The sequence below is a fragment of the Vulpes vulpes genome, chromosome 12 (genome assembly GCF_048418805.1).
Source record: "Vulpes vulpes isolate BD-2025 chromosome 12, VulVul3, whole genome shotgun sequence".
Classification (NCBI taxonomy): Eukaryota; Metazoa; Chordata; class Mammalia; order Carnivora; family Canidae; genus Vulpes; species Vulpes vulpes.
In genome coordinates, this window is record NC_132791.1 from 185,249,840 (window position 1) to 185,538,197 (window position 288,358).

Genomic DNA, 288,358 nt, shown 5'->3' on the forward strand with positions numbered 1-288,358 from the left:
CTGAGGAATAGAAATGTTGCTGATAAGAAAATGCAGCATCTTTCATTTATGAAACAGCTCACTTCTCCCCTTAGGACTCATGCAGCATCTGATTTGTAGTTTTAAAGCAGAAAATATATTGGAACCCTTCTTTCTAAGTGAAACCTGTATACAAATATGAGGCACCTGCACTGGTGTTGGGAGTCGTAGAAACAGTGGTGGCAGCAGCGGTCACCCTAGAGGTAATACTGACAGCAGAGGTTATGGAATTGGTAATAATGGTAACGGCAGTGATGGTAACAGCAGAGGTAGCGCTTCTACTATAAAACCACAGCCAAGGGATCCCTGGGTGGCGCAGCGGTTTGGCGCCTGCCTTTGGCCCAGGGCATGATCTGGGAGACCCGGGATCGAATCCCACATCGGGCTCCCGGTGCATGGAGCCTGCTTCTCCCTCTGCCTGTGTCTCTGCCTCTCTCTCTCTCTCTCTCTCTCTCTCCCTGTGACTATCATAAATAAATAAAAGTTAAAAAAAATTAAAAAAAAAAAACAAACAACCACAGCCAAGTAGACTAGGAGGCTACCTTCCGGTGTGCCTCCCCCATCGTATAGCCCAGGAAAACTAGTTAGGAGGGGACAGAGGGCTTATATAAGGTCTTAAAGAAGTAAACAAAACACCAGGGACAGAATTCAAATTGTGCAATTCTCAGTCTTAAATAAAAAGGACATGAATTTATGACTCTCAAAGCCGTTCAGGAGGTAGACAATCTGGAACTCATGGCGATCTTTATGGAACACTGAGACATGTTACATAGTTAGGCCCTCATATAAAGAAAGAATATTCCTAGCAAGAAATCATGATTTGTGCTCTTTGTCTACAATGGATTCACTAAAAAAAAGGATGGGGGCGGGGGGCTAGCTGCTCAAGTAATCCTAATTAACAGTTTCTGAATCTTTACATTAGTATTTTTTTCCTTAATGGGCATTTATTTGGATTTTTTTAAGGAGACTATATGAAAATGGATGGGGAATATTTAACCAAGAATATTTTGAGAGGTTGCAGATGGAAGGTTTTTTTTTTATTTTTTATTTATTTATTCATGAGAGACAGAGAGAGGGAGAGGCAGAGACACAGGCAGAAGGAGAAGCAGGCTCCATGCAGGGAGCCCGACGTGGGACTTGATCACATCGAAGGCAGATGCTCAACTGCTGAGCCACTCAGGCGTCCCTGGAAGGGTTATTTAAGTGTTAAAAGATTCTCACTTTTCCATACATGTGTCCAATGAAAGATAGATTTCCAACTTGGATTCAATCTTAAAATTACTTTTGAAGTTAAAGTTTAGGAGCTGTGGCAGGAAGAAGAACCCAGAGACCCAAGAACCCAGAGTTCTCACATGTGAGAAAGAAATCCTTCAGATTGAAATAAGAGAATAGATGTTTCCCAAGATGACTTGGGGGCAGCAGTCTCGTCTGTAGAGCATAGTGTTAGGAGTTAGTTGGACAGTTAGGTAGTCAGGGCCAGGCTCCCCAACAAGAGAATACAATCGAGTCAGGACAACTAAAATAAAACAGCACCGTCATCCTGTCTTACAGCTTAGACAGGACGGTTCTCGCATTCTGCTTTGCAGCCTTTGCACAAATGACTCCTGTAAACATCCTAAAATAAGGGAATTAATCTCAAAGCACTTGTTACTATCATGGGCAAGGGGCAGTTAAGACCTAAGCCCCCAGTTGTCAGCCAAGAAAGACCATCAGCACGCAGACAGCAACCAAATAGGGAGGCAGACCCGTGAACAAAGTCCTGATCGGCACGATTCAGCACATGCTGATTACTTGAGACGGTTCTGCCAAAGAGCTCATAAAACGCCCCCAAACTTAGAAACTCTGACGGCAACCCTCTCAGGTCCCCTCCCTCTTTGGGAGCTTTGTACTATTGCCCAATCAACTTTGCTTTGCTGCCCACCACCCTTTGTCTGGTCTACCCCTTCTTTCTTCGAAGCAGCATGACCAAGACCTGTGGGCACTAAAGGTTGAGAAATCCTGGAACAATAATTGAGGGCTTAAAACTAAAGGTTGATTGAAGTCCACCTTTGCAGCACCAACTAACATGGGCTGGGATCACCTGGAATATAGAGAAGGGGATCCTCAGAACATGGACAACCTGAGGAGATCAATGTTCAGACTTCTGTTCAAAGCAATTCTGTGATAACCTGGGAATAGAGATTAGTGTCAGAAATCCCCAGGATGGAAATACAAGTCAAAACCACAATGAGGTCCCACCGCACACCAGTGAGAATGGGGAAAATTAACAAGGCAGGAAACCACAAATGTTGGAGAGGATGCGGAGAAAAGGGAACCCTCCTGCACTGTTGGTGGGAATGTGACCTGGTGCAGCCACTCTGGAAACTGTGTGGAGGTTCCTCAAAGAGTTAAAAATAGACCTGCCCTACGACCCAGCAATTGCACTGCTGGGGATTTACCCCAAAGATGCAGATGCAGTGAAACGCCGGGACACCTGCACCCCGATGTTTCTAGCAGCAATGTCCACAATAGCCAAACTGTGGAAGGAGCCTCGGTGTCCATCGAAAGATGATGGATAAAGATGTGGTCTATGTATACATGGGATATTCCTCAGCCATTAGAAACGACAAATACCCACCATTTGCTTAAACGTGGATGGAACTGGAGGGTATGATGCTGAGTGAAGTAAGTCAATCGGAGAAGGACAAACATTATATGGTCTCATTCATTTGGGGAATATAAAAATAGTGAAAGGGAATAAAGGGGAAAGGAGAAAAAATGAGTGGGAAATATCAGAAAGGGAGAGAGAACATGAGAGATTCCTAACTCTGAGAAATGAACTGGGGGTGGTGTAAGGGGAGGTGGGCAGGGGGTGGGGGTGACTGGGTGATGGGCACTGAGGGGGGCACTTGATGGGGTGAGCACTGGGTGTTATGCTATATGTTGGCAAATTGAACTCCAGTAAAAAATATGTAAAAAATTTTGAAATAAAAATAAAAATAAAATAAAATAAAATAAATAAAATAAAATAAAATAAAATAAAATAAAATAAAATAAAATAAAATAAAATAAAATAAAATAAAATAAAATAAAATAAAGAAATCCCCGGGATGCCACCAGTGGCCGGTTGTATGTAATCACGGCCCAGTTAACGGCCTATTATACAGTGTCTGGCTCTCATTCCAGAGTATGGTTCCAGTATTCTCCGTCCATCCTGTCATATCTGTGGAATCCTGAATTAGAGAATTCCTCCACTGATTATCATAAACAGGGAGCTCGGCCAGGGGGACATTAGCTGACCGTCCACGTCAAGATCCCCGCGCGCAGACCCGAGGACTGCACGGTGACCGAGCGCTCAGCGACCCCTTCCCAACTGGGGAGTGACGCGAAGGCACAGCACTGCCCGTACACAGGCCACGGCAGGTGCAAGCATTTAAGAGGAAAAAGATAAAGGAAGGGAACAAAGAAAAGAAATCCACTATTTTCTCCTGTAATTTTTAGAGGAAAAAAAAAAACCACCATTACTCTATCATCAGCCTTAGATCACAGGACCTGAGAACTGTGACAAAAGATCATTTGGAGACGACTTTCTAGAATATCAAAGCATGTTGCTCCAGCCCTTCTCGGAGTCCCTCAAGCTACAGCTTCCTTTCGCCCTCCTCGCTGCTCCACTGCCCTACATTCCCTTCCCCTTTCTCACCTTCCACTCCACGACTCACTGCCTTGTAGCTGCTTAGCTCCCCTGATCACAGTGCTCTAAGCCCCTAACCTGTGTCCTCCCCCAAATCAGAGCTCACTCAAACAAGGGGGCTCTCATGCTTTTGAAAAACATCAACAACAGAAAAGCACTAGGTTGCCTGTCATCATTCATGATGACTCCGGAGTTCAAGCATTTGAATAAAGATTTCCTTTGCAGCCCTGCCGGATGAGCAGAGGCCCCCTTTGTGCCTTGCTTTCAGGGGAGCCCCAGGCAGAAAGAGGAGAGGTCCCGCCACCATAAAGTGCACTGGGGCCACCTACAGAGACCTCAGTGACCTTTAGACAAACAATGATACTGGAGCCAACGTGGGCCTGCAGGACCTTACCGGGCTGGCAGGGGCCTGCAGCAGAAGCCTCCTGCCCTGAGCTAACTCTACCCTTGGGCCTCGGGGAAAGGCTCTGGGCCAAGTTTAAACCCCTGGAGACTAGGAGTGTATAATTTAAGCACTAATAGAAGCTAAGAGGGAAAGCAACAATCCTAGCCCTCCCATAATGGAAAGATCATTATTTTTAGGTTTGTATAGAAAGCAGAGCTGGCCGCTGTGAGGGAAAATGTACCCTTTGAAAAGAACCTACCATTGTTATATTTAAGCTGTTGGGATATAGCTTTTGACTCGGAGGCAACTGTCATCTGCTCAGAATTACCCCAAGAACGTCACAGGCTTAATGATTCTGAAAGCAGCAATACACAGACAAAGAAAGGTGAGAGGCCAGGACTGGGAAGGGTTTTATGACCCATTAGTTCTTTTGTCTGCTAAAGAATGCGTTGCCATACTAAGAGCAGATGGAGAATGATGATGCTGCCTTTTAAAGAATTTTTTTTTCTTTTGCTCATAAATATTTACCTGTCTTTCTTGAGGCAGGATAACGGAGAGGGTGAGTACTTGGTCAAACAGACACCATTTACCATATTAGATCGTGGCCACGGATAAGTTACTCACTTCTCCCAGTCTCCAGTTAGTTAACAGATAATAAATGACATAATAATGGCACGTCTCAGAGAGATGAGGCATAATGTTTCATTCATCCTACGTATAGTCACTGGCTACTACCCTCCGTCTGGCAATGTGTCAGGTGCCAGGGATACAGCCGAGAACAAGACACACATAAGATCCCTGCCCTCGTAGACGATCTAGTGAATTAGATGAGAAAAGAACGTGTGTCCCTGAGCACAGGGCCCGGCGAAGAGCAGATTGTTACCCACATTCAGTGGTAACGCCTCACTATGAGATCACTGCCTGTGGGGGTTACACTGCCCCCCCTTGTCCCAGTTCTACTCCAGGGAGTGGCTTGGCTGGGGCTGTGCTCTGTGACGTCGTGGAGTTTGTTTCCCTGCAGATGGGGGGCAGTACCCACCTCCCAGGGTTGGGGTCAGGATGGAAGGAGGGAACTCATAGCTTCTGGCACTCAGGAGAAGCTTCTGAATCAGAAACGCATCAGACTGAGATACGACACACTGAGAAGGGTGGAAGAGGACTGAATCTCTGAGTGTGCAAGCCAATGAAACAGCTGGCCCACTCTGGCCTGGGTCCTACCTGATTCCCTCTGTTAACATCGCCTTCACTTCCACCCTGTGGGCTGTGCAGGGAGCAGAAGTGCAAAGCCCGCTCTCTAGCCAGGGGGCGGGGGAGAGGCAGTCCCACAGGACAGACAGAGGTAACTGGCTAATACTGAGACTGGGAGAACTCGGTGGGCGCTGCAGGACAGGTATGCGTGAAGGCTTGTGGCAGCCGCTGGGACACAGTCAGGTCTGATTCCCGGGAAGGATGTCCTCCATGTCGGTGACCAGACCTCTAGAGCAGTGACTACATTGCAAACATCATGCTTTGTCATTCTGCCACCAAGGATACCTCCCTGGGGGACACTCATTGCCACATAGGGATGTCATGCTAAAGGGGAAGGAGACCAGAAAAGTAGCATCTATGAGGAATCCGCTGGGGGCAAGGCACTGGGCCAGGTGCATTAAACATCTACCTTGATCCTTCCAACAACTCTGTGAGGGACATGCTTCTGTGCTACATTTTAAAGGTGTGGGAACTAAGATTTAGAGCGTTTAATTCACTTGAGCAAGATCAAACAATCGTAAAAGACAATGCGATATGTATACCCCCAGGTCTTATTGACTCAAATGTTCTTTTCCCGACTATACATTGATGCTTCTCACTGGTCATATATGGATCACAGTTTTCCATGGGGGAAAAAGTAAGTTAAGGAAAGTGCAAACAAATAAATGATTCAAAGTGTCATCCAAGGGTGCACTCTTACTGTCAAAGGTCCAAAAGAAACATGAGATTTTCCAGGTAGAGTAATTTATTAAAGAAAGTAAGGTCTGTTTCAGGGCCAGGATTCAAGTTATTTTTGTGTTGATTTCCTCTTGATCCCTTTACAGGATACAATCTACTGTGACCATATGCAGTAGAATTCTAAAGGGCATGAATATATACCTTGATTTTGAGGAGGGCCCCACAACATGATTTTGGAATCATTATGGTGGTTAATGACTATATTAAAGTGGTTGTATCATCTGGAACTATTCATGAATTGCGATATAATTAGGGCAATTAGTAGACATTATAAGGAAATAGGGATTCAGAGAGAGAATCAAGACAACTAAACAATGTGTGGCCAAAAGATCAGGGTCTTAAAAGAGGAAACTTAGTTGTCCCTTGAGAGGTCAAATTCACTCACCAAATTCATGAGATTAGTCATCTGAAATAGTTTTCTTTATGACAGATTTATCTCAATTCAACGGCAAGAATAGATGTGCTTAGAAATTCAGTCAAGACTTGGCAGGATGTAAAAGAATCCTGTAGCTTGGTCAATGGTACTATTAAATCTGATGTTATGTATGTTAAAAAAAAAAAAAGAGGGTATTTCTGCATCCAGGAAGAATAATGGGAGAACATTTTGTCAAAATTGATTCAGTATTTTCCAGGAAAAGAGACACTAAATATAGCATTACCCGTATTCTGGACACCAGGGAGAGTTCAAGAGGTGTCTCCACTACCTTGAGATACAAAATATCTTATCATCACTTTTTGTTCTAATTGCTGCTCAGGATGGAATAATTGCAAAGTACCATGTGGATTACTTACTGATGTATATATTCTGATTATTTGCAAGGTACAACTTGAAAATATATCTTTGCATTAAGGATAGCATTGGCAGAGGCAACTGGGTCAGCTGAGATGCCCGTATTTGTGAATACAGTGGTCTTGGAGATGGCATAAGAGCTGGAAGGAGCATCAGTGATGTGGAAAAAAGATAATGAAAATATCTCAGTGCCAAAACAGTGACTAAAAGCACTACAGATACAACCAAGAAAGAGGTCAGCAAAACCCTGACTGGAGACCCTGAGGCCCTTCTTTTCTGTGGACAAGCCAGAAGTGGCAATGGAGGTGGGAGCCAGTACCTGGGGAGGAGGGTAACAAGTTGACCAGGAGCTGATGGGAGTTGGTGGAAGCGAGTTTGGAGTATGACAGGGAGGTGGTGGTGGTGGTGGATGTGTCAATCCCCTCTCACTGGTCAGTCAATATATCACATGTGCATACAATTCTTCCTTCTATCTCCAAGTTGGAAAATTCTACACAGGGTTGGGACTTACCTAATGTCAATCTAACAAAAGAGACACTTGCTCCATAATCTCCCTCGGCTTCATTTTTCCATTCTAACTTGTGTTGTTCTAAAACAGATGCATGAAAAATCTGTGTTGTAACCAATGTGGTCCATAGCAACTCCTGCTAGGTCTGGCAAAGGAGAAAGGGTAGATGACATTATGAATAACTCTGGCCACAGAAGGAACCATGGTCTTTAAATAAGATGCAGTGCCATAGAGGATGAAACGGGCTTGTCATTGCTAGAAAAATTAAGAATGCAAGACTGGTTTCTGTAGGGTGGCAGAAACCAGAGTTCCTGAGGAGGAAACGCCTGGGAAAGGAGATGCATGAGAGAGGAAGAGCTATGAAAAACTCTTTCGTATACCAGGTAATAGAGAATGGTGAGTACATGTCTGGGCCAGACACAGGCTCAGAGAAAGCCCAGAACATCCTACATTTTCACCTCTAGTTGATCTTCAGGCTCTGCATGAGCAGGGAGTGAAGACTGAGGCAGAGTTATAAAAGGGCCATCTAAGCATTGCTCCAACACAGAACCAATCTGTAAAGACTGAGAATGTCTTTCTTTCCTTTTCTTTCTTTCTTTCTTTCTTTCTTTCTTTCTTTCTTTCTTTCTTTCTTTCTTTCTTTCTTCCTTTCTTCCTTTCTTCCTTCCTTTCTTCCTTCCTTCCTTTCTTTCTTTCTTTCTTTCTTCTTTCTTTCTTTCTTTCTTTCTTTCTTTCTTTCTTTCTCTTTCTTTCTTTCTTTCTTTCTTTCTTTCTTTCTCTTGCTTTCTTGCCTCTCTTTTCCTTTCCTTTTCTTTCTTTTCCTGTTGCTTAAGGAAACTCTGTCAAAACAGTGGCTTACTGGCAAGCAAATGGAATACAGACATTAGTGGCCACATATGACAAATAATACAGAATTTACAAAAATAGTTCAGAAAGTCACTAGACAAAAAAATAACCACCCACAATAAGCAGCTACAACAAACCATGAGAAGGTGGGGTATCTGATTTCTAGAGTTTTCCACATTTTATTATTAAAAATATCTGTTTTCAACAAAAAAAAATGATGCATGCAAAGATACAAGAAATTATAGGCCATTCTCACATAAAAAATAAATGAATAGGAAGTATCATGTACACAGTTTCCCAAAACCTAGTATGTCCGTTAATAGGTAAGTGAGCAAATAAACTGTGGTAAATCTGTATGATGTAATATTAGCCAACATTAAAAGGGAATGAATGATCAAGCCACAAAAATATATAGATGAATCTAAATACATGTTATTAGGTAAAGAAGACAGTCTGAAAGGGCTATGTACTATATTAATCCAATCATATTACACTGTTTAAAAACTAAAACCACTGAGACAGTAATAATCTGTGTTTGCCAAGGGAGTGGGTGAAAGGGGTAGGATTGAGTAGGTGAAGTACAGGATATTTTACAGAGATGAAATTCTTCTGTATGATAGTATAATGGTGGATATATGATCTTATGCATTTGTCAAAACCAAGAGGACTTTATAGCCAAGAGTGAACCTTAACATAGGTAAGTTTTAAAAATGTCACTTAGGAGCACATAGGATCCCAGAATGAAATGCATAATGTGATAAAAGACTCTAACCATTTTATAAATTTATGAAATGATCATTCCCAAAGGATGGGGAGAAAGGATGGTGACCTAAATAATGCTGGAACTGAGTAGAGTCTAGAAAATAAAGGCAAATGGAGCTGTACGTAAGTACTATATTCTCATCAATAAGGTTGTTTTCCATATGGAGGGCTTATTAATTCTCATACCATTACACAAGTACACTGGGGTTGGACAATTAAGTAAATGATGCTGCATGGTAGCAGCCAGGTTTCCCACTGTTGAGTGGAAGGTTACACAGAAGCAAAGGGAGGAGGCCAGAATGATCTATGTGGTAATGGATTATACTTAGAGGTAGTCATAAGAACTCATGTTTAACTTAATATAGATACAGATGGTTTATACAGAAATATTTATAGATGTGTCTATATACATAATTTTAGTATATATACTTATAACCCCCTGCTCTGTCCGAGGGAGCCTAGATTTAATGACACCCCAGTGACAATGAGCACACTGAGCTCACAGATATTGGTTTCTAATGCCATTCTCCAACTAAAGGAAACAAGGATTGTTGACAAAAAGGATAATTTTAAGACAGCACCAGAAAATATACAAGAAGAACTTGGGGCATCTTTAGTTCCAGAAAATAAGGAAGTGATAAAAATAAGTATCAATAACGAGGGTATGTCAAAGGGACATGGGCCAACTGAAAGGGCTCCCAATGGCCAAAGCTGGAATAATTCGAGTAACAAAATGAAGTAATATTGGATTAAAATTCTGAGCGTGAAGTAAAAATGGATGAATCCACACTGACTAATAAAATCACTGACTAAATAATATGGGAAAAGAAACAAATCTTCCATGCAAAAGAATACCAAATAATTTATGTACATAATCCACACACAAGGCGGTGGAACAGAACTCCCCGTTCCTGTAGTGTGGGCTGTGCATAGAATAATCCACCCAAAGGGTACAGGATGGAAAAGAGGGCGTAAAGAATAATAACTTTGCAGCACAGAAACTTGACAAATACTAGCTCAGCCAGATGACCAAAATTAACATCAACAATGATTAAGTCATCTTGAGAGCATATATGTGGTCTTGATAGGATGGGATGAAAATGGTACTTTACATTTGTAGTCTTCCTTCCCCAAACACATAACTCCAGTCTAATCAAGAGGAAGACATCAGATGATCTCAGCTGAGCAGCATTTTAGAAAGTGTCTGAACAGTACTTCTCAAAAATGTCAAGATTATCAAAAACAAGGAAATTTTGAGAAACTACCACAGCCAAAAGGAACCTAAGGAGAAACAATAACTAGACATAACATGGTATCCTAAGTGACCCTGGGGCACATAAAAGGCACAGGTAAATAAGGAAATATGAATAAAATGCAACCTTAGTTAATAGTAATGTATCAATATTGCTTTATTAACTGTCACAAACGTGACAGGTGTTCATATCAAGGAAAACCAGGGGGATCCCTGGGTGGCGCAGCGGTTTGGAGCCTGCCTTTGGCCCAGGGCGCGATCCTGGAGACCCTGGATCGAATCCCACGTCGGGCTCCCGGTGCATGGAGCCTGCTTCTCCCTCTGCCTGTGTCTCTGCCTCTCTCTCTCACTGTGTGCCTATCATAAATAAATAAAAAATAAATAAAGTTAAAAAAAAAAAAAAAGGAAAACCAGGTATGGGGTCTATGGGAACCCTCTATACTATATTCACAAATTTTTGATACATCTAAAAGTGTTTTAAAATGAAAAGTTTATGCATAAAAAGATAATAACTAAAATCATTTCATATTTTCAAGTTTTTCCTATTTATTTTGTATGTACTTATACAATGTCTTTCAGTTCTATATATAGATACACACATATATCTATATGTATGCATTCACCCTAATTATTAAAAATCTTTTATTTAAAACACTGCAATTACAGCAAAAAAATATGTATGGAGGTACCATTATTTACTCAATCTCTACTACTGTACATTAAAGTATTTTAAAACATCTTTACCTATAAAAAAAAAATCTTCCACGCAGTAGAGTAATTCTTAAGGATTAGATGTAGGTAGTTTTTTTCCACTGATTTTCAAAGATGAGCATCGGCGATGTGGTCACGTCAAGGGTAGATGGTAGGAAAGAGTAGTTTAAGCTAAACACAGTGCTTCTCCCATTTTCACATACATAAGCTGCCTACAGACCTGGTTCGTTAACATGCAGGTTCTAACTTGGTAGGTCCGTGGTGAGAGCTGCGTTCTGCATTCCCAATAAGCTCCCAGATGAGGCTCTTGCTCCTGGGCCAGGGACCACGTACGAATGGCCAGGTGGTACTGAGCACCTGCCTGGGTTCAGGCGAGTCCGATTGGCTGCTGTACCAGTTCTCTTTTCTCTTTCCCACGCGACCTTCAAGAATCATATGCGTTTGAGGATCATATGCCCCCTCTGCCTGCCACCACCCTGTCTCACTTTCCTCCCTCGGCCGTTGTGCTTTAGACCATGAATGTAAAAATTCTCTGTGAACTAGGAAGCACCTAGGAGAAGTGTGTTTGAGCTCTCTGTCTCCCGCTGGAAGGTTCAATGTGGTAAAGCCCCCCACACTCACACTGTACATCGCAAAAGTGTCTCAATCACAAAAGTGGCAACGTTAGCCACTAAGACATGCATGAAATGGCCGCAGCACCATTAAGGTTCTTACAGCTCTCGTTGCCAGGAGTCAGACCGTTTAATCCTCATTAGGACCGATACCATTAACGGAAGGAGTTAGAAGACATAAGTGGCTATAAAACCTGAGCCTTGTTTTCAAGGAAATTGACATTCTTAGCAGAGCTGGGCAGGGTGCGGGTGGTTGGGAACGGTGGAATCATCATTAAGCAAGAGCAAGTCAATCACACTGGAGATGGCAGGCAAGCCTTGCGTTTTCCCAGAAACGGATGCTCTCAGCAGCATGTTCCCATCAGGGGCCCATGAAAACACGCTCTCCAAAATAAACGGGCATGTTGGGGTTTGCATGTCTGTCCCTGGGATGTGATCATTGAGTTGTCAAGTAATATGAGATCCAAGAGCTATAGACGCTATGCAGGCAAATCCAGTGTAACCTCACAATAAGGAAAATCTACATTCTTTCATTTACTTAATTGACTGGAAAGTAATCAAATAAGGTATGATTTTTATCTTATCATGCAGACTTTGCCAGCACTGATAGATGGATGTATGGGTGAATGGGCAGGTGGATGAATGGATGGATAGCTGGATGGATGGATAGATGGATGGATAAATGGGTTAATAAATAAGTGAAAAACTAAGTGAGCGGATAAGTGAAAGAGTGATTGAAGAGGCACTTGACAGACCCAAGCACTTGGGACTTGGTGACTAATGTGATTACATTTTTAACATGCCAGAAACTCCATTAAACCTAAGGTTCTAACTAGTACGTGAAGAGTGCTAGAGCTAACAAAAAGCAGGCAAATCAAAAGTACCTACGTGTAGATTGTGAACCTCGGAAAGAAGAGACAAAATAGCAAAAGAATAGAGTGAAGAATCTGGGAGTCAGGAACCACAGCTATCTCACCGTGACTGTGTGCCCAGCGCTCCGTGTGCCGGACACACAACGGGTGCTGAATGAATCCTGTTGAATGAATGAATGCGCCCGTGACTGCAGTAATTGTTCTAAGACTTTAAAGTATAGGAGAATCGGGGCACATGGGTGGCTCAGTTGGTCAAGCGTCCTATTGTCCTATTCTTGATTTCGGTTCAGGTCATCATCTCCGGGTTGTGAGATCGAGTCCCGCATTGCTCTCTGGGGTGGGCGTGGCACCTGCTTAAGATTCTCTCTTCCTCTCCCATTGCCCCTCCCCTGCTCTTGGGCACTCTCTCAAAATAAAATAACATGAAAATAACCACAGTATATGAGAATCACTTGTAGAATACACTCAAAGGCTCCATTTCCCCAAATTCTGATGCTATAGGGTTGGGGTACTTACTTCTTCGGGAACCATCCCTAGACCACTCAGATTCAGGTGAGCCTCACCGACAAACCCCAACAAATGCTTTCTGAAAAGTTATTTCTGGGTGGCTCCGAAGAGGCACTACACACGCCACATGGCATTCTGATGTGGGTAGTTTAATAGCTCAGAGTGAAACTAGACCTTTGATTTCAGGCTCAAGACTTTGCCTCTGGAATGCAAAATGTGCCAGGCCAGTGGCTGAGCAGGTGATTCTGTAAAGGAGTCACACTGCAAACTACACTGTATGTTCCGAGGTTTCCGTGTCCCACCCTTTTCCCAAATTTCAGTTAGTACAGATGTTTTTAATCCTGGGTCGACATTACAATCACCTGATGCAGGGGTTTGAAGAAGAGAGACACCTGATGTACACCATAAGGCAGCAAAGTCACAAATCCGGAGATGGGGCTAGGGATCAGCGCGTAGAGAGGCGTCCTCAGCACAGCTGGCTTGCAGGCCCTGCCTCATCCACACGCGTAGCACAGCCAAAGCAAAAGCTCCTCTTCTCTTCCTACCCACCATCGACTGTTTTATTTTCTGAAATCTGCTGAATTCAAAGTATTTTATGTCCTGAATTCTGGTTACAAACAAGGGAAAAGCCCACCGCATTAAAATGAACCAGAGGAGAAATAAACTGGGAAAGAAATCATTTTTGGAAATTGTAGTTTCATGTCATTCGCTTTTATTTAATTATTTAGTTTGGCAAGACCACAGCATGTTCCATTGTCGTGCAGCTTGGATTTGGGAGGCAGAAAAGTTTCGCAAAGCCAGTAGGTGACCACTGTCTGCCCAGCTTCCCCCTTGAAGTGACCCCATGGCCGGGGCTGCTCTCCTCAAGTAAGAGAGGTAATTTACCTCTCTTGCATAACCTCCCTTCGTTAATTAAAAATACATATGTGCTTTATATATATCTCCTGCCTTGTTCCAAAACAGATTAAGGGAAGTTTAGATGCAAGGCAACCTATAAAGGAAATATACATTTGGAAGGACGTGAAGACAATGAAACAGAGAGACAAGGGCACATCCATGCAATGAAGCCAAATATGGATCCTCATGTGGATTTTCCCCCAGGCTTCCTGGAGGCTCCCAGGACTTCCACAGCGCCCCCAGCACCCTCAGCCAGTTCAGCCCTCTCCTGATGCCGACCTCATCATGCCAAACCCACCTCTCCCCATCAACACACCACACCCATTCCCCTGCCTAACATTTGTGCCCCTTCAATAGTCCTCCAGCTTCAGATGCACCAGAATCTCGTGGAGGGCTTATTAAAAACCAGATTGCTGGGCCCTTCCACCTGAGTTTTTCATTCAGTAGATCTGGGGTGGGGCCTGAGAACTGGCCTTTCCCACAAACTTCAGGTGATGCTGATGCTGCTGGTCTGGGGACCACACACTGAGGCCCACTGCTCTGTAAGAGCACGTCACGGTAACATACACTCTTCAGGTGAAGACAAACTATTTCTCCTGATGTGAAAGGCCCCATGTGGTCCTGGCTCCTACCTTCTTCCTTACGTCTGTTTAGCAGCACCTCTCTTAATCCTGTAAGCTCCCACCACAGTGTCCTTCACCTAGTATCTCAAGGGAACCATGATACACCCTCTGGGGACAGGCCCTCTCTATATGCAGTTCTTTCTCATCATTATCATTGCACAACCCCTACTCCACCATCTTCAACATACTAATTGTCCTGTTTTCTTATGCGTCATTTCCACAGGAAAGTCCTTAGTTTAAGTCAGACTTTCTCCTTTTACGCTCCCACAGAACCCTATTCCTTGCCTGTACAACACTTATTTTAAATGATAATCATCCATTCATGAGTATGATATGTGGATTATTGTCCTTCTCTTCCTCTAGACTCCAAGCCTCATAAGACTGGGAAATATGTTTGTTTTTTGTGCATTCAATTATCTTAGCACAGTACTTGGGGCAGAGGAACTCCATTTACTTTTAATGGAATAAGATTTCATACACTTGCTAAAGTTGACCTCACATTTAGCTCTGACTTACCAGCCACAATGTGAAAAAAAAATCTAACAATACACTATTTATGCAATCCACAGTCTTCATTCACATTACTCTTGAGTTTGCAAGGAAGTCAAATGTTCCAAAATATCACAGTCATCCCTGATCCTCAGACTGAGGTGGGAATTGCATGCAACCCAAACGCCCTGGTCAGCTAAACGTAACAGCATGCACTGATGTTATCCCAACGACAAACCCTGTCATCAGGGTCTCGGCTCCTGCCCTTCACTCAGTTCCAGGGTGGGCCACGCAAAGACTTCCAGAGCACCCCGGGGTGGTGACAGTTGGACACCATATGATACTCTGCAGGTACACTGCTGATGGCGGATGGTCTGGCTTAATCTAGAGTTGATTTAGAGTCCTCAGAGGAATAGATGGACTCTGTATACTCCAGGCCATATTCCAAGAATATTGTTTCTCTTGCCAAACCTTCAAAAAATATTGGACATCACCAGTGTGTTTAAGACTTTACTCCCTGGCAAGTCAATGGAGGTTGTTTTGATTGGGTTCCACTACAGAGTAGAATCGTCTGTTTTATAAGCCAGCCCAGATGAGAAACCTGAACCTCGGAGAAGCTGCCCTGGCTTCCTGGGATGGTCAGGGTCGCAACTATGATCATCTTATTTCTCATATTCTGGCCTCCCTGATCTGCAAACCTAAAGTTTACAGGCTCTAAATTTGTCATAGCAAACTACAACGGAGGCACAAAAATTCGTGTAGTGGGAAGAATGTGAGCTGAACACGGATCACAATAACCTGGGTTCGAATCCTGCCTATGCCCGTGGCTGGTTTGATTAAATTATGAAAGCCATTTCTAGACACTGGTTTCTCCAACAGGCAATGTTAAGTATGTTTTTAAAAGATGAAGAATAAATGAAATAATGTATGTAAAGTGCCCAGCTTATGAAACACAAAGATGCTATTTTTTGTTGTTTTCCATGATGACATGGGTAACAGCTTAATCAGCTTTTATTTTAATAAACCCAAAGCTTGACATACCACCACAATGTGATGTCACAGGAATTTTCATTTGTGAAGCAAAGCAGATTTGAGGCTAAGCCTGGTTACCAGTCTTTGTTCTCATTCCCTCCAATGCCTTGAGAACGACCCCATGGATGCTTCTTAGAATACTAAAATAGAAAAAAAAAAAAAAGTGATTCCCAAGGGCCCAGTGGTTGACGAGGCCAAAAAGGATCACGCTGCCTATTGCTCACAGTCAGGTGGCGGCGGGGCAGGTACCTGGGGCCCAGCTCGGAGGCTTTTGTTCGCAGCACAGCCCCGCAACTGAGGGTGCTCCCGAACACCTTGTAATTCAGGTATTAACCCGGTTTGCTCAGCGGCCAGATCCTCTCCCCAGTGGTTTCTGCAAAGGGTTTTAAGTTTGTCAGCTCATTTTTCACTTGCAGCATCTAACTCTGGAAATGGCAAACGGTCTTGGGCTGCCCCCAACTCTGATTAGCACACACAGAACATTTTTTAACAGACTCTTCCATTTTTAATATTGCTTGGAGCACCACAGTTAAGCAACACTCCCTGGGCGTGAGGAGGCATAGTTTTGAGCTAACTCTGCCCCTGAAAGAGCATTCGAGGAGAGGGAATGGCATGTGCAAAGCCGTGGAAGCAACCGAAGGACCTGGAGTAGGTACAAAGCATTCAGAAATTCAGTGTGGCTGGAGCCTTTGCAGTCAGAGGGTGGTGGTGGTGATGGAGAATGAGGTCAGGCAGGGACGCTGGGAACAGACAGTAAAGACTCCTTCTTGTTCTAGGGTTCCTCTTCCTCTCATAAGCCGCAAGAAACCGGACTGTGTAGGATAGACATGGAGGTGTTGGCATATCAGATTATGTTGATGAAATGTCATTCTCCATGAGGATGGAGAAAAGGTAATGTAGACACAAGGAAACCTAAAACCAGTTAGGATGTTTTGACGCAGTTGTTGAAGTAATCTAGATTTTAGAATTTTACATACATGTGTTTTTTTTCCTTACGTAAACATCTTAACCACCCCTAAACCATGAACATGGGCGCACACACACAAGTCATTTAAACAGAGAAATCAGTGAGGATAAAAAGCAGTCATTAAGTTGAGGAAATGGTCCTAAGGGAAAAAAAAAAAAAAAATCAACCGGATGTGGGAAGAAATGGGGGAAAGATCAGGTTTTTCATTTGCTGACTTAGTATGTCTGGGTGGATAAGAAAATTATCATGACGGAAGCTTTAAACAAATGCCTTTCCCTCCAGGGTCTTGGTTTTACTGTTTGTAAGATTAGCAGATTGGAAGACAGAGCTTTATTGGGGTAGAGGGAGAAAGTGTGACCTCTGCTGCAACCACGGTCACGCTGAAGGTGGCCTGGTCGGCAAGCAGCAGCTGAATTTTGGAAGAAGTTGGTGATTTGAATCTACAACATGAAGTTCTAACGCAAATGTTTTAAAACCAGGGTTCGTGCTTCCGGGCGTGTTGTATCTTTGAATCCTAGGATGATAATTGTGTTTGATGAAATAATTCTATAACCTGGGATAGATAAACCTGGCTTCTCGGTGTGCCTGGGCTTTTTAAAGGAAAACTCAACTATTTCTCCAAAATGATGAGCTCTCCGCAGCCTCGTGTTAGGGACTATCTGATGATTGGGAGTCAAATAGGCCTATAGTCTACGGGGACTGCGGTTCATAGTCTTAGAAACCTGAGTAATTTAAGTTCCCCAATCCTCAATATTCTCATCCATAGAGTGGGGCTCCTTTACATGGTTGACGTAGGATAGGCAACAGTCTGTTTTCATTTACCCTTGTTGGATATATGGTCACAATAAATTGTATCAGCCGGTACTGAATGAGCTTCGACAGGAAGTAAGGCATGGCCATGTGAGGCTTGCTAAGACGATATCCAATCCAGGAGAAAAAGCACTGCAACATTTCCTTTAACTGAGTTAACTGGCAATGAATATGTGGGGGAGATAGAGTCAGAAGCTCTAAGTCACTGGGTAAGAAGCAATGTCTGAACACTTTTCTTCTTCGCACAAGGTATTATATAATGAGATTACAACCATTTAATCAGCAGCAAACAATGTATCTGAGCACTGATCACACACTATCAGGCAAATACGGTGCTAGGTTTGGGGAGAAATAGGAAAAGAAGAAATAAGAATACATAAGCTCTCACCTGCTTCCCAGGGAACAACGCACAAGCAAATAAGAGTAAAGAGTTCAGTGGGTCTCTCAGGCAATAGTAAGTACACGTGTGGCGACGCACAGAACCCACTTCTCGGCTTTCTTTCTTTTCCTAGGTGACCAGTACTTGCCTTTGCAAGAGAGGAGTTCATTCCTCAGTTAGGAAGGCACCCGACAATGTTGCCTGAAGAGCTAAATCACAGAGTTAATAGAAGATTGTGCTCTCCAAGAAAAGCTCACTCAGAGTCACAAAAAGACCCTGAACATCTACAAAACATGGGCCTCCACGGAGGGAAGCAGAATGCATTTTCTATTTCTAAACAAACTTTAATATTTTTCATCTGGAGTTATTTCTATACTGTCAGCAGAAAAAAATCTTTGCATGTGGTTGTGTATTTATGAGTGAGTTTTATCTCTAAACAGATTTGTAACTAAAAACAGAAATATCTTTTTATGGGAGACAGCTGGTGGGGAGATTAAAGATACACATGGAGAGAGAGGGGGCTCAAATTAACAAACATTCCTAGACATAGAATGTCTGTGAGTATTAGGAATCTTTTAACTTATGACCTAAAAAAATATCTAATACCCACCAGTTTCCCAGGATAGATTTCAGCTTATTTGGCATTTAGAGGGGGAAAAAAAATCTTGGTAAGCCTAGTACAGAGCTATAACTCTTCGAAATCTCAAGGAATCATAGATAACCTATAAATACTATGTGAACATAAAATTCCTAAATATGCAGTTCCATTTATGGGATTCAGAAAAAAAAAATTAACCAGTCAAATCAGGCCAATTCTGGGCTTACTTTCTCCCTCTTGGAATACAAAAACGATGTGCTTCTGAAATTTTGGATTTGATCTCCAAATTTCAAGCATCTGCCACATGTTTGTGCTGGAAGTATATTGCCATTGCAATAAAACTATCCGCGGGTTTATTTTGCAAAGGACATTGGCAAACGTGAATTTTCAAACCTTTTTACTGAAGCTGGGTGAAACCCTTTGCATTTCGTAAACCATTCCCCAAATTGGATTTAGGATATCAATGACCAAAGCAGCTCCAGTGATTTTCATCCTAATCTAGGAATGGCTTTTGAAATAAATGGCCAGAACTCAGGTTGGCTTTATCTGAGGCTCTGGTCACTGTCATGAGGACACTGGTGGGAGAGGGTTTGAGAGCAATCACTTTCATGTGGTGAGCTCCATGCCCCAACTCATGTGCTTTAAACTGATTGAATTTTTGTAATCGTCTGAATAAGACCAAGGCATAGAGTTTTTACTAAACTCCATGATTTTAAAGGTAAAACTGAAGTTGCAGTCATGATGGTTGGCTGATACACAAATTACGCACAATCCATTTCCGCACTTCTCCTAGTCTAGCTGGGTGTTTCTCAAAATTCTATTAAAATTGAATTACATGTTTAATTTGTTTGAAAAGTAAATGTACACTTCTGTCATACGTGGCAAGCCAGTATTGACTGCTACCAGTAGAAGGTCATATAAAAATAAATACCATAAAAATAAAACAATGTTAGAAACTGTTGCTTCCTGAAGAAGCTCAGCCTGATGCCTACTATTTTGTGGTGGTTACTTAAAGGGAGGATAGCATTTTTTTTTTTTTTTAAGTAAGCTCTATGCAGACCTTAGAGCTTGAACTTAGGACCCTGAGATTGAGACCTGAGCTGAGATCAAGAGTCAGAGGCTTGGCCAACTGAGCTACCCAGGCACCCTGAGAGGAGAACAGCTTTTAATAGATGTTGAAAACAAATTTCCAATGTGGTACCTGGGTGGTTCAGTCAGTTGGGCATCTGACTTTGTCTCAGGCCATGATCTCAAGGTCCTGGGATCAAGCACCAAGTTGGGCTCTGCACTCAGCAAGGGGTCTGCTTGTCTTTCTCCCCTCCCCCCTCCACCCACTCGTCCTCTCTCTCAAATAAATACAAAAAATACATCCCTAAAACAATGACTAATAAAGCTGTTGAATGGACTGAGTGATTGCTGCAAAAGCTATACTTCTGCCCCTTGTAATATTTACTGCCATGTGGTCACACTCTATGAATAATTATTTTTTGTTTTTTGTTTTTTTTTTTAAGTAGTCGCCATGTCTGGCATGGAACCCAACCCATGACCATAATAAGATCAAGACCTGAGCCCAGACCAAGAGTTGGACACTTAACCAACAGACCCATCCAGGCACCCCAAACAATCATCTTTAAAACCATCAGTGGTTTGTATTCTCTGCTTTGGGAAATCCTTCTCTAGTGGGCAGCCGCTATTATTATAATACAGAACTCATATCACTTGATAAGATACAGATCTTCAAGAGCTTAGCAGTCATTAGCACCTGGAAGGTGGATAAAATTTAGAATCTTGATTTCTCTCCAGCCCCTCAACCCTGCCTGCTTCATCTTCTTCTGTTTCTAGGGCTGCCTTCCTTTGCTCTTATATATTTCCACACTTTTATATATTGTACATTGCTTCTGTGATCTAGAAAACTCTCCTCAAGGCAGTTCTTCCTCCACAAACATGACTTTGTGGGCTTAGACAGCTTCCACTCACCCACCACATCTTTGTGGGCTTAGACAACTTCCACTCACCCACTATGAGTCCAAAAAAACTTTGGAGGACAAGTTGATGATAGATAAGGAGTTTATTAATCAGAAAAGATTTCTTTTAAAAAATATTTTATTTATTAATTAATTTCAGAGAGAGAGAGTGGGAGGAGAGGGATAGAAAGAGAATCCTAAGCAGACTCCATGCTGAACGTGGAACCTGATGCAGGGCTTGGTCCCAGGACCCTCAGATCATGACGTGAGCTGAAACCAAGAGTCAGACACTTAACCAACTGAGCCAGCCAGGGACCCCAATCAGAAATATTTTCTTGGGACACCTGTGTGGCTCAGTGGTTGAGCATCTGCCTTCAGCTCAGGGTGTGATCCCAGGGTCCTAGGATCAAGTCCTGCATCAGGCTTCCCACAGGGAGCCTGCTTCTCTGTCTGTCTATATCTCTGCCTCTCTCTGGGTCTCTCATGAATAAATAAAAATCTTAAAATAAAGATATATTTTCTTAAACGTATAAAGATAGGAGTGATTATTTTCATATTAATTTGAAAAACCAAAAATGGAAGTAATGGTGATATCCATAAGCCTCAGACTGGCTAAACAACCATACTTCTATCATACTACGTAATATTTTGAAGTGGTTAAATATAATGGAGTTATCTGTATACTTATATGTAAAGATAACCACCTCGTCTATATAATTGGCTGAGTACCTCCTTGTTTTTTACCTGGATTGATCAATTCACTCACTGAATCCTCAAAAAAAATCCCTAAAGAATGGCATTATTACCCCATATAACAGATGAGGAACTTAAGTATAGGAAGGTGAAGTTATTTGCTCAAGGTCATCCTGTTTAGTGAAGAGACATGATTTAACCCTAAGAATTTTAATATTTTTTTAAATTTTATACTGTATTGTAGATCTTTTTTTAAAGATATTTATTTATTTATTTATTTATTTATTTATTTATTTACTTATTTATTTATTCATTCATGAAAGACAAACAGAGAGAGGAAGAGACACAGGCAGAGGGAGAAGCAGGCTCCATGCAGGGAGCCCGACGTGGGACTCGATCCTGGAACCCCAAGGGCATGCCTGAGCCAAAGGCAGATGCTCAACCACTGAGCCACCCAGGCGTCCCGACTGTATTGTCGATCTTAAAGAACATACGTCAAATTGTTAACTTCATTTCCTTGGAAGGCAGTAGTATATTCATAAGGGACATCTTGGCATCTGCAACAGAGCACATGGTATTTGTTCTTGTTGCCATTAAACCCTACTTAGAAGGTAGGGACTCGAAAGGGGACATTTCTATGATGTTGTGGGTCCAAAACCAGGCTCACAGTGTTACTTTGTGAGCCCCAATGTCGGGGCTCTAATAGGACTCACTGCCCTAGAACTGGATTTTCACAGCCATATCCTTACAGATCTCACTTGGGCTCACTAGCTCCCAGTCATGACTCCCCATCACTTCCTGCTTCTTTGACCTCTCACCTTGGTAGCTCTTGTACCTAGCTGATCGGTTTTAACCTCTTCTAAGATTTGAGGTTTTTTCTTAAGGTTTCCTGAATATCAAAGCTCAACTTGTCCCCACTCTTGGTGGTGGGGAGATTTCTATTTCTAGAATAATGCTGAGCCTGCACTATTGTCCCCAATTCAGAATGGGTATCATGAAAGTGATTACAGCCTGTGGTTTTAATCTTTGGATCCCATCTGTCTTTTCAAGGTGAAGCACAGAGACATATTCTAGGGAGCCGGTGATGAAATCACTGAGACAGGGGCTGACTTATTTTTAAGTACATTATAATAACTATTGGCAAATTTGTTTTGATAATCTCTCTTTGAAAATGAAAGCTCTGGGCAGTATGACAAGCATCACAAAGTACCACGTTCTTACTGACAATAACCTAATTATTATTATCATGGTTATTATTCCACAGAGGTTTATTTGCAAATTTTAAGTGGCAGGTATTTTTTACGTGGTTTCCGGCCGGATATCAGGTGTCCCTTTCTCCGTCTTGGTTAATAATACCTATAAACATCAATTGGAAAGGAGTCTGCTGTCTGTGAGCTTTCCCATGATACAGAGGACTGAATGTTGGGAGACTGTACTTAGGGCAACAATATCAGTATCCCTGCTGGGTCAGTATGGGGCAAACACTATTATGTTCTTCGCGTTCAGAATCTGTCATATTTTCAAAAATACATCAAAGTAAACATAAGGATCCCCATTTCAGAGGTTGGGGTAGTGAAGATTTGGGAGGTCATAGGATTTGACCAAGGATATCAGCAAGTGGTACGACCTGATTTCAGACACACGCCTCCCGGCCCAATAAGCCCAACATATTGTCTGATTCCAATCTCCACAGTCAAACCACAAACCTGATTTGGTATCCCCCCATCTTCGAAAGGAGTTCCTTTGAGAACTCTGAACGCTAAGGAAATTCCTCTTACTTTCGGGGTGGAGGTCATGAAAGGGTGGGGACATACGGGTAGGAGTTTGCTTTTGTCTCTCCTAACCACAGCTATGCATGTCGGGAGCTCCCCAACACCAGCACTGTGCTGTATCAGCACACAGCTGTGGGATGTCTTCCAGAAAAGACGTTTATTTTCACTGACCCTTTCTCTCCCACGCTTTAGTTTTATTTTATTTTTTTATGGGTTTAAGTGTGAACAATCACCATCCACATGAAATATTCCAGCTGCTTCTGGAGCTCTTTGGAGACCAAAATCCGAAAGCCACAGTCTGCCCTGCCCTGTTGCCCTTACCATTCCATTTCTGAGGGAAGAGTCTTCTGGCCAAGAGCAAGCCTGGGAGGGAGCAAAGGGCAGGGAAAACCCAATCCAAAGATGCATCCAGACTCTTGGCAGCTGAGAGGCTCTGGCTGTTAGGATGATCAGAAGCCATGGAAAGTCCTTCCCACTCTGCCCCCCTTTAGTTCCCTATAGATCTCTTGTGAGATTCAAAGCTTGCTTCTAAGTGATTCTCATTTGGTCCAAAGCAAAAGGCCCCAAGATTTCTGTCAGGAGCTGCAACTTTCCACCTGATGCAAAGGAAATGAGATGTACTGGATACATCCCAAGTGTGTGGTATTGCCTTATGCACTTTTATAAAACTTTTTTAAAAATTGAGATGAAATTCACATAACATGAAATTCACCATTTCAAACGTTTAAATGCAGTGTTTTCCAGAACACTCACAATGTTTGTTTTGCACTATCTGATTTCCAGAATATTTCCTTCCCCTCATGTCACTGAATCGCATCAGCAACACCGTGAAGCAGGTTTCTTATTTACGTTTGTCAGATGAGGAAATGGGAGTCTCAGATACCTGATGTGACAAGGGTTACAAAGGTGTGAAGTGGTAAAACTGCGATTTGCATTCCAGAGTGCCTCACTCCAAAACTGAGCTCACGGAGTCCGTTCACCAGAGGCTGCTCACAGTAAGGTTACTTCATACATGGAGAAGTTTAAGTGCTGTTAAAACCTATGATTTGCTCCTCCTAAGAAATCCAGAAAATCAGAGGAGAAAGAGCTGGTGACATCAAGCTTAAAAATCTATCAGGCAAAAATTAGATGCCGGAAGATTGCAATCTATAGCTTAGGATAGGGGTTGGAGGATTATGACTTTCATGTGGGCAGAGGGTACAAATGAAAAAGCAAACCAAAAAAGCCAATAAGAATTCCCACCAGAAAGTCTACACTGACAGTGGGTCAGTATCTTACTGTCTCCATTTCAGCCATGTCTGCAGAACTCTTCTGTATGTATCACCTGATGGATGAATATATTCTAGACTCTTAGCCAGGGATCAGCGGGTTAGCCAAGAAGCTAAGCAGCTTGTGTAGGGCGAGCCCAGGTGGATATAGATGGGGACCACTAGTTGGGAAGAATGGTTTCAAGTGTGAGGAGAGGTCACGCCAGGTTCGTCATCACTCAGCATTAGGGGGGCATGAACTCAGACAGGAAAGACAGGCAGCAGGTGAGACCCAAGGATGGAGACATCTGATGTCTTGCATCACAAAGGCTGCGAGCAAAATCCTAGAAGGGAGAGGAACCCTGAACAGCCCCTGAGGCCAGATCCAAACTTTAATCCTCGAGCAGCCTGTGTCCCAGATGCTTCCCCCTCTCTCTCTGTAACATTTTGTTTCTCCGAGGTGCTGCCCCTTCATTGCGGAACTTAATCCACATGGGTTTCCAGAGTAATTCTCATCCCCTCTTCTCACTGGATTGGAGGTGAGAATTGGATGCGGTCTTTCAGAAGGAATTTCATCTCCCTTTAGATCTAGAAGACTGGTTTCAAGATCAGAGGTATGTCTTTCTCCCCATTGCTGGTCAGGAAATCCCCTGGGGTTCTTGGTCTCCCAGTTTATGTTGGTTTGGGGCCTGAGGTTTGCTTCTGAACCCTCAGCCCCAACTCTATTTCCTCAATGGCTCCACCTTTAACTACACACATACTTTTTAAATCCCTTACTCTAAAACCACTGAGTTTCCCAATTCAAAAGAAAATATTTAAAAACACTCCCTTGAAGAATGAGCATTGAAGATGTCAATTCTCCCAAAATGTATCTATAGGCTTAATGAAGTTCTTATCAAAATCCCAGCAGATTTGTTTGTTTGTTTGGGTTTTCTGTTTGGTTATTTGTTTGTAGATAGAGACAGAGAAAGTTATTCTAAAATGTATATGGAAAGGTAAAGGACTTAAAACAGGCAAAACAATTATGATAAAGAATAAAGGAGCCACCCCATCTGATGTTAAGGGTAATTATATGGCCATAGTAATCCAGACGGTGTGGTAGGGGCAGAGGGAAAGACAAAGCAATGGTACAGAATAGAGAACCCAAATATAGATAGACCCCTATACATATATCCACCTGATTTTTGACACATGCAAAACAGAATAGCCTTTTCAAAAAATGGTATTGGAGCAATCGGATATCCAAAGGCAAAAACAGACAAACACCTTGACCTAAAACTTACAATTTGTATAAAAATTAACTCAAAACAAATCACAAATTTAAGTGAAAAATGTAAAATAATAAAACTTTTAGAAAAAAATAGAATAAAATCATTGGATCTATGACAAGATTTAAAAAAATGTTTAGACTTGACACTAAAAGCATAAATCCTAAAAAGAAAATATGATAAATTGGACCTCATCAAGATTTTTTAAATTTTCCCTTCAAAGACCCTAATAAAAATATGAAGAGACAAGCCACTAGCGGAAAATTCTGCAAACCACAAATCTGGCAAAGGATTAATTTTTAGAATGTAAAGAGAATTCTTGAAACCCAAGAGGAAAAAAAAAACTAACAAAAACAATTCAATTAGAAAATGCACAAAGAAAAAAAAGAAAATGCACAAAGGATATGAAAATATTTCACCAAAGAGGCTATGCTGATGGTGAATAAGTACATGAACAGATGTCCAACGTCATTAGTTATTTGGTAAATGCAAACTAAAACCACAATGAGGTATTACTGCATGCCCATCAGAATGACTAAAATTTCCTATAAAATTAAATATGCGATTAAATATCATATAACCCAACAATTACACTCTGACATTTATCCTAGAGAAATGAAAACTTATGTTCACACAAAACTCTGTACATGAATGTTCATAGAAGCTTTTTCATAATAGGCAAAACCTATAAACGACCCAAATGTTCTTCAACAGGCAGATGGTTAAGCACATTGTGGTATATCTATCCCCTAAATACCATGCAGCAATGAAAAAGGAACAAACTATTGACACACATCACAACTGGGATGGAGCTGAGTGATAAAAGCCAATCTCAAAATGGCATATATAATGTAATTCCATTTATATAAAATTCTTAAAATAACAAAATCATAGAGATGGAGAACAGATTAGTAGTTGCCAGGCTTTAGGACTGGAGTGGGGGATGGACAGGTATAACTATAAAGGGTTAAGAAAAAAGCCTTATGATGATGGAAAAATCCTGGATCTTGATTTGATTGTGGTGGTGGTGGTTATGCAAACTTACCCACATGACAAAATTGTGTACAACTACGTACACACACAAAGCAATGCATATGTACTTAGGAAAACCTGAATAAATCTTGTGAATTATGTCAATGACCATTTCCTTATATTGACCATTGTACATAGTTATACAAGATGCCACTATTGGGGGAAATTAGGCAAAGGATATATGGGACCTTCCCATACACTGTGTTATAAATTCTTGTGAGTCCATGATCATTTCAAAACAAAAAGTAAAAAATAAGAATTCCCTTGAGCACAGTATCTCTGCAAATGATCCCCATTTTTTTCTTCCCATAGAAAAAAAAAAAGCCCATATTTGCCTCCTGCTTCTTTTTCTCCTTAATTCTATCACTTACCACCTCATTTCCCTCCTACCAATTCATTCTAATTATTTTCCTTGAGATCTCTGGCAACGAGTCGGTCTGTTCTCCATCTTCCAGAGGGATTTGATCGTGCAATGTGTAGTCACCAAATTCTGTCCTGAAGAACACTAATTTGATTAAAGATACTTGAGTAGGAAAATGGGTAACTGAGTCCGTTATTTTAATATGTTTCTAAAATGTTGGGTGAAACAACTTGCTTTACTGCTAAATTTGTGAGAGTCTTTAATAAGGTGATTTGCTTCATGAGTCTCTAAGAATGTCAGAGCTCAAAGCAATCCCCTAAGTATCTTTCCACATAAGCTTTCTTTCAAGGAGTTAATTCATGGGGCTGGTGTTTCATATGAGAGCACTTTTAGGAATTTTGCTATGCGGTACATATCCCCACACCCCTATATACCACAATGCACTTGCACATCATTCCTTTTATGCCTTCTTTCTATGACCTCTGTGCTTCTTCATGATTCATGTTATCTGTTCCACCAAATTCTCTCTAAAGGCTCATTATATTTCTTCCTTGCAACCTCCCATTCTGTTTCCCAAACTATAATCTTTATTGTTCCATTAAATCCAGGATTCAGGATGCACATCTTTTTATTCTCCTTGCTCCGTCTTGGTGTCAGTTTTCACAGTTTCATTTATCTCCATGGGTCAGCTTTTAAATTTGTTTCATTAGTGATATGCTGCTTCTCTGATTCCAGCTCATGTATTTAACCAACAAGCAGACTCCTCCATTTTGGTGCTGTGAAAAAATATCTCCACACCAACTCGTTCAAAGATGAACTGCAAATTCCCGACCATGGTTGTAGTAGACTGGATGTTCGGGTCTCCCTAAAATTCCTATGCTGAAGCTCTACCCCCCCGTGTGACGGTAGTTGGAGGTAGCACCTTTGGGAAGTAATTAGGTTTAATGAGGTCATGAGGGTAGGACCCCCATGATGAGATTAGTGTCCTTATAAAAAGGGGAAGACAGACTAGAACTCTCATTCTCTCTGCCATGTGAGGACATAGCAAAAAAACAGGCATCTTTGTTCCAGAAGAGGAATCTTGCCAGGAATGGAATCAGCTGGCACCTTGATTGTGGACTTCCCAGCCTCCGGAACTGTGAAAAATGAATGTCTATTGTTTAAGACTGCCATGGTATTTTGCTACAGTGGCCTGGACTAAGATTCTGGTCTTCTTCTTAGTTTCTTCATTTCAGGAAAAGCCACCTCCACCAAGCCGTTCATCTAAGTGAGGTACCTGGAGGTGGTTCTAGACCCCAAATGCCCCCCTCTCCAAATCATAGTATTAGAAATCGCATTTACAGAATATCAGTACTTTCCATATGAACCAGGTCATATATACCTATCCCCTTAGGGAAAATGTGATTTAGATGTTAAGTCCGTACTAAAACAAAAATAATAGACCCATGCCATAATCCCCTGCATATCAAACATCAACACACAGCGTCTTTTCACATCATCATTTCATCTCCCTTACGCTCACTCTTTCCATCGCCTCTAATATCATTCCCCTGCTTCTGTTTCTTCTGCGGTTCCCTGTGGCTTCTTTCCTAAACACCTGCAATAGTCCACTTAGCTGGGTTTTCACCTCCAATCTTTCCCTTCTCTATTTAATATTTCACACTACCACCAGGTCTTCATGATCTTCAGAAACATTTATTGGAACCCATTGGATACTGAATTAAGTTTATAATTTTCAACCTGGAATTTTAAATTTTAAAATGATTTACAATATGTTTCACCTTCTCTCTCCCATCTGTATATGTACAATTGCATTCTTTCTTTCTTTCTTTCTTTCTTTCTTTCTTTCTTTCTTTCTTTCTTTCTTCTTCCAAACCCTCCCCTTTCTAACTACTTATTTATATCTATGCTTTTGGTTTACAAATCTATTTACTGGTGCCAGGATCTCTAGATTGGAAGCCTTGGATCCTACTCCTAGTCTTTATCTTGCTTAATCTTTTAACAAATTGCACAAAATAACCTAAAGAGCTGTTAATAACATATGTGGAGAGGAAAACAGATGGGAAAGAGTGTGGTAGCAATGAGAGATTGATGTGAATTCAAGTCATTGCCCACATTCATATCTAGAAGGAGCTTTAAAAGCGAGTAGAAGGATGGATGTGTTGATACAAGCATACAGGGATAGGTAGCAGAGCACAGTGTGTGTTATGGAATAAGCCTTAAATATGTGTGGGGAAAAAAGCTTACTTAACTTCCTTACATCACCCAGCCTGATATACCAAGCAGGGAGGACTGCCTTTGCTAATCTCCGACTGAAGAAGGCGTGAAGGCCCCCTAGTGCTACCCAATCCCTAATTCTCAGACTCCCCTCCCCAATTTCTGCCATTCTAGGAGTAAGAATCGCCTACTTTCTCGACATGAAACAAAAAGATACATCGAAACATGATGAAAACCAATGACAGGATATATTGTCCTGCCTCATCAGTAGATTTCCTACAGACTTCAATTTCCTTATCAGTAAACTGAAGACACTTGATAAAATAATGTGGAAGGCTCACCCTAACCTTGATATGTTGATCATCTGGGATTCTGGCTATGACTCAGCTATTAGTAAAGCTTTTTGCCAGTGTGGCTTCCACTAGAGTGACCTCAAAGTATCATGAGTCACTTCCTGCAGGGGCAGGATGGGACTGTGGGGTCTCAGTAGATCACTTACATCTATCTGTTTCATTTCTATTGAGGATTTTGGTCCTCTAAAATGGAGACTAATGTTCCGGAACTTTATTATGGACCACTTTTGGGATCATCATCAGTGGAAAGACAGGAAAGGAAGGAAGCATAATTGAATAGATGGAGAAGTCAAGTGCACTGTAGTCTCAACAAAGAATTTCAATGACTTCGTGAGGAGCTTTGAAACTTGAAAGTTGGAGTGGAGAGATAGGCCTTTAAAACAGTGTCAACCAGACACTGGTTATAGGTTGCTCCAGTTGAGCAAGGCAGTACTCTTCAGCCAAGACACTTTCCAAAGAGGATTGGCCGCTGAGAACTATCTGCCAGTGGCACTTTCGGTAGCTGGTTCTTTACTCTTTTAGGATAGAAGACTGGTTGGCCCACTTAAATAATGGACTCAGTTCCCGGGTAAAACCTGGTGTCTGGAAATCAGTAGTGCCTGGCAAAGATGCAGGTAGGCTTGTGCTGGCAGGAGTGTCTTAGAGAGTGGTTGGAATCCTTGTATTTCCCACTGTGGAGAGAATGATCTGGCACTAGTTGTCAGCCATTTACAAATCCTTCGATATGCTGATTGTCGTTGCCATTGGTAGAACCATTTACTGGCTGGCCTGTAACCTCTTTTCCCCAATCTTTTATTGCCTGGCTAATTTTAATTTCCAGCTCTCAATTCAGATTTTGGCCAGCAAATGTAATTTTCACTCATTTCTGATTTAGGTATCCATTACTCTTTTGGTTGGATTGATTAAAATAGGTTGAATCACATGAAGGTGACTTTATGGGTAAGCAATTTGATGGGATAAATGGGGAGAAGGGATGGATTTATGGATGAGTAGATGGATACACAGGTATCCCCCACCTTTTAAGAGCTTGCTTTATGTCACTTTAGTTTCATGAAAGATCTACATTCATACCTGTTTTTGCTAACAGAAAGAATAAATAAAACTCAAAACAGTGTTCAGCATTTGTTTTACAGCAACCCATTATAGAGGCAGCACACCTCGAGCAGTGAGAGTGGCACTGCCAAACTCCTTCCCCAGAAACCACACTCAGCATCTCAGCATCCAGTCACTAGAGCTTTGAACTGTATCTGTGAACATCTGTGCTTTATCTTGATTTATTTTGTATGATCATTATCAAGCTGTGTCTTAAGGTATCAGAAAAGCCTAAGATAGGCTTTTTTTTTTTTTTTTTGTCTGGGAATGCTAAAACTTTTTCCATATGAATTAGTGGTAATTACTCTCTGACTTTACGTGATTTTGGCTTATAAAAGATGTTGTAGGAAATCTCTACTTCCAGATAGTGTGGGATACTTTCAATTGATGAAAAACAGGACTCTCTGGCCAGTTATCTTGAATTCCTCTCTCTGTTCCTTCTTTTGCAACATCAAGGAGAAAGAATGAGGTTAAGACTGGAACTTTGGTTGGAAAGAAGAGAAGAAGGTAAAATAAGGTACACCAGTGTCAAAGGGGATCAATCCTACTGATTTAAATGCACCAAGCTCAGGTACATCTGTTTCTTGACATATGCTGTTCTCTCTCCACCTCTGATTGCCTAGCCTCTGCTCTGGTTCCATTCAAATCCCATCCATCCTTTCTGATCCAAAAGAATCCCCCCATACTATTCTTTCAACATTCTATCTTATTCTCTGAACCAATTTAATATCCTCTGCCTTACATAACAGACCTCAAGATAAGAAAAATTTGTTGATCACATAGTTTGGGTGGACAGTGTGTTATGACTCCAAGACTAAAAAAAAAAAAAAAATGGCCCAAACTCAGTCCTTCTAAGAAGTTTGTTTTCCTTGGGGTGCGTGAGTGGCTCAGTAGGTTAAACATCTGACTCAGTTTCAGCTTAGATCGTGATCTCAAGGTCCTAGGATGAAGCCCAACACTGAGCCCTACATCAGGCTCTGCATTCAGCGGGGAGTCTGCTTGAGGATTCTCCCCCTCTGCCCCTCCCTCTACTCTCTCTCTAAAATAAGTACATAAATCTTTTTTTAAAAAAAGAAGTTTGTTTTCCTTTTTTACATATTAAATAGCAGTACAGTATGATATTCATTACCATAGGAGATGCAAGATGTGTTGACAGCAGGTGTATGGTAAATGCTCACTAAATTTTTAAAAAATAAATGAATAAACATGTATGCATTTTAACAAACTATTCAGGATGGATGGATAAAGTTATCCAGGAAGGAAGGATGCAGGAAGACCAGGTTGCCGGAAAGGAGATCTTGAACTAGGATAATGGCAGAGAAGTCAAAGGACTAACTGGATAGTCAAGAAAATAGTGCCCTATTAGGGCCACACACAGAAGCCATATCAGGAATCTGTCATCAGAGCATGTTGGGTCAATGAATGAATGATGACAAGGTTTGTACCTTGTCACATCCAAGGTAATAAATCCACAAATCTAAACTGAGTTTATTTCCTTTTTCTTGCTATTTTAAATTTTCATCTTGAATCTTCGCATTTCTCCTTTTCCCTCAGTTTATAGCAAATGCATGCATAGTTAAATTTAAGTAACAGAGCACTTTATACAGTGATCTTTTCACATTTAGGTAATCACTCAGTTGTTTTCCCCAAACATATTTATATTAAGACATTTTGGAAGCAAATTTGTAGTAAGCCATATACCAAACACACATGAAAGGCGAATGTCAGCAGTTTACCAATGAAATAAAACAGGTTGAAATCTGAGTTGTCAAATTGTCATTTTTGGTTCAGGAATGAGCAACTGAGGAAGTGCAGACCTTCTCCTAAGCTCAGTGATATAGCATTAAGCACCTCATTTCTTGCCAATTTGTTTCATATGACTAGTTTTGAATTTTGAATTTTGAAACAGTTATGTCTCTTACCCTTCCCCCACTACACATGCACACTCTCTCTGGGCTCAAGTTATAAAAGACAACTCATTTTGCCCAAAAAACACTGTATTTTTTTTTAATTTGCTGTGCTTTTGTTCATAGGCTTCTTCAGTAACAAATGCTTTCTGTAACACTTCTTTTCCTATTGCTTAACTCCCAGATTTCCACTGTGAGACTTCGCTACTGTCTTCTCTGTCTAGTACACATCATATTAATATGTGTTATTATTAATGCTTGGCACAAAGGATATGTTTGACAAACACCTATTGAATTGAATAAATGCAGAGACCAGAAGAGAAAATAAAAGACCAGGAAAGAAATGCATTTGTAAAATTTCAATGAATGTACACTTCAGATTTTTGCATTTCATTGTATATAAATCTTTACATGAAAAATAACTTAAACATTAAACTTTAGTTAGTAATGTGCATACTGAAGTACTTAGGGGAAGTGTATAGGCGTCTACCATCTACTTGAAAATGTGTAAAAAAACAGATGGATTGACAATGGACAGAGGGAAGGATGGACAGATATGTGATTTACAAAACAAGTAAAATGTTCATGGTAGAAACTAGGGGTGGGTATGTGGGTGGTGACTATAAAATTCTTCCAACTTTGCTATATATTTAAAATATTTATAATAAAATGTTGATAAAAAGCAAGGTGAAAAGGAAAGATTAACTAAAGAATGCACAAATATAAACTAAGTAATCAGTATGATCCCTGCTGACTGGCAATCAGCACTAACTCAAATTTTTTTCATTAACTTATTTTTAAGCACTCACTATGGTTCACGTAACAATGTTTTGCCACAAGATAGGAAGAAAATAATCTTTGCAAAGTATTTTCATGGAAGAAAGAAACCATAAAAGGTCACCCAGGTGGTCTCTGCCTTCATGTACACTTTCCCCAAAGTTTATGCATCAATCTGAGATGATAACACGACTCATAAGTTGAGAGACTGATGATGGCTTATATGTGTTTTTGAGGTATGGGTAGGGACATTTTATGGAAATGACACACCCAAGATTTGTAGTAGGATCACGGGGAGTTCTGGCCTAAAGCTATTAGATCATTCATATATAATATTTTTTTATCTGGATTTCAAGGAAATAAATTAAGGATAATTTGAGGGGTAAGAATGAAGTTCTGGAAATCACATATATTTTTCTTCCGACTTTAGAGTTTAGAACAGACTAATAAATAAAGGGCTGTGGCTTGGTTAGATCTAAGGAAATAGAGAAAACATTGCAATATTGGGGATCCAGATTTAAAGCCAAAGACAGCTAGTACCTTGAGAAGAGCACCTAATTCACTGACTCAGACCTTAAGTATGCTACAAACTCTCCTTTAATTGCCTCTTCTGGGGGCACCTGGGTAGCTCAGCAGTTGGGCATCCGCCTTCAGCTCAGGGCATGATCCTGGGGTCCTAGGGTCAAGTCCTGCATAAAGGGTCCCTGAGAGGAGCCTGCTTCTCCCTCTGTCCATGTCTCTCATGAATAAATAAGGAAAATCTTTTTTAAAAAAAAGAATTGCCTTTATTGTGAAATGGAGTTATAGGTACTATCTGCATTTGTCGTTATCGACTTCCTGCTGAACATGGTAGGCTAAACATGTTGGTTTGCTTCTGATTCCTTTTTTTAAAGTGATTTTTTAAAAATTTATTTATTTATTCATGAGAGACACACAGAGAGAGAGGCAGAGACAGGCAGAGGGAGAAGCAGGCTCCGTGCAAGGAGCCCGATGCGGGACTCGATCCCGGGTCTCCAGGATCATGCCCTGGGCTGAAGGCAAGTGCTAAACCCACCTGGGCTGCCCTTGCTTCTGATTCCTAATAGTTCACTAAAATCAGTAAAACTAAAAAAGGCTCAAGCCTAAAAGGCCAAGGAGAACAAAAGAGGAAATCAAAAAAGAAAAAAAGAAATGGAAACAGGTTTGGAAGGCAGAAAGCACATGGAAAAACTTACTAGAATGCAAAAAGCTGGGGGAGTGAAGGGGAAGCAAGCCATTCTGTGTCTGAAAATGTGAGCAGGCTCCAAAAGCAGATGCTACAGTTGTCTCAGAAGATGGGACAAGTTGCAAGACAGAGCTTAAGAGGGCTTCTTAAATGTCTTGATGAGGTTGCTCACATCCTCAGGTGACCTTTTGCACTCTGGGACCAGGTAGTTCCCATTCCCCAACTCCAATGGAAGAGTGTGAGGTTAATACTTAGAGAAAGTGAACCAGAAATGCCAGCCTCAGTCCATGAGACCAGATGAGGATTTAAATGAGACAACATACCCCAAAAAGAGAGAGATTAAGTGAATGTCTAGAGACTGAAGGGTGGGACTCCACCTCAAACCCTCTTTCCTTGTTTGGCTTCTGTAATTCTCCTGAGTAATTTTAGGATTGTAGGAAATGTGAGGCTTCTTTTCTGGGGAGACTGGCCAGCTCAACAAAAAGGGAAAATAATATTAATAAATGGAGGGATGGATGGATGGGTGGATGGATGGATGGGTGGATGGAGGGATGGATGGATGGTGGAAGGAAAGAGGAAGGGGTGAATGGAAGAGGGAGGGGGAACACAAAGAAAAATGTATAGATATTGTTTAGAAATGTAGAGAGAAGGAGAGGGAGATGCAATGTTTGACAAGGGCAACTGGATATAAAAGAACAGGATCTTATCTTCACCACAGGAAGTCAATCTAAAGATGAAAAAGAAACAAGAGCATATTATTTAGAAGCATAAAGGTGAATACTTTGTGAAAATAACCAAGGGATTTCAGGGCAGTTGTTTCCCAATAAAAGATAAAAGTTTAGGGAGAGTTTGGGTAAAAAATTGCTAATTTTTGTTATATATGTTATAAAACTATGTGATTTTGTAGAAACTCTGTAGATATTTTACTTTTATAACAATCTATTTAGCATAAGCATTAAGACTGATCAATAGCAGACTATGGCACATGGGGGCAGGGGGGTCCTGGTGGTTAAGATGCAAGCTCTGAGCTGTTGTCTGCATTCTTAGTCTGACTCCATTCCTTAGAAGATGTGTGGTTTTGGGAAACTTCTGTGCATTCTCATTGACTTAATTCTCTCATCTGTGAAATGAAGGCATTTTTTAAGTAAAGATTTTATTTATTTATTCACAAGAGACACACAGAGAGAGAGGCAGAGACACAGACAGAGGGAGAAGCAGGCTCCATGCAGGGAGCCGGACTTGGGACTCAATCCTGGGTCTCCAGGATCACCCCCTGGGCCGAAGGCGGCGCTAAACCACTGAGCCCCCCAGGCTGCCCATGAAGACATTTTAATAATAACATGCAGGATGTATTTTATAGCTTTGTTGTGGGGATTAAAGAAACTGATTTTGGTGGATTAGGATAGTTTCCCACAAGTAGGAAGTATAGTGTCATTATTATGTACAGCCATTTAAGAAGGATGTTTACATGTGAAAAGGTCTAGTAATTAATTAAAGGATACGAAGGCCTATACTGATAAGTTTGTTACATTTTTTTAAAAAATGGGATAATCCTGGAAATACAGCAACACACAATGATTTTTTCTTTGTCAGGAAGTTTTCCGGACTTTCAAAATTTTCTACAGTGAAAATATCTCACTCCTATAATCAGAAATAAAACCATGATTTTATTTTATTTTATTTATTTATTTTTAAAACCATGATTTTAAAATGCAAATGAGCTTTGGAAGATAAATCTGGCTGTCGTAGGGAGAAATGATGTGAAGATTAAATGAGAAATGGTAACATCTGGCACATCCAGACAAGATATTGGCTTTGTCCAAAGGTAATGTTCTGAAAACAAGGTGAATTAACTGGTTTTGTCCAATCTGAGCTCTAGCTGTGGTCTGGGGTCCTGGCAACACATGCACCCACCTTCACCAATATCTGAAGAAATTCCTTTATTCTTATGCAAGCAACAGTGATAAAATGTTTAGTCAAAAATCTCTTAGGGGCACTTGGGGGGCACCATCAGTTGAAACATCGGACTCTTGTTTTTAGCTCAGGTCATGATCTCAGGGTCATGGGATCAAGCCCCATGACAGCCTCTGCAATCAGCTCAGAGTTTGTTTGTCCCTCTCTTTCCCTCTCTGCCCCTCCTCCTGCTCACATGCTCATGCACACTCTCTCTCATAAATAAATAAATATAAACCTTTAGTCTTAAGTACTGCTATATACCAGTCTTTAACAGGTAGAAGACTATTTATTTATTTATTATTAATTTTTTAAGATGTTATTGATTCATGAGAGACACAGAGAGAGAGAGGCAGGGACACAGGCAGAGGGAGGAGCAGGCTCCATGCAGGGAGCCCGACGTGGGACTCGATCCTGGGACCCCAGGATCACACCCTGAGCCAAAGGCAGACGCTCAACCGCAGAGCCACCCAGGCATCACGGTGACGACAATTTACAAGTATTTATTGATTGGACAGTTAAAGACTATGGAGATAAGAACTACATACAGCTTACTATATCACTATCTATAGTGCAATTATGTAAAATACCCATAAGAGTTGCCGATTGTATTCCTGATATAAACTTTTAATTCCCTATTCATTAGGGAACTACTCGACCCTGTTAACAACACTGTTATGGGGCAATTGTATGAAGTTGCAATTTCTTCTGGCCTTCTTTTTTTAAAACAAGTTTCAGGTGTACAGCTTTATAGTTTGACATCTGTATGCACTACAAGGTGATCACCACCAACTCTACTCACTATCTACCTCTATAGTTTACCCCCTTCAACCATTATGCCTACCCTCCAACCCCCTTCTCCGCTGGTATCCAGCAGTCTGTATCTATGAGTTTGATTTTATTGTTTGTTCTAGTTTTTCTTAGATTCCACACGTGAGTGAAATTATATGTTATTTGTCCTTCTCCATCCGACTTACTTGGCTTAGCCTAATACTCTAAGGTCCACCCATGTTATCACAAATGACAAGATTTCATTCTCTTTCATGGCTGAGTAATATTCCATTGCATAAATACGCTACATCTTCTTTATCCATTCATATATTGATAGATACCCAGGTCGTTTCCGTATCTTGGCCACTGTAAATAACGCTGCAATGAACATATGGGTACATATATCTTTTCAAATCGGTGCTTTTGTATTCTTTGGATAAATACTCAGACATGGAATAGCTGGGTTATACAGTTTTAGTCTTAACTTTTTGAGGAATCTCCATACAGTTTTCCATTTTAGATGCACCAATTTATAATCCCACCAGTAGCATGAGGTCCTCTTTTCTCCACATCTTTACCAATGCATGTTATTTCTCATTATTTTGATAATAGTCATTCTAACAGGTGTTAGGGGATATTTCATTGTGTTTTCGATTTGTCCTTCTCTAATAATCAGTGACACTAAGCATCTTTTCATATTTCTGTTGGCCATCTGTGTGTCTTCTATGGAGAACTGTCTATTCAGATCCTCTGTCCATTTTTAAATTGTGTTGTTTTTTATCATTGAATTGTATGTGTTCTTTATATATTTTGAATATTAACCTTATTGGATATATGGTTTGCATATATTTTCTCCCTCTCAATAGGTTGCCTTTTTATTTTGATGATGGTTTCCTCTGCTGCACAGAAGCTTTTTAGTTTGATGTAGTCCTATTTATTTTTATTTTGTTTCCCTTGCCTTTGGAGTCAGATCCACAAAGACATCACTAAGACCAATGTCAAGGAGCTTACCACTTATATTTTCTTCTAGGAACTTTATGGTTTCAGGTCTTACATTGAAGTCTTTAATTCATTTTGCGGTAATTTTTGTATGTGGTATAAGGTGGTGGCCTAGTTTCATTCTTTTGCATGTGACTGTCCAGTTTTCCCAACATTTATTGAAGAGACTGTCCTTTTTCCATTGTATATTCTTGGCTCCTCTATCATGGACTCTTTGTACATATATGTGTGAGTTTATTTCCAGGCTCTCAAGTCTTCCATTGACATGTGCATCTGTTTTTTGTTTTTTGTTTTTTTGTTTTTTCACCAATACCACACTATTTGGATTACTATAGTTTGAAATCAGATAGCATGGTACGTCCAGATTTTTATTTCTCAAGTTTGCTTTGGCTATTTAGGATCCTTTGTGATTTCATACAAATTTTGGAACTATTTATTCTAGTTCTGTGAAGTATGCCATTACAAATTTGGTAGTGATTGCATTCAATCTGTAGATCACTTTGGATAGTATAGATATTTTAACAATATTCTGTGCGCATAGTCTTCTAGTCTGTGAGCATAGAATATCTTTCCATTTATTTGTGTCTTCTTCAATTTGCTTCATTAATGTCAAAATTTTCAGTATACCAGTTTTTTAGATCCTTGGTTAAGTTTATTCCTATGTATTTTATTCTTTTTGATGCAACTATAAATGGGATTTTCTTAATTTCTGTCTCTATTGCTTCATTATTGGTATATAGAAATTTCACAGATTTCTATATATTGATTTTGTATCCAACTTTACAGAATTCACTTTTAGCTCTAAAAGTTTCTTGGTGTATCTCCTGGACTTATTTTCTTGTGATGCCCAAGTTCTGCTGATTTGCTTCCATTTACTCCTCTTTGTTCCTTTTTACCATTGATTTTCATGCAGCTGGTCACCCTACTGTATCAGAATCCTTGCAATATTATGCATAACATCCCTGGATTTAGCGGATATTCCCATTAATGTTCATGTTATGTAACTTAACATTGCAAAGGAAACCCACTTCCTTCCAAAATGTATGCCAGATGTTTTCATTGATTAATCCATTCATCCATTTTGCCAAAGAATGGGTATTGAGAAGATTCTAAGCTCCTGATGTTCTCTGATGAACAAAACTTAATTCCTGACCTCAGGAAGCTTGAAACCTAGTAGAGGCAACAGTTATTTTACTTTATGACTATAAAGGGGTGATATATGCCTCAACAGAGATACATAGGTTTCTAAGAGCACATATAAGGAAGCACTTGAATCAGACAGGGTGAGTCAGGGTAGACTCCATGGGGAAAGAAAACTGGATATTAACTTCTTTCCCACCCCTCTAAATGGAATGCTTTTCAATCTTCCCAACTCATACTACATTATAACCCTCTATTCTTTCTGGGACAGGCATAGTTTTCTGATGTGAATGTGAGTTATAAATGAATCTTCCATAGGTCTGAAAAATGATCTTCCTAACACATCAGTATCATCAAATAAGCCCTACATTTATAACATTTCAGGGTCTTCTGTTTAATTGTTCCCATTCAATCACTCTAAGCAAAATTTTTATTTCTGTAAGGGCTTACAAAAAAACTGTTTTGTTTAATGTTTTAACATAAGTGTTCACACTGTTGCTCACATAGTAGGTATTCCATGAATATTGGTTGAATGGGTAAGTAAATGAATGACCATAGAAGATGGTCAATGTTCATTCATCTTTCAAATGAAAGGGCTCGATGAAGTAATTGCCAAGTCATATTTTAGCTCAGGAATGCTTTACTTACATGCCAAGTGAAACTTTTCAGAAGAATATTGGCCTCTCTGGGCTTTCCTTCAACTTGCCATCAGCTGCTTCAAAGAAAACACTTCAAACAATAAATCAAGAGCTTTAGAATCAAATGCTTATAAACCAAAGATGTGGCGGGATGGACATAGGACCTGAGTAAGACAGACCTGGATTCTGATCCTGCTGCTGTCAATTACTAATTGTGAAGCCCAGGGTCAATTCAGACTCATTCACTGGATTTCAACTTGCATCATTTCCAAAAGAGAGATAGTAATGTGTACATGATATATAGAAGGCACTCAATACATGTTTGTTGAAAGAAAAACTCAACAGAAAACTAAATGAAATAAACTATCTATATCACCTGACATAAATGTTCAGGCGTTCAATTCCTCCTTCCATGCATTTTACAACCAAATACAAGTAAATAGGATGATGGCAGGAATGATGAGTCTTCTGACACTGGGGGGAAAAAGTATGCATCATATCAAATTTTTAAAGGAATGAAACCTCAAGACTTTCCTTCTTTCCCACGGAATTTAAATAGAAAAGAACAAGTAAGACGAGACAAGCAATTTATTAATCCATTTCACAATGGGCCCATATTACATTATCTTTAGAGTCCTTTAACAAACAAAAATTAATTTCTAGACCCAAAAGTTGTTGGCACATTGATAGACTCCTTAATTACAGAGTCTTTGGTTTAGAAAATAATGATTGATTATTTTAGGCTGTATTTCACTTAGTTATGGATGAGACCCTGAGTATTTGCACAGAGAAATTACTTCAAAGTTATTATGATTAATAAGTGTTATAGACAGGATGTCTGAGTTATTGCAAAATCTGAGACAATGAAAATAATTTTCTAGAGTATTTGAAAGGGTTGTTCTGAGGTAGATGACAGGAAATTGAGAAAATAAATTGTGCTTCTCTTTATTTATTCCACAAATATTTACTTGATACTTTCTAAATACAAAACCTCTGTTGGACACTGGAAATACAAAGTTAGACAAGGCATGATTCCTGCCCCAAGAAGATCAAGGTAGAACAGAGGAAACCAAATAAATGCAATGTGGTGATAGAAGTGCCCTGATAGAGTTTGGAGAAAGGTACTGAATGTGCAATTTCATCTGACGTGCAAAAGAAATACACACCACCTCATGAGCTGATGCTGGAGAGGTAAAGAGGCCCTTCCTGGGTGGCAAACAACAGCAAGAAAAATGTGCCAGACTGATACAATAGCATGGTAACAGTATTATTATGCTTAGAGACTACTTCCAGGGACTTGGCTACGGAGTGGAGGGTACCAACTGGTGGATGATGAGGATGAGGCTAGGGACATAAATCGTCCAATGGAGGTTTGCAAACAAGCAAGGGAAACAGTTACATCACATTTTAAAGAGACCATTCTGTGTCAACATGAAGGCCTGAAAATGGCTAAAACTGGCTCCATGAGGCTCTCTGAGAAGCAACATGGATAAAAAGTGGAAGGACCAAAATGGCAGTGGGATGCGGTAAAATTAAAATGGCCCTCAGGTTTCTGACTAAGGGTACTCGCTATGAGGTATGGGGTCAGGTCATTTACAGGGGTACGGGACTCAGAGACAGAAATAAATTTGAAGAACTGGAGAGATTTTTTAAAAATCACAGGGATCTGAACTAGAGGTAATTTTTTGTTCATTTGAGATATATTCTCTAGATGTGATAAAGTATTTGACATAGAAAAGTCTTTTTCAAAGTAGGGATTGAGGCTCTCTCAACCCTCTTGCTATTATAATGCTAAGCCATGTGAAATGCTTAATATTTTAGCCTGGCCAATGGAGCATGAGGGGAAAGCGATTCACAGTAATTTCTGTGGTGGTGGTTCTTTATTTGAGATTCATCACATGTTGTAAAAAAGGAGAGAAACTCCTACCTGATTCACAAGGTAAGGATAAAAATAAAAGTCTGGCCAGGGGTGAAAAAAAAAAAAGAAAAAAAGAAAAGAAACTCATAGCTTCTATTGAGCTTGGTTCCAATCCCATGATTGTGTGTTTAGTTACATAGGAACAAAAATTATAAGAGTGTGACATCTAACTCCAGGGTGACTTATGTGACTTCCATCTTCTCTCTATGCGTAATTCTTGAGATGTGGTTCTGTTTGTATTTTGACGGTCCCTTTTTTGTTCATCTGCATCAAATCCCTTGGTGGGAGGAGCTTAAGGAAGCAGCAGGGATAAGAGAAATAAGGTGTCACTGGATGGCCAGCTAAGGGTGCAGCAAGACAAATAAACTGAAAGCAAGTCTAGCTTCTATGTGTACAGATAGTATAAAATAGGAGTTGTTCCAAGAATCATAAAAAAGCAAAAATTCAGAGAAGGGAATATAATGCGCTGGGCAGACTGAGTCTGGTTATTTTCACTTCCAACTTTTTGGTGCAATACCCCTTAAACCAAATTCTCCCAGAGAGGCAGCCTTGTGTACTGGGACCCCTGAAATGGGTTGGAGCACTGGCTCGGCCACCTGGTACCTATACAGTCTGGGGACATATTATTAATTCTCTCTGATTTTTGCTCAGTAATACATCCATTCATTCATGGAGCCAGGGCAATACAATTGTTATATATTAGTTGGTGATTAAATGAAGGAGTGAATTCACATTTCACAGGTGAGGAAACTAAAGTACAAAGAGAGTTTACAGAGGATTCACATTAAAGACTTGATGCAGAGTCTACTGATAGTGACCACAAGTATTTTCCATAGGATATGGCAAAGGAAAATATTATTCTGCTGGAGAGGAACTTGATTTGGGTTCTTTGGAATCATATCAGCATTTTCCCTCTGTTCTCAGATCTGTTTAGGGTTGTGGGGCTTCAAGAGTAACTTGGGCAAAAATATTTGAGTAATTTATCAACTTTCCACTTTGCTTAAGTTGTGCAGCTCTGGCCTAAGGGAGTCAAACCAGGAGCCTTGTTCACCAATGAAGCCCATCAATCATTCAATCCATCCTTGTCCCCAACCCACAGAGAAGAGCTGGAGTTGCTCAAGGGAAGTTTGCCATCATTTAGGAAACAGGCAGCACATAAACATGGTCATTCAAGATGCATGCCTTTAAAAAAGAAATTGTTCTGCAATAAAGAGAAGTAATGATTATCAGGGCAAGAACCATGAAATAGCAGATTGGAAGTAAAATATGCTTTTATTAAGTCTCCATTTCTATGTGGCAGAAAGAGAAATAAACAACGGAATACAGAGCTAGGGGCTGAGAAAATACTGCCAAGGGTGGAGTCTAATGACTTGACTGTGAAACAAAGACCCAGCTTTGAAGAGAGTTAAGTATGTTGGTGAAATCAGAACGGATTTGCAAGATCTCCACTGACCTCTCATGCAATGCTTCCTCATTTCCTGACTTTCAAGCTCAAGATGGACCCTTTATTTTTTTTCTAATCTCTCTTGATTTCATTTTAAGAAGTACTTAGCCACTGTCAGGCTCAAATAAATCCTCTGATTCATTAGGATTCATTGAGATTTTATAATATGGTATTTTAAATAATACTGCAATTAGCATTCTTTGTGCTCTGTGTTTTTATTCTCAGATAATCTTTCTTTTGTCTCACCTCCATGTGCTGCCTCGAAGCTATCATAGTCAATTTCATATATATGAAATTATACACACACACACACACATTCACACACATTCACACATATACAATTTTGCTGGTAGGTTGTCTAGGCTAGATTCTGACTGCTTTTATTTTGTAGGTCACTGCAATGTCATATTCACATTGAAGTCTTTAGCAAATTGTGCTTTGTGCTAAGAGAAAAGTAGGAAAATGTTAATTTTCCTCCTCTCCTATCTTTAAAAAAAAAACCTCCTCATTTTTAGCATCTTGATGAATTTATAAATCAGGCTTTAAGATTTTATTAAGTTTCAGGTAACAGTAAATTAAAATCTCATTCACAGATGCTTCATTAATTTCATTTGTTACCAATAAATGCATCTACATTTCTTGATACATTTGAATGTGTCCTATAAATATATATTAACAATGAATTCCCGGCAAGAAATATAACACATTGTTGTGTAAAGCATATTATAATGACAAGTATTTTTAAAGTATGTGTTTAATACATAATTCAAATTATCAAAATGTGGGTGTATAAATCATAGCAGAGTTTAGAAATGAACTTTTCAAATTTGTATATGTAAATTTCTAGCAAGAATCTTCCTATTTTTCTTGTGAATGTGTGGGTTTGAATAATTACTTGATAGGCATCCACACATATTAATGGTTTCTAAGCATGTCATAATTAATCTGTCTCCCTAAATGTAGTGTGGAGATATTTTTTCTTTAAATTGCCTTAGTGGCTGCAGTAAAAATGCCCCAACTTATGTTTATCTGATAGAATGCCCCAGATCTAGATAGAATATTCTCCTCTTGGTTCAATGAGCAGTTCAAACACTAGATAGGGTAGGTCATTATTTTTGCTTTTGTGTGATTCAGACTGAGTGCTCAAGAACTTGGAATTAAGACTTGATAATTAAAGAACCAGAAACATCTGAGTCATCTTCTCTCCCTGGATGCTGTTGCTTCAAATATTTATCTCTAGGGTGTCAAAAATAAATGTCATCTGTAGGGAAGGGGCTGACATTGACTCTAAGTAGATGTCATACTCAGTCTCATCACAGAGGATGAAATTTAAACCTATAGTGAGTGAGACTGGCCCAACTTGAGAGGGAACATCTGACCAGCTCAAGGTCTCCTAACATGAGGAAGACGGTCTTAGGGGCAATGAGTTTCCCACTACTGGAAGTGCTGATCCAAAAGCAAGAAAACCACCTGACAGGGAAGGCAGTTTGCTCTAGTTGGCAATGAAAGTTTCTTTCCGTTCGGTCATTTTATGGTACTTTTCTGAGACCAAAAGATTTAGAGGGAGAACAGTAACACTCATGGATTCTTAAATCAATAGGTCAAATTATATTTTGGTCAACTAGATTGGTTTTATCCTCTGTGAAATACATGTGGAGTCTGGGACCTCAAATCTTAGAATCCTGAAGCAGAGAGTGCTTCCAGACATCTTCTGGCAAAGAGACATCAGTTAAAGAAATTGGTCTTGAAATATAGAGAGTAAAAATGACTTAATTAAAATCACAAAGTAAACTAAAGTAGGCCTTGTTATGGGTTGAATTGTGTCCCCAGAGATTCATATGTTGAAATCATAACCCTCAGCACCTCAGAATGTCACCTTATTTGGACACAGGGTCACTGTAGATATAACTAATAAGATGAAGTCATTAGGGTGGGCCTTAATCCAATCTGACTATACCCTTATTTAAAAAAAAAAACAAAATCAGAAGTTTTGGACATAGAGATTTAAGGGTACACGAGGAGAATGTCATGTGTAAATTGGAGATATGTTGCTACAAGCCAGGGAACTATCAGAAACCAGGAAAAAGGCCTGAAATACATCCTTCCTTGAGATGCAGCATGGCCTTGCTGATATCTTGATTCAGATCTCATGGTTAGACCTCTCCTTAAGAATATACCCAGTTCTGGGGCACCTGGGTGGCTCAGTCAGTTAAGCATCTATCTGCCTTCAGCTCAGGTCATGATCCCAGGATCCTGGAATCAAGCCCTGAGTCTGGCTCTCTGCTCAGTGGGGAGTGTGCTTCTCCCTCTCTCTCTGTCTCCCCACCACTCATTCTCTCTTTCTGAAATGAATAAATAAAATCTTTAAAAAGAAACATTAATAAGATAGAATATATCCGGTTCCTACTCAAGTCTGAAGACAGATCAAGAACAGACTTCCTTTGCACCTAAAATGATATTGCTTTTTTTTTTAATATTTGGACATCTTTTTTAAAACAATACCATTTATTACTATATTTTCCCAAGCTACAAAGGATGAAATACATCTTTCCTTATTTTCTTGCTCCATGTTGCAGCAGCTGCCAGATTATGGAATATAGGCTCTCCCTGTTTAAAACAATCCCTGACCTGTGGGGTGAATAAGCAATGTGGCATCTGATATCTGGGTCCCTCTAGATTTTTATTTGTTTGTATTTTGCCTGATTTGCAAAACACTTTGACATTTCAGTGACCTAATCCCTTCCTATTATCAATTCCAGAAAGTAGGAAAGGGGACTGATATTTCTATTTTATATTAAAGATGGCCTCATTCATAGATATATTAAGTGGACTGCTTACGATCACCTAGCAAACCAATGACAGAGTAGGGACCAGAGTATTGGCATTTTGTGCCAAATGATTTTCATCCAGCAGATGTCTACACGTGGTTTCATCTTCTCCTCTAATACTTCAAGATGTCTGGCTTCTTTGATACAGGACTTTCCAATACCTGTTGTGTCTGCCTTGGAGAGGGTTTGATATCTTGGCCTTGTTGCCTTCTGGTCTGGCTGTGTGAATCACATATTTCCACAACGTGAGCGGAAATAACATGTGCACATGCAATCAGAAACTTCTTTAAAAGAAGATTTATTTATTTTATTTGAGAGAGTGAGTTTGAGAGAGAGGACGGAAGGGAAAAAGAAGAGGGGAAGAAGACGGTCCACTGAGCACAGAGCCTGACACGGGGCTTGATCTGACAACCCTGAGATCATGATCTGTGCCAAAACCAAGAACTGGATGCCCAACCAACTGAGCCACCGAGGCACCCTTGCAAGCAAAAACTTCTAAGTCACTGTGTGGTCACAACATGCATGGTCCCTCTGGCATAAAAGTAGCAATATTCCCAAGAAGAACCTCTCTCAGCTTGAGTCCTGGCATAAAAGTGGCCTGGTGCAGGCCACATCCACACATGATGGTCACGTAGAGTAGCTGAGAATAATCCTTGGTTGCCAACGACTGAGATTTGAGGACACTTTCTTAGCATAACATAATGTGAGCTACCTGACAAATACAGACTTCAGAGAAGTCTTCTTTGCCTTCTCTATCCTGCCTCTGGAGGGAAGAAAAAGCTTTACTGTCATTCAAAAATCAATATAGTAAAAATAGATATTGAATGTATTATTCAGGCTTTTAATTTATGATGTGCCTTAATACATTAATACAGATAGATTAAATCCCTGTGTGATAAGACCTAAAAACAATTGAAAATCTACTATGTTTTTAAGCACTTTATGCCTCATCTTCTCCAACATTCTCGCGTCAAACCGGAGATGTGTGGCGGATGACAGAGGGGTTGATAAATTCTTCCCCTTCCTACCCCATACCTGTGTGAAGTAACACAGCAGGTCCTCCATATAATGTAAGAGCTAGGAATTTTTTTAAATCACGTTTCCTTCTTTTGAAAATGTGAAAATTAAATCTTAGAGTGACGAAGATGCTTATTTAATATTCCTTATTGAAGGTGTATGAGAGAGGCGGTACTAAAACCCAGTATTCTCTGTGTCTGTGCTGGCATAACTGACTACTTCAGCAGAAAGAATTTTCCAGAGAAGTGTTGGGTTGGTGTTATTTCCCTCTCATCTTTAACAGCATTTATCTGAAGTTTCTCTGGGTCTAGAATGCTGAACTTCTCCCACTTTGCACAAAAATTTACTTTTAAACTATTCTCGTGATTGGTATCATCAAGGTCTAATTTATAGACCCATTTTATGTTATGCAGACAAGAAGGAGCCCAGTATCTTAAATCAAAGTTGGAGTAGAAAAGTTTGAAACTGCATTTGAGTGAGTTATCAGTCATAAGGGTATCTGTGAAGATAAATTATGTGCGTGTGGAACTAGGCAGTCAAAAAAAACCAAGTATACGAGACCAGAGACAAAGGTGGAAAGTAAAACCGGGTGGAGTTTCCTGAGGATCCAGAGGGTCATCACACTATTTTTTTTTTTTTCAAAACATCCTTGTCTGTCGATGTGGACACAGGTCCTGACCTGGCCTGGCCAATCAAAGGTGGGAGATGTGACATTGGCAACTCGGGGGTAAAGGAAGTGCAGGGGTCTCTGGATTTGTAGTGGCAGCAATTAAAAGGTCAATATAGAAGATGGTATCTTGCAATATGCCTCCTAAAAAACAGCAAAATAATCCAAGAAGTGAGTGCAAGATGCAGCAACTGTCATCACCACAGGTTTGAGACTTTGACAATAAGGAGCACCTGTCCTCACATCTCGCAGAGGGAAAAACTGTACTTGTGAAAACATGAGAGAACTGTAAAAAAAAAAAAAAAAAAAAAGTGCCCGGGAGCAACTCCATAAATGGAATAACATCAATCACTGTTGATATGTAAAACTTAAACTATTTTAACAGGAATGAAAAGCAAACAACAGGGAAAACCTTCATATGACCGGGAGAGAGGAAGGCAGAAATTCAGGAAAGCAATATAAATGTCTTAGGTTTAAGAAGAACATGGATGAGCATGATGTGTGCTGGCAAACAGGTGAACAGGAATGATTGTGAGGGCACGGGGTGCCAGAGGATGGGGAGGGATGTGCAAATATTTTAGTACAGTTAGGTCCATGACCTGGTGATTATCACCACTTGCCTCTGCACTTCTTTCTAAAATCACAGTTCTTCCCAGACCCGGCACTCTGGAAGATCTGTATGATCTGATATAATAAAAAAAAATTAAAAAATAAAAAAGAGGCATTTGCAGGAATCCTTTCTGCCTCCTGTGGTTTCACATTCTAATGAAGCTCACCCACAGTCCCTAAGTAAAATCCTAATGACGGAGGCCTTTTGACTCTCTCTTTGAACATTTTAAAGCTTTGCTGAACTGTCTGAAAATTCATTATACTTTATTTGACTTCCTTTTATTGTACAGAAATGAAATGTCCCTGATGGAATTCTGGAATCAACATGTTTCAGGGATTTCACACAGCAAAGGAGAGGAGAATCTTTAAAACATGATGCTGTCTGGAAGGCAGTTAAGCTTTTCTACACACTTGTTAGTGTTAACACACACATGCAAGCATATGCATCCACACACTCCTATATGTATCACTCGTGACATGCTTATTACACATTTTCGGTGAAGCCAACTTAGTACACAAAACGAAAATGAAGTCTACTCATCTTTAAAATAAAGCATGCATGTGGCAAATTACATAGGAAAAGAAAAAAAAGTCAAAAAGAAAGCAATTCAAAAGGGTGATAGAACACAAAGTAGTAGTTAATTATGATTTATAAACTTATTAACTTGCTAAGCATTGTAACGAACCAAAGAACAAATTTAATTTTAAATAACATTAAAGAAGCAAAGTTGGCTAGATGAAAACAAAAACCAAGGAAATGTATTTAAAGACTAAGAAATCACATTTTTTAAGGAAATAGCCCAAATGTCACGTTTTAACTCAGCTTTCATCCATTTAACATGAACACAACTAGAACTAATAAAGAATAATAACGACTCAACATTTCCTAAATAATTGTTATTAAGTGTAATAATGCGGTTTTTTTTCTTCCTTTGACACAAGTTGGGTATTACTTGCAAAAACAAATTACCATGGCAGTTTACAGTTTGGAATTCTAATGCTCTCTGTGTACCTACTCTGTGTAAATCATGGCCTATCGGTCTGTATGTTATACATGTACAAGTAAGCAGGAGAAAGCATCATACCCTCTATTTTGGAAGCAAAAAAAAAAAAAGCAAAATAATATAGAAATTTTGATATTATAGAAATAATTTGCATAATATATGATGGCAAAGGCAACTTCATTACATTTGATTACAGAACATCATACCTAAGTTGCCTATGACTTTGGACTTCCCTGCTTTTGCCCACTAGCATGTGAAATGAGAAGAAAATTGTAGTATAAAATAAGTCAAAATGTACTTTTTTAGGTATATCCCACTTGCTAGTGCTTTAGCACCTGGGAAGTGATTCTTTTTCTACACCATTCACTCCAATTTTAAAGTGGATTGATGATCAGAGATAAACAGAGTAATGGTGTCTGTATATACTTAACAGCTTTAAGGAACTAAAAGCTTTACATACCCTCACCCTTTATTTAGTGATGAATACTTTTGTACAAAGCACCTGAGTTTTAGGCTTATTTCCTCTTAAATTTTTTCTGAACCACCAGGCAGAGCTAATCTATGACCACATTGAATCTAGTTCTTAAAAAAAAAAAAAAAAAGAATCTAGTTCTTTTTTTTTCATAATAAAACTGTACATGTGTATACTGAGCACTTATTCTATGTCACTGTGTAAAGAGTTTTATATAAACAATCTAATTCCTCAAAAACCAAACCAAACCAAACAAACAAAAAATTATTCACTGATAGAGGAACTAAGTGTTAAAAACTTTAAGAAGCTTTCTTAAACTCATCAAATTGCACTGGCGGAGCTGGAAGTGGATCTCAAGCAGCCTGACTCCATGTGATATTCTTGAATCTCATGCTGTTATTGGGGTGGGACCTGTTTGGTGGATGGTTGGATGGCTGCTAAGTTAGCCAGGTGGTTGTTCTGTCCATTGGTTTACATGCGTTCCCAACAGACAACTGTACAGATGACAATTTATTGATTTATTCTAGAAGCACTGATTGTCTACTATATACTAGACACTTTTCTGCATAATCAAGGTATAAGAAGGAAAAAAATAGAAAAAAAAACACCACAGCTTATTGGAAACTACTTTCTGGTGGGTGAAGAAAGACAAGCACAATTTTATAAACAGATGGTGTGCTCAGTATCATAAAGTGCTATGGAGAAAAATAACCCATGACATGGGATAGAGAGTACCAGTGATTAGAAGGCGAGGACCTATCTTATAAATAGTTGTTAAGGGTGGCTTCATAATAATAGGGTGTTACTAACTGCAGACAAAAGATCATTCATTGCAAAGGCCATGAAGCACTGGGAACCATGAACCATCAATATGAACTATTTAAAAGAAACTCCAACCAGCGTAGCTGGTAGCAGGTGAGGTCAGCGATTCAAGATGAGGGAAGGGCCCATCAGCTATAACCTGAAGGCCATTTTAAAACCTTTGGTGTATCTATACAGCACCTGATACAGTTCCTATCCAATCGACTTTACTTTATTAAAAAAAAAAAAAAAGACTTGACCTTGACCTTGACCTTGAATAGGCCATTTCTTGTCTCACTGACATAGAACCATCACCAGATAAATGAGAGGCCTGATAATGGATTCCTCAACCTCTATAAATATGATTTTAAGTTTCATAAGTAAATTCGTTTAGTATAATAATCTACTCTTTAATGACTTCATAAGACAATTTTTAATCAAGATCAATAAAGTCCTATGAAAAAGATGACCCTAGACCAATCATACATGAACTATACTGTGCTCAGGACTATGGTTTTTAAGAATCCAGCTATTTATGGGCTAATTTAAAGTGTTATATGAGGAAGTAAGCTTAACTAATTGGCATAGGCTATTACAACATCAGAGCAAAAGTATATGTGAGGGAGAGAGAGCAGTAAAAGGAGGAGGGGAGGAGAAGAAGAAGGGGAAGGGGAAGAAACATGATAAGAAATTATTTTCTCAAGGACAAAACCTGGATTTTGGAAACAGTCAAATCTAGGTTTAAATTCTAATCCTTCCATTTGGACATAGATGATTGGCTGCCCACTACAGATATTCCCATCCCCCTCCTTCCTTGCTCACCTCGATCTTATTCTTATTACCCTCTAAATGGCCATGTCCTCAGAGAGATTGAGCCCACCTCACCTTCATGATCTGAATTCTTCTTGGTCTAAGGTCACATCATGATGGTCTCATGTATTTTGCCAACCCAAATGCTTACGTGTGTCCAGGTATAAGACCTAGATGAATGTATAGTCAGGATCTGGGAGTGCTTCTAGAAAAGTTTTCTTTGATCTTAAAGACATGTGAGACAGGAACGTTCCCTTAGTTCAGCCTCTAGAGAGTGCAAGCTTCGTGTGCCAAGCTGCCTTATTTGGACAAGCTACAAGTTAAAGGCAGCAAAATGTGAAGCTGATGGAAACCTAGTCCAGTGGAATGATGCTGAGTCCTTGAACTAAACTGTCTTGGACTTGAAACAACAGTAGTGTCATTAAACCACTTGCAAATGGGTTTTTTGTTTGTTGCAACCGAGAGGTGATTAAGTAATAAAATTCACGAGATATCTACTAAATCTCATCCATTCAATACTTCGCCTGATAAACCATGCTGGGAGTGAGGGTATAACGACAATACAGTTTCTTAGTCTGGGTGAGCCTTCGCCTACTAATTTTAAGGTGGTATTACCCATACTGACCTCATAATCTTGATGTGGACATTAGGTTATTACTTTTAATCTTGAACTAGGAAAACCAGCTAAGGGATTACTATCATACAAATGGAAAGGTTCAGTGGATGCCTCTAGCCAGTAAAAATAGTTCCAATATGAACTTCAGTAATTGAGTGATAACCTCTCTTCAAAATATTACTAACACAAATAAGGATGTCTTTAATGTAGTTTTGCTTTTTTTACCTGAGGTTTAGGCAGCACCACGGCAGAGTCATGGAAAGAACCCAGTTTGGAATCTGGAATCCAGAGGACTCTATGATTTATTGCTATGTGACTTGGGAAAAGAAGATAATTTCTCTTGATTCACTGAGAAAATAGAAGCTATATCAGAAGAGAAAGTTCTACCTACATCCATCACCTATTACACCCAAGTTCCTGCATCTAAATCCACAAGGGCATGTGTTTGCTCGTTATGATGAGTGAACTCAACCTGTGTCTCACGCCAAATTTCTCCAGGGTGCCCTGGGCCCGCTCTTCCCCAGCCAAGAGCATCTATTTTTGCTGTTATGTTCTTCCTTGGGTTTTCAAGTTTCTCCCATTCACTCTGTCATTCTCATCATCCTATAAAAACCATTGCAGCTTTTCCCATCTCACCGAAAGCTTTCCCTTTATCCCAAAGCCTCCTTAAACTGTTGTCCATTATCTCTGTTTCCCTTTACAGGAGAGCTCCTAGAACAAGATGGACACTTGCTGTATTGACTTCTCCCCTTCCCATTTCCCCTTGTGCCAATTTTAATTAGGCTTTTTTTTTTTTTTTCATTTTTGTTGACCATTGCTTCGGGTCATTTTAATTTATTTATTTTGTTAAATATAATTTTATTTACATTCAATTAATTAACACATAGTGTATCATTAGTTTCAGAGGCAGAGTTCAGTGATCCATCAGTTGTCCATAACACTCATTGCTCACTACATCCCGTGCCCTCCGTAATGTCCATCACCCAGTTCTCCCATCCCCCTACCCCTCACTCCTCCAGCAACCCTCAGTTTGTTTCCTATGGTTAAGAGTCTCTTTTCATTTGCTACCTCTCTGATTTTGTCTCATTTTATTTCTCTCTCCCTTCCTCTATGCTCCTCTGTTTTGTTTCTTAAATTCCACATGTGAGTGAAATCATAGAATTGTCTTCTCTGATTGACTTACTTTGCTTAGCATAATACCCTCTAGTTCCATCCATGTCATTGCAAATGGCAAGATTTCATTTTTGATGGCTGAGTAATATTCCATTGTATACCTAGATACACCTTCTTCATTCATCTGTCAATAAAATCTGTGGTCTTTCCAGAGTTTGGCTGTTGTGGACATTGCTGCTATGAACATTGGGGTGCAGGTGCCAATTAGGCTTTTAATATAACATCTCTTCTGGGACCACTGTCAATTATTTCTGAATACCCACTCAGTTCTCTTCCTACCTCACTAGTCACCACCTGTCAGTTTCCCTTCCCCGTTTCCCCTCCTCCTCTCCAGCTCTAAGTAGTACTGAAATGCCTCACAACTGAATCCTGGAACCCTTTTCTTAGCTAATCCTACATTTAATCCTTAGGTTATCTCATTCAGATGATGCTGAACTCATGTGTTTATCTGCATGTTTGACTAAATATCTCAAAATTAATTCATCCCCAACCAAACTTCTGATTTCTTTCTATCCCAAGTTCAAACAGGCTCCTTCTACAACCTTCTCTCAATAAATGGCAATTCTATCTTACCAGTTTCTCAGTGCATAAACTTGAGTGTCATGACTGAGTCCTCTCCCTTCATATCCCATTTCCAATTCATAAGCAAACCTGTCAGATCTGTCTCTGGAGCATTTTAAATCTGTACATTCCTCTTTTTTTTTTTTCCACTGCAATCCGCAGGTCCAAGCTACTGATTTCTTATCTCATTTTGTTTGGGCTACTCTGCTTTCAAACTACTCCCCTCACTGCAGTCAGAATGACCTTTTTACAATAGATCACACCACATCTTAGCTCAGAATCCTCCAATAGCTTTTTATCCCATTCAGTAGAAGACATAATCCTGACAACTGTCTTTAAGGCTCACATGAACCCCATGCCATCAGCTACTCCCCGTCCCCCACTGGCTGCCTCTCCTCATACTCCCCTCTTCCTCACCTCATTCAGGTCATTCATTTCCTTTTTTCCTGGAAGACTCCAAATACTCCTAGGGTCTTGTATCTGGTGTTCTTTCTGTCCAAATACTTGTCTCCACTTACCTATCTGGATAGCTCCCCCACTTTTTCAGGCTTCTACACAAATATCATCTTTTTAAAAATATTTTATGTATTTATTCATGAGAGACACACATAGAGAGGCAGAGACATGGGAAGAGGGAGAAGAAGCAAGCTCCATGCAAGGAACCTGATGTGGAACTTGATCCTGGGACTCCAGGATCACGCCCTGAGCCAAAGGTAGACACTCAACCGCTGAGCCACTCAGGCATCCCCAAATATCATCTTTTTAAGAGACCTCCCACTACCAACATATATGAACTAATCCCTCATCAATAGCACTGTGTTCCCTTATTTTATGTAGTTTTCTCCAAAGGAGTTTCATCAACTAACATACTATGTGTTTATGCTTCACTTGTCCTCTTCTTCACTATAAGGAGGACAAGGTAGCTATTTGGGTGATTAGGTTCACTGCTGTGTCTAGAACTATATCTATAATGTCACAGTCTCTCCACAAATGTCTACTGGGAGAATAAATTAATAAGGGTACTAATAATCTATGGTCATACAGACTATACACAAACAGTAACATCATATATGAGCTGATTCAGCATTTATATGCATTCCTATCTTATCTGTTCCTATATATTCAGGTATCTTTGTTTGTTTTTCCATTCATTTGTCTTACAGAGTGGAAATCTTATAATATATACCATTTTATATTCTAATTGTTTCACTTAACATGAAAGCCAAATCATCTTTACACATAACTTTGAACTTTCGTAAATGAGTCTTTTAACAGTAGGGTAACCTTTCTTCAAACAGATGAGTCAGATTTTACTTATCCATCTGCCCATTACTGGACATTCAGGTTCTTTCCACATTTTCTTCACGCCTTTTGTTAATAAGATGAAAAGCATTCATACCAAGTAATTTTTTACTATTTCAAATAATGTCCTTAGAATCAAGTGAAAACAGAAATGGGAGTGGGGGTGAGTTCTCTGAGTGAGATTTCAAAGATTGGCTATATAGCCTCCCAGAGGAGTTAAACTTACTTGTACTCCAACCACTGGGTTTCCTTGGCCAGCCTTTAACTTTATGCTGATGTAAATGCACTGCGTTGGTAAACTCTTTTCTTATATTATTAGTGAACTTATTGATTTCTCCATTCCTAGCCATTTGTAGAAATACATGTTTTGGTCCTGTTTCTGATGCTCCAGAAATAGTGATAGGAGATATATATATATATATATATATATATATATATATATATATATATATCTTTTGGAGTTGTAACACCCATATTTTGATGGTCAACGAGACTTGCATGCTTTTCCTAAGGAAAAAGGCATAATGTGGAGTAACTGCAATTTTTAGTACTATTTCTGCTTCTAAAATAAGTTAACCATTTATATCAGTCTTTACATGCCCTGCATCCTATTTGCCAAATCAGTTAATATGAGTGTTCATATCGATTCACATTATTTAAAAAAAGTGACTTGCACAAAAGGGTTTCAGGCTTCATTTTGTCCACATGTGAATGTAGGAGTCACTCTTGCGGGGAGCACAGGTTTCATGTTAGTTGGGCACAGATGCAAACACTAACTCTAATACACTCTTTCTCTGTGACTTTAGGTAGGTTATGGAGTCAGCATGAACTCAGCTTCTTCAGCTGTGAAAACAGTAGAATGATACATACCTCACAGGTTGTGGTCAAGACAGAATGACAGCTAAATGAGAATAGCATATAAAGTTCCTGGTAAACTGTAGAGACACTAGCTCTCCTTCTCTTTCTTCAACCACCTGCAGAGTATTCCTGTTTACCAACTATTCCAGTTTCTTATTGTCATTATGGGGGCCCTCTCCAAAAGAAGAGTATACAAATCTACACTGTTAAACTTGAGGGGCCACGTGAACTGCTTTTGCCAATGAAATGTGGACAAAGTGATGCATTGCTTCTGAACGAGAGCAGCTTGGTCCATCATGCCTTGTTGTACTCTAGGTCATGACAATGATGAGACCCCACCATTAGCATGGGGCCTAGAGTGAAGATGACAGATGATGGAGGTACACCTGAACTTAGCAACCATGCAATATATGAAAGAGCAATAAACATTCATTTTTTTTCATTTTTTTGAATCACTGGGGTTGGGGTACATTAATTATCACAGCCTACCCCACCAAGAAAAAAATAAAGCATCTAGTATGTTCAGGTAGGGGAAAAAGTAAAACAAACAAACAAGCCATGCTTACTTAAAACCTAAGTAAGAACAAAGCTCTTTGTGAGTTATTAAAATTATTTATAGATGCTCTTTGCCCTCAAAGAGATCACAGTCCATTATTCAGCATATGTTGTGATAAATTATCTCTTTTCCATTCACACAAGGAAAGATGTTCTCTGACCTGGAAACATGAAGAAGATGTCAAAAAATGTCCTTCTGCCAAAAGGGTGTGGAGTGAAGAGAGATTTTTCTCATTGTATCCACATCTTATTCTACATATAGCCCAAAGTGACTAGCTCACTGCAGTGTCTGTTATTGTAGAAAGACAAAAAGCAATTCCACGAGCTATTTTAGTTTTCCTAATGGAAAAACTAGATGCTACAGATGAAAGAGTTATTAGAAAAATAAGTCTTAGCTTTTCTATAAAAGCATCCAAAATGTGCTGCACGTCTCGGCCAGTCCATCAGCACTGTGAAGGTGTACATTAACAGACAGGATCTCTAATCAAAATCTATCTTATATTTAAATACCTCTTTTTCCCTAGAAAGTAGTTAAAAGAGACAGAAAAGACACTTAATGTTGAATGAACATGTTTCAGCCCAATTTCGGATGCACCCTGGTCCTGATGAGAAGCCCTGTAAGTAGAAGTCACCCAGGCTACACACCCCATTCTGTTTTCTCTCTTCCCCTTCCTGGCATCATGGCTCTTCATCCCCATTTTCAAGTTCTGCTTCTGATCACAAGCTCCTCTATCCCTGATCCTTGTAATTTCTTCTTTTGTTCAAGTTTTTAATGGTGACAAATCATATGTAACATGAAATTTATTGTCCTAACCATTTTAAGTGTACAGATCAATAGTGTTAAGTATATTTGCATTGTTGCACAACCAATCTCCAGAAATTCTTATCTTGCAATATTGAAACTCTGTACCCATTAGGTAACAACTCCCCATTCCTTCTCTCCATTCCTTGGCAATTGCCATTCTTACTTTCTGTCTCTATGACTTTGGCTACTCTTGACATGGTGGGTAAGTGAAATCACATAGTATTTGTCTTTTTGCAACTGACTCACTTAATATGATGTCCTCAAGTTCTATCCATGTTACAGCATATGTCAGACTTTCCTTGCTTTTTAAGGCTAAATAATATTCCTGTGTGTGTGTGTTTGTGTGTGTGTGTGCGCACACGCGCGTGCGCATGCACCACGTTTGGCTTACCTAGTTACAGTTGATGGACATTTGAGTTGTTTCTGTCTTTTGGCTACTGTAAATAATGCCATTATGTACATGGATGTACCATCTCTTCTTAATTTTCACTTTGTGCAGAATCTCAGCACAGGATAAAATGGATTTTCTTTTCCACCCTCAGTTGCATTTGGGCAAGAATAAAACAGCAGAGCTGGAAGTAGAAGTAGTTGGGGCACCTGTCTTGGGCATAAAGTATAAAGAACTCAAAAAAAAAAAAAGAAAATCCCTCAGCAATCAAGGCCGATAGTACTTCAATGTACTCTTTTAAAATATCAAAATCAATGCAAAAAAAATCCATGATAGACAAAATATAAAAATTTTAAAAAAGAAACAAGAAAGGTACATCTACAAGCTATACACAGCTGAATTAGAATCAGAAGCAAAAGAAAAAATTAGTAACACTGATCCCGCCTTTACTTAAAATTTGCCATTATTAGTGGAAATTTGCATTTGTTTTTAATTATTCTTTGAAATATTATTTATTTTGATTACTGAGTTTTTGGTACCTCCTTTAGATAGTGTGACACTGGTAACAATTGTCTCACTTTCCCAACTCTAGCCCCAGCCCTGTCAAATAGATGAGACTTATGTGCTTATGTTCCCCATTGGCTTTATAAAACCAGATTAGGCCAAGCAATTGCTCCTTTATTATTATCTTTCTAAATCCGAGAAACAGGTCAGGTTCCACAATATAAGTTATCATCCATCTGGCCCATGATCTGTCAAATACATCATTTTTTGAAACACCTCTTTTGGTGAAAATAAATTTTTCATGGCCAAATTAGTTTTGTAAATGATCGGTCGAACAGAGCTAAACAGATATTACTTGAGAATGTCTAGGAATACATATGCTAGATGTGTCAATGTATACTGATGTGACAATACATATTATGAATCTCTGAGGTAGGTGCAGCCCACAGCATTTTCATATTTGAGCAAGAAAGCACCATTTTCAAGGGCAATCCAACACGATCATCCAGGGAAATGTCTCCACAATCTTGGGGAAGGGATCTCAATCAGCTCTCTCGGAGAAGATGCACATACCTCACGAAAAGGGAAATTGATAACAGGCATGCTGACACCACCTAAAGGATGGTGTCACAACAGAAAGTCGAAAATAGCTCACTTGCCACTCTGGGAAAATAAAGTTTACGTTGCATGATTTAACATCCTCCTGTTGTCAGATAACACGCAGCTTCATGTAGAATAGAATAGGAGAAATGTGAGTTATTGTTAGCAACTCCTTTATAGCTGAGAAAAAAGCACCATTTTACTAATTTCATCTTAATTTTCATAAGATCATCATTTTGAGTTGGATGACAGAGTCAAAGCTGGCTTTCCAACAAGGTGGGAAAATGGACCTGAAAGTGGCTTCTCTTTCAGCATTGCAATAGTGAACTCTACTTCTCTGGGTGAAACAATGCAGAGGAGTTTCCTTTTATTAGATCCTGGCAGGTCAGTTGTCTTAAAGGCATCCCATTAAAGAGAGTAGACAAAGTTTATTGGGGGCTCCCCATATGCCAGATCCTATACTAAGCACTTGAGAAATTATCATTTTTAACACCTATGACAGTCTCATGAGGTAGAAACTATAATTGCCCCCATTTTACTCAAAAGGAAGTTAGGTTCAGCGAGGTTAAGTCATTTACCAAATTCACCTAGTTACGTGGTGGAGCTTGGATCAGAAGCCAGGCTGACTGGGGTTGGTTCATAACCACTAGTGGTTAGAACTGTAAAACCTTTGCCTTCTAAGTATCAGCAGACATTAAGCTGGTACCCAGCCGTCAGCAGCTTCAGGAGGGAATACAGCCACTCTGGCGAGGGCCAACGTAAATGATGCTTTCTTGAAGGAATGAAAGAGCAACCAAGGGAAGTGGTGGCAAGACCATGAACATCAATATAATAGCTTGACACTTTTCCTGAGCCCAGTCGTCAAAGAGAAGAAAAGGAAAAGCGCTCCATGCTAAGGTGGAGTCATCATGGTAAAGGTATCGATTCCCAGAAAAAAATAGATTAAATCTACTTCAGCTGCATCATATACACAAACTTCTAGAGAAAGAAAGAAAGTTGAATGGTTTTCAAAACCTGTCTGTGGCAAAGACATTGATTGACTCTACTCCCAAAACCTATGCTCTTTTCCATGTTTCTCCATTCCCTTCCAAGAGGGTTGTGGGATTAGCTCTGACCAATGAATTTGGCGAAGACTTAAGAGCTAAGGCATGACCCTTCAGCTTTTCCTGCCTCCTGCAAGGACATAAACGTTTCAATGACTGAGCGAAACATAAACTATCTCAGATTGTTACTGCAAAGAGGACGTCTTCTGAATATTAGAATAGAATATTCTATATCCAATAGAATATTGGATATAGAATATTCCAATAATATTCTAATATACCACATCTTCTTTATCCATTCGTCCACTGATAGATAGGTAGTTGTTTCCATATCTTGACTATTGTGACTAATGCTGCAATAAACACGGTAGGGCAGCTATCTCTTTGAGATCCTGTTTTCATTTCCCTTGTATAAATATCCAGAAGCAGAATTGCTGAATCATATACGAGTTCTATTTTTAATTTTTTGAGGAAACTTCATACTGTTTTCTGAAGTGGCTGAACCAATTTATGTTCCCACCACCAAGGCACAAGAGTTCCCTTTTCTCTACATCTTTATGGAATCTAAAAAAGCCAAACTCCTAGAAACAGAGAGTTGGATGGTGGTTACCGGAGGCTGGGAGGTGGAGAAAAATGGGAATTTTGGCCAAAGGATACAAATTTCCAAGTTATAACATAAATAAGCTCTGGGGGATCTAATGATTACAATGGTTATAGTTAATAACACTGTATTGTATTCTTGAAAGTCACTAAGAGAGTAGATGTTAAATGTTCTCACCACATGCACACACGCACAGATACAGATTCTAGGTCCACACTCCGATCTACTAAATCAAACTTCCAAAGGTGAAGCCTGAATCTCTGTCCTTACAAAGCTACGATAGTCTAATGATTAGCGGTTTTGAAAAACACTGTAAGAAACACTGTTAGATACGGTCCCACTCAGCCTTTCAAGTTGTTTCCTCTCCAAAGTATAACATTATAGATATAAAAAGAAACACAAGGAAATCCATAGATATTGAAGCTAAGTCCTGGGTGTCCTAGCATAGTATGGCCAGCTGGTGTCCCAGCTCTGCTATACACAACTGGTGTGGCACTGGGAAAATTATTCGACTTTTCTAAATTTACTTTTATCATCTGGAAATTAGAGATAAAAATGGCATAGTTATCTTCTTGACTGAAGCACTAGCTACACAAATGTGTATATTTGCCAAAGCTTATGAAATTATACACCTGTGTGTATCTCACTGAATGTAAGTTTTACGGTAATAAATAATAACAGTAACAATAAAAATAGTACCCACTTGGCCCACTTGGCGAAGGCACTGTGAGAATGATGTCAGAGAGCCACAGAGAACACTTAGCAAGGTCTCTGGCTCTTTTGGAAGTCTTGCTACGATTACAAAATACATTGTTTATTATGTACCATCATCAGAATTTCTTCCAAAGTCACACATACCTAAAGCCGCAGTAGATTTGGTTAGTTGGGAGGAGAACTCAGATATGTTAGATTGTGAATGGTGTTATCAAGGTATATTTCTTCATGTTTTAAGTGCGTAAGTTCTCTTTACCAAAACTATTTCACAAAACAACTTTCATACTTACTATGTGAGTTTCTTACAGAATATTTTGAGTTCCAACCTCAGCTTATTCATGATTTATAATTTTGCAGATGGTGCATGCTCCAACACACAATATATATTTTGTTATGCTTTTGCTATAATTAATCAAGCAAAAAATGAGTATTATATTTCCTAATGACAACTTTGTGCCTGCAAAGAAAAACCTTGCCACAATGTTAATACATCTATATGGTCGCCTGCATCAAAACGTACAATCCTTAATTCTAATTTCAAGCTTTAATTGCTATAGGCCATAATAATAAAGGATTTTTGCAAAAAAATACACTGTGCATAGGCTTTCTCCTTAAGAAATGCAACACAGTATAATGATAGATGACACACAGAAAAACCGCACGATAAAGAATATCAAGCATTACAAATGTGTTTGGAGAAAGAGAAATTAAGTTGCTACAAATTTTAATTTACTGGAACCCAAGAAAATACACTTAACAATGATAGACTTTAAGGCAAAGTTTTTGTTGCAAGAAATATGTAAAATATAATATAAACTCTTCCATTAAGAGGATCCCTGGAAACATCTGAATTTTTATTGAGTTTCTATTCTGTGCCTTGCTCTGTGCTAGAAATCCCAGGGATGTCAATGATGGGGAAAAGCAAGATGCCTTGCTCAAGAAACATATACTTTCTGCAGGGAATGTTGCCTATGGTTGCGGTTTTGATAAATTATCTATCTCGTCTCTCTGGAACTCAGAACAATAGCAACCAGAACAAAAAATCTTAAAATAAAACAAATGATAAATATGATCATCACAAAGAGACAAATGACTCCTGGACAACAGAATGATCTGGTTGTAGAAGACTGTTTATAGTAACGTATCTGAAGAAAAGCAAGAGGAGCAGGAGATGAGACAGATTTACAATGTGCCTCAGCCAGGTATGTGGTGGAAGGTGGGAAAGAGGTCAGACATGGGCTAGTCCTGTTACAGAAAAGGCAAAGAGGCTGCAAGTGTGAGGGCATTGAAAATTGGGTCAGGTCTGTGATCTCCTTCACTGATGCGGCTTCCTATAAATCTGTATTTATAACAAGTCTTCTCACACAATTCCCAACACACAGGCACACAGGCACACACTTGTTGGTCTTCTCATTGTTGCCAATTTCATCCACATGTTTAGTTTCTTAAGAGCAAGCAGTTGATGTAAGTTGGCCTTCCCATAAGAAGATAGTAGATACGTGTTGAATAGGTACTATGTCCTTATAGTTGATATCTTGTTTTTTGATTGCTCTTCTTAACGGCCCCCAAAGCTAGGTATCATTACCCTATCATTATGTGTAACCCAAATGTCCTCTCCTCCTTTAGTTTATAAGGTGCAGGGAAAGTATCCAGATTCATAACTCAGGCCCTTTAAATATCCCCGCCCCCAATTATCCATTGTCATAAAAGCATTATCAAACATGACAAACCATATTGAAGGTGTCTGGCAGGAAAATGAGAGGATGTATATTACATTTATCTAGAAAAAAATCTCCATCAGACATTCTTCTTCTCCACAGTCATTTCCTAGTTTTGATAACAGTGGTACCACCTGCATGTGAGATGTAGCAGCCAGATACAATTTATATCTACCTTGACTCTGACTCTCAATTTTTCACCTCTCAACCATTCAAGATGCTTATTCAAAGCAAAAAAAAAAAAATCTGGAGCTATATTGTCCTTGAGAAAGTAATTTGGGAACCATTTTTCTCCACCTGAACATTTTCTTTCTGCTCGCTATTCATTCCACGTATTATTTATTTGTTTGGAACACATATGGGATTCCTCTTAGGAGAAATTCTGGTGAATGAAGTTGTCTTCATTGTTTTGAAAGTAGTTGGGATTGTGAGCTTCTGTTTTGTCAGATCTCCTCCACTTAAGACTGAGATAACTCAAGTGTTAGGAAAATACAATAAATATTGTCATCAATCATCATCTCTGGGACTCAGACAAGACTGAATTCTTGGACTTGCAAAGCAAAAAAGGTCAAAGCCAAAGTTAGCTTATCCTGGGAGGTCATCTGAAGATCTATCGTTAGCATTTCCCTGGTGATACTGCAACCTGCCGTGTGCATCTCCTCCCTCTTGTGTGGGAAAGAAAAATAGACGCGTAGAATGTGATTCTGTGTCTAATTCTCTGATGAAGAGGATAGCTTCTCAATGAGCTTGAGAGAAAACCTCAAGCATCAAAGAAGTGAATACAGACTTCATGGTGGTGGTAGTGCTTGGAAGATGGTGGGCAAAAGCATGACATGTGAGAAAATAGGCACAGGCACTTTTTCTGCGCCTTCTATACATTTACGCGGGTGAGGCTGGCCGTTTGTCTCAATCAGCTCATCCACCTTGGGCTCTTTCAGTACCCTGAGGGCGGAAACTATCAACATTGCTTAGAACCATTTGTCTTTGAATACATGCTTGATTTTATTATTCTTTATATACTGATAACGACTCTGATCTTCCAATCCTACCCAAGCTCTTCTGCTTATCCTACTTTAGTCCCTCTTGATGTACCTTTTCGAGAAGATGTGTATGAGCCACACATGTAAATTAATCTGTTCTCATGCAATTGTGAGGCAGCACATTCTATGAAGGGTGCAGTGGCCACAGAATCCAATGGATTAATCAGAAAAATGAATCTGTCATTGATAATTGCAATGTACACAACCGGCAATGTACAGCTAGACATAGAAGAAATTTGGACATTTCAGGAGCAGAGTTCCATCTTTTCCCAAAATAAATCTCATTTAGACCTAATATTGCTATATATTATTCCCTTCCTTTGACTTCCTCTTTTATTCTGGTCTTTCCTCCCTTTACTTCTACCCCCCCTAAAACAGAGAGACAACTGAGTTTGTGGTCAGGCCCACAATGGGTGGAGTGTTATTATCTGGCTAACCCTGTACAGATTGCTTCATCTCCTAGAGCCTCATGCCCCACAACTGAAAAACGAAATTGATAACATCACTTCCTCAGGATTGCCGTGCAAGTTAAGTGACACGGTGAATCCAAAATGCAAAGTGTCTAGTACAGGGATCGTGTACCTGTTACCCAGTAGCTACTCTCCAAAGGGCACCTGGTATATGACTATTAACAGTAATTGCAATAGTGGTAGTAGTTTTAGCATTAATAGAAATAAACTTTTATTCGAGACCTAGAGTACTCTAACTAGACCTGTTCCAATTTCTATGAACATTTGTACTGAAAAGAGGTCATGGCGGTGCTGTAATATTCTCCCTATGAAACGTGGGAATATCTGTCAGATGGACATAGAGTCTGAGTTTCTCTGCCTGAAATGAACCAACCTCTTCATTCCGGAGACTGAACAGTACTGGCTCTCCTTCTCCAAAGCCTCCATCCATTAGTCTCAGTTTTGTACCCCGTGGGGCCAAGCAAAATAAATAAAATCAGTCTTCTTTATGACAGCCCTTCAGATATTTCAACAAAGTGATCATGTACCCCCAGAGCATTCTCTTCTCCAAACTATACATCCTCAAATCATGTCTCGATGTGGCTCACATTCCAGGACCTTCAATGTCCTAGTGGCCATTATGACATCCAGGATTGAAGACTCTAACATAGTCTGTGGCAGAACCCAGATGGCAGAGAAGCACCTGCTATCTGTGCTGAGTGTTTATCAAAGTGGTTAAATAGGTTGGTAGTCTCTGTGTTGGAACTTATCAAGGGTATGATGAAATGAAATATCCAGCTCTATGATGTGTGAATGCTGCCAAAGGCAAGTTGTGTATGTGTTTTTATACACATCTCTCTCTCTCTCTCTCTCTCTCTCTCTCTCTCTCCATCCCTCTCTCCTTCCCCTCCTCCACTAGGAAAGATCCTTTTCAGTAGTTGCAATCTCACACACATGTTATGAAAATTAGTTAAGTCTATGTGCACTTAGAACAGTGCCCACCCATGTAAGCACTAAACAGATGCTAGATATTACTCTTATTTTATCCTCACATGCACTGTGACTGATTCTAGGGATATGTAAATAGCTGGGGATATGTATCCCCAAATTATGTATAAAAATGGCTGCCACCCTTAATGAATAAGAATCTTGGGAGGATTTTTTTATATGTAAATGACCAGGCAAGTATGATATCAGAATTAGGCACATGGTGGCCAGAACATAAAGGAAGGATATTAAATTAATACTGTAGGCAGGTGAGTGAAAGGGGCAAGGAGAATCAGGAAAATATTTTTGGAGGTTAGGACACCCGAGCAGAACATCTTCAGAGACTATATTGGAATGACCTGGAGCATGCATGGGAAAGCTTGTTTTAAGCAAGTGGAAGGAGGAATGCAAGGACAGCAATGCTATGGGCATTTGGAGATAGGCAGAGTTTGACAGGTTTTCATGCATTTGGCTTCAGGATATAGATGTATTATAAGATGTTAAATGTCCAGTTTCTAGGAAGTGTTCATCCTATCGGACTGAATACTTGTCCGTTTACATCTGAGAGATACCCTCAGGTACTGGAATGAGAAAGCTACGTGAAGACCCCCAAGCTCCGCAATGTCTAAGCTGTATAAACTTGGACCTACAGCGTATCATCTAGCTTTGTAGTCGCCCAAAATGAGGGTAATAAGATTGAGTAATAATATGAGAAAGGCACCCCTCTTCTACTAGCCGATTAGGAAGCTACTGCCTTTACTGCTCTGGGTATTTTCCACTTATAACACGATATTTAAAACAGATATTGGCCAAATAAAACACATAAGTATTCTAGAAGCCACACGGTTAACAAAAGGAAAAGGAAAAGATGTTTATCATGGAAAAGCAATTACTGGGTGTTGGCACGAGGGTGAGGGGTAGGGTTAGGAAGAAGAGGACACCGAGAGGACTGACTACTATTTTCAGCTGCTTTCCTGCTTTGAAATCATACCCCCATTTAAGTGACGGTTTGGCTAAATCTCTCGATGTCTTCTCACAGAATCTTTTGTAAATATGCATATTTTTGGCTGATAAAAAAGATAGCCGTACTTCATTTTATACATCTGCCCCATCCCAAACCGTTTTATCTGATGATTGATTATTTTGTAGCACATCTTCCAATGTTTGCTTCCGTGACTCATCCGACTTAAAGAAATTAGACTGTCTGGGTGCATGTCCCCCCTTCCGTGAATGTAAGCGAAGCTATAGGAGGAGAGCACTTCACAGGGTAAACACACTTGGTAAATTTTGCTCCTTTTGATAAACGTTTCTTAGTCAATCAAGACTTGCTTGTACTAAAGACTGAACGATGAGTATATGTCACAAAGCAGGGAACTATTAATGCAATTTGGGCCAGTTAATGGATTCTGCTTTTACTGTTTTTCTTTCACATTCTAAACCAAAATCTCTTTTGAGGAGCTGGCATGCCGTGTAGGATTTTTTTTTCTTCCTCTCTGTCATCCCTCTTCCCATGCATTCTTCTTCAGATATCTTCTTTGGCAGTAAAGGTTAGCATACATTTATTGAACACCTACCATATGCTTGTGAGGCTTGAGATACAGGGATGAAGCATCAATAATTACTGGTCTCTAGATGCCTTTCACAGAGAGATGGGAGTGAGACAGGCAAATGGGATAATATGCTGTGGCAATATCAAATCATACACAAGATTCTCTGTGGAGGGGAAAGGCCAGGGGATATTTTCTGAAGTGTTTGATCCCTTAGCTCAGTTCGGGAAAAAAAAAAAAAAAAAAAAAGATAATAAGGGATAGGTGGCAAAGGCGTGGGGAGTAGAGGGAGAAATGCATTCACTGAATATTTACTATTTTTTAGGTACCGTGAATTGTCCCCTTTCTAACTTACCATAATTCTCCAAAGCAGGTACAGATGTCATTACAACTTTACAGATGTGGAAACTGATGCTCACAGAGGTAAAAGATTTGCCCCGCACCAGGAAGGGCCATACCCAGCATTCAGACTTGGGCAGCTCAATTTCCAAGCCCATTCTCTGTGCCTTGCAGTTCTGCTCCTTCCTTTGAGAAGAGCAGAGAAGGAAGAAACGGGAAGTGAGCAATGTCGTGGACACTTTAGGTAGAAAAAAGCAGCTGAAAATCCTCGGATGTCATGGACAGCAAAGGATTGTTGACAAATGGCCTTACCTGGTGGCACGAGGGAACCTAAGTGACCTCTGCACTGAGCACTAGGGTCATTGGACTGCGCCTCTGTGCATCTTCTGGCCATTACCACTGCCCCAGGTTCTCTTTCCCCTGTGTCTCAGGACAGGCCTCCAGCTGCACAGAGTCAATATAAATGTATCCTTTGGACATGGGTTTGAAAAACTGTGCCTGGAGTGACCATAATTAGTAATCACGGGCTTTTAGAGTGAAACAGAAATGTAGACATCTTTTGAGCAAGCCTCTTCATTCTGGACAAAAGAGAAGTAGCTCCGAGTGAGGCAAGTATTTTCCCAAAATCGGAGTTCGCAATCCAGGTCTTCTGCTCATAGCAGAGTGATTTATATTTTGATCTAATTAAACATCAGGTGACACTGCCTTCCTGACCCAGGAGGATATTTGTGGGAGCAGCCTAGTCCCCAAAATGGGTTCATAAAACTACAAGCTGAGGAATCTTACTTCCCGCACCTGGTCTCATACTCACATACCTGGTCGTCCTGTAGTCCTTTCCTAGTCAATAATAAACACCTTTATCTACCCAATTGGTTGAGTCAGTCACATGAGGATGATCCTTGACATCTTTCTCTCTCCCACTTGCCACAACCAATTCAACATGAAGTCCTGCTTCTGTTTCCAAAACACACGTAGGGTATGCATCCCTCTTTGCTGCACTGTGTGTTCCAAGCCAGCTGCCCTCTCTCCTTTTTAACTGCAATGATTCACCATGCATCCATTCTTGCTGTCCTGGCTCACAGCCCAAACACTCTTTGTCAACAAATACAATCAGATCACTCCTGCTTTAAAAAAAAAAAAAAATCCATATTGCCCATTGCATTTGGGGTACAATTTCCTTGTCCTACAAAGCCCTGGATTATTTGTCTCTGTGTACTTCCTCAGAGTACATTAAGCACCAGGCTTATGAATCTTTTTTAGGTCCTGAAATGCCCCAGGTCCCATTGTGCCTCAATACTCTTACACAATCTACTCCTTCCATGGCGTGTTCTCTCCCTACACTTATCTTAACTCTTCCGTATATTTTAATTCTCAGATGAAAACGAATACCTTTAATGAAAGCTTCACTCACCTCCCCTTACAACCTCTCCCGTATGAATTAGTTCCACAATGATAATCCCTTGCAGACTCTGAGCAATTACATCACATTTAATTATTCATTTATTAGCAAACTGTTTGCCTTTGAGTCAGCCGTTCAATTCTCTGAGCTTTCTGGTCCTCACCTATAAAATGGGCATACTTTGTAGAAGCGTTGTAAGGACTGGAATTAAAGCACTTAACAGGCATTCAATGAATAGCTATGAAAAGTGTTGTTCTTAAATTCCACCCATAGCTCAAAACAATTCTCTGTACACTGGAAAAATCAATCATGGCTGAAGACCCAGAACTAAGGTGACTATCAATCAGAATAGAGAGACTTTTCTGGAATACCTCCTCCAAGAAGAAATCTCTTTCCTAAGCCATCTGTGTATATGCCACCGGTGCATTCCATTTTGACCTACCTGTGCTCTATGGAAAGACCCTATTAGCTCTTAGCCGTGAAGGAAGCCACTAGAAAGGGTAGAGAAATATGCACAACTGGGAAAAAAAGGCTGAAATGCAGCCTATGCTGTGTAAGTTCATCTGTCTTAGGCTGAGGATGCTAAAGAAAGATTTTTGTAAAAAGCTTTCTGCATCAGGTAACAATGATTTCTTCCTTCCCCTTCTCAACACAGACGGTCAATGCTCCAACGTTCATAAAAATTGGAACACAGAGCTCTCTTAAATCCTGTTGTCCAAATTGTAGACTATTTGCAAAGCAAGCCAGTACCGATCTTGAATAACATTTCCAATGGTTCTCCTGGAGCACAAACACATTTAAATGTGCCTATTCACAAGTTTAAAAAAGAATGTAAATCTATGCACATACGAACATTGAAATAGCCTTCTGTGAGGCGGTTTAATAAGCCAATCTCTTAGTCCACACAGCAAACAAACCGGAATTAGAAATCAGAAGCAGAACTGTCATTATGCATACCTGTAATTCATTTTAGGAAATTCGTATGTTCTAGAAAGTTGTCTGCACACCACCATTTTGAAAATTGGATTATATTTTTAAAAGCACTGAAGGAGGTAGCTGTTTTAACCAGCATCCGAATGAAACCTTTGGTAAAGTGAAGAATCATTTTTTGCAATGTGAATAATTGGCATCATTAAATTCACTTTGTAAACAAGGGACACTTGTACCATGTTTAGATTCAAGCAGATGATCCATCTGCTCTTGGTTTCAGGATTCATTCATTCAGTTAGCATTTTTCATGCATTTGCTATTCATGTATTCATTCTACAAATATTTACTGAGTGCTTACCATATGCCTGGCACTGTATTAGATGCTGAAGATACAGGAATGAGCAGGAGAGGTGACATCCTTTGCCCTCCTGAAGCTTGTACCCTAGTGGGGCAAGAGGACAATAAACACAAACAAATAAAAGTACACAATACGATCTCAAGTAGATAGATAATGTCATGAATAAGAATTAAGCAGTCTAAGGGGAGAGAAAGGGATGGACTGCAGGGGACTGGAGTGTTGGGTGGGAGCTCCTGCTGATGGAAGAGGCAGACAAGTCCTGGCTAAACGGACAGAATGAGGGAGCAAGGCAGGAGAAAGACGAGGGGCAGGGTGAAGCAGAAGGAACAGCCAATGCAAAGGTCCTGAATCTGGAGCATGTTGGTGTTTGAACAATAGCAAAAAGCAAGTGCGGCTTGAGTGATCCAAGGAGAGCAGTGGGAAGACCAGCAAGGCACTAGCAAGGCCCTCAGGCATCAGCCCAAGATGCACCTTCTAGACCATGGATGGACGCATGCATGAGGCAACTGTTCTCAGTACCAGAAGGCGAGGAATAGAACACTCGGAATCCACAGATTTAAAAAAAAAAAAAAAAAAAAAGAATCCACAGATTTCTGCCCACCGTGGAAGGGACGGTTTTCCAAATAAATTAGCATGCTGATATCTTTTTTTCTTGTATCCTCCTTATTTCATTCTTACCTTCCCTGCCGCTGTCGCCCTTCCCTCCTTCCCTGCTCTCCCTGCCTTACTTTCACCATTTCATGCATATCCGTGTTGTACCTATTGTGTCCCAGGAAATGTGCCCAGGGATCTGACGGATGCCTTGTGCCCTGGGCTTAGAGGCTTAGAGACAAGTCTTCCCTTTTCCCTACACGCTCCCCATTCACATCAAAACTAGCATCTGCTGAATGAGCTTCTCCACTGGGATAACTTGGGAGTCAAACACACAGAGGTTGGAATCTAGCTTCAATACGTACCTGCTGTACTATATTGGGGAGTGCGTATGGTTTTCCTGTTGTCTCAGTTCTCTCATCTGCAAAATAGGGATAATAATACATACTTTGGTGGGATATTTTGATAATTTCTGGTTTTATTTATAAGCCAGCGATTCTTATTATTGCATTACTATTTCTGCTTGTTTCTTCCTTTACAACTGGAGCCTCAAAGTTAAAGCAAGGACAGAGTTACAAGGGCTGGTAGGAGGCTGAAACCGTCTTCTGACTCTGTCTCCTCTAATGTTCTAGAATTATAGGATATAACCCATGGGATCTGACAACCCAACGTGACCCAGCACGGAGGCAGGCTGCGAAGCTGTTTGTGCCTGTGGGAGATTGTATAATAGCCCCAACTCTCCATCCTGCCCTGTATCCACACCCTTTGCCACACAACTCTGAAGTTCCTCTCACTTAAAAAGCAGATTCTATTAATCAACCTCTTATCTTTTAATCTGGCCACGTGGTATGCTCTGGCCAACAAAGGCACGAGGTACAAGGGACCATTTTCAGTCCTAAGCCTGCACCTCAAGAGGCCCCTGCATGTTTCTGCATGACATCTTGTGCAGTTGCCACTGCCATGAGAATATGCCCAAACTAATCCCAGGAGGAGGACGGAAAATACAGGAAGCTGAGCAGTTATCCTAGCCCAGCCCGGTCTGGGTGGGCCAGGCAACCCCAGCCAACCTACAGATGAGAGCCAATAATTGTTATTTTAGGCCACTGGATGCTGGAGTCATTCATAAACTAGTATTATCGCGGAGATATTTGATATGCTATCTTAGTTTAATCGAAATATTCATTAACAATCATCAACTAATCAAACGTATTTATCGGACTTCTGTAGTTAATACACACCAGGTTCTGAGGATACAGGCATAATAAATCAGAAGGATATCATCCCTGCCCTTGGGGAACTTAGATGAGGGAGGAAAACGAAGAAATGCTGCTGCTCAGAGTTGAAAAGGGTCTGTTTCAGAGAAAGGGGGTGGCCTGGAGTCAGGGTTTAGCCTGAGAAGATTGACTGACTACTCCTCGCGGTGGGAAGGGGAACTTCATCTAGGAGACGCTCTCCCTGTCCCGGAGAGTAGGACTTTAAAACCCTAGAACCTTAGCTCTGAAAGGATCCTCCCCTGAGCTCTCATTTACATCTATAGGCTCAGAGAAAGGGAATGACTTACTCAGGGCGACTCAAGGAATTTGTGGCAAATCTAGGACATGAACCCAGCGCATCCGTCCCCAGGGTTGGCACGTCTAATACGACCTCCGATGGGTCTTACGGTGTCAGTAAACTTTGAACCGCCATCAAATTCTTGGCCAGAAGTTTTATTACTAACACCATTGAAAATAAGATCAATCTCCACGATTATTATAATTCATGATTTTAACAGGCCTCCTTTCTTGCTCGGGGCATTTAAGGTATGAGAATAACCAGACCTCATAATTAATAACAGTAATTAATACCTTTCATTGATTGAGCCTCCGCTCTAAGCACAGTTTCAATGGCTTTAGATACGTGGGCACGTTTAATCCCTGCCACAACGTACGCCCAGATAATAAGCCCCATTTTACAGAACTGGAAACTGAATCTTACGGAGATAAATTCTTTACCCAAAGTCCCACAGTTACTAAGAGGCAGAACCGGGAATCAGACACAGACCAAAGGCCTGTGGTTTTTCTACTTTTCTCTGCAGACCCAGCTGTGGCAACCTTTATGTGAGATGTTGGTTCACAGATGGCATTCCTGTTCCATCCTTCGCAGTGCTTTCCCTCTGCCTAGAGAAGGCACGATTGGGGCCCACCCCAACGTGATAAAACCATCTCCCTGCTTGGATCTTGCCCCGTTTTTAACACCTTATACCAAAGGATGGCTCTGGAGCGGGAAGCTTTGAGAAGACCTGGGGGAGCCTGAAGCTTCTAAGTGGAAACAAGGAACTGACTCACCAGGGCCTGGTTATCTTCAGAGTCTGAGGAGAGGCGCATCAAAGGGATGAGAGCCTGGTACCTTTGATGAAGGAACCAACAGGAAATTATTAGCCTCATGCTGACAAGGACAAAGACAAGAAAAGGGCCATTTGGGTCTCATCTCTGTCTGGACTGGAAGAGGCAGGAAGCCTAAGGGGCTGTTTAATCTTGGCTCCAGAGCGATGTGAACCCTGGCTTCCTCCCTTGAAGAACAAGGTGAAGGAAAGGTGAGGCAAGTTAAGATAAACACCCAAACTTCTGGCTGCCTGGATGAACTGAATCTTTTAATTTAAGCTGTCAGTGGGTTCTTTCTTCTCTGTCTTTTCCTTTTTTAATCTAAACTGTAATCACACAATACTCCACCCAAGTGCTTGATATGGATTTCTAAGACAGATCCTAACATAGTCATAAAAAAAATCCCCTCTGAAATGTGCACTTTGTACTGTGTCTATGTGTAGGTGTGTTTAAAATGTCACGAACTGGAATACCTAACTCTAGTTCCCAGGAATTAATCACTTAGAAGAGTGAAAGGGGGAAATTAACTTGCTTTAACACTCACAAGACTCTCCAAAGCAGGCGCCAAAATAGAACTTATTGAATAGACGTATGGTTATCTTTCTATAAGAACTAAAACTCTTACAAAAAAAAAAAAGAAAATATTTTTTCTTATCTAAAATTGCCTTGCAAAATTTTCCTAAGTTACTTGGGCTCAACTGCAGGTCACAGACTCTCACAGATTCCTCATAGGGAATAAAGGTATAGCAGGTTTTTTTTTGGGGGGGGGGGGGGCAAGGAGGTGGCCTTTTTAAAAGTTACAATTCAATGAATTTTAGTGAAATGTGTAAATTTGTGCAACCACCACCACCATCTGATTTTAGAACATTTCAACACCAAACAAAGTTCCCTCATGCCCATCTGTAGTCAATTCCTATTCATACACTGAGCCAGGACCACCACTGATCCGCTTTCTGTCTCTACAAATTTGCATTTTCTGGACATTTATATGAAGGAATCATGCAGTATGTGGCTTCGTATCTGCTTTTAGCAAGTTCTTAAGGTTCATTCATAACGTAACGTGCATCAGTGTTTCTTTTCTTTTTAATGGTGAATACTATTCCATTTGGTGGATATACCACATTTGTTTTCTCGGCAATTGAGGGACGTATAGGTTATTTCCAAAGCTTGGCTATTATGGACACTCTAGCTATGAACTTCCAGATGCGTGTCTTTGTGTGGATGTGTTTCCCGCTCTCTCGAGTAGAATCAGAGGCACAGAATCGATTGTGCAAAGGGACATCGAGCACGACCAGACACTAGGCCTCCTCTGATTCAGATATGCTGTGTCCGTGGAAATCTGCCAAACGATTCTTAACTTATCCTTAAAATCAGCTGATGCTATCTTCCATGGGTGGGAGGGCCTAAAAGAAGTCCCAAACAACAACAAACAAACAGAAAACAACTGCTCTCATTTGATGAATTCTGAACAGAATGCGGGGGCCGGTCCCAGCTACTACCGCTCCCCTGGCGCCCAGGTGCCGTCCGCCCCAGGCCTGCAGAGCGGAGCCCCTGAAATCTTTCTGGAGGATCAGGAGGTGCGCCGGGCATGGCAGGCGCTGGACCGCTTTCCTTCCGTGCGCGTCCTGGCCCGCCGGCTTCAGCTGCCTGTGCGCCCCGAGGAGGGGCCGGGCCACCAGGCAGCTCTGCGGGACAGTCCTCCGGCTCCGCGCACCTGCCGGGCAGCGCGCGCCCCACCCCCGCCGCGGGCGGCCCAGGGCACCCCCAGCATCCAGGCCTCGGGGCGCGGGACTGGCGGGGGTGGCAGCACCAAGGGGTGAGAGGCAGCGAGAGTGCGGAGGCCGCAGAGGCGGGGTGGGGGCCTGGCCCCGAGGCGGGTCCCCTGGAGGCCTTGGGGCGGGGCGCTGGCGGCGCAGGGGCCTGGCGCAGGGACGCGCGGTCCAGAGGCCGGGGCCACTCCGAGGGCGCGGGGAGAGGGGAGCGGGGAGCGGGGAGCGGGCGGGGGGGGGGGTGTCGACGGCGGGCGCTCGGGGAGAGAGGCGGGCGCCCCAGGGCCTCCCCGCGCACCCCGAGGCCCCCCGCGCACCCCGAGGCCCCCGCGCATCCCGAGGCCCCCCGCGCACCCCGAGGCCCCCGCGCATCCCGAGGGCCCCCGCCCGCCGCCCCGCGCACCCCGAGGCCCCCCGCGCACCCCGAGGGACCCCGCCCGCCGCCCCCGCGCACCCCAAGGGCCTCCCCGCGCTCCCCGAGGCCCCCGCGCACCCCGAGGCCCCCGCGCACCCCGAGGGACCCCTCCGAGCCTCGCGCGCCGGCTGCCCCGCGTGTGCCCTGGCCCCGGCTGGACGGGGTGCAGCGCCCCGGGGCCCCGCCCGGCCTCCCGCCCCTCGCCCTGTCGCGGGCGGTCCGGAGGGGCGGGAGCTTCCCCACTCGTCCTCCCCGGCCCTGGGTCCGCCGGCTCGCCCCCCCCCGCCCCCCCCCCCGGCCCCGCTCGCCTCCTCCCCGCGGGCCCGGCCCCCTGCCCCCATCCCCGTCCGTGCCTCCCGGGGGTCCAGCGCCCCGTTCTCCCCTTGCTTCTTCGCCGTCCTTCGCCCCTCCTTGGTGCGCCGCCCCGCACCCCGAGACCTGTTCCAGCCCGGGTGCCCGCAGGTCCCGGTGCCCCCAGCCCCGCGGGGTGCGCTGCGCACGGCTCCCGGGGCCACGAGCGGGCGCCCAGTGCCCGGGGATTCGAGGCCCGACCCCGCCGCCCTGTCGGGTCCGCCCGAGGGACGGAGGCGGGGGCCGGGGCGAGGCTGCCGGTTCCCGCAGGCCGCGGTGCGTGCGCGGCGGGGGCCCGGGGGGCGAGGGAGGCCGCCTGCGGGGCCGCTGGACCTGCCCGCGGGGGGCCGGAGCCCTGGGGGACCCCGGGCCGAGGCGGGGGCGAGTCCGAGGTGCGGGTCCCCGGGTTCTCCGCGCCCCGAGCAGAGTTTGCGGGAACTGGGGGTGCGCGGGGCCGAGGCCGGCGTGGAGCGCTCTCGGGGCGGGGGCGGGGGCGGGGGCGCGGGGGCGAGGCCGCCCCAGGTCCCCCGCAGCGCAGCGCCCAGGCCTCCCGGCGAGGGCCCGGCCGGGCCAGCCGGAGCCGGAGCCGGAGCCGGAGCCGGAGCCGGAGCCGGAGCCGGAGCCGATCCCGGGGACGCAGGAGGGGCTCCCGCGCCCGCCCGGCTTCCCTCCGCCGCCCGCCCCGATTGGCTGCGCGTCCCCGGAGCCAACTTCGGCCGCCGCAGACCGTGCGAGCCCGGGGAGCCGGGGCGGGAGCCGGGGCGGGAGGGGGGCGGGAGGGGGGCGGGAGGGGGGCGCCCAGGGCCCGCGGGAGGGGCGGGGAGCGGGGCCCCCCCAGCCCGGCCGGGCCCAGCTCGCGCCGCCGGGGCCTGGGCTCCTCTCCGCCCTCCCCTCCGCGCCCCTCCCCGCCGCTCCCGCCCCTCCCGGCAGCCTCCCCTCCCCTCCCCTCCCCTCCCCTCCCCTCCCCCGCCCCGCCCGCCGCCTCCCCCCGGCTTCTCATTCCTGCCACTGGCGCGCTCGGCGGCTCAGTCCGCGGCCGCCGCCAGCCGAGGGGAGCGCGGCGCGCAGATGCCGCGGGGGCCGCTCGCAGCCGCCGCCGACTTGGGACCGGGCCCCGGGCCGCGGCCGGGCTGACCCCGCGCCCCCGCCGGGCCCTCCGCCGGCCGCCCCGACCGACGCCCCAGGTGAGGCTCGCCGCCCGCGCTCCCGCCCCCGGATGGGGCCCTCGGGCCGGGGGGGACCGGGGAGCTCCCACTGATGCGGCGCCCACAGCGCGCGGGGGGCGCCGAGGCACGGAGCGGTGCGCTGGGGACCAGGCGGCGGGGAGCGGGCAGCTGCGGTGCGCTCCAGCCTCCCCGCGGGGCCGCCCGGGTCGGGTCTCCGGGGAAAGTCGCCCCCGGCGGGGCCGGCCCGCTCGCCCGCGGCGCCTCCGCCCGAAAGCGGCGACGCCAGCGCGCTCCGCAGGGCTCCGGCCCCTCGCCGGGTCCCTGCTCCCTGCTCCTCCCGGGGCTCCTGCGTCTACCCGGGTCCCTGCTTCTCCCCGGGGTCCCTGCCCCTTCCCGGGTCCCTGCTCCTCCCGGGGCTCCTGCCCCTTCCCAGGGTCCCTGCCCCTCCCCGGGATCCCTGCCCCTCCCAGGGCTCCTGCCCCTTCTCCCGGGTCCCTGCTCCTCCCCAGGGCCCTGCTCCTCCCCGGGGTCTCTGCCCCTTCCCGGGCCCCTGCCCCGCCCGGGAGTCCTACCCCTCCCCGGGGTCCCTGCCCCTTCCCAGGGCTCCTGCCCCTCCCCGGGTCCCTGCCCCTCCCCAGGTCTCTTCTCCTCCCGGGGTCCCTGCCCCTTCCCAGGGCTCCTGCTCCTCCCCGGGTCCCTGTCCCTCCCCCGGGTCCCTGTCCCTCCCCCGGGTCTCTGCCCCTCCTCCGGGTCCCTGCCCCTTCCCAGGGCTCCTGCCCCGTCCCGGGGTCCCTTCCCCTCCCCAAGTCCCTGCCCCCTCCCAGGTCCCTGCTCCTCCCCAAGTCCCTGCCCCTCCCGGGGTCCCTGCCCCCTGCGCCCCCCCCCCTCCCCGGCGAGGCCCGGCGCGCGATCTCGGGGCCGGGACTGCGGGCTGCGGGCTGCGGGGCGCGCTGGGGCCCGGGCGCGGTGGGCTCGGTGGGCTCGGAGCCCGGGCCCCGCGGGGAGGTGGGCGGGCGGCGCGGACCGGGCCCCGCTCCCCCGCGCTGGCACCGCCGGCGGCTCCGCGGGAACTTTGCGCGCCCCCCCCCCCGGCCGCCCGCGCCCCTGGTCGGCGGAGCCCGGGAGCGCCAGCCGCGGGGTGCGGAGGGCGGCGGGAGGCGCCCCTTTCCCGCTCCGGCCGGGCAGGGCTTAGGAGGGCCCGGCTCGCCCCAGAGGCAGAGCCCCAGGGAGGGCGGGGTCGCGCCCCTGGTCCCCGAGGCCGTGTTGGGGGGGGGTGCCCCGCGCGCCCCCCGCTCCCGGGTAAAGGTCTTCTAGGGGCCGGAGAGCCCTGTTGCTTGGGCTGATAAGGCAGCGGGAATTCCTTGGGCCGTCGCCCTGCTCCTAAGAATCGCATCTTTCAAGCATCTGCTGACGCCCTGGGTGCCGGCGAGGGCCCGGGGCTGGGGAGGAGGCGCCGGACGCCCGCAGTGGGGCCCGGGTGTGCGGAGCCTTCCCCCTGCTCTCCCCAGAGACATCTGGCCCGGCGGCTGCGAATCCCTCCTCGCTCTGCTCCCCGGATCCCTCCCATCAGGTTCATCCGAGGCAGGGAGGAAGTTTTCGGTTTAATCACAGGGAAGACACGATAATGAATCTGGCAGGAGGATGGATCGATCACCCCGGGCTCGCCGCGGACGTCGATGGCTTTGCGGGGTGTCTGGCCCCGGGGGGCGGGAGCGCTGGGAGTGTTCTCCGGGGCGAGGATGCTCCCGCCGCCGGGCCGGGCTCGCAGCGCGGGGGCCTCCACCGTGGGAGGAGGAGAAAGGGGCCGGCCTTCCTCTGCTTAGTCCTGGGATTATTTTTCCTATAAACGGGAGATGCAGACAGCGGAGCGCAGAAGTGGCCCCAGCCCGACCCTAGCTGCAGGGAGCCTGGTCTTCCTCCAGCAGAACAAAGGAGTAAAAGTTGCAAAACAAAGGGACAGAGCTGTGGTCACTACCAGAGGGACCCGAGGCTCCTGGGCACTAACGTTCGCCTCTCCTGAGCTCTAACTGTTTAGACTTGGCCGGTGGGCCCGGGAATTGGAACCTCCGTGCAAAACTGAAATCCTGCCTGGTACAAAGAAATGTGAGTAGTTTTTCCAAGTATAGACCAGAGAAGGGCGTAGCAGAGGCCAGGAAACTTTGCTTGAGTGAGAATGGGCTTTACATCTTACTTTGGAGACGTTGCAAATTAATGTGTTAAAAATGTGGTGCAGCCGGGCTTCATTGCTGATGACAATCGTTGCTGTCATTTCTGTTGTTATTTCAGAGTCTGCATAAACTGGCTATTTTATTGCATTGTTTGAGAACAGGGAACCCTCCTTTCCCCCCACCCACCCCGCCCCACCCCTGGGGTAAGGGATGGCAAGGGAGAATGAAGAGAACTGAGATAGGATCATCTGTTGAGGCCCAAACATGTAGATTGACTCAAACTGGGCTTATTGCTTACTAGAAAAAAAAAAAAAAAAGGCTTTTAAAATAGTTCTAATGGAAGCAGTGGACCATCTTGATAGCACTTGAGAACTTCCATTATGTTCAGCAATCTTATCAAAACAGCAGACAGTAAAATTACTAGACACCTAAATTCTATTTTCAATTAAGATGCAATCTTTTGTTAATTTGAGAATTTTTTTTAAAAAAAAGTCACGGCTCTATTTTCTTATGACCCAGAACTCTTGTTTGCTCTTTGCAGGGGTGGCTGTGGCTGTGGCTGTTTGTTTGCTTGTGCGAGGAGAGGGGGACAGGGTTGGAGAGCCTTGCCCTGATTTGGGGGCATACAGACCAATTTCATGCTCCTTTAACGCACTTGTCTTCATAATTCATGGTTTTTCTTCCGCTTTGAATAGAATTACATGGCTGCCTTGTAAAGATTCTGGTTTGGGGGACCCTCGTATGGGAAACGCCATGACTTTGACCTCAAGGCTTGATTTACAACGCGGAGCCAGACTCCCATGAGCTTATGTGTCTCGGGGCCTTGCCCGCGAACGTCTGTGACTTACAAAGTTGACAGCTCACACACACTTTGATCTGTGATATTCAAATCTATTTTCAGAACTGTCTAAGGGAGACCTCCAGATCCCTCTAGTTTTCCTCCATTTTCAGTGCATTTGTGTAGGCACATGTTCAGGAAGCACAACCGTTGTGTTTGTTTATTTTCAATATTTTGTATTCACCTTGCTCATGAGCATATCTGACCACTAATAGTGATACGATAACCCCGGTCTGTGGAGTCTGAAAGTCGGCAGGAAACATTTCCTCTTAAACGTCCAGGTGTTTGCAGAAGGACTGTAAACGCCCAAGTGCTTTTCCTAGAAAATCTGAGCCCATGACTTAAGGGATCGAGGTATGTTTGGGATGGGTGTTCCCTCTGGTGGAAGTGGCCATCGTTCCCGAGAAAGCTACCTGGTTCGTCGAGAGCCCCCGTTCTGGATGTGCCAGGTGTTCGAGTGGAGCTGTCATCCCCTCCAATCCAGTGTCATCGCCCCTAAAATATGTAAAGATCTTCGGTCTGTGTGGGCTCGGGGACAGACATCAACAGGTATGTTAAAAAGAAAAAGTAAAGCTGGAGAAAGTGCGACAGGTTTAGGCACAGCAGGAGAACCACGCATCCGTGGGGGTCGGGGGGACCACGGTGATAGGCACCGAGCCCCCCTGTGCGCAGGGACGGCCACCGGGCCTGTGGCGGCTGCGATTTCCCGGTGGCCCGGGCCCGGGCGCTCGGGCAGGGGCTCCTCGGTGGAAGCTGGCGCTGCGGCCACCAGAGGGCAGTGGCACCCTTCTCCCGGGCTGCGGGGGCCCAGCTGCCGCGCAGGGCACCATGAAAAGCGGTTTTGTTGCCACCAGCCTTGTCTGGGCCTCTCCGGGGACACCGGATTCCGGCTCGCCCTGGTCCAGGCTGCCGCCGGCGCCGTGTCAGGCCCAGCATCTTTCTGGTCGTGGGTCCCTTACCTCCAGCCTCCTCTCGCCTTCCTGGACTTTACTAGAAAGTTGGAGAATCTTGAGTGTCTGGGCAGGAGGTGCGTGGGACAAGGTCAGCTCTCACTAAGGCAGCGATCTGGGAGGATTTTCCGGCTTTTTTTTTTTTTAAGTCCCTGCCAGAAAGAGCATCGTTTGAGACTCTGAAGGAAAACGAATGCATAAAGAAGAGAAATATTAGTAAGATTGCTGTGGTAGCGTTGCCTGTTCTCTCAGGAGGTCTTGAAGACGTCTGCAAGACATTTCCCATTTGCAAAAAAAAAAAGAAAAGCACTTTGATCTTTGGTAAACACTTTGGGGCATGCAGTTTTACTACAACTGCCAATGTTTTACTATTATCTTTAAACCGTTCTTGATCTTGCTGCAAAAAAAACCCAAATTGAGCAGAGAGCGAAATTTAATTCAAGATTGGTCCTCACGCACTGGAGTTTAATCATTTGACTTTTTTTTTTTTCCCCTCCGTGATACGGAAATTACTGCTTATGATTAAATTGCATATTTCAGGCTGCACAGATTTATATTTGTTACTGTTTGATAGTGTCATTATGAAAGTTCAGAAGAATAATGTTAAAAAAGAAAACCACTAACGCTATATTATAATTAAGAGGCAAGCTCTATTAAAAAAAATAAGTACTGTCTTAAGTGGATTTTTATTTGTATTTTTTTTTAACTGAATACAATTGCTTCCCTGGTGAGTCAGCAGCAGCGCAGTTCCGTGCAGCTCTGAGTGTGTTGGAATGCAAAGGCCGTTGATGAAGAAGGAATCAATGCAAATGGATTATGGGAAGGAGTATTAAGTAACTCAGTGGAAAGTAAGACAAAGTGTTTTGTAAACCGATGCTCACTCACCACTGGACAGTTTATTTAACTCAAAAAAAAAAGAAAAAAAAAGAAAGCACTTTTAAATTGTAAGTGCTTGTGAATAATGCATGTTTGTTAGAACTGGAGGCAAAATTTCATTGTTTTTTGGTTTAATTAGTCATCAGACTGTTGCAGAGTTCCAGAATTCTTATTGAGATAAATCATTGTTCTCATGGTCTGAGAGGGTGAAGTTTCAGCTCAGGCAGAGAAGCCGGTACCCCCAGGATATTAAGTGAGATAGGAGGATGAAGGAGAAGAGAGGAACAGAAGTAAGGGAAGAAAAAAAAAAAACAAAACACCGTGAGAGAGCCCAGTGGTGCTCTTGCTCGCGGTAGGCCCAGTACTGGTGTCCCCCTCCCTTTGCCTCCCTCCTCCAGACCCATGTGAGGTGCTGAACCCAGAAGGCGGGCAGGGGTTTCCAGGCCATAGAGAGCAGTGGCCGGGGTCTTAGGCTATGCCTTTCTGACACTGAGAACTCCTCACAGGATACTGGGGATTTTTCTTGAATTTTTCTGGTTGTTGCAGGTGAAGAAAAACCTTCACGCGCTTCCTCCACAAATTCCCTTCTTTGCCAGAAATCCAGGAGACGAGGTCTTCTGCACTGGCATGATTTCACTGATTAAGAATTTGTAGGAATTTCTGGAAGATACTGGCTTTGGGTGCAGTGTCTTCCACACGATGAGGGTCACCTAATAGAGCAACAGGAGTCGGGGGGGCTGCTCCTGGTTTTAGTTTCACATGCATGAGATGGCTTTTCAGCTACCGTTGGGCTCAGTGAGTGCAGCCGGTGAGGACTACGAGCATCCCTGGCACCTGCAGTGTTTATTCTCAGTAAGACCCGGCCTGGCTGCAGGCAGAGATAGATGTGCCAGTAGGGTACCGTGCCCCCCCCCCCATGGATTGTGGGAGAGCGTGACCCATGATCACATCCTGAGCACCCAGGCTGCATCCCTCATCCCCACGCCTGAGGCTTGGAGCAGCTAGTCAGGCAGCAAGGGATTCAGGTGAGGAGCAGGAGGCCAAGGCGTGCAAGTGCAGGGGAAGATCCTTGTCTTTGCTCAACATTTTGATATTTTGCTCATGAACTTTCTCCACTCAACGTGATTTTTAAAATACTGCGTGACAGTATCGTTCGACTTGGCTGCTGAGTTCCTTGGCAAGCCCTCATAGTTCGTGCCCAAGGACAGTGGCTCACCTAACTCACTATGGGTCCAGCCCTGCCCAGTACTTGGATTCTTTTTAGCTCGAGCTCCAGTGCGTAGAGGGCATGTGATGGAGATAAAGCAACGTAACATCTCCGAGACTCAGGTGCCTCATCCCTACCAACGGGAATCATAATAAATCTCCTGTCCTAGGATCGTTGCAAAGGTAAAGTGAGAATTGAGTGCAGCGCCGGATTCATGATGAGTACTCACTAAATGCTCAGTATTTTGTCCTCTCAGCCCCGGGACTCAGTTTCATAGACTAATAGTGACAGGTAACAGTTCTTCCTTATAATTATGGGGCCAAAATCCTGCACTGAACATTCGCTCTAGATTGAGGCCTCTCCCAATTAGGGATGAATTGTTTATTAGTGCTTCCCTTTTTTTGAATTATTTCATAAGTTTAAGTGATCCATCCCTCCTCCATTTAAAATATTCAAGAGGCAGTGGAGATTTTAGAGATAATTAAGGCTTTTGAAAAGTGCCTGCCTCCTTCTCCTACCTTTGCATTTTCTCTCTGTTCCTTTTACATATGAGTTGCCAGCGGTAAGTTGCCCTCAAGTAATATCTTACTGGGAAAGTTTGCTAAGCATGTGCTGTTGAGATATTCATCACAGGGTTTGCTTTCATTTAAAAGGGGCTCATTACTATTCCAGACTAGCTTAAATGATAATTAGCCCCATGATAAATCGTCTCCATTTCAAGCATATTCCTGTTTGTTTTTCAGGTAAATGTAGTTTGGGGTTTTAAAGGGGTTGAGCAGTGACCATTTTGACCGCTGGGGAGACTATAGCTAAAGAACCTCTGGCTTGGCCCGTGGTCTCCCTCAGGTGCAGGCAAAAGCACCGTGATTTGGTGCAGCATTGAAAATACCAGGAAGAAAAAAAAAAAAAAAAAAAAGAAAATACCAGGAACCATCATGGCCCGCCCCCCTGCAGCCCTTAATGGTTCTCCAGCTGTTTTCACGGTCAGTGGCACAGTCAGGCCAGGCTTTCCAAGACTCCTGGACCTTCCGGGGTGTCCTGCTGTGTCCCATCTGTAGCCCTCTGTGTGTCATGTGTTTCTACCCCAGGCCCAAAGTCCCTCCTGGGTGTGCCTTGCAAAGAAAGGAAATACCCTCCTGTGTTTGCCTGGGAAAAGGAGGGAAGGAGAGCTCACTTTTTCATATCCTGCCATGTGCCAGGGGCTGTACCTGACACCTCGTTTATTCTATGCCTTCATGCTGTGGGCAGGGTATGAGCATTTCCATTGTACGAATGGGGAAACTGAGTCTCGGGAGGATTCTGGGCCCTTGTCTAGGCTTCCGGGGCTTGAGGAAGGAAAGCCAGCCTTCCCAGTCTGTCCTGAATCCACACGCCCAGGAGTTTTCTACTGTATGTGCTGCATGTTGCAAGCTGGTGCCTCCCTGGATGGCTAGAGACAAACAGCTAGACCGAGAGCTGAGCGGACTTCTCGGACCCTGTGTCTCTATAGAGACCCCAAACCTTAGCCATTAAAGGAGCTCCTGGGATCTTCTGGTCTAGCTTTTCTTTCAGCATGAGCTCTGTTGGCCATTAATCCCGCAGCTTCGTACATGTCCTCATGACAGCCTGTTAACTACCTCTCAGGGAGCCTATCACAGTAGCTAGGACCCATTAATTCTGTTCATTAAAATTCCCTATCATAGGAGGACCTAAAATGCCCCTCTTTTGTGACTTTCTCCTAATTGTTAGTTATTCTTTCTCCCTGTTCTCCATCACTTTTTCCCCCTCCTGACCGCCCTGCAAACATTTGAAAATCAGTATCAGATAATAGTGAAAATCCGGCGTTTGTTGAGCATTTAGTGAATTTCAGGCACCGAGCTAAGAACATTCTATGTGATATGAGACTTCCCCGTAGTGTCTCTGTGAACTGGTAAGATTTTGCAAGGAAAACAAAACAGAACGAAAACATCCGAAAACAGACATTCCCAGTGTTCCCCAACTGGTAATTGAAAAACGCAGGCCCAGAGCCTTTCATTAAAGCAGATGACAAAAGTTCTGTACAACGATTGGACCTTCTACTTCCCGAGCGAGGAGTGGACATGCCACTTTACCAAGTAAGAATCGGTTGGTGTGAAGTCATTAATGGAATTATCAGCTATTTCAGTCCACCTTCAGCTAGAGATGAGGGTCTGGGGACCCAGAGAGAAGCCACGACTTGCCTAAGATCACAGGGTCATTTAGGGCAGACAAAGCAAGAACTGGGCGCAATCTTGGCTCTTAACTCAGTCTCTTACCAGTATCTATGGGCAAGTTGGTTTTTGTGGGTTTTTTTAGAATAGGTTTACTAGTGGTCTGATTTTTATTTAAACCTGTCACTACCTCCATTATCTATCTATCTATCTATCTATCTATCTATCTATCTATCTATCTATCATCTATCTATCAGTCTATCTACACACACAAAAATACAACCAGTTCCGTCATTAGGCAGTTAAGTTGTGACACCTAAACATGGGGCTTTCCGTGAATCTATTTGGAAGTCACAATCCGCCGATCCGATGTCATTGGATAATATTTGGCAGACTGTACCATCTGACCTTGGCCCTCGGGTCTGTCCCACGTCACAGTCACTATCATTACTACCTCCATTCCATGTTTGAATAGATAACAGAGCAGAGTGGATCTCCCCCCGTCACCTCTTGCAAGCCTTCACTGGGCTTTCTGGCAAGGCTGGATTTGAACTCGATTTCAAACCCATCTCTTTGTTACCCACTTTAATGAAAGGCTCTGGGCTGGGCACACAGAAATTGTCGAATCCTAAGGCCTTCCCCCAGGGAGCTGCTACATCATCAGTGGTGCAGAACATAGGTCTGTCTATAAAAACGCAAAGCTACAAGCGTAAGTGCAGCAAAGGAAGTACAAACAAATGGGGCCATCGGACCGATGAGCCCCAACTAGGGCAGCGATCGAAGATGGTCTGCGGAAGGAAGGCATTGGCGACTGCCGTGGACTCATGATGGCTGGAGCATCATCCGTGGTATGCGGTGCATTATCCCCGGTGCAAACCATCAAGGCATTGAGAACTTTCCTTTTTTAGAAATACTTCCTTAGGTGGAGCCAAACTCTCTCTCCAGAGGTCATATTCTTTGATACAAGCCTTTGATGCCATGCAGAATGGAGGTCGTTCCTCGTCCGCATTCCAGTTACTCAGTATTTATTGCCTTCCAGGTGCCTTTTCCTCAGCCTTCAACATCTCCAGAGTGAGCACCCACCCCATTTGGTTTCGCTCCAGCCTCTGTGGAGGGAAGGACTGAAGACAAAGATCTAGGCAGCTAAACACTAGCCTGTCCCCTCCTTTCCACACACTTCTTTTATTGTAGCCGGAGGCTACATTACATTAGCTTTTATTGCCAGTCACATCACCCAAAGGACTTATGCTCCACAGTTTATTTGTTTATTTGTTTTTCCTTATGTGCTGCTGTTAAGTCACATTTCCCCACCTGTCGCTGTGCACGTAAGACATGACAGGCACCTTTAGTGGTTGTTAGCACAGGCGCTGGAGTCAGGCTGCCCTGCTGCCGGGGTTGGCCTTGCCACATTTAGCGGAGAGGGTCGCTCTAACCATGTCTCCATTTCCCCATCCGTGCGCTCGGTTAATGACATCTACCCTATAGGGTGGCTCTGATAGTCAACACCGTTAATATATAAACGTGCCTAAACCAGTGCCCAGATCGGATTGCTGTGATTATTAATGTCTCGGTTATGCTTCATATTGTTAGGTTCAGTCCACGGATCCAGTCTCCCCAAACATTTTCAAGTTTAAATCCTTAGTCTGTGATGCAGAGTCTCTGTCATGTGTCCTAGCCCCACTCTCCAAGTTGCTTTACGTAGTCCCCAACCGTGCTGGGTTAAAAACAAAACAACAACAACAATAAAAATAACCAGAATAGGAGCAGGGGTGGAATCTTATTATTAAACAAGACACTTCCCTCTCAGTGATTCAGCAGCCTGGGATACAGTATTTGACATGTTAGTCATTCCTCGTTCTGCGTATTTGTCATCTTGTTTGCTTGTTTGTTTGTTTGGCTGCAGAGCTTTGGAACCCCTTCCTGTGTTTGGAGAGTAGCTCACAGTAAGATTCTCAATAGAGAGAAGAGCGCCGCTTCTCCTCCAGAGGCCTGAAGGGCCAGAGAGTGGCTTCCCTTGCCCTCCTGGAAGCTAGAAGAATACAGACTCAGCACCAGCTTCCTGGTGTGTTTTAAGTGTGGATTCAGTTTCTTACATAAATGCAGACACAAACACACACACACATGCGTAACCACTGGCCGTGGAGAGCTCACCCTGGCCACCGTGGCAGGGGGCCCACGTCTGTAACTGCCCGTGTCCAGCAGAGGCAGGTGAGATGCCCTCACCCACCTGTTCCATGACGGTGTCTGGTCTGCAGGCTCCCTGACATTCCTGTCCATCTTCTGAGCCTGCTTCTCTAGTCTTCCTGGAAGGAACGTGCTACCCAAAGTCTGTTTCTGTTGCCTTGAACTAAGAAACCCGAGTGGCTTCATTTCCCTGTGTGTTTCTGCAGGACTATCGTGTGAAATCTTATCCACTGCAGTACTGAGTGGGGTATCTGGCTTTGAGCTCCTTTTGAATGCTGAAGAAAATGTTGATAATCAGGTGCTAGGGCATGAGAGTAGGTCAGAGGGAGTCTTTTTTAACATGGGATAGTTTAATTTGAGCAAGAATTAGGCACAATGTCAGGACCGATGCTGAAGCCTACTGAGATGGCTTAGTAGATGAGGTGGGATTTCCATGGAGGTCTCTGGCAGACGGCGTAACTGCGAGTTGTGTGTATGTAACTGGTCTCTTGGAAGGGACAGGGCAGGTTGTATGGAAAGGCGGCCCATGGATGCCAATGCAAAATTCCCAAAAATATTATCCAAAGGAAGCTAAGGCCAGATTCAGGGACAAGGATCCAAATTGGAACCCTAACCCAGCAAGGTAGTAGAGAGTATGCTAAATTCAAAGCCAAACAGCTGGGAGAAGGCCGGAGGGAATACATAGAAACTCTCCAAGCATGCATGGGAGTGTGAAAGATGCCCCCATAGAATGAGCTAGTAGCCCCAAGTCACATCCCCCTTCTGGAGGGGTCAGCTCCCGTACCCAGCTCCTGGCAGCGGGGCCTCTGTGTTGGCCCAAGGATAAGATGATCAGGTGACAGCTGTCGGAGCCCAAACAGCGAGGCGATTTGGAGCAGCAAGGACAGACAGGTAAAAGCTGCCTCTGAGGTGGGCCTCATACCATCCCAAGATCACTTTCCTGACCCACCTTTCTAGGAAATCACCCTTCCAGAGAGGGAAGCCTTCAGGGCAAGCTCAGAATGTCAGAACTGCCTAATGGGCCAGGTAGTTGAAGATCGAATGGCTTCGGTTTTGTGCCTGATGAGGCCCCTTGCCTACACCTGACTCTGTTATCACCAGGCTGCCCAGGACTCGTGGAGCCATGCATTTCAAGTCCTATATGTCATGCTTCCTGACTGGTCACCGTGGACCCGAATCCAGACCACAAACCACAGATGACTGACCAGACAGGTGAAGCTGGGCGGGTAGCTGTGTTAGTAGATATCAACTTTCTAGTTACCTTTTAAAGCATGCGTACTTAAAGGTTTTAAATATTTAAAAACATATTTAAAGGTTTTATGAAATTCATGGTCAATAGCAGCAAAACCGTATTTAAAATCCAAACCCAAGCTGAAAAATCGGAGGTTATCTATGCAAACACTTCCAACGCGGAACATTTTGACCTCAAGTATCCCAGTAGTGATGGGAGATTGCTCTTGAACTGGCTTGCTCCATTATATGCTTCATATACAGACACAACTGTAGTGTAAGATATAGTTTTCATTGTTATATTATTCTTGGGAACCTAAGGAGCACTGTATAAATGAAGTGTCACTATTAGTATTATTATCTTAGAGTAAAAATTGCAGCGTAGCAGTTAAAGCCGGGCACTCTAGCCTTCGAAATAATACATTGGTGATTCTTGTGTTTTATTCATCACTGCTCCTACCGCAAACATCGCAAAGAATCTTCAACTTCAGCAAATCTCAGCAGTGCATTTGGGAGCATTAGCCAGGAGACTAATGCAGCCCGAGAGGATGTGTCTTTGAAGTAAGGGATGGGTCCTATGGAATTATTTCAGCTGCCCTCTCCCCATCAACCCCATTGCTCTCGTGCTCTGCATTACAATCCAGAGAGGCACCCAGTTTTCACTTAGAGAGGCATGCCTTGGGTCCTTTGCCTATTGGCTGCATAACATCTCATTTCTCACGAATGGAGTAAGATCACCTGTCAGCAAGTTTGCTGCCAATTGCTGATGAATTATCCCTAATAGGCTGCCTGGTGATTCCCTCCCTCTAGGCGGACCAGCCTTGTGCCATTCTGACATTGCTGATAAATAGCTGTGTGGCCTTGGGCAGGCCAATTAACCTCAGTTTCCTCATCTGTAAAGTGGCCATTGGGGCCTTTTCCAGCTCGAAAATGGTCTGGCTCCCAATCTTCCACAAATCCGTTGACTTGGTGCTTTCCGACTATCACATTTCAGCATTCTGGAGAAAGCCATGTGAACAGAAACACCAGGAGGTGAAGGCGCAGCCTGGATTTTCCCGAGCAGAGTATGCCAGCGAGCGACAGTGGGCAGAGTATGCCTGCAGGGTAATAAGGTTGGGACTCTGGAGTATGCTGAATGCCAAATTCAGGGCTTTGGACTTCAATCCCTAGGCCCTAGGGAGCCTTTGAAGGGTTTGGAGTAGGGGAGTGATGTGTTGAATGCTTTATGAAATGATTTCTGGAACAGCATTGAGAATTACTGATAGAAAGAACAGAGATCCTAAACAGGGAAGCCAGCAGGAAGGGGATTACAACAGAGATGATGAAGGGGCACCTAGGGTGGCAGCCGGATCACAATCGCTGATGTGCACTGAGCATTTACTATATGCACACACCGGGCGCAGCACTTCCCGTAAATTATCTCAGTCCGCCCTTGCCACAACTTTAGTGAGGTAGAGACTATAATTATCCCCATTAGTAAAACATAGAAACCAAGACTCGAGGTAGTTAAACGACTTTCCCCGGTGCTGTGCAGTTAATAGGTGAACAAGCAGGGTTTTGAGCAGAGATTCCACTGCTCTGTTGTAGGGACGTGGAGGTAAGAGGCGTTGAAGGGTAGATTCATGAGACTTGCTACAGATCGTCTCGATGAGGAGTGGGGATTGAGGTTTGGTGAAGGGCATGTGGAGTGCCCTGGACTTGGCCTTCCAGGGATTACCTCATCGCCTCTTCCCAGCCTCGAAAACTGGAGACCCAAGGTCACACAGATAAATTGTTGCAAAGGATTTGAACTCAGGCCTGAAAGATCCAGAAAGCTTTTCCTGTGGCTCTTCTCATGTTTCTAGGATTGATGGGTTCTTGGCTGTCTCCCTACCTGGGAAGATTTGAAGGTGACACAGACTGTCACGTTTTCTGTGATGTGCTCATACGACTTAAATGCTTGGAGAGACGTGCTACACGGGAAAGAAGTTATGCTTCCAAGATCCATGATTTCTCTTAAAATTTTGGTTCTTTTCCAGCCCTGGTATAGATGAAGTTGCCCCAGTAGTGTCACTTCAGGACATTATTTTGCACCCACGGTTTAGAGTGTAATTCTAGGGACTGTTAAGAGGAGGCATCTAAAGCCAGTCTTTGCCCATCAGTGGGCACTCTCCACTTTGAGTTGTGTGGCATCAGGATCTGGCACAAAGTATATAAAAGGTGAGAGAGGAGAGTCACGCTGTATCTGCACTGACTCCTACTAATAAGGGCCCAGGCTTCGGAGAGATAAGAGAATCACCTACGTTGGATTTTAAGAGGCTTCACATTTGTCTGTCTAAGCTAGGACTTAAGAACAAATGAAATTGCAAACACCAACATGACAAAGTCTTGTTCCGAGAGACAAAGGCCTCGGGGCCTCTGTGCTGGGTATTTCTTTATCGGCTCTAATATTCTTGGAGCATTTTCATTTATCTACCTCTTGATCTATCCTTTGCCCATTCCTTCTTTGTTAACCAACTCACTGTGAGACAAGAGATGGAAACTTGCCTCCCTGGTCTGGACTCAGGTTCCCTCTTTTGTAGTAGAAGAGGGTTCGAAGGGAAAATTGCCTCCCCACAGGAGCATCTGGAAGGACAGCCCAGCAAAAAAATAAAAATAAAAATAAAAAATAAAAAATAAAAAATAAAAAAGCTCTGGCTACCCTGCTTGACCCAGAGAATACGTGCATTATTCTCTTCTTAACCCAGCTCCAGGGGTTCAGATTTTTATGTGGACAATGAAAACCAAATTGATGATTGGCTGTTGGGAACTCAGGACTTCGTTCTCAGTTCTGGCAAAGAGCCTCCAAAACCTGTCCCTTGACTCATTTAAATTAATGGTTGTAAAAACAAAGGCAAGTTACAGAAGCTTTGCAGATAAGGATGTGAATTGATTAAATTCATGGAAATAGCATCACTCTTCAAGGATTGCCTGTCTTTGCTTAATGTTGAAAATATTGATACTATCTCCAGCATTGTTTCCCCTGTTTTTACATTTGCATGGGAAACGATTTGATTAACATTTTCTCTGAAGATGGTTTCCTTCCGAGAAAGTTACATTGATTGTATCAGCTCGGCCCACTGAGGCGCCTTCCCAGGCAGGGCTGATTTGGAGGCAAAACAGAGCGATTTTGGAAACCGTAACTTTACCTGTGTTGAACCTCTTCTCAAGGCTCAGTTGGGTTTGCTACAGTAGAGCATTGAGGATGCCATTCACATGGCACTCGTGGTGCTAAAACGACTTTAATTTTCGTATCAAATTGGACAAGAAATGAGTTTGTCAGAAATAATCAAGCCTATTACAAGAGGTGCCAGGTTGGATAGTTACTGAGATGTGACTGTTCCTCCGTGAAGTGACCTTGTGCTGTGGGGATGTGTAGACGGAGCTCACCCGGCATGCTGGACCCAGCCACCCCCTTTGGGAAATTCCTAAGGGGCCATTCCTGGCAGTGGCTCACCCAGTTAGGAATATTCCCTGATCTTTCACCATTGTTTGGCTCTGCCTCTGCCTCATTCCCAGTGCCCTGCTGGGCTCCTTTCAAAAACCAGAAATGCTTTATGTAAATAGTTCAATCTCTATGAAATTTATGCTTTACCTTAAATAAAAGATACTGTGAGTTGATGCTGGATCTGCATAAGTGCACCCAGAAACCCAACAGAGTGTGAGGAGGAACAGGAAAGATGTGTATAAGTGATTCCCTATACTGAGCATGTAGGAACTGATTTTAAGCGTATTAGTTATCTCTGAGGCCAGAATTCTTTAGGCTTCCTATTTCACAGGTGAACTTTTGAATATATTTCCCCAGAACACTCAACAATCTTACAGGCTCCGGATAACTACCAATATATCAGAGTTTCCAGAGTCCACTTAGGTTCCTCTTCATCTGTTTGGGTCTTTATTTTGAACTGATGGGGGCCCAGAATGACTTTAATACTATATCCTGTCAATGCTCTGTTGTGCCTTTCAACAACAATAGAGACGGCTGCTTCCCAGGGCCTTCGCACGTGCCTTAAATTTGTTATCTCAAGGGCTCAGTCAGTTAAGTGGCCGACTCTTGATTTCAGCTCAGGTCATGATCTCAGGGCGATGAGATGGAGCCTCATGTGTCTACGCTCAGCGAGGAGTCTGCTTGAGATTGTCCCTCTCCCTCCGCCCTTCTGCCAACTCCTGCACGTGCTCTCTCTCTCTCTCAAATAAATAAATCTTAAAAAAAAAAATCCCTTAAAAAAATTCATGGTCTCACTCAGCTCTCATGACAGCAGTGAAACCTGATCTGAGTGATTAAAAGCTCAAGAGCTGAAAAGGTTCAGACTAAACAACTAAATGCGCTCAGATTCCACTGCCACCAGTCTTGAGCCATTTGGCCCGGCGCATATGAGTCCTTCTTTTCGCTTCAGTTTCCTTATCTGCACCATTGGCATGACAAGGACACGTGCAAAGCCAAGTGAGTACTTGATAAATGTCAGCAGCAACCCTGTGAGTTAGACGTGTATTATCATTTCTGCTCTGCAGAGAAGAAGTGAAGGTGCAGTGAGCTTGCACATCTGGGTATACAGCTAGTAGTGACAACGTGGACTTCGTATCCAAGTTCAGCGGCTCAAATGGTTCCCCTCTGTTCCTTCCACTCCAGTTTACTAAGCTGTTGTGTCTCTCTTACACACCAAAGCCTCCTCTGGATTTTTTATTTTTTTTTTTAAGATTTTGTGTATTTGAGAGAAAGAGAGAGAGAGATAGAGAGTGATTGAGCACATGAGGTGGAGGGAGGAGCAGAGGGAGAGGGACAAACAGAGCAGAGCCCATGTGGGGCTCGACCCCACAACCCTGAGACATGACCTGAGCTGAAATCAAGAGCCAGTCAGTCCACTGTTGAGCCACCCAGGTGCCCCAAGACTCCCCTGGATTTGAGGAGAACTAGCTTTTCCATTGCTTTTGAAGGTTTCGTGTTTTCCTTTTAAAGAAATTGACATAAATAGTGGTCTCTTTCCTAGGATGAATCATATTTGCGTAACTGTGAAGATGTTAAGAACTCAATTTTCTCCACCAAATCCTTTGTTTTTGAGCTTTTACATGTTTATAATTGAAATTCCAAGAGGTTAGCTCTCCAAGCCAGTGTTGTCCTTGAAACATGTAATACGAGTCACAAATGTGAACCATATATGCAATTTTACAGTCTCCAGTAGTCCAATTAAAAAAGTAAAAAGGAAATAGGTGACAACTTTAATGATGCGGTTTATTTAAGCCAGCATATCCAAAATATTATGACATGCAATCAATATAAAATTATTAATATGCTATCTCTTATTTTTTCATCTTTGAAATCTGGTGTGTGTATATGTGTAACACATTGCAGTTGGGAATAGGCATGTATCAAGTGCTCAGTAGCCACATGCACCTAGTAGATACTGTATAGAGAGTGCAAGTCTTGATTTCTCAAAGGACAGTTTCTACAAAAAATAATTTTTTAAGGATTTATTTATTTATTGTAGAAGGGGAAGAGGGAGAAGGGCAGAAGTAGAGAGAGAGATAGAGAGAGAGAGAGAATCTCCAGCCAACTGTGAGCTGAACACAGAACCCAAAGTGGGGCTCGATTCCAGGACCCCAAGACCATAACCTGAGCTGAAACCAAGAGTGTGACACTTGACTGTCTGAGCCACCCAGGTGCCCCTCGTGGCACCTTTTATACCACAGCTGTAGGAGCCACTTTCTTTCACTCTTCTTAGTTTGATTGCAGCATTCCTGAATCTCCACCCCAAAGCTGGATCTAACAGAGGGATCCAAAGAAAGGGGGTGACCAGCCAAGGTCATTCTTATCTACAACCAGAGATAATCATGGCTTTCAAAGGTATGAGTGAGCTAAGAGTGACACAAGCTTTAGGCCTTGCAACCTGACTTTAAGATGTGGGACACCTGTGAGTACAAAGCAAAATACATTACACTAGAAATGTGTCATCCATCCATGTAGCAAGTATTCATGGGACGCTGATAAAGTAATGAGGCTGAAGATGTAAAGGTGGACATGACAGATGGCTTCTACTCTCATGGACGTTATATTTTAGTTTGAGGGAACAGAAAATAAAATAAAAACAAATGAAAAAAACTATTTTTCGGTAGTGATAGTGTAAATCAGGACGTGATGCATTAGGAAGTAACTGGCATTTGGCAATGAGAGCCGCTGCCTCTGCCCATCCCAGCTGAGTACTCCTGGTACACATGAGGGAGCCAGGTGTGAGGATGTTTCCCATTATTAGGGGCCTGAAAAGTGATGACTAGGAAGGGAAGGAGGAAGAATGAAAAAAAAAAAAAAGAAAAAAAAGAAGAAAAGTGACCAGAAAGGAAGGCAGGGAGAGAGGAGGACAAGGTATTAGTATCATGGCCGACACTTTTCATAAGTAATGATGGGAAATCCCAACCACTATCCTGAGAGTTGGATCTCCTAGAGGAAGAAGACCTTGACTGGCATCACAGGTGCATCCAGGGCTCTTCCAGGACAGAATCGGGTCCTCTTTGTCACGGCACTTGCTGGTTCATGCCCGTGTCGCCTGGGGGGAGGGAGTTCATTGCCGTTATTCCAAGGAAAGCCCTTCTTAGAGAGGACGTATTAGGAGAATAGTTGTGTCTCTTGCGGGTTCTGAGAAGTCAGTGAATGTGTAGCACAAGCTTGTAGAAGTAAATGGTTGGAAAGGATGAAATTATCAGAACATAATTCCTTTGGTTGATAGATAGAAGCCTTGAGATGATGCCTGCTAAAGTGTAGCCCACAATATCTGAGGGATTGCTTTGGGGGAGAAAGGGATCAGATTTTTGCCTGTGACAAGAAAAAAAGTGACTCAACCTCCTTCTCAGGAAGAGATATTTACATTAAATCCCTTGGTTAAGAGGTACAGGCTGTGGTGGAAGGATGTGGGGTTGTTTCCTCAGGGGGCAATAAACACAGCCGTTTACCTGCCCATCTTGGGTGGCCCGATAAATGCCACTGTGGGGGGAGAGCCTCTCCCTTCAACTTCCCCCAAATCCAGTCTCTTCAATTTTCTTAAGATGTTTCTCTGCCCCAGAAAAAATAATTTTTTTTTCTGAGTTATCTTGGTTGGACACCCATCTCAGCCTTTTCTGTTAAATATTGGAGATTCTTTGGGCTTTTTTTTTCTTTAGTGTTTTATTCCAGACATCTTCTCTCCTCCCATCGCACTGGTTTGCTGGGATGATTCACCGACTTCCTAGCTTCACCTGCCCTCCGAACACTGGCGAGTCCCCAGACTGCATTCCACACCGGACTTAGCAAACCTTTAAATACGATCCTCTTCCTGTATTCCGTATTCCGGTGACACCGACATTCTCCCACCCAGGTTCCAAGCAGAGGCAAATGAAAACACAAACATAAATCTCGAGAGGCCTCATTTCTGAGACCTCACATCTCATCTATGGCCAATTACTATTGATTTGATTTCTGGCTCCTCTGTCAATACGGCCGTTTTTCTCATTTTGCTATTGTCCCGATTTCATCTCTTGTCATTTCTTTTCTGACATTTAAGATTCATCCTTCTTCTCTTTCCTCCTTGCTTCCTGCATTTGATCAGAGGCCTTTGACCTTCGTTAGCACCAACACTTACAGCCTCTTGAGTATTTGGCCCCTAGCAGGTTGTGGCGGCTACAGGTTACAGAAAATCTAGCTCAGAAGAGTTTAGAGAGAAAGGGCAAGTTTGGGGCTGTGTAATTTGAAAGTTCCTGTGAGGTCTGGCTCCCGGTTGGGCTGGTACAGGCCTTCAGCATCTCGGGACATCCGGCCTACATTTCCACCTGGCAACCTCTTGGTCTCTGCATCTCCGCTTCTCTTAGCTCAGCACCTCCCATAGTCCAGCCCCAACGTGAGATGCTGTAGGGGTAGGAGAAGTGAAAAGACAGAGCTCCAGTTCCCCAGCAGCTCACAGATGAATGCGGGCAATTTGCTAAATGCCCAACAGCATTAACATTATATATTCAGAGAAGGAGTGTCATCCTGGCCTGCTGCCCGGATATTTTCTTGCCCTCTGAGTAGAACTTAAATATCTCCTGTAACCGGACTAGCAAGGCTGTTTTAAAGAAACCTCTGAAAGCGTGTCGACTCGAGTATGTTGGTCCGCCCTTCCCTAGTGTCCAGGGAACTTAGGAATAACAAGGAGAAGAATGTCATAAGACCCGGGGACACATCCCATTCCTCAGATTCCCTGAAGATGCCACATTGGCCAGGTTGGTTCTTCCAGCCATTGCTGCACAATCTCATCGCCCCGCCCTTCTACATTTGGTCTCCTTTGACAACATTTCTTTTCTCCACTGAGTCAGACAAGCTGAATTTTCAGGTTGGAAGGAAAAACCCCACAAGGGTTCCCATGGTTGTACCCCTCCAATATTCCAGGCAAGCTTCCTCTGCGTTTGGGTGGCTCACCTGCTACCTTGTGGTTTCCAGGTAGATTATTATTCTAGTATGGCTTTGTTTCCTGGGAAAAATCACACCGGAAACCAGTTTGCAAACTCCCATTCTGAATTTCCTCTTATGACTTAAAATTTATACCTCAATTTCACTGCCTGAAAGTCCCCAGTAGTTACAAAAGGAGAGAATGTCAGGGGCTTCTTGTGACAGGGTAGGGGAGCTCACAGTGTGTTCTGTTCTTTGTTATAGGGCTGATAACGGGGTCATGTTCCCTTAGTAAAAATTCATAGAACTATGCTCTTCTCTATATATTTTATACTTAATTTTTTAAAGAAAAAATTAAAAAGCAAAAGAAAAAATAATTGTAATGATTGCACTCCTAGAGTATGGTGGTTATCAACCTGGGATGATTTTTCCACCAGGGGACATTTGTCAAGGTCTGAGACATCTTTGGTTGTCACCACTGGGTAGGGGTGTCATAGCGGTAGCTAGTGGGTAGAGGCCAGGGACGCTGCTAAACATCCTGTAATATACAGAGCAGCACCTTTCCCCTGACAAATAATTACCTTGCCCAATAGTGCTGAAATTCAGAAGCTCTGCCCTAGAGGATGGAGATCAATGTGAAAGATGCGTTTTTGAAGGGCCCTAGCAAGTACCATTCTTAGAGACTTGTGTGTATATTTTATTTCACAATTGAGGAAACTGAGGCTTAAAGAAACTAATCTGTCCAGAGTCATTCATTCCGGAACCCGTGAAGCTCAAACCCTTGCTCTTTACACTAATACATTCTCTTGCCTATTAATCACTTCTCCAGTGCGAAAATCATAGTTTGAAAACCTACATATGTTTTTCTCCATAACTGAAACTTTTTTTGTTGTTGTTAAGCAACCAGATAAAGGCATTAATGAGAAGAGGCTTTACAGAGATATCATCCATATGCTCTTCTGCAACAATGGCTTCATAATAAACTACTATGATTTACTTTTTCCAAGAACTTGTAAAAAAATGTGCAAACTGAAAGGCATAGCATTCTCGTTATTGAACCAGTTGAAATCTGGCCTTTGGACATAAGTAAGAAGACTGCCATTCAGGGCAGTTAGAGTGCATTGCTGGCTGCTAGCAGAGGTTGTAGAGCCTCTTCTGGTCCCTTGAGTGTGAAGTTGCCTGAAGTTTCCTAACTATAAATGCTGATGTACACATCGGGTATCAGTCGGGATACACTGGAATTGGCTCAAGCAACCCTCAAGCAGTGAGGCTTGGCAAGGCAAGTCTGAAGTCCCCTGGACAGGTGGGCGGGAAGCCATGGCTGCAGTCCCCAGGTAGACTTTTCTCTTCATTAGAGTAGCTACAGTTCTGCTCTGAAGGGTTTTCAACTGGTTAAGTCAGACCCACCCAGACTATCAAGAATAATCTTCTTTACTTAAGTAAACTGATTATAGACTCTAATGACATCTACAAAACACCTCCGTTGGTGTTGGTATGACTCGGGACTATCACCTAGCCAAGGTTACCCATTAAACTGACCGTCACACACAGTGAGTGTCATTTTCCCAAAGCCAGAAGTTATTTTAGATCATGTAGTAGAGTTACCGGATAGTATGATGAGCGTGAAGTGATGTAAACTACACTATTCCTCTTAACAGCATGAGGATATGCTTGGCCCTACCCATCTCACTGTATCTCATCTGTTCTCCATATTTGGAGACATCTTTGTGTACCACCAATTACTCGTCATTCTGTCTTGAGATTCACTATGACGTCACACTGAGAAGAAATACGGCAGCCTGGGAAGAGCTGGGGGTAAGGCAGATGTGGACTCAGAGCTCAGCTCTGCCCCATAAGAGCTCTGTGACTGTGTGCATTACTTAACTACCCTACATATAATAATAATACACTGCCTCGCAGGTTCTGGGGAGATTTGCTTGAGAGGTGCTTGTGTAGTGGATGGCAATATAGGTACACGCGTGCATAAATATATGTGATGTGTACAGACGTGCACACGTGTGTGCTGGTGTTATTTTAGCAAGCATCCATTTATCTAACAACATATCGACTGAGGAATAGACACAGGGGTAGCTACTAGGCACAGAGAGAGAGAGAGAGAGAGAGAGAGAACTATCGTAGTCCTTAGCTTCAAAGTTCTAAAAGTCTGGGGGACAAGGATATAATTAAACTGGTAATTTCAGCATGTTCTGATACATGCTATACTGCGCACATTTAGAAACATTAAAAAGGCCTCTTGAATGTTGAATAACGGAAAGCAAAATTAATTAGCTAGAAGACTGTTCTTTGAGTATATGCTCCTTGGATGGATGTAAGGACCAACTCTTTCTTAATAAGGAATTAGTGTTTGTTCGGGTTTAACTAAAGCTCTGGGCAGACTGCCAGGAGAAAGGTGATTGGATTCCCAGTGGTTGGCCATGTGAGGAGCTCAAACAGTGTGGCCTATTTACTTGTCCATTTATTTATGGCCTTTCCTGTTCTCAAGAGGTGTTGAAGTGGCCTTCATAAATACCAGCAACGTGCTAAGATTTCAAGAAAGGGAAGTTTTAAAGAAATTAGGATGAAGGCAAAGTAAGAGTAAGGTGGAAAGATAGAACCAAGAGCATACCATAATTTATGGCATAGAGCATTGTTTCCTAGTAACCAAGCAACTGGAGAAACACCGAGGTATACAAGCACCACAGAGTAATAATACATTAGTGTCCAGGTGAGACAAAACATTTCTTGACACTGAGGCCAGTAGAATTTCTCCCAAAGGGCCTTATAGGGAGACCAGTACCTTTAACAATTCCCCAAGCATAAACAAAAAGTAACAGATGCGCGTGGTGCCTATATGGTTACACGTGTGCATGGATGTATATATCCAGGTGCGTCTCTAGGGTTGCTTAGTTCAAGCAGGGGCCCAGGTACACTGGATCTGCTGAGTAACCAAGATGCTTAGATAGTGACACTTCCATGGAATTTGTAAGGTCACGTCTCAGCCCAGACTCTCCCCTGCCCTCTTGTCCACATTTCTTAGACGTGCTGCCCCGTGGCTTTCTCCCAGAAGGAGCCAAGATGATATGAGCTAGAAATAGAATAATATACCTGAGTGAATCAGAGCTGCTGAATGTTCCAGAACCACACCACTCTCAGAGCCACTGAAAGCTATGAGTTCTGGGCACCTGTCACTTGCCTCCTGTAGTAACTTCAGACAAAGCCATTTCCCTTTATGGCCTCAGTGCTCACCTGCCTGGAAGCGGGTCACTGGGCTTCCAAGAGCCTTAGAGTCTCAGAAATAAATAATGAACAGATACAACATCTGAGATGGGTTTTGGCCTTTGGCCTCCCGTGAACTCTTGAAAAAATAGAAACAGTTTGCTGCTGTCACTACTGGAAGTTTGATGAATCTGTCAAAAAAAATTTTTTTATCATGTCACAACATAAATGACATTAACACAGGGTTCTTTTTGTTTATTTCTTTTTCTTCTATGTAAATTCTCTCAAGGTGAGAAGACACCGCTATGCACTGCAAAATCATGGCTCATGGGTCTGTGCATGGATTAGAAAAGGCTTGTGATTTGAAGTGTTGCAAGAGAATTCAGGAGATGCACCAAGTCCATGGACTTGTGAGTGGATCCTGGCACCTGGTCTGGGCTTGGTCATATGGGTATGGCCATGTTCCTTAGCTCCTTTGTGCCCCAGTGTCTCTACCGGTAGGAAGATAATAATAGCTGCCCTATCGTTATTAAGGTTGATAGTCCAATGGCTGCATAAGGCAATTTTATACTTAGAGAGGGGTTGGATAGTGCCAAAGACAAAGAAGGGAGAGATCCTATCCATTTGGTTCAAAGCCTTGTTTTCTCTCTGGGCTCAGTGGCAGTGAAGGTCCCCTTCTCTACTCCGGGCTTGGAGATGGTCATCATTGGGCAGCTGTGGAAGGAACCCTGGCCTGAGAGTTGGGAATTCTAAATTCACATGTAGATACTGTTATTTTACATAAACCTTGGACAAATAACTATCCCTCTTGGGGCATCTGTTTGTGTGTGTGTGTGTGTGTGCGTTAAATATATATATATGTATGCATATATACACATATATACATACATATATATACATATATACATATTTTAATATATTTATAATATATTTATATATAATATATATTTATAGAAAATAATATATATTTTTAATATTGGGGCTAAACTATCCCTCTTGGGGCATCTGTTTTTGAGTGTGTGTGTGTGTGTGTATACTTTTTTTTTAATAATGGGGTTAAACTTAGTGGCCGCTGAGTTTCCAGTTCTGACGCGCTACAGTGTACCATTCACAGTGCTGTGGAATAGAGACTAATGAGTGAATAAGCCTGACCCTGCCATCTGTGAGGGTTACGTTGGAAGAGTCAGAGAGCATCCGTGATGGGACAATTTCAGATTGGGGTAGTTGTCATATGGACTCTGTCATAGAGTCAGCTAATAGAAAAAGAGGTGAAATGAGTCTTCCTTGCTAAAGAAAGGTGAAATGGGTCATTCTCCCAAGAATACTCTGAGGAGGTGACATTATTTGATCTTCCTGTTTATGCTTGCAGAATAAACAGTTAAAATGACATCTGAAAGAACAGCTTTGTCCTTTGCAAATCCACCTCAGCATTAGCAGTGGAAGACAGAATGAATTTAAGAAGAAGAGGTTTCCTGTCTGATTTTTTTGTGGAATGTGCCAGGATATGAATAAAGGAGAATAAAAAGAAGGATCTTTGCAACTTGAGCAAGAGATGCATCTATAGCTCTGGGGAAGGGGAAGGGATAGGATCTAGTAAATAATTTTCAGGATGTTTTAGTCGATTCAATTAATGTTTATTGAGCACCTACTAGGTGCCTTACCTTAAGCAGAGTGCGGAAACTATGGTGTTTAATCCTCTAGAATCTTCCTGAAGAGAAGCCTAATCTGGAGGGAGAAGAAGCATATAGAAATAAATATCTCTGTTCCATGGTAACAGTGGTGGTGGGAAGAAATCTGAGATAATTCAGGACATTGGTAATGGAGCTGGTTTGATGTATGAAGCAGTTCACAGAAAATGCTAAGGATGACTGTTTAGGTGAAAAATAAACCACCAAAATTATTTTGAAATAATGATGTCACTTCTACTGAGATTTTACAATATTCATTTCACTTTTTTTGGAATTAATGCTTACCAAAATGTCTTCAAATGTTAAAGTAATTGCATGCATTAAGTATTCAGCATAAGAAAGAAAGAAGAAGGAAAGAAAGAAAGAAAGAAAGAAAGAAAGAAAGAAAGAAAGAATCCTTAAATATCTAACAAGAGATTGGTGAAATAAATATGGTATATTTTTATGATAAGCTGTAATGTCACTGGGCATATTAACAAAGAATCTGTCGCTACAGGGACATATGCTTGGGAGAAAATGTTAAGAGGTGCAAAGTAAGCCACCGAATTAACTGTCCAGTGTGATTTCAACTTTCTCCATGCGTACCAGAGAACGGAAGGGTATTATTCCGAAATAGCAGCAATCATGGAGGGATGGTATGATTAATTAGTTTAGTTTTAAATTTTATTCTTTTTCGATTTTTCATTACCGCACATTAGTACTTGAGAAAGAAGAACATCGAAAGCTCCTTCAAATCTGGGGGTATTTGACGAAGGATGGAAGAGTAGTTCCTTCTAGTTCAATCTGTTTCTGATGAATTAGTTATTATTCCTCTGGAGTAGAAGCTAAACCTTGAATTAAAAATAAACTGTACATTTTGTCTTTAATTCTAAGCTTTGGTGATATTGCAATTCATTTTTTTACTCTCCACGGTTTTTTTTTTTTTCTTTCCACATTTAAATGAAACAAGAATAGAAAGCGTATGTGAGTTTAGAAAACCTGGTTTTGTTGTGTATTTCTGGGGGTGCTCAAGAAGAGCTGAAGAAAGGGATGGAAGACATGCTGGGAATAAAAAGGACCTTAGCAGAGTCATGTCGTGGCCCAGAGCTCTGAAAGCTTAGAGACAAGGGGGGAGTTGCCCGTGGTCACGTGACTGTTTATAGGCCATTAAGCATCATCAAGGTGCAGATGGGGAGAGTAAGACTGAAAAGAATTTGGCCCAAGGTTTATTGTTGTTTGAATGGTGATGGTGGTGATGGTGGTGATGGTGGTGATGGTGATGGTGGTGGTGTTGGTGATAACGGTGATGACATTATGTAAGAGGCAGAACGAGGAATTGGGCTCACACTCTGTCCAGAGCGACAGCGTGGTCGTTGTGAGAGTGTAGAACCTTCAGGATACATTATCTGAAAAGGGGAAGCACAATGTCAGAAAGGGAATTATGAACGCAATCCTGAATCAGGTCGAACTTAAAGTCTGGTTTTTAAGCTTTGTTATTCCATGAAAACTCAGAACATGTCAATTTTCAGAATAGAGATGTTTCTCTCCATATCTGAATTTTAAAATTCATTGTGCATATGTTCTGCGATTTAAAAGTAACAGTCTTTTCCATTTTTCTCATTCTGTTGCAAATTGCAATCGTACCATGTCATCAAAAAGTTATTTAGTGACAACTTATGGGGAGCCAGAAAGTTTCCTATAATTTGCATATATTTTCCACATTTGGAATGTTAGTGATTAAGTTTTTTTGTGTTCACTTAAAATAATATATTATTATTGAAAATAAATATAATAATAAATGCAAAATGTTGGCTCTAACGGCATATGCTAAACACTTGCACAGTGCAGCACAGCATATGCTTAGTTCTTCATTAAGAGATTTTAAAATAACTCGTATTTAGCAAGAATACATTATCTTTTATTCAGAATTAATTATATGCTGTTTTGTGTACCATAATTTAAAGTGCTACCCACTTCTAATATGTAATACGCAAAAGAAACTATGGTTACAATTCATTAGAATTGGCTTCTTTCCTTTGCAATTTAGTGGCATAATGAATACAGAGAACTGAAATGCTATTTGTTACTTGAATCAAAAGTTACATGAAGTGCTGATAACTAACAGTTACAAATCCTTCATTTTTTTGAATCACAGCATGCCTCAGGAGAATGGAATAAGTCATGAGAGTAATTCATGCATAATTAGTTGTTTTACCATTTTCTGATAGTTTTAAGAACAAATTTTTAGAAAGGGTATTGGAACAAGAAGGTAGAAGAACATTTGGAAATCATTTTCGTGTTATTCAAACACGGTTTTACTTAATCGTCTGCTAGGCCCAGACAGACACTGCTTTGAAAGCAAACTCTGACTTGATTCTAGGTGTCTGTTAAATCAATGCAACATTCCTTCTTAAAAATGAGACTCCTGTCTCAAAAAATGACCTGGAGACATGTCAGTTGTCTGCTTAAGTGTCTGCAACCTCTGTCTGATGATCCGCTGTCCCAACTGTGCTTTTAGTGATGAGGAACGTGCTGGCCCAAGACGTCAGACCCTTGGCTGGGGTGACGTAGCTCAGGCCCAGGGGCCCGGCGTCCGAGTCCGGCCCTCTTAGCTTAGGTGAGGCTGTTATTCGGGCTGCCTGCAACTTGCCTGCATGCTCACATTCAACCTTAATTTTGACCAAGAATTTCAATAAGGGAGCTCCATCTGAAGAACACGTCGTCGTAACTAAGCAGGATGAAAGGACCAACGTGGCCAAAGTGCATCAAAAGTGAAAATGAAAATTCTTAAGTGCAGTTTCCATTTTTGAACCAAATGATGACATCTTGGGTTTTTCATTAAAAGTGACAGAGCCTTAAATAACAATACTAATATTCGTGCTGACCGGGGTGAAATGAGATGAGCACTCTAATACCTTGCTGATGGAATCATAAATCAATACCAGGGGGCATCGGGCAACGTTTATCTTGAGCCTAAACATTTACCGACCCTTCGTCTTTGTCCTTTTACCTCTGGATATCTCGCCTTAGGAAACACTCCGAAGCCCAAAGATTGAATCATGAAAAAGTGTTTTCCCAGGTGGTTTCCTACAGTCTGGAAATTGTACCTCGGTAAAGCTCATACAAATGACTCATCACATTTTTTTTTTTTTTATTTATTGGTTTTAAACATAAAAACGCCCTGCGTGCCTATCCCTCGGAGGAAATCTTTACATACTAACAGTTCATTCATACAACCTGAATCTGTGAAGTCATTCATCAGATTTAGGAAGAAAGTCTCCATAATATGGAAAAATACTTGTGGTAGAGGCTTGATCATCAGGTGCATGATTTAAAAAAAAAAAATGTGTGTGAACCACAATCTCTACTCTGAAATTTTTTAAACTGGTTAAATAATCAGAAGGGAATAAATCATCATGGTAACGAATGATAGTTAGGAGAGGGTCAGAAGATTGTCCATTCATTATCCTGTCATTTGTTTACGTAGTCAGTCAACTTTATTTAGTTTATTTTAAACCCTACATTTTCAAAGTGTTCCTCCTTGAGGATTAATTACTACTAAGAACCAGAAAAAAAGGCATTAATCAGTGTCAAAGTAAGGAGACCTCACGCACAGAAATCTTGGCTGTATGAAAAGACGCCTCTGCACACCTTCCAGGAGACTGAGCTACGCTCTCAAGATGTCCTCACCTGGCAGAAGGACCCGATGAGATAGGATTGGCCAAATTCACCAACATTTCTCTTTCTAAGTCCTGGTGTTTGTGGATCAGCCCTGAGAACATCCCATGGAACAGGTCGCATCAGGAAAAATCCACCTAATGCCTCTGATTTGCATAAACTGCCCCCTCTCCATGTGTAGCCAGCAGTGGGGTTGTTCATTTCCATCATTTTTATCCACCGTAATCAAAATGTTAAGAGCACGAAATTCAGAATCTGCTCACTACAGCGGCGTGTGGAGAATGATTGGCATTAATAATCCAGCCCTTGCTGCTCGATACCTTCTCCTGGTCAGGCCCTCCGTTCCAGTCCAGGATGCAGACGTGTTTCCTGCAACTTGTTAACTCAGTTACACAGTCCTCTGAATTGCAGCAAACATTTCTTATACAAAGCCACTTGCATAGTCTCTGTGGTAGCTGACACTTCCTAATTCCTAAGGGAAGAGATGGAGAATTAGACTAAAGTCCCTGGATTCTGAAAGGAAGGGAAAGTGATTAAGACATCGAAATTGCTCCGGCTATGCTGCTGTCGTTGTTGGAGGAAGCGATGCTGTGTCAGGTGCAAAATGTAATAGCTCTGATTACCCAGTACCTATCTTCTGGGACATTTCCAATTCACACCTAACTCTGAAGGCTGCTCCAAATCGTAAGGGTCCAGGGTATGCTGGTCCAGGAGTTTCTTTCATCTCAAATGATCTCATTTTTTTTTTCTCATTTGAAATTCACTCTGAAGATCCCAAAGTCGAATATTTGACTTAGATGTGTCCATGGAAAAAAAATGAAAAAAAAATTTAATACAGTTTCCTTCACTTATGATCTGTTGTGGAATATCTAATAAGAGTATATTATTATACTTAGTATATTATGCAGCTTTGTGGGATGCCCAATCTCTAGACGAAAAACCGTGGCCTTCAAAGCCAGGGGTCGTGGGACAGATTTCCTTTCATGCCCTGGGACTTGTCTGTATGTTACAAGGTTTCATAGGAGGTGGCTGCACACCATCCGCTCCCGCGTGACCTGGGGACCTTGCTCCAAAGGAAGCGTCCAGGGCCTTCACTCAGGTGGGCTCTGAGAAGCCACTTTTAGAACAAGCTTCCAGGTGATTGTGAGGCCCTCTAAAGTTTGAGAAGTGTTGCATTAGCTTGCTTTTACTTTCAGAAAATTTCCACCCTCACTGTCCCATTCTTTACTTCATCACAGCTTTCTCTGCAGAGGCTCAGGCATTTGCAGCACAAAGAAGAAACATCCTAATATCCCAGATCCAACACACAGGAGTCTAGACTTGACTTTCAAGCTGTGCTCCCTGGACGGCAGCATCAGACATCCCCGGGGGCTATGTCAGAAATGCATTTTGGGGGACCCACCCTGTGACTTTCTGAATCAGACACCCTTGGGGTGGTTTTAAGAAGCCATCCAGGATGGGCAGCCCGGGTGGCTCAGCGGTTTAGCGCCGCCTTTGGCCCAGGGATCGAGTCCCATGTTGGGCTCCCTGCATGGAGCCTGCTTCTCCCTCTGCCTGTGTCTCTGCCTCTCTGTGTGTGTCTCTCATGAATAAATAAATAAAATTTTTAAAAAAAGAAGAAGCCATCCAGGTGATTTGGGTGGTTTGTAAAGTCTGAGAACTTGGCCCAAGGTGTTGCTTCTCCATCTCCGGTGCTAGCTAGCCGCAGGCCATCCACCTTCCCAGTTTCTAGAAAGGACGAGACAGTTCCTTCTTTCAGATCACAATTCCTTTTAGAGAATCTCACCCACTTAGAGATCCCGAAATCCAGAAGAGATTTTAGAATCCATGTCCCAGGCAAATGATGCCTTTACAGCAGGTAATGGTCCTACCAGGGAGATAATGGTTTGGTCCCTTAAAAGCAGCATCAAAATAGCATGACGAGACCCACCGGGTTTTCAACCAGGGGGCAGGCTCCTCTGGTAAAGCTAGTTCGTTCGAATCGTGGTTTTGACATTTGCAGCTGTGTGGCTTTTGGGAAAGCGACCGATTATCTGGGAGCCTTACTTTTCATATGCGAGGAAGAGTATAATGATAGTCTCACAGGGTGATTTTGAGCATTAAATGAGGCACGGGAAGGAAAGTGCTCTGCCCAGGGCTCGGTAATCAGCAAATGCCCAAAGAATGTCAGAAGACATGTAACCATGGATATGCATCGTCGTCTTGTGACCTTTACTTCCCTCATTTTAAATGGAGAGTAATTGCAGTGCCTAAAATTGTTGAGTTTCAGGCACAAAACAGAGAGCCGCAGCTAGAGAGTGAGAGGGTTTCCCAGGAAAGATGAAAGGACGGATCCGGCCTCCGTGTCCCCAGCCTCCAGGTCTGGCTCTGGCGCATGTTCAGCACCTGATGAATAGATCATGTAAGCAATTATTCAAGCTATTTTCAGAATCCGGTATGACAATCTTCGGCTAATACCCCCAACACACCCAGTGAGGAAGGCACAGTTACTTATCTCATTTTACAGAAGGAGCAACTCGAGCTCGGAGAGCTGGAGTCCAGTGACTAATGTGGCACCGGGTGACAACTCCAGTTATCTGACTTCGGGGCTCCTATGCTTAATTATTCCACTCTGCTGTTTTAACCTCTGCATGACTCCGGCTGGTAATCGCCAGCAATAAGCGACAGGGATGGGCGAGGTTAGAAATAATTTTTCAAGCACTTGGGGAAAATACAGAAGACATTGGAAACTGGGATGAATCAGCAATCCTTTTTTTTTTTTTTTTTTTGATTCAGTCCTATAAGCTCATTAACTCCTACCCAAAGTGAGGAGAGTGATGATTTTTATTTTGTTGCTAATATTACTTTATTTATTTATTTATTTTGCTAATATTATTTTAAACTATGTTCTTCTTAGATATAATACAGAAAACACATAAAAGCAATTGTGCAACTGAATATGTGATTGTCAGGTGAACACCTTTAAACCAGCACTGGGGCACCTGGGGGGTGGCTGGCTCAGTGGTCGGGCGGTGGCCTTTGGCTCAGAGCATTAACCCCGGGTCCAGGGATCGAGTCCTGCATCAGGCTCTCCCTCTGCTTGTGTCTCTGCCTCTCTCTGTGTGTCTCTCATGCATAAATAAATAAGCTCTTAACAAAAATAAACCATCACCCCATGAGGAGATAGAGCCTTGCCAGACGCACCAGAACCCGTCCCACCGCCTTCCCTCGCCACAAACGTGAGCATTTTCCTGACTTGTACGGCGATGACCTCCTCGTTGCTGGTGTGTGCAGCCCCAAGTACTATAATTTAGTGTTTGCCTGTTATTTTTTTTTCCCTTTGTGTTACCTTCAGGGAGACCTTTCAGGTTTACTTTAATGTATAAGTGTCCCTCACCCCTGTCATAGAAGAAATGGAATAACTTATCCCATAAGCGTTCCTCGCCCTCAGCGCTGCGGACATTCTGAGAAGGTGGTGTTGTGCCTTGTAGGTCGGTCAGCAGCAGGGAGACCCCTGGTCTCCACCCATTAGGTGCCAGGAGTAGCCCCCTGCCCAGTTGTGCCAACCCAAAATGTCTCTAGATGCTCCCAAATGTCCCCAAGGGGCTAAAATCGCCTCTAATTGAGAAACATTGCTATCGAGTTTCCTTCCATCCTCTTAATTTTCAGAAACTTGATCTTGCATGAGAGTCTTAATCAGATTCAGATTCAATTTTTGTGTGTATTTGATTTGTTCACAGCTAAGACGACGTCTTAGGGGGTGCTGTGTGCTTCCCTCTGGGGGCCCACGGTGTCGTGATGGCTCTTTCTTGATGCCCAGGGCCTAGTTCCCTTCCGAGGGGCTGCAGCGTGTTGACGTGGTAATTCTGTTGGCCTTTCGCCGTTGATTTGTCAGAAGGTCTGTATAAAGGGACTCCTGCCTCTGTAGACAAATCTTTTTTTTTATTTAAAAAAATTTTTTTTAATTTATTTATGATAGTCACAGAGAGAGAGAGAGAGAGACACAGAGACACAAGCAGAGGGAGAAGCAGGCTCCATGCACCGGGAGCCTGACGTGGGATTCGATCCCGGGTCTCCAGGATCGCGCCCTGGGCCAAAGGCAGGCGCCAAACCGCTGCGTCACCCAGGGATCCCTAGACAAATCTTTATACAAGCTGATTTGGTTTCCAGGATGGTTGGAGTGGAGAAATTTGCCCATTTTCCTGGGATAGCTTTAACCTAAGAACTAGCCTTTTTCATTCTTACCATGTAGACACATGCTCTTCTCAGCTTATTTATTTATTTATTTATTTATTTTCTTCTCAGCTTTAAAAAAAAAAAAATATTTACTTATTTTTTCATGAGAGACCCAGAGAGAGAGGCAGAGGCCCAGGCAGAGGGAGAAGCAGGCTCCATGCAGGGAGCCCGACGTGGGACTCGATCCCAGGACCCCTTGATCACGGCTTGAGCCGAAGGCAGACACTCAACCGCTGAGCCCCCAAGGCGTCCCCTCTTCTCAGTTTTTCAGACCCAGCTCATTCCATGAGTCAGGACCAGTGTGGCTCCCTGGCTCCATTTCTTGGAGTCAGCTCCTCCTGGCCTGTCAGGCCATGTCTGAAGCTTACCACATGGGGGATCATAATTGTTTTTAACCGATTCCCTCCCACTAGTCAGTGAGTGAGGAAAGCAAGATTTTTCTCTTCTTGTTCCTTCATTTCACAGCCTAGATTTGACCCAGGCATCCTGGTACCTTGGAAAGGGCACAGGCTTCATTCAGTGAGACGAACCTGGACCCAAACTCTAAATCCGAAAAGTACCTGCTGGGTGATTGGAGTTTTTGTGTTTCAGTGTTTTCATTGTCAAAATAGAAAAAGTTAGATCTCACAGAGCTGTTCTCAAGGATCAAGTCATTTGGAAACCGTGCTCGGGGGAGGCGGGTCCACTACACATTTACAACGTCCTTTCCTGTTGCAAACATAGCTTCTGTCTAAGGAGTACTTGCCATCCTCTGCCTTGTAGGGCCCCTGTGTGCCTTCTCATCTGACCCACCTGCAGTGTCCATATCCGGTTGTACAGGTAGAGAAAACGACACAGAGAGCCCTTAAGTGGCCCGTCCCAAATTTCCAAGCTGATGTGCATGGACTGGACCAACTCAGAGCTTCCCAATGCCAAAATCCATTCCATTATCCACTAAGCATTCTGCCTTTAATTGAGTGTTAAGCCTTGAATGAATGAATGACTGAATAAATGGATATAAGAAGATGATACTAGACATTTATTAACAAATAATTCCTTCTTCCCAGAGGGCTTTGTTTCTCCTAGAATTAAATTCAGCCTGGACTTTGCATTTCGCATTTGGGTTGAGGCGAGAAAGAGTAGAGCCGGGACTTTGAGTGGATTTCGGGGGAGAAAGTGGAGTGTCAGGCATCCATTCCGGCTTCTTTGACTAGCAGGTGGCGTGGGCTGCATCTCCTCACCTGTGCTCAGACACTGGGTGGCGCTTGTTTTTTTAACCAGCTGTTCCCCCTCTCCTGATGAGGGGCTCACTCATCTAGCCCGTCCTATGGGCAGTGGAACACCCTGTATGGAGCTTGGGCCCTGGCCCCTTCCTTTCTTCCTCTCCACAGAGCTGTCACCTGTTAAAGGGTGAGATTCCTAGTTAGCACCAGGGCAGACAATGCTCAGATGAGCCCTCTACCTGGCCAGGTATCAGGGTACCTTTGGGAAGAACTTAACCCGGTATAGCCCAGGAAGCTGAACCTTCTTGAAAAGGATGTGGGTGGACCAGCAGCTCCGTGGTTTACTCCAAAGGGCGGGGGGCGGAGGGGCAATCTCCACCTACAATGAGAAGCAGTGACACTGGAGAAGCCCTGGGCACAGGGCGTGGACCCAAGTGGGTTGTCAGCCCCTCTCTCTCCTTTGCTCTCCTCCCTCTCTGTGCAGATTTCGCATGACATTTCCTTGAATCCGTTCTGTGTCTCACTACAGGTCCCATCTGTGTTTTCAGTGGATTTCAGAACACATCTGTAGAGTACATAGCTCTTTGAAATTAATAAGTTTCATCTCAGAATATATTCAGAGTGAAGATTTTTGAGTGATAATGATGTCTTTATGGTTTGAAGAATACAAAAAAAATATTCAGGCTTCCTTTGGGGCGTTCTGGGTGATAGATAACTCAAGGAACCCACCATTTGATAGGCTCTGTTGCAGTGCAATCAGCAGCAGATCCTGCCTATCGTGTGTGAAAGCCAATCTATCATTACCATGACATGAAATGGCTCATCCTTGGGATACCGTTAAATTTTTATACCGATTCTCAGAATATGTGGTTTGATGCATCAATTTAAATATTTAAGAGAAATACTGAAATATCGAATATAGAGAGATAAATATATCTATATATATGCAGTATTATCCAGTATTAAATATATCCAACATATATAAATCATAAATATGTACATTTTAATATATAAAAGCAAATCATTTGAGAGTTTACTTTAGTAAGAAAATACAGTACACTACAATCTGGCAAGGATTTATTGAGTGACGATTCTATTCCGGGCACTGCCATTCCATAAAATGCTGGAGACACAAAGATGAATAAAGTAGGACACCTGTCCTAATGGAGGTCATGGTACATCAGGGAGCCAGGCAAGTGAAGAAACAATCATTAAGGGAAAAAAAAATCACAGAGAAAAGAATGAACAAATTAAAGTGCCAACTTGTGTACATGAAAAGTATCATAAGCGAAATTATGACTAAAGAGCACATCTGGAAGATACTCAAAACAAATAGGAACTCAAGAAGTATTTTAGTATTTGAATAAAGAGCTCTCGTAAAGGGATAAGAAAAATGCCATCACCCCATGAAGAATTCCACTGTGTTGCTATTCAAAGGAAGAGAAATTCAAGCAACGATGCCTTTTCACCTTAAAAAAAAAAAATCTGCGGGTGGAGGGAGGGATTGTTACCATGAGGGGACAGGGAGACTGTAATGACATTCCGTTATAATATTGGTGGGCTGTGCTAATTAAAGTATCTTTGCTGGAATTAATCTGCAATATGTACAGAGAGGTTTAAAATCTCACCTCTTTGGTCACAGCAATTTTGCTTCTAAGCATCCATTCTAAGAGAATGAGCGGGTTTATGGACAGAGATTAATGTACAATTAAGTTTGCTGCATTGTGACTTACAATAATGGGGACTTTTGAACTACCAAGTAGCCCAGTAGTAAGGGATTGAATGGTTATATAGTTTGTTGTACATCCTGGCAGGCCCCTATGCTACCGTGAGAAGCAGGATTCCTAAAGAATGTTTAGCAGGTGCAAGGTCAGAAGCGATAGAAGAAAGATTCCAACTGTGTAAAAATAGGAGAAAAATATGGGACACCTGGGTGGCTCAGTGGTTGAGCACCTGCCTTTGGCTCAGGTCCTGATCCAGGAGTCCTGGGATCAAGTCCCACATCAGGTTCCCCAGAGGGGAGCCTGCTTCTCCCTCTGCCTGTGTCTCTGCTGCTCTCTGTGTGTATGTGTCTCATGAATAAATAAACAAAATCTTTTTAAAGAACTAGGAGAAAAATAGTGGAAGGAAATGCTTATTTTCTTATTTACACATTTTATTTCCCAAAATTTTGATGCCGAGTATGCATTATCTGGTAATTAGAAAAAAAAATATCAATAAGTAAAGCCTGGGCATTGGATGGATAATATTAATGAAATGTGAAGTCAGAATTATAAAAAAGCAAAGAGAGCTTTCCAGGAGATTGATCAATTAATTCCACTTGATGAGTCAGGCAGACAAGGCTGGAGAGAAGAGACAAGTTTTAAGGACTGAAATAAAATTTGCCTCGTGGATAAGGTAAAGAAGGTCATTCCGTTTCTCGTTGTGCAGATGGTAGAGGCATGAGCATACCTGCATGTTGAAGGATTGCAATTGATCTGGTGTGACTGGACCGTGCCCTTGGCAGGGCGGAGGGCTCAGCTGGACCAAGGAAGGGGAGGGACTCCGGGCTGTGAAAGGCTTTCCAGGTTCAGGCCACGGAGGGGATTTAAGCATCAAAACCCAATCACAGAGTCACAGCTGCACGCTGATTGGACAACACAGACACACCGCACACACTCGTACGCATGCACAGGGAGAGATGCCTTCTACTACGAGTATCAAGGTAGCGGCGTACATATAAATATAAATATACACGTATCTATTCAGAAAACATCTTAGGGGAATACTGATGTTTTCTCTATGATGAAATTCCAAGAATATCATGGTAGAAAAAAACGAACATATTTAAAAACACCATTTTTTTTCTTATGGCTCATTCTTTCCTGTCCTTCAAGGCTTCTTTTCCACCCTTAAAACAGACCTGTGGGAGACGGTTTTCTGACCAACTAGCCTATGCCCGCTGTTCCCTCCTATTGGTTTTCTTTCTTTTTTTTACCTATTGGTTTTCTTTTTAAAAATTTTTTTATTTATTTTTTATTTATGATAGTCACAGAGAGAGAGAGAGAGGAGAGGCAGAGACACAGGCAGAGGGAGAAGCAGGCTCCATGCACCGGGAGCCTGATGTGGGATTCGATCCCGGGACTCCAGGATCACACCCTGGGCCAAAGGCAGGCGTCAAACTGCTGCACCACCAGGGATCCCTACCTATTGGTTTTCTATTAGTAATCACTGACTCGATCATGACGTTCAAGCAGACACCGAGATGTTTCCCAGCTCCCGGCGTGCGGCGCCCACTCGTGAAGAGTTGCTGCCTGGGTCCCCTGCACCGTGTCCCTGCACGCGGAAGGCTTGTCCAAATCCGTAGAGTTGATGGCGATGGCTGTACCTTCACACCATTGGAGCCCCCCTAGTTTTTTCAGGAACATCGCGCTGGATGATGCCACTTTCCTCCTGAAAGGTGGTGTCCCTTTGCAGTCACTGTTAGGCAGGGAGCCTGGAGAGCAGTTGGTGAACACATGGCCTGAGGCCGGGCCACCAGCGGCCCTGGGGTTCGGGGAAGCCTCTGCCACGGGTTCCCCAGGTGGTGTTGGCTCTGCGTCGTCCTTTCGGAGCGGGGCTCCGAGTCACTGGCCGGGATCCCCCCACGGGAACCCCTACTTCGTACCTGAGCACGACTGTGCAAAGCCCAGCAGGACGGGGCACCTGATAAATGCTTGATGGCCCATCGATCACAATGCCTATGAGACCAGAATTATTTATATTTGGAGGTTGGTATCAGCATTGTGAAAAGTTTCTGGACACAGTTTCTCCCAGGGCGACGGGGAGATTCTTTTCAACTGTGTGTTCACAGGGGAGCCCCTGGTTTCCTCTGGGGCCTCTACACCCTTATTGGGGTCATGGTGTAGCAGGAAGCAGCGTCCTCAGCGACGCTGATGCCAGAGATGTCCCATCCCCCCTGCCACGTTGAGTGGGCCTGCTGTTGCCGGGGACGCTACGCATCACACGCGTCGAGCCCAGCGCAGAGGTTTTGAGCTCAGGAAGCACAGGAGTGTTGACTCCCTAGTAGGGAGCTGTGGCCCACTTCTCTACCCGTGAGAGCAGCAGAGTGAGAGCAAGGAACTGTGAAGCCTTGCAGACAAGCACCACCGCAGACTGAGCTCTCTGGATTGCACTGTCAGCGTCAGGGAGGGTGGTGTCACCTGTCTATATCGTCAGGATATGAATAGGAAAGAAACGTCCGGAAGAATGAGCAGACGATGCCGTAGTTTGCCTTCGGCCTTAATGCATCTCCTGGGCCTGCGGGGGGACAGCTGGAGAGAGCGGGGACAGCCCAGGGGTCAGGGGATCATCATCACTGCCACCTTCTGCCTCAGACACACTTAAGCTAAACACCTTCGTGGTTCCCCATCTGTGAGTGAAGCCAACGCGGGTGCTAAGCACATAGGCAACGTGCGGGCGCCTTCCTGGCTAAGGTAGGTCGAAGCCAAGTATCTGCAAAGGGTCTGCTTTATCCTTGATAGGCAGAGTAAGATGCTGCAAAGTCTTGAGGATGAACACAAGAGCAGCCCCTGTGATGTTAAAGCTCTTTTATATATCCCATCAAATATTTGTGAAACTCGATATGGTGAGTTCTGTAGCTGTGTAACGGCTTAATATTTAATTTAAAAGGATTTCCTCCTTTAGGCATATTGTGCTGATTGTAAAACCTGTACAGTTCCTTTCCGGGCACCTCGTAATTCACTTTCGCCTTGTCTTGGCTACACGGAGCATCTTGGGAGACCATGTGGGGAGAGTTAGCATTTGCTAATTTTCTTTTTTCCCTTGGTCTTTCCTCAGTTGCCACTGGGTTTGTGCCCCGGAGGACCGCCTGTGTAATGGGAGCGGGCCATATCCTGGTTTCCAGTGTTAATTATTCTCTTTACATTAGATGTTTATTCTTCTGCCTTATAATAAAAAATATATAATAAAAAATATACATATAATAAAAAATAAAATAAAAAATAAATATATATATTTATATATATAAAACATAATAAAAATATATATATATATATATATATATATTCTGAAGCCAAGAAAGGAGGATACGCACATGCAGTGAGCTTCCACGTGGTGCCAGGCTCTTTGCTCCCTTATCTCGTTTCATCCACGTGTAATCATCGGTGAAGTTGCTTATGCCCCCCCTTTTTTTTTTCTCAAATAAGAAAAACTGACCTTTAGAGAGATCAAGTGATTTTCAGGTATTTCCATGTTGGAACGGTCGGGTCAGAAGTCACATCTGCTGCAGCTTTTGCTTCCTTCGACCTTTGCGTGGAGTGTTTGCCTGGGCATGAGCGGCTGTGGGATTTCCCCACTCCCGGATACCACAGTGCAGGTGTGCAGGAGGGTGTGCATAAGGGTGTGCAGACGGGTGTGCAGATGGGCTTGCAGGAGGGTGTGCAGGAGGTGCCATCAGGCAGGCCCGGCTTTTCCATCATGTCCCTGATAAGTCCCTTCCTGCCCGTGGCCAGGTTGCTTAGGCTCTCACGTCTCAGCTGCCCCTCGAAAAAATATAGGGGTGCCCGGCACCCTTGCCGGGTGTCTATAGGGTTACGAGGGCCAAGGGCCCCAGGCTGGGTGGGCCGGATCAGCGAGAGCCCGTCTGTCTGCCCGTCCCTGCACCCCGGCCCCCTTGTCCAGGCTGCGGGCCGTGGACCGAGTTACTGGGGCCCCTCCGGGGGGAGCAGCCCGGGAGCCCCGGGACGGAGCGCTTTCTCTTCTGGCCTGTCGCATCACCCGCGGGAGGGAGAAGGACAAGCAAAGACGGCCATGCCCAGGAGCCGGGATGCAGGAGTGGGAAGGGGCCTTGCAGCGGATAAGTCAAAGAAAATCGTCTAGGATTGGTACAGACGAAATTTGAGCTTACGGAGCGTGGCGTGGGGGGCAGGGTGTGGGCTCCTTTAGCTGAAGCACAGTCCGTCTGCCCCGCAACCCCCAGAGGCGACCCCCAGAGGCGCCCCGAGCACGTCCTCCGGGCCCCCCGCTGGCCCTCCCGGGGGCAGAGTGCTGGCAGGCCTGGCCCGTGCACCTCTTTCTTATCACGCGTCCTTTCCAGAAAACCACAGGTGTGTGGAGCCCCCCGCCCGCCCCCCGCCAAGCAGGTGCAGGGAACTCCAGGCGCTTGATGATGTCAGGCGGAGACTGCAAATCACCGCCCGGCTGGGGGGTCTCATTAACGTCCAGCTTCCTCGGTGCTGTTTCTGGACTTCGCTGTTCACGCGTCGCGTATTTGTGACTCTGAAGTGTCCCCCCACGGCCGCCTGAGCCTCCTCAGCAGCCTTCCGAAACCGCCTCTGGCGGTAGCCCCAGGGCTAAGCCCTCACCACCTCCGTCTTAGAGCAGCGACAGCTCGCAAACCGCGTTCAGAGAGGTTCGACTCCCGCTGCGAGGTCACACAGCCGCTCTGTTGAGGCTCCCGGCAGCGGCCACTTGTCCGGGGGCGGGGGGGCAGCATCCTGGGAGCATCAGGCTGTGCCCATTTCATCCAAGCAGATAAATCTTCAGGGATGCCTTGCTGCTGGAGGTAGATGCTCCTGACGTACTCCTCTGCTCTACTGTGAAAGGCAGTGATTCAAAGATCCTTGCCAACGGATCATCATAAATCCTGTTTAGACAGAGAAATCCCTCGAGGAAGAAGGGTTCTTTGCAGAGGCCCACAGCCTGGAGCAATTGTGTCCAGAAGAGGAAAATTTGCAACAATGCTTGAATGGGAGCTGAGGGGCTTGTTTACATGAGCAGTGGCACAGATGTCCTGTAAGTAGGATTTGATGAAGAGTCCCCTCGCCCCGCATGGAGAGTGGGGCCAGGGCTTTCAGACAGTGTCGCCTAAGAGGCCACTGCACATGTGGACTCCTGTGATCCTCTGCCCGAGTGGCTGCCTCTCTGTCAGAGATAAGCAAGCTTGTCTGATGTTCCGCTCCTACCACAGCGAAAATTAAAGGCCTGGCTGATAGCCATTGGGTTCAGTCCTCTTTCCCGTTCCCTTCATCACGCTGGCCGAGCAGTGTGGCAACGCACACCCCCACATTGTGGGGGGGGTGAGCGCGTTACCGGCCACGCCAGCTAGGCCCCGCCACGTAGAGAACACAGGGCTGCGGGATGCGGAGGACGGGAGCCCGAGGCCGGGTGTGTACGGGGATGCTTGGTTCCTTTCTTAAGGATATTCCCATGTACATGCATTTTTTTTAAATGTTTTAAGATTTTGTTTATTTATTCATGAGAGACATGGAGAGAGGCAGAGACACAGGCAGAGGGAGAAGCAGGCTCCATGCAGGGAGCCCGACATAGGACCCGATCCCGGGACCCCAGGATCAGGCCCCGAGCTGAAGGCAGGTGTTCAAACGCTGAGCCACCTAGGGGCCCCCCACATGCATTTTAATTTAAAAAAATTAACCATTTCTTTCACCCAAGATGGAAGATGACTTACTAATTCCCTAATAATTATTGCAGTATTCTGTGCAGTAGTTAGGGAAGATTTATAAAGAAAAATACTCTTTTGAACACACACAGACCTTCTGAGAAAGGCTCAGACCTGGAAACAGAAGGCAAACCTTACAAACAAGGGGGCATCCACGAGGGCTTCTTATTTTTGTTTTAACTATTTTTTTTAAGATTTTTTATGCATATATTCATGAGAGACACACAGAGAGAGGCAGAGACACAGGCAGAGGGAGAAGCAGGCTCCATGCGAGGATCCCGATGTGGGACTCGATCCCGGGACCCTGGGGTCAAGCCCTGGGCTGAAGGCGGACGCTCAAGTGCTGAGCCACCCGGGCGTCCCAAGAGCTTCTTATTAATGCTCAGCTTTTCAGGTGCCTTTTTTGGACTTTGGGAAAAACTATTTTTGACGTATCTTGCGCATGCAGGGGTGACTGGGCTCGGAGCAGCAGTCCTGTGTTAGACACCTTGAGGATCACATTCCAGACAGAGAAGCCAAGGTTCAGTCACTTGCCGAGCTAGCTCAGCTGGCAAGTAATGGGACCTCCGCCGAAACCCCCAAAGCCCAGAGCTCTGTGCTCTTGCTTGTGGTCCCTTGGAGTTTTCCCGAAGGGCAGTGAAAGGTGCCCTGATGGCCGATCCCGGTACACTGAACCGGGGCCGCTTTATTCCCAGCAACTTGCTCCTTTTCGGGCCTGGGTGTTTCCTCGTGCTGACCAGGACACAGCCCATCGGCTGTGATGTCCCCGCCCCTGCTCCCACGGCCGGGCGGAGGAGCAAGGGAAAGAGAAAGTTAAACGAACTCCCCAAAGGGCAGTCACCAGGAGTCAACGGGTATTTGCTTTATTCTATTTGTTTGATTTAGAACAAAACAAAACAACAAATGTTCCCTGCCTCTGGGTCCAAGGACTTAGCTGCAGATTTAACAACAGCAGGTCCCATGAATAATGAAAGAGTTTCCAACTTGTCTGCAAACAACCAGGACATTAAAGGGACGCACCAAAGTGAAGCTCAGGTGCTTAGTATTCCTGCCAGCGTGGGGAGATGCGGCAGCCCCTTGGCCACCCCCTGCGCACCTGCTGGATACGCGGGACCCCAGGTCCCTTCCCTAGACGTCTTGGGGCAGAAACGGTATTTTAATGAGGTGCTCAGGTGACCTACTAGTGGGAGCGGGCTCTCTGAGGGATGCTGGGAAAGTGAGGACTTACCTCCCAACCGGGGCTACTAGGGGCCGAGTGGGTCCCTCCAGGCCCAGACTTTCAGGGTCCCAAACAAAGCGGTGATCAGCATAAGCAATATTTACCGCAGCACTTTCAAAACGCTTTTTGAGGTTGTTTAAAAAGCTACCAGGAGGGACCCCTGAGTGGGTCCACGGTTGAGCATCTGCCTTGGGTTCAGGTCATGATCCTGGAGTCCCGGGATCGAGTCCCGCATCGGGCTTCCCTGCATGGAGCCTGCTCCTCCCTCTGCCTGTGTCTCTGCCTCTCTCTCTAGGCCTCTCATGAATAAATAAGTAAAATCCTAAAATAAATAAATAAATAAATAAAGGTACCTGGAGATCTGCAGTCTTTCTCCTTTCTGGTTCTTGGAGGTCTGGGAGCTCTGGTTTCCATTTTCTCGAAATATTCTAGGTTCCCAGCAGGTGACCTTGCACGGAGGGTTTCCACTTGGTCTGATACCCTGTGTGTGTTACTGGGTCCCCAGCCCCGGGATCACACCCAAGGACCCTGCGTCCCAAGAGGAGCGGCGAAGCTCCAAGCTACACCACCGTGGACACTGCTGGACCCGCGCGCGTGTGTGGCGGGCTTGCCGGATGCCGCTGTGCCACGGGCCTTAACGTCCTCAATTTTTCCGAGAACCCTGTGGGGGAGGTGCTGTGTCGGTCTCCGTTTTGGGGACGAGGGGCTGGAGGTGTACCCAGAGGTGAGGTGACTTGTCCAAAGGTAGGAGGAGGTGGGGGTCCGACCCAGGCAGCTGCCCCCAGAGCCCACCCGCCCCTCGGCTCTGCAAATCTGCAGTAAAACAGCATAAAATGAATTTGCATGATCGTCAAAGTTCTTTTTTTTTAAAGATTTTTTTTAAATTATTATTCATGATAGTCATAGAGAGAGGAGAGAGAGGAGAGAGAGAGAGAGAGGCAGAGACACAGGCAGAGGGAGAAGCAGGCTCCATGCCGGGAGCCCGACGTGGGATTCGATCCCGGACTCCAGGATCACGCCCTGGGTCAAAGGCAGGTGCTGAACCCCTGAGCCACCAGGGATCCCCGATCGTCAAAGTTCTAAAGCAAATTCATGCACGTTGTTTTCTTCAACGTGTATTCGGTTGCCAAGTTTTTTCACTCTGAAAACCTGCCCCTTTTCCATTTTCTATGTTAAAATGCTCTTGAAGACAGTGACACGAGAGTGGAGACATGGGCGGTTGCCTTTTAGAGATCCCCATACAGTGTTGGCTACAATCTTCTTTTTGACGGGCCAGGAGGCGAGGGGAGGGGAGGGGAGGGGAGGGGAGGAGTTGGGGTCCAGGCAGGCCCATGGCTCAGGGCCCCCTGCTGGGAGCCCAGGTGGGGTCCCTGGCCGCCCCCCCTTTGCCTCTGCTCTGCCTGCTGTGCAGGGGGCCTGCGCGTCCCCCCCGGGCTGCCGTGTGCGTGGGCTCATTAGCAGTGGGGGGGTGTCTCACCACAGTGGCTCATTCACAGGCCTGCCAGCAGGCTGTCCTGGGAGGCTGCTGCTCCGGGCTTTCCAGAACAAAGCCAGGCTGCACCCTCTCCCGGCCCTGCGGCGTCTGGTCTCCTCCCAGGAGATGCCCTAAGAGCAAAGCAGAAAGCCGCCTTCGGGAGCTGGCCTGTTGTCACCCTGGATCCTGCCTCTCAAGGAAGATTCTAGGTGGCCAGCAGCTGCTGGGTGGCCTTCGTGACGGTGGAGTGAGTAGGCACTGGGTTCAACAAGCCTGGCCTCCCCATCTGCCAGCCGGAGCGCGGGTGCCAGCGACACGGCCCAGCCCAGACGAGGGGGGGTGGGGACGTGGGCATCCGGCAGAGGGCACTGGCTTTGCGCACGCAGCCTGAGGTCAGGGTGGGGCCGTTTCCCTGTCTCGCCTGGGCCGTGGCCTCTGCTCCCTGCTCCGCCTTGGCTGGTCCCTCTGCATCCGTCCACGCAGCTCCCTCTGCGCCCGATGCAGGGGCTGTTTTTAATTCTGCTGAGGGCCCAGCAGCTTGGCGTGGGCTGCCCAGCCTATCTTAGGAGTTTCTGGAAGTTGGTTCTGGTGCATCCAGGAGAAATAGCGTGGACCGGACCCCGCTGCCAGATTGCGGAGTCTGGGGCCACGTGCTCGGGGCACTATTTCCATCGTGCGTCTTTGTCTGGTCTCCTCCTCATTAAATCTTCGGGCTCTGTGGCGTTGACTACCAATTGGTGCCTGACCTAGTTAGAGAGAGCCACCACGTCCCCCCGGCTCATCAGAATAAATGCATTATAACAGTTTGCTCAGGAGACTCAAAGTGCACTCTGTTATTCCAGAGTCCTTTCTACCTACTTGGGCCGTGTGCGTGCGTGGGAATGCATTGGTGTGCAAGCACGCGCGTGTGCACGCAGGCCTGGGCGGGGCGGGGGGGCGTGTGGCGGTCGCCTAAATGAAGGCTGACACTTTCTGTTGCTATGTTGGGACTTTGCTTTTGGACAGCAGTCCCGGGGCTTTGCCTGGAATAGTTAGTTAATGGCCTTGCCGGTGTCCCTGGATTCATCCCTTCTCACTTGCTGCTTAGCCCTTTCCCCGGAGCACCGGTTCTCACGTCTTCCGCGCTGGGTGTCAGCTCTGTTTGCCTCTCTTCTGCCAAAGGGCACCACGGAGTTGCTCAAAGGACCTTTTGAACTGTTTGTTCAATGAATGAAGAGCTCAGTTGGGACAGTTACTGGGACAGCACATGCCTCCAACTGGTCCCTGCCGCAGCGTTGCCGGCCCGTGACTCAGGCATCTGGCTTTGGCCTCTGCTGATCTCAGAAGCCTAGTGGGAGGTTGGTTTTGCTGGCGTGTCCCAGATTCCGTGACCTTTGCATCGTCATTTTACCTTGCGTTTTGAGAGATACTGCCCCCAAAGAGGCTGCATCTCTGAAGTCATAACCGATCTGTGTTCTCACTTTTAATTAATCGTAGGTGCATAATTGCCAATCAGAGCTTCTAATCAGTATGAGTTAATCAGTGTTAACATTTATTTATTTCACTAAAGCACCTTCCACGAGACTGACCTATGTCAGGTGCTGGAAACGGAGAAGTGAACAGGATTCAGGAGCTTCCAGTATATACTATTCTTATTAACTCCTCATTTTAATTTGGGTAAACTGTATCGAGCACCGTCTGTGTGCTTGGAGGGGTCCGGGGGCCTTGCATATCATGTGAGTTAGGCTTCACAGATGGCACTTTTCAGATGAGGAGACTACTCATAGAGTTGAGTCACCTGCTCAGATATACTTAAAATATATATATATGATTATCTATAATATAATATATAATTAATTACATATTAAAATATATCATATTAATATATATTAAATAATCATCCATATAAATAATTACATATTTTATATTAACATAATATATTAATATATAATTAATCATATATTAATCACATATTAATATATATTGATATAATATATAAATATATAACATATAATAAATGATCATTTATATAAATAATTATATTTTTATATTTATATAATATATTAATGTATAAATAATATATAATAAACAATATATAATTATTTGTATAAAAATAATATATTATTTTATATTGACATATTAATATATGATTAATATATAATAAATAACATGTAATTATTTATATAAATAATATATATTATTTTTAAATTAATATGATACATATTGATATATAATTAATATATAATAAATAATATATAATTATTTATATAAATGATATATATATTATTTTTGAAAGTAGGCTCCATGCCCAGCATGGAGCCCAACACAAGGCTTGAACTCTCAACCCTGAGATCAAGACCTGCGCTGAGATCGACAGTCAGACACTTAACTGACTGAGCCTCCCAGATGCCCTGACATGTGTTTAATTCCAAAGCCAGAGGCAGGATTTGAACCCAGTAGTGTCAGACTCTGAAACCTTCCCCTGGAGATTATAGTCACAGCTCCTCGCTTCCTTCCTCCCCTTTCCTCCTGGATAGGTATTTGCTTTTGTGCACAGAGGAGTGCCCAGGGTCCTTTCCAAGCTTTCTGGCTTCTGGCTTAGTTGCTTCCCCCAGTCTTCCCGAGATAGAGCTGACCTACACCATGATGACTCCAGATACGTGAATTTTGTCAAACGACCACCACCATCAGGTTAGTTGACATCAGCACCTCCCATAGTTACACATTCTTCGTCTGGTGATGAGAATCTCTTGTAACCTTTCAAATCTACGGTATATTACTGCTTGAAGTCGCTGTTTATAGCTTAGTTTGAAGTCTATGAAAATGCCGAGTACGAATGAATCGGTTGCCCCCTGGGATACTGGAAGGAACTTTCTAAGACCTTCAGCCCACTCGCTCCCTGATTGTTCCCTCTGAAGCTCTGAGCGGCTGAGAGATCTGGCCAGGGTCACCGCGTGAGAGCCTGGGCTTGAACTCGGCACCCCTGACGTGCCAGCCCGCTGTGTTATTTACAGCCCATTATCTGGTTCCTGGCTCATTTATTCTGGACTCGGAGGAAAATCTCAAGAGATCTTCTGTGTAACTCTACCCAGGCTTAAGCTAAGAGCAGCCCAATTAGATGAGGATGTACGCTCCTCCAGGGTAAGGACCTACCTCTGCTCATCACGGATTCCCAGCGCGGCCCCGGGTGCACTGAGGTGGTCAGTGGGGCAGCCTGGATGAAGGACCTTGAAGGGCCGAAGGGGCCTCCAGGGAACCAGCTCATGTTCCTTGTGCGGTAGCTGCTGGCCTCCCTTCTTGGCTTCTCCCACAGCAGAGGGGATTTTAGAATCAAAGTGATGGTATCAGTGTTTCAGTTGGCACGTCACCGATTCAGTCATTTAGTGTCATAAGCTATTTTCCTGTTTCTAATTTGGGATGCATTAACTGGTCGTTTTGCATCTCGAAGTAGAGTAGTGTTTTTTTTTGTTTTTTTTTTTTTCAGTGTTTGCTTTTTTTTTTGTTTTTGTTTTGGAATTTTTGTTTTCTCAGGTGGGGGTTTGTTTGGACGGTACAGGAGAGTGAAGGCGACGCTCAGTGATCACACCACGGGCTCTCTGGGGGTGTGGCTGGCTCACGTATTTACTCTGCAAAGGAAACACAGTTGCATGGCGAGAATTTGTAAAAGCAAAAAAAAAAAAATTGTGTCCAGGACAGATAATATATTTTTTTTTTTTTACAATTATGTAAGCCAGTGAGGAAGCAGAAAGGGGAAAGATCACCCACTGTTCACTCGCTCTGACTCATAGTCCTTAATTTTCTCCTCCCTTCCAGGACTTAACTTGGGAGTATTTTTTTACATTATTGTAACTGGAGAAAAGGTTTTCTTTCATAATGAACTACGTGGAAATGGTCCAACGTATTTTGTCCACGTTGCTTTACAATTCACATAATTGTGACTTTGGGCAAGAACCGCTTTGCCATGCGGGGCAGCGTGTACCGTCGTACACATTTTCCTATTACAAGAAGGCACTTTGGGCTTCATAGGAAGAGAAGGACATTACTCTTCCTGGGAATCCGGGTGAAGTACAGTGGGGTTATAAGTGATTGGCAATATCTAGAGGCCTTGCGCTTAGTCATTGATTCCATGGGAGTCCGTTTGCTACAGCTCCAACGCCCTGGCTCCCTAACGAGCAAAGGACACTTGACATATGCACATAGAGAAACCTGGAGTCAATCAAAAGCATGACTTGGTTACTTGTCTATTCTTTTTTTTTTTTTTTTTTTTTTTTTGGAATTTAAACAATGAAGATGACTTAGGGAGGAAGCATCTTCCCCAAGGCGAGGAGCGTTGTCCTCATCTCTGAGGCTGGGTGGCGTGTGACTGGAAGGCAGAGCGACAGGAGCAGTGAGGATGTGACTGCTCGGGAAAGCGGACCCGGTCCTTTCAGTTTCTTCAGGAGCAAACAACGGGAAAGACAGAAAGAAACCTGGTGACGTGAATCTGTCCGCTTGCTCGCAGCTCCAGCCTCTTGGGATCGGTCCTTGAAGGAGGTCACTGTGTTTACGGGGTGGCGTCCCCAGAGAGGTGCTGCTCAGGAGCCTCCATCAGCTGCCTGCAGCACCATGTGGCGTCGGGGGCACTTGTGGCTCGGGGCCACCAAAAGTAGCCTTCCCTCCCTCCTTCCCTCCTTCCTTCCCTCCCTCCTTCCTTCCCTCCCTCCTTCCTTCCTCCCTCCCCTCCCTCCTTCCTTCCCTCCCTCCTTCCTTCCCTCCCTTCCTCCCTCCTTCCTTCCCTCCCTTCCTCCCTCCTTCCTTCCTCCCTTTCCTCCTCCCTTCCTTCCCTCCCTCCCTCCCTCCCTTCCTCCCTCCCTTCGTTCCTCCCTTCCTTCCTTTCCTCTTTCTCCCTTCCTTCCTTCCTCCTTTCCCTCCTTCCTTCCTCCTTTCCCTCCTTCCTCCCTCCCTCCCTCCTCTCCCTCCTCCCTCCTCCACCCCTGGCTTCACGCATTCCTTCCTGCCCCCTCCTTCCCTTCCTCTGTTTGCCCTTAAGTGGCCCCCACTTCCAGACCTGAACCTCTGCGAGAGGCCGGCACCTGCACATCCTCCAAGTCAGGAGGACGGTCAGACCTCCAGGCGGCGGAGCTCCAGGGAGACAGCGGGGCAGGGAGGAGCTCGGCCCCTTGGCAGCCTAGGCCTAGCCCCTACGGCGTCCCTGTCCTCCCCCTTCCGCACTCTCCCCCCCGCCCCCCTCCTGTGTGATGCCCTCGCTCCCCCCGTGCCCGTGTGTACGCCCGTCCATACCGTAACGTGCACGTCTGTTTGCAGTGAGGTTCTGTAGGAATTCAGAGGAGCCACTTACCTCCTAGATTCACTAGTTTTGTTTTTCCGCCTCTTGATTCCCTGGATTTCATTCAGATTTTGGTATATAAAGCCTGCACCCAAACCCTGATATGCATAAAGTGGATAAGCCCTGGCTGTGGATCGAATGGAAGCAAGTAGTTAGCTGGGGACCCCAGCACCCCCCACGCCGCCCTCCCCTGCCGCGGCCTCTGGGCCCCCGGGAAGCCCTCGGCCTGGTGGTTGGTGACACCCCGAGACCTCGAGTCTGGCTCGCTGTGATCACGGCTCAGGGTGCGCAGAGGAGGAGGCCGCAGATGCGACAGGAGCCCCCCTTGAGCAGCCCACGGGTGGGGTGGCAGGCCGGGGGCCGGGAGGGCATGACGCCGCCGGGTTAGCGTCCTTGTGGAGGTTCCCGTACTCGTGTCCCTAACTGTCGGCTTTACTTTTCTGCCGTCTTCCCGCTCTGCCCTCAGTGAGCCTCCCTCCGCCAGGAGGCCCCGCGCGGCTGCTGCCCAACATGTGGCCCAGCATCTGGCACCGCAGGCGCGGGGGACACTGCCCGACGGAGGTGGCGCCGTGGCCAGTGAGCGGCTGGGAGGCCAGGGGGGAGGTGGGTTGTCAGGAGGCTGCGACTCGGCCAGGGCCCGGCAGGACACAGGACACTCCTGGAGAAGACAAGGGGGACGCGCATTCTGTGCAAAGGCGAAGGTAGGCGCAGGAGCCGGGCCGAGTGGGCGCAAACCTGGCGCCCCAGGCCAGGCCACAGCCCGCTGGCCCCCTGCCAGAGGGCCACCCGGACGGCGACAGGGCGGTCACAGTGCAGCGGGCAGCAGGCTGGGCCCTGGCAGCCTGGAGACCACGGGGTGCCACCATCCTCTGCGTCCTCAGGTCCCCCACTGCAAGTAGGGGCCGTGCACATGACCAGCCGAGCACAGGGCCAGAGCAGGGGCCAGACCCCGAGCCCTCCTGTGGCTCGAGCCCGCGGTGGAGCAAGCCGGGAGCCCAGGGAGCAGCTCACGGCCTCCTGGGCCCAGGTCCTGGCCGCGGCCGCCCCTGTGGGAGGCCCCGGGCCCCTTGCTGGGCTCCGGCCGCTGCTCGCGCCCAGGATTCTGGTTCGATTGCCTTTGCGCTAAGGGTCCTGCTCGTTGGCTGTGGCAGGGTCGGGGCGTCCGGGCGGCAGCAATGGGCTCAGGGGTATCTGGCATCTGTCTCCGGAGCATCTGGCTGTGGTGGACCCGAAGGCCAGTCTTCACTGGGTGGGCTCTGGGTTCCTGTGTCTGCCTGCGTGTCCTCGGCCCCTGGTGCCACGCTGCCCCGACGGTTTAGGACTTCTCCGCCCGGGCTTGGCGCCCGACCCTGTGTTCCGATTGCCCCTTCCTGCTGCCATTTCTCCTCTTCTCACTTTTACCATGTGAAGCAGCGCGGCTGTTTCTGGGGCCCTACATCTTTGCGGGGGGGGGGGACCTTAAACTTCGTGGTAATAAAGCCGAGTATCTGTAAAATGAGTGCCCTGAATTATAGGGAGAGACGTACCGAGGTGGCTTCGGTGCCTGTGAGTTTCCAGCCTACTTTCTTCTCCACGAAGACCTGGATTCCTGGAGAGCTACTAGGCTCTGCGCCCGCCTCTGTCCCCAGGTCTCGGCTGACGTTTGTCCCCTCCTTTGAATTTCATTCCCACCCTTGGAAGAGGAGCACAGTCATTCCTCACCGTCCTCCCCGCACGTGGCCCAGCCCGTGGGATGGGTGAGGGGCTGCAGAGAGGCCTGGGCCGCCAGAGGCAGGGTCCACGTGGACCGTCCTCTTCACCCACTCCCCACTCAGGGCTTAATCTCTCCATCTGTAAAATAATCATTAAGCCATTCATGGTTGTCTTCAAAATATTGAGGTGCCACCCACACAATTATTTGCTTAATATTTTCTTTTGACTCATTATGGGGTTTTTTTGAATATTTTTGGAGGAAAATTATATCACTATCATCGATAGTTAAACTAGTACCTCCTGTGACAAATGGAAAGTAGCCCCCAACTTGACATAATTGAAAGAAACGATATAATCAAATCTATTCTGGACCTGAGACAACCTTTTCTAAAAAGAGATGCTTGTTCAGGCACTAGTACAAATGGAGACTTTCTCTTTGTTGAGACCTGGATTGGAAGAGAATTGCCTGCGTCCTGCCTCATTGTCATCTAATGCAAAAATAATAGTAGCAATTTGTGGGGCTGCTCTTGGGTCAGGCGTTGCACTCATTTCTCCAGTATCTCTTTTTTTTTTTAATTTTTAAAAAAGATTTTATTTATTTATTCATGAGAGACACAGGGAGAGGCAGAGACACAGGCCGAGGGAGAAGCAGGCTCCACGCAGGGAGCCCGATGGGGGATTTGATCCCAGGATCTGGGATCATGCCCTGAGCTGAAGGCAGACGCTTAACCGCTGAGCCACCCAGGGGCCCCTATTTCTTTCTTTCTTTCTTTCTTTCTTTCTTTCTTTCTTTCTTTCTTTCTTTCTTTCTTTCTTTTTCTTTCTTTCTTTCTTTTTTTTTAAGATGTTAATTGACTTTTTTGACAGAGAGAGCAAGAGAGCACAGGCAAGGGGAATGGCAAAGGAAGAGGGAGAAGCAGGCTCCCCCCGAGCAGGGAGCCCAGTGCCGGGCTCAATCCCAGGACCCCGGGATCATGGCCTCAGGCAAAGGCAGACACTTAACCAACTGAGCCACCAGGAGTCCCTTAATATTTCTTAACATAGAGTCCTTGTGGTTGAAAACTGATAAGTTTTTGCTCATGATGATGCTGACTGATAATATTTAGTGAATTGTAAGTCTGTGCCGGAAACATTAGCATAATTTGTGTGCATTACCTCTCTCACGGGTCCCAAGAACGTCCGTTTTATAGGTAAGAGCCCTAAGTCATGGGACTGCTGAGCAGTAGAGCCCTCATGGGAGCGGGCCTCCGCGACCTGAATTCCATCTCCCAGCAGGGGCCGTGCTTCCATCTGCCTAACCCCCTCCCCGGGCCCTCCCTCTGTTTGCTTGCTGTTGTAACCACTTGATTTGGACCCTGGAGAGGGTCTCCTGGCTTTCTTCAAGGGGACCAGTCCATCTTGTCAGGGACCATGAAACCTAGCTGTAGCTGTTCGTCAGCACTCCACCAGCTACCGCGGGGCCCCTTGCACCCTCACCGTCTTCTGCGCATGAAGCGTCCTTGCATGGATGGTCTTCATCATGGCACCAGGTTGGGCCCATGAAACACCGTTAGAGAGCGAATAGGGCCTAGAGATCCCTCTAGCTCAGTGGTCCCCCGAGTGTGGTCGGAGCTCTGCAGGGGGATGGTGGGCTGCTTTCGGGGAGGGAACTGATTATTGCAATTTTAGAATTATGTAGACTCCGAACAGGAAAGAAACTTAGTGACCATCACATCCACCCCAGTAGCCTATGTCAAAATTCATTTTATAAGTTGCCAGATAAGAAATGTGTTTTAAGTATTTCTCAGAGATGAGAAACCAACAAGTGAGTAGTACGTGTGTGTGTGTGTGTGTGTGTAACTTTACATACTTCGAGGGTCCACAACCACAGATATCAAAGCCAAGAAGGCATAGAGAAAACCTGCTTGAAATTCCAGCGTGGTTTCTTGGATGAGGTCCTAAGAGAGAGATTTATTTTTTTTAATTTTTTTAATTTATTTATGATAGTCACACAGAGAGAGAGAGAGGCAGAGACACAGGCAGAGGGAGAAGCAGGCTCCATGCACCGGGAGCCTGACGTGGGATTCGATCCCGGGTCTCCAGGATCGCGCCCTGGGCCAAAGGCAGGCGCCAAACCACTGCGCCACCCAGGGATCCCCTAAGAGAGAGATTTAATAAGTGAAAGTTGCAATGGAAGATGTCCCAGAGCCGAGACATTTGCCTGTCACTTCCACGCCGTTGACCCAAGCCCAGACCGGGAAAATGACCCAACGCTACACAGCTGTTGATAATGCTATTTTGGTCTTTATTCTTCGTTCTTATCAATGGAATTAGTAAAAGCAGACTTTATTGGTGATTATTTGAGCATTTAAAAAAGAGATGGAAACAAAAGAAGGAAAGAACTGAAACTTTGAGGGTGGGTGTACATCCGTAAATCTGGGAGGGGCGCCCTGAGGGAACGGCCTGGAGAAAGCTTTCTACGGGGATATTAGATTCTTGGTATTGGCACGTGAGTTTTCCCTAGATCTTCAAGAATGTCACAATTTGTGTATACAAGTGAGGAATATCATTCCACCAATAAAGTGCAGCAAACTATAACTGAAACATTTTAATGACCCGCTTCCGCTGCTGCCCCCGAATGAATCCACTGGACTTAATGAGGTGCGATGAGGATGCAGGGTGCCTGCTAGACTCGCTCGCCGGCTCGTGTCAGCCCTTCTGTGGCCAAATTTGCGTTTGTACCTGGAGAAAATTATAAGTCACAACCGATTGTGGGCCGTCAGAGGCACTTGCACGTAGGTGAGACCTCAGGATGAGGGACACAGTCCTTCATTTACCAGCTCCATTGTCCCAAAGCTATCTGGGAGCATTTAGTTTGCACCTTTGTCCAATGGACATACAACGGGCAAGAAAATACACATGCTTTTTCCGTCGTGATGCGTATGAACATTATGAGTGTGTACAGTTGTGATCGCTAGGATCGGGGTCTCAGAAGAGGTGAGTGCAAAAATGGCATTTTTTTTAAGGAAATGCCATTAATTTTACATTGCAAAAGGACAGTCCCACTTAATTTTTGAGAGACTTTGTTTCTTTCCAAGCGTAATGGCCCCAGAGAGGACGCTCTCCTGTTATATCATAAATCATTCGCATTGCTGTGGACGGGGCATTTCGCTCTTCTTGCTTTCAGAGGTGGTAGCAGGCTGTGCCTACTTCCAGCGCAGAGCAAAAGCTCTGGTGTGTGTGTGTGTGTGTGTGTGTGTGTGTGTGTGTGAATATGGCGTTTTGCAAATGAGTTGATTTCTTGGTTGTATGGAAGTTCCCCAGATGTGATGAACTATTAAAATCTCAGGCCTGGGGATCCCGGGGTGGCTCAGCGGTTTAGCGCCTGCCTTTGGCCCAGGGCGCGATCCTGGAGTCCCGGGATCGAATCCCACGTCGGGCTCCCTGCCTGGAGCCTGCTTCTCCCTCTGCCTGTGTCTCTGCCTCTCTCTCTCTCTCTCTGTGTGACTATCATAAATCAATAAAAATTAAAAAAAAAAAAAGAAATATATTCAAACTCCCTGCGTCCAAATCCTGGCTTCCGTGCGCTGTGGCTCTGTGAATGAGGGCAATTTTACTCCACCTTTCTTAGCTACAGAATAAAGAAAATCGTGGTACCTGATGTATAAGATTATTTCTCTCTCTCACACACACACACTTAGCTCAGGACCTGGCACGTTACAAACTCTCAATAAATGTTAGAAATCTTCTCTGCTTGCTTGGATTAAGTTGTGTCTACATAACAGCTGGCTCCTGGGGGGATAGAAGAGCTGAAACAGTTCGCGTCATGTGTACATGGCTGTAACCATGCCCTTAAATCCTCCAAGATGATTAAATGCTTCACTTGGCATCTGAAGCATTTGGGAAATATCGATCACATTTTTCAAACTCAGTTGTTGGATTTACCATCCGTCAGGAAGTACCTGTTGGTCACTCGGCCTTGTTAATAGCCAATTGTTTGCAAAATGATGGCCTATTCTTAGGTACAGACTTTAGGTATTTTAGGAAACAAACCAGAACAGCTCAACGTTGCTTTTACCAAGGCTACACAACTTGGGCCAAGTGAGGACATCATTGAAGTCCTTAAAAAAAAAAAAGATAAATTCTACCTGTACTTTGACATCAAGTAGATAAAAAAAGGTAGATTTTCATGTCCAAAAATTTTTAGAATCCAGGTTCCTGGTGGTTCTCCCTGTAACTACTACCATTCATCTACTTGTCCAATAAGCCGAGCTCTGCCGAGGGTTACCATGTACTGACCCGGGCCAGACAAAAATGAGTGTCAGATATTACATCTCACCTTTCTGTCTTCCGGAAGCTCGAAGTTTCCTTGGATGCAACATTGGAAGGGGCAGACCGTGTAGACGACTCCTGACCCCACAGGAAGCCATTTAGAGCTCTAATATTGTCAGATTTTTTTTTTTTTTTAAACGTAAAGAGTGTTGCCTCCTAGTCAGTGCTTCCATCAGGAAGGGAGTTTCTGCTTTGCTGTGTGCGCTCCCGTCAAATGCTGAGAGATCTGTTCGTTCACAACAAGGAGACAGATAAGCAAAATAAAATAATAAACCGCAGCAGGAGGCTTAAGTGTTGCTCTGGGCGGTCGTGATTGCAGGCGCCCCGCTTGCTTTCTTTATCCCTGATTCTTTCTAAGACTTTACCAGTGTGACTGCATAGACATCCCTGAAACCTTCCCGAAGCCAGCTTGTGTTTATTTCTGTTTGCCCGCCACCGCTTCCTCCTCCCCTCGGAAGGTTAAAAAGCAAAATTGCTGGTATTCTAGGGCAAAAGTAAAATATACTCTCTTGAAGAAAGCCTCTTTATTTCCCTGCTAAGTGTTCTCAGGTTCTGGAACGGTGTATAAACAGACTCCGTGTGCGTTGGTGACTTTACGGTGGATGTGCCTAGATTTCCCCCTTTTCCTGATGTTTTATTCCTCTTCTGTTCAGTAGGGAACCCATCAAGGCGTAGCGGGGAGGCAGAGCCTTAGGAGCGAGGGACCCCCAGATCTGAATTCGTATTTTACTATTAATTAGCTTTGTTGTGTTGCCTAAGTAACTTACCTCCCCCGAGGTTGGGTCCCCGTCTCTGTGGGGAGGTGGGACCCACCCCCCCCGGGGCCTTGGCCCAATCAACCCAAGGAGCAGCGCGGGGGCAGCCCGGGGCGGTGCGGATCGGGGCGCTCAGGAGGTGGCCAGTCAAAGCGGCGCTTCCAGTGTCACGGCTCTTGACACGTTAAGGGAGAGAAATCGAAACATCATTTGGGCAAGAAATAGGGATAAAATGTAGAGTAGCAGGAGGCTCTGCTCATATGCTAGATGACTGTTTGTTTATTCATTTCCCAACGATATCACAAAGGCTGTGAATATTTATTTAGTTCTGCTCCCAATAGTCCTTCTAATGGGGAATTATTTGGGTACAACGAAAGACATTTGTAAATGCGGCTGATAAGACTGGCATCGGACAAGGAGTGTTTTGTTGGACACAAGAATTCTATTGTCCCCGGCTTCAGTTGTCAAGTGCCCGGAGAACCCAGAATTTATGGTGGCAGCACAAAGGTCCTTTCAGGGCCCAGCGAAAGAGCTGTGAGATCCCGCTCCCTGGCTTTTCAGGGCTTCTGATCTTTTTATGGGGCCCGGACAATGCCGGATTCAGCCGCTGCCCGCGCCTCCTGCCCGGCCCTTGGCCGCCAGGTATTGTGCGGTAATTACCATGGTGACAATGGCTCTCTCTGCGCCCGGCCACCGCGCTTTGGAAAACGGCGGAGGTTGTCACTTTGTGTTAGGTGCCTCCAAAGGCATGGCTCACTCAGAAGAGCTGCCCCACAGAAATAAAGATCAGCGTGGTAAGAGTTTGATTTAAAGCGCCGCTGTGGCCAATCCACTCGGAGGCCAGGACGGCTTTCGGGGTGTTTTCCCGTAACTGCGGGCCGACGTTGGACATCATCCCTGCCTTCATCCCCCCGTCATCCCCACCCTCATCCCCCACCCCCATCCCCGCCCTCATCCCTGTCATCATACCCACAGTCATCCCCCACCATCATCCCCCGCCTTCATCCCCACAGTCATCCCTGCCCTCATCCACTCACCATCCTGATAGTCATCCCCACAGTCATCCCCGCCATCATCCCCTGCCGCTTTCCCTGCCATCATCCCAGGAGTCATCCCCAGTCATCCCCTGCCATCATCCCTGCCGTCATCCCCGTCATCATCCTCATCCCCGCCGTCATCCCCGCCATCATCCCCCTCATCATCCCTGCCATCGTCCCCCTCCATCATCCCCGCTGTCATCCCCATCGTCATCCCTACAGTCATCCCCGCTGCCTCCCTCCCATCATCCCAGCAGTCATCCCGGCCCTCATCCCCCCATAATCCCGATAGTCATCCCCACTGTCATCTCCCTCTGTCATCCTCGTCATCCCCACAGTCATCCCTGCCATCATCCTTCCTCGTCATCCCACCATCATCCCCATGGTCATCCCCCACCATCATCCTCACCATCATCCCCCTCGTCATCCCCACCATCATCCTTGCCATCATCCCCACCCTCATCCCCACTGTCATCTCTGCCGTCATCCCCACCCTCATCCCTGCCGTCATCCCCACCGTCATCCCCCTCCATCATCCCCCTTCGTCATCCCCGCCATCATCCCCACCCTCATCCCCACCCTCATCCCCACCCTCATCCCTGCCATCATCCTGCTCTATCATCCCTGCCGTCATCCCCACCATCATCCCCACCCTCATCCCCTCTGTCATCCCCCTTGTCATCCCTGCCGTCATCCCCTCCGTCATCCCCGCCGGTGCAGGGCCCGGGCCGGAGGTTTTGCAGGCTGGCGTGAGCCCCGGGCAGCCCTCCCCCCTCAGTGGGAGCAGGCGTCCAAGCGGAGCCGGGAAGTTGAGGGTCCCCTGAATTTCTGGAGGCGCCGTGTCTCCAAATGAGAAAGGCTGGTGTGGGAAACGTCCACTGGTTGACACCCCGTGCGCGGGGTCTGTGCTGCGCGGAGCTGAGCGCCGGCCTCTGTGGGTGGCGCCCGGGCCAGGGGCCGTCTGAGTGGTGAATTCCCGGTAAAGGGCCAAGCTAACCCTTAGGTCGCGAGCAGGTGGAGAACACAGCGGGCGTCTCTCCGCGGCCACAGCTGCCCACGGAGCGCCGTCCTGCCAACCAGTCGCTACTCCCATTGCCTAGTGACGAAGTGCAGCCCAGAGTCGCCTGCCCCAAGTCAGAGGGGCTCGGAGGGGCGAAGCGTGCCCTCCAGCCGAATGTCTCCTCACATTCAAGAGCCCACTCCTCCCCCTCCCTATTTTTTTTTCAAAAAAATTCAAAATCCATAAACCTATCTTACAAAATATGCTTCGCCATATGGTTTTGGAACTCGGGCCATAACAGGATAGAGAAACACCCAGTGAGGATTATTAATGGTGTTTATTCATCCCTTCAGCAATGTCAGGCAGACAGGACACCCACAAAAGGAAGAAGGCCCTGTCGCGGGGGGGGGGCAGGGGCAGAGCCAGGCGCCCCTCTGCTGCCCCTTCTGCCCACAGAACAAGACGCAGCAGCAGCTTCAGTGGGACGACAGGACCACTTGGTCTTTCCACTCCCACTGGAAGGCGTATGGCCTCTGCTGGGCTGCTTTGCGGCCTCCGAACCCGGAGATTTCATCTGTTGGTTTAATACTCCTCTGTTTAGTCACCGTTCGTTCCAGTCAGCTCCCTACCAAAGCACTGGAGATTCTCTGTTGTGTTGTTTTACTAAAAAAGTAGACGCTTTCTGGGCTGATGTCCTAGGGGGCGGGTATGATTCCCCCCGGAAGCAGGCCTCAAATCCTCCAGGAGAGGGGTGGGTTGTTGGTGACCTGTCGGGCCATGCCGCTCCCCGGCTCTAAGCACGTGGGCACCTATCGCTTAGCTGGTTTCTTCTGTGTATAAAATGGAGCTGTCACTGTGACCTTGGGCTCCCCTGCTCCCCTCCGTGACAGCTCTTGGCCTTTTCACCTCTCACCCCTCCCCTCCACCTACACCAGCATCGCACACACAGCAGGTGGCCCAGGATCCTGTGGATGGAGTCAGTGAGGTGGGAACTATTTTAACTTAATGCACGTACTTCCAGCCCTTACCCTCCCGCCTGCCCCCCCCACCCCCCCCAGCGCTACCTACTGCTGTCCTTGTTGCCCCTGAACTGTTAACAAGATCCCAGCCCATGCCTGGCCTGGCTGAGTCCTTGCTCCTGAAGAGCATCCACACTTGCAGATCTGTAGACCAAGGCGTTTGACCTGGAGCAGAGACCCTCAGAGAAGGACAGAGAGACTTCTGGGCCAAAGGGAAGCCTATGGACTTGCATGTGTGGAACCTTCTCAACACTCAGAGCTCAGCAAGGGAAATGTGCCCCCGTCCCTCCCTGGCTTTTCTCCTTGCTTTCTGTACGCTTGCTAGAGATTTCCCCAACCTTCTCCATGCCCTTGGCTTCCGTGTTCTTTCCCCTGATTTCTCAGTCTCTCCTCAGTCATCTACGGCAGGAGGCATCTGTGCCCCTAGGGGGCTCAGGGCTGCCGGTGGCTGAGCACAGCGCTGGACGGGGCGCAGAAGGCCGTGGCCCTGTCCTCGGAGCAGGCCCATGATGGTGCACAGGCCCTGAGAGAGGACGAGGAGACGGTCTGAGAGTAGGTGGGGGTAGATGCCCCGGGGCTACATTGGATTTCCATGGCTCGGAAGGGAACGTGTGATTCCAGGTCTGGGGGAGTCATGGGAAGAGGAAGGGAAGTCAACATTCCAGGCAGGGACTCTAGTGGAGAGAGAAGATGGGCAGTAGACACGCAAGGGCCTCTCAGCCCCAACAAGCTCTCTGCCCGTCAACTCTGCTGAAAGCACAGAGACAGCTAAGATTTTTTTTTTTAAGCCTTTGTTTTCTTTTCTAAGAAGCACGGTACAGTTGTATACCAACATTTCCACACAACCTACATCCCGTCGTCTCTCTCGAGTGTTTGCAGTCCTCGGAGTTCGTAGACCATTCGCCCAGCTATTTTTGCTTTCCTTCCAAAGCTCTTAATTGTCTGTGCAGCCTGTTGGTGAAAGGGATTTTATAGGGGATATTTTGCAGGGAAGTAAGCGGTGCAAGGCAAAGTGGGAGTTCAATTAGATTTTATGGATTTGAGAAGTAAACTTTTAAAAGCGCACTGGCTACAGATACAGCTGCATTACGAGCTGACTGCACACTGGGCGTGCAAAGAGAAGGAGCAGGGCCTGTCGTGGGTGCTGAATTCTGGTCCCACCTTGGATCTCTTCGGCTGCACACCTTGGCCAAGAGTCTCACCCTTCGCGTAGTGGGGTGAGATGCTCGGAGGGGCTTAGGACAACCACAGTGGTGACACGTATTTAAAGAGAATGCATTAGCGAGGCCGTGGCAGATGCCTGTTCCATTTATGGCGTTTAGTTATCCGCTGCCGAGGAACATACGGTCCTCAATTTAGCGGCTTGTAACAATGCACTATTACCTTTTATAGTTGAGTTTCATGAAGTCATCTGGGTGGTTTTCACTTGGGGTCTCTCACGCTGTGTAGTCAGATGGTGGAGGCACATGAAGGTTGACTGAGTTGGATGTCCAAGATGGCATCTTTGCTTCCCAGCTGGCACCCTAGCTTGGATGCCTAGAATAACTGGGTATGGCTGGGCGTCTCAATCTCTCTCTCTCTCCCCCTCTCTCTCTCTCTCCATGCAGCTTCTCCCCATGGCTACCTGGGGCTTCCTCATAGCATCGGGGTCTAGAGTCTTTAGACCTCTGACATGACCGCTGACTTCTCCAGATGCAGCTTTCCACGAGCACAAGGCAGGCTCCAAGGTTTCTTAGGACTCGGTTTCGAAATCATAGAGTGTCCCTTTGCTATGTTTCATTGGTGACCCAAGGACAGACAACTCAGATTCACAGAGGAGGGGCCCTGGGGCATGGATATGTGAGGCGTATGGTTCATTTGGGAGGGGGCCAGTTTTGAAGACTGGTGCAACACGCAGTGTGGTTGCAAAGTAGGGACCTTCATCAGTTATGTGTTCTCTGAATCGTCCAGGTGGCTTTTTCTCTCTGACTCCATGTTCATCTGCGAATAATCCCATTGCTAGTCTGTCCTCAACATCCTGGAAATAGCACACAGTGGGAAATTTCCTTCTTCTTGCTATAATCACCGTATCGAGATGCTATGGACGCATTTTAGACACATAATTTATCTGTAGCCCTTCACCAAGGAGGGTGTTTGCTTGTTGCTGCTGTCATTGCTGTTTTGGGGGTGGGGGGGAGGCATGGTGCATGAGGAGGAGCTGTTGGGTGGAACCAAGATGAGATAAGAAAAGTGGATTTGGAAACAAAAAAAAGAAGCATAATAAGTAAAATCAAATAAGAAGCTATTTCCGTTCTTTTTAAAAATATATATTTTATTTATTTGAGAGAGAGAGAGAGCAAGGGGAAGGAGCAGAGGGAGAGGGAGGAGGAAAGAATCCCAAGCAGATTCCACGCTGAGTGCAGAGCTGGATGCGGGGCTCGGTCTCATGACCGTGAGATCACAGCCTGAGCCAAAACCAAGAGTGGGCGCTTCACTGACTGAGCCACCCGGGTGCCCCAGGAGCTGTTTCAGATGCTAATGCAGCCTGGGTTGATCCTAGAAGGTAGAAACCCTGGAGATGAAGGACATTCAAGAAATCCTTCGTGCCATTGTGTTAAAGCTATGCCAGCAACCACCTTCCTTGGTTCGGTGCCTCAGTTTTTGAAGACGACAGCTGTTCAGACGCCCCGTATTCCTCTCCTCATTCACTGAACAGACATACATTGAACAGCTGCTCTGGGCTAGGGAATGTGTTAGACACTTGGGAGATACGAGGATGAATCAGACCAGAATCCAGGCGGAACACGGCCCCCACACAGAAATCCAGAGTGTGCTGTAGCGCGGGAGGGGGCGGAGAAAAATGTAGCCTTGAGGAAGAATTGCGGCTCTGTCCGCCCCGTGCTCAGGCCTGCTGGTGTAGGGATGACATCTCCTATCACCGCAGCCACCGCTGTCCCTCTGTGCCCTTGGGACTGTCATTGCACAAGGCTCTGGCAGCACCAGAACAGTGGTTCCCCCTTGCAGAGGGAGGGGACCTACTTTGGACTCCGATAGAACGTGGGTCATCTCAGAAACGGGCTCCGAGAGTTGCTGTCCCCCCTACAGGTCTGTTGCTCGTGGCAGAGCAAATGTATGTGACGTCCGTAGGACGGGTAGGGGACTGATGGCTGCTCTTATCTTTTCGTCAAAGTACTAAGTGCACATAGAGTTGGTCACACCATCTTTTGGTTGTTCTAAACCCACGGCAGGTTTTCCCCAGTTTTCGCACGATGGCAATACTTTGCTTACACCTTTCTCTCCACACCTGGACTGTTCTGCTCTAAGAGAAAAGCCTGTCTGTGCAACGGTGTATCCCCGGTGTCTAGTAGTGTGTCATTTCATTGACTCCTGTCGCCTCTAGGTTAATAATGATCCTTTCCCTTTTTGCAGAAATCACCGCATTTTCGACTCCGTGGCCCTGTGACACTCGTTCCGCTTGTCATTTGTTGAGTGACCAATCCGATGGGTGGAGTGTGTTATAGAAATTGGCAGCAGGTATCCAATGGGTGAAGAAGGTAAGATGGAGCTACTTTACCTGTACTATGAATGTGGGGATGGAAATGATGCCCAGCAGGCCCCGTCCTCCAACCTGCCTTTGTCTGAACCTGCGTCAAATCAAAAGCAGAATCTGAGACGGAAGTTGGCCTACTTTCTGAGTCTTTGAAGAATGTGATTATTCGCTGTTGTTCTTGGGTTCTCCTTAGTGAACACCTGTTCTGTACTAGTACAAGGGTGATGGATTTTGTGGTTGTTGTTGTTTGTATATTTGTGGGAGAGGAATGACTAGAATGACTAGAAAACTCAGAGGAGCAAAAAGGAACTGGGTTCCCAAGGAAAGACTTAGCTGGGCAGACTAAGACAATTGCCATGTTGCTTTTTCCTCTTTTTCTTCTTTTGAAGAGAATTCCCTAAATATGAACAGGGAGGCTTATATCCCATGGCCAGGAGGCTGAACCTTATAGACCTCCAAAGGCCGACCACAAGATCATAAGCCAAAAGGCTGATTTCAGATCTCAGGCCCAGCTCTGCCCCTCACTGTCCCTGTGCCCTTCGATTAATGAGCTCCTCTCCAGGCCACAGGGTAGTTGGACCTAGGGTCATTAACCGTTCCTAAGTTTTAGGATTCTGTGAATCCTTTTATCTTATCTATCTTGTCAGTGATAACTAGAGCTATTTTTATAGAACATCCAGCCATCCAGATAGAATGTAAGAAATAATTCTATTGGCATGACCCCCTACATTTTAGGGTTCTAAGTCCATCAATCTATATGTCTATGTCTCATCTCCATATGGAAGTCCAACAGATGCCTTAAATGCAGAGGCCCAATACGTAACTTTGTCCTCTATGTCGTGTTTCGGGGTAGCATCAAAATTCATCCAGGTCAGAAATATCGAGGTGCTACTGTATGCCTCTCAGAGCCTTACCTCCAAAAGCAATTTATTTCTGTTGATTCCTACTGATGATAGTCCGGTTATCTCTGAAATACATATATTTTTTAATATCTCTTGTCTCCCCACTGCCATCCTGCAAACATAAGCCTGGTCCTCTTTCTCCAGAGTCATGACAGTTGCCACCCGACCAGTCACCTTGCCCCTGATACATCTTCCATACAAATACTGTAAACAACATCCCTATGTCCAGATAGCGGGCTACTTTCCTACTTAATCTTTTCAGCGTCAGAGATCTGAATTCCTTCGTAAATGTCTGGGACCCTCTCGGGGTAGGAGCCACTGTTTTACTGTCTGGACTCCTCTCTTGGCCATTCTCTCTGCCCACCCAGCCTTTAGCAGACACCTCCGCTGTGGGATACTGTAGGATACAACTGTCACTTCCCCAAAGCCCGATAATCTCTCTCTCTTTGCAAGCCAGCTCTTGGTCGCTTTGTGTCGCGGCTTGGACCTCAGCACCTCTAAGGAATTCTCTCATCCCTGAAGGCTGAGCCGTGGGTATCTCCTCTACAGCACGTTGGTAGTCAGAGATTACACCATCTACTGCGTTGTCAGCAGTGGGCTGGAATTGTCTATTTGATTACCTGTCTTCTCAGCTAGACCTGGAGGTTCTTGAGGGCAGGACTTATTTGAGGACCACTGTGCTCCTAGTTGCAAGCACTGTGTCTGGACCAAAGTAGGTTCCCAATAAATATTCATCAAACACATGAATAGAGACTTTATATTTTGACTAGAATGCGAGGAAGGGGAGCTGATGTTACAGAGAGGAAAGTCATAATAATGGCAGCTAACAGGTATTGAGTGCCTAGGACACATCAGGCAAATAAGATATTGAAAGACGTTGTGGCCTCCCACAATCCTGGCAGAAACCTAACGTGGTAGGTATTATAAATGTCCAAGATTCGCTAAATGAGAAAACTGAGTCTTGGAGAAGGTAACTCACTTGCCTCTGGCCATATTGACGTAATTTTTATCCTTGGAAATGTTTATCATTAAGAAGTCTGGCTTCAGCTGGAGCTTAAGTCTCTTAGGCCTGAATCAATCTGCTCTGTTGAGGACCAAAAACACAGACAAACAGATAAACCAGTTCCTGCAAGGGAGGCGGGACTCTTTACCTAGACCCGCTCCAGTCCCCACCCCACCCCCTGCAAGCTTTTGTGACATAGATGATGACTAGACCCCTAACTCTGTGGCGACTCCCCAGGTATTGGATACTCATATTTGAATGTGAAGCTATTGGAGGACAAAACTTCAACTTGGGGAGCTCCCCAACTCTTTCTCCCTTGCTCTGGCCCATGTTTGTTATGGGAAATAAGCCAGTGGATGGAAATGCCCTTCAGGGAGCGGAGAGGCACTTCCCTGCGAAAGCTCCGGTATGATCTGGAGTATGTGCCTGGCTCCCCGCAAATTAGCATATTTTGTGCTCATTTGCTCCGAAGCCTGGCTCAGCAGATGAGACGCATCTCTCCTGTCGACATGTCTGTGAGTGATGATCATCTCATTTCTGCCAAGCCAAATGGGTCTCTTCATTTCATCGGCCCTGTGAATTCTTCAACAGAATATGCAACTGACATTTCCTATTTTTCTAGATAATGGGGACAATTAGAATAAGGTATCAATGGAGCAGAGTCAGAAGTTAAATAGAAAGTACTTGAATTTAATTTCTCTTCCAGGAAACCTGTTAGTTTCTTTTTTTTTATTTTTTTCTGCCTAGAAATTCAGAATGCCTATTTTGAAGAATTCTGCTTAGCTTTCTTCCAAGGAGAGGAAGGTAAACTATTCTAATGCTTGTAACCCCCTTGGGTTAAAAAAAAAAAAAAAAACCCAAAAACAAAACACAGCGTGGTACAAACAGAAGGGCCGTTTGATCTTTCGGGCTAAGATTCTTGTTTTACAGAGAGGATTTTTTTTTTTTTTTCTCCTTAAAGAAAGGAAAGACTTGTTCGTGATTGTACTGTAAGGTTTCAGAGAACAAAACAAAATTAACCAACAGCTTAGGCTCCAGACTCAGATTCTTGATCCCCCGTCAATTCAGAATGGCAGCATTTCCGGAAGGCACCTGCGGTGTGCCGGGTAGGCTCGCAGAGCAGAAGGGGCACCTCCCTTCTCATCGATGAGCTGACCGTTTAGTTGCTCTGTACAAAGTGCTCAACGTCCAGGTAGGAAGGAAAAGGAGAGATGGGGTGGAGAGAGGGATAAAGAAAGAGAAAAGCTTTTAACAAGTGGTAGGGAAGCGGTTTGGGCCTCCAAGATCAGCTCTCCGGCTACCTCCAGGGAGATCCACTTGAACCTCATTCCTGGCACACGCTTCCCTTGGGTCCCTCTTCAGAGCAGGGGAGGAATTACCTGGGGTAGCTCCAGGATAGGGCTTCTCCGCCTGCTACCTCCCTGGGCCTTTATTCTAGGGCACTGGGGCACAGATAGGATTGTCTTAAAGTGGAAAGTATTTGGCCTTAGGCTCAGGGAAAGCTTACACGCATGAGTGCTAATCAGCAGGGCCCAGTGGTCACGGGTCACCCAGTTATCTTTCATTTGCACAAAAATCAATCCCCAAAAGCCACTATGGGCGGGGGGGCTGCAGCTCACCTGTGCTGAAGTATACCCACCCACCAGGCTCGGCTTTGTTCGGAGTGTTGGCAGCCTGCCTTCCCCCCCCGGGCCTGCCGGGTCTGTCTGTGAATGCACATCGCCTATTTCGGGATGTAGGCCACTGTGGAGAAAGAGGCCAAGTATCTGTCTGTAGCTGGTGTCACCTGAATAAAAAAGCAGACACAGTCCACTTGCGGACTTCTCTGCAGATCTTGGGTGCGTGTGATGTGACTGTGGGTCCTGCCGTCAGCTGAGAATTACGGGCAGCGCTCACGTGCCGGGCAACACGAGGGGCCTACCTCGGCCCCAATCAATGCTAAAGGACAGACCTTCCCCGGGAGTTGCGGGTCTCGAATCCTGCTGTATTTAGCTACCGATGAACACGACTCGAGGCCACGCCTGGTAACAACAGTGAGAGCTGGTGTGTAGGAGCCTGCCCGCAGGCTCACCAGGACCTGGGGTGGTACGTGCAGTCATCACGATTCTTTCATAGACGAGCATCCTGAGGTCCAGAGAGCTGAAAGTCAACTGGCTAAGGGACGCGGTCAACAGTGGGGGAGGCCAGGGTCCTCGTCCTGAGCACCGACGCTTCCAGTTCTTCCGTAGCTTGCCCTGAGTCCTAAGGAAGTTAGAGGGCAACTGTACCTTGGCTCTCCTGGGGTGGCCATGGCCTAACTCTCCACGTGGGTTCTGAAGGAGCCCCCGCAGCTTCCGGCTAAGGCATTAGGGTGCCGCTGAGTGTGTTCACTGAGGGAGAGGGAACACGCAGGGCGAGGAGGCGAAGAGAACCATCCACCTCTTGAGGACTGTTCTTGTTTCAGCCATTGGAATAGGCGCTGGAAATGAAACAAGGGGCCAAATGCACATGCTTTGGGGGAATACAGGAGTGAAACTAAAGCCGTGTCTTAGAAGAACTTCCCTCTGTGTGATGGAGCCACATAACCGTGGCAGACAAATAACCGTGATGCATAGCTCCTCCCCGACAGGTCTAGGCTGCCCTAGGGGCGTCGAGGGGGTGACTCTGGGAGACGAAACCAAGAGAAGCTTCAGTGGGGAGGTGACCTTTGGATTTAGACTTGGAGCATGGGTAGGAGTTTACCAAGAAAAGGCCAGGAAGGATTTTGTAGTGCAGAAGTGAGAGAGAGAGAGAGAGAGAGAGAGAGAGAGAGAAGGCTCAGTACAGTTCTTGGGCCACTGTTCGTCGTGACTAGGTGGTTTGTTTGTTTTGATCTTTATTATCTTTAAGCAACTAAGACAGCTCAATAGATGAAGATGCTCTGAAATTCAAAAGGTGATTAAAGGTCTGCAGACAATCCCGTCTCCCTCCGTGCCTCCTCTCGTCCATGAATTTCCTTCCCTGTGGAGGCAGTTACTATTTTTGGATTCCTCTGAGGCTGTCCAGAGATTTCCTGGATGGTTATTACGACCACACGTATCCACAGAGTCACTTTCTCCACATCTGCATACGTAGAGGGTATCTGACTACACACACTGTTACGCACGCTGTTCCAGAAAAAAGAAACCTTTATTAGGTTTTTTTCCCCCCTTATTCATTTGACTTGCTCTCCTTTGACTTTAAACTTTTTTAAAATCAAGAAAAATCACAAACCTGAAGAAAGTTGCCAAAATAACACAATGAATTCATATAAACCCATCACCTAGGGACGCCTGGGGGGCTCAGCGGTTCAACGCCGGGCTCAGAGCATGGTCCCGGGATCCTGGGATCGAGTCCCACGTTGGGCTCTCTGCAGGGAGCCTGCTTCTTCCTCTGCGTGTGTCTCTGCCTCTCTCTGTGTGCGTCTCATGAATAAATAAAACCTTTAAAAAATAAAAAAAAAACATAAAAAATAAGCCCATCATCTAAGATAGCTGATTTCTTTAAATCATTTGCCATGTTCCATGCAATGATCCTATGGATTTAATCCCTAATTAAGGTACAGCTGGGATGTCAGTTACCCAGAGATCTGTGTGAGGCTTCGCCTCCCCAGCACTTACTTCCTGGACACCCCAGGTTTGCTGGAAATCTAGAACATGGTCCTCCTTGTGTCAGTTGCTCTGAGATGCCATGAGCAGCAAATCTGCCTCCAGGATGGAGATAGCGGGGAGGGCCCTTCTCTGGGCCACTCGATACCCACCTGTGCTCATCTCTGGCAGAGGTTCCGCTCTGCCTTGTCACGTGCTCACTCGGCAAGCGGTGAGCGTCTCAGGCAGGTGAGTGAGCTCTCGGCACTTGCCTTCTGGGCCCAGTGGTCCGGGGTGGGAACACACACCACAGTCGGGTAAGATCTGATCCCTTCCCTTCCGACACCCGGCCCCGCAGCCAGTAGAGGTCTTCTGTTTGTCAGCCTCAACGCGGCAACCTCAAAGCCTGGTGTAGGATTCTCTCCTTTCAGAGATCAAAGCCCCCTGAGCACTGCTTCCTGCGTGCATGCCACGGCAAGGGACAGTTTTATTCTACGTGAGAGGGACTCTGAATACTGAGACAGGCAGGAAGTAACCCAAGAAGACAGTGCGAGATGGTTTTGTAGTCAGGAGCTCTGGGCCCAGGAGGATAGTTTTCAGGTATTCATTCAGCCACTCATCAAATAATTATTGAAATCCTTCGCGGCCTCTTTCATGCTTTGTATCAAGACATGTGCGTGCTCTCTGCAGACCGTGTGATGGAGATCTGGGGGGGGGGGGCAGCCAGAGAGATGCATCTCAGCTGGAGCAGGCAGGTGGAGCTGAGAGCGGCGGGGTACGATCTCACGGAGGGACTTCCCAGCCAGGCAGCCGGTCGTTCGCACGTGGAACACCCGCCGACGGACGCTTTGCCCCGCTCTAATTCCACGTGTTCACCTGGGAATAAGACCTACTGCGGTTCCTATTTTCGTGGGACTCCTATGCCGGTGAGGGGGTGTCCCCCGACCTCCCTCTGCGTCTACCTGTTTCCTTACGTTCCGTCCAGGAGGTTCCGCCGCTCCCACTGGGTCAGGACAAAAAAAATCAGGCCATGGCCTGTCGGCTGTCGGTGGCCTCGTGTGATTCCTAAGCCAGAGAATCGGCCTCTCCTCCGGAGGCTGCTAACCCAAATTACCCCGTGCCCTGTGGGGGCCTCGGAGCTCAAGGAAGTCGGAGACTGCAGAGAAGGACCGGTCACAGGCCGTGCTAAAATCTGCCTCCAATTAGCTGTGTCTGCCGAGGGTCTAGGAGGCTGCAGCCTGACACCTGGCAGATGCCTCTATTTGGAAGCTTCAGAAAAATCGCGGAGCGGCCAGGGAGTTCATCTTTTCAAGAGGCTCTGGAGTTTAGAATCTCAGCACCATTCCGAAGGCTGTTAGGTTGCCACAGCAACAGTTCTTATACTTTCTCTTTCCTTTCTTTCTTTCTCTCTCTCTCTCTTTTTTTTTTTTTTTTTTTTTTAAGAAAATGAACTGTGAAAAATCCGGCCACAGACTTGCCAGGAAGGGCTGGGGGAGAAGGTGCTTCTCTAAACGAACGTCTAGTAAGTTCCCCGAGTACCGTGTGTCTGTCCCTAACAGATCCTGTCTCGGGCCTCTCCACGCTCCCCACTTTCACTGCAGAATTTCCACTTGAAACCTGGACCCAGGAGGATTGTTCTTCATGGCCCCAACCCGTTGACATCAGGCTTGGGGCAAAGAAGAAGCCTGCCTTGCTGGTGAGCCTTCAGGTCCTCTGGGGTCGGAGCGGGACCCGCGAGGGCAGCGAGCACCCTGTGCTCCCCACCCCCCTCCGGGCACAGCCAGGGTGGCGGCACCCCGGCTCCTGGGAGCACGGCCTCCTCAGCACCTCTCCTCCAAGCTGCTGCAGGATTTCTCCAAAATCCAAGTGCAAAGTTGCTTACCTTGAAAACCTTAAGCTTCGGAAGACCATGGTCTCTTGCAGGATAAGTGACAGGGCACGTGGCTTGTAAGACGGCCAGGATCCCGCCCCCCCTCCCTCTTGTCTCCTGAAGCTCCCAAGCCATCCCCAGGTCAGCCCCCATTTATGCTCCATCCATAGTTATTGCTGGTAGTCCTGGGACTCCCTGGGGTGATTTTGTCCAGATTCCCTTGCACAAGGTTTCCGCCTCTTTTCCCATTTCTCTAGATACATAGAGAAGAGTCCTCTCCTCCAGGTGGGGTTCCCTGGGCCAGTGGGACAGGTGGTCACTTCTCTCCCTCCAATGTGTTGGCGCCTTGGGGTGGGGGGTTCCATATGCCTTCCATGGACCCCAGGCACCTTCACTTTCAAGAGCTCCTTCTACCATAAAAAATAAATATATTCTATGGGTGATTTGTTATAAAGATTAATATAATCTCCCCCCTCCAAAAAAAGGCAATTAATTCCCCTTCTGACTTTAAAAGAAATTACAAAGTTGCTGTGTGAGGATGTGGGGAAAAGGGAATTCAGTGCACCCTTGGTGGGAATGTAAAGTGGTAACAGCCACTGTGCAAAAGACTATGGAGGTTTCTCAAAAAATTAAAGATAGAACTGCCGTATGACCCGGTAATTCCACTTCTGGGTGTTTACCCAGAGGGGGCAAAAACATTGACTTGAAAAGGTATCTGCACCCCCATGTTCACTGCACATTATTTACAGTAGCCACGATACGGAAGCATGTCCACAGACAGACGAGTGGATAAGGACGGTGGCATGCAGGAATATTACGTAGCCATAAAAAAGGAAATCTTGCCGTTTATACCAACGTGGATGGCCCGTGACGGCACTATGCTAAGGGAAACATGTCAGGCAGAGGAAGACAAGAACCATACGATCTCACTTATACGTACAACCTTAAAACAAAGCAAAACAAAATGTAAAACCGAATTCACGGATACAGAGAACAGATTGGCGCTTGCCGGAGGCAACCGTCGGGGGACGGGGGTGGGCAAAATAGGTGAAGGTGATCAAAGGGTACAAAGTTCCCCATTATAAAATAAATCAGTCCTGGGCACGTAGTGTGCAGCCTGGCGACTACAGTTAATGATACCGTAGCGTATATTTGAAAGTTGCTGAGAAAGCGGGTCTTAAAAGCTCTCGTCATAAGAAAAAAATACAGCTAAATGGGGTGCCAGGTGTTAACCAGGTTTATGGTGGTGATCGTCTTGCAGTGTAAACATAGTAACCAGTACGTTGTACACCTGGAACGAATATGATGTCATATGTCAATCATATCTCCATTAAGAAAATAATCGGAAAAAATAATGAATAAATGGATGAATGAATGAATGAATGAATAAATAAATAATCAGGCAAAAAAAAAAAATTCCCGTGAGCCTCTCGAGTATTTCGGGCCCAGGCACGTGCCTGGTGGAGAAGCCGGTGTGGCTTCCCGTGTGACCTCGTTGCCACTTACCGCCTCTAGGCCTGCAAGATCTTCAAGGCCGCAGACGGGCTGCTCAGGGCTGGGGCCTGCATCGCTGGGCGTGGGCTGGGCGAGCGGCCTTCCTGGGGGAGGCGGCCTCCGTGCCCGGGCCCCCGCTGCTGAGTGTGGCCGACTCCCCGCACACGGCAGTGCCCACTGCCCAGGGCCGTGTTCCAGAGGGACAGCGTCCTGCTGCCCCAGCGTCTGTGTATCCCGCTCCTTGAGCCCCGCGCAGGGACGCTGTGCATCCCATTCTCTGGAGGAGTAAGCTGAGGCACAGGGAGGCTGAGCAGAGTCTGGGGGACAGCTGTCGCCTGCCCGGGGTCATAGCCAGAGCACGGTGGGAGCCGTGACTCTGAGCCCTGGTCCCTTGGGGACTCCTCGGGGCTCCACCAACCCAGACTGCCCCCCCCCCGCTCTTCCGCCCCGGCCAAGAGGACCCCCCCGCCCCCCGTGCAGGTGCAGCTTCCTCAGCGCCCTCGAGTGGCAGCTCCAGCCCCGACCGTGGCCCTCGGGGCAGCCTGGCCATGTGGCCTGGATCAGCCGGGCCTGGCCCAGGTGCCACAGGGTGACCCGAGCCTGTCGTTGGGCCCCCACCGGCCGCCCTCCTCCACCCTGCTCCCCCCGCGGGGTGGTCCGGGGCACGCAGTGGGCACCCCGTGTGACACTGCCCTTGGGCACCCAGGCTGCCACCCGCACGGTGGGTGGCAAGGCCCCGGGTCCCCGTGAGCCCTGCATGCACTGGGCCTCCGTGGTTTCCCCGGAACAGGAGCGTGGGCCGCCCAAGAAGCGGGACAGCAGGGACCTCCTGCCAAGGGACCTGAAACCAAGATGGATTTCAGTCCTGTTCCTGCCCCTGGGGGGTGGGGGGGTGGCCGGAGCCTTCGGGCTGCCCAGGCACAGGTGGAGGGCAAGAGAAGCCCCGCTGGGCCCTGCTCCTTGCTTGCACAGGAGTCCTGCTCCCAGGGGGGTGGGGGCTCCCCCTTGGCCCTTCCAGGGAGCCCAGCGCCAGGGCTGGGTCGGGGCGGCCCAGGAGAGCCCGGCTGCCAGCGAGGAGGCCTGAGGCACGGGGTCCCGATCTGAAGCCGAATTGAAAAGCGAGGAGGGAGTGGGGGCAGGTGTAGGCCTAGTGTGCCCCGGCGGGGGGGGGGGGGGGGGGCATGGACCGCCAGGGCCCTTGGGCCTTCCCCCGCAGTGTGTCATGACCCCATCCCATCGGGATCACATGCAGGCCCCCACCGTGTCGCTGGGCCGTCCCCGACACACCCCGGCCCGGCCCTTTCCAGCCTCAGGGCCCCGCAGGCTGTTCCCCCGGCCCCTGGTCAGCAGCCAGCACCACCTTGACGCCCCGTCCCGTGCCCAGCCCGTTGCTCCCCATTTCATCTTTCCGTCCAGCCCTTCGCCACAGCCGTCGGGGGCTGCGGACACTATTCTTCGGTGCGTCTCCTTTTGTCTTTTCCTCCTCCTCGATGAGCTCCCGGGCCCCGGCGCCGCAGACCCGGCCCGGCAGGCATCGAGGTGGCGCTGCCCAACCAGCAGCCGCGTGCCTGGGCCGCCCGACATCCTGAAGGTCCCCTGCTGGGGCGGCCGTGCACCACCGCAGCCTTTCGGGCGCCCCTTCCCGACCCACCTGACCCGGGCGAGGGTGCACCTGTAATACTCCGGGAAATCAGGGCTCCCGCGGGGTTGGTACCCAAAGTGGCGGCGCCCAAGCCAACACCGAGAACAGTAGCCGGCGCTGCGGCGCCTGGGCAGGTATCAGTCGGGGCGCACTCCAACCATCCAGGTCTCTAAAGCTCGTTAGCAGGAATTTTTGAGATCTAGCCCTTGCTCCACTTCGTTCTTGACAAATGGTGTTTGTCGCCATTGAGGTCTTTTATTTCAATTATGCGCCGGCGTTGGAGGGAGAAGCTGTGTGACAATAGCAAAAGGCGCAAGACGTCCCGAGCGTGCTACTCTCGCTGTTCCCGTTGCTAAACTCGACCGGACAGTTCATTAGGATGAAAAATGAACAGCACATGCTTTGGGGGGTAAGCGTGGAACGTGACAGCTTGCGGAGGCTCTGGCGTGTGGGGCAGCAGAGCGATGACAGACGTGCTGGGCTTCAGAGGTGACGGTTGGCCAATCAAGCAGGAGGCAGGAGTGAGGGACCCCGGGGCCGGGGGCTCAGCGGTGTGACCCCGGGGTCCTGGGATCGAGTCCCACGTCGGGCTCCCTGCATGGAGCCTGATTCTCCCTCTGCCTGTGTCTGCCTCTCTCTCTCTCTCTCTCTCTCTCTCTCTCGAATAAATAAATAAATTAATTAATTAATTAATTTTTTTAAAAGTCAGGAGTTTAGCCAGCACTCACGTGTGTGTTCAGCCCTGAGCTGAGGTGCTGGGGGGGTAGAAAACGCAGGAAACAGGGCCTTTGAGCTGCACGAACATGCCATGTACTTGGCAGGGCTAAGGGGCCATCAGCTGTCAATCTAAGAGCTGCGGAGGGGAAATATCAAATGTCTGACACTTTGGTGCTGACGGTAAGTCCAGGAGTAATACAGTGTGAACCTCAGAGATTTCTTGGACCTTGAAGAATAGCAAGATGGTGATTAGCAACCTATGTTCTAAATATAGTAGCAGCTCCTGGCAATGAGTTTGCTTCTGGGTGGTGGTGAAAATGTTCTAGAACTAGGCAGTGGTGGATTCATGCAGAACTTTGAAAATAAACTAAAAAAAAAAAAAAAAAAAAAAAAAACCCACAATTGTGCACTTTCAAAGGGTGGACTTAATGATACTGATCAGATTTTATCTCAAAAAGACGATCTTTTAGGTCTGCAAATTCTACACAGCTGAGTTCTTTTTTTTTTAAATTTTTTAAATTTTTTTAATTTTTTTTACAGCTGAGTTCTAATCAATTTGTTATATGCTCAGAAAATCGGGCTTAGTTCAAACAGAAGGAAAAAGCGGGGGTTGGGCACATTAACATGGATAGGCAGGAAGTGCATACCCATTCTACAGATGAGGAAATGGAGAGGCCGGTCTGTTCGTGGCCTGCCATGAAGGCACGTGGCTGGCGGATCATGGGGCTGGGACTTTACCTCCAGACCTTGTCGCTCCAGAGCTCAGATGCTTCCCACCCGCCCCACCACCCCTTGCTCGTGCCCAGAAAAATCGATCCCAGAGTGAAGTAATAACATGAACGGCAACAAAGAGGGGCCCGGTTTGCCTCCGAGCACACCCTTACCATTCCCTCTCTCACCAGTTGTGCGGAAGGAGCCCCACAGCCCCCGCTGCAGGCACTCGAGGTGCACCTGCCCCCACGCAGGCCTCCGTGTGTCCCCGCAGCCTTCTCCCCCGATGCGAGCAGAATGTCAAGGTGAAACCATAGAGACGTGGGATCCACGGATATTTAGAGACGAGGCTGGAGTTAGGTGTCCTGCCCGTTAAGCAGAGATGCCAGTGCTGCTCCTTGTCCCCTCCGTAGGAGGAGCAGGTGCACTCTGCTGTGGTAAAGCACAGAGTCTAGATGAAAGCCACTTAGGTCACTATCCCCGCCCGCAGTCAGTACCGGAGCTTTGATGTCCTTCTCCGCTTACTGGCGTAAATAGCGGGGCAGGTCCTCATCCTGTTGGACAGGGTGGAAATCTGACTCAGGATTTGTAAATACCGCTGCATTTGATTCATCTCCACGGAGACACTGGAATGACGGCATCCTGGGAAACAGCCCGGGATGCGTTAACCTGAGCAGCGAGATCAAAACAAAAGCTCTGTCTGCATCTCCCGCCAGAGCCCCAATCCCGGCAGCCCCGCCGCTGGCTGCATTCGGGGAGCGTAAATCAAATCCGGGCCTCACACCGTAGGGAGGGATGGGGATTTGCGAAGGGGGAGTCTTAACGCAGCTGACATCCGCTTTTCCCATTTCGTTGACTTTTTTCTTTAGCTCTAAAAGCGTTCAAAGAACAATAAAATAATAATAGCGTTAATAATAACAGTCGTAATGATTAAAGGCTCCTACCTCCTGAAATACGCCGTTGCCTCTTTCAGAGTAGTTGCTCTTCATTGAAGGTTGACTCACAAGTGGAAACACCTGGATTCTGATCTTGTCTCTGCCTGCCCGTGGCTAGCAGGGTGAGTGCTCCGTGCTGCTCCCCGCGATCATAACAACCACCCGGTAAGCGGTGCCTGTTCTATAGGAATTGTGTGACAACTGAAGAGGATACCACCTGTCAAGCACTGAGACCAATGCGTGTCGCCTAGAAAGGCTCCCCAGAGAGGACTCGGAGTGGAGTTGAGGTGCATGCAGGAGTCTGCAGGATCACAGATATGCAACCGCGTGTTTCCAAATGTGGGGCTGTGTAGACCGGGGTTCTCAGCAGTTGATGGCTTCCAGGTGTGACAGCCAGGTCCTTTCTCCACGCCTCCCCACTCCCCCCCACAACGTGTGCATGCACGTTGTGAGGAGAGCTGGCTCGAGTGTCAGCCTGTCAAGGTGGCCACAGGTAGGGCTTCCCCTGGGCTGGCTGGCCCCACACCGGTCACCACGGGCAGGTGCTTCTCCTTGCAGAAGGGCAGCGCCTGTGTAAATGCCCCACAAACTACAGAAGCAGCACGGTCCATGGGGCAGGAGTGGCGTCCTGGAAAGAGCCCAGCAGGGTCAGGATTGCGGTTCTGCCTCTACCTGTGCTCCTGAGTGGAACAGCTACTCTCTCGAGCTAATGACTTTTGTTCTTGTTCAATGGAACAGGAAGCTGTGACTCTCCTGACTATCACACACGGCTGAGGAAGGCCTTTCTTGTTTTTTAAGATTTTATTTATTTATTCATGAGACACATAGAGAGGGGCAGAGACACAGGCAGAGGGAGAAGCAGGCTCCCTGGGGGAGCCCCATGTGGGACTCGATCCCGGGACCCTGGGATCATGACCTGAGCCAAAAGCAGATGCTCAACTGCTGAGCCACCCAGGTGCCCCCTTTCACTTTTTAGGTTGTGAGATTGCACCTGCCCCCCTCCTTCCCCAGCGTGATGTCGTCCAGCATATAAGAGCACGGGCCACGGAGTCGCCCCATGTAGACCATCCCTGCTTCCGTGACTGTAGCCGGGTGATTAGATTCCAAGCAAGCTTCAGCTTGCTCATCTGCGAAATGGGTGATTTAGTCTGGCACCGCTGTTGTAAGAAACTACCACAAACTTGGTGCTTGAAAACAACACAGCTTTATTACCGGAGAATTTTGGAGACCAGAAGTCTGAAATGAGTCCTATGGGCTGAAATCAGGTGGGTGGCAGGGCCGGTTTCCTTCTGGAGGCCCTAGGGGAGAACCTTATTTTTTGTCCTTTTCAGCGTCTCAGGGCCTCCTGCATCCATCTCTTGGCTAATGGCTTCTTCCTCTCTCTTCGAAGCCCACCACACCACCCTCCGTGTTTGTCACCACATCTCCCCTTTCTCCGGCCCTCCTGCGTCCCTCTTGTAAGGACCCTGTGATTACGTGGAGCCCCGGCTACGTGCCCATCTCAAGGCCCTTAATCTAAGCACGTCTTCAGAGTGCTCTTTGCCATACAGGGGGGACCCGCGCATGCTGAGAACTATATGGGGACATCTCTGGGGAAGGGACAGTGTCCCTACTCTTGGGGCTGTTGCAAAAATCAAATGGGACCATGCACGTTAAACACCCAGCGCCGTCTCCTAACTCAACAAAGGTTCAGGCTTCTCCTTAGAAGTCCTGATACCACGTCTGCTTCCGCACCCCCGGGGGACAGCCAAGGCTTACCGCAGCCCTGAGTCCCACGGTTCTGCTCCCCGGCGCAGCGGAATCCCTGCTCGGCAGAGGCTGCAGGCTCCCACTCCTCTTAGTCCGGGAAAGAAGGCGGTCGGTGTGCAGAGCTGGCCCCGCAGCAGGGCTGCCTCGGCCCAGGCGAGCCTCCTTTCTGCACCTCAGCTTGCTTCTTGGTAGACTGAGGTGAGGGCAAGGGCTTGGCTCGGGGGTTCTTACTTCCACTGAAGACCTTTGCACTGCAGTAACTGAGCATGAGTGTCCCCCCACTCCCACGCCAAATGTGCAAGCTCATGCGAGCTGTATTTACTGGCCTTTCAGGGAAAATAGCCTGTTGCAAAATAGCAGCGAGGGAAACAACTCAGCCTCTAGGGCTGAGAGGCTTCCTGGGGCTTCCTGACTGTGGGTACTTCTGGCCTAGGCCAGGCCGCACGGGGACATATCTGGGGGGCTGGCCCTGGGCACCCTGGGTAACCGTGTGGACAAGGGGGGGTCCGAGCTCCGGCTGCCGGGATGCAGGAGGCGGGGGCTGAATTCTTCTGCGTAGAAGTTACGTGCTCACAGATCAAGGATCGCAGAGGACAAACGTGGAAAGGGGAAGAAGCCCACTGTGTGTCAGACACGTCTTGCTGCCATTTAATCCCGCCACGTTGCCTTGTGCGGGGGAGCATTTTATCTCCATTTTTCAAATGAAAAAACGGAGCCCGAGAAAGATGGAACAATTTGCCTGATGCCTCACAGCTGGTAAGTGGCACGAGGAAAGGGAAATTGGATTAATGCCTCAAGTCCGAGCCGGAGCTTCGTGGCTGCAGCGGCAGGCCCTGCCTCCGCCTGAGCGCTCAGGTGCGCTCCCCGCGTGCTGGCTCCCGTCCGGGCCCCTGGTCACCCCCGCGGGGCCCCGCTCCCCCTAATGGACCGAGAGCTCAGGCCACCGCATATTGTGTTGCAGCATTTTTTTCTCTTTCACCCCAAATTTTTACAAAAAGCATCACCATCTGCCCAGGCCTCTTCGTTTCGGCCCTGTCTTCCCATCTCAAATCCAGTCTTCTCCTAGTTGCTTTGGCAGAGAGGTGAACGATGGATGTTCAGAGTAAGACTTAAGCCTCCCATCTCGCCTTCAGAGTCAGCCACCCTCGGCTGGGCACCTGACCCGACTGTGGCACCGTCTTCACCCATGACGCCTCTGGAGCTGTTTCGGGGGGTCTGTGTTTTGAATCATTTTGGAAATGGGAAGGATATGTTTGGGGAGAATATTGGAAGCTCATCGGATGTATCCAGAGACAAGACGGTGTTAGGAGATTATGCCACGAAGCATGGGTTTGTGGCTTTAATGAGTTGGGTCTGCGGTTCTTTTAGAAGCCAGAAGCTTCTCCATCAGGACTTCTGGATGCACGGGTTCAGGTGTCTGTGCAGTTCCTGAGGACTGGGAACATGGGCACCTCACAAGCAGGTGCAGTGTTAGATCCAGCGCCTCGCAGAGTCCTGAGCAGAAGGAAGCCAAGCCTTGAGTCAACTGCGCGTGGCATTCCCAACCTAGCGCCAGCCACGGTGAGGGTCAGGAGGCTCTGGGAGAGAGGAAAAAACCAAACAAGACACCATAGAATTTTTTTCTCTATAAGAAAGGCAGTGCTCAAGGGTCAGCACACCTTCCGATCAAATCGTTAAAAAGTTAAGCCTCTAAGATTGGACGGTTAGGGGGGTCTCACGAGCTGTTTGACCTCGGGTGAGTTACTACTTCTCAGAGCTTCAGTATCTTCATCTCTAACCCCATTGGGCCGAATGCCGATTAAATAAAGCCTGCAGAGGGCTCGGCTCAGTGCTGAGCGTGAGACCAGCACCCAGTAATTGCGAGCCACCCTCATCACGGGCTGCTATTAATCAGCTGCGTCCTTCTGGAGGAGAAGCATCCAACTGAAGGCTGAATCGTGGTTGATTTTGGAGCTGTCCACTCCCAAGTGGAAACTTCGCTCCCCATCAGGGAGTATTTTTTTCCTTTCTTGGGGCAGGATTTTCAGCCTAAGCCCTCCTCGCAGGATGGCAGCTTTCCTGTTCACTAGCATCCCCGAACATTAAAGAGTATGACTTATTCCTTGGTTCCCCATCAATAAAATGAGGGTAATAATAGCCCTTACCTTTGTGGGCTGATGTGTAAAATGAGCTAATGTTTGTGAAAGCCCTTTGTAAATTACGAAGTGCGATAAAGTATGAATTATTATTGTGATTGCTCTATTCCAGGCAATTCATAAACAATGCAGAAAATTAAGGATGCGTACTGCCGGCATTCAAAAAGCATTTATGCCTTTTTAAGTATATGGCTATAAACTATCAGCAGATGGGTCTGACAATACAGTGTTCAATCTGATTTAAATATTAGTAACCGCCGACTGAGAGCCACTTTCTAGCAGGGACAGTGTGGCAGATGCCAGCAGGCGGCGAGGCACCGTGCTTAGCTGTGACAGCTCTGGTTCCGCCAGGTTTGCACACCATGTGCTTTGCGACTTTGCCCCGAGTTACCAAAGATCCCCTAAACCACACTTCCCTCTTTCATGAAATAGAGATGGTGATGCCCGCCTCGCTGAGCTGCGGTGACAGTAACCGGGATACCCATCACAGAGCCCCCGGTATATCACCTAGTTCAGGGGACTCGGGAGCCTCCTAGTTGCAGTCCTCCTACCCCTCTGATGGACAGACGTCGTGTCTTTCCCCATCGGCCCCTCACTGAGAAATGCTAATCACGATCAGAGTCCGTGCCTTGGGCTGGGCTCCCAGCGGCTCTGAGACCGCCGCCACCAACGCTCAGCACTCCACTTCCCGACACCGTACTGGCCCTGCTGACCTCCAGGCCTCAGAGGTCAGTTCTGGCAGGGCCAGGTCTTGGCAGAATCCAATGCCTCCTCTTGGGTGCTGGGGAGGGGGGTGGATGGAGTGGAAGACCACGTGTTACAGCCAGTGTGAACACCCCGGCCATGCCCGTGCAGTGAGGAGGGGACTCCCTGGACTCCAAGGACCTCAGGTGACCAGCTGACTCCACTTGGACGGTCCGGTGACAGCCATGTCCACGCTACTTCAGTGGCAATCAGAGCAGTGTAAAATTGACCTTAACACTATGAGGTTCAAGGGGCCAAGGTTTCAATGCTGATAATGCCCTGTAGTGTTTACTGAGCACTTGCTATATGCCCCACACAGTGTCCAGCACATCACAGGAATGACCTCATTTAATCCGCACAACAAGGCGAGGAGAACTGTGCTATACTAGTACGTCTGCTCTTCAGATGAGGCCGTGAGATGAGGACGAGCAGAGGCCAGCTTTAACCCCAGTGCCCTCGGTGGTGGTAGTTGGGCCGGCTCACATGGGACCAGTGTCCTGGAAGAAGGGTGGCAGGGAGACTGAGAAATCACCCAGGTCAGACTGCACCCTGCCCTTCCCCAACTGAGTGAGTGTCCCAGAGCTGCCATGGGAACAAAGTGCCATACGCTAGGTGGCTTAAACAACAGAAATTTATCAAATCACAGTTCTGGAGGCCAGAAGTCTAAAAATCAAGGCGTCGGCAGAATTGACGTCTTCCGAGGGCTGCGAGGGGCAATTGCCATATGTTCCTCGTAGCTTCTGATAGCCTCAGACACTCTTTGGCTTATGAATGGTGTCCCCACCCCATGTCTAAAGTCCCCCTGTTTATAAGGACACCAGTACTGGATTAGAATCTACCCTAATGACTTCATCTTCAGTTCATCATTTGCAAAAACCGTATTTCTAAATAAGGTCCCTTTCACAGGCACTGGGGTTAGGACTCCAGCATCTCTATGGGAGACCTAATTCCATGCTAATCCCATCTCGCTCTGCATCCCACCACGGTCAGTATCGTGCTACCTGCTGAAGGTGAGGAGATGAACAGAACATACGTGATCCCCATCGTCGTGGAGCACCGATAACGTCCTCCTGGACAATTCCCGTCACTAGCCCTTCGTGGTACTGAGGCTAAACCTCTTGTCAGCAATTCCAAATGGCCCATCTAAGGGGACAAGAGAATGTAGCTTGGTCACTCTGGGAAAATCTAAAGACAACCATAATTGGAGACAGAAAGTAATCTTTGATTAACTTCATTTGCATGTGTGCATCTCCAACTCATCCACTGCTTTGCAAAGTGACATGTGATGTTTCTTGAAGCCTAAACGTGTTTTGTTATCTTTTCCCCCCGTTTACTGGTGGGTGTCATCAGAGGCCTCCCAGACCGAGTGCTGCAAGCCGAGTAATTTTACCAGGGTGCACCTCATCTTAGATGGAAGAATGATCCGCCTGTGCTCTGTTTAATTAAGCCTCGCTTAATGGGCAAACGTTTTCTTTAACAAGCTTGCTGTCACCTCTTCAGTTATTTCAGGCAGTTCACTTCACATCAGGGGGAAAAAAAAAAGAGAGAAAGGAAAAAATTTCTCATTTGCTTGAACTCGATTGGTCTAAGGAAAAATGTGGCTGTCGAGAAGGTGCCTAATTGCCGCTGTGATCGTGCACTTATTCTCTATTTAGTCCTAGGCTTCTTATTGAAACGCTAATCAGGGTTAGGTCTCACCTCTTGATGAATGATTTTGTAAAAACTTGATATTCCTCCGCTTAGCTGGGAACGTCTGCATGCAAGTGTAATGCTGCTCCGACTGAATGGGGAGATAACTAATGCCCTTAATTTTGCAAAGATGGCTGTGATTTGGGACAAACAGTACAGATCGGGGGAAATCAGAATGAAATTAATTTCCTTCTTTGCATAGGCACCACCTTGGTTATATCAGGAGCCACTTTGCCTGAGCTGTTTTTGCTGGGGGTTTGGAGAACCCTTGGCACGTGTATTTGGGCTTATTTCCTATAGCTGGGGTCAAATTTAGGTTACCCCATTTTATCTGATGACAGAACTTGAGGACTTAAGTCCTCCGATTTTGTTCCATTCGTCACATAGGAATCATTATCCCACCTCCTAAGACTGTAGGGAGTATGGCTCTTGCTCACGGCCCCGTAGAGGTACGTAGTAAGCGTCTTTCCCTTTCTCTTTATTCCCTGCCTCTTCCCCACACACCAGACCTTGAAAGTGGGACACAGGTGGTTGTTTTGGGGTTTTTTGCCCCCCACAGCAGTCAGGCACTCATTCTGAATCTGAGCCTTAGGCTGCTTCTCAGTTCTAAGGCTTAACACATCCTGATGGAAAACGAATAACTGAAGCAGACACCCATTAAGTTTGACTGAGGGACACCGTGGCTATTTCTGCGTGGGCAGCTGACCCGCTAGCGACTTTCCGACTCTGCAGGCTGTGGGACAGGTATGAACCCGAGCATTGGCTGAAGAGCAAATGTTATTATAATTACTGTTTATTATTTGAGTAGCTGTGGTCTTCCACCTGCCTACATGTCCCACCCCACCACTTTCTCTTTCTTTTCTTTTTTTGTTTTTTTAAGATTTCATTTATTTACTCATGAGAGATGCAGATTGAGAGAGAGAGAGAGAGAGAGAGAGAGAGGCAGAGGGAGAAGCAGGCTCCATGCAGGGAGCCGATATGGGACTCAATCCCAGGTCTCCGGGATCACACCCTGGGCTGAAGACAGATGCTCAACTGCGGAGCCCCCCAGGCGTCCCCCACTTCCTCTTCCTTGCCCAGCCTTTGCACTTTTACTATCTCCGCTTCCTACTGTGACCTGAACACAGACTCTCGTTTCTCATCCGAGGTGTTGGCTCCTGTTGTTCCCAGCGGCTAGATTGCCCTTCCTACCCTGGAAGGTCTCATCCCTTCACGTACATGCCTTCAAGACGCCATCCAGATTTACCAAGTAGATCTTCCATGGGTGGCCACATCCTTGAACCCTGGTTTATGTGTCTCCACTGAGCTCTCTCATCCACTGATGCCCCATCAAAGCACCTTTCATGACATGCTTCCCATGTTGTGAGGACCATGGCACCCACCATGACGCTTCCCGAGTTGTGAGGACCGTGGCAGCCTCTTCTTGTCATTGCCTCTTCTTAGCTCAAGACTGGGTTCCCACCTCATGCTCTGGGCATGTTTGGTGAAAGAATTTCTACCATTTTTTGTGTGTCTGTGATCAAACATCTGTGAGGGCTGCATTCTTGAAAGTTCCTACTAGTCGCGCATGGTATGTGCTCCTAATGTAGATGATCCTGACTCCAAGATTTGGGTATTGGTTGTTTTCTGAGAACTAGTGTCAACTCAGAGAATGAAAGGCAATATTATTCCTAATTCCTCGATCAATTAGCACTTCAGATAATCCTCTCATCCTTAGGCCTTTTACACTGGAGGTCACCTGTCAATATCCAAGGGCCTGTTCCATCTTCTCTGAGGAAATCCAAGGCCCTTCCTTGGTTTTCTCTGACCTCAATTACAATGATGTTAAAAGTTCCCAAATGTGATCCAGATGTTTACATTTCCCCAGATGTGATCTCTTCTGTGCAGTGACGCTGCTTCCCCGAGGACTAGGCTAGAGATTTCAGAGTTCACATAGAAGATGTTTGGGGACAGAATGATTCTGGGATTTTGGATAAAAATAACTTGATGCTTGGAGATTGGCTTGCCTAGTCCACTTTTTTTTTTTTTTTTTTTTTTTTTTACAAATGAGTTTTTACTCTGTCAGATAAATGTACAGGACTTCCAGTGAAATGTGGATTTCAGATTGGAAAAAATAATAATTTTAATATAAATGTATTCCCCCAAATTGTATGGGACATAGTCTTACTAAGAACAAGTGTTGTTTATCTGAAATTCTGATTTAATTGGTGTCCTGTATTTTTTCTTTATTTTCTTTATTTTATTTTTTTTTAATTTAATTTAATTTAATTTTATTTTTTTGCTAAGTCTGGCACCTTTAGCTCCCACAAAAGTAGATGACATGGCCATTATGATGCAACAGACTTGACATCATGGGAATGACAGGATTTGAAACACACAGATTTTCTGAGCCTTAAATGAATATTCAGTCCTAAGTCATATGATTAGGAGTGGAAAGTTTTCTACTTTAGCACGACGTGCTTTTTGCAAGCTTGTGATGATTATTCCTAGAAATCCATCTCATCTCAGAAAAGCAAGAGTTAGTTTAACATGGGACACAACTCAAGAGAAACCAGCCGCATTAAGACAGCTTTAAGGGAACTTGCAAAGTAGTTTTGTCACTTCAGCACACCACAAGCCTGACTGCAAGTACCAGGGGAATTCCCATTAAGGCCAGGTCCTCTCTTAAAAAACGTAGGAATTTTGTGTTGTATAGGATATTGAGAAAGTGGCAGAGGGACTGTTTTGAGGAGAACCGAAGCCACACGACGGGCTAAGGGCACAGCATCTCAAGAATCCATTTAGCCAGCATATATGATGTCCACTTGTCTTCAATATAAACTTTCAATTCCCCATACTTCCTAAGGAACCGATATAAAATTGCCGCTGTTCTGCTGTAATATGAGTTTCTCCTTTTTATCACGATTTTATTTTCCAAGATGGCTTCACTGGGAAAAAGAAATCATATCTTTATTACTTTTTGCAGGAAAAAAAAAATGTCTTTTTATGCTCACATTTCGATCTCCGTGCCGAGTTCGTGATTTGTAATTATTTGAAGACTTTGCTTCTCTTAAATACGTTCAATGAAATGTCTTTTTGGCTCTTTTCTAATGACCCCAGGAATATTTTTTTTTTCTAGCTTTTGATTTGGGTCCCACTTGTGTTTCCCTTTGAATTTTCCCCAAACGATACTTCCATCCCCTCCTCCTGTCAAAAAACCTACACTCCATTTACTTTATGGTGGCATCACTCTTCAGCCTGAAAAGTCATTCCCTTTTTTGTGTGGGAACCAAGTCACCAGGACACATCCCTGTGTGCCACTTAAACCTTTGTTCTCAGCAGCAGGATCCTAATGTTTACCCAAGCACTGAGGGTTGGGCATCTGTGGGAGCCCATGTGCAAACTGGTACAATACTGACATAAGACAAGGACACAAATTATGTATCAACCAAAGCCTGGCTCAGCTCACTCTGGACAGGACAGAGCAGAATCTGGCAGCACCTCATGAAGACTCAGCCCTAAGGTCTGTGGGGAGGTCTCTGCTGCAGAGTGAAGAAGGGAAGGGAGGTGAGACGCAGGCATGTGTGAGTGTGTTGGGAGGTGAGGAGATCGAACAGCTTGAAGGCAGTAGACCCTATTAAGACCCCAGAGTCCTTGATCTGGGTTGGTACGAAGAGGATCATCTGGGGGAAGAGCCCAGTGGCTGCCAGAGATACCTAGATACAGGCAGTAGGCAGCATCATTTACTGTCTCCCTTGTCCAGGTGGAGATGGGACCCCAAGCAGTAGGTAAACATGCTAGGGGCAGGGGCAGACCCTGGAGAAAACCCTGGCATGGCCTGAGTGGAACCTCAAAGCCCTCAGCAGTCCAGCCAGGCTTCTCAGCAAAGCAGCAGTCGCAGGGATGACAAGACGGGGCGTTTCACATGAAACAGGGTACAAACCTGGCTTCAGAGGAGGGCTGGGAAGGAGGCTATGGTGCCCTCCTACTATTTCTACTTGCAGAAACCTACCCATCTTCCACCTAGATCTGGGTCCTGTCTCCTTTGTTCATAAAGTGGCTCTGCCATTCGGAGTATATCTTGACCTCTCTTCATGTTTAGTGATTTTCCTGAGCTAACTTGATCCGGAGCTGTTATTCTCCGAGTGTGTACATTCCTCAAATCAACTAGCTTTCAAGTTCTGAATCTCTCCCCGACCCCTACCTCGTGAGTGCTGGGTGTACTTGGTTAGATGGCTGGACTTGAGATCTGAGAATGTCTGGATGTGGAATAGATGGAGGATTGGACCTAAGACTGGGAGCGGGGGTGCACAGAGCCCACCCCTGAGGGACCCAGTATCATGATTGGATTAGAAGCAGGAATTGGGAGGCATGGGGGTGGCTCAACGGTTGAGCGTCTGCCTTTGGCTCAGGTCATGATCCCGGGATTCTGAGATCAAGTCCCGCATCAGGCTCCCCATAGGGAGCCTGCTTCTCCCTCTGCCTGTGTCTCTGCCTTTCTCTGTGTCTCCAATGAATAAATAAAATCTTAAAAAAAAAAAAAAAAAAAAGCAGGAGTAGGCTCTGAACCAGGAGACCAAGCCATGTTTCTGCAGCCTCATGAGCAGCCACCCTGGAGATGCAAAGGTGGGCATTTCCATCACGGAGGTCTTGCCAAGGATGTCGTAAGTCCTCAATGGCAAAGTTCATGACGTAGAGCAATCATTTTGTTGTTCCTCATCCATCTGCTCCTTGACGGATGACGCAGCTGTGATCTAAAAGGACTTTCCCTTACTGAGTGATCCCAGAGAGCACTTTCCACATTACCAGTGGTACCATGGATTGCAGATTTTGTTCTTCCAGTAAAATCTTTTTGGAAGGAGGTACTTAGTTGATCAATGTAAGGTGCCTGCGAGCGATGGTAAAACTTACTCCTGGCTGTGCGTGCTTCTCCTAGGGAGACGTGCCTGCCTGAGGAAATGTCTGTTTGGACTTTGTCACACTGGTACTCTATCAACTGATTAAAATTTCATGTTATTTTGCTTTTTTTATGTAATCTTATAAACAAACAAGTGAACAAAAACCAGCTAATATCACCTCTTTCCTGTTGAAAACAGGATTGAATCTTTGCAGCGTGGGTATTGAATTGACCAGTGGTGTGAGTAGCTGTTGGGTAACAGCCGCTCTTCCTGTCAGAGAGTGATTCCGGGCCTCACCTCATGCCCTCAGATGAAATATTGATGTGTGGGATTTGCCTCTTCCACCGTGTAACTCCTCCTTCCCTGAGCAACATGCCCATCTTTTCAACAACGATTAGCTCATGGGATCTCGCAGACCTGCCTCGTGTTGAGCTGGCTTCTTTGTTAGAAGATATTCATTGTCTGGCTGCCTTCCCACGGTCCCCTGCACCACTTGCCTTTTATTAATCACTAGCACCTTCTTTGGAGGCTGAGGCAATGAAGGATGTAGAGCAAAATTTCGTTCTTATGTGGAAAACATTATGAGGGAGGGGGGAAAACCGTGCTTCATTCACTCAAGGACTACTTGGAAGAGTGGGGCAGGCTGGGGAACATCAACAGTGGAGGGAGACCCTCTAAGAAAACCTCAAAGGAGCTGGTGATGGTTGACCCTTGGGCGAAACACCCATTCTCTAAGACTCCCAGTAACCTATGTGCTTCCTGAGGACAAAGAACATGTTTCTTAACTAAACTACTGCAGAAAATCCAAGTCTCCACCAATATTTCTTAAATGGCTGCTATTAAATGCTTGCATGTGGAGTAAAATCTAGCTGAGTTCTGACCGCCCATCCCCAGAAAGAAAAATATAATAATAACAAGAGCTCCATAGGAGAATTACAGAGAAGTTTAACACGAAGGGTAGGGATCCCTGGGTGGCGCAGTGGTTTAGCACCTGCCTTTGGCCCAGGGCGCAATCCTGGAGACCCGGGATCGAATCCCACGTCGGGCTCCCGGTGCATGGAGCCTGCTTCTCCCTCTGCCTGTGTCTCTGCCTCTCTCTCTCTCTCTCAATCTCTCTGTGACTATCATAGATAAATAATAATAATAAAAAATTAAAAAAAAAATAACACGAAGGGTAGATAGGCAAGAGCTTCCGAATGGACCGTTTATGGCTTCAGGTTTCATTTTCGGGGCTAACTAGTCACCTGAGCTAAAGGGAGTGCTCCGAAAGTGAAGTGCCTCATGCCCCTGTTTCCTTATCTGGACAATGGACGCAATAACACACACTCCTGAGGATGCTGGAGGGAAAGAGGCGACAAAGAACGCACGGGCAGCACCTAGCGCAGGGCCTGCCCAGGTGCTCAGGGATGGCCTTGTCCTCGCCAAGCAGAGGCTGAATGGAAGATGAGTGCTTTTTGCCAGGATGGCCTCCTGGAACTTCTCCAGCTGGAAAAGCCCAGGCCATCTCATGGGACAAGTTCCTGGCAGCTTTGGCCACACTTGCCATGATTGTTCCATTCCCATCGTCGATTATGGATAATTGAGAGGCTCTGGTCTCTGCAGAGGGCCTTCTGGCCTGGATCCCTATTGAGTCTGGGGCTCTGATCTATTTTCACAGCTTTTCTTGTTCGAATCAGCCGTCTCACCACCACACACGCCACCCCCCAGCCGGGGAGCTACACCCAGGGTCCGTATCCTCACAAGTCACCACTGCAAAATCCTTCTGGGTCCAGGGGCACAGAGATGTGCCCAGGTCTAGGGAGGAGCCCATTGGCAGCCCCTGACAGAGTTCATAGAGGAGTGGAACCACATCTCCTTCCTGTAATGCTGACGGGTCCTTTGCATTCATCTACAACCTGCGCTACGAAAGGCTAAAAGCCAAAACTTTAATAAAAAATGACCCAAAGAAATGGAAGTTGCCGCTCCTGTCAGGATTTCTCCATCTGCTCCCCTCACCTGGGCAGCGCCCATTACACTTTCATAAAAGCCTTCCCTACCTATTATCTCATTCCACCCTCAGATTAACTGGGGAACCAGGGAGGTCAGGCATCAGTCGTCCTATTTTTGTCATAAGAGAAAACAGGCTCAGGGAGGTGAAGCGAGTTGTCAGCTGTCAGTGGCCCCGCGGTTCCCCGAGCTGGGCCCCCTCCCTAACCCAGGAGATCATGGGCGCTGAAGCCCGAATTTACTAACTCACTGATGGGCTGAGAGAGCGAGTCTGTTCGGTATCAAGATCTCAGAAGTGCTTTCTTTTCTCCCTTTATTTTTTTTGTTTTTTAATGCAGCAGAACAGCTTTGCAAGGACACATTTTGCTGAGTCTGGTTGCACCTCTGTTGGCTGTGGGGGGTGGGGCCGACCTGTTCAGCTGTCCCCACCCATTGTGGCCCCTTCCCTCTTAGATTTTCGGGACATTCTGCTGGTCATCTCTGGAGAGCCATCCATCCTATCCAGCCCTTCATTTCACAGATAGGAAAACAGAGGTCTAGACCTCCGGGCGTTGCACAATGAGTTTGTGGCAGACCTTTGTGTGTCTAGCAGAGTGTTCTTGCATGTCTTCTCCATTCTACAGACCCTTTTTGCTTCAGATGAAGATCTTTTAGAGCCTAAAACCAACACATACTAACAGAACTTTTTTTCAATAATAAAAGTGACCACTGAGCACTTGAAGTGAGGACGTACATTTTTAATTGTGTTTAATTTAATGCACTAAACTTAAAAGGCCACGTGTGTCTAGGTTGCCACCATATTGGATGGCGTAGCTCTAGCCCAGTGGTTCTCACCTCAAAGGTACACCAGAACCACCTGGGGAAGTTCAAAAGTAGTGATACCTGGTTTTCATTGATTTTGCTTGGTGTTGAGTAAGGCCCGGCAATGGAATTTTTAAGACTCCTCAGCTAATTCTAATGTGCAATCAAGTTCTAGGGACACGAGTCTAAATGTTAAGCTTCATGAAGGACAGAGGCCATGCCAGCTATACACATTATACTCCACTGAATTGGGTATGTTCCTAATTCTTAGAGAACTCCATATATCTTGGGGAAGAGGAAGACATAATCAAGGACAAAAATTATTAGAAGTGTCCTTATTAAATTGCTTAAAAGGCCAATGTGGTCCAAGGGAGTGGAAATGGTCACTTCTACTTGGAGGAAGGAGAAAAAGAGGCAGTCCCTATGGTAATGATTCCAGTAATGAATTATAAATAAGGTAATTTTTTTTTTCCAGAAATGCATTTGTAGCAATAGATGTTTCTGCCAGGCAAGTCAAAATTCACATCTGTAATTCACAATAGGATTAACCTGGGATTACGGAAAATCTAATTAAGTGAACCATATTATCTGAGACCCACAAAAGACACTTAACGTTGCCTTTGAAAGTCCTGCCTGTCTGGAAGTGTTCAGCATATGCTTCAGAAAATGCTCTGCACATGTACAAGGCACTTGACTGGTTTGCTGTATCCCATTACTTTTCTTTTATGTTCAACTTTTTAAAAAATCCCATTACTTTTGATAAATGACGTTAATACATCTGAAAAGAAAGAATCAGGCTTCAAAGATTGGATTATTTGAGACTACAATGAGATCATTATGAGGCTATTGTTGGTGTCTACTTTCTAAAAATAGGAGGGGGAGAAAACCTTCTGTGGTATATGTAAAGATACTCCCCCCCCCCCCCAAAAAAAAAAGCCATTAAAAATGTGGCAAGGTTTAGTCTGCCCTTAGCGTGATAGCATGGTTGGGGGAGGTAGGTTAGAAAGAGACCTCCAGAGCAGCCCACCCACACTCTGGTCAGAATCTAGCTTCCGATAATTGGAAGCAGCTTGACTTTCTGCATTCCTCACTTCTGCTCGGAGGCTGATTACGCCGGATGGCTGCATGTGGACCACAGTGGATTGGGGTCACAGGCTGGCTGTGGCAGGATTCTGAAGCCTCGGCAGTGGTGATTTAAAGCACTCTCTCCCCTTGTCTTAGTAATTATTTCAGAAAAACCACATCAAGCCCTTGTCAGTTATTAGGACCACCTTGGGATAATTCCTCCCCTTATTGTTCATACTTTAAAAAAAAAATATTCTTTGTGGAAAGTGGTTCCCTGCAGATAATATCCAGCGATAATATGCAGATTGTTTTCCCTCTTCCTGTTCTCCACTGTCAGTCCTCAAAGAGAGCTCCCAGGTCCTTATTTACGAATGTGTTTTTCCCTTAGAGAATGTGAACTGGTTATTTCCGGAGAAGTAGTTTGCAAGGGACGACTGCTTTTAAGCCGGGTTTGGGGTGCAAGAGGGCAGGGTAGATGCTGTATAAATTATCTTTCACTCGGTGCTTTCTCTTTCGTTTTTCCTCTCCAGAGGGAGGACTTCAGGTTTTGTTCACGTTGGTTTTTGCTTTTGTTTTCTTATTTTGCACAAGTTGCTTGTCATTTCACTATCTCCCTTTTCCTATTTGTCCTCTGAAGAAAGACTGAGTGGAAGGCGTAGGGAAGGGTTTCATCCAGTTCTGGGACTCGAGCACACAGTGCAGCGGAACGCCCAAACTGGGAGCAGAAGTGGTAACGCTGATGATGCCTCCTCTTGGAAGAACTCAGAAACGTAGCTCCACTCTGGAACTTTCCACGTGAGCATCAGTCCCTAGGCTTCACAAACTTCACACGTTTGAAACCAAATGCATGCTCTTTATCCCCAGACCAGGCCCTCTCCTGTTGAAGCCAGGAACAGCAGCACCGTCTTCAGACTATAGCCTCATGCTCTGTCCTCCCCCTGCCCCGTTCCCAAGACCCTACACATCTGCATGGTTTCCAGAAGGGCCTCCTTTCCTCTATCGGAGGCTTATTTTTCCTATCTAGAACATGTTACCCCTCACTTGAATGACTGTAATAAATCTTTGTTGGCCACATGCTCTTCTCTATCCAGATATTCTAGAATCTTCTGTGCTGTCCTAGATGGTAGCCACTAGCCATATAAGGCTTTTGAGCTCTTGACATGTGGCTAGTCCAAACAGAGATGTGCTGTAAGTTTAAAATACGCACTGGGCTTTGAAGATTTAGGACCAAAAATAAATAAATAACTGGAGCATGTGTATGTATAAAATACCGCAATAATTCATATATTTATTTCATATTAAAATGATACCATTTGAGGCATTCTAGATTAAATAAAATATGTTGTTAAAATTAACATACCCATTTTTTAAACTTTTAAAAATGTGGCATCTACATAATTTAAAATTATACCTGTAACACATTGTATTTCTCTTGGACAACACTGTCTACTTTATCTCATTTCCCTCATTTATTTGTGTTGTTGTATTTAAAAATTCCTGTTCTAAGTATTATTTTGCTTATCTCCTCTTAATGGACAGCCTCTTTCAGCCTTCCGTAAGGCTCGCACTTTACTACATGTTGTATGTAGTCACTTTATTGATAGTAGGTCATACCAGTGTATCCAGGGCTTATACTACATACTTGTGTATTCTTGTTGAAGGAACAAAACTCCTGACTTATCATATTGATCACCTGCACTATGCCAGGCCATGTCAAGTTCATACGTGACTCTCCCCGTGCATCATCTCCTTTCCTTTAAACTCTCCCTCTAAGAGTGGTCCTCATGTTTTCACCATGGCGGCATGGAGACTCATGGAGGCCGAGTCATACACCTGGTGAACAAGCGGGAACTCTTGAGCTCTACTCCTCTAACCCCACCTGACTCCTGAGCCCATGCTCTTAACAATTGTGTCAGAACTCCCAGTTCTCATGGCACTTTCTCCTGTATCCCTCTGACAACTTGGATTCCGGCAGTCTCTGGATGCCCATTGCCTACCAGGTGAAGCTCTGATCCTTATGTTGGGACTCAAAGCCTGTCACATTAACACGGTCTGCACCGTCTAGTTCCAGAGGGCACCACTACCATTGTATCTGGTGTAAGTGCAGCCTCCTGGAGATGTGCATGGAGCAGTCCTGCCAGGTGGGTCCAGACTTTCTAAATTAGGTGAAATCTCCATCCGGGGAAGGTTGCTGTGTCTCAGCGCAGCACAGACTCACAGGCCCCTGTAGACGTGGAAGACCTTAGTAGGCTATTGTCGGTCTCCTCTTTTAGGGGAAGTAGAAAGTCTAGGAGGAAGAAGGATTTTTTTTCTAAAGTTCCACAACTGTTCAGTGACAGAACCTTTGCCAGAACACAAGTGTCTTGACTTCTGTTGTGAAAGTCTCCCTGTGGCTCCAGTGTTTCTTGTGTGTTCATAAATGAAGGAGGCGTTTGCTATGTGTGAACAAATGATCTCCACAACTATAGTGCTGCACCCTTTATCAGACAGAACCACCTAACTTATTCCTCTTGATTATTATAGTTTTCTAGGTCTGAGGATTAAAGAAAGCAATTCCAGGTGGCTCACTTAGAGGAGACCTATTGTCATTCCCTATATGGAAACTCAGGAACAGAAAGAAGATCAGTATTTCGGGGCCCAAGTAGACAGCAACCGGAGGGCAGTCCTTGATGACCAGGATTTTCAGGACACAGGGCCATGTGTTGTGCCCTATACCTGGCTTAGGGACAGAGACCAAGTTTGTTTCTGTTTGGTTACTAGGTGGCTTGCTTATAACCTTGATTTTACCAAATCTTTGGCCATGGAGGATGACTGTGCCATCCCTCGGGCAGCCCGTCACCTTCCTGTTTGAGTTCCCTCACTCACTGGAACACGGTTCCTGTTTTCTTTTGTTCAAGTTCCCAGGCAGATCCTATTCACCCAGCTTGTCCTTATGAGCCAGATTACGCAGGGGAAAACAATCAGCGATCAATTTAAGATTTGGTTATTCCTGGAGTAGATGCAGCTCAATCAGCCATGGCTCAAGAGGAGAGTGGAAGCTTCAGATGGTGGAGATCGTGGAGATAGGTGTTTACCTGGAAGAAGCTGGAGTGGGCAAGGACCAAAAGACCAGAATGATATGGTACAAATTCACCTGTAGAGGTGTGCTCCCTGTTTCCTCAGTACTGTGTACGGAAGTCCTGCTTGCACCGAGCCCATCACACCATATTCATCCGCTTAGAAGACTGTCTCACTGTTGTTCAAGTACGGTCTACGTACAGAGCAGAGGTACACAGCAGCCTATGTATCCCCGGGGTCCAACCCAGGCCTGGCACTGTGAAAAGTTATTGCTGAACGAAGGAACCAGCAAATAAAGAAAGCTTTATAGATATTTACTGCTCTGAGACAAAGGGAGATTTACGTACAGGCCTTTGATACCGCAAATGAAGTTGCATCATGTTGAACATCTGTTTATCATTGCCATTTGTGCCCTAATTTTCCCTCAGGTATTTTAGCTCATGCAAAAAAAAAAAAAAAAATTGAAAATAAAATCTTTCTCTTTCCACACATTCATAGACAGTGTTTATTCACAGACTGAGATGACACGGCTGACATTATTTCCTGTATGTGTTGACATATTTTATTCATCTTGATGATTAACATTTTAAGATATTACAGTGAGAAAAAGACTGTCTTAAGGATTGAGTAGAGCACAAAAAACAAGTACTTCATTGCACACATTGTATTTAATCATCTTATTAATGGACGTTTACTTAATTATTTGAAGAGCTAAGTAAATAATCACGGAATGATTCTACATGGTTGGGGTCTGGGAAGTGACGGTGGATTGCGATGGTACTTTGTGGCCGTGCGAGCCTGAGGATATAAAGGTTGGTTGTACATACTTTAAAAATAAATGAAATTCTTGTTGAACGAGGATTATTTTCAACATCGAATACAGTTTTGGAGCTGAGATGATCCTTGAGGATGGATCATGCAGTATCCTTGTATCAAAGATGAGGAACATGGACTCCCAGGGTTCGGGAGTCTAAAGCTAAAGCTAAAGCTAAAGCATGGGTTTTGCTGTCACATAAACTTAAATTTGAATTGCAGCCCTGCTAGTGATTTCGGGTGTTCCCTCAGGCGACTTTCTCAACCACTCTGTGCCTCACTATCCTTGTGGATACAATCTGGGTGATCTTTACATAAAAGTCGTGGTAAAGGTGCCATCAAATGATATAAGTGCCAAGCCCTGCGTAGAGTGCCCATCCCTGGAAAAATCGAGCACTTGGTCAAGGATAACTCTACAGTCGTTACCTAATGTTAGGTAGCCTGTAAGTGATGGAGCCAGGACTGGACACAGGTCTGCCCAACACCAGGCAGTGAGTGATCTTTCCACTTTCAAAGCTGAGATACTCATGTGGTTCTCTATTTCTCTGGAAGTAGAGAATCAGACTTAGATTGAAGCACTTTAAAATGTTCCCCTCTCCCCTAGAGAACGTTTTGGTCCTTGATAAGGGGCCCCATTTGCTGCACACTCTGACGCTGGAATTTGGTGTCGGAGCCGTGGAGCAACAATGACCTTTCCGCCGGCTTTCCCGTGTTTTGCACCTGAGCAGAAGTGATCACGACCCCAAGCTTACGCTTTGCTCCAAGTGTAGGAATCAGGGAAGAAGAACTAGGATTCAGTGGTTCTTCTGATGCTTCCTTTCCCCATTCTCCGTGATTTCCACGGGCCTGGCATAAATCCTGTGATTTGATCTGAAACTAGAGACCAGCCCAGTGCGGAGTGATGAGATCTGAACGGGGAATAAAATATGCTTGAATTAATTTGCATAATAGAATCCGATCGGTTACAAAGCTGTGTTTGTTGAAGTGGAGAGCGGAGCCCCCCGGCTCCCCCGCAAGGGGACCTGCACATGCAGAATGGAGTTTTGAGCTCTGGTGTGGGCCTCGATCATATTCCTAACGTAATGGTAACCTGTCTTTAACTGTAAATTAGCTCCCTGGAAATGAAAAGAACAGGTCAGCCCGTCTGATCCTTCCAGCTCTGTGGGGAGGAGAAAGCTGAAAAACCAAAGCCACTCGCTTTCTGCTAAGCGCTTTCGTCTTTCTTTCTCTACCCGATAACAATTTCCAGCAGGAGCCCAAATATACTTAAACACCCGTATATGTCATTCTCTTTTACGGAGACAAAAGCAGGCACAGCAAGAGGGTTTTATGCTCAAGGCGCAATAGCTTATGACGGGCTATCTGCTCTCAAGATAGAGGGGTGAGCCTTCCACTTAGAGCTGGTGGTTTTGCAAATCCATTTTCCTGTCATGTTATTACTCCTGTGACTTTCAACAGCATTTATTTTTCCTTGCAAGCAATATGCTCCCACTGTAAAATGAAGTCCGCCTATATGTTTCAGTGGAGCCCCAATGCTTAGACGTCCTGGCATACTGCTAGAAAGTGCTTTAATGGAAGGATTGTTTGAGACTTGCCTTGGGGGTCTTTATTAAAACCAATTAGAACATTGATATATTTCCCTAATTATTACTGATGTCAAAGTCTTCTTAGGAGGGCAGTCTCCTATTAATTTTCATGTATGTTCCCTGCAAACTCTTTACCATTGAACACATCAATCAGGTCTCAAGATTTTAGAAGCATTTCTTTAAGGAAAAAAAAAAATGAATCTCCCTGAACACATTTTTGAAACTTATACATTTAGGAATTTTGAAACAAGGCATTTAAAAATTAAAAAAAAAAAAAAAAAGCAAAGATTAACTTTTGTGTAATGTGTTGTTTAAAGGCTGGTTGTACTGTGTTGTTGATGCAATTGCTTCCTGTTCGTCTTCACTTTGGTCACTGCGATAAAATGCTTTATCCTCCTCTTTCTGGTTTGGTTTTAGTATTTTAGTCACCACCGGTGCCACCGAAACTTAAATTATTATCATTTTAAGGCTGTTATGTGTGTATCACGATGTGTGTCTCTATTTGCTCAGCATCCTTCTCTTAGAAAGGCGGTGTAGCGCAGGATCGTAGGGGATGAGGGTACAGGTCTTGGAGCCAAATATCCGAGGCTCGTGTCCCAGCTCCTCCACTCGCTTGATTCTGTAACCGTGGGCAAGTGACTTAATCTTGGCTATGCCTCAGACTGTTTACAATAGCAATACTACTATCGGTGAAGGGTTATTGTGAAAATTTGATGACTCAACTCATAGAAAGCATTTGGAAGAGTATTAGGCAGATCCTAATGCTGGATGCATATTAACTATTATTACTATTTTAATCAGTCATATTGTTAGTGTATACCAAGGCCTAACGTTGGTTTACTTCAGGTGCCTTCTAGGTTCCAGTATCCAGCAGAGGAACCATATCATTTCCTTACGAATTGAGACAGAAACAAATAGCAGGAGTTGGTATTGTTCACTGATTAAGAACACAGATGCCAGAGCCAGATGGCATGGGTTCAAATTCCAGCTCTGCTATTTCCCAGAAGCATAGCTTTGCACAAATTGCTTCACTTATCTGGGCTCCAGCTTCCTCATCCTTTATAATAAGAATATTGATAGTACCTATTCATAAATTTGTTATCGAAATAAATAGCTGAATTAGTATTTGTAAAGTTATTAGAACAGTAGCTAGAGAAAGCTTTTGCTAAGTGAGTTTTCATTCTGAAAGTGAGTATTTTTTAAGCTCTGTCTTAAAATTCATCGTATGTATATATATACCTGAGACTAATCTTTAAAATAATATTACATATTGCATATAGTCATATAAGTACTTTCAAATAATGAGTTATTTTTAAGAGCCCAGTTGGTTTTGCTATTCTCTTCAAAAGAAGAAGGAAGAAAATTTCATCTTTTTGGTAATGGGTTCGTTGTTTTGGGGTCATGTGGAAACTCTTAAATTCATTAGTATCAAGCTAGATTTTTTTTTTTTTTTTTATCAAGGGAGAAAAGTTGTCATCTAGTTTTAACACTTCTGGTGTCAGAAATAATTGTGCTTTACAGCAAAATGGCAGCCAGAAGAAAGAGGTGCAGAAATATGAACTTTAATTAAACCTTTTCTTTCAAATACACTTCACAGTTTATATGCAAGAATAATTTATCACCATGTGAATGAACACTTAATACTTGGCATGGTGTAAAATGGGCAGGGATCTTGTCGCTGTCGCACCATATGGTCTTTTCTGTTTCTTCTTCTTGAGATTCTATGGTAGCAGTATCAAGTTTGCACTTGAAGTATGTGGTTCAGATCATACATTCAACTTTTATTGTTGGCTTTCTTTTTTTCCTAAGATTTTATTTATTTATTCATGTGAGATACAGAAAGAGAGAGAGAGGCAGAGACACAGGCAGAGGGAGAAGCAGGCTCCACGCAGGGAGCCCGATGTGGGACTGGATCCCGGGACTCCAGGATCACGCCCTGGGCCGAAGGCAGGCGCTCAGCCGCTGAGCCACCCGGGCATCCCTGATGGCTTGCTTTCAAAAGCACAGTCACTGGATCTATAATTATATATAAGGTATAATTCCAATCATAAAGATGCATCCAGTTTAATAAAGAGACAGCATATGGATCAGAAGAAATCCCCAACAATCACTCACTGGAGCTCCAATCACGAATATGAAACTGGAAGCCATTTGTAGAAAATGTCACCCAAAGGCTTTATTTTGGAGAGAATGTACGAACACAGGAATGATGCAGTCCCATGATAAGGTACTGACAGATTCTCAACCTTATATCTGGCTTCCTGGCTTAAACCAGGGATCGTTCTATTGCTTCACATTGACTCATTTTAGGATCTGACTTCTCCTGGGTCCCTCTCTGTGCTTTTTTTCCCACACAGTTTGGATTGCAAGAAGCAGCATTTGATGTATTATTAGCATGCCCAAGTCTGAGGACGGAGTTGTTGAATGATGACACTGCCTTTTTAACCTCTCTCTCTCTCTTCCACACAACCTTCACCATACCCTGAGATGTCTGTCTCCAACAGATATTGGACTCCTATTCCTCGAATAGAGACTAACAAAATACATTATAGAATATACGGGCGAGGAGGGCAGTGATGGACACCCAAAATTATCTGCACATCTGTGGCCTCTTAGATACATTTTGCTATATGACAAAGGAAGCAGAAAGGCTTGGCTTGGCGAAGCCAAAGACCATCAGAAAGAAAAATGTCCTGCTCCAACATATTAGAATTTCACCAATTCCTTTATTTTCCAGACTACCAAGACCAGATGGCTCTGGTATCCCCATGTACCTCTTATGCCTCAATTCCTCTCTTAGAGAAAACACCTCACCATCCTTTTCTGAGCGTCTCCATCTGCAAGGCAAGAGCATCTCCTTCTATTGAGTGACACCTATGGGCTTGGATTGCAGCATTCTAGGAAGAACGGAAGAGACCCGTGCTGTGTCCAGTTCCCAACTCTGTATGAAGCCCCGTATGAGGGCAGCAACTTGCCCTCCCCATGGTTCAGATGAGACCACTCCTAGAGGCTCAGGATGCCTGACTGATATGCCCAACGTCACCTATGTTGTAAGATGTAGAAGTGGTCTTCTAACCGAGGTCCATCTGACCTCCAAGTCTAGGTACATGCCAAGGTTCATGCACCTTCCCTTTTGTTCTCCTCCCCCATCACCACTACCTTAGCACTAGATAGCTAAGAATTACATGATTTTGTTTCTACAGTGCTCAAGAGGCTCACCTCATTTAGACTCACTGGTGCTGAAATGAGGTGTCATCTTTAGTACCAGAGTGTTACCCTCCATGCCCAACAATCTTCTATGAATAGCTCCTGTCCCTGGCGGGCATGGTAATGGGGATTGCCTGATTCTGGGACCTAGGGTTCCAGCTGAAGTCTGGGTGGCACACCAGGGGAAGAGGATAATTGTCCAGAAGAAATTGCAGGGTGCCAGGAGAGTGGAAGAAGCCAGGGGAGTTCCAAAGGACATAATTAAGTTTCCAGCAGCAGCAAAACTAGGTTTAGTGAAGAAGTCCAGGAACCCAAAGCAGAAATTAAAGACCAGAGTAACTGCAGGTCAGAAATCTATGAGGGCTGTGGAAGGCTCATCCTCTACTGATGAGTGGCTGAGCCATGACTGGGTGCCAGGAACAAGGCCTTTGGACCAGCTGGTGGGGAGTGCTCTTTCATATTGCGTCTCGTGGTTGAAAAAAGCTTGTAAAGCTTGTATCCTTTCTGAGACTATCAGGTTAAGGAAGGATCTTCAGGTTCTCGGGAGGACCTTTGATCCAACAAGAGCAAATCTTGCTCATTAAGTTGATACCATAGCACTCATTTATCCACCATGAGGATAATCCATTATTTCACTGACACATGTTTTTGTGATCGTGGGTGGTTTCTCAGGATCTGCCTCAGTCTCCTTCCTCTGGCGGGGTCCATTGCTGCCTTTCTCCTTACACCATCCAGTCATACTGACCAGCGTTGGGATGTGCTGTGCTTGTGGCGAGCTCCGGGCTTTGGGGCACATTGTTCCTCTGCACGGTCCTCCCATCTACTCCCTTCTTTTTTTTTTTAATTTTTTTTTTTTTTTTATTTATGATAGTCACAGAGAGAGAGAGAGGCAGAGACACAGGCAGAGGGAGAAGCAGGCTCCATGCACCGGGAGCCTGATGTGGGATTCGATCCCGGGTCTCCAGGATCGTGCCCTGGGCCAAAGGCAGGCACCAAACCGCTGCGCCACCCAGGGATCCCCCCATCTACTCCCTTCTGATCACAGTAGCTCTTGCTTCAGGGTGGAGCACAGCCACCCTGCACTTGGGGAGTCTCCACAGCTGCCCCCACTCTCCGCCATGTCCACCCTTAATCCCCATCCCTTAGATGTTCATCTCCTGGACTCTCGTGATGCCCAGAGTTTCCCTGTTATGAAAACATACCCTAGTACAATTGTGATCAATAATAACAACAGATAAGTATGGAGCGCTTGCTGTGTGCCAGACGTTGTGCTAAGGGATTTAGAGGCATAAGTCACTTAATCCCCGTGTCAACCTTGCAGTGAGGATGATTAGCATCCCCATTTCATAAATGAGCAAGCTGAGCGCAAAGAGCTGTTAGCTTACCCCAAACCCAGAGTTAGTCAGGGGTTAAACTGACTCTGAGACCTTGGCAGCTGGATTGCACAGCGCACACGTGTCCATCCTCGTATAGACCTCGAGGGCTTTCTTTGTCTGTGTCTTTATCCCACCTGCCATGGGGTGAGCAGTGAGAGAGAGCGAGTGAGCGAGAGCGAGCCCGGGGCCTGTTTCTTCCTCAGCTGCCCCCTCAGTACCCAAAGGCAGCGCTCCTGTGGCCCGTGTATGGGGTGGCATTGAAGGAGTTGGGGAAGGAGCCTGCCGCTAACCTGCCCTTCCTCTCTCCCTGCAGAAGCCGACTGGGGGAGTGCGCAGCCCTGACGTGATGTGCTCGGTGAGCAGAGACCTTCCGCTCCAAGAGAGGTCTGCGTGACGCGTCCGGGAGGCCACCGCCGGCCTGGCCGCCACAGGGTCGGTGTAAGGGGTGACAGCCGCATTCTCCTGTGCCTACCACGTAACCAAAAATGAAGGAGCACTACTGTTTACAAGCCGCCCTGGTGTGCCTGGGCGTGCTGTGCCACAGCCAGGCCTTGGCCACAGAGCGGCGGAGCCACCTGCGCCCCTCGTTCCACGGGCACCACGAGAAGGGCAAGGAGGGGCAGGTGCTGCAACGCTCCAAGAGAGGCTGGGTCTGGAACCAGTTCTTCGTGATAGAGGAGTACACCGGGCCTGACCCCGTGCTCGTGGGCAGGGTAAGGCTGCTGCCCCGCAGGGCTTCTGTCTCTCTCTCCGCCGTGCCAGTAGGAGGATATGACCCAAAAAGAAAATTCCCAGGAGGGGGCAAACCCACTAAGGGTGCTTCAACAAGAACCATAAGATCATTGCTCAAACATCCTTTCAGCCTTTTGTTTTCCTTCTCAATTCATAGAGTTGACCATGTTACCAACGCTTCTGTTTTTCCACTTAATAGTCTACCTTTAAACTCCATTTTCAGTGGCTGCACCATAGTCTACTGAGTTGAAACCATTATTTATTTATCCATTTTCCAACGGAGGGCGTTTCCCTGAGCGTAGGCTATCCGCACCCCCCCCCCCTTGCCTTCTCAGAACCCTCCCTGCTCTTCATGAGAGCTTTCCTTCTTATATTACATGGGTCTGTGTTTGTCCGTCTCCTTCACTGGAGTGGACCAGTGTCATCCTTGTCCCAAGGTCCTGGGACTAAGCCCAGTTTTAGGGCGGCCTTTGTAAATAAATACTCCATGAGATGAATGGCTGTGTCTTAAGAATGGGTGGGGTTTTGTGGCCTTGGCTCAGGAGTGGCAGCACCCAGCTGGAGTGACTTGAGCGTCCTAGCAGGACTTGGCCCTTCTCTGTGCACCTCCTCCAAGAAAGTGCAAAGGGCAGACAGTCCAACATACTCTGACAAATGCATCACCTGTTATCATTGAGCTTAAACCGTGCATCCCTTTGTCAGAGGATAGTGGCCTTAACTACAAGGAGACAGGTGATCATCTACATGAGAATGAAAGCCTCCTGAGCTCTGGGGAAGAGGTGGGCAAACGGCAAAACTAGGGATAAAATATCCCTGACTTCAAAGAGTTCGGAGACCAGTGGGAAAGACACACTTACCTAAGGAGTTAAAATACACACACACACCACACACCACACACACACCCCTGAAATAAAGAATAGGATGAGGAAGAAATTCAACAGAAGTAATCACACACGTACATGGGAACGTTTGGGAGGGTTAGAGGCAGGTTTCATAGAGAACATGATGATAACGTGTGACCTGAAGGATGAGAGGTTATCCAGTGAAGGGGGGAGGACAAGAGGAGATCTGCGGGATGCTGATTGCCAGGCCTCCGATATCCCGATGGGTTATTTCAGCTGTTCTTTAACATGAGAACCGCAACGCATATTTATATAATTGACATATTTGGAAGGGGTTCCTATTAGCATCTCAATAAGGTTGTTCGGGTGGCAAAGTGCCTTTTCACAGACGTGTCCCGAGAGAATTTCATTCAAGTATACCCCCAAAATGGAAAGATTATACCCAAAATAGAAGTAGTCTGGGGAAACGGGAACCCAGGGGAATAATTGGCATGTGAATTCCCTCCATGAGGAGATGGGCTCTGTGCCCAGAGAGGAAGACGAGACTTCAGTCGTGGGGGGAGCCGCGCAGCTCGAACAACGTGGGAGCTATGCCTGACTTGCTCTGAGAGTGTAGAACCTTGGGCCTGGGGACTTTGTCAATGGGGAACAGTGTGCGTGTCGGGGTGGGGGACTGCGGAAGGGACAGGACCTGGAGGAGCCTTTCCTTGTCTCTGTGGAGCAAGCAGTTGACATGCCTGCTGGAAGGGAGCGTAGGGAAAAGCATGGAGGAGAGTAAGCAGGTGGTGGTCTTTAACATACAGGCACAGGAGACGGAGGGCGAGACATCAGATGGGGTGGTGCTCGAAGAAAAAGGCGTCTGGATCCCCTGGCTCTCCCTTTGGAGATAATGCAGATGCATAGTTCCCTGTGAACAGGAGTAGACGGGATGACCTTTGAGTTGACAGCATTCAAGGCTGAGTGCTTTACGATGCTCTGGAAAAGTAGACTTTGGCAAGCGACGGACGTTCAGATTTCCTGCGGGAAACACAGTCTGTGCCCCGCTGTGCTCTGCAGAGGGGACACCATCAGTCTTTGGCGTTAGCAGTTGGCTGTGTGTGCCGCAGCAACGGGGTCCCCTGATAGGACTGAATGGTTTCCCAAACTGCTTTTCGTGTCGAACCTAATAAATACCGTTGTCAGTGGTAGAGGTCATCTTTGTTGGAGGGAGAAAAAGAAGGAATTGATATCCAACTTCCAGATTTGAAAACAAAGTAGAGAAAAATATTGAGTGCTATGTTTTTACTTTTTTTTTTTTTTTTTTTTTTTTGCAGTTACTTGGTTCATCATGAACTAGAATCTATTTAATGTTACAGAAACTTGGCCACGCTCACATGTGCTACATGAAAGCCCCTGGAAACGTCCCTTCTAGTAACTCCCTTTAAAATAAGCATTTATTTCCTTGTTTCTTATTCACAGGACTGAGCCCCTAACTTTTGCCAGGTCTGAGGCAGAGAAAACGGACAAATACAAACCGCAGGGTGGAGGGGGGTTAGCCAGGGGGACGGCAGCAGGGATCCTGCCCTCACCGTGGAAATCCTATGAAGAGGACCCGGATCCGGGCAATTCTGTTCATCCTTTGGAGGCCGTTCAACAGCCTCATACTTTACTCACAAACTGCCTTATTCAGGGGCAATGTATTAAATATTATTCCATGACCACACAAAGCTTATTATAAATGTTAACAAGTTCCCAAGCAAAGTATGTCTTTATTTTTAATTTTCCTGAGAAAGACTGTGAACTAGAATCAAAACGGTCTTCCCGATTTGTGCCCGCAGGTCTGTCCCCGCGCTGGCATAGGTGGCGTTTCACGGAGGCCCCGCAAATCAATTAGATGCTTTTTGGGAACTCACAACAACACAAAAATGTTTAAAAAGCAGCGTGTGCAACCCCGCTTTGTGATTCCGAACGAGCTCTCTGGGCTTGGTGTCATAACAGTGATCATTTAAATGGCATCAACAATAATATTAAAATAGCTTTGCTTCTACTATCAGTATTAAATTGTCATCGAAAATAAGAAATATTATCATTATCATCAACGCCATTCGAACAAAGCTGTTCGGTTTATGCCGGGGTTTCTCACATGGGGGTAGAATCAAGGGCTTCCTAGCCACTCGGCTACCCTTGAAGCCCGTGGAAATGGTGAAAGTAATGCTTTTCTCCTCTGACAAGTGGCATAGAGAGGGCAGAGGCACTCGGGTGAGGATGGAAGCTTCAGACATGGAGGTGACATCGAGGAAAGGTGAAGCGTTGTTGCTACAGGAAAATCAGACGTGGTCTTTGGGTCCACGTTCTGAAGCAGGTAGGCAGGAGAGCGGGGTCTTGCCCTGGCCCCGCCCAATGTGGACTTAGGCAAGTACCATTGTTGCCCTGGGCTTCGTCAGAGGAGGGAAGAAAACCCCTAAAGATGTTTAAGGTTCTCTGTATCGTTTAAGAAGCTGTGTGTTTGTCCAGCCATCCTACCCCCACTGTGCCTAGGCTCAGATGGGGCGTTTCCTCCGGGCAGGCCACATCCCCAGGCCCTCATGCCTCGTGCCTCTCACGGAGGGTCCCCTGGGAGGGTCTGACTGATGAGTTGCTTGTAGTAACGGAAGCCTGAAGGCGACCTTAGTGTCCTTTGGGAGAGGACAGCTAAAGCAAGATGACAGATCCATCCAGTGGGTGAGGTCGATCTACGTGTTCCAGTGCGAGAGGCCTCCTGAGTTTACTGTTCTAGGAGAACAGAGGTGGACAGTGGCGTGTTGCACAAAAATAAGCTGGGGCATTTATGCATCTCTCTGTACACATAGCCTAGCATATGCGTAAAGCCCGGTGCCCTAGAGGATTCGCAGAAACTGGTGACAACCGTTGTGTGTGAGCAGAGAAATCCAAGAAGTGGGAAGCAGAACTGAGAAGGCTTATGTATAGCATAAATGCTTGTTTTTTTTTTTTTAATTTTTAGGTCAAGTATATATTTCTTCCAAAATAATCCCATTACTGTGCGTGTGGATATGTATTTTGTGTGCGTATTTGTGTGAATGTGACTCTGTGCATCTATTTTGTCATGTGTGCATGTTAACGGGGAGAGCATCAATCCTAAAATCGAAAAAACTCAGGGTCAAGCTTGAACGCCGGGTTCACCGCACCCAGCCGTGCCACCTTGGCCAAGGCAAGTAGCTTCTCTAAGATTCGATGCTCACTTGTACAAGAAGTGAGAGCGTCTCCCCGTCGCGGTGTGTGTGGGTCTGCGTCAGTGAGTGGACGTGGAGAGCGTCCTGTAGCGAACGGCGCTCGAGTGAGTCTGTGTCTCTCCGTGGCATCCCTCCTGGGATTAACCATCTCGATTTCTCTCTCCCTAGCTTCATTCCGATATTGACTCTGGTGATGGGAACATTAAATACATTCTCTCAGGTGAAGGAGCCGGAACCATTTTTGTGATTGATGACAAATCAGGGAACATTCATGCCACCAAGACACTGGACCGAGAGGAGAGAGCCCAGTACACCCTCATGGCGCAGGCGGTGGACAGGGACACCAACCGGCCGCTGGAGCCGCCGTCGGAGTTCATTGTCAAGGTCCAGGACATTAACGACAACCCTCCTGAGTTCCTGCACGAGACCTATCACGCGAACGTGCCTGAGAGGTCCAACGTGGGTGCGTAGGGCAGGGGAGGCCGAGCCCAGCTACAGGCCTGGGGTCCCTGTGGGCGGGCGGGCGGGTGCCTGTTCTCCTAAATCAGGAAAGGCGAATGTATGCGCCCTTCTATGGTGTAGCGACAGGAAATGTTATTTGTGTAGTTGAAGTTTCAAATATTTAAAATGGACCCGAGATTTTAAGACCTAAACGTACACGACACAAGGACGTGTGGCCGAGTGGTGAGAACACGGCCGGACCCTGTTATCCTGGCTCGGGCGCCCCTTCGCCGTGTAACTGGGACCCAGTTGGCTCTATCCTAGCGTTAGTATCCCTTTCTGTAAAGAGGAGGGGAAGAGTGTGGGATCTTACGGAACTCGAGGCCGTGTGGTCCAGTTACTAGTGCACGCTGATGTCTGTTGGAGTCCCAGTGTCGGCAGTACTGGTTGAATGCGGGCCTCATGCTAACTAATGACTGACGCGGCATCGCTGCGTTTAATTTTTGCGATGATTCCTCTTTGCAGTGAGGTAGGTCCTCTGACATATTTTGCGGATGGGAAATCCAAGCTACAAACAGGTCAACTAATTCATCCCAGGGCTCCTGAGCTATTATTAAGTGGCCACAGAATACACATAGAACCATGGCACTATGTCACCACCTGCTAGAACAATTTAGAAGTAGATCTAGCTTCTCGTCAGGCCTGAAGACACCCTGCACTGTTAAAGAATATTTCTCCGAGTGATTTCTTCCCCTGGACACCTTTTCCTGGCAGTAGCTTTTGTTTGGCTTCATAGAACGCATGCAGTTGTGGTCTTTCGAGACACATGGAAGGGTTTGACTTTCAGACAATCATCAGGGCTGTTTTGATCAGGGAATGAGTCCAATTATATGAATCAGAGATTTTAGAGCCCAAATGGATGAAAGGATCACCAGAGCCAAGCTGCCCATTTTACAGGTGAGAAAACCAAGCAGCAAGAATAGGAACCAACCTGCTCAAGAAAAGTTAGATGCAGAAGTAACCCTGAGACCCTAAGCTCTTTCCACTTTGCAGGTAGAACTCGGGATTAAAAAAGAAGAAGAAGAAGAATCTCTCGTTTTTGCCTCCTCCAGATAAAGTCAGGCCCTTCTCATCTTTTACGAAGGTCAGGCCTCACTCCTTACTCCTCTTCCCTGGCCATGACCAGCCCTTTAGTCTCTGGGTTTTCACCTAGGGATGTTAATGAGAAAGAAGCAGACATGAGCCAGATTGTTAAATAGGGGACAGCAGTAGCATCGGCAACTGGCCCAGAAGGAAAGACCGGCCATCCAGAAGAATATTCCAGAGGAATTTACATCGTCCCCACCTCTGGGGGCTCCTGATGCTTCGGGATGACACCCAGGCTCTCTGCCATGGCTTACGAGAGTAGAGTCTGTTGTCTTCGTACCGGATTGAAGTCCTGGCCGTGCCCCTCACCAGCCAGGTGAACCTGGGCGACTGGTCCCATCTTTCTCGGTTTTCATTGTGTCATCTATAGAGTGAGGATAATCTAAACCGCATGGAGGGTTAAGTTGCGCAGATGGAAATTACAAGGAGCCGCGATGGATTTAGCGGAGTTCCAGAAGCAAGTGGAGCTTAGAGCCTTGATGATTTCCCTAGCTCTACCGCCATGGTAGAGACTAGGGGCTCTGCCCCTTTGTAGACCCCTACTACCTAGAATAGTGCCTGGTTGTACGGGAAGAGTTCCAGAAGAGCCGTTTGCAACAAATAATGAATTACAGAAAAGTAATTAGAAAAAAAGCAAGATTGACTTTTACACCACATAAAAATCACTGACAATAGTAAATTAAAGGGTTGGCAGAGGCTGTGTAAACGGGCTCCCCTGCCCCCACACGGAACCTTGCCCTCTGTTGCAAATGTCACAGAGAGACCACCTTCACTTGGTTGCTGGATAGGGTTAGACTCCAGACTGGCGATAATCCACTTAGCAAGATTGCAAACATTCAGACCTCTCACACCTAATTCCTCACAATGCAGCCCATGTCAACGTGAGAAGCGGAGCGAGGCGGGCACAACGCATGGGACGTGCCCGAAACAGCGCCTGGCACAAGGCCCTCAATTCCGTTTCTCTTCCTCTGGCACCACACCCCACTCTGTCACCCGGCACCTTGGGGCCTCCAGTCTTTGTGACCAGCAAAGGAGAGAGGCTTTTCCAGGAGAAACAGAATATCTCATCTCCCTCCATTTCTCTGGTTTCCTGGCCTTCGGACCCACCGACGTCTATGGGTGGTTTCTATTAAATGAGTGCCAGACCCCTTAGAGGTGGGAAGATGCAATTTTCATGTCACCAGGGAACAACATTCTGTGCAATATTTATAGCCATAAATTAATTAAAATGTAGTATTAGGAGCTATTTTATTACATGCAGAGCAACAATAAAATGATATATTTATTGCTCTGCTACAGATGGAAGACTGCTCTCTGTCCTTCTACGAAAAGCAATTCATCATTAATTATTCTTTATTATACTCTTTGAGAAGATTTTTATTTAATTATTTGATGTACTGTACATTCCAACTGCATGGGTCTTAGAATGTTTTCACGATAATGTTCTTATTATTACTTGAACTGCTAAGCATAGCACAACGTACTAGGAATTTAGAAAGTTCATTTTTAAGCGATGGGTGTTGTTTTTTTTTGTTTTTGTGGGGTTTTTTTGTTTGTTCTTAAGGAAGGAAAGAGGGAAGGAAGAAAAGGAGGAAGAAAGGAAGATTGTTTTACACCTCTACCCCAGAGAAATGAGAGCATGTTACATAATTGTAGGGCTTTTCTCAGTTTTTAATTTTTTAAGATGGAACTTCATAAACTGGAATAGAACTTAAAAAGCTGAGGAGGTGTTGCTAATGAATTTATTTCATTTTTTAAGGAACGTCGGTCATCCAGGTGACCGCCTCAGATGCCGATGATCCTACGTACGGAAACAGCGCCAAGTTAGTGTACAGTATCCTGGAAGGACAGCCCTACTTTTCAGTGGAAGCGCAGACAGGTACCGTGTAATGTCGTTGTGACCCGTGACACGTCGTAAGGAGTCCAGGCCGACTCACTAAACCTACTTGAGTCTCAGTCTTCTCAAATATGAGAAAGGCCACCCCATAAGATTGTGGGGAGGAGTGGACACTGTGCGTGCATGTGCCTGGGTGTGGTTAGCTTCCAACGAACTTTATTTGTTATAGTCTCTGCCCCTCCGTCACCAGGCCTCTTTAATAAATATAATCTTAAAATACAACCTTTGTTTTAAAACCATGTCTTAAAATTTAATTTAAACTTCAGAGCATATCTTAAAATACTTAAATTTTTTCGTAAGTATCAACTGTGGATCCCAGTGAAGACCCATTGAACTTGAGGGCTGATGAAAACTGGCAGCTCTCAAAGCTTGCTTTGCAGCCCACCACGCAGGGTGCTGGGAATGGGTGTTAATAATGTTCACATGTGTTTAGGAGGTGGCATGTTCCTCCCCTGTGCTTACAGATCCCCAACAGGCATTATCCAGAAAGAAGGCTCTGCACAGCTCTTACAGGAAAAAGATAGCAAATCAAAAGGGTGAAAAAAATATAACCACCAAAGCCAAATTGTTCCACTTCATTTATCCCGAACTTTATTCCAGGGTCCTTTGTTTAGAATAAACACTGAAATCCTGTGAAACTTCTAGTCTACAATATATTCCCCCAAACTGCTTTCTTTTTGTACAATATGCCTGATACATTTAAAAGATATTTACTAATAAACCACATTTGTTGGTATACTTTAATTATAAGAAAAAATATATATATTAATATGTATACATAGGGCCTGTCAATCAGATATTTCGTCCATTTGCTGGATATAATTTCCATTGACCTCTGTTATTATTTGTTTGTAGCCACTTTGCTTCAGAACACAACCTATGGGGTTTCTTGCTATGATTCCATCAAAGGCATTTGCTGTTTAGCCTTTCCAGGGTAACTAAGGATCAATGTGGGATTGCACCCAGATTTTTAGCATCCAGATGTGAGATGCTGAAAACCGATGGAGGAATTCCAGTTGCAACCTTCATTTTTCTCAAGGACTCCTGGTTAGAAATAACCTGTTTGAACCTACCGAAGTGTTTGACAGATCAGACATGAGACTCAGTGAGTTCAAGGGTGTTGCTGAGAAATACAGACATCAGGGCTAAGAGAGGGACAGGAGGCTTTCTTCTTATTTCCACTATAAATGTTACCATATCTGCAGAGAAGAAGAGCTTGGACGTGTTCTCAAGAGGGTTCAGTGCGCGCGGTTTTCATCCCAATCATGTGCTAATAGCCCGGGACCATGTAGAATTTGATCATTTACTTACCACCATTGTCGGTGATGGGTGATAGGAGTACAAACAGTAAATGTTTGCATAAGCATTGTGTGTACTTTTAACTCATTTGGCTCACTCTTTTTAAATTTAATAATTACATTTCAACATATTGCATGGAATACATGCTGCCTACTTTTAACCTAATATAAGCCATCTTAGGTTGAATTCTAAGAATTGTGTTCTGGGATAGACTTTCAAAAGATTCTGCTGGCACTTCAAAAGCATGAGCCTAGTCATGGGTATCCATGCAACGGGCCCTCAAATATTTCATCCTTTAGGAACCTCAAGTGTTATGCCTGAGAATAGTGAGGTTATTACCTGCATTTACAATGCAACATATAAAGCACATAAAATTTTAATGCTATATTAATAATTATGACAATTTGCTGAGAAAGACATCTATCTATATGGTGCTCTTAAGTATGGCTATTTTTAATTATAACTATCATGTTGAAGTGACTCTTGTGTGAGGGCAGGTTCTGTTTTATTCCTCTTTGCTTCCCAAATGCCTAGAACTTTTATGTTGTTGTTTTAATGTTGTTATCAATGATATTTCATCAATGATGTGATATTTCCCACTCACCTGTCCAGGTATCATCAGGACAGCCCTTCCCAACATGGACAGGGAAGCCAAGGAGGAGTACCACGTGGTGATCCAGGCCAAGGACATGGGTGGACACATGGGTGGCCTCTCAGGGACAACCAAAGTGACGATCACACTGACTGATGTCAATGACAACCCACCAAAGTTTCCGCAGAGTAAGTAGGTGGGCTTGGCTTTCACATTTTAATGGTGCCACAGCCAGCCCTTCTCTGACCCATTCCTGCTTTACTCAGCTCTCAAGAAGAAATCTAGAAGAATGGTGTCTCTCGATCATTCATGCGAAAAAATGAAAACAAAAACAATACAACAGCCGCATAAAAAAGTGAAAATGGAATAAAAGTAGTAAGTTAAAAAAGAGATAAAAAAAACTCTGTGATCCTAGATACAGAAAATCTATTTTGCTAGGCATTTCACTAGATACTTGCTATGCAATCTAGCAATTAATTAATCCCTCTCTATCTCAATGTTCTCATTTCTAATCTGGAGGTAGTAGTACCTGAGTAACTTATCTATTGCTTTAAAATAGACTGCCCAAAACCTTTGTACAAAACAATAATAATTATTTATTTTTGTCACAATTCTGTAATTGGGGCAAAAGTTGGAGGAGACCCCTTGTCTTTGTTTTCATAGCGTCAAGTGAGGATGGCTTGACTGAGGCTGGAGGATCCATTTCAAAGAATGCTCAGTGACATGGCTGATGCATTGGCATTGGTTATTGGTTTCTCTCCATGTGGAGGCCACCAAGGAATGGCTTGGATAGGTTCTGAAAGTGAGAGCCCCAAGGATATCAAGCAGAAACTGCATTGCCTCTTGTGACCTAACTACAGAAATGACATCATTTCCACTGTGGTCTAAGACTACTCAAACTTGAGTGAGTCCTAGAGGACCTCATTTTTCAATGGAAAGACTGTCGAAGTCATGTTGAAGGAAAAGCATGTGGGATGGGAGATATGGCTTTGGCCATTTTCAGAGAATACGGTCTTCCAGGGGTCTTAATTAATAGGGTGTTGTTAGAACTAAGTAGACTACTATGAAATCTTATGATATTTGGCATAAGTTCTCAACAACAATATTATTATCTAGGGGATTGTGGTCCTCCTACAAAATTGATAGGATTGCTGAGGGAAATAAAAGAAGAAATGATTTTGTAAGATTAGTAATCATCAGGCAGCTCGGGTGGCTCAGAGGTTTAGTGCTGCATTCAGCCCAGGGCCTGATCCTGGAGTCCTGGGATCGAGTCCCACGTCGGGCTCCCTGCATGAAGCCTGCTTCTCCCTCTGCCTGTGTCTCTGCCTCTCTCTCTCTCTCTCTCTCATGAATAAATAAATAAAACCTTAAAAAAAGATTAGTAATCATCATAATTACAACTACTATCATATAATGAATAGTAACTACCATTGAGTATCTCTACAAGAGCCTACATTTTACAGATAAAATTGGGTTCCGTGAAAGGTGTAGTAAGTTGCGCAAAGAATGTAGCAAAGTAACCCAAAAAACAAAAAATAATCCAGTTAAAAATAGGCAAAAGACAGAAACAGAATACATACAGATGGCCAATAGACACATGAAAAGATGCTCAACATCACTTACCATTGGGGAAGTGCAAATCAAAGCCACAAAGAAATACCACCTTACACCTGTCAGAATGTCTAAAATCAAAAACACAAGAAATAAGAGGTATTGGTGAAGATGCAGAGAAAGGGGAACCCTCTTGCACCGTTGCTGGGAATGAAAACTAACACAACCACTGTGGAGAATAGTATGGAGGTTCTTCAAAAAGTTAAAAATAGAACTACCTTACGATCCAGTAATCGCATTACTGGGCATTTACCCCTAAAATACAAAAACACTAATTCAAAGGGATACATGCACTTTTGTCTTTATAGCAGCATTCCTGACTATGACAATAACCAAATTATGGAAGCAGCCCAAGTGTCCATCGATAGATGAATGGATGAGGAAAATGTGGGGCTGCCCGGGTGGCTCAGCAGTTTAGCGCCACCTGCAGCCCAGGGCGTGATCCTGGAGACCCGGGGTGGAGTCCCAGGTTGGGCTCCCTGCATGGGGCTTGCTCTCCCTCTGCCTGTGTCTCTGCCTCTCTCTCTCTCTCTCTCTCTCTCTCTCTTTCTCTCTGTCTCTGTCTCTTGTGAATAAATAAATAAAATCTTAAAAAAAAATAAGAATCAAACAAAACCAAGAAACAGATTCAACCATAGAGACCAAACTGCTGGTTACCAGAAGGGAGATGGGTGGGGCGGACGGGTGAAATAGGTGATGGGGATTACGGAAGGCCCTTGTCCTGAGGAGCACCGAGTGATGTATGAACTGTTGAATCGCTATATTGTACACTTGAAACTAATATAACACTGCACATTAACTACAGTGGAATCAAAATTAAAGACTTAATCAAAAACTTTTTTAAAAAATATAGCAAATTCAGAACTTGAACATAAATCTGTTTATGGACATGCAGATATAGACAGAGGTACAGTGTGATTGTAACGTTGCCGGGGCTGCTTGTACGCGGAGGATTCGTCACTAGATTAGGAGAGTAGCTGGTGGAACCTGGGGGTCTATTATCCCAGCAATGGCACTTTTTGCACACGTGGGAACAAGGCAGGCAAACAATATGGCCCCAGGAAGGCACCACGGTCTTTCAGAGGAATCCAAAGACAAGGATCTGCACAAAGGAGATACTGAGGTAGGATTACAAGGCAAGAAGCAGTTCTTGTGGGGCCCAAGGAGAGGGGACGAGAGATTGCTTCGCCTGGCCAGGCCCAGGGTTCATCACCTCCAGGGATCTTAGGGCTCAGAGAGCATTCTAACAGGCTTCATGCTCCCTTATCCACACTGCAAAATTGTTTGGTGTGTAGAAGGAGAAAACAAACAGGATTGTTAGCAGGCAGCCGTTAGTGCCCTGGCTCACACGCGATCATATAATAAAGTTACGTGGTTTCGGTGCAGAAACTGCAGTCATTGCACGAACTCTGATGAGATTTGGAGAAAACCAGCTCAGAATAGGTTTCTGTAAAGCTTTGTGTAAATTGGTAATTGTCTACAGAGGCTCATCTACGACGACTACACCTCCAGTTGTCCTTGACTATGCAGATTATGGTGTGATTAGGTTCAACATGGGTCAACCTGAAAGCATTCGAAGCCACATAATATAGATAAATAGAGACAGAATATCAGAACTGATAAAATCCATGGCAGGGAACCTAAAACTTAGAAGAGTTTAAGTAACTTGTCCAAAACCACCCAGCTGGGAAGTGGTAGAGACAAGGTTTCCAGCCCATGTTTCTCTATATTATTTCACACATCATATTTTTGAAATGTGAAAATGCAGATAAGATCATCTCTCTGGCTCCTCTACTGAAAACCTTCTAGGGGCTTCCACCAAGTTTAAACAAAACCTGACGTCTTTCCCTCTCCTGCAATGGCCTTTTTACATAGATGGGTCCCAGCCTCCCATGTGCCCTCACCTCTTACAGAAAGCTCCAGCCACACTTGACTTCTTGCTTCTGTATGTCTTCGGTATGTGCCCACTTTGGGATTTTTGCCATTTGTCCTTCACTTTGTAATTTGTATATCCAGAGATTCACAGGATTGATTGCTAACTCCCTTCAAGGGAGTTCGGATGCCTTCTTCCGAGGGATGTCTTCTCTGAAGGACCAACCAATGTCAAATCAATCTCGATTGTCTCTCTTTCTTCTTCTCACGTGGACATATTTAACACAAGTGTACACACTCACACGCACATGCATATACACACTAACACTCATGCACGCATGTGTGTACCACAAAACCGCACACTCACGCACACCCAGACGTGCATTCAGGCACGCACCATCCCCCTCGCAAACCATTGTACACAAACATACGGTCACACAGTCTCGTTACCCTCTACCACTTACCCTACTTTATTTGTCTTCTTCCTGGCAATGACATCATAGTAGGTCTACATTTGCTTTCTCTCTCTCTCTCTCTCTCTCTCTCTCTCTTTCTCTCTTCAGTTTGCCTCAGTAAGAGAAGAAACTTGATGGTTTTATTTACCACTGAGTCACCAGGGGCTAGAGCAGCACCTGGCACTTATGAGGTTCCCAGTAAATGTTAAATAAATATATATGGACAGACCACACTGTGGGAAAGCTTTCCCAATGAGGCAGTGCTTATTGACCAAACAGTGAAAGAGGTGATCTAAGAGGAGAGTCATATATAGAGTTAGAAGAGTCAAACTTCGAAGGATAAATTTTGCATTTGACGTTTAAAAAATATGAGGCTGTGGAAGTTTTTTAAAGAGAAGGTTGTTTTCCTGGGTATCTGGCAGTGCCTTGGAATTAACTGGTGGACCACTCAGAAGACATGAAAAGATGTCTTTGCTCTTTGAATGTATAAAGACGTACGTGGTCCTCCATCACTTCCTGTTGGGAAATGTAACTGAGAATTGTTTTCCTTTCTCACATGTGGCAGGTGACCCCACCACATCACCCTGGACCCTGATACTGTTTCATCATCCTTTGTAGAACACATTTCTTTGACAAGCAGGCCATGTGGGATCTTCCTTCCCATCCATTCACTTCTTTCATGTTTTCAATCAATAGAGAGTTCAATTTCAAACCCTTTGAGAAATTTATTGGGATTCAATGAAATCTAAAATCTTACAGCTGCCAAATAAAAAAGGGAAATAAAAATAGATGTCTTCTTCTTCTAGGCGTGTACCAGATGTCTGTGTCAGAAGCGGCTGTCCCCGGGGAAGAAGTAGGAAGAGTAAAGGCAAAAGACCCAGACATTGGAGAAAATGGCTTAGTCACATACAATATTGTTGATGGAGACGGTATGGAATTGTTTGAGATCACGACGGACTATGAGACACAGGAGGGCGTGGTCAAACTGAAAAAGGTGAGTTAGGGTGAGGAAGCAGGTGTGTGAGCAGGCTGGCCAGCCCAGCCAAGGCGACCTGTGGGGAACACACGCTGGGAGGCTGAGAAATGAGAATACGGACAACTGGGGCCTGACTTGACCTCACAGTTCCGCTCCCAGCTCTGGGGACATAACAGGACTGCGTCCCCTTCTGTTACCGCATCCCCTCCCTCCTACTAGGGAGGGCTAGCAAAGGGGGGCTGGGAATGCCAGCTGACTGCTTGTTGGTTTTTCTGTGATTTGGCACAGTTTTTACCTGGAAGGGCAGATAGCTAGATAAATCTAGATTTTGAAGAAATAGCCCTGAGCATGTAAGGGGTTCCTTCTTTGGCTCTGCCAAGCTAACTCGGTTCATACTGGCTGTTCAGAATGTCTCCCATCTGAAGTCTCTAAGGGCCACTGCATTGCTGGGCCCTCTGTGAAACTTGAGCCAATCCTCTGCTTGATTCTCTCTCAAGATTGAGCCCGTGAATCAGCAGTAATGAACCTCCCCCCAGAGTCAGCTGAAATGCCCTTAAAAACTGTGTCTTGGAATTAACTCACAGCAAAGAGGAGTTTACTATTTGTCCTTTAAAAAAAAAAAAATCTAAAATTTACTCAAGCTAAATATAAGCTAGGGACGCCTGGGTGGCTCGCTGGTTGAGTGTCTGCCTTCGGCCCAGGGCATGATCCCAGGATCCAGGATCGAGTCCCACGTCGGGCTCCCTGCATGGAGCCTGTTTCTCCCTCTGTCTGTGTCCCTGCCTCTCTCTCTCTCTTTCTGTGTATCTCATGAATAAATAAATAAAATCTTTTATAAAATATAATATACTAAATATAGGCTAAATGAAGTCTGAACATCTTACAAACATTTATTTTTCAGAAAAATTATATAAGGTAGATAGTATTATCCCAATGGACAATGGTACCTCAATTTAATTATGAGGAGATTGAGGCTCAGACAGATGAAATAATTTGATCTCGTCATAGTCACGTGGCTAGCAGCCCATGGATGTGAAATTCAAACCTAAGGCATTCAACTTACTACTCAAGACATTTTGGAAGCAGCTGGGCCAGAAAAGGATTATAAAGGAAGCCACATAAGATTCACTTTCAAGTGAAGAAATAGTTACAGTATTTTCTAAAATGGTTTTCCCCCCTGATTTACCACTTGAGAAATCAACACCTCTCCATCATCAAAGTGTGTGGAGCATTAAATCTGAATTGGATGATGGGATTACCTTGGTTTTAATCAAGCATTCATTTTCAACTTGGTTTTGTAGCATGAATATTAAGCTCCTCGGTGTGATGGGAAAGATTGGACTGTATCACCGATAAAAAATTAATTTGAAGAATCAATAAAGAGGCTGGTAGCTGGAGAGCAGGCAGGAGTAGGGTTGAGAAATTTCCTGGGAGGAATCTTCTAGTTAGGGAAGCAGGGAGAGATGTGCTCTAGGAAGCTGACTTTTTGCAATTCTTGCAGACATTGTTGGGTTTGGGAGATATACTGTGGGACGCAAAACAGAGAGAACGTAGGAGATGACTCTTTCGTAAAAGAATATGGAAGTTGAGGTGAACTTTGGCTACTTGGAAAAGTCAACATTAGTGACAGTGAATTAGTGGCCACGGCAGTCTGATCATCAGCCACAAAGGGCTATGGTAATCATGCCCTCTGGTTTTCCTCTAGAAAGGTAGCTGTGTATTAGCATAGAGCTGTCAACTTACCTTGTTAATTAATATTACTATCCCTTCTGTATGACACTGACATATGAGCACTGACATCGGCAATTCCTGCCTCCCACCCTTCGCTTGTTCAAGTAATTGGGTAGTTGGTTATGCTAAGGTTGTCACCTGATTTCAATGTATGCAGGGTGTAAACACTTACTATGTCTTACTATCCTGAAACATTTAAATCACCCCATGGAACTCACACATTGCAAATGAGCTCTCTGCATATGATTAATTTGCACATTTTCCCCCCAATTCAGTGTGTTTATTCCAGGCAAAGGAATAATCTTCTATAAAGCGCTGAAGTTTAGGTTTAGCACACTGTAAGATGTTATTTCCTTAGGAAGAGGACGTTTGCTTCAACTTGTAGCACAAAGTTCTAAATGTCCACCAGGAAAGAAACTAATTTTTGAGGGATGAATTCAATAGTTTAAAATGATGGAACCTATGGAAGTCATTATATGTGGTTTAATAATATGAGATTAAAGAGAGATCATAGACACATTTTCTCTCTTAAAATATTCTTTAATATAGTATTTTTACTCATTTCTTCATTCAGCCATTTTTCTATCGAGAGTCATTGAGTTCTTATCCTTTGTCATCAGGCCCCTTGTGAGAGCCTGGACATCTTAAGTTGAGACAGAGTCCGGGCTATCGGGAGGTCACAGTTGAAGAGAACAGTTAAGTGAAAAGACAATTAAAATAGAGCAGGTTTTCTCAGCCTGGGTGCTAGTAACATTTCAGGACAGATGATGCTTGGTCATCCTGGCTGTTCTGTGCATTGCAGGAAGTTGAGCATCCTCCCTGGCCTCTCCTTGCTAGACGGAAGCACACAGACTACTGCACCCCACCTGTTGTGATGACTTAAAAATAGCTCTAGACATTGCCTCATATCCCCGGGGTGACGGAGAGCAAAATCACTCCCCAGTTGAGAACCAAGTGTGATAAAATCTATGAATATGGGTTATGAATAACTTCTTATACGAGTAAGAATTTACTCCTAGAGAAGTAGGAATTTCCAAAATAGGTAAGAAGAGGAAAAAAAAAAAAAAAAAAAGAGCTCCTGAAGGGCTGGTATACATTGAAGGCTACATTGAAGAAACCTGAATAAATTCAGTCTTGAGTTTGAGATGGATACCGTGGGACCCGTTGAAACACTGTTGTTGGAATCCAAGGGAGAAATTACCGAGAACTGAAGAAGGCAGAAGAGATTAGGGTGAGGAGTTTAAGAGATATCTAGGAAGTAGAGTCATTCATGTATCAAATAGCTGAGGAAGCAATAAATATTTCTTGAGTATTGACTCCGTGTCAGACGCAGTAAGTGTCAGAGGTGTAATGGTGCATAAGAGAGAACCTGCCCTCAGGATATTCAGACAGGCTCTGTGTGGTTAGCCAAAGAACCAGTGTGAAATGAAAATGAAACATGTCGATGGCTCCGTGGACTTGGGGAGGAAAATCCAATCTGTTCATTGCAACGCCCTTGATCAAGTGGGCTCCTGTTGAGGGCCCCGAGATCCTGGCGCAGTTTCTGAGCTATTTACTTTCAACCAAATAAAGTCCTTGTAAAGCAGTGTGAGCGCAGCATTAGAAGACATTTTAAATATCCACTATTTTAATATCACTAGTTTTATGTCTGAGTATTTTTTATACTGCTTGTCCACACGTATATACATGTGGATACATAACATTTGACACGGCTGCAATCATAGAGTGATCTGATTTATTAACTTAATGTCACATCACAAACATTTTACATGCTGTTGTATAATACACATAATCATTTTCAGTGACTACATAACATCCCATCCTATTGATGGACCATTATTTCTTTAATAAAATCTCACAGTTGGGTTTGGTGTTTTGTGGGTATGTTTTCCCTGGTTAGATATAACCCTTTATTATGTCTGACAAACACCATGCGTTTTTGAATATTGTTTGTTTTGGTTTTCTATTGAATTAATCCCTCGGGGAGAAATCTCAGAGGTGGGATTAGTAAACTAAGGGGTATTAAGATTTTTACGGTTTACGTAGTGTGTTGCCTCATTTAGCTTTATTTCAACTACTCATAACATGGATAGAAATGTTCACAGGGGAAACTACCTTAATTTTTTTTTTTTTTTGGAAGGAGTCAAGGTATAAATTGTAGGCAAATGTGTAAAGGTTATTCAGCCATCAGCCCTGCTCCCCATTCAGTCAAAATAATTAGTGTAGATGCTGACTCGTTACAGTCAATCCTGGGGAGTGGGGAAGCAAAGATCAACAAGACTCAACAAGATCCTTTGGGATGCCCCCCACCCACCACCCCCAGCAGGGGTGAGAACGAGGGACTGCAGAAAGGCGGCTCAGGGAAGTTGACTTCACAAGCAATGAGGATTGCGCTGACCACCTGAAGGCTTAGTCAGGTCTCACTGAAGTAGGAAAGAGCATTCCAGAAAAATGTTTGCAAGGATTTGGGGACTTTGGCTTAGAATCTGAAAAGTATTGGGCAGACCGCAGGGTGACTATACTAGCCTCAACGTGAACATTGGGACCATGGCTCTGGACTCTGAGTCCCAAGCCATATGCCTAAATGGAGGTCCAGGAGTTCTGCTCTGAGAGCATCAACAGGCTTACCTGAGGTTAGAATGCTTCTCCTTACCTGGTCTCAGAACTCTAATATTGCAGTTCTCTGTTTTGTGTAATAATGGCAGAGATTTTTGACAAATTGCAGCAATCTCATACCTGCAGCCCATCAATAAACATTCCTTTCTGCTGCTCAGTAACCCAGAGAAGGACAAAGAAGCTGTTGAGTTCCAGAAGGGTGGATCACCAGGGTCTGATTTTCCTTCAGGAAGAACAGTGTTCCCTGAATCTGGGGTGATAGGATTGGGAAGATGATGGAAAAACTTTGAATGTGTTTCTCCTCCCCAAAACTGGAATCATCCTGAATTTTGAGCTTTGTAGAATTAGGTCAGGACTAAACCCTATGATTATATGCCCATTCACAATAAGCGTTTGCCAGGCGGTTGACAACAGCGTGGCAGGCAGATGCTAACCTTAAAAGACCCAACTCTTTCCAAACATTTGGTAGTTCAGCATCATCCAGAGTGCTAATTAGAAAGTTCTGTTTCCTAGGCATCAGGGCTTGTTTCTCTGCCACAGCTGTACTTTTCACCTTTCGCTGATTGATTCGCTCATTCAGAAACACGGAGTGTTTCCCATCAATTTCTCAATAACCCCAGTCATTCAAATACTAACTCCTCAATTTTTTTTTGAATCTGCATAAAATCTCTACTGTTGATATTTTTATTCTTTAAGTGGGCTTCTTTTAAACATATGTGCATTCTTTTAACAGGGAAGCCTTATTCTCAGTGGCCTTTATCACTTGCCATAAATGCAGGGTAACCTAGAGATGGATGCAAACAAAACGGCATGACGTCATTACAGTCTAGCTAGATAGTCGTATCGCAGTCTCTCAAAAGGAGATTAGGAAACATCATATGTGTTAAAAACTAGCACTATCCCGAGGTATATTGAGGTATCCTTGGTGTGTTTGGTAATGGAAGAATTAGAAAAGGAATACGAGTGTCAATAAGTGACTTCATAAGTAAGTAAATGTCATTCAACAAATCCATCCACCAAAATCACCCATAACGTCCCTGAAGTCATCTTAAGGGCCATGTTGGTAAGGGTCCCAGACTTTGGGAAATGCTGCATGGTCAGAAAACCAAAAATTAGGCTGTCAACATGATTAAGCCAACTGTGTGTGCGTGTGTGTGTGTGTGTGTGTGTGTGTGTGTGTGTGTGTGTGTGAACGAGAACAGTCCTTTAACAAGACATACTTGTGCTGAAATTCAGTGGGTGGTTTTATGGCCGAGATTTCTGGTACTTTACAGAAGGGGCCACAACGTTTACTTTTGTAGTGTTTTAATTCCTCGCCTTGGATGATTTTAGGGAGTGATCTGGACAGCCTTAGTGTTGTCATTATAGAATGAAGCTCATTTTCGATGATGTGATCCTTCTGTGTCTGTTGTGCTCCTGAATTACCCACGGAGCACAGTCCACATTTCAGCAATTGATTTGTCTGATTTTCTGACCGAATGGCTCAGGTAATTGGATATTGAATAGACCCCGATTTTCTCCCTTTGAGGAGCTATTCACTCTGCCCTGTAAAACAATCCGGTCTTTCTCTCCACGACTCTTTCAAGGAATTGGTTGTCAATCTTCTCTTCTCTCTTGTCAGCCCGTAGATTTTGAAACCAAAAGAGCATACAGCTTGAAGGTAGAGGCGGCCAACGTGCACATTGACCCGAAGTTCATCAGCAACGGGCCTTTCAAGGACACTGTGACGGTGAAGATTGCAGTGGAAGACGCTGATGAGCCCCCCATGTTCTTGGCCCCGAGTTACATCCATGAAGTCCAAGAAAATGCAGCCGCTGGCACTGTGGTTGGGAGAGTGCATGCCAAAGACCCTGATGCTGCCAACAGCCCCATAAGGTACAGGCATTTATGTAAATGCCTGGATGAGGAATCTTAGAGGCAAGAGGTTTTAGGAAAGCCCCGAGGGAAGCACATCCTTCGGTTTCAGAAAGGGCCCAAGATGATCAGGATCAAGGCAGTGTACACGACACTAAGCTTTAGAAGACCTGAGCTTTCCTTGCTCTCTGCCACTAACTTTTTGGATAGGCTTGTTCAACCTACCTACTTTCTGTCCACCGCAGACTGGCCCGTGTGTACTAGGTGATGCCACTCTCAGTGGGGCCTGCCTCAGGGAACTGTGGGGAGGCAGGAGTAAGGACCTGGGGTAGTCATCATGATTACAATGTACTGAACACCGTTCTAGGCTCCAGGGACCCTATCACTTGCGTTAGACACATGATCTAATGTATCCTTTCAACTTTATTTTATAGGAATTATTGTCATGTCAATTGAGGGGAAATGGTGTCTGGGGTGGGGGGGAGGGTGCAACGTGACTCGGCCAGGACGACACAGCCAGGGAACAGGGCGCTAGGAGACTCGCTCCGTCTATCCGATGGCAGCTGAGCACTTTGAAGAGATAACAAAGGGCCGTACAATTGTAGGCTGCTTTCGCGATTGCGAATGTATCTTTGTGACTTGACAAAGCTAGCTAGAAAAGTGGTTCAGAACCCTGCGCCCCACACCTGTGTTAGTGACCGATGAGGCTCTGAGGAAGAGGAGGGAGAGGAGAAAGGGAGGAAGACAGCCGGAGAAGGACGCCGAGGATGGGGATGGGGCCAGAAGTGCGCGGCTAACTGACACCTGCCCCGGCCTTGGAGTCTAGTGGGGGTTTATTTGTCCGTGGCCCTTCCACTGATGCCTTTTTTTAAAGATTTTATTTATTTATTTGAGAAAGAGTAAGAGAGACAGCAGGGGAGGAGCAGAGGGAGAGGGACAAGCAGACTCAGTGCTGAGCGTGGAGCCCGACTCAGGGCTCGGCCTCACGACCCGGAGATCACGACCTGAACCCAAATCAAGAGTCAGAGGCTTAACGGACTGAGCCCCGCAGGCGCCCCACACTGATTCCTTTCTCGCCTGGACTTCTTCCTCTGCCTCCTTCTGGTGTTTCTCCCCCACCTTTCTCTTGTCCTATAGCCAGACTGGGCATTTTTAACTCTACTTCCAAACATCATGTGAGACTTCACACTTCCGTTATCAGTGATCAAGTCATTCCCCCTTGCAGCTCCCTCCAGAATAATCCCAACTCTCTTATTTAGTATAAGCCTCTCGAAGCCTCTCCACCCTCATTCCTGCTGTGCGCTGCTCATCTCTTCCCTTTTTGGTCTATTTTCCTCTAGCCTCAGACTCCGAGCTGCAGCTAACCTGCTCCACTTCCTATTCCTTGAAGCCTCACCTACTCTCTCCTGATTCCTGACCTTCGCATGTTCCTCCTCTGCTTGGGAGCCCTGCTCCCCCTTCTTTCACACTTGCACATGACACTCATTTTCCCACCACCCCGTGGGTGTCACCTTTTCTAGAAATTTTTCCAAGACACCCTACCGATGGATCCGATGCAGCTTCCACCTCACAGCGCTCACCACACAAAATCTCGGTGACTCCCTATGTGTTGTCCTTGGCACACTCAAAGAGGGCCTGGGAGGGCCTGTCTGGTTCCAGGGTAGATAAGCTACAGCCACAGGAACAGTTCAGCCACCAGCTGCATTTTGAGGAACTGCTCTCCTGTTTTTCATAATGGCTCTATCTTGAAGAGATACCTGCACTCCTTGTGCACTGCTGCATTAGTCTCAATAGCCAAGACATGGAAACAACCTAAGTCTCCATCAGTGGATAAATGGATCAAGAAAATGTGATATATATGTGTGTGTACGTGTGTGTGTGTGTGTGTGTGTATATTTATATATAAATATAAATTAGGCTTTAAAAGGACAAGGGAATCCTATCATTTATGATGATTTGGATGAATTTGGAGGTCATTCTGCTAAAAAGAAATAGAGCAGACACACAGAAAGACAGACATAGCACGATACTACTTATGTGTGGAATCTTAAAAATTCAAACTTTGAGAAACAGAAAGCAGAATGGTGGTCGCCAGGGTAGTTGCCACTAAGGGGTGGAAACATGAGGAGATATTGGTCTTTGGGTATGACTTTCATTCATAAAATGAGTAAGTTCCAGAGATCTAATGTACAGCCTGATAATCCTATTTAAAAATGTATTGTATACTTGCAATTTGCTAAGACTTAAGTGTTCTCACCACACACACAGGAAATGGTAACCGTGAGAGGCGATGAACCTATTAATCAGCTTGACCACGGTCATCATTACACAAAGAATATTTATATCAAAACACCCTATTGCACACATTATATATAGACTATATATATATATATATATATATTATCTGTCAGTCATACCTCGGTAGAGCTGGGGAAAAGAGTAGACAAATCTGAGCATGAAAAAATGTTTGCCAAGAACAGTGGAGTTTTTCTGTTGACACCAAAGGAAATGCAGGAGGAAGGCCTGAATGAGAAGGTTGTTAGTTGCCTTTCAACCCTTGAACATTGTCTCTCTTTGGGGAGAAAGGAAGAGAATTGCCCTCTAGTGGGCATCTGCTTAGCCCCAGACAAGGTGTTGTCTACGTTATTTGAACTAATCCTCAGAGACCCTTTGAAGCGATGACTGCTTTAGGATGGAACTGGAAGTTCTGAGCCTGGGGTGGTGGTGGGGGGGGGGGGGGGCTGCATTCTTCAAAGGTGCCTGGCAGTTGAGCCTGGAGGGCTGGACTTTAGTCCAGATCCGTCTTCAGTCCATTCTGAGTTTCTTGCTCTACCCTAACCGCTACCACCAAACCGAGTTCCCAAGAGGGTTTGAGGGTGGTGTTCTCTCTAGGCAGGAAGATACGTGGCATGATGGCTGAGGAGTGGTGTACCGACACCTTTAAACGACTCCAAAATGGCCATGGTGTAGATTTTTAATGAGTTAGCTTTGGCCTGAGAGTATCGAGGTGCCGTAGCAACGTTCTGGAAGAGAGATGACGTAAAAACTCTCGGAACAACTGCTCATTTCCTCTGTGCCTCATGTCTCCAGGATCCGCATCTGCGATTGGTTATTTGGGTCATGTTTTCACTGGTAGCTGTTCTGTGTGTGTCGGCAATTTCTGTGTCTATAATTATCCAAAGATGCTCAGTATGGCTCTTGAACACCACCCCCCTTACCCGCTCCGTCTCTGTTCCCCAAACAAATTACAGAGCATTGAAAGCTTCTTACGCAGTCTGCCTGCCGCCCTCCTGTCCTCACTACCTAATTCCCTGATTGTTGATCTTCACCTGTATAGGAATTCATGCCCTCGGACACCCGGGTAGGACATTACAGTGTCAACCAGACTCTTAGCTTGCGGAAATTCTGCAGATCTTTCTTCTCAGACTCTGTAGCGTTCAACCCACTTCTGTTCACTCTTGGCTTTTGGAGGTAATCTCTCTTCTTAGCTACCTTGGCAGTAATCTGTTCGTGCATCAGACAGGACCGCGCTGGGGTCTTCACCAGATCCCTGGCCTGACAGTGGGGAGTCCCTGAGACACGTCCTTCCGCCTTGCACCTTTCTCTCTCTCCGTCCCCTCATCTACAGCATTCCTACCCATCGCATGATTGAATTAATGCTCCAGATGTATTTTCTGCCTCAGGGCTGATCTTTCTCCCTAATTCTACTCTGTACCTATTCTGCGGTCTGCTGTGAATTTTCACACTTGCTTTCTCCTTTACTGGCTCATTCATTCATTTAGACTTATTTTTGAGCTCATACTTATCGTGACACGCTTTTGTAAAAAAAGTACATCCTACCTGCTTCACCTTGAATCTGTGAAACCCGAGGTAGGCCTGGCTTGTGACTCTCCGAGCATGGCAGCATGTCGCCAGGGGAGTCTAACCTCTTCTGCTTGCTAAGCTGGTTTTGTTTTTGTGTTTCTCAATGTCTCCTTTTCTGACACCCAGCCGGGAACTCTCCAGGACGCCCCCAGCCGCCCCAATATCAACTGCGTCCCACTGGTGCTCTCTTCACCACACAGCCTTGCGTCCCCTGTCTCACTCCTATCCCCCCCCCCTCCGGTACCCGTCGCCTCATTCAGATCCTAACCATTTCTCTGGCCTTCCTCCACTCTCTCTTGCTTAGACCATCTTGTCCCTCCTACTGTATTAATCATCGCAATAGTCCGATTCCATTTCTTTGTTCCTCTAACCGAAAACCTTCTATGATTTTTCGCTGGCGGTGGGATGCAGGTCATCCTCTGTAGACTGACATTTGAGAGCTGCCATGATCCACCTACACGGTGTGGCAGCAGCAACAAGAAGAAGAGCCACTCTCTGTCGCACTGTTTACAGTATGCGAGGCGCTAGGTTATATATCTTAATGTGTAATTTCCTGTAACTCTGTAATTCCTACCGATAAGCCAAAAGTTAGGTTCTACTAATATTCCAGTTTAAAAGATAAGGAGGCTGAGATTCAAAGCACTTAAGAGGCTTTTCCAGTATCACGGGGCTTGCAAGTGCTGGAGCACAAACTTGCATCTAGGACTGTGCAAACTCAAAATGCATGTGTGCCCTTTGTTTCTAGAGAATAACACTGTGAATTGTTAATTATCTCTCTCCCCGTGAGTGTGTCTTGTCATGTCAACTGGATAGTTAACTCCCTGGTGGCAGGGGAAAGAGGCCGTCTCTCATTTTTGCCTCCTTTCCACAGAGGGCTATCCGCTGAAGGCTGTGTTAACTGAGCCTCTCCCGACGTTTCCGAGGTGTAAATGGTTTATCTTCAGTTTCCTGACGGGGGCAGGGGATTCATCATTCCATCCCCGCAGGGAGCTTCAAAGGATGAGCTCTTGTCTTTTATCCCGTGAAGTGCTGCTCCATGTGGGGGACCCCTCTGGAAACATGACCTAGAATTGGAAGATCTGGATTCTAGTGTTGGCTTCCCCAGAAACTAGATGATTGGCCATTAGCAAATCCCATCATTTGTGCATTGAAGAGGGTACATTCTAGGCCATCCATGGTCTTTGTCGCCTTTAACGTATTTTGGGTTTTATTACCCTTGATGAACGCCTTCAGACTTATGTATTCTGTGAACTTTAGGAAAGTGCTGCTTAGCCCTCCAAGAGCAGGAAGCCACCCAGGTATGAAGCCCAGGATGACTCCCAGAGTTAACCCAATCACCTTTTCTCTTCATTTTGGAGGAAGGATGACAGAATGAAAAGGAAAGGGGCTTTGGAATTCAACAGACTTCTTAAAGTCAGCCCTCCAGTACTTAGAACTCCGGGTGTCCTGGGCAAGTTACCTTACTACACCTCAGTGTAGGCCGTTCTTCTTGTCCCTTCGCCCTCCTACACTTTGGCATAAACACAGTCCAGTAATATTCTGGAAATTATTTTGTCTTTTATTAGAAAAAAAGCAAATTTTCTAGTGGGCAGGAGTAGCTGAAACCTTCCAGCCATGCTATTAGGCACATCCCATCATGGTAGTGTGGGGAGCTTGTTCTACAAATAATCACCAAGGGGATCCCTGGGTGGCGCAGTGGTTTGGCACCTGCCTTTGGCCCAGGGCGCGATCCTGGAGACCCGGGATCGAATCCCACATCAGGCTCCCGGTGCATGGAGCCTGCTTCTCCCTCCGCCTGTGTCTCTGCCTCTCTCTCTCTCTCTGTGACTATCATAAATAAATAAAAAATTAAAAAAAAAAAAAAACATTCAAATAATCACCAAACCTGCTTTGCATATTTCACGGTGGAATTCAGAACCAAGCTACCTGGGAATCCCTAAAACCAAATAAATAAACTAAGTAAATCCATTCAAAATAGAGTTGGCATTTTTCTTTAAATAAGGAGAAAACTGATTTTTTTAGGACCATAAATGATCCTTGATGATAAATTTAGATAAACTTGAAACTATTTGATATTTAATATGCAAAAATCTGATAAAGGTTTGATACATTTGTGACTTTCTGAGTAGTTTGGGAGCAAGGCAATCCCACTTCCCAAAGGCAGTTTCATAAATATTCAAATGGTGGGTGATTGTAGTAAATATGAAGAAATATGCAACATGTCATTATGCTTCTCAATCAAATATATGCTAAACAGCTCTTTCATTCATTGTACTGAATAAAGAATCCCAATGTGGCAAAATAGTTTCTATAAAAGATTCATGTAGGAAGTTTAAAAAGTAAATTTGATTAAAAAGGAAACCTAGTTCAAGCAATTCATTGAAAAAGTTGTTTTAAACATAGCATGGAGAAAATATTCAAATATTAAGCTGCTCAAAATGTCTCTGTCTAATTGCCTCATTTGCATTCTGCTTAGGTATTCAATCGATCGTCATACTGACCTCGACAGGTTTTTCACTATTAATCCAGAAGACGGTTTTATTAAAACCACGAAACCTTTGGACAGAGAGGAAACCGCCTGGCTCAACATATCTGTTTTTGCAGCAGAAATCCGTAAGTATTCTCCTAAGGGTTTTTTTTTTTTTTTAAGATTTATTTATTTATTCATGAGAGACACTCAGAGAGAGGGGGGAGGTGGGCAGAGACACAGGGAGAGGGAGAAGCAGGCTCCTCGCAGGGAGCCCGATGTGAGACTCGATCCCAGGACCCTGAGCCAGGGGCAGGCGCCCAACTGCTGAGCCACCCGGGCGTCCCTCCCCTAAGGGTTTTGGTTCTATCTTCCCAAATTTTATTCCATCAGACTCTATAGATATTCTGGAAAATGGCAGACAGCTGAGATAGTATATATTTTTTAGTCTTAAGCATATTTTTTCAAACTTTAAAATTTATTCTTGGTCATCGATCGAAGAAGACATAGAAATACACAGAGATATTTTCTCTCTTTCTTTCTTTCTTTCTTTCTTTCTTTCTTTCTTTCTTTCTTTCTTTCTTTCTTTCTTTCTTTCTTTCTTTTTTTTTTTTTTCCCCGACCTGGGGAATGGTCTTGGCAAGGGAGCTGATAGCCCTCAGCAGCTTGAAGCTCACAGCCATCACCGAAGGATCCCCCGCTTTATCCCTCCACACAGTATCGTTTAAACCCAGAGCAGTAGAACCCTTAGAGCCAAGATTTGGGGGTGCTTGTTTACCTAAAGACCAGCGGTTCTCAAACTCCATCACACACTTGAATGTCACGGAGGGCTTGTATTTACTGTCTGAATTCTCTTCTTTCAGACAATAGGCATCAGGAAGCCAAAGTCCCGGTGGCCATCAGGGTCCTTGACGTCAATGATAACGCTCCCAAGTTTGCTGCCCCTTATGAAGGCTTCATCTGTGAGAGTGACCAGACCAAGCCACTTTCTAACCAGGTAATGATGCTTTCTCCTTCCCTGGCTGCAAACAGGGCATTTGGAAGCAGAGTTTAGTCTTGAGAGCTTCATCTAGAGATACTTCCCACTGCCCAAGAGGGTTTCAGAGCCCTACTTTAACGTAACTATGTCCTCTTGTTAAACCCACCTTCTTAGCCAGCCAGGAAGTTTTGAATAAATGATGTGCCAATGTCAGCATGATTTATTTATGGGCCACCTTTCTCTTCCAGCCAATTGTCACAATTAGTGCAGATGACAAGGATGACACAGCCAATGGACCAAGATTTATCTTCAGTCTACCCCCTGAAATCATTCACAATCCAAATTTCACAGTCAGAGACAACAGAGGTTCGTACCAAGGTTCCTATGCATTCAGAGAAGTAGAAAGGGGCGAATGAATGGCTTTTATATTGCAGAGCACAAGTGTTTTCCCTAATCTTAATAATGCCTCTCTGTTGAAGAACAAACAAGAAATAATAATGCCACCTTTATTTTGAGCCGTGTGGGCTCACTTGGTGCATATGAATAAGTGATTCTAATTTTATTTTACTCTTTTTGTTGGCTTTGATATTCATGAAGCAGTGGGGAAACCATGTGGGGAAGCTTACGGGGTCAATATGCAAACAACTTCATTTATCTTTTTTTTAAGAGGTTGATAAACCCTTGGGGGGAAGCATGGCTCTATGAATATTGATATCAAGTAAAGCATTAAAAGAGATTAGTTCAACTTTGTAAGGCAATGTAGTCTTTCAGCTGGCCTTCCCTTCCAAGCCCTGTTTTAATGCCATGGGGTTGGGTACAGAGCTTGAAACCTAAAGGTGGTTGCAGAATTATTGCCTGAAGGGTGTGAGCAAAGCATTATTTGGCCACCAGAAATACGGCGAAATCTGATGTCACTCCTGCTTCTCATTTCACCCGAGAGGTTCTAGACTTACAAATCGTTCCAAGTAGTTGTTCTTGTTGAATAGGACCAAGCTGATAGAGTCCCTTGACAAAGCTGGGAGCAAGCCAGGATCAAAAAATAAGTTTCTTGACTTCTGGCCAGGCTATTTTGGTCTGCGGCTGTTCCTATGAGCCTGTGACAAGGCAGGTCTGTGGATAACGGGGAGACAAATGCCATCATTTGACATAAGAATAAAAGGTGGTCCCCCTCACTACATACGCTTTCGGGAGCCACACATTCGCTGTGCGCTGGGTTATGGATTGATTGCTTTCCCAGTGACTGAGATCAGGCTTCGAGGAGCTCAAGTTAACCTAATATGTACTGTCGCTTCCCCATCGCTGTCATCACTATCATCAGTATTATAAATCCCAGCAGCTACGCTCCAGACACCAGGCCCAGACCCTTCCCCCAGTCTCCGATTTCATTCTCTCGGCACACCGTAGGTCAGGGTGGTTATTATCCTTCCCCTTTGAAGATGAGGAAGATGGGGCGCAGAATCACCAGGTAACTTGTTCAGAGTCAATCAGCCACATAGGAGTCAGACCGAGGCTTTAAATCCAGGCTCTCAGAGGCTAGAGGCTACAGCCCTAAGGTAACCACTGGCCCTATGCGGTTGATTATTAAAGCCCAGGAGTTCCCCACACTGCTTGGATTTGAGGGGATATGATCTGACATACTTTATTATTAGTTCTGAAGCTGATTTGAACATTTAATGATGGCCTTTTTAAATCAAGCACATATCAAAGGAGACTGGAGGATAAAATGTCCTAGGTGCCACGACAGATTTTTCTCTGCAGATGCCTTGCTCTTCGCAGTGGATATGCTCTTGAGAGGCTGGGTGTGAAGGTAGTGGCACGAGAGACCTGTGTTTTCAAGCAACCCTATGAAACAACCTGCCCTTCACTTAGTAAATAATTCCTATCATTTTGAAATAGAAATAGTACTCCAAGTGCTTTAATTTTATAGTTCATCTAGGGTTTTGTCTTTTACTTGTTGGCTTTGGTTGATGGGCACCTGTGAGTGCCTCAAGCACCTTTGAGAGATAACTCTGCACAGCCCTGAGATAGAGGAGGAGTTTTCAACTGGGAGCTCACATAGCACTGGTGGTGCGCGTGTGTAATATAGGAATTTCCTTTCATAAAGAAACGTTTCTCCAAAGCAGGGAGGCCCTGGCATGTAGTGGCCACTTAATAAGTGTTTCCTGAGCTAACCTGAAGAAGGTAGCATACGGTGTTTTCAAAGTACTTTCTAAGATATGGTACACTTCGGAGTGGAGGACGAGAATCTCTGCCTCCACTCTTGGATTTTTCTTAATTTTCAGACTATTTTGGGCTCCCATCCCGGGTCGATAGATTGCTACACTGACATAAGCCTAGGCGTTTGCCAGTTTTATGACGAAGAAGTTACTTCTTCACAAAATATTTCAGCACACATTTAGTTTTATCAATAGTAAGGTGATTGACTCTGGAAAACTCCGCTGTTCTCACATGCACCGTCTGCCACTCCCTCTTTTATGATCTTTTTACTCAAATATTTGTGGTCAGACTCGTCTCTGCGTTTTCTTATAATCCCCAACTTACATTTGCGGTCTAACTCCTGGATCGTATGCCCAGCAACATTCCTGTTTTATGGCTGGACACCTCCGGACACAGCAGGTGTTTCTAGGTTTTTCTCACTGTACCAACGTCGCCTCCATCACCTGCCTTGTCTTCCTTGTTTTTATGTGTACAATAATATTTAGCTGCTGTTAACCATGTGAAAACATTATACTAAAACATTATTCTCTGGGGAGTTAGAAGTATTTTACTTTGTCACGACACCTCAGGAAAGCCCTCGATATTTTCTAAGAGCTTCTGTTATCATGGATGAGCCAGCCCAGTCCACAATCTGTCTCCCCTGCTCTTCCCTGTAAGAGTCTAATCCTATGCGGAGCTACCACTTTTGCAGGGAATTGCTACTTTTTAAGAAAAATGACTTTATTAACTATGGCAAACAGTTAATGAAAACTCCCATGTTTAGAGCTATTACAAAACCTTAAAGCAAATACAGTCCTATAATTATCATTTAATAGAGTCTCTTTCTGCTAGCTCCTAGAAGTAATTACATATTGAAGTAATCCAAAAGGAGTAATCACATTCCACATCCTATTAATAGCCCACTGAGTTACCAAATTTCTCGGCTGAGACTGTTTTCCATAGAAAACATGAGATAATGGTTTATATCACGCTGAGTAAAAGCATCAGGTTTCTTTCTCCTTGAGTGTTTACTTCCATTATGCCATGTAAATAATCAGGATTGTGTTTGCCTAAACTCACCATAAGCATTACACGTCTTTAGAAATACGGGGGAAGCCATCTGAATACACCCAAGTCTTTTATTTCATTTTTCCCTTACTCCGTTCTGTAGCCAAGCTCCACAGGTGACTCAGCAGGGAGCCGGGGAGTAGAACACTGGATGACTCTTCAACATTTAAGTCCATCTTGGGCTGTTAATATCACAAATGATGCTGTTCGGGCAGAGGAAGAGCTGACCTGCCCTGGTTTTGAGATGCATTTACTTTGAAAATATCAGACTTACGGCATCTCTAAAAACACAAGAAATCTGTAATGGATGAGAAAAGTGCAAAGAAAAAAATGTTGAGAAAAACCCTTCCCATCTAGCTAGCTCTTCATTAATTTATAAAACTTTGTCATGGCCATTGTTTCACTTAATTCCTCAAATCCACTTAGTTCCTCGTGGGATTAGGCATGGATACTTTCATCCCCACCTCCTGGATAAAGGAGTATGAGACATCAGGAGCTTCAAAGACTTGCCCAAGGCCACACTGCCTATCAGTGAAATGACGAACAAGCTTGGGTACTTGGAGGGTTCCATCAGGTGTACACTCTACACAATGAATATAAAGCTCATGTCTTTTCTAGTTAATTCTTTAAAAAAAAATCTTTGTTTACCTTATAGTTAAATAATAATCTTCAGAAGAGGAAAAATCTGAAGTTCAATGAAATCTAAGGTTCCAGGGGAAATGGGACGGACACACTGTACTTCAGGTTCAATTTAAATCACAGCCACGATAATTGTAGTAATCTATATTTGCAAAGAACTTCATGATTTTCTTGTACTATATAATTAGCATATATTCTTTGTAGGAAAGTTAGAAAATACAAACAAGCAGAAATACTTTTATAAATAATAACTTGGTAATAGACTAATCAGAAATAATCATTGCTCGTTTTCATTTCTGTCCAGACTTTTTTTTTTTTTGGCATGTACGTATATATGAGCTTTATAAAAGGCGATCATGAGATCCATGTCCATTTTTTCCCACCTAATAATATATGAAACACATTTACCGGCATCAGTATGCTTACATCAACATTCTCTTCTGAATATCTTCCTAACTGCTATCGTAAAGGTGTCTGATCTCAGTTGACCATGGTGTAGGTACATTATTTGCACAATCTTTTGTCAAATATCTAATTAGGATTTTAGGATAAATTTCTAGAGTTGAATTATTGGATCCAAAGCCTTTGATAGTTAAGTGCCCATCAGAAATATGTATACTACCAGAAATATTTATAATACCATAAGTCAAACAGGTTCGGGACTCCTTTCCTCACATTCAAGCCAACTCTAGATATTATTACTCTTTTAAAATCATTGGCAAATTGAGAAGTGAAATATAATCACATTCCATAATGTCAATGACTTTCATTATTAGTAAACCTAGGATCTTTAAAAATAAGTATTGATCATTTCTTTTCTTTTTCTTTTGTAAATTGGCTATTCATGATCTTTGTCCATTTTTTAAATTGTATATTCATCAATTTGCAGTTGACTTATAAAGTCTCTCCATCTTTGGATGTTATTAACCTTGGACCTGTCATACCTACTACATAGAATTTCTCAGGGGTGCAATGCCCTTTCAATTCTAATTGTGCTGTGTTCATAATTATAGACCTTGTACTTTGAGTACCAGTTTTTCTCTGTTTAATATTATCTTTAGCAAAGCTTTCCTCATCCAAAATTGATGTCAATATTCACTTTTTTTTTTCTTTCTTACACATCCTGTTTTCTGTTTCAACCATTTGTCCATGTGAAATAATTGTGTAGCTCCCATTTGTTGGCCATTACCTAAATATTATTTAAGAAATAATTGGTCATTCCCACCTGCTTCACAGCACTGTCTTTATCGTTATCTATATTACATGGTACAGTTGGCCCTTGAACAAAGCAGATTTTTGAATGGCATAGGTCCCCTTACACATGGAATTTTTTTTAAGATAAAAACAGTACCATACTATAAATGTATTTTCTCTTCCTGAGGATTTCCGTAATAATATTTTCTTTTCTCCACCTTACTTTATTGTAGAAATACAGTACGTAACATATGTAACATACAAAAAATGTGTTAATCAACTGTCCATGTTACCAGTGAGGCTTCTGGTCAACAACAGGCTATTAGTTAAGTTTTGGAAATGTCAAAAGTTATAAGCAGATTTTAGACAGCATGGGGGGCTGGTACCCCAGTGCCCATGTTTTTCAAGAGTCAACTGTACTAGATTTTTTGGATCTTCAATTCTACCATTCTATTTGCTCTGGTATTATAACTTTCCTTAATATTTCATATGCATATATGCTAAAATCTGACAGATGCTTTCTCTACATTATTTTCATTTTATTACTCTTATTACTCTCAGACTTTGGCTTCTTTGTTCCTGCAGATCATTTTTAGAATTATTTTTCAAGTGCTTAATAAGTGTCTTTGTGAATTTATTGAGTTTATCTTAAATTTATGGCTTATAATTTAAGAATACCCACCTTATAGCTTAAGAACAAAATTGTTTTAAGTATTCTCTCCATCCAGAAGTGTGATCTGACTTTCCAGTGAATCAGTTCTCTTTTTATTGCCATCAGGAAGGTTTTGTAATTGTCTTCTATGTATTTCTTATTAAGCTGATGGCTAACTACCTTATATTTTGGATGCTGTTGTGAAGTGGATTTTTAAATTATATTTCCTAAGTGAATATTTTTAGTATAAACTATAGCTTTTTAAATTAATTTGTTTATTATTGTACATTGTTCTAAAGTGATATAACACCTCAGCTAATTTTTCTGGATTTTTGTAAGGAGACAACTACATAAAAATTAAATAATAGTATTTTGCTTTGTCTTTTTTTAACCTTTGGTGGGTTTTTTTTTTTTTTTGTCTATTTGCATATATTTGCACTTATAGATTGTTAAATAACAGCAATAATAATAGCCATTCTTGTTTTACATGTTAGTCAAGAGTTTCTAAAGTTTCACCATTAAGCATAATATTGGTAGTAATATTCAAACTAAGATCTGTGTTGTGGGGTATGTATTTTAGGAAATTTCCTTTCCATCATTATTTTATTTTTTTTAAAAAAGAAATGTTCAGGGCACCTAGGTGGCTCAGTCGGTTAAGCATCCAACTCTTGATCTCACTCAGGTCTTGATCTCAGGGTCATGAGTTCAAGTCCCACATTGGGCTCCAGGCCAGGCATGGAACTTATTTATTTTTTTTTTTAAAAGGATGTTCAGTTTTTTTCACAATTTTTGAATTCTTACCAGAGGAGAGTATGATTTTGTCCTTTAACCTAATGATTTGTTAAAGTAATTAAATTGAAATATCCTAATATTGAACCTCATATTTTTAATTTCCAAACCTCTTCTTCCAAACAGTGATCATTTGATAAAATATAGTGGAAGAGCAAGGGTTAGCGATTAAATGATTGGTTTTACTCTTTATCGCTAGAAGGGGAACAATCTTAACATAAATATTTGACACATAATTAATCCTTTTACTGCTTCATTTATTTTTTTTAATTGCCAATTATTACATCAGTCCTAACTCATAGACTGAGCTGCTGTTTTGAGAGGAAGGCACTAAAACAACGGAAGGTGGGCACAGTGGAACGCATCCCAGGTTCCCAGAATCCCAGAGTTGCTTGCTCTCTAATCAGAAAGTTGGAGGCAAATCAGATCGTGGGGTTATTTAGCTATTGAAACACTGCTTAGTCATTTGAGCAAGAGAGGGCAGTTTTAGGAGCTTGCAATAAGCCCCTATTTTAACACCAGCAAAAATACTCTTAGGATTTTAAGTCAACAAATTGAAAGAGCAGCCCTTTCAACATTGTGAAGCAGCTTCCCTATTTCATTTGACATTCTTCACCTTTGATGTTTCTTCTGTATCTTGTGTCAGCGTGACTTCCATCAAAAACTAGGTAATTCCATAGTTCCCTGATTACAGTCTCTTCTTTCTATCTTCCATAATCATGGGAAAATGAGCTGTTCTGATATACTTTGCTCTGCCAGGAATGGACTCCTCCTGCCTATTTCTCCTCTTTCAGGTCTCCCCATAAATGAAGTCATTGAAGCAAAGCTTTGCAGGCTATCCCCGTCCCGTCTTGAGTGCTCCTTCCTATAAGGAAGGGACACTGCCATAGTTTTTCATATTTTTCCCTTTCTTGCATTTTAAATACTCATTTCCCTGTCTGTCTCCCATTAGAACATGAGCTCAGTGGGGGCAATGTCCCAGCACTTACAATAGTGGGTAGACCAAATGCAAGGATTAAAATGAAAGAATAGCTGGGGGAAAATGTGATGTGCTTCAGAAATTTCAGGGATCCACTATGATTAGGGGGCAATGATTATGTTACGATATAAGCTTCAGGCTGAAAAAAACACCCACCTTATAATGTTGGAATGTTCTGAGGAGTCAATAGCACATACCCCACCTCTTCTTTCCATTCATTATCTATTATTCCACAAAGTTAAATAGGACATCTAGGGTTTGGATCCAGGCAGAGATGACCTTGAAATTTGGCAAGTGTATTATCTAAGGTGGGCCAAGTTGAAGATCAAATGAGCTCTGATACCTGATGCATTCAGAGTTTAGTTTGAACTACTAAAAAATGCAAAAATCAAACCAAAACAACAACAAAAAATGTGCATGAAAAGCAGGTTTGGCTGAATAAATCAGGATAGCCACGACAGATTCACCCAGATTAGACCAATTAGCAAACATCTTTTTTTCTCTCCCACCTCACCTTTTTTTTTTTTTTCCCTAAGCTTAGAACATTTTTTTTTTTTTTTTAATGAGCAGTATCAGATAGCATCAAAATATGCTTCTGGTTTTTTACTTTTGTTATTTAAAGATAGCCAAATAGATTTCTATGGAATTTTTTTCCCTCTTAATTGCTTCAATATGGAAGATGCTCTGTTGGCAGATCAAAATGGCAGATGTCTTTTAATGCACTGCCATTTTCTCTGTGTAAATAATTATGTTCCTTTTCTGCCTGAATTTCATTGTGGCAGTTTGTCCATTACAACATGGCTTATCTGGGAACTCACTCCCTCCCCAGCCCAACAACAACAACAAAAAGATCAGTCATTTAGGTGGAACAGACACATTAGTCTTTCAAGATTTCCTTTGGTCACTGATTTAACTAACTCCTGGGATTTCTCAACTCACTTAAAGACCCTAAATGTTTATGTCTCACTGAATTCCTTGGTAGTTGTCCTTGTCTTAAAACAAGAAATACTTAGGCAGTACGTTTATTTTTCCCTCCCTATCACGGAGGAGAGAATTTTCCTTGTACAAAAATGGCAGAAGAGTTAATTTTAAGGGAAGTGGTAAATACAATAAAGAAAAGTCTATTAATACCAACCAACAGTGCACACTTAGATGTCTCATGCGCACATGCATATAAAGCTATTCCTGCAATGTTATGTATTGTAATTCATGTTTTGCTGATCCCTCAGTATCAAAGGTGTTAATTAAAAGATCGTGATGATCTCCTCTTGGCGTACAACTCCTTAATTCAGCTGGAAGACGTTAGAGCCATCAGAGTCTTGGGTCAGACAATTTTCTTCATTAACATGTATACCTAAGCTATTAAGGTCATCTATGAGCAGAAGTAATATCCAAAATATAAAAAATACAAGCTTTACAAGTTTTATTTGAAATTTCTATTATTTCAGTCCCTCAGTTGAGGATGGCAAATATGGCATCAAAAGCTTCAATTAAGTTTTGAATAATCACATATCTAAATGAGTATTTAGAATCTAAATAACTAGGGGCACCTGACTGGCTCACTTGTTAGAGCATGTGACTTGCGACCTTGGGATCATGAGTTCAAGTTCCACAGTGGTGTAATTCACTTAAAAAAAATTAAGATTAAAAAAATTAAATCTAAGTAATTAAACTTTCCAATGATGTCTTTTGCAATTGCGTAGCATATATACTTGTAAAAGTATTAAAGCTTAAAACTCCATTAAGACTTCTGAGACACGGGATCCCTGGGTGGCGCAGCGGTTTGGCCCCTGCCTTTGGCCCAGGGCGCGATCCTGGAGACCTGGGATCGAATCCCACGTCGGGCTCCGGGTGCATGGAGCCTGCTTCTCCCTCCGCCTGTGTCTCTGCCTCTCTCTCTCTCTCTATGACTATCATAAATAAATTAAAAAAAAAAAATTAAAAAAAAAAGACTTCTGAGACACATACTATATTCGTACATATATATGTATAGTATGTAGATGTATATATCTGTATATATACATATATACACACACACACATATTTCACCTACATACATACATGTTTTTTTTTTCCATGATCCTGATAGAGCTATTGCCACATTTCTAGGGAAATATGTGGGAGGGCTCAGAGGAAAGTAATCAAATAATGATTATTCTTCTAGCAACTGACTGTATAGCTGTCTTCAAGTGCGTGGGAGCTTCTAAAGTGGTAGATTGACCTACTTCATCTCAGGATTGTGCAGCAAGGATAGAACATGTAGATTTGGGTCAGAAGTGAACGAAACAGGAGCAAGGCTCGGCGTCAGCTCTCTAAGAGTCTCTAGAGAGGGGACCTCATCTGATCAGATTGAACAATGACAGGACAGAGGAAACAGAGTAGCCAACCAAAGACCATCTTAAGAGCTTCGAGGAAGCTGCTGAGGTGACTCATTCCTTCACCTTAGGTCAAGCCTTCCTCCTAACGTCCACAACATGCAAATCCACACACAACATGCAAATCCACCACAACATGCAAATCCTTTGCTGCGGTGGTTTCTCTTTTTCGGATTTTTTATATGCAGGGTCTATGCCCATATGCTGCCCATTTTGCAAAATCTTGTATCCAACAGAAAACAAAACAAAGCAAAAACATGCTCCCGGTGTTTTGTTTTGTTTTGTTTTGGTTTTGGGTTTTTTTTGGCTGATACAAGATTGCATCCAGCATAGTCTATCTATCGAGGGCTGATTCCCCATCATAATTTCCCCTTTCATGTCAGTTGTATGTATCCCTCCGATGGGCTACATCATCATCATAACCCTTATGTTTGCATCCCCAAACGGGTACCATGGAGACCATCATTATCAGGTACCTTTACACTGTGTTAGTGTAATGACAAAGTGTGCAGGTAAAAACAGCATGTAATTAGGAGTCCAGGATGTAGACATAAAATTTTGAAATCTGAATTTATTTTCCATTAATAGAAACACTACAATTTGTGCATGACATATTCTAGTAATTAATGACCCCATTTGCAAGGTTTTGCTGGAGTAGAGGGAAAATGAAACCGGTGAGGTGTCTGTGGCCAGGGATGAGAACACTGGGTGTCGGTAAGAAAAAGCAAGGTGCTTGAAAAACATTTCTTACCACGGGAAATGCGTTGCCCAGGACTGAAGAGCATGAACTCTGTTCTTACCTCTGGATGATGAGCTCTTCTGCGGAGGCAGTTGCATTCCAAGCTGCTATGACATTTCCAGGAATTCACTTTCCTCTCTCTGCCAATAAGTTCCTCTTCCTCGTTAGTTTATTGCTGAAAGAGGATCGCTTCCAGGAAAGAATTAATATTTACTGAGCATCTCCAGCAGTCTGTCGCTGCGCTAAGTACCTTTATGAATGGAATCATTTTAACATTTAAAAGTATTAGTTTCCTGGGTGAGAATATAGAAACAGGACATTTACTTAATATGACTAAAGTCAGGCGATTAATATGTAGATGATTCAAGATTCAAACCCAGGCCTGTTTGACCCCAAATATTGAGAGATTTGCTCTTTGGATACTTCATAAAGGAGGAGGATCTGAGAAGTCTCTTGATGGAAATTTAAACATCGATAACATTTGCCTTGTTCTGCCTCATGTTATGAACCATGGAGCAAGTCTGACACTTGCCTGAAAATGTGGCCTCAGTAGAAGCTCTTTTATCCACAGGCCACCCATAAACCTTAAGATATGTGTGTCCAAAATAAGGGGACCCTCTTAAACATAGATGGACAGTGATTGCTAATTTGAATGAAAGAAAAAAAAAAATCTGTAGTCAAACTTAGGATGCAGAATTGATTTCCAGAATAGTGATTTTTAGTGCTATGGCTAGTTTGTTTCTTTTTCACTTTGTTTATCTAGAGGTGTTGTTTTATGAAGTTCCTGCCTACAGTGGTGGCTCTATATGTGTTACTAGAAGATCAGTGATCACAAGGGACCACAAGAAAGACCATCACAGGACACAGCGCCGACCCCTCTAAAATGGCTATCCCCACAAAAAAAAAAAAAAAAAAAAGCTTACTCTCCCGTTGTTCTGGAGCCACTTGGATTTAGAGGGGGGAACTCTTTAATTCATTTAAATGACATCAACCACCTGAGGGCCGTGCCAGGCTGGTTAGTCACGTTTCTAACGCCTCGTGCCAGTCTAACGTCCTCCAGTTCACCAGCCCTGGAGGATGGCAGTCCTGGGTCTGGGTGTTAAGCGTCTGGTAGAAGGATTCCTTGAGCCCTGTGATAACCTGTGTGACCTTGAGCACAGTATTTGGTACCTGCGAGGCACGCTTGATATCATCCGGTGTCCTCATTTCAAGGATGACCAAGTGAGGCCCTACAGGACAGATGAGGCCTTCTAAGGCATGTTGATGGGCGTATGTCCAAGAAGAGACGCCCAGTCCACCTCTTTCCCACCTGTTAAACTAACCTTAAAATCCATATGTGAAACATGCTTGGATAAAAGAACTTGTTTTTTTTAAAGTTCTCAAGACCCTACAGGTCTGTCGCTCAGAGGCTCAAGTGATTCGGTCATCCGGGTACCTAGACGAGCTTCTATAGAATAGTTGGCAAGTGTCTGAGGGGACTCGCGTGTTCAGAATTCACCAGACGTGCTGCGTTCACTGCTCGCGTCCTGCCCAGATCCGAGTTTCCCTCTCGTGTTCGATTTTCAGGTACTGTCATGTGGAGGCTGGCATGCTGTGACCTGGGGGCTCAGTTTTCGTGGATGACACGTTGAAGACTAGATTTTAAATTATGCCTTCTGCAGGTGTACAAAAGCAAAACACTCAGTTTACATCCCCTCCAAACAACACCCTGGCTGACAGGGTGTGACCCAGTAGACAAACTAAATAAATGATCTGTTGGGGCTGTCGCCCAGATGGGAGAAGTGTATTTGGCCAAGCAATTTAATTAATTCCCTTTTCTCTTTGATTTTTAATTTTCACTTTTATTCATAGTGGCATTAGTGATAATTCATATCATTAAAATGGGGTAGATAGTGTCACTTTTCATTTGTCAAAGTCTTATTTGAACTCCAATGCATGGGAAGGGAAAAATCACATATTTTGAAAGAATTTGTTATAGACATGTAAATTTTTTGTAATCCTTAGGCATAGAACAATGGTATAAGCTCAACAGGAGCGAACAGTCGGGAAAGTGAATTTTCAGTTAATAGTCTATTTGGCCAACATACTCTATTTTTTCATGGTTCTCTATAGTACATATAATTTTTTCCCAGTGATAAGGACAATATATGCCAGTTATGCAATTCAAAAAATACAGAAATGGAGGCTAAGTCTTCTGCCTTGTTTTGTTTGAGATGTTGGCAACGCCGGGCAGAGAATCTGTCCTCATACAGCTTCACCAAAAATCAGGGCACGCACACCCCTTGCCTTCTGCAATCCTCAGAAGATCTTCTCATCCCTAAATCAGATTCAATCTACCTTTTATATTTAATATATTTCATCTCATATAAAATGTACTACTACATTTCCTTTCATCTAGAAGATATCAATTTAATTTTGAGATTCTAAGATATTTCTTCCTATGACAAGAACTAATTCACGGTACCGTCCGTCCACCCAAAACCTGCCGGCTATTGGGTGATCATGTTGTTACAACACTCATATCGCTGCAAGTTACTGCTTCTGAACTCGCAGACAGAGGCAGGCCACACTGAAGGTGTGCGTGTGCACTGTGTGTACTATGTAATTTGATCGAACATAACTAAAAATCTCACCTATTTTGTGATTGCCCGTGTTTCCCCCAGAGCATACAACCTGAAGAAAAAAAAAAAAAAAAGAAGGTATCGTTCGGTTGGTACAGATCTGCAAAAAAAAAAATATGATGAGGAAGTAGCTGGGGGCTTAGGTCACAAAATATTGTGAAATATATGGAAGCTTGGGATGCCTGGTGGGTTCAGCGATTTAGCGCCGCTAAATCGGCCCAGGGCCTGATCCTGGAGTCCTGGGATCGAGTCCCGCATCAGGCTCCCTGCACGGAGCCTGCTTCTCCCTCTGCCTGCGTCTCTGTCTCTGTCTCTGTCTCTGTCTCTGTCTCTCTCTCTCTCTGTGTCTCTCATGAATAAATAAATAAAATCTCTAAAAAAAAAATCAATATATGGAAGCCAACATCTGGAATTCTGCTTTAACTTCTCCCAGAACACAGCTGTGCCATGTGTTCAAAAAATACTTACTGAATGTCTCTTGCGTGTCCAACACTGGAGAGACTGAGGTGAGTCGGAGGAAGTTCCCTAGTGTTTGAAGTTCACAGTCCAGGTGAGGTCAGAGCGGTTAAGCCCACCAACAGTGGCACACCGGTGTGCTATGAGTTTCTGTAAGAACACAGGGTGCTGTGGGCCACGAAGGAGATGACAGGAGAGGCCTCCCTGACGTGATGACTTTTCAGTCCAGTTTTGAGGCTTGAGGAGTTTAGCTGTCGCGCTACAGGAACAGCTTCCAGGGCAGCTGGACAGTGGCTAAGGGGCAGGCGGGAAGCTGGGTGTGCTGCGGAAACAGAAGGCCGCCTGCATGTCCGGCTGTCCTGGGCCACTGGGATGGGTGGGATGAGACCCTGGACGTGGAGTAGAATCGTAAGGGGAAAATCTCCTGGTTTGCTCTGTAGAGGGGGCTGTGCTGTGTGGACAACAGAGAGACCTCGGGATTATTTTGAGCAGGAGGTACCACATATTTAATGAGGTGGTGGATGGTGCCTAGATTTCAAAGAAACTATACACCTTAAAATTGGATTTTTTTTTTTAGATTATTTATTTATTTATTCATGATAGTCACAGAGAGAGAGAGAGGCAGAGACACAGGCAGAGGGAGAAGCAGGCTCCATGCACCGGGAGCCCGACATGGGATTCGATCCCGGGTCTCCAGGATCGCGCCCTGGGCCAAAGGCAGGCGCCAAACCGCTGTGCCACCCAGGGATCCCTTAAAATTGTATTTTAAACATAACAAAAAAGAAACTATACACCTGCTGCTGGGTTTATAAAATATTTTGTCCTTAAAGATAATATTTTCCTTTAGGGCTCCCAAGTGGGTTTACGGTTTGGGCAAGGCTTGTGTGTGGGCTGGAGATCCCTTACGCACAGGGCACAGCAACTGGCCAAAGGCTTCCATCGAGCAGGAACGTGCAGGAACGTGCAAACGTGAAAAGGAAGGGTTTTCTGTGTGTCCTGTGACCCCCGCCTGCGGGGTCGGTCGTGTCTGCTCGGGGCGCCCGCGGCCCAGGCCCACCCTGGCTGCTCTGAGGCGGGCACCAAGGCCGCATCCACGTGGGCATTCGGATCCACGGAGTGAGGCGCGGCCCGGTGCCAGGTCGGCCCCACGCGGTGGAGACCCGGGGGGGGGGGGGTGCGGAGCTGGTGGGCGCCGGCGCGAGCCCCTGTGCCCTCCCCGCAGACAGCACTGCAGGCGTGTACGCCCGGCGCGGGGGCTTCAGCCGCCAGAAGCAGGACCTGTACCTGCTGCCCGTGGTCATCAGCGACGGCGGGATCCCGCCCATGAGCAGCACCAACACGCTGACCATCAAGGTGTGCGGGTGCGACGTGCACGGGGCGCTGCTCTCCTGCAATGCCGAGGCCTACGTGCTGAACGCCGGCCTCAGCACCGGCGCGCTCATCGCCATCCTCGCCTGCATCGTCATCCTGCTGGGTAAGGGCGGCCGCGGGCCGCGGGGGCGGGGCCCGACGGGGGGGGGGGGGGGGTGCGGGAGGGCTCCCGGGGTGCAGGCGGCCTCCAGGTGGGCCGCGGGCGGAGGCCAGGACCTGAGCTGACGGGGGAGGGCTCCCCGGGGTGCAGGCGGCCTCCAGGTGGGCCGCGGGCGGAGGCCAGGACCTGAGCTGACGGGGGAGGGCTCTCCGGGGTGCAGGCGGCCTCCAAGTGGGCCGCGGGCGGAGGCCAGGACCTGAGCCGACGGGGCGGGGGCGGGAGGGCTCCCGGGGTGCAGGCGGCCTCCAGGTGGGCCGCGGGCGGAGGCCAGGACCTGAGCCGACGGGGGAGGGGGAGGGCTCCCGGGGTGCAGGCGGCCTCCAGGGTGGGCCGCGGGTGGAGTCCAGGACCTGAGCTGACGGGGGAGGGGGAGGGCTCCCCGGGGTGCAGGCGGCCTCCAGGTGGGCCTCGGGCGGAGGCCAGGACCTGAGCCCACGGGGGGAGGCGGGAGGGCTCCCCGGGGTGCAGGCGGCCTCCAGGTGGGCCGCGGGCGGAGGCCAGGACCTGAGACGACGGGGGAGGGGGAGGGCTCCCCGGGGTGCAGGCGGCCTCCAGGTGGGCCTCGGGCGGAGGCCAGGACTTGAGCCCACGGGGGGAGGCAGGAGGGCTCCCGGGGTGCAGGCGGCCTCCAGGTGGGCCGCGGGCGGAGGCCAGGACCTGAGCCAACGGGGGAGGGGGAGGGCTCCCCGGGGTGCAGGCGGCTTCCAGGGTGGGCCACTGGCGGAGGCCAGGACCTGAGCCGACGGGGGAGGGGGAGGGCTCCCGGGGTGCAGGCGGCCTCCAGGGTGGGCCACGGGCGGAGGCCAGGACCTGAGACGACGGGGGAGGGGGAGGGCTCCCCGGGGTGCAGGCGGCCTCCAGGTGGGCCTCGGGCGGAGGCCAGGACTTGAGCCCACGGGGGGAGGCGGGAGGGCTCCCGGGGTGCAGGCGGCCTCCAGGTGGGCCTCGGGCGGAGGCCAGGACCTGAGCCAACGGGGGAGGGGGAGGGCTCCCCGGGGTGCAGGCGGCTTCCAGGGTGGGCCACTGGCGGAGGCCAGGACCTGAGCCGACGGGGGAGGTGGAGGGCTCCCCGGGGTGCAGGCGGCCTCCAGGGTGGGCCGCTGGCGGAGGCCAGGACCTGAGCCGACGGGGGAGGTGGAGGGCTCCCCGGGGTGCAGGCGGCCTCCAGGTGGGCCACGGGCAGAGGCCAGGACCCGAGATGAGGGGGAAAAGGGGAGGGCTCCCCGGGGTGCAGGCGGCCTCCAGGGTGGGCCGCGGTTGGAGGCCAGGACCCGAGGCGATGGGGGGGTGGTTCCCCGGGGTGCAGGCAGCCCCAGGGTGGGCCGCGGGCCAGGCCAGGACCGGAGAAAAGGCGGAGGGGCGGGGGGCGTAGAGGTAGGGTCGAGCTTGTGCACTCTACAGGGTAAGGCCAGGTTCCAAGGGGCAGTTGCAGGATGGCAGAGCTGCAGGGTGGCAGCGGGGTGCGGAGGGCTCCCCCGAAGTTGTGCAGGAGAGGTCAGTGGGCAGAGGCCCCGGTTCGAGCCACAGTTGCCTTAGTGGAGGAAGGAGAAGGGCAAGGACTGAAAAGACTAATCGGGAGGCCAGAAACCTCACAGGAAGGCCTCAGGGCCTGGACGGGGCCTGGCCAAGGGAATCCGGCTGAGCCTCCGCCCCTCCGGACCCAGGGGCCTTCTCCAGCCCTGCAGGCTGGGTTGGTGCCCCTCTGGGCGCCCTGATCTCCTCTGGTAAGAACAGCGGTGCCCTCGGTTGACCTCCGCGGGCTTTGGGAAGAGAGGTGAGGGAGCAGGAGAATCAGCTTGCACCCCCAGGGGTTTCTGACACGAATTCATGCTTGGCCCGTGGTGCTTGGTTCTCCTTTGAATGAGTTGAGGGGGCCCAGCTGCGTAGGGAAGAGTCGGTGAGTTCAGATCCCCAAAGATTTCCTGAGAATTGGGTACCGGGTGCTGCATCCAGCCTTGGGGGATCAAGGACTCCCCCCTCCTTGCATGTCCCAGTGATGGTGGCCCCAGAGGGGCTCTCAGCCTCTTGCCAGATTCAGGCACAAACCTTTTTTTTGGCGGAGCTGCATGTGTGGAGGCCGTTCTCATGGAATATTGTAGAAGCCTCTTGTGAGGAGGTGGAGGACGAAGAATTGAGCAGTGTCTCGGTTTCCTGTCAGGCAGTGCTGCCCACCCACCCTAGGTTCCTGAGCGTAGGGGAGTCGCCTCTCAGGGAGGACACAGCTGCTTTCTCTGGGGCGCAGCCGATGCTACCTTCCTGTGTTTGAATAAATAGAGGACATTTGTCTCCTGGGGGTCATTATAAGCCCCCCCCCCCCGCCCCAGTGGTTCTTACGGTAAGATTCCTTACGAAGGTCCAGTAGGATCACTGTTCATCAGCCCCTGCTCTGACCCGGGCTCTCTGGGCAGGACCGAGCCTCACCCCTATAGAAAGGTAGGACCACAGGTCTCTGTCCTTATTCATCAGCTTTGGTGACACAGCTGTCCCCTTTTGGAAAAAGAAACCAACATAAGCCACTTTTAAGAGGCTGCAGACCAATCGATTTAGAATCTTCCTAATTCTCAGGAAGGTGACTTCCAAATAGTGTCGGACTCACTTGTAAAGAGCTCAGGATAGTTGCAGCTGCCAGTGGGTTTGGAATCTTATTTTCCTGGCAGCCCTTGGCGGAGGAAGAGCCGGGCGGAGGGTGGTTTTGCGCATCTTTGGGGGACTCCAGGTGAGGCTCTGGTTTCCTAGAGTGATAGGCTGGTTCCTGTTCTGAGCGTAGGCCCCCACACCCTACGGTGAGCAGGGCTCCAGGTTGGGGGTGGGGGCGCGGACTCCAGGGACACCGGATCTGTGCTCACTTTCCTGTGCTTTCCTTGTAGTGATCGTAGTGCTGTTTGTGACCCTGAGAAGGCAAAAGAAAGAACCACTCATCGTCTTTGAGGAGGAAGACGTCCGTGAGAACATCATCACGTACGACGACGAAGGGGGTGGGGAGGAAGACACAGAAGCCTTTGATATCGCCACCCTCCAGAATCCGGACGGGATCAATGGCTTCATCCCTCGCAAAGACATAAAACCCGAGTATCAGTACATGCCTAGACCCGGGCTCCGGCCGGCACCCAACAGCGTGGACGTCGATGACTTCATCAATACGAGAATACAGGAGGCGGATAATGACCCCACCGCCCCTCCTTATGATTCGATCCAAATCTACGGTTACGAAGGCAGGGGCTCGGTGGCCGGGTCCCTGAGCTCCCTAGAGTCGGCCACCACAGATTCGGACTTGGACTATGACTACCTACAGAACTGGGGACCTCGTTTTAAGAAACTAGCAGACTTGTACGGTTCCAAAGACACTTTTGATGACGACTCTTAACAATAACGATACAAATTTGGCCTTAAGAACTGTGTCTGGCGTTCTGAAGAATCTAGAAGATATGTAAACAGGTATTTTTTTAAATCAAGGAAAGGCTCATTTAAAACAAGCAAAGTTTTACAGAGAGGATACATTTAATAAAACTGCAAGGACATCAAAGTGGTAAATACTGTGAAGTACCTTTTCTCGCAAAAAGGCAAATATTGAAGTTGTTTATCAACTTCCCTAGAGAAAAACCACTTGGCGTACAAAATATTTAAGTGAAGGAGAAGTCTAACGGTGAACTTACAATGAAGGGAAATTGTTTGTGTGTTACGAACATCTAAGTCTTTCTTTCTTCTTCTTCTTCTTTTTTTTTTTTTTTTTATTTGTCAAAGAAGCTTCCACAAAATTAGAAAGGACAACAGTTCTGAGCTGTAATTTCGCCTTAAACTACGGACACTCTATATGTAGTGCATTTTTAAACTTGAAATATATAATATTCAGCCAGCTTAAACCCATACGATGTATGTACAATACAATGTACAATTATGTCTCTTGAGCATCAATCTTGTTACTGCTGATTCTTGTAAATCTTTTTGCTTCTACTTTCATCTTAAACTAATACGTGCCAGATATAACTGTCTTGTTTCAGTGAGAGGCTCCCTATTTCTATGCCATTTTTAATGTATCTATTTGTACAATTTTAAAGTTCTTATTTTAGTATACATACAAATATCAGTATTCTGACATGTAAGAAATGTTACGGCATCACACTTATATTTTATGAACATTGTACTGTTGCTTTAATATGAGCTTCAATATAAGAAGCAACCTTTGAAATAAAAACAGATTCTTTTTTAATTCTGGCTTTCATTCTTAACATTGAAAAACGTGTTTCTGATGACCCATTTATATGTCTAATTTAAGACCATTGTGATCTTTTCATACCCCTTTTCGTGAGCTGCTGTAGACTGCTGCTTTTATTGTTTATTTAAAATCAAATCTGTTTTCTCCGGACACGAGTCCGTAACACCGTGGAAAGCTCTCCCGTGCGTTCTCAGTGTCAGCTTCCTGGCTTCCCTTTGCATACATCTTTTGAAAACGAAGGATGCTAACGATCTAGGTCAGTCTCCGAGTCTGCAGTGCTTGTTGTACGATAGGCATTTATCTTGCATATTAGCAATTCGGTGGCTATGAGGGATGGATCCATGAGGGTCCATGGATGTGGCTTATATGCCCCATGCTGAGCACTGAGGGGGGGAGGGGGCTGAAGAGTCAAAAGTATAAATTTGCCATGTGTCCTTATCAAACATCCGGTGTTACTCTATTTTCCGTGACTTTGATTTTGCCAGGATATCGTAACGACTTTGACTCTTGAAATCGCTTATTTGTTCCTCCTGTGAATGTAACTCCTCGTAAAATAATGTGGCATTTCAAATTTTGATGAAAGAGAGAACAATTCATTTCCAGACCCTTATTTTAAAATACGCTTTGGGCAATAAGCTCAGAATGAGCGCAGGACCACGGTGGATTCTGAGGGCCGAAGCCTACTGCCCCTGGAAGACCCACCTGGCTGCCTGGGGACTGGGACCTCGGCGAAGGACATCTCACCTGTGCAGTTGGGCCAAACGTCAAAATGTAGCAATACTCGGGGAAAGAGCACACGGCACACGGAGTCATGCTGCACGTGTTTTCCCTCTTTCCCCCCAGACACAAGGCACAGGCTTTCTCCTGGATTGCAGACAATTTTTAGATTGTCTTTTCTTTCTTTTTTTTTTTTTTTTTACTTTATTGTGAAAGTTTGTTTCGAGCATTTCTTGATATCCTGCTACATTCTATTTTTATGAGTCAGTCCAAATGCATAAGAAGAGAAATGTTTTCATGAAGTGCTCACTTTCATTTTCCTTTGCATTAAAATCAAATTGTCTGAACCCTTCAGTGGAATAAATTCTGTGGACAATGTCACTTTGGAATCTTTCATTGCAATGAAGGATTGCACATTCTCAATACTTCCATAATTGCAGGTTTTGTTCATTTTTTTTGTACTTTTTTGTAATCCAAAGAATATTTTGCTAGATTTGCACAGATCTCCAGTTGAATTTGAAATAAAGAAATAATTCAAAAGGAAGATGAATAGCACTTAAACAAGAATACAGCTGTAAGTAACCCCGTCACCATGGATGATCCTTTTTGTCTAGGAATGTATTTAGATTAGATTTGACAACTACATTTTTACATTTTTATGTTTAAGTTTAAAAAAAAAAAAGCTGTCTAATTTTCAATAGTTAAAATACTTGTTTTTCTTTTTTCTTAATCTTCTCTTTTTTTACTTTAAGCCTCTATTGTTTGTAGAACCCTCTTAGAAGCTTGGAAATAAAATGTCTTTCCCGACTAGTGGAGTCCTCTTTCATTTGGAACATATTGCCTTAAAAGCAATCTTCATTTAAATGGTTCTCCCTTATTTCGATATGGAGTAATTACTGCTTTATGACACCGATTCAGTGAAAGAAGGAACACTGCTCTGTTCTTCTTGCCCTTGAGTAGTGGCTTTTGTCTGCATTCATCATTCATTCATTCATTCATTCGACCATTCATTCATTCATCAAAATCTTATTTGGTAGACCCTGCCAGTGACTTCAGGATGTACAATGAATCTTGCTACCTTCCTTGACATCTTCTGGTCTTCTCAATCCTGTTCCAAAGTGCCTTTCCTGTTGCCTTATAATTATAAAACAACAACCTCTGTGCCCACTCACCTTCCCAGACAGTGAATCAGGACGCTTTGTCTCCCTCAAGATTGAGAGAACAAAATATATAAGAGAGATAACAGGGGATGGTGAGATGTTGACCATGAATGGAGGAAGGTAGGTCAGGTGCAGCCCTTCTGGACAGATCTTGTGTTCAGCTAAATTATATCTTAAAGGCCAGTGTTCCTGGGGATGGTGGGGAGAAGAGAGTAGATGATCTACATCACTGGGAGGAACCACCTACAAATGCAGATTCATGGTGCCCAGAGTAAGACTGGGCACCTGCATGGCAGGTGGGACCTGGTCACAAGCATCTTTGGTTGTCCCTAGCTAATTGTGAGTCTCCTTCACCTCCTTTTGAGAGCCTCTGTAGGACTCTCCTGGTGCAGTTGGTGGTGAGTAGAAGGTAGGAAGTGGTGGTGGTGAGTGGAAGGTAGGAAGTGAATTAGGATCTCTGAGCCCAAGAGCGGCTAAATCTATGAGGTAGGCAGTATGGAAGACAGATTAGGAACATCTCCACCTACACGCATCCCAAGAATGTTTTTGTGGAAGTTAAGATATAATGAGGGCCTCAAACAATTCAGTACATGGGAGATGGGAAGGAGGAGAGGCTGCCATCAGCCATCCTCACCTCTGATCCAGGACTGAGACAAACCCTTAGCCATTCTCTCTGTCTCCCAACTTCTTCACAAAGCAGCCAGAAGGATATTAACACACAACTCAGATCACAAGACTCCATAACCAAACCCCTCCACTGGTTTCCCAAAGTCTTTAAACAACTTCCAATTCCCTTCCTTTTTTTTTTTTTTTTTTCCCAATTCCCTTCCTTTGTTGCTTTCCATGACGAGGACCCTGCAAACTATCTTATCCCATTCTCTTTTCAGTGCACTGTTCTCCAACCACACTAGCCGCCCATCAGTTTCTCCTACAGACTAAATGGGCTCCCTTTCCACCCAAAGTCAGCCGTGCTTTGTTGGCTTCCTTTGTATCCGCTGCAACTCTTTGAACTTACTTTACTTACTGACTTTTCCTGTGGGGGTGAGTCTGGCTGCCACAGCAGGGTGCAAGCTTCAGGATGGCAGGGATCGTGTTTACCATATGCCTAGGTCCTTGCATGGTGCCTGAAACACAACGAGTATGTGAGGATTATTTCTTGAGTGGATGATGGCACATCAACAAGGTAGATTATCCAGATGTGATGGCTGATTGGAGAAAGCCAGTATGATTTTAAGCTTCTTTATCTGAAAAATGGAATGACTTGTGATCTCAGTGTCTGTGGTTATGGATCCCAAGGGAGAAGTGGGGGAAAAAGTTGAATTGAGTTTCTGTTAGACTTGTAAATTGGAGGTGCTCGTGTGACAGATGGAGCTACTGTCAGGTAGGTTATCAGAGACAGGGATTTGCTGCTAGCTCCCTACAGAGGTGGGGTGGGCACACAGAGTGGAGGTCATCCAACGATGCTTAGTCTCCAGAGTGACCATGTTTCTAATTGGGGCTCACTGTTCTCTGTCAACTGAGGGGAGTGTTTCTATCGTGAAGTAAGTCAGTCCCTCTGGTGCTGACAAGTAATGCTGACTTTAGTTTTATTAATAAGGATAATCAGTAAGCAGAAACCTTATCCGTGTATGTCAAATACTTTGAAAAATAAGAAGGGACTATTAGTTAATTCGCTAATTCTCTTCATCAATTAGTGAGGCTTTTTTGAGCTCCTGCTGTGTGGGAGAGCACAGATGGGATGTGGAAAGCTGATCTCAGTCCTGTTAGAAGGCAAAGGATGTGCCATACTAGCGGAGATGGTGAAGAGGAGGCTGAGCGTCTCTCCCAAGCATCAGCGGGAAGCGGTCGTCAAAGCTGGATGGGATCGGTCCCATTTCTTCCATCTGGGTCCAGGGGCTTATCCTTTAAACAGGTTCAAGAGCCAACAATGATGTTATTCTTCATCATCAGTGACTAGGCTGAAACCGGGTAATTAAGATGGGAGGCAAAGTCCCTCCATCCCTCCCCCATGGCTTTGGCCGTTCACTGCAGAGCTGGACCTCGGGGCCTACTCAGGCCTCCGTTGCCTCAGCCCCACTTCCACATCCAGACTGACAGATGGGGCAGGTCTGGGCCTCGTTGCTGTGGGGGTCCACATGCTTCTACAATGTGAGTGTTGAAAATTGAATATTAAAAAAAAAAAAAACCCAAGTAGCCATTTTATAGCTTCTTGTATTATGCTTCATGCAGATTTTGATATTTCATTCTGTGGGATCAAAATTGTATTTTTAAAAAAGTCCATGTCAGGCACGTCTCTCAGGTCCCAATGGCCCAGGGGTGAGCCCGGGATTTTCATCTCGCAGACTAACTCAATTTATCATTTGTTTTTAAAGACAGAGGCTGCCATCTTGTCCAAAGGGCCTTCTTCCTTCCAAGTGTCTCCTCATTTTGAACATGATTCTATAGTTCTTTGTCAATTTAACCAACTAACTGCCACTACTTGGTTCTCTCTCACGGTCTCGCAGAGGCAGTGCACCCCCGTACTGCTCAGAGCCCGACTCTCCAGCTCAAGGGTGAAAGCAACATACCTCTTGTTGGGTGTGGCATTCAATACACACCTGAGTGCAAAACGTGGCTCCAGCACTCACCAGCTGTGGGACGTCAGACAGGCATCCTGACCTCTCTGAACTTCGTCTTCCGCAAACACACGATGCAAATAACAATCTCCACAATGCCAAGGGGTGGCAAAGGGTCAATAAGCTCCTGTTTCTAGAGCCACTACCAGCTCCTAGAACAGGGGAAACACTTCATAGAAGGGGGTGATTTTACGGTTAGTGTCCACAGTCTTTTCCCTCTTCCAGATTTCAGGACAAGGTAAAGGAATAGACTACCTCATGCTTCTCGTTTCCTCTTCAAAATCAATTTACTCTTGTCTCTCTCCAGAGCCAACAATAAAATGTAGAAAATTGTAGTTTAGTTGAGGCAGAGAATGAGCAAGTTTCCTACCACCAAAAATAATCTTTTTTTTTAAATAAGACGAATTTTCTGACAAATGAGTTCACTTCTGTTTTAATGCAATATGTAGCATAAAACTGGCAAAGCAACATGCAAAATAGCTTTTAAATATTTTATTAGAAGACAATAAGTAAATTCACATGATTATGAATTGTATTGAATTGGATAGAAACTATATATCATATGGTATTTGAAATTTGGACGAGCTTGTCAAGAACTGCAAAAACTGACATTTCTAATATAAGGAATTTCATATTTGATATATTTTTGCTCATTTGTTGAAACAACGGTGCTCCTTCTTTGTAGACACAATTCTCTGAAAATATTTAGATTCAAAGACGTATAATTTCATTGGAATGCTTTTCTTTCATAACAACTCCAACGAGTTTAATTTAACCACAATTTTTACTTCATTTAGCACTTAGAAAATTGGAAATTATTTGATACTATAGTAAATTTCTCCTTTAAATTTTTTTTTCTGACACTAACTGGCATGTGGAAGAAATAATAGTGTGCTTGCAAGTACAATTTTCCAATAACTTTCTGTTATGAATTAGTAATGATGTGATCAGTTTGATGATGCTGACCTAGCAAATTAGATTAGCCTTCCTATGGGGCATCTGCCTTTTCTCTCCCACATTTTGGATGTTCAGCACAGAAAAGGCACGAAGTAAATATTCGGGGCAGGATTACAGTGATGGATGGATAAAGGGAAATAAATCCTTCATTTCATGTTCTAGGTTTTACAGAATTCTAAACTCCTAGAAATAGAGAAGAGAATTCATCTGGGTATTCTTGCTCCCCACCCTATGTCTTACTAGAATCATTATAATAATTTGGATTTAGATTTTGTGTGATTTGATATTCCTCCCTGGACAGTCACCCAAAAAACACTCAGATCAAATTGGGTCCAAAGCAACCTGAACAGACGGAAGTGCTGTCAGATGATGTGTCTGACCTGCTAGCCCTGAAAAAATTTGCTTAATTTCTGTGGGTCTTGTTTGCCTTATATGATAGGAATGTGTAATCTCTGTCTGGCATGGCTCCAAGAATTCCAGAAAGTATGACCTACAATAGGAAATTAGCTAAATGTATAAATTGCTGCACAGATGAATGATTCTATTGTTGCTGTGTTTGCTGTGATTTGGGCTTCTTCCTACTGTAAACTGGATCTTTCCAGCATCTGTAATTGCTTCCAGAGTTAACCTCAGATCCAGAAGCAAATTTAAGGGACTCTTTGGATTCTCTTTGGAAGACTTGATCCAGTGGCCCCAAGGTAGGCTTCAAAATGGGGACTGGATCTTGTTGTGCAGAGATTAATGGCCCCAGAGGTGCTCCCAGCCCAGTAACTTCTGCGCCAGCAGGGAAATAGTGATGCCTAGGCCCAGGCTATAAGGACTCTTGATCCCAGTGGTCCACTGTTTTCCAAGTGTGGAATGTGCATTTCTGCATCTCTGATGGTTGGAAGAAATGGTTTAAAAGTGACGCTGAATTAACAACACGTTTTAAAGGGAGAAAGGTATTCTCTTTCAAGTTACTAAACAGATAATGTGCACACAATTCTGCTGGGAATTCTGTTGGGAAACCACTTGTCCCTCTAAGTTGGCTCATTGCATGACCACACACCCAGTCTAAAGCAGCCTCCTATTCCCTGTCCACCATATTTCCCATCTGCAATTCTCTGCAGAGTGACAAAGACCGTCTACTTTGACCAAACTGTAATCAGGCTCCTCTGAGTCCTCTGTTCCAAGAGGCCTGAATTGGCCATTCTTCTGTTTTTGTAGAATCTGTTTTGAGCAAGAATCCTGTTAAGTCAATGTAGTGAAAATTCCCTACCCTTAGTATCTGACTACTCTCAGTTTAATCACCCTTGCCTCACTTCAGCAAGAATCCTGTTGTGTAGGTCTAGAAAGAATTAATTAGTAATTTTCTATCCACTGATCCCTGTCTGCTTCTGGGACATAAATCCTCACTTGTTCAAGTTGGAATTGAGTCTCTACTCTTTTCCCTACTAGAAAGTCCCACTATAGTAGCCCTACTTGAATAAAGTGTGCCTCACTGGGACATGGCAAGTGTCATGATTCATTTTTTCTTTAACAAGAGCACATATTACTTTCTGATATTTCTATATTTTTTAAAGACTTTATTTATTTATTCATAAGAGACTTAGAGAGAGAGGCAGAGACACAGGCAGAGGGAGAAGCAGGCTCCATGCAGGGACCCTGATGCAGAACTCGATCCCAGGACCCCGGGATCACATCCTGGGCGAAAGGCAGATGCTCAACCGCTGAGCCACCCAGGCGTCCCTATTTTTATCTTTTCAATGCAGTTTCCTTTCAGTAAATGTATTTACTTTCTAGAATGTAAGCTTCAGGAGGAGCAAAGATTTAATCTTTTTTACTGTGTGACCTGGAGCCTAGAACAGAGCCTGCTATGTTGTAGATATTCAATAAATAATTGTTGACCTCTTAGGGGTGTTGGTTAAATTTTTATTTCCTGTTCTAATGGAGTAAGGGCTAGTTTGAGGTTGTGTGTCTAGCTATTGTAGATTCTCTTTTAGGAATGGGAAATAAAGCCTCAAGATTAAAGTCTTCAGCAGCAAATCTGTAGCTAGAATTTAATAAAAATGGTTTTCTTTCCATGTATTTATTGTGCAGTTACCCTCTGTACTATGGAGAGTTTTCCACTCATAGCAATAATATAATGTTTCCTTTCAAAATTGTGATATTGCAATTTATAATGAGAAATATTATGTTTAATCTTCTTCCCCTTTCTGGCAGCACTCCTAAAACCCTTTGGATTTCTTAAGTGATGAAAACAACCAAGGTGCCTTGTTCAGTTAATGAGATGACTTTTGGACCCCCACTTAAGGATAAAGGATAGTTGCCAGGAGGACCAACCATTTGATTAGATGGTTAGGATTTGAAGGCCCTCCCCCCAGACCTGCAGGGAGGCGGAAAGAGCTGGAAATTGAATTAACCACCAATAGCCAATGACTTAATCAATCGTGCCGATAATGAAGTCTCCATAAAAACCAAAAGGACAGGATTCAGAGAACTTCCAGGCTGGTGAACACCTGAGGTTTGGGCAGAATGGCCACTCAGAGAAAACATGGAATTCTGAACCTTTCCCCAGACCTTGCCTTGCGCTCCGCTTCCATCTGGCTGTTCCTGAGTTACATCTTTTTATAATAAACCGGTACTCTAGTAGGTAAAACATTTTTCTGAGTTCTGTGAACTGCTCTAGCATATTAATTAAATCAGGGAGGGGGGTTGCTGTAACCTCTGATCTATAGCTGGTCAATCAGAAGCACAGGAGACCACCTGCATTTGGAGCTGTCATCTGAAGTTGGCAAGGTGGGGTGGGGACAGTCTAACTGGACTGAGCCCTTCATCTGTGGAATCTGACACTATCTCCAAGTCAGAATAGTGTCAGAGTTGAGTAGGACACCCAGCCGTGTGTTCATAGTTTGCTTGATGATGGGGTAATCTCCCGGTACTCCACATTGGAATTGGCTGCAAAAACATTTAAAAGTACATCTGTTCAGCTAAAAAAAAATAAAAATAATAATTTTAAAAACAATAAAAAAAACCCCAAGCTACTTAAGATAAATATATATAACGTGAATAGTACATCTGTTACACAGGTATGATGTTTGGGCAGAGGTGGGTGGTGAAGGGCAAGACTGAATTCACTGGTACACTGGGAGTCTCGACGACAAAGACGGTATCCAACCAGCCCATTTTATGAATGAGAGAACTGAAGTTGTAGAAGGTAAGTTAATTTGCTTCAAGAATCCAAAGACAGAAATCTCACAGAGGAAGACATAGAGATGGCCAACAAGCACATGAGAAAATGCTCCGCATCACTGGCCATCAGGGGAATAGAAATCAAAACCATAATGAGACACCACCTCACACCAGTGAGAATGGGGAACATTAACAGGACAGGAAACAGCAAATGTTGGAGAGGATGCGGAGCAAGGGGAACCCGCTTGCACTGTTGGTGGCAATGGGACCTGGTGCAGCCACTCTGGAAAACTGTGTGGAGGTTCCTCAAAGAGTTAAAAATAGACCTGCCCTACGACCCGGCAATTGCACTGCTGGGGATTTACCTCAAAGATACAGATGCAGGGAAATGCTGGGACACCTGCACCCCAATGTTGATAGCAGCAAAGTCCACAATAGCCAAACTGTGGAAGGAGCCTCGGTGTCCATCGACAGATGATGGATAAAGAAGATGTGGTTTATGGATACAATGGAATATTCCTCAGCCATTAGAAACGACAAATACCCACCATTTGCTTCAACGTGGATGGAACTGGAGGGTATGATGTTGAGTGAAGTAAGTCAATCGGAGAAGGACAAACATTATATGGTCTCATTCATTTGGGGAATATAAAAAGTAATGAAAGAGAATAAAGGGAAAGAAGAGAAAATGAGTGGGAAATATCAGTGAGGGAGACAGAACATGAGAGACTCCTAACTCTGGGAAACGAACTAGGGGTAGTGGAAAGGGAGGTGGGCGGGGGGTGCGGATGACTGGGTGATGGGCACTGAGGAGGGCACTGGTTGGGATGAGCACTGGGTTATATGCTATATGTTGGCAAATTGAACTCCAATAAAAAAAATATACAAAAAGAAGAAAAGAAAGAAAAGAAAAAGGAAGAAAGAAAGAAAGAAAGAAAGAAAGAAAGAAAGAAAGAAAGAAGAAAGAAAGAAAGAAAGAAAGAAAGAAAGAAAGAAAGAAAGAAGAAAAAGAAAGAAAGGAAGAAAGAGAAAGAAAGAAAAGAAAGAAAGAAAGAAAGAGAAAGAAGAAAGAAAGAAAAAGAAAGAAAGAAAGAAAGAAAGAAAGAAAGAAAGAAAGAAAGAAAGAAAGAAAGAAAGAGAAAAAGAAAGAACGAACTGAGAAGAGGATCTGGAAAGTAAATGCACTTCTCCTACTTGTGCATTAGCTATCTAGTAGCAGAATTACTAGCTGTCAAATCACTTCTTCCTAAAGATTTTTCTTTTCTCATGCCTGGATACAAGAATGACCTTCCCTGCCTACCCACCATTGCTCTACCTAAATGTCACCTCTTCAGCTTTTCATTGATCGTCTTAGATAAAATGACACTGAGTTCTTGTTACTGCGTACTTTTCTAGCTACTTATCTCATTTTTTTCTTTCTCTGCACTTACCCCCGCCCAACATCATAATGAATGCCTGTGTGTGTACTGTTCACGTCCCCTGCTTCACTGTAGTGACAGTCCCATGAAGACAGTTGATTTGTGCTGTTCACCACTGTACACTCAGAGTCCAGAGCAGTGCCTGGCATACACTGGGGCTCAATAAGTAATTATTGGCTGAACCAAATAACAATAATAATCATTATCAACCCTAGGCTTTTAATTTGTAGTTTTGAGTGGGACTTTTCATTCAGTTTCTTCTTTCGGTACCATTTATTAATAGCAATGATATCAATCAAATGAGGATCAGAAAGCATATGACTACATCATTCCTTTAATACAGGGATTTCAGATACTGTGGGGGAGTAGGTGATCAGCAATTGTTAACCCCATATGAGGGTTGCCCTCTAGCTTTTTCAACATCTGAAAAGCTACAGCACCAAAAGCTGGGCATCCCTGATGCCAAAGAAGAGACTCTAAATGATGGGGCATAGCCCTATGTGAGCTGCACACAGGGATCTTCTGGTTGTTTTTGCTCAGGGAGCCAATGTTTAAATGAAAGAAAGTGTCAAAATCCCATTGTAATGACCCACAAAGATGTAGTGGGCTTTGTCATGAAGTGAGTTTCAAGTCAATAAGATAGGTTTTTGTTTCAGCTATGATGGATTATTAAACCCAGACTGGTTGGCAGAAAGGGAGCTAAAATAGTTGCTAGTCATTCTGCTAAATATTTGACGTCTGCTCTTACCTGTAACGGGGTGCAACACGCACATGATTCTCACACTCAGAGATCAAACGGACAATTTATTGGCAGCCTACTCTGTTCTAGAAATTGAATCCGTTTAATAATCATAGTGATTCCCTTTCAATTGTTCAACATTACTGATACAACTCTACATAAAGAATATATTTTAGATACCACTGATTATGTGAGATTTTTTTTTTTAACTTCCAGCAAGATGGACTGAAGTCCTGAAGATCCTCCTAGCCATTCTTTTGTTTCTTTGCTTATTTGAAACAAGTAGAAGCAGGGATTTCTTGTGGGGTATTACTAATAACCACAGTGACCACATGTCCTGGTTCTTCCCAAGACAGTCCTCATGTTTGCAGCCGTAGGGTAATTTTGAATAGTGTCCCCTTTTCATTCTCCAACCTTACCCATTATGGGTAATAACTTTTATGGTCATCTTACCAATAATTTTGTTCCAGTGTGTTGATAGTGTGATAGGTTTCCGATGGCCGGGGTGACTTTTCCCATGAATGCAGAAGGGTGATTAGCCTATTCTAGGAAGGAAAGAAAAGAAAAGGTACATAAACCTTGATCTTACTCATCTTAGAGAAATATTGCAGCATATCAACATCTCTTTGCAGGTGTAAATTTTAAGGCTGGTTTTTAAAAAGATAACTCTCTTCCCCAAGATATAGAGATACTGGGAGGAAAAAAAATATTAGGTTCATATTGTTTATACAGTTTTATGCTTCCTATATTTAACATATAAGGAGTATTCAATATCAACTAAAAGGTTCTCTAGAAAACACTTACTTAAATTACTACACAATATTACATTGTACGGATGAATCACCACTTATTTGTTCACTAAATTAGTAATATTTATTAAGCACCTGATTACAACCTGGGAACTCATCAGGGCCCAGGGAAAATAACAACAGCAAAATACACCAAGTCCCGGCCTTCCCATGGATTAGGTTCTGGGGATGATCAGGCAATAATTAAGTCCAAGACCAATTGATTCAAAGTAGAATGGTATTTACACATCTGTGCTTTTTAAGCATTGCCTTATCTAGCAGTATTGGAACCAGAAGTAAAAGGAAACATTAGTAATAGTAACTGTCTTTATTTTAAAGGCTGATATTTTGAGAGACTCCACTCTGGGAAATGAACTAGGGGTGATAGAAGGGGAGGTGGGTGGGGGGTGGGGGTGACTGGGTGATGGGCACTGAGGGGGACACTTGATGAAATGAGCACTGGGTGTTATTCTATATGTTGGCAAATTGAACACCAATAAAAAATAAATTTACAAAAAAAAAAAAAAAAGCCATACAGCTAACAGTGACAGAGCCAAGATGCAGAAGCAGAAAAATAAATAAATAAATAAATAAATAAATAAATAAATAAATAACAAATAAATAAATAAAAGCTGATATTTTCTTCATCATGAATTTTTCGCATTAATTTTTATTTTCTTAACAAATTTGGGTGACGTTTTATTTATCTTGATAACTGAGTTTTTAGCACTCCCTTAAATTTTGCACCCAAGGCCAGTATCTAGGGGGCGATTCCTGACCACTGAAATTCCAACGCACCCACGGTAAAGGCTGAGCTACCTGCTCAGCGACCGATCTAGGCCAGCACAACTCAAATGTTAATGTTCGTGTGAATCAGTGGGAGATTTTGTTGTAAACTGCCTCAGTAGGGCTGGAGTGAACCCTAGATTATCCGTCTGTTACAAGCTCCTAGGTGATGCTGTTGCTCCTGGTGTACAGACCACATCTGAGGAAAGGTTCTGAGCTATTCTGAAAGGTGTGGGGTAAAGCTTACGTCATATGCACACAGAACCGAAGTGGATGCCATCCCATCCCACCGAAGGCAATCCCCTGCCACGTGGAGTAAAGGTAAAGTGGACAAGGGAGCCACCTGAGGGGAGACCTTTCGTAAGCCAGGGGGCTCCGTGTTAGGTAAACGGAGATGTGAAAAGCCAGCAGCTATATGACCAACGCTGCCAGAAGGTGACCCAAATGCAGTTGCTTGGAGATACCACTGGCTGCCTGCCTGACTTTATATCCCATTAACATCGTTCCTTCAGGTCCGCAGTCACAGCCTGCCACTCGGGATGATAAGGTCTCTCCCGGGTAGCTATCAGCGGGCAAACATCCTACTGGATTAAGTACCAACCCAACTCTGTTGCGTTGGTGTCATTGGGTTCGAGCTGCAACCACCAACTCTCCCAGGGAAAGTGCGTGTGTCTGCATCTCAGACCACAGTCCTGAAGGAGGATTACCTTCCTTTTTTCTTTTAGGTCAATTTAATCTCCGTGCGGTAAGCCCATTCTGCCAAACTGGGCGAACTGAACCCCACCTGTGGTTTTCCCTGAATGTCCTACTCAGGGTTGCACTGGAATCCAGAAGCCTCCTGGGAAATGGGGAAACGAACTTCAATCTCCATCTCTATGTAGTTTCAACAAACATCTTGCTTGTGCAAGCCACGCCGGCCGAATTAGAGTCCTGACTCTCTAGAATTAAAGAAAAAAAAATCTAATGTCCGGAGGTTCACTTCTTTATTCACCCTGCACCCCATCCCCTCTGACATACGCCGAGGTCCTTGGGGTCATGCCGAAGGGTAGCCTGTGGGTCAGCTCAGTCAGAGGGACATCACGCCTCTTTGTCTTAGTTGAGAGCGGAGGTGAAGTACTGGATGTCTCCCTGCTTGCTGTTATTATTTCTTCATTGAGTTTAAACTTTTATAAACAATCTGAAACAATATTTTGCTTTAGGCTATGTCTGCTTTCTGCAGGGCAAATATCCTTGAGGCCAGAAGGACAAAACATTTTGGCGGCCTCCTTAAAACAGGATAGAGTGGGGCAGAACATATAAGGAGAATGACGTCTCATCAATATTTAGCAAAAGCAGTCTGCTGGATCATTCTGGGGGTGGAGGGGGGCAGAAAATCAGTACGATAAATTGGTAAATGCATCTATGTAGAGAGCAATAGCTAGAGTTATATGGTGACAAGTGGTAAAGAGAAAAAAATAAATGAACTAGGGAAAGTGAAAAGAGACTTTCAGGTGGAGGAGAGAAAATCCTCAAACTTTATACAGGCCGGGGAAGGCCTCACTGAGAAGGTGATGTCCTGGTGAAACCCTGAAGGGCTGAGCTGCTAATCACAGGGACACCCAGTGAAAGAGCATTTCAAGCAGTGGGAACAAGCAAGAGCAAAGGCAACCGAGCCAGGAAGGCAAAAGATAGACAAGGGAGCATATTTATGTGAACTAGAGCAAGTAAAGGGATCATATAATTAACATCCAAACAGCTCCCATAAATCAATAAGATACTAAGAGATACATGAGTAGAGTTTATGCACAAACCACAAAAGAGGAAATTTAACCAACAAAACAGAACAAATCACATATATATACGTATACATATTCTTACCAATTAGTAATCAAATAAATATATACTAAACTACCGTAGCATTTCAACTGCTCTATGTCAGTGAAAAAGAGAACCAAAAAATGTTAGAATTATAATTAGTAATATTGGCAAGAATTCACAGAACTAAATGCCTTAATGTTTTGACAATGGAAGTGTAAATTGGTTTACTTCTTTGGAGAATTAATTTGTCAGATGTCTCCATGAGCCAGGTTGTCATGGGCTGGTGTTCTGCTTCTGAAAATCTGCCCAGGAGTGTCGCTCAAACGTGGAGAACCAGGTACATGTGTATGTTCACAAGCGTGGACAGTGGTATCACTGTGTGCTGATGCACACACACACACACACACACACACACACACAGCAAAGAGAGATCGATTGGCTTGTATGACTGTGCGGGCTTGGGAAGCCTGGAACCGGCAGGGAGACTGGCAGGCTGGACACCTGGGGAAGAGTTTCAGTTTGAATCAAAGATAGCCTGCAGGATTTCCTCTTCTTCTAGAAATAGCAGTCTTTTCTCTATTAAGTTCCTCAACTGATTGGACATGGAGGGCAATGTGCCTTGCTCGACGTCTACCGATTTAAATGTCAATCTCAGGGCCCCTGGGTGGCTGTCAGTTAAGTGGCCAACTCTTGACTTCAGCTCAGGTCATGATCTCAGGGTCGACCTGTGTCAGGCTCCCTGCTTGGTAGGGAGTCTGCTTGAGGATTCTCTCTCCCTCCCCCTCTGCCCCTCCCCCTGCTCACTCTCTCTCTCTAAAATAAATAAATCTAAAAAACACCTTATGTCTAAAATAATGTTTGAGGGATCCCTGGGTGGCGCAACGGTTTGGCGCCTGCCTTTGGCCCAGGGCGCGATCCTGGAGACCCGGGATCAAATCCCACATCGGGCTCCCGGTGCATGGAGCCTGCTTCTCCCTCTGCCTGTGTCTCTGCCTCTCTCTCTCTGTCTGTGACTATCATAAATAAAAATAAAAAAAAAGAAAAAATTAAAAAAAAATAAAAAATAAAATAATGTTTGATTAAATACTGGGCATGGTGGGTAACCTAGCCTAGTTGGCACGTAAAATTAACCACCCTAGCCTGCAATAGCCCCAGGTGTACTTATTGTTTAGGTCCATAATGCTAGAAAACAAAATGATGGTTCTAGCACAATTCAAGAAAAGGCTAGGCTGGCTTGGAGAAGATGGCAGTCCCTGAACCAATCCCACTGAGCAGGGGTCAGGGTGCCATGGCTGGGGAAGCCCACACCACACAGTGGGGAGGAGAAGAGCAACCCCAGTTACACCATATGAAATGGATCTCTTGGAGAAAAATAACAAGAATAAGAAGGACAAGATAGTCATGTTGAGGAGCTCTGACTGGAGTTTAGCGCAGGCATCCAAGCCAACCCACACAGAGCTTTCATTATGGCATTAAGGTCTTGTCTTTGTAATCATTTTATTTCCCAAATACAGACCTTTATTTGTTCAAAAGAATAAGGGGGAAGATGATAGATTTCTGGCTTCCTTGGTCATACCACAACTGCACAATTGTTTCTAGACGTGAAAACTCCAGTTATCAGAAAACACTAACAAATTGACATCTGTCTAAGTGGTAAAAGATTTTAGAACATTTCAAAAAGATAAGGAGGAAAGGTCAGAGTGTTATGAGATTAGAAAACAGACCTGTGGGAAAACAGGCAAGACGGCGGCAGAGCAGGGTCTCCAAGTCACCTGTCCTCAACAAATTACCTAGAAAACCATCCAATCATCCTGAAAATCTACGAATTCGGCCTGAGATTTAAAGAGAGAACAGCTGGAACGCTGCAGTGAGAAGAGTCCGCGCTTCTATCAAGGTAGGAAGACGGGGAAAAAGAAGTAAAGACACAAAAGGCCTCCGAGGGGGAGGGGCCCGCGAGGAGCCGGGCTGAGGCCGGGGCGAGTGTCCCCAGGACAGGAGAGCCCCGTCCCGGAGGAGCAGGAGCTGCACCGACCTTCCCGGGGGAAAGGCCTCCCGGGGAATTGGAGCAGGATCCCCAGAAAGGCGGGGATGCCCTCGGGCTCCCTGGGACAGTAACAGAGGAACTGCGCCCCGGGGAGATGCGCCGAGCTCCCTAAGGGCTGCAGCGCTCGGCGGGACCCGGAGCAGCTCGGAGGGGCTGGGGCGGCGGCTCCGCGGAGGGGGCGGCGCGGCCCCGGGAACAGCTCGGAGGGGCTCGGGCGGCGGCTCCGCGGAGGGGGCGGCGCGGCTCCGGGAACAGCTCGGAGGGGCTCGGGCGGCGGCTCCGCGGAGGGGGCTGCGCGGCTCCGGGAACAGCTCGGCGGCGGCGGCTCGGGCGGAGGAAGAAGCTCCGCGGAGGGGGCGGCGCGGCCCCGGGAACAGCTCGGAGGGGCTCGGGCGGCGGCTCCGCGGAGGGGGCGGCGCGGCTCCGGGAACAGCTCGGCGGCGGCGGCTCGGGCAGAGGAAGAAGCTCCGCGCGGAGGGGGCGGCGCGGCTCCGGGAACAGCTCGGAGGGGCTCGGGCGGCAGCTCCGCGGAGGGGGCGGCGCGGCTCCGGGAACAGCTCGGCGGCTGCGGCTCGGGCCGAGGAAGAAGCTCCGCGGAGGGGGCGGCGCGGCTCCAGGAACAGCTCGGAGGGGCTCGGGCGGCGGCTCCGCGGAGGGGGCTGCGGGGCGGGAGCGCGAATCCAACAGCGCAGGCCCCGGAGCACAGGGCGCCGGGACACAGCCCAGGATCCGGCCTCCCCCGGGACAGGCAGAGGCCGGGAGGGCCCAGGACAGCGAGGACGCTCCTGCCTGGAACTGAGCAGATCAGCGGCCCCGCCCGGGAGCCCCCGGGCCCTGCAGACGGAGAGCCCCGGAGCTACTGCGGGAGCTGACTCCAGGGTCCCAGAGCTGCCCCCGCCACTGTGGCTTCCTCCCGGGGCCTCACGGGGTGAACAACCCCCACTGAGCCCTGCACCAGGCAGGGGCAGAGCAGCTCCCCCAAGTGCTAACACCTGAGAATCAGCACAGCAGGCCCCTCCCCCAGAAGACCAGCGACACGGACCAGTTCCAAGGGAAGTCAAGGGACTTAAAGTACACAGAATCGGAAGATACTCCCCCGTGTTTTTTTTGTTTTGTTTTGTTTTGTTTTGTTTTGTGCTTTTTTTTTTTTTTTCTTTTCTCTCTTTCTTCTTGATTTCTGATTGCGTCCCCCACCCCCCCCTTTTTTTCTTTTTTCTCCTTTCTTTCTTTTTCTTCTCTTCCCCCCCCCTTTTTTTTCTTCTTTCTCTTTTTTCTTTTTCTCTTTTCTTTCCTTCTCTCTCTTTTTCTCCTTTTCCCAATACAACTTGGTTTTGGCCACTCTGCACTGAGCAAAATGACTAGAAGGAAAACCTCACCTCAAAAAAAAAGAATCAGAAACAGCCCACTCTCCCACAGAGTTACAAAATATGGATTACAATTCAATGTCAGAAAGCCAATTCAGAAGCACTATTTTACAGCTACTGGTGGCTCTAGAAAAAACCATAAAGGACTCAAGAGACTTCATGACTGCAGAATTTAGATCCAATCAGGCAGAAATTAAAAATCAATTAAATGAGATGCAATCCAAGCTAGAAGTCCTAACGACGAGGGTTAACGAGGTGGAAGAACGAGTGAGTGACATAGAAGACAAGTTGATGGCAAAGAGGGAAACTGAGGAAAAAAGAGACAAGCAATTAAAAGACCATGAGGATAGATTAAGGGAAATAAATGACAGCCTGAGGAAGAAAAACCTACGTTTAATTGGGGTTCCTGAGGGCGCCGAAAGGGACAGAGGGCCAGAATATGTATTTGAACAAATCCTAGCTGAAAACTTTCCGAATCTGGGAAGGGAAACAGGCATTCAGATCCAGGAAATAGAGAGATCCCCCCCTAAAATCAACAAAAACCGTTCGACACCTCGACATTTAATAGTGAAGCTTGCAAATTCCAAAGATAAGGAGAAGATCCTTAAAGCAGCAAGAGAAAAAAAGTCCCTGACTTTTATGGGGAGGAATATTAGGGTAACAGCAGACCTCTCCACAGAGACCTGGCAGGCCAGAAAGGGCTGGCAGGATATATTCAGGGTCCTAAATGAAAAGAACATGCAACCAAGAATACTTTATCCAGCAAGGCTTTCATTCAAAATGGAAGGAGAGATAAAGAGCTTCCAAGACAGGCAGCAACTGAAAGAATATGTAACCTTCAAACCAGCTCTGCAAGAAATTTTAAGGGGGACTCTTAAAATTCCCCTTTAAGAAGAAGTTCAGTGGAACAATCCACAAAAACAAGGACTGAATAGATATGATGACACTAAACTCATATCTATCAATAGTAACTCTGAACGTGAACGGGCTTAATGACCCCATCAAAAGGCGCAGGGTTTCAGACTGGATAAAAAAGCAGGACCCATCTATTTGCTGTCTACAAGAGACTCATTTTAGACAGAAGGACACCTACAACCTGAAAATAAAAGGTTGGAGAACCATTTACCATTCAAATGGTCCTCAAAAGAAAGCAGGGGTTGCCATCCTTATATCAGATAAATTAAAATTTACCCCAAAGACTATAGTGAGAGATGAAGAGGGACACTATCTCATACTCAAAGGATCTATCCAACAAGAGGACTTAACAATCCTCAATATATATGCCCCGAATGTGGGAGCTGCCAAATATTTAAACCAATTAATAACCAAACTGAAGAAATACCTTGTTAATAATACACTTATACTTGGTGACTTCAATCTAGCTCTTTCTACCCTGGATAGGTCTTCTAAGCACAACATCTCCAAAGAAACGAGAGCTTTAAATGATACACTGGACCATATGGATTTCACAGATATCTACAGAACTTTACATCCAAACTCAACTGAATACACATTCTTCTCAAGTGCACATGGAACTTTCTCCAGAATAGACCACATACTGGGTCACAAATCGGGTCTGAACCGATACCAAAAGATCGGGATAGTCCCCTGTATATTCTCAGACCATAATGCCTTGAAATTAGAACTTAATCACAACAAGAAGTTTGGAAGGACCACAAACACGTGGAGGTTAAGGACCATCCTGCTAAAAGATGAAAAGGTCAACCAGGAAATTAAGGAAGAATTAAAAAGATTCATGGAAACTAATGAGAATGAAGATACAACCATTCAAAATCTTTGGGATGCAGCAAAAGCAGTCCTGAGGGGGAAATACATCGCAATACAAGCATCCATTCAAAAACTGGAAAGATCTTAAATTCAAAAGCTCACCTTACACATAAAGGAACTAGAGAAAAAGCAACAAATAGACCCCACCCCCAGCAGAAGAAGAGAGTTAATTAAAATTCGAGCAGAACTCAATGATATCGAGACCAAAAGAACTGTGGAACAGATCAACAGAACCAGGAGTTGGTTCTTTGAAAGAATTAATAAGATAGATAAACCATTAGCCAACCTTATTAAAAAGAAGAGAGAGAAGACTCAAATTAATAAAATCATGAATGAGAAAGGAGAGATCACTACCAACACCAAGGAAATACAAACGATTTTAAAAACATATTATGAACAGCTGTACGCCAATAAATTAGGCAATCTAGAAGAAATGGACGCATTCCTGGAAAGCCACAAACTACCAAAACTGGAGCAGGGGATCCCTGGGTGGCGCAGTGGTTTGGCGCTTGCCTTTGGCCCAGGGCGCGATCCTGGAGACCCGGGATCGAATCCCACATCAGGCTCCCGGTGCATGGAGCCTGCTTCTCCCTCTGCCTATGTCTCTGCCTCTCTCTCTCTCTCTCTGTGACTATCATAAATAAATAAAAAAATTAAAAAAAAAAAATTAAAAAAAAAAAAAAAAACTGGAGCAGGAAGAAATAGAAAACCTGAACAGGCCAATAACCAGGGAGGAAATTGAAGCAGTCATCAAAAACCTCCCAAGACACAAGAGTCCAGGGCCAGATGGCTTCCCAGGGGAATTCTATCAAACGTTTAAAGAAGAAATCATACCTATTCTACTAAAGCTGTTTGGAAAGATAGAAAGAGATGGAGTACTTCCAAATTCGTTCTATGAGGCCAGCATCACCTTAATTCCGAAACCAGACAAAGACCCCACCAAAAAGGAGAATTACAGACCAATATCCCTGATGAACATGGATGCAAAAATTCTCAACAAGATACTAGCCAATAGGATCCAACAACACATTAAGAAAATTATTCACCATGACCAAGTAGGATTTATCCCTGGGACACAAGGCTGGTTCAACACTCGTAAAACCACCAATGTGATTCATCATATCAGCAAGAGAAAAACCAAGAACCATATGATCCTCTCATTAGATGCAGAGAAAGCATTTGACAAAATACAGCATCCATTCCTGATCAAAACCCTTCAGAGTGTTGGGATAGAGGGAACTTTCCTCGACATCTTAAAAGCCATTTACGAAAAGCCCACAGCAAATATCATTCTCAATGGGGAAGCACTGGGAGCCTTTCCCCTAAGATCAGGAACAAGACAGGGATGTCCACTCTCACCACTGCTGTTCAACATCGTTCTGGAAGTCCTCGCCTCAGCAATCACACAACAAAAAGACATTAAAGGCATTCAAATTGGCAAAGAAGAAGTCAAACTCTCCCTCTTCGCCGATGACATGATACTCTACATAGAAAACCCAAAAGACTCCACCCCAAGATTGCTAGAACTCATACAGAAATTTGGTAGCGTGGCAGGATACAAAATCAATGCCCAGAAATCAATGGCATTTCTATACACTAACAATGAGACTGAAGAAAGAGAAATTAAGGAGTCAATCCCATTTACAATTGCACCCAAAAGCATAAGATACCTAGGAATAAACCTAACCAAAGAGGTAAAAGATCTATACCCTAAAAACTATAGAACACTTCTGAAAGAAATTGAGGAAGACACAAAGAGATGGAAAAATATTCCATGCTCATGGATTGGCAGAATTAATATTGTAAAAATGTCAATTTTACCCAGGGCAATTTATACGTTTAATGCAATCCCTATCAAAATACCATGGACTTTCTTCAGAGTTTAGAACAAATTATTTTAAGATTTGTGTGGAATCAGAAAAGACCCCGAATAGCCAGGGGAATTTTAAAAAAGAAAACCATAGCTGGGGGCATCACAATGCCAGATTTCAGGTTGTACTACAAAGCTGTGGTCATCAAGACAGTGTGGTACTGGCACAAAAACAGACACATAGATCAATGGAACAGAATAGAGAACCCAGAAGTGGACCCTGAAATGTATGGTCATCTAATATTCGATAAAGGAGGAAAGACTATCCATTGGAAGAAAGACAGTCTCTTCAATAAATGGTGTTGGGAAAATTGGACATCCACATGCAGAAGAATGAAACTGGACCACTCTCTTTCACCATACACAAAGATAAACTCAAAATGGATGAGAGATCTAAATGTGAGACAAGATTCCATCAAAATCCTAGAGGAGAACACAGGCAACACCCTTTTTGAACTCGGCCACAGTAACTTCTTGCAAGATACATCCACAAAGGCAAAAGAAACAAAAGCAAAAATGAACTATTGGGACTTCATCAAGATAAGAAGCTTTTGCACAGCAAAGGATACAGTCAACAAAACTAAAAGACAACCTACAGAATGGGAGAAGATATTTGCAAATGACATATCAGATAAAGGGCTAGTTTCCAAAATCTATAAAGAACTTATTAAACTCAACACCAAAGAAACAAACAATCCAATCATGAAATGGGCAAAAGACATGAAGAGAAATCTCACAGAGGAAGACATGGACATGGCCAACATGCACATGAGAAAATGCTCTGCATCACTTGCCATCGGGGAAATACAAATCAAAACCACAATGAGATACCACCTCACACCAGTGAGAATGGGGAAAATTAACAAGGCCGGAAACCACAAATGTTGGAGAGGATGTGGAGAAAAGGGAACCCTCTTACACTGTTGCTGGGAAAGTGAACTGGTGCAGCCACTCTGGAAAACTGTGTGGAGGTTCCTCAAAGAGTTAAAAATAGACCTGCCCTACGACCCAGCAATTGCACTGTTGGGGATTTACCCCAAAGATTCAGATGCAATGAATCGTCGGGACACCTGCACCCCGATGTTTCTATCAGCAATGTCCACAATAGCCAAACTGTGCAAGGAGCCTCGGTGTCCATTGAAAGATGAATGGATAAAGAAGATGTGGTTTATGTATACAATGGAATATTACTCAGCAATTAGAAACGACAAATACCCACCATTTGCTTCAACGTGGATGGAACTGGAGGGTATGATGCTGAGTGAAATAAGTCAATCGGAGAGGGACAAACAGTGTATGTTCTCATTCATTTGGGGAATATGAATAATGGTGAAAGGGAATATAAAGGAAGGGAGAAGAAATGTTGGGAAATATCAGGAAGGGAGACAGAACATAAAGACTCCTAACTCGGGGAAACGAACTAGGGGTGGTGGAAGGGGAGGAGGGCGGGTGTTGGAGGGGAATGGGTGACGGGCACTGAGGTGGACACTTGACGGGATGAGCACTGGGTGTTTTTCTGTATGTTGGTAAATTGAACACCAATAAAAATTAATTAAAAAAAAAAAAAAAAAGAAAACAGACCTGTCTGGAGGTGTTTAGGACTGATAATAACCCTAAAGATTATCCTATGTGGTGGGGTTGGGCTTCCTCTAGGTGAGTTGATGGGTGGAAATAATAACAAATACATATTCTCAGTGTAAGGAAGAACTGAGGACTATGCTGTTTGCATCCTTGGAAGACACTAAGCTCCCTATTGCCGGCAGTATTTGAAGAGATGCTACAGGATCACTGGTGAGGAGTATTGCTTTTCTATACTGTCCGAGATTAGGAGAGAATCTAAGGGTCCTATTTTTTTTCCAGTTCTACATACACTTATCAAGCCCAGGAATGTTAGGGTTGGATGGAGCTGTTACAGGAGTAATATAGGAGGTAATATAGGGCCTAAACACCTGCATTTCTCATTATTACTATGAGAAATATTACAAGTTTTATTTAGCCTTCTTTAAGAAAATCCAGCTTTTTTCCTCTGGGCGGGGGAAGAACCCTATGAACCCTAATATCAAAATATTTAATGCTTTGCCTTTTTGTTTTTCTTGCAGGATATATTTGAGTATCCAACCTTGCATTTTCAGAAGGTATTGCTCATTTTGACAAATTGCCAAAAAAGGGGGACATCTGAAAGCTAATTTCAAATTGTTTTTCCATAAGGCCTGGACCCATAACTATTCAATGACTTCATCTCCCCATGATTTATGGGCAGGAATGAGTCAGTGGTGTTGTCCAACTAAATGATGGTCGCTCATGGATTTAATTCTCACATATTCTTTCAAAATGTGTACCTTTCAGTCTTGACATTTGTTAAATGCTAAATTCATATTATTGGTTTACAATGAGAACTTTCTGAGAAAAATAAGAAGTTGAAGGCAACAGACACAAAAATCTATTCATAACACATATGGAGAAATGTTAAAAACCAATTTAGTAAGAAGAGACCTACCAGCTTAAATTTCTGCTTTTATAGGTCAAAATAGTCAATTGTTGGCAATTTCAATATCAAAAGAATTAGAAGGAGGAAGAGGGGGAGAGACAAGGATGAAGAAGAAAAAGACGAAAAGAGAAACAGTAAAATTAAATGTTAATTAAATAACAAATTAAGTGGTACATATTTTCAGATATATAAATTGAAACTATGAGCAACAATAATGATTAAGATCGGAATGAAAATGTAATTGTAATGAAAATATCCATGTGTAAAAAAAGAACCTCAACCTGTCCACACCTTATACAAAAATTAACTCAAAATGGTTAATACATCTCAATGTTAAGGCCTGAAACTATGAAATGTCAAGAAGAAAATATAGGAGAAAATCCTTGTGACCTTGCCTTAGACAAAGTTTTTTTTAGCCTGATCCGTAACGGAAAAATCTGGACAAATTTTACTCCATCAAAATTATGAACCCTCTGCTCTTAATGAAAGAACAAGTCGCAGACTCGTTAAAAAATAACACCCGCACTCACACATTCTGTTAAAGGACTTGTACCCGGAAAACCTAAACACCTCTTAAAGTTCAATGATTATAAAACAGATTTTTAAAAGGTGAATAAAAGATCTGAATAGATACTTCACTGAAGAAGGAGTAGAGATGAAAAATAAACACATGCAACGATGCTGAACAGAATTCGTCGTGAGAAAAACACAAATTGAAGCCACAATGAGAGCCAAACTGATGGCCTCCACTGCACAACTATTAGAAGAGCTGACGTAAAACAAACACAGACAACAAAATACCAAGTGTTGGTGAGAACTGGGGCCAACTGGAGTTCCAGCACGGTGCTGGTTACGTGCAAAATAGTACAACTGCTTTGGAAACCCTTTAAGTAATTTCTCATAGACACTCTGAAGCATTGAAACAAGTAAAATAAAACTTATGTCCACACGAAACCCTGTATGCAAATGTTTACAGTGGCTTTATTCATCGTCACTAAAAACTGGACAGAGCTTAAAAGGTTCGTAAACTGGGGGATTAGTGAATAAACTGCGGTACATCCAATAAAAAGAACAAGCTAGTGATACACATATATATGAACTCTTATGTATGATATATGAACGTTGGAAGCATTTATGCTCAGTGAAAGGAGCTCACCAGGTTCCATTCTGCATGTTCCCATTTTTATAATGTTCTTGCTAAGGCAGGACTGTAGGGACGCAAACAGACGAGCGTCTGCCAGGGGTTGGAGGCTGGGGGAGAACGTGGCTACAGAGGGGGATGGGGGAGCTTGCTTCCATGTCTCTATTACCGTGGTGGTCACAGGACTGTGTGTGTCTAGACGAGCAGAACCATGTGCTTAACAGCGTGAATTTTACTGCATATAACTTACACCTCAATAAAATAAATGGGCAAGGGCATTAGGCTCCGACACTTGTTGGCCTTAGTAACAAGAGCATCTCTACCCTGTGCCACCGTCCTAGCGGGCTTTCTGGTCCAGATCGGAAACCCCAGGCGGTGGAGGCCCAGCCCCTTGGCACACCCATGTGTACGGGCCTCCTGTCAACGCCAGACAGCTTCTCAGGCTGCCAGCATGGATTCCTCAACTCCCATTAATCCCATTAAGAACAAGCCGATGACTTTAATTTGGATTCCTGATTAAACTATAAAGTGCACCCCATCTGCTTCGTAGACTAAGCAACAGACAGGCCAATACTTTCTAGAGAGGAATTCGCTTAAATGAGCACATTGGGAAAATGGGCAACCGGAAGATGCTGGTGCCAAAGCTCCGGGGACAAAGGGAGGTCACCTTCAGGCCAAGCATGGGACGGAACATCGTCTTCACATATTCATTCGTCCCGCTTAGGCCCATCTGGCACGCGTGGGGGTGCAGGAAGGTGACTGCATCTGTTAATACGATCGATAAACGTCACCTCCATCATCCCTCTGTGCAGCAACTGTCCCGGCCTACGGTTGTCCCGGCCCACAGGCTTGCCCCAAGCATTGTGGGCAGAAAGGGGTGTTTTCCAACAGGTGGCTGTGCTCTGACATCTTAGTTGCTACTTTTTTTTTTTAATTAAAAAAAAATGATAAAATGTTTTGGTAGAGCTGGGGACTTTGCTTTGTGACCGAAGCAGAACCTGTAGAGCCTGACAAATACTAAGGACTTCCAGGGGAAAGGATTCGGTGACTCTCAGGTCCAGAATGTGCGATGGAACCAACTATCAAGCTGGTGATCCCGGCTACATGGATTCTGTGCTCACTTGCTGGGTTTCTTGACCTCGCCTGTCCCCAGAGGCAGAGCCTGCAGGGCCAGGCTGGTTGTTCGTGGCTTTGGAGGTCCAATGTGAGGAGGAGACGGGGAGAAAGAACACAGATGAGGCCCTTCGGATGGGACCCGGGGAAACGGTGTTTAGGGGAGGAGGAGAGAGGTTGGGGAGAAGTTACACCGGGTAAAGAAAGTGAACGGGAGAGAAAGTCATCCTTCCAGCTTCATTGCCCTGATCGACATTCAGGATAGGGCATTAAAAAAAAACAAACAAACAAACAAAAAAAAACCCGAATTGGCTTTCAATTAATCTGGGTTACTCAACTTTTCTTTTTCCTGTTCTGCTCTAAATGTTACCAGATCACCGAGCTCAGATCACAACTGTAATGGACTTTCTGCTTGAGGCCTGACCCGGAGCTTTCCTTTCTCCAGTTTCTCACTCTTACAAATAATTGGTCATTGGAATGTTGGTTTTGCCTTCGAAATGTTTCTTGCTTCTTCCCCCGGGACTGCCATCATTGGCTTCTATGAAGACACTTTTGAAACAGCCTCCTCAGCCATCTCTCACCCTGCCTCATCTAGTCTCATGAATCCCTTCCCCAAGAGAGTGCTCAAAACATGGCTCTAGACTGCGAACCGGATTGTGATTGCCAGCTGCTTCCAAGTCAACCCGGCTTACAGAACGAGATAGAAGCCAACCTCTGGCAAGGTATTTGAGGCCTTCCGTGATTTCAGTCTAACCTCTTCCATCCTCATCTCCCATCAGGCACCAAGAAACACTGAAAGCCTAGACACCAAGCGAGCAGGACAGCTACCAACTGTGGGCATGCAGGCAGGAATCAAGGCAGCAGTGCCACTCAGCAGACGCCCGGAGAGATCCCAGCCGAAGACCACCTGGAAGATCTAGGTCCGCTCAAGAGAGGGGTCTGCAAGACCTGCGGGTTCCAGAAGTCCTCAAACCAGATCTACAGCTTCTCACTGTCTTTGGGGCATGCAGAGCCCATTGCTTGCAACAACCTCCCCTCTCAGTCTGATCATCCTCCAATTTCTGCTTCTCTTTCCTTTTCACTCCAAGTCATCATCTCTTTTCTGGAATCTCTCCCCTATACGTTTTTGGCATCTGACCACTCTTTCTCCTGCAGCATAAATACAAGAGGACATTGGACTAAATATTAGACAAATATTTCTCCTAAAATAATTAATATTAGACAAATATTTCTCCTAAAATGAACATTCTTAGATGGAACATATTAGCTTCTCTTTGTCTCAAACCCCTTATTCCAGAATAACATGTCAGTGCTAAGAAAAGGTAATTTAAAAGTTCTGCTTGAGTTTATTTTTCCTTACCAACTCTCCCCCAAAACTATAGGTCCCCGTCTCTACCCCAGTGAATTAGGTAGCCGCCGTATAATGAAGGCCACCAGCACAAATTATAACATACTTTTTAGACAAGTGTATTAATATATAGCTCCTATATCATAATATATGAATTTGGAGTGTACAGCTCAATGATTTTTTTAATATATTGACAGAGTTATGTGATGATGAGCACAATCTAATTTTAGAGTATTTTCAGTCCCTTGAAAAGCACTGTATTTGCAGGCAGTCACAACCCATGGCCCCAAGCCTCACTCCCCAACTCCTGCTACTCATCAATTTTCTGCCTCCATGCGTTGTCCCATTCTGAACATTACATATAAATTAATTCATACGATATATTGTCTAATGTGACTATTTCTCACATGTCTCATATTTTTCATTGGAAATAGGACATTTAGATAATGTATTGTAGCAATATATTGTTTCTTGCATGTCTTGTAATTTTTTGGTTGAAAATTAGACATTTTAAATAATATGTTGTAGCAACTCTGGTAACTAATCTCTCCCAGGGGGTCATTGCCGTTTCTCATTTGCTTGGTCAATGAATTTGCTTTGTGACTTGGCTGAATAATTCTGTAAAGACTTTTCCCCCAGAAGTGTGCAGTCTCCAATGTCCCACTCAGACCCCCTCAGCCCTTTTTTTTCATTTTCAGGCAGGCTGCTAGTGCTCACCCTGGGTCCGCGTGAACCACGTATTGGTCAAAAGTTGTGCATAAGCCCCTTGAGCTAATTGTATTCTTACCCTCTACCACTGTATATGTGTAGGGCCTGGAGGCTGCTATTAGAGTTTAAGGAATTTATGGCATTTTGCCCATATTCAACCAGGTACTGTAGATGGGAGCTTCCCCTCTGATCTCTCCCACATAGGTACGTCCATGGCATGCACACGGTCTTCCAGACTGACAAGGTTGAGAATGGTTTCATTTCTAAGCCTGGTGGCCTCTGCATCAAAGTACCTAGTGTTTGGCCAAGGGTTGCATTTAAACCTCACGTACCAGAGAGGCTTCTCTGCTCTGTGTGAAGGGGTCAGTGTATGGTTCGAAAAATTCAAGTTCTTTTCTGCTTCCTTATGAGTGGATTTAGCCTAGCACATGTGCATAGCCTTCCCGACTTCCAGAATTGACTCTGGTCTTCCACTCTCTTGGTTTCCTTGGTTCCTTCTATTAAGCGTCTGTAAGCTCGGCCAGTTTGCTTCTATCATGGACCTACCTGCCACCTCTGAATTGTTTTCCACCAAGATCATCTGTTTTCCACAATGCTCATTGTCTTAGTCCTTTGGGAGCTGCTATAACAAATACAATGGACTGGGTCACTTGTCAATGGCAAGCATTTATTCCTCACAGTTCTGGAGGCTAGAAGCCTGGGCTCTGGGTGATGCCAGCAAGCTGTAAGGACTCTCCCTAGTTCATAGCCAGCACTCTCACTGTGTCTTCACATGGTAGAAGGGGCTAGACATCCCTCTGGATCCTCTTTTATGAGCCACTACCCCATGGCAGAGGGGTCCATCCTCATGGCCTTAGTACCTCCAAAGTCCCCATGTACTAACACCATCACCTTTGGGGGTCAGGATTTCAACACATGAATTTGGGGAGGACTCAGACATTCAGACCATAGTGCACCCACAGGCAAGGAATCAGAGTGTGGAGCTCATGTCAGTACCATCTGCCTTTCCTCCAGGGACTGAGAAGGAATTGGGAATGGGACCCACTTTCCCCAGAGTGACGCCAATGTTCTCTTAGTGAACACTGAGGGAAAGTAGGAGCACATGGTCTTCTCAGCTTGCAAGCACGCATGGAACCCTCTCTAGCACTGCACTGGGATAGAGGTGATGGGGTGTAGTTGATGGAGGGTGGTGTGGATAAGAAGCATTCTGGACCCATCCCACCTGAAATAGAGCTTCCCCCAGGAGCAGGGGATGGGTACAAGAAGGGGCCTTATACGTTTCAGTCACTATTGACTGGAATAGAGCAGAGAGCCTTTATGATATGGGGCTGGGGATAAAAACTACCAGCAGCCTGCCCTTCCCAAGTGGGCTGGTGACCCCAAAGTGTGAGCCTGGGAAGACACAGACTTTATCTTCTTGGGGGCACCTGCCCAGAGTAGAGTGCCCAGGACAGAGTTTCTGTAATACAAGGCTAGGAAGAAAAGAAGTGGGTCCTCACTCAAATACCATAGACTCTTGCTTTTTGTATTGAGATTTTAGTAAATTTTCTTAAATACCTATTCCTTCTTTCAAGTATCCCTTGGGAAAATTTCTAGGCATTTTAAGTGATTGTTTTTGTTTTTTGTTTTTTGTTTTTTTTGTAATTTCTACCAACTAAATTGTTCTATTGCTATGGAATGAGTCTACTAAACTACTTACTCCACCATTTTAGAAGTCCTGGAATTATTTTCTTTCCATAACAAGTACATAACATATCTAACCGGGGAATGAGTGAATGCTGTCGTCCATACATGATCTCTATTTGCTTACTTTATCACTTCGATTTCATCTGTATAAACTTCTATTTCTTAAGCTTGGATTCCAAATTCACCCCTTTCCCAACACATTCAGTTTCCGTTTATCATTCTGTTCTTTCTATGAAAATAAATACAGTTGTGAGTGCTTATCGAGCTCCTTCAAATCCTTGGCTTTATTTCTCTGTAGCAGATTTTTATGTACTTAGCACATGGAAGGAGCTTGATAAGGAAGCTTCCTTCCTTCCTTCCTTCCTTCCTTCCTTCCTTCCTTCCTTCCTTCCTTCCTTCCTTTGTTTCCTTCCTTCCTTCCTTTCCTCTTTCCTCTGCTTGTCTTATCTGCTATACTTTAGATTTAGGTGCTAACCAAACCCATCTTACCTCTCTTGTTAGACTATTTGATCTCTGAGGGTAAGAACATCTATTTTCCTTTCTCTGGCCTTCCCGTAGGTACGGCACTATACTTTTCAAGTGGCCGCACTCTAAACATGTCTGTTTATTGGTTAATTACACAACGTGGAGGTGCCCATGCTGGAGTGCTTCGAGAGGGAGAGAAAAAAGAGAGAACGTGGGAAGAAAGAGACCAGCATGAGATTATGTATGTTTTAGCAGCAGATCCAACTGCAGAGGAGGCTACTGGGCAATCTCACTTAGTACCTGGACTAAATTTCATGCTTGATGATCTGAGGTACGTGAAAGGTGGAGGCAGTGGAAGACCTGAGGCAACAATACGTACATCATCACAAAATGTGAGAAGAATGAATGCACTGGCGTTAAACATGGATTGTAAGAGTTTATGGAAATCTTGCCACAGAACGTTCTGGGGTAGCAGAAAGACTTGCAGTATAAGGTGCAAAGACCTTTCCAAGAGAGCTGGTATTTACACTTGTGGAAAACAAACCATGGAGCTCGCCAAGACAGGGGCAGTAGGAGTAACAGCTGGATCAGAACAGAGTTTGGATTTAATAAACTGGGATTGTGTATTGAGCAAAATGTGAGAGTCAGAATCACCAGACAAGTTAAGGAAATATGTATGTTTATTGTATATTAAAATAGCCAGGGCAGCCTGGGTGGCTCAGCAGTTTAGCGCTGCCTTTAGCCCAGGGCCTGGGATCGAGTCCCGCGTCGGGCTCCCGGCATGGAGCCTGCTTCTCCCTCTGCCTGTGTCTCTGCCTCTCTCTCTCTCTCTGTCTGTCTCTCATGAATAAATAAATAAAATCTTTAAAAAATAAATAAAATAGCCAGAGTCTCTGTGCTCTGTGGGTGGGCTGGATGGAAATGACCCTGACCAGGAAGGGAGTGAGTTGGCCTCAGTGTCTGATGTTGCATGTGCGTGTGGGCGGAGAAGACTCAGACATATGTTAAATTTATGGGGATCCGAGTCTGATAACGAAGGAAAGCAAATGGAGACATCTGGGCTGTACACCTCTATGCACAAAACATGGCCCTGGCAAAGAGGAATATAAATCTTTTGGTGAAAAAGTATTCTTACAAATTTACTGCAAATATCATACACTAAAAAATAATGCTTTTCCATTCAAAGTACTTGGAATGTTAGTAAAGTAGAAGCAAAAGAGTGAAAACAATCGACACAGAATCTGGCTGCCAACATTTCTGTTCCCTTTCCTTTCCCGCACCCTACTTCTTTTTGCTTTTAGACTATTTTTTTTCATAGGCAAGTTTACCATATTCGATGTACATTTCTACACTATCGCTTTCTCTTCACAATACATCAGAAGCACCATTTTAATGGCTGCATAACAGTCCATCACGTGAATGTATTATCACTTAATAATTTCTTTCATTATCTATTTAGTTTTTTTATTGCCATGTCAACACGATGGGAGACTATGGTTTGATAAACATATTTCTGCAAATATATTTATGCATATTTATTTTCCCCTATGTCTTAGGTTATTTCATTTGGATGGATTTCTAGAAGTGGAATTGCTGGATCATAATAACCTTGTATGAACATTTTTAAGACTCTTGATCCATTAATGCCAAATTGCTTTGCAAGACTTCCGCATCAATTTACATTTCCATGCAGTGTATGGGAGTTCTTAGAAAGATAAATATTAAGACACAGAGAGAGTATGCCAGAGTTTCTAGGTAAAAATTAATGGAATGAGCTGCTGGGTATCACCCAAGAGATGAAAAGAAATAAAATCACATCAATGATGTACAAATAGAGAATATTCCTGGCATACACTTGAGTAATAAAGGGTGCTTGTTCTCAGATAATCACCTTATTCAAGAGCCAACTTTTGTGATACTACTTCCATGACACCTCCCCACATTGCTTCAGTCAAAATGGTTACTCTTCCTCATGGATACTCCTTCCGTACTTTTTTCCTGACCCCTCTTATTGAAGTTATCTCTGCCCACAACACCTACCCAAGTCCAGGTTCATCACAACATTTGCTGAATGTACTTTGTATGTTCAAAGGTGGTGGGAATATGAAGAGAAAGGAAACAGGGAGGAGGGTGAGCTTGGGATGAGTATGTGGGGACAAGATGAAGTTAGTCAATTAGTTTATTGTGCAAGGTTAGCTTTCTCTTGATGAGGAGACTATTGATATCAAGATTTTCTGAAGCTATAGGGGCTCTTGGGTGGCTCAGTTGGTTAGGCATCTGCCTTCGGTTTAGGTCATGATCCTGGGTACTGGGATGGAGCCCTGCATCTGGCTTACCACTCAGCAGGGAGTCTGCTTCTCCCTCTTATGCTCTCTCTCTGGCTCTCTCTCAAACAAATGAAATTTTAAGATCGTAAACAAAAATAAAAATAAAGATTTTTCTGAAGCCATTATGGGAAGAGACTAAGTAAACCAGTGTCAGCCCGGGTCATCTCATGTGTGGAAGCATAAAAGATGAGTAACTCATGCCTTGAGAAAGGTGCTGACATCTGTGCACCATGTTAGGATCTCATGGCAGTCATAACCAGACCACACTCCTAGAGGCAGTGCTGGCAATGGGGGTGGGACAGTGCTTCCTAAAGAAAATGGGTACTCCAGCTATCAACTGCTCTGGGAAGAAGTCATCCCTCTTGAGTAGGAAAGAACCAGAATGAGAAAGTCTTACTTCTGAAGAGGCAATCAGTGTGGCCTGTGTCTTGAGGAGGAAAAAAAAAGTAGGTTGCACTTTGTTCCACTATAATAAAACCTTCAGTACAACCTTCACGTACATTGCTAGCCATGTCTGTGCAGCCCTATGTGGCCCTCAGGAAAGGGACTTAACTCTGGGACCAGAGGAAAAGCAACTAGAAGAGCACAAAGAGGGGACATACAAAGAGTCACCATCAAGACCCAACATTACCCAGGAAAATGGTGACTTCTTCAGGGTCACTTCCAGAAGTGAGCGGAGGTCAGCTAAGTGAGGAGGTGCGGAAAAGGCCACAAGACCTGCTTCGGAGTAGAAGTGAAGCACCACCTTGGGTGCTTGACCAGTTTCCAAACATAAAGGGTAGAAGGAGCTGTGATCACCGTAACTCAGGTCACAGAGCAATATAATAGAGGCAAGAAGACCTGCTCTGCTCAGGCTCCTCTCCTCCTCCCACGGCAGGGCCTTCATAGGGTCTACATACCCTACATAGGGTCTTCCTATGTAGACATAGGAGTTTCTCACAATTACCTTACATATCCACTGGATATTCATACATTTTCATGTAAAGAGATAACTTACATAAAATTCATATTAAACATAGGTATTAAATTCTAGGTCAGGGGATGCCTGGGTGGCTCAGTGGTTGAGCATCTGGCTTTGGCTCAGGGCCTGATCCTGGAGACCCGGGATCGAGTCCCACATCGGGCTCCCTGCATGGAGCCTGCTTCTCCCTCTGCCTGTGTCTCTGCCTGTCTCTCTCTCTCTCTCTCTCTCTCTCTCTCTCTGTGTGTGTGTGTGTCATGAATAAATAAATAAAATCTTCAAAAAATAAATAAAAATTAAAAAAAATAAATTCTGGGTCAGGAAAGTCAGAATCTGGCCACCTTATTCTTCAAAGAAAAGAAGAATAAGAAAGCTTAAAGTGGGAGAAACTGATCTCTCTTTAACAAACAGAAAAAGTAAAATATAAAACCTATGAACTTAATTAACCAAGATGCTAGAGATATAAAGGTGCTGGAGATCTATATACATTTATAAAATAACAGGAAGGCATATATTAAAAGTTTTGTAAAAACCCCTTAGACCAAGGTGAATGTAATTATAAGTGATTGGATCATTTTACCTAATGTTGAGTTGATACATTCACTGCTAGTGTTAAAAATTAAAGCAAGTGATCTTGGAGTGGAAAGACAAAGGCCAACTTGGAAAATGAACATTTTGTATGATGTCAGGAAAGCTTTTCAATATATCTTTCAGGTGTGGGGGAGGAGGTATGGATGTAATCCACTCAGAGAAGGGAAATGGGATCCCTGGGTGGTGCAGCGGTGTGGCGCCTGCCTTTGACCCAGGGCGCGATCCTGGAGACCGGGGATCGAATCCCACGTCAGGCTCCCGGTGCATGAAGCCTGCTTCTCCCTCTGCCTATGTCTCTGCCTCTCTCTCTCTGTGACTATAATAAATAAAAAAAAATAAAAATTAAAAAAAAAAAGGGAAATAAATAGCTTCAAAAGTATGGGGCTCATTAAAAAAATTGATGAACAAAATCTATTGTATAACTTATGCTGTTGGGAAGAAAATCTTACACATGATATATATATATTTTTTAATGAAAATATTAGGATGCAATTAATTGCCATAAAAGTATACAAGTATACAGTTAATTTAAGAACTTGTTATCATTATTAATGTAATTTACATAGACTAGTCCCAGATGGACCATCCCTTCTTTCAGGAGCACATTCTTCATCTCCGCATGTGCGAATGCCACCAATATCTGTTATGTTCCTAACCAAGACCCCTCTTCCATGATCAACAGTGTTTTCCATGTCTAAGTCGCTTAATCACAATAGTTTCTTTTAGACAGATTCAGTATCTGCTCTGGAAATCCCAGCTTTAGTGTTTTTATGTTTTATGGGTATCTGGTAAACATAGACCAAATCCACACAGGAGAAAAGTTTGTAGTTTCAAAGTATTCTTCATGAATTTTAGTTTCAGGAATGTATCAGTTGTTGAAAGTAAAGTCTCATCTGCAAATTTATACTGAAGTAGAATTACTTTGGTCTCCTTCAACTTCAATATTTGATAGCCCTGTGAATCAAACAGAAAATAAATAGCCCCACTGGTGAGCTTTGATTGACATGGCCCATCTATTCTGGGCAAAGTTCTGTGCTCAGCATGAGGAGGACAGGATCAATAGAACTCTAAAGCCTCAAACCCATCTTGGAGATGTTTGAATGCCCGAATGGAAATGTTGACCTTTTCTTGTTGGAAACTCACTCCCCCACTTAATGAAGTTGTAGCTGCAAAGAAAAGTGCATGGTCAGCTGGAGTCAGAAAATAATTTCATACAGTTTGGATGTTGATCATTCTTGACATCAAATTCCATACCCGGAACCTGTTACTCCAGACCCTCATTAGAGGGCATAACCTTGAACGGCCTGGTCTCTAGCTCCTCTCTGAAGCAGAGCCGAGAGAAATGAGATTTCAGGAAGACTCACTAAGGGACTAGTCACCCATCCATTCTCCACAGGACTCAAAGACGAATCAAACAAGACACTGAAAAGCTATCACCTGAGAGGTGGCAAAGGAAATGAAAGAAAAGTCATTTAAAATTCTGGTTTCTCTCCACTTTCCGGAAAAGGAAAGGTGACATCTCCCTGAACAATCTCAGGAATGGATGTTGAGGACACAGATTATCCCGGGATCAGGATGAAGTCCAGAGAGTTTTCAGTGAAAGCCCAACAGCTGAGAGGAAACGGGACTTCCTTGCTGCCCCGGGATGAAGGATGCCGTCCTTTGAAAAAGTTCCTAACTGTGAGGATACCAGAACTGGGACCAGTTTCTCTGTCTCTTGATATGCTGAGTTTGTCACTCAGTGGGAATGGTTGACGCCTCCAATCCCTTTGTGTTGTATTTCAGCGGAGAGATCAGAACATTTTTTCCCGAAGTTCAGAACATTCAAACAAAGCCTAAGGTCAGAAATGGTAAGGAAACTGGATCTAATTCAATATAGTGTCGTTTTGTTGTTTGTTTTTAAATGGTCAAACCAAAGTTGAACCAGAATGAATCGAGCTATCCTTGGAGGAAGGGGCCTGAGTGCTTGTCCTCAGAGGTGTTCAGACACGTGTGTTCAAAAAGTCTTCTTTGCAAGTCATCAAGATATGCCAGTAAGCAAGAATGGGCCAAACAGGGGCTTAGATGTCCGTTTCGGACACTTCAGTCCCCCGACTCTGAAACTTAATGTCATCAGCCGTAGAATGAGGATTTGGAAACGTCCCTCCCTCAGAGAGTTCATGAGAAATGAAGGTGGCACAGTCCGAGCAGTGCCCAACAGGGCCACACCGGTAGCAAGACCTTAATTAAAGTTCATTCTCCTCTCATAAACTATCCAGGTCTAACCAAAGCTTCAGTGTTCCTAGAGTTGTGATGAAAATTTTAAATATATGGTGTCCTCTAAGATGTCTACCTGAAATGACTCAGGAAAGAAAAGTTTTAATAGCTACACATGCTTACTGTGGTGATACACGGACATTTAAAATCAGTAACACTTGACCTGAGCATAGAAAAAAAGGCTGGTCCCCCAACGTGACTGCCCTGCATAATCACCAGACCCTTTTCCTATTCTCAAGCCAAGATTATGCACCCAAACTCAGCATGGTACTGCCATTTTTTTCTTTTGCACGCAATTTTTTTTAAGATTTTATTTATTTATTCATGAGACACACACAGAGAGAGAGAGAGAGGGAGAGAGAGAGGCAGAGACACAGGCAGAGGGAGAAGCAGGCTCTACACAGGGACCCTGACGTGGGACTCGATCCTGGGACTCCAGGATCATGCCCTGGGCCTCAGGCAGGCCCTAAACTGCTGAGCCACCCAGGCGTCCCTTTTGCAGATAAAATCTAAGTCCACTGCCAGTCATTGATTTGCTATTGCTTTGTTTGATTAATGTCACAGTCAGGAAGTAGAAATAAAAATCTTATAACACATATGGACCTCTGGTAGGTAAGAAATTTGGTCCTAAGGGAGCACTATTGAAATTAAGTCCTGAGTAGAGTCACAAAGTAATCACCTTTTCCTTTGATTCCTAAGGGGCATTGGGAATGTTATGAAATTTTACTATGAAGAACCCAAGCCATTTGCTTGATATGTCTCTACAAGGTAATGCATATATTTCATATAATCCTAAATAAAACATCAAAAGGAAATGTCCTGCAAATAAGTAAAATTACTATAAAATATACTTGGGCATATACATGTCAAGTAAAGGTTTAAAGAATTAGGAGATTGTAGCTCTTTTGGATATAAAGATCTACCGTACAGAAGCAAAATTAACACAGCGTGGTGCTTGTACAAAATCAGACAAATGGATCAATGAGACAGAAGGGAAAACGTGTACGTGTACTTACCCATATGATTTCAACTTATCATTGTATAATTGGAGGGAAGGGACCGTTTTATAAATGATGTTGGTAAAACTTAGCAAATCTTTGAGGGGGTGCAAGTGTCAATAAATCATTTGCATTGGCAGTGATTACAGATTCCTGATGAGTAAAGGGCTTATGTACAAAATAATCCACAAGCATGGAAAAGTAAAGCAAAATCAACACTTTCTGATGTCTTTCTAGGAGAAAATACTTGTCAATTTTGAAGCGGTAAGTCTTAAAGGAAAAATCCAACAGTTTTATCCCCATAAAATGAAATTTTATCTACAGTAAAATAAAAGCAATAAAAAGTCAGATTCAGAAAAAAATAAAGTGCTTAAAATCATCAGTGAACTTGGTGATATCTAAAATACTTGCAGAATTTATATTTTGATAAAATGATTCCAGATATGATAGATATGTCAGTAAAGAAAAATTCTCAAGTGAGGAAGAACAAATTATAAGCAGCAATGAGGACACAGATGGAATGTTTTTATCTGTTATATAACCAAAAAAATGAAAAAAAAATAGAGTAATCTGGTGTTTTAGATTTGGGGTCAACTGGTAAATTGTCATGTTACAGGAGATGGGAAAAATCAATGAGACCTTTTGGAACGTAGTACACAAACCATCAAGGGTCATAAAAATATTCAAGTCCTTTGAAGGATTTAACTATGGAATTAATATTAAGAAAGTTTTTTGATGGCAAATCCTACATCTGTTAAGGATTCAATGTCCAAAATATTTACAAGATTCATACAACTCAATAACCAAAAAATAATCTAATTTAAAAATCTATCATCAAGACCATGGAGACGTCATGCTCACAGAGAAAGCTGAGCTATCAGGTATCAGCCGTCTATTCTCAGCACCACGTCATGGGTGGGCTTGATACATGTCGCCATTTCACCTTTGTACCGTGGCAAGAGGCGTGTGTCACCATCGCCGTATACAGACCGTAAAAATGACTGGGGTTTCAGCTATTTCTTCTTACCTTGATTCTGATTCCTTCTGGCTTTTGACTGCCTTGTCTCTCCAAATTTTAGCAGATAAGGAGCCTTATCAGGAGTTCATTAGTGTCTTCCTCTTCTTCCTTTATTCAAAAGCAAGATCAAGAAACGCTTAGTTGTTGGGTTTAAACTATCTGCTGCCATAGTTTAGTTTCTCAAGTGTCTGTTTCCTTTTTTTTTTTTTTTTTAATTTTTATTTATTTATGATAGTCACAGAGAGAGAGAGAGAGAGGCAGAGACATAGGCAGAGGGAGAAGCAGGCTCCATGCACCGGGAGCCTGATGTGGGATTCGATCCCGGGTCTCCAGGATTGCGCCCTGGGCTAAAGGCAAGCGCCAAACCACTGCGCCACCCAGGGATCCCTCAAGTGTCTGTTTCCTTTGAGCAAAACCATTTCCTAAAATTACTGCTTTCTAATAGCATATTTGGCATATACAAGAGAATATGTTTTCGGTGGTTTTTTTTTTTTTTTTTTTTTTTTTTTTTTGGAGGGGGATGAGTATCCTGCATACTTCTCTGCTGCAGAAATTATCCCATTGATCTGCCCATCTACTCGCCTGTCTCTTCCAGTAAACTGTAAGCCCTTTGGAGAGATACTGAATTATTTTGATAATTGCAACCCCGCAGCTCAGACAGTGCCTAAACTGTAAATAAATAGCCACCGAATGATGAATGAAGGAAGAGACATTGCTTATAGTTCCAGTCCTCTGACGATGAAGTTAAAGGTCAACATTCTCTCCCTCTGACAAATACGTAATCTCAAACAGACGAAAGGTCTGAGATCTAGCTAGGAGGGACCTTTAGGACATCCTATGATCAGGAGCATTGTTTTTGTGGATGTCTAAGAATGATGGTGAAAAGCACCGGAAGTCATAGGTGCACCAGGGTGATAGCTAAGTGGTGAGCTAGACAAATACTATCGTTGTATGTATTTATATCAACATGCATGTATCTGTCAGTGTGAAGACACACGTGCTGTTATGCCTCCTTGTGGGCCTGTGCACACAGAGACGTGTACATGTATACGCACACATGTATTTTTAAGCTGGTTCCCATTTAAAGAACGCTCGTTGGATACTAATTTCCTCCCCCCATCTCCTCAGCCGCTCACTCTGCCCACCTTGACCACACGCTTCGTGCATACCTGAGGATCACCGTTTTAGAGACTCATTGAGAATCCTAGGGCCCATGCCAGGGAGACCACCCAGAGACCCACTGTGGCAACCGGGAGGCTGCGTGTGACCCAGCCCGAGGCCGAGGCAGCATGGCCAGGGGGGTTCTGATGTAGGCCGGGGAGGTGGAGCATTCCAGAGGTGAAATCAAGAGGACAACTGGAGACTTGTTCCTCCAGTCTGGGGAGTTGACTGTGCCTTGGGTTTGTCTGTAACCGCGCTGTCCCAGCTTGTGGAGCACTGTTCAGGGAGACCCCAGAGGGGCCTTCCTTTGTGAGGACACACGCTATGAAGAATATTGTTTCTAGCTCGTGAAAACTTGAAGCTGCAGGTTATCAAAAAGTTCTATAATTTGAGGTGATCCTGCACTGAGCAGATCTGCACCCCAAGTAAGCAGACCCAAGGCTGCAGACACAAAACAGCCCTTCCCCTGATAAATGAAATCATGCATTCCAGAACAAATCCCCAGGCGCCTTCTGCCTCAATTATCTGTGGATTCTTCCTCCTGTCTCTGGTCTCCCCTTTAACACCATCTGTCTTGTCTCTTGTTTGTCTTTGAGAAGACAGAATGATCTTCTGCTCCCTTTCTGACCTTTGCAGGCCAACACACTGCCCCAGAGGAAACTCTGAGCCTTGTGTTTCACAGAGGACTTCCCCGATGTTTTTGACCTTGGCCTCCCTCCTCTAAAGCAGGGTTTTCTGACAGCCTTGGCCAGGCTCTTATCTCTCCAGTCCCAGCAAGGGTGTCAGAATGTCCCAGGGAGTCATTAATCAAGGGCCCCATCCTGACATCAGCTCGTTAGAAGCTCTCCGGGTGCCTTGAGTGCATGTAGAGGTCTAGGCAGACCGCACTGGGCTGCTTTTATCCACAGACCCGTCCCAGAGCAGCAAGCTGATTGATGGCAAAATGGGGAATTAAACATTTATGTGTGGAAGACCAGAAAGGCAGAGGAAGAAAGAGATTTAAGTGCATGTGCCTGCTGGAGGAACATCATCCATATCAACACTTGGGTCCCTTGAACAACGCCCATTTCTCTCATTACTATATGCCTGTAAGAAAAAAATCACCTCCACGTAACATCCGTCCTGGTTGACAAATTATATTGGGTAGTTGAGTTGTTTCTCCATCCAAACAATTGAAAGAGGCCTGTAATCTTTTTCTCTTCCTTTAAGACCTGTTCAGGTACTATCCTCTCCAGTGTGTTTCCTGACCCCTTCTTCCACCCAGACTCCCCCATGAATCTCTTCTCCCAGAAACAGCTGAGAACCAGCCACTTCACTTCAAAAATATTCTAAATGTTGGGAGAAGGAGGATGACGCCCACTTTGAATGTGTACCATGATCAAGAGCGGTCATACTTATTCCAGGTGGCGTCAGAAGTGGGAGAGGCAAAATTCACCTCCATAGAAACCAACAACTTTCTAACAATGTTATTAAACAGATCAAATGCATGTGATACTTTTCCAACTAAAAGTTCCATCAATTTTATAAATTTGATAGGTGAGCTATTTTACAGGAACTGAACTTCGGAAGCTGATGTATAGAGAAGAAGTAGAAAGGGATCACTTTTTATGAAGAGTAGTTTTCAGAGCTCAGAAATTCTCTGAGGTGGACGTGGTGAGTTGGTGACATAAGCTTAAGCTACAAAGGTTGAAAGGGATTTGTTGTTGATATAACTGGATTTTTAGGTATTTAGAATGTCAGAAGGGTTGGAAAACACTAAAGAGCTCAGCTACCTTTGAATAAAGACCCATAAAGGCTCAGTTTCACTGTGTGAATAGCAATATAGGTTGAGGGGTCCCAGGTGGGAAGGTGAAGTAAATGGTACTGGCCATGCGCCATCCATTAGACTTGGGTCTTACACATGCTTCCTTCTACGTTCACAACAACTCGAGAAGCTTTTCTTATGAAGCTTTTTCTATTTTCAAGAAGCATCATATTTTAGAGCAAAGAATCTTCTTAAACATTGCTAGCTGTTTTGTGACACGTGCTTTCCTTTCATCTGTTCTGAAGTATTTCCTTTAAGCATCCTTATCATGAGGTACTCAAGTTTTGGTTCATTCTAGCCAAAACCTCAGCGGTCCCATCATCTGTGATCTTATCTCCTTTTATCCTTTGCCTTTTAAGATAAACCTTGCCATTCTTATGAGATATATGCATGAACACACACACACACACACACACACACACACACTATAGAACTAATCAGATTGCACCATAACTGTTGATTTATGGGTCTTTTCACTTCTTGAGAGCACAAGCAAAGTCTTAATTATCCTTGGATTCCTAGATCTTAGCATAGTTCTCAAAAGAGGATGTATTCAAATTGCTGAATGAATGAATTTATAAATGAGTTTTAACTTTTCTCTTTGGATCATCTGGGCAATAATTAGTTTTAGTGTCAGGCACAGACAGTACTCGACAAAGAATAACAGGATTGCAAGCCCATCATTCCATACCAGGATAAGACGATCTTTTCGATTTTTGTTTTCGAATCTTCTTTTAAGGAAGCAATTTCAGATTAACGGAATGCCTTTCTGCCAACTGGAGCACATCAAAAAATAAACCAGAATAACTTATAAAAGTTTTATCTCAGCTCTAACCTGTCATGTGAAACACAATCAAACATGAGGGCATTTCTTGATGATAATGAGTGTGGGTTAAGGGGGGAAACTGGGTTTCTGTAACTCAGGCACTCTCTGGGATAAGGCAGGATCTCCCTTCTCGGAAACTACATCAACAGCATTATCACGGGAGTCCCCTGGAGACATACCTACTCACACATGCATTATGAAGGGTCTACTCTATCCTGCCGTCTGATGGGCTGGTGGTTAATCATTTCAGTCCTAGCGAAAACAACTCTTTGGTGTATGATCTCATATACAAATGCTATTTATTCTGGGCTTTCCTCTACCCCAACCCATCAAATGACACTCCTTAGAGATTTCTCATTGGGTTTTAATGTATTATCAAAGCAGAAATTATCACGTGGCAAAGGAATTTTCCTGTGCATGCTGCCATCTGTCATAATATGTAGTCCTTCCCTTACTGTACATAAAGCTACTCAGTATGACTGTATTATATCAGTGTTCGTCTCTCTAAGAGAGTTCTGAAACCACAGATACCTTTAGACAATTTTTTTTTTCTCTTTTTTGAACAACTTTGTGAATTTAGATGAGGATAACAGGAATGACCAGGAGTTTGGTTTGTTTTCTTCTCCTGATGGAATTTCTAATCCAACAGACCATGTTGGACATCTCTGTTTCAGAACCTCAAATGTGGTTCTATTCATGTAGGGATAATTCAAAAATATACTGAGCTTTGCAATCCTGATCAATCCCAGTATTTGATCTCAACACAGTCTCCAACACAAATGGTGACAATATATACCGTCTATGTTTGATAAATAATAAGTGATAATATCACTGTGGTTAGGTCAGTTTGAAGCTTGGGGACATGGCCGTGAGTCTCAGCCATTTCAAGCTGCACCCGATTTACATAACGGCTCCTCTTGGATTACCTCTAGCTGGATCCCATTATCTGCTCTTATACTGAAGCTGAGCTCTTTAAACTCATGTTTCTTATTGCAGTGCAAAGGGTGTCTTATATGGCCATTGCTTACCTCTTCATTCCTCAACTATAAGAAACTATGACTTTCCTTTCTCCTAGTTTGTACACCACCACGGAGAGGTATCGATGGGCAGAGTGATCTTAGGCACTTTGCCTAACTTCTCTGAGCTTTCTTATCTGTAAAATGACAATGATCATGGTACCTGCCATGGGATGTTGGAAGACTATTTGAATTCATGAACACATAGTGCTTATGAGCATTTCAAGCCTATGTATGGTGAGGAGAGCAACAACAAGGAGACAACAAAGAGACTTGACAGCAAGGAGTGTCCAGGTAGGAGGAAATTTTAACAGAGATGATGAGATCCCAGACTGGAGCAATAGCAGCAAAGAAGATACCTAATGTGTATTGACAATTTGCTGTATGTCAAGTATAAGACTAAGCATTTTACTTGAATTGACACCTTTAGACCTTGGGAGAACCCTGAGATGCAGGTATCCTTATTCTAAAATTGAGGAGATCATGTTTCAGAGAAGTAAAAATTGTAAAAAATCTTTTTAAAATATTTATTTATTTTAGAGAGAGAGAGTGTATACGTGAGTTGGGGGAGGGGGGGCGGCATGCAAAGGGAGAAGGAAAGCAGACTCCTTGCTGAGTGAGGAGCCTGCCATGGGGCTCAATCTCAGGACCTTGACGTCATGACCTAAGCCAAAACCAAGAGTTGGACACTCAATCAACTGAGCCACCCGGCATGCCCCCCAATAAAACTCTATTTTGATTGGAAGAGCCAGGATTTGATTCTGATTTATGTGAAGCAAAAGTACCAGTCCATTTCTGAAATAGAAAATAAAGAAAAATATTTGTTTTTTTGCATTGAGTTTGGACTGTTTTCCTAGCTTACAAAACACTGTCAAACATTTTGCTTAATATACTTCCAAATCATAGAGTAAAATCACGAAGAACTATATCTAAACACAGGGGTATTATGATTGAAAGAGATAAAGATCTGAAGACCAGGGGAAATGCTTCATTCATGCAATGAATTACCAGGCAACCATTGAAAAAAAAAATGATGAAGCCTAAATTTTGATGTTGGAAATGTTCTCTACATGTGGATGAATTACATGAGCAGTTTAGAGAGCATCATGCATGGTGTGATGCCATGTTTATGAAGGAGCACGTATCGCTTCCATGATCAGCAAACATAACCATACTATGTAAATCTGAAAACTAAAACAAATTCCTTTCCCCACATGGCCAAAGGCCAAAACAAAACCAAATCTCTCATATATTAGTTGCTAATGACTGTCTACTCTAGTATCCTGCAAAGTACATGAGGGCAGGCGCAATGTCTCTCTCACTTTTCCCAGCACCTAGCACCAGGCCTGGTGTAGAGGGCATTAAAAAAAAAAAAAAAAAAAAAAAAAAAAAAAAAAAGCTCATGTTTGTGTTAATAATTGATGTGTGCATATATAATGTAATGTGTAATGGAAGCCTCTTCATTTAGACTCATCTGTCCTGTTTTCCCAGCTGTAACGTGCCAGCTAAGAGATTTTCATTCGCCAGTATGTGGTCTGTGGGAAACTTTTGCTCATCTTTTACTTTTGAAGTTCCTTCTTAAAAAGAGTAAACTACAGAAATTGCTCACACTCCTGAGGTCCCATCTCCGCTCTATGGCAGAGAATGAGAAGCCTCCAGGTCACTAGGCCAGCACACAGGACAGCGCTGCACGTCCTGAGCTCTGGGGCCACAAGCACTGCTTTGTCCCTTGGCTTCCAGCTGGAGATCAGAGGGTTCCTGCAGGCCCTCCCCCCGAAGTCATCAGCTCCCCGCGCTCCCACCTGTCTTGCCCAACTGCATCTTTTCCTCGCTGCCCACTAAGCCTGTTTTCCTGACCCGCTCAGGGCGACCCATCTCCCCTCTACTTCCAAAGAGAATTTGAAGGGACTTTATTTTCTCTAGTCCTTGTGTCGGTTTTGTTCTCTGATTCACAAACCAGAAGAGGTTCCTTCAGATATAGGAGCAAAATCAGGGGCACCAGAAGCAAAGAAAGTGGGGGGAACTGGAATCTTAGCACGGAAGGGTAGCAAGAGATCACAGCAGAAGACAGCAAAATGAAGAAGAGACTTGCTAGCAGGATCACACACATGCCATCAAATGATGAGAAGGAGGAGGAAAGCTTGGAAATACTGTGGGGGTTAAGCCAAGAGACATCATTTAATGCAAAAATGTATCCGAGGAGGTCTTTTATGGGATGGTGTCAGGAACAGACTTGTTAACTGAAGGATTCAGAATCAACAAAAAGAGCTGAGAGCAGGCAAAGACGTTTTTGGCAAATGCTCCGCACAGACACAGCCCTCTCCCCAAATCTATTTCGGAGGTGTCAGGCTTCCTAATGCAGAGACTTACGTGTCAGCTTTCATATCCTACTTCATCCTCCAGATTTTGAAGGAAAAAAAAAAACGTGTGGGGCAGGTAAATCCTGGACCAGATTCCTTCTAAGATACGTTTTACTTTCTTCTATGTTTTCAATTTGCCCTCTTGAAAGCCCCACATCTGTCCCTGAGTTCAGAGTCGTACAGGGACGTCACACATGCCCCCTTTCTGGGTCCGGCTTGGCTTTGTGCTCCGCTTCCCTTAGATTGCAGATGCCAGTTTGGGGACTTACCGACCGAATGCAAACGGCCACCAGAATTTTTATTGATCGAAAGGAACATGTTTAAACAATTCTCAATAGATTTACAAATTAGCGAACTCCCCACATTAGGATTTCATTCCATGAGCATCTCCTTCCCTCTCATTGCCGCCTTGCTCCTTCATCACGTCGACATTCTGCATCCCTGGGTAAGGCTGCAGCTGCTCCAGCTCCGTGTTTGTCTCTGTTAGAGTAAACCATTAACTTGCCATTTCAGCCCTCTATAAAAATGCTTATGATTGACAAAACTTTATGAAACAGTGGCAAATTGGAAGAAAATTAGTCCACGAACAAGGAACAGCTAAGCTGTATTCAGAGAGAAATTTCTCATTGTGGGCTAACAGTGTAATTGGCTGGTTAAATGTTATAAACAGGTTCAGCTTTATACCTCCTCCTCCTTCCTTCTCCTTCCTCCTTTCCTCTCGTTTCCTTTTTTCCTTTTTTCTTTTTTTCCTTTTTCCTTTTTTCCTCTCCTCTCCTCTCCTCTCCTCTCCTCTCCTCTCCTCTCCTCTCCTCTCCTCTCCTCTCCTCTCTCTTTTCCTCTTTTTTCCTCTCCTTTTCTCTCATTTCCTTTCCTTTCCTTTCCTTTCCTTTCCTTTCCTTTCCTTTCCTTTCCTTTCCTTTCCTTTCCTTTCCTTTCCTTTCCTTTCCTTTCCTTTCCTTTCCTCTTTTTTCCTCTTTCCCTTCCTTCCTTCTTTCTTTCCTCCCTCCCTCCTTCCTTCCTGCTTTGTTTCCTCTCTCCCTCCCTCCTTCCTTTCTTTCTTGTCCCCTCATCTTAAAATTATATGATGTCATGTCCTTCAGCATTGCTAGGGTTTCCTCTTGGAAACCCTTTTGGATGGGTTTTTTTGAATTTTTCCAAAAATTTGAGATATTTTTGTTTGGTTCACTTTAAATTGCATGCTGTGAAGGTAGAAGATATTACATGATAATGAGCTTTTTAAACATGAAGTGGCAACAAACAAATAAACCCTTTAGCTTTTGGTCTCCTCACCAGCAATTAGTGGCTCTCTTCAATAGACACCATGGTAAAATAGCTAAGCAGACCAGGAATGTAGGCCGACTGGATGTTTGTTTTATTCTTAGTTGAGGTATAGATTACACACAGTAAATACCCTTTACCATAGAGTGGAGTGACTTCTAACACGTGTGTACACTGCTCTTATCGCCACCCAGATGAAAAGAAATCAGCTTTTTAAAAAGTAGTCTTCGAAGTATTTTTATATAGGTTTTCATACTTTCTCCCCACAAATGATACAGAAAAATGTCTTGTAAAATATAGTCCTTCAATTCTTTCTTTCTTTTTTTTTTTTAAGATTTCATTTATTCGAGAGAGAGTGAGCACAAGCAGGGGTGGGAGGCAGAGGGAGAAGCAGACTTTCCGCTGAGCAGGGCGCCCGACATGGGGACTTGGGGTTCCTTTGATGCCAGGACCTTGGGATCGTGACCCGAGCTGAAGGCAGACACTCAACCCAATAAGCCACCCAGACACCCAGACGCCCCTCCTTTGATTCTTTGTAAGAAACCCACGATTCCAAATCTAAACCAAGCCTGGTCCAGAAGACCTTGGTTGAGAGGCAGCAGCTGGGCAAATGGATGGAGGAAATCCAATGCGGTATGATACCGAGGATGAAACGTCAGCCACCTCCTGGACTGGAGTCTAAGTCCAGTCAGAAGTGTTCCAGTCTTTCCGCACCGACCCCTCAAGCCCTGGTTCACAGTCAGAGCTCTGGAGGAGAAGGTCACCATCAGACAGAGCTGACAGACGCAGATCATCCATGTACTTATTTTTCGCGTTTATTTATTTATTTGCATTGTGTCTGCAGCAGCCTGGCTGCTACATGCCTGTAAAACGGCTAATTAGAATAGCTTTTAGACATATTTTTCAATTACGACACAGTTCCCTAAGCCAATCAATTATAGGTTATTATAGAATTTCAAAGGTGACTTAAAACGCAATAGCACAAAATTAAGAAATCGTAATTTACCTATAAGAGCCACCTTGATTTTGAAGTGTCAACCATCGAACTGTGTGCAAACTCCAAAAAAGTGGTAATTATGTCCACTCCCTTCCCATGTCTGACTAATGCTTCGCAATAAATTAAAAGGGCAATTTAGAAATATGCCTCTAAGTTGCCCCCGCATTATTAAATCAGGGACAAAGAATCATATTCTTTATGCCAACTTGCCATAATTTATTCTGCCCTTGAGAAAAGCACAAACGGGGAATAGCCAACATCAGTTTTTAGACAAGAAGCCTGTGTCATTACGAAGGCTTGTCCTTTCAGCTCGGCTAACGTGCCATTGTATGCACCCAGATGTGGAAATGTGCATTGTTCTGGTGCATTCTTCTTCCAACAGAAGCTCATAGTGGGAAAAATTTTCATTAGGCAAGAACTGTGGGTGTCATTAAAAAGGAACGAGATTAGTATTGACTGTGGGAAGCAAAGGTCAGAGAGGGACCTGCCTTTTACCATTACTGCATTTTTTTTTCATATGTATCTAATCACTTCAGGTCCTGATGAGGCCTTTGTGTGTGGAATCCCTGCTTTAAATGTCGTAATACATCAAGGCAAGGTTCATCTCAAAAAACGTGCTTCGAAGGCTGTTCCAATTTTGCTGCCGTAAATTTATTATTTAAGGAAAATGCTGTGACACAGAATATTTTAGTATCTTAGAAGTGCAGGAGGGCTATCAGCACGCAGAGACGGAAGGGATGATGAGCGGTGGTCATCAGTTGCACTGGGGCTGGCCACCCCGGCAGGGCCGAAGGATCAACGGTGGGAGAAGATCCAGAACTAGGAGTAGATCGGAGAAGGCCCTTGGTGCACATGGCCCTACGTCTGGGGCAATGCCTCTGCAGAGGCCCCAGGAGATGGGAGGCGCCCCCGCCCCCCCAGACTTCAGCCTTGCCAGCGTTCCCCACTCTTGGCCCAGAAATGCTCCCTCCAAGGCCCAGGCTGCCTCCCGTACCCACCTCCCATCCGATCAGCCCCACAGTTACCTAATTGGCCATCTAGTCACTTCCTAAGTGGCAGGGGATTAGAGGCCGGGGCAGTCTATGCTCCCCAAGGCCCAGGGTGCAAGGGTACCCCTGCCCAGAGGAAGCTCTGCAGCCCAAGGAGCACCTGGGTGATGTGCGACCCCTGGGTCCCCATCCTCCCTCTCTGTCCTCCAGTGACCTCGTTTGTAGAGTCAGCCCTGCCTCGTGCTGGTCGGGCCAGCCACCACCTGGGCCGGAGGGGCCTGAGTCAGCACCTGCCACGTCCACCTGGGCTCAGGCCTTTCTCCTTTCCCTCCTTGGAGCAGCCCAGGGGCCCTCGACTTCTGCCTTCCTGCTGGGCAGCCCCGGCGGATTCGTGGGTGCCAACCAGACACCTCTGGGGACAGACACTGGTGCCTCCTGTGTCCATCTGAAGGGTCCGGGGGTGGGGGCGCAGCCCGGCGCCCCGGCTGGGGTTGAGTATCTGGTGCCCCCACCTTGTGCCAGCCTCCCCGACAGGGGGTTCGCCACCTGTCCCCTGAAGTCACCTACCCCGGGACACCTGCAGAGGTGCTGGGGCATTCCGGACACCGTTCCCTGACTGCGATCACTTATCCGTTTCTTAATCTAAATTTCATCTATTTAACAAGTATTTGTTGAAAGAAAACTTCCTCTAAATCCTCAGGTCGGGCTCAGGCCCAGCCTCCTGCCTCCTCTTTTTTTTTCCCCACAAGTGTGTTTCTTATTTAACCATTTCTTTATGGAGCCTAAAAGTTACAAACTTCATTCAATTCAACTAAAACCAAACAAAAGAATTTTTTTTTGGTTTTTTTTATTGGAGTTCGATTTGCCAACATACAGCATATCCCCCAGTGCTCATCCCGTCAAGTGCCCCCCTCAGTGCCTGTCACCCAGTCACCCCCACCCCCCGCCCTCCTCCCCTTCTACCACCCCTAGTTCGTTTCCCAGAGTTATGAGTCTTTATGTTCTGTCTCCCTTTCTGATATTTCCCACTCACTTTCTCTCCTTTCCCCTTTATTCCCTTTCACTATTATTTATATTCCCCAAATGAATGAGACCATATAATGTTTGTCCTTCTCCGATTGACTTACTTCACTCAGCATCATACCCTCCAGTTCCATCCACGTTGAAGCAAATGGTGGGTATTGGTCGTTTCTAATGGCTGAGGAATATTCCATTGTATACATAAACCACATCTTCTTTATCCATCATCTTTCGATGGACACCGAGGCTCCTTCCACAGTTTGGCTATTGTGGACATTGCTGCTAGAAACATCGGGGTGCAGGTGTCCCAGTCTTTCACTGCATCTGCATCTTTGGGGTAAATCCCCAGCAGTGCAATTGCTGGGTCGTAGGGCAGCTCTATTTTTAACTCTTTGAGGAACCTCCACACAGTTTTCCAGAGTGGCTGCACCAGTTCACATTCCCACCAACAGTGCAGGAGGGTTCCCCTTTTCTCCGCATCCTCTCCAACATTTGTGGTTTCCTGCCTTGTTAATTTTCCCCATTCTCACTGGGGTGAGGTGGGATCTCATTGTGGTTTTGATTTATATTTCCCCGATGGCCAGTGATGCGGAGCATGTTCTCCTGTGCTTGTTGGCCATGTCTAGGTCTTCCGTCTTCCTCCATGAGATTTCTGTTCACGTCCTCTGCCCTCCTGCCTCCTCGATGGGCAGGTCTTCTTCTCCCCTGCTGCCATCTTCCTCGCACTCAGCAACTTCCTCCCCCAGACGTGGGCTCTCCTCTGCGCGGCCCGTTCCGTGCTCCGAGCCCGCCGCCCACTCGGTGCTGCAGGACGGCTGATTCTCTAGAGGATGTAGGATGCCTTTCCCCAGAATCGCCCTGGCACCTGACAAGCTCCTCCAACCCTGCCTACGAAAGGACGTGCACCCTCGGCAGTCGCTAGGCCTCACCGAGGTGTTACCTTCAAATGAGAGCTGAATTAATGCCACGTCCTGGCAGGCTTTTGTGGAACATTCACAAAGGAAATATCTAGAACATGTCGGCTCAACATGAGAAGGTGAGCAAGTTCAGTGTCTTCCGTTTAGTCATGGGTCCCTTTTCTCCCCCATTTTTTCAAATTGTGGAAAAGTACACGTATAAAATTTACCATCTTAACTGTTTTTTAAATGCATAGGTCAGTGGCGTTGAGTATAGTCCGTGTCGTTATGCAGCCATCAGCGCCATCCAGCTCCATGACTGTTTTCATTTTCCCAAACTGAAAATCTATAAACAAGGATTCCTCATGCCTCCCCATCTGCTTTCTGTCTCTATGCACGTGGTGCCTCTAGGTGCCTCAGGTAAATGGAATCGCACTGTCTTCTGTTGCCGGCTTGGTTTCCCTTGGCGTAATATTCCCAAGGTCCATCCATGTGGTAGCACATGTCAATTCCCTTCCTTTTTAAGGCTGAATAATATTCCACGGTCTGTACGTACGTATGCATATACCACATTTTGCTCATTCGTTCTTTTATGGACACATGGTTGCTTTGTGATCAGTGCTGCTAGAAATGTGGGTGTACAAATATAGCTCCAGACCCTGCTCTCAATCATTTTGAGTAGATATATCCAGAGGTGGAATTGCTAGATCACATGGTGATCTGATGTTTAGTTTTTTGAGAAGCCCCATATTGGTTGCCACAGTGGCTCTACCATTTTACGTTCTCACGAGTGCTACTCAGGCAATCCTTCCATATGTTTGCCAACACTTGTTATTTCCCATTTTGTTTTCTTTGTTTTTTGCTAGTAGCCATCCTATTTTGGGGGGGGGGGCAAGGTCATAGCTCATTGCACTTTTGGCTTGCATTTCCCTAATGGTTTGTAATGCCAAACATCCTGTCGTGTCCTTATTGGCCATTTAGGTATCTTCTTTGGGGAATCAATTTATTTTTAAATGTTATTATCTGTGATCCACAGCCGGGTGGAGTAGTCAGTAGCACGGATATGAGACAGGGCTGAGTTTGGCTCCAGTGCTGCCACTAACCAGCTGTGTGGCCTCAAGCAATGTGAGGGACCTCTGTGAGACTCATTTTACTTTCATATAAAATAGGGATAAAAATAGTACTTCCTGGGGCACCTGGATGGGTCAATTGGAATTCCGACTTTTGGTTTCAGCTGGATATATGATCTCGGGGGTCACGAGATCGAGCCCCACGTCGGGCTCTGCACTCAGTAGGGATCCTGCTTGGGATTCTCTCTCGCCCTCTGCCCCTCCCTCCTGCTCTTTCTTTCTTTCTTTCTTTCTTTCTTTCTTTCTTTCTTATAAATAAATCTTTTTAAAAAATGATTATTTTTCATATAGGAATGCTGTGACCTGATGACCATAAAATGGGTCACCTGAGTCTGCTCGCAATAAGAATAAGAAGGGGGCAGGTGTGTTGTTAAATCATCGGTTTCATCCTATTATTATAAGAAAGTAAGTTCCTCGATTACTTTGGTTAGTGACAACTAAATGGAGTGAAGGTTGTACCTTTTCCACCAAAGAAACGAGTGCTGGATGGCTGTCTGCGTGAAGAACAGTATTCTCAAAAAGACAGAGAAGACTCAGAATACAATTTTCATGTTATTTGACTCTTCTTCCCATCTCTGCCATCCACCATTCTTTTGTGAAAATCTCCCAATGCCCACAATAGAAAGCACACGACAGGACCTCTTTCTAGCCCCAAGTCGTGTGTGTGTGCCAGCTGCATGAGTGATTCTTGTGTCTGCTGTTTGGGTGGTGACTGGTTTAGACGAAGTCAGTGTCCACGTGACTCCTAGAGATGATTCATCCAGGGTTTTTTTTTCCCAAGTGCACTCAGATATTCTAGTACCTCAGAACCAGTGCGGACTGCCTGGGAACTACCTACCATGTGATTACCATATGCTAGAGAGCAGGGATCCTATATATGTCATCCCGCAGAATACAGAAAATGAACCCCTGAATCGAATAACGTCCCCATTTTAGAGATGAAGTGACTGACCCTCATAAAGTTGGTCTCACTTGATTTCAGCTCACACAGCTTTATAGGAGGATCTGAGATTTGAGTATAGATGTTTGAGTCTAATCTTTGCTCTTGTTCCTTCAGGGAAATTCAGAAAATGTTGGGGGGGTGGGGAGCAACTATCTGTCGTTTGCCTATATATTGCATAGTGAGGGCAAAGTAAGGGGCACTTTAAGCACAGATTTTTAGGGAACCAAAAATTCGAGATTAATTCTGCTGTTTTCACAAGATGGAGAAAGGGTTATATTCCCAGTGCTAGCATTAAACTTAATAGACTGGATCATAAATGAATTAGATAGATGAGTAACAGAGAGCGAGCGAGCTCCAGTATATAGCACTGTCCGTATCTTTACAGTAGAAGTATTCCCCTGTCTGAGTGTAAGTAAAATGCTTGGACATTGGAAGGTGATATACAGAAGCTTAAGACTCCTCGGGGTTTGCACACCTTCCTGCGACACCTGTTCCCAGTTCACAGAGGAGGAAGCGGAGGCCAACAGAATGAGTTGCCTGAAGTCAACATTTGCTCTTCTGAGGTGCCTTCACGCTGTACAGCCTAGTGGGGAGATGATGGGCCCCCACCAGTTAGACGCTGATTCTGATCCCAATGTCTGCTCCCATCTAGAGGACCTTGCTGGGCCCTGGGGACTTTGGATTTTTCATCTGGAAAACAAAAACGACACTGTTTGCCTCATGAGGCTTTTGTGACTCTGAGATTTGATAGCCTTTGTGCAAGTGTGCTTTGCCAAATCCGATGCACGCTTCATGCTTTTAACAAATGCTGCTTTCACTTCTTTCCCCTTGGACAGTACTTCTGATAAATAAAGTAAACTTTACCCCATTTCTCAGATTCAGATGCCCAGGCCACAGCTGCTGACAGCTCGCATGGCTTTACGCTCAATAAAGAGGCGCTTGGAAGATTTATTACCCAGATGTGACAAATGGGCCCTTTCCCTTTCCATTAGCTGGTGGCAGGCCATATATGGAAATTACAACCTATCATCTGTCCTGATGACCTCTGAGCTGTCGATCCTTGTAATTTTCTTAAATGAATATTCCACCTATAGGACTTGTACCTGCCAATTTCAGCGATCGATACCAACCTTTTGGGTGGTCATTACAGGAACTTGTTGTGTTACCCCTCAAGCAGATGCTGGAGTCAGAGGGAAGCAACTCATTCTGTCTGGTGCAAATAGAGCTCGGCCTTTTAGTTGGGAAATACAAAAAAACCTCAGAGAATCACTTTCTGTAATGAGGAATTCTTAGTGGGAAGGATTCTACTGCCAGGCAGAATTTAAGTCAGTCATTTGTATGGTCATTAAACATTCTTTTATTTTTTTTAAAAAACCTACAATGTGTCCGACTCAGTCCTAGGCCTATATTTGGTATTATCTCACACACCGAGGGGGTACACACGTACATCACAGGTAATATACACACAGACGTGTGCATGCATGTGTATATGCATGTGATACAACCAGTCATTTGCAGAGATGGTGTCCCTATGATTAACCACTAAGTGGGATCCCTGGGTGGCGCAGCGGTTTGGCGCCTGCCTTTGGCCCAGGGCGTGATCCTGGAGACCTGGGATCGAATCCCACGTCGGGCTTCCGGTGCATGGAGCCTGCTTCTCCCTCTGCCTGTGTCTTTGCCTCTCTCTCTCTCTCCCTGTGTGACTATCATAAATAAAAAAAAAAAAAAAAAAAAAAAAAAAAAAAAACCACTAAGTGACCAGCGCATTATGGGCCAAAAGAGAGAGCTGATTCGCTATGAGAAACGAGAAGAGAAATCAAAACACCATGTCTACATTGGATGACTTAGACATGGCTTCACAGACTATGAAGTTTGAGAGTAATTTGGACAAATGCACATGAGGGGACAGAGGGTCCCAAAGAGAGAAGAAAAAGTATAAGCACAAAATGTGACCTTGAAATGGACTATGTACGGTATAAATTAAGAGTAGGAGCTTATCTCACATATTCTTGTGTCAGCGTACAGTAGGTGAGCAGTAAAACTTTGTTGAATGAGCTGTGGCTAGACAAGATTGGGGACGATTAATTTTCCATAATAAGTGTCGCAGATCTGACCCCGAGGAGGTTTAGACCAGGAACAGAGGATGCAGGTACAGACGTAGATGTAGATACGGACACGGATTCAGGTATTGGTCACCTCCACGTTCCTCCTCCTGAGCTAACGTGTGCTTGTCACAGTTGGTAAGTCTTGTGCTAATGACTGACCTTAGGAGCATACGGTATTTGATTAGCAAAGATGACTTTGTTTCGCTCAGAATACGGTGCCAAAACTATTCTTATCTTGTAGAGAGGAAACGGCCAAGATGGTCTACCTGCTTCTGGAGAAAGAAGCTCGTTTCTGAGCCATAAATCCAACTCCTGGAGCCCACTGGTTTGGAAGAGGCTTAATTTATTTCTGGCTGTCCTTTGAATTTGCAAAGGCCTCGGCGCTGAAAGATGCTGAAATTCTCCAAGGCTGATCCCCTTGGAATTCATCGGCAGGCACACAGCAAGCCCCTGAAACCACAGCCCATCTGGTGTGCTCACAGTGCATGTGGCCTGGAGGCAGAGGTGAAGGGAGGCGGTGCTCAGAGGCCCTCAGCGTTTGACCTGCGTACAGCTGTGCACTGGTGGCAGCCCTATCTTTGGAGCTGGTCATGTCACTGGTGAAGAAAGATCAGGAATCTGAAAAGAAGACATGATAAAAGGGGTTGAAAGTACAAAAGAACAGAGAAAACGCCTTGCAGTAGCAGGGAGAAGAAATCGGACTCAAACTAACCTGGCGGGGAGCAAGTATTTACTTGCTCACTTAATGAGAGAGTCCGAGGTTGGAGCCCAACCTCTCCAGTGACACTAAGACTCATCCATCCCCCCACCCCACCCCAAGACTCCTCTCCTTTCTTCGTCTCCCGTTCTCTATGTCTCACTCAGCTTAGATGTCTCAGTAAGCTGCCCTCGGTCCTTCCTTCTAGAGCCAGGATCCTTCGGAGGATAGACAAGGGACGTGCGGGCTGTCCAGCTCCAGCCTTGTGCTGGCCTGACTTTCTGAGCCTGGAGGAAGTGGAGAGCTCACTCAGTCAATACACGATCCAAAAACAAAAACGAAAACTGAACCAAAGCCAAACCAAACCAAAACCAAACCAATACACAATCCAGGCTGGTGACAGACTCATCACCGTGCCAGAGGGATGGGGTGGGATCTGCTCCCTCCATGAGCAGATCTGGGCCACAGGTGCACAGAGGGACAGGATACTGTGACCGGCAGCCAGGGCAGAACCACCATGAAGAGAGGGAGGAGGGCCAGGCTCCGAAAGGGATGTCCAGGACGAGAGGCTGTGAACAAAACACCAGATGAAGGGATTTTGAGGGCCCTTTCATAGGTGGCCCCGCACACTGATCAGTGAAGTAAACAAAGTTTTCAGGGTCCTCATTAACTCGGAGGAGCTAGCGGGATAGAAACAGAGAACAGAAAATAAAGCTTTGGGCATATTCGCGATACGCCAGCATGTGTGTGTTAGTCTGACTCTGCAACAAAGTCAAACTAAGACCTTTGAAATATTGCAGCCCATGCTCAATATCAACTTTTTTGTTTTGATTGTTTCTGTTTTTGTTTTTTTTTTTTCTTTTTTTTGGTTTTTGTGTTTTAGGCCAAACTTCATGGGTACAGCTTTGGCTATAGGCATAGTCTTGTGTTTGAACGTTACATAGATAAGGATGAGCAGGATGAGGGTGATGGTATTCTCAGGCCAAAATGACACCCTAAGTCAGACGGGCGTCGTCCTCGAGCCCGTGCGTTCTAAGTAGACAGTAACCCATGGCTGGGGGTGAGGAAGTCACCTGGTAGGGTCGGGGGCCAGGGCGCCGGGGTGGCTCTTAGGAGCGACACTCAGAATGGAAGGCTGAACATCAGCCCTCTGCCAAACTGTGTGCAATTCCCTTTTATGTTACTCTCTTATTCGATCCCTCAGATCTTCCACGACGGAGAGCCTATCTATCATCATCTCTTCACCCAGAGGAGCAGACTGCAACACAAACGTTTCCGCGTCCGGGGCCTAAGGGTGCCCAGGCTCCGGCCTGTCATTGCTGCAGTGCCACGGACGAGCAGCGTCGCCGAGCTTCTTCCTGATGCAGGGGGTGTTCCCGGGAGAGGAAGACAGCTGCTTTAGGATCACAGAGGCCTGAGCCTCCCGCGCTACTGGTCTTGCAGCCTGTGCAACGGTGGCCGCAAGGGGAGGCACGTTGCGAGTGGCTTTGCCAGGGCCTACGGTCAAGAAAGACCAGATATGGCCATTGTGGGCACCTGACTCGAAGGCACTTGGGAAACACACATTAAAAAAAAATGAAAGAATGAGTGAGTGAATGAATGAATTTTATCCATTCAGTATTTTTTATTTATAAAGCTTCATTATTAATTCACAGGATCTATTATGTCTGCTTTAGTCTTGGAGGAGTTGAACAAATCAATATGTCCCTCGTCTCATTTCTATAAAGCTCTCCACGAGAAGCGAGCTGGGAGGGAATCCGGGTGGGAGATCCTTCCCCTGCGCTCTTCCTACTCATCCCCACCCCTAGATAGCTCCTCCTAAGGGGTTTGTAAATCTCTGCTTATGCACCCAAATCCCGGTTTCTGACAAAGAAAAACTCCCTGTGAATTATAATTTAGATTTTTTTTTTTTTAATATAGGGCAGTCAGAACGAAGCTTTCTGGTGGCCGCTTAATTTGGAGGGCATTATTTTTAGCCCTGCAAAGGACCAGTGGCACGAAAACAATTAGGATCTTTTGTCAAGTTAATTAAATTTTACTAAGTGTAGTAATCTCGGTGGGCTTCGTACACCAGAGGTAAAACTAATTAAAACGCAAATTCTTCCCAGCCTAATAAGGAGTCCTGACTTGGGTAGCTGAAGACTGTTGTGCATACTGAGAGATATTCAAAACTAATTTATAATGAGATGAGGGCAAACCCTTAAATGGCTCAGTTCTGTTGAAGGCTCACTTGAGAACACCAATAAGTACGTTAAATTGGAGGCGGCCACTTGGAGCAGGGAAGGCAGATTGGCAGACCCTGCCGGGCGGGCTCAGGAGAAACACGGATCCAGCTCAGACAAGTCAGGGTGGGGAAGCCGGTGGAAATGAAGTATCCGGGTTTTATCTGAAAAGCACTGTTTTCTCCCCAGGTTCCTTTTCTTCATTAAATTCTCCCAGGGCAGGCTGAGCTAATGGCAATTGCCTTTCCTGTCGTCGCCTTTTCTCGGAAGGCCGCATGGAGCAAGAGTGTTTAGTTCTCAAGGGTTCAAATCAGCGGTCGGTCCACGCCAGGTCTCCTCCTGCCCTGGCAGATGAGGCCACGGGCTACACTACACCGAACTCCAGAAATCAGCAGAGTCCTAAACTGGCAACCCAAACGGCTCAGTCTTAGTTCTTTCTGTAGAACCCAGCGACGCTGATTTCTACCTCCTGTCAGGTGTGTGTGAATATTTGCGGTTGAGAAAATTGAAATGATCGTTGAATCACAATGGGCAACCTTCATATAAACTTGGGCACACTTCAATTGACATGCTATTACTCTCCCGTTGATGGAGAGTGGCGTATACCTGCTGACACTTTCCTCGTTTCTCTGTCTCATTTCACACCCTGTGGTCTGGCTCTGGCCCTGGTATCCCACGGACTTTGGCACGTGCTGCCCATACCCTTCTAATCACCAAATCTAATGGCCTTTCTCTGTTGCTACTACCCTCATCCAGATTGGATCATTTGTCACATTGACCACCGCAGCCCTCCTGACCCAAGCTGCTTTATGTAGTTCTGTGATGCTGTTATAAATGCAGTGGGACCTGCTGAGAATGAGCAACAGCAAAGTCTCTTTCGGAGAAAGGGGCTCCCTGCCTAGTTTTGCTCAGTAGGTACACCAGGATCCTGCCTGAAGTGACAGGTGGGTGCCATCATATTTGATATCTATCACGAAGCTAGAATTTTTCTTTGTCCTATGTTAATACTTGCATTATGCTCATTGTAGAACATTTAGGAAGAGCAGAAAAATAAAAGGAAAAGAAAGGATGCATATAAGCAAACCACAACTTCATTGTTTCCTTTTTTTTTTTTTTTTCTGTTTCTCTGCTATGGTCTGAATGCAAACCAACCATGGATCCATGATCATCTCTGTCATGCAACACTCTAGCCTGAGCATTTTTCTGTGTCACTAAAGTATTATAAGTAATTCAATAAAGTTGCACGAACATGGGCTTTTTAACTTGGCACATCTAGTTTTGCGTCCTAGCTTTACCTAGCTATGCATTCTTAGATAAGACTTCACATTCTCGTTGGGCCAACAAGATCCTCACACTATGGTCCTCATCCATTCTGATTAGTCATTAAACAAGAAAGACTTAGTCATATTCCCGCAGAACCCGGTGGGCATGTAATGGAGATTCTTATTTGGATTGTGTCAAGATGGCCATAGCCCAAAAAGTCTGATCTTAGCCACCAGAGGATCAAATGGACAATTTGGGTTCAGTTGAATAAAGTGTTTTCTAAGCGTCAGAATTCTCTGCAGACAGTAGGTAGGAAACCACTCTGTGCTGGAGGCATCTAAGCAGAGGTCGGATTATATCGGATTGTAAGACTGTATTGGAGGAGGCTCAAGCTTCCGCTGGGAGAGCAGGTCCATTCCAATTATGGGATTCTATAATTCTGTGATTCTAAACTGGGCATCAGTAAACTACAGACCACAGCCAAAATCCAGCCCCACTCCCACTCTGTTTTTGTAAATAAAGATTTATTGGAATGTTAAAAAAAAAAAAAAGAAGACTTCACATTCTTATTTAGTCTAGCTTCCCTGTTTATAAAATAAGATTGATAATGACCATATCATAAACTTGGTAAAAATGAAACTGGCTAATGTTTAAAACTTGTGTAGCTGCGTTTTTTTGTGGGTGGTATTATTACTATTATTTTGAACAAATGAATATACTGTTTGTTTAATGGTTCATAACCTTTCATCATGTGGGGATATTCCATAATTTATTTAAACTAATCTCTATTATTAAACGTTTAATTTCTTCATTTGTTTTCTCATATCAGTAACTCTGGGGTGAATAGCTTCATATCTTTATTGATAACGTTTTCTACACACCGAGGTACAAGTTCCTCCCTAGAAAGTAGGTGCCAGTTTCTGTCCTTGCCAGCTGCGTATGAGAGAGCTGCTCCCCTCTAGCTCTTGTAGCTGCCTACGTGCCTTCATCAGGGAGCGGGAGGGCCAATCTAGCACCACTGCCAGCGGGAAAGCACTGATGGATGGCCTTACAAAGTCTTCCACTCAAGGCTTCAGCCCAAGACTCACAAACCTTTATCCCAACCAGGGTGGCTAGACCCCTTAAGGAAACTCCACTTCCGGTAAGATTCTACAAAGTGACACTGATAAAATGCCCCTGGTTTTTCAGTAACACTTCTTTCTCCTCCCTTGAAGTGCTGAATCCATAAGGGAGATACTCATCTGTGTCAACCTATGGCCTCGACTTACATGAGGATGAATAGAAAGACTTCAACTTATTTGTGACTTGGGCTCTGGTCTCGGAAAGATGAGAAGGCTCAACCTGAAAAGGGACACCCCAAAAAAGAGAAAACACTTCAACCGTGTTGAAAATACAAAGGGGTCACAAGCTCTATATTGTGTATACAACAGCTATTTGATTTGCTGGACATTATGAAGCTGCAATGTCCCAAACACTATCCTAGGCTCTGGAAATGCAAAACAATCACAGAAAGTATTTTTCCTTTGAAAAAGTCACCATTTGATTGGGTAGAGATCTATAGAAATAGGCTCATGAGTAATGGCTCTCTATGGTGACAGGTGATGTAACGCGGAGACATTGGAACACAGAGGGAAGAGGTACAAAGCTAATGAGATAGGGATACTTCTCTCTGAAGCTGGGTCTTTAATACTGAGTGTAAATCCACCAAGTAGACCAGGAAACTCATCATTGGAAACGATCTGGATGGCAGGTCATGCTGGGGAATGGATCTCCTACAGTTTAGAGGAGATGGGGTGGGAGATGAGGCTGAAGAAATGGGGAAGTGATCTTATAGGGCAGGGCTCAAATGCCATTCTAAAGAATCTGTCATCTCTGTATTGGAGGATCATTGCAGATACTGATAGAATCTGCTTTGTCAACCAATGGCTTAAATTTACTGACATGTTTCTATGAACCATGTTGATTGCTGGGAACCTGAGACTCCGTTCATTCATCTTAAACTAAGGGGAAGGGTGCTGCTGCCTGTCCTAACTCACAGTTCGGCAGGAGAATCATGTGACTTACCATGAAACTAGGGAAAGCCAAGCTAAGTGTAAGGTAACCTTTCCTTCCAAAAGTGTAACACAAAGGGACGAGTCCTATGTGGATTATCATCATAGGCTTTTAGTAATTGCAGGGCAATAAGCTAATTACTGTGTCTTATCTTCTTCCTTCATAGAACTCTAAACAGAATGAGTAAACTTGGAAAAATTAAATTAGGGCCATGAACAAGGAAAAAAAAAAAAAAAAACTGCCCCCAGAAGGAAGCCAATAGTGGAGACATAGTTAGGGTCTTCAAACTTTGGATGCTCAAGTCTCCTTTCCTTGCCTAAATCCAGGGCTCCTGTATTTGTGCTCCTGGGTAACTGTGAAAGCCATTGTGGAAAACCAATACCATATACATCTTTATAATGCAAATGATCTAATCCTGACTGTGACTTTGGCACCCTTAGACTCAGTATTCCCCTCTGGCTTTGATGGTTTGGATTCAATACTAGCGTCCAATATTTAATCCATTAGCCACTTGTAGCTTTTTTAATGGGAGCACTGATGAGTGCAGTTATTTGGAATCTTATTGATCCACTGCCTCTTTTTATAACAAATATTTTATAATATCCCTTTTAATATTCTGAAATGATATTCATAGATAATATAAATTATCTATATAGATGATTTTTTTAAAAAATCAGTGCAATGCCCTAATTGTGATACAAAAGAGGAATTAAAGAAATGGGATTATAATAAAGTAATAACTGCTTCCCATAAGTTAAGTTATAATGCATGGCATGACATTTTAAGAAGGTGTAATGAAGTAGTAAGACACCTACATCCATACACAAAATACCATGAATGGAACAGCTAAAAATTCAGACTAAACAGATGTATTATACTGGCAGCATAAATAGGGGTATTTCTGTAACTGATATGATTTTCAAAAAAAGTACAGAGCTCTTGGTAAGATATTTTTATAATTGAGGTGTAATTGACTCAGTAAAATTTTAAAAAGCTATCTTCCCCAATTTACACAGAAGTTGTATTCCTAAAAAATTCAGGAATGCATTTTTAATCACTGAGATAAATTCCATAGGCTCATATGTAAAATAGACTTGAATCTAGGTACGTATGATCATAAAGCGTTTTTAATTTACCGAAATCCGTGGTGGACTTCCAAGAATCATATGGATTGCAAGGTCATTTTTGATTGCACAGGACTATTCTTGCATTGCTTCCCTGACCTCCACCATTCAAACACTAGGATTTCCTCATCCTCATCATCATTACAAGACACACTCTGTGATACTCCCTTGGTTGAGAGTCCTGGATCCAATGTCTTACTCAAATCAGTACTTAGGCCGTTACTTTTGAGGCTGAGTATCCTAATGCAGTAACATTCTGCATTCTGAAGGACCCCTGACCCACAGGAAACTGATATGCATGTGGCCTACTCAACTTGCCCCCAGCCCAGAACTTATGTATTGCAGTTCTAACCTCCAGGACCTCAGACTGTGACTGGAGAAAGGGTCTCTAAAGATAGAATTAAGAGAAAGAGAAGAAAGAAGAAGAAGAAAGAAAGAAAGAAAGAAAGAAAGAAAGAAAGAAAGAAAGAAAGAAAGAAAGAAAGAAAGAAGCGGTAAAGTTAAAATGAGGTCACTAGGGTGGGCCCTAATCTAAGATGAGGATATTGGGTCACGGACACATACAGACAGAAGATCATGTGAAGACAC

At 44.8% G+C, this 288,358-nt stretch overlaps 1 protein-coding gene across 3 annotated transcripts; it reads left to right on the forward strand.

Moving 5' to 3' along the window:
* Positions 1–76,684: 76,684 nt before the first annotated feature.
* CDH11 (cadherin 11) lies at positions 76,685–225,567 on the forward strand. Of its 3 annotated transcripts, none has more exons than XM_072731754.1 (13): positions 76,685–76,828; positions 139,475–139,599; positions 177,852–178,251; positions 182,490–182,784; positions 185,668–185,787; positions 187,717–187,884; positions 192,441–192,628; positions 198,579–198,832; positions 205,152–205,288; positions 206,006–206,139; positions 206,370–206,487; positions 221,052–221,303; positions 224,228–225,567. In XM_072731754.1, the coding sequence occupies exons 3-13, from the start codon at positions 178,024–178,026 to the stop codon at positions 224,722–224,724; spliced, it is 2,391 nt and encodes a 796-aa protein (XP_072587855.1). In that variant the 5' UTR covers positions 76,685–76,828; positions 139,475–139,599; positions 177,852–178,023; the 3' UTR covers positions 224,725–225,567. The 3 variants fall into 3 exon arrangements, with proteins under 3 accessions (XP_072587855.1, XP_025867477.1, XP_025867478.1); XM_026011692.2 differs by lacking the exon at positions 76,685–76,828 and adding an exon at positions 78,489–78,913; XM_026011693.2 differs by lacking the exon at positions 76,685–76,828 and adding an exon at positions 120,952–121,194.
* Positions 225,568–288,358: the final 62,791 nt, after the last annotated feature.

Bases quoted from the DNA above. Each gene is read 5' to 3' on its own strand.
- CDH11 (XM_072731754.1), top strand. From the start codon at position 178,024: ATGAAGGAGCACTACTGTTTACAAGCCGCCCTGGTGTGCCTGGGCGTG. The intron at 178,252-182,489 runs GTAAGGCTGCTG...CTCTCTCCCTAG, and splicing joins ACCCCGTGCTCGTGGGCAGG to CTTCATTCCGATATTGACTC. The intron at 205,289-206,005 runs GTAAGTATTCTC...CTCTTCTTTCAG, and splicing joins TGTTTTTGCAGCAGAAATCC to ACAATAGGCATCAGGAAGCC.